Genomic DNA, 288,358 nt, shown 5'->3' on the forward strand with positions numbered 1-288,358 from the left:
AATGGATTATTTTTTAGAAAAAGAAAAGTTGCTAAAAGTTGCTCAAGAACACAAAAACCTAAAGATACTTATAACTGAAAAAATTTTAAAAATCAAAGAACTCTCTATTTAATGGTTAATCTTGTAGTCAGTTTTTAATTCTCATTTTCTAGCCTCATTATCTTAAGCTCAGAAATGATGCTTGTGTATTTTTTGCATTTTAGAACTTGATACTAATTTTGAACTACTGTATGATCAATTTTTAAATGTTTCATAAGGTATTGGAAAAATAATCAATGTAAGTGGCACTTTCTAGCTAACCTGCAAAAGCCAGAATATTCCTTATTTGCCTACCTGTCATCTATTTTTTAATTGTAAAATATGCTTGTTATAACAAATTCAAACCACAAAGAAATATCTTTGCACCCCAACGGATGGTCACGTTGTCTATATAGATCTTTCTACTTGTCTTCTTTTTCAAACATAAAAAATATTTTAATTGCTACGACTCTTTAATATTTGCTTTATTAATTTATTTCTCCAGCATTCCTTTAATATGGTTTGTTTCCCTTTCTTAACTTTTTTGCCAGTATGCTTATCACTCTATAATCTTTCATATAGTGTCTCCATTGTTACTAATTTATTATTGCAGTATTGCTGTCTTCTTTGGTTCAAGACTTATTTAGAAGTGGGGTGCCTGGGCCCCTTGGTGGCTCATCAGTTAAGTGTCTGACTTTGGCTCAGGTCATGATCTCATGGTTTGTGAGTTCAAGCCCACCTTGGGCTCTGCTCTCAGAGTGCAGAGCCTGCTTTGGATCCTCTGTCTCCCTCTCTCTCTCTGCCCCTTGCTTTCAAAAAGTTATTTTTGAGAGAGACAGAGGAGAGAGAGAGACAGAGTGTAAGCAGAGGAGGGGCCGTGAGAGAGGGAGACACAGAATCCAAAGTAGTAGGCTCCAGGATCTGAGCTGTCAGCACAGAGGCTGACGCGGGACTCACATTTATGAGCCTTGAGATCATGACCTGAGACAAAATCAGACACTTAACTGATTGAGCCACTCAGGCACCCAAAAATTAAAACAAAATTTTTTTAAGCCTGAAAAGACTGTAGATACTGTATATAAAAAAATTATTTAGAAGAGTAAACTTTTTCAGTGGTTGGGCTATCTTACTAAATCTTCTCTTCTTGGTTTTAGCTTTCCTACCTTGTCCTCAAACACCATGGCCCATATAATATTTACTTTTTAGGCTCTTCAATTTTCATTTAACCCTCATAAAGGATTAAGTCCATAAGACACTGGAAAAACAAGTATTTTCTCTATTTTTAGAGTTCTGATCATCTTTGCAATGAATCTCATTAATAATATAATTTCGATTTTTTTAATCAGAGTCATAGTTATTTTGCGTACTCAGTCTGTCCAAGACAGAAGTGCATATTAGAGCCCACTACTTTTGTATTTTTAAAAGATTCATCTTTCTGCATTTTTAACAGTTACTGCTGAACACATTTTCATGAAAAACAATTCAACGCTGTGGCAGGCAGAATTCTAAAAATGTTTCCAAAATCCTTGCCCCCTGGAGGACATAATTTCTCTCCTTGAGTGTGAAAGAGTTCTGTGAATATGATGGGCTGTTACTCCCATGATTAGGCTACATTATATGGCAAAGGTAGAAGGGATTTTGCAGATAAAATTAACCATACCTAATCAGTCAACTTGAAGTTAATCAAAAGGGAGATTATTCCGGGTGGGCTTGACCAAATCAGGTGAGTCCTTTAAAAGAGAATTTAAAGGTCAGAGATGAAAGAGGTTGCGAGCTGCGGGGAGAGACAGATTCTCATGTTGGCCTGTCGTGAACTGCTTATGGAAGGGGCTGTGAGCCAAGGACTTGAGGGAAGCTTCTAGAAGCTAAGAACGATCCCCAGCAAGGGAATGATTATCCAGCAAGGGAATACAGACTTTGGACCTACGACCTCAAGGAATGTAATTCTGTTAATAATCTGAGTCTAGAAGAGGACCTCAAGCCTTGGACAAGTTCTAGAGGAGAGCGTACAGCTCTGGGGCATCTTGATGGGATTTCAGTCTCGCTAGGCCCTGACCAGAGCTCTCACCGGTCAGACTTGTGACGACAGAAATGATGGGATAAGTGGGTGCTGTTTGAAACCATTTGGTGAGGTAATGTGTTATGCAGCAATAGAAAGCTAACACAGCCCCATAAAGACTTCTGAGAGTTGTGTTTTCAGTGTGATGTATATCCTTCATCATTATACAGTAGTAACCTTTAATTTTTTGCTTAATGTATTTTCTTTGAATTTTATTGTATTATATAGTATTAGTAATGTGACTCCCACTTTCTTATTTTTTACATTCCCCTATTTTTCTTTACCCATCCTTTTAGTTGTAATATTTTGAGATGCTTGGTTTTAGATGGGGCTTTTAAAAATAGTGGGGCGCCTGGGTGGCGCAGTCGGTTGAGCGTCGGACTTCAGCCAGGTCACGATCTCGCGGTCCGTGAGTTCAAGCCCCGCATCGGGCTCTGGGCTGACGGCTCAGAGCCTGGAGCCTGTTTCCGATTCTGTGTCTCCCTCTCTCTCTGCCCCTCCCCCGTTCATGCTCTGTCTCTCTCTGTCCCAAAAATAAATAAACGTTGAAAAAAAAAATTTTTTTAAAAAATAGTGGGTACACTTGTTGAATTGAGTTTCTGTTTTCCTGTGCTATAATGTATCACATTTATCAAACCCTATGTCTACAAAAAATTTGGTCTTAGGTTTCCTCTTGCTCTGTTTCTTCTATCTCATTCTTCCTTTTATTTTCTGTACTTTGGCATATAACTTTTTTGCTTTCTCTCCTCATGTTTTAGAATGGGTGCATTTATTTTTTAATAATTTTTTTTAGAAATTGAGAAGAACATTTTAATTTTTTCTAAAGCATCTTCAACCTATATTTTTCCTCAAGGTAGAGACTGTGACACTTGTCCCCTTGTATCCTCAGCCCCAATCACATAAAAGTGTCTAAAAAAATGTTTCATTTGCCAAATCAAAATCACTAGGCTCTAAGCAAGTGTCCTGGTTAAATAGCTTTTAGCACTTTTTTCCAAATTTTTTTCAAAGGCACTTAAAAATATTTGATTTTTCCCTTTGGATTGTATTTTTTCACGTTGATTACAAAACATTTTCTTCATGTGTGCTCTTTTGAAACAGAAGCCTGTAATCTGTAGCAGACAAAAATAAATTGATAAATTACAAGGTAATTATGTTCTTTCGAATGTGTTTTAAATTTCACTGCGTGTGGGGCCTGGCTGGCTCAGTTGGTAGAGCATGTGACTCTTGATCTCAGGGTCACGAGTTCGAGCCCCATGTTGGGTGTAGAGATTATTTAAAAATAAAATCTTAAAAAAATTATTGGGTCTTTAATAACACAGAGGATTATGAGAATTTTAGTAATCAAATGCATATAATGCTTATTCTGACAAACTCAAACAATAAAGAATAGAAAGAGAAAAGGTCCTTCCTTCCTACCTCATACTCCAAAGATAGCCATTATTGCCATGTTGCTATCTTTCTAAATAGTATTTTTCTCAATGCTATAACGATGACAATAATATTGACTAATAGACGAGAGGCCAAAGATGGTGGAACAGCATGGAAGCTTTTTTTGTGTGTCTCCCGCCCCCTGACATGCAGCCAGATCAACACTAAACATCCTGCACACCTAGAAAACTGATCTGAGGATGAACAAAACACTCCGCACAACCTGAACCACAGAACTCAGCAGGTGCGCCGGGTGGGGAGGTGAACTTGGGGAGAGAGAGAAGCCGCGGAGGGAGGCTGGAGATGGGAAAGCATTTCCCACACCCCCTGAAAGCAGCTGGAGAGAAAAGAAAGAGTGTGAACAAAGGGACTGAACAAAAAAGGGAGAAAGGAGAAAGGAGAGGGTTTAAATTCCATCAAGACTCTATAAACAGGGGGAGCGCAGAGTCTGAAACAACACAGCCCGATACCCTGCGGTGCTCTGGTGGGAAGGGCGAATCCCCAGGAGCAGAGTGAAGTCTGGGGGTCTTTGGGCCACACGGGGAGAAGCGGTTCCCCTGCTTGGAGGACACCTGGTAGAGGCTGTGTGGTCACCTGGTCTCAGCAGACCCCAGAGAACAACCACATTCGCTGGCGCTGGAACAAGGTCATTAAGGGGGAAGCCTGGGGTCAGCTGTGTGTCATGACTTACCATAATCCCTGAAACGCTGCTGCTGCAGGATCGCGTGAACTTTTTCTGGGGCGGGCTGGCACCCGGCTGCAGTCTGGCGGAATCGGCAGCAGCACGGTCTCGCGAACGTTCCTGGGGGCTGCCAGCACCAGCCAGTGCTCCTTGAGACCCTCCTCCAGAGGATCTGAGCGGTCGAAGCCTCGGTCCCTCAGAAGTGAGGGGTCAGAACCGGTCACATCTGAGATAAAACTCAGGAGGCAGGTGCCTCTCGGCAGCCTGACGGTTTGGTCACGGACAGTGTAAAAGCGGGGGGTGGAAGGAAGCCAGAGACAAAGTAGGGGTGCTCAATTGCCAGGGAGAGCACAGAGATCTGATACTGGAGAGTGGGTACCTGGGTGACGACATTTTCACACCTCCCGCGCATGCGTGTACACGGCTGTGAGCGCGGCAACAATCCACCCGCGTAAGCTAAGTAGTGCCATCTAGTGGAGAATGGAGCCATTACACTAAATCCCGCCCAACTGAGCCAAGAGTGCTCTTGACAAACGCAAGTCTCTCCACCTGCTTAGTTTACCGACTATAAAGTACTTCATAGTTTGACTTCTAGGGGAAACTGGATATAATTTCAATCGTATTTCAGTCTGATCGCTGGTCCATCTATTCAATTTTTTTCTTTTCTTATTCTTGAATACAGAAAGAAAAAATTTGTTTTTATTTTCTATTTTTATTAAAAATGTTTTTATTTTTTAAATTATTTTTTACTTTTTTGTAATTGTTAAAAATTCCATTTTACTTCCATCATTTCATTTTATTCTATTTTAGTGTATTGATTTTTTCAAATATTTTCTTTATTTTTCTTTTTTTTCCCCCCTTTTTTTCTTTTCTTCTATTTCCCTTTTTTTCTCTAATCTATCAAGCTCATTTCAACACCAGACCAAAACACACCTAGGATCTAGCATCCTTTATTTGTTTTTTTTGTGTTGTTTTTAATTTTTTTTTTTACCTTATTAATTCCTTTTCTTCCTTCAGAATGATGAAATGAAGGAATGCACCCCAAAAGAAAGAACAGGAAGAAATGACAGCCAGGGACTTAATCAACACAGATACAAGCAAGATGTCTGAAGCAGAATTTAGAATCACAATAATAAGTATACTAGCTGGGGTTGAAAATAAAATAGAATCCCTTTCTGTGTAGATAAAAGAAGTAAAAGCTAGTCAGAATGAACAAAAATTCTGTAACTGAGTTGCAATCTCGGATGGATGCCACAACGTCAAGGATAGATAACACAGAGCAGTGAATCAGCAATATAAAGGACAAACTTCTGGAGAATAATGAAGCAGAAAAAAAGAGGGAGACTAAGGCAAAAAAGCATGATTTAAGAATTAGAGAACTCAGTGACTTATTAAAAAGGAATGACATCAGAATCATAAGGGACCCAGAAGAGAAAGACAGAGAAAAGGGGGTTGAAGGTTTATGTGAGCAAATCACAGCAGAAAACGTCCTTAACCTGGGTAAAGACACAGATATCAAAATCCAGGAAGCACACAGGACTCCCATTACATTCAACAAAAACCAACCATCAACAAGGCATACCATAGTCAAATTCACAAAATACTTAGGCAAGGAAAGAATCATGAAACAGCAAGGAAAAAAAAAAAGTTCTTAACCTACAAGGGAAGACAGATGAGGTTAGCAGCAGACCTATCCACAGAAACTTGGCAGGCCAGAAAGGAGTGGCAGGATATATTCAATATGCTGAATCAGAAAAATATGCAGGCAAGAATTCTTTATCCAGCAAGGTTGTCATTCAAAATAGAAGGAAAGATTAAAAGTTTCACAGACAAACAAAAATTAAAGGAGTTCGTGACCACTAAACCAGCCCTGCAAGAAATTTTAAGGGGGATTTTTCTCTGAGGGGAGAAAAGATGAAAAAAAAAACAAAAACAAAACAAAACAAAAAAAAACAAAAAACACACCAAAAAGACCAAAAGCAACAAAGACTAGAAAGGACTAGAGACCACCACCAGAAACTCCAACTCTACAGGCAACATAATGGCAATAAATTCATATGTTTCAGGACTCACTCTAAACGTCAATGGACTAAATGCTCCAATCAAAAGACATAGGGTAACAGAATGGATAAGAAAACAAGATCCATCTATATGCTGTTTACAAGAGACCCACTGTAGACCTAAAGACACCTTGAGGTTGAAAGTAAGAGGATAGAGAACCATCTATCATGCTAATGGTCAACAAAAGAAAGCTGGAGTAGCCATACTTATATCAGACAATCTAGACTTTAAAATAAAGACTGTAACAAGAGATGAAGAAGGGCATTATATCATAATTAAGGGGTCTCTCCACCAAGAAGATCCAACAATTGTAAACATTCATGCTCCAAATGTGAGAGCACCCAAATGTATAAATCAAATAATCACAAACATAAAGAAACTCATTGATAATAATACCATAATAGTAGGGGTCTTCAACACCTCACTAACAGCAATCATCTAACAGAAAACCAACAAGGAAACAATGGCTTTGAATGACACACTGGACCAGATGGACTTAACAGATATATTCAGAACATTTCATCCAAAAGCAGTAGAATACACATTCTTCTCCAGTGTACATGGAACGTTCTCTAGAATAGATCACATACTGGGACACAAATCAGCCCTCAACAAGTACCAAAAAAAATCAAGATCATACTGTGCATATTTTCAGACCACAATGCTATGAAACTCGAAATCAACCACAAGAAAAAATGTAGAAAGGTAACAAATACTTGGAGACTAAAGACCATCCTACTAAAGAATGAATGAGCTAACTAAGTTAAAGAGGAAACTAAAAAGTACATGGAAGCCAATGAAAATGATAACACCACAGCCCCAAACCTCTGGGACGCAGCAAAGGTGGTCATAAGAGGAAAGTATATAGCAATCTAGGCCTTCCTAAAGAAGGAAGGTGTCGGATACACAACCTAACCTTACACCTTAAAGAGCTGGAAAAAGAACAGCAAATAAAACCCCGAACTAGCAGAAGACAGGAAATAATAAAGATCAGAGCAGAAATCTATGCTATTAAACAAACAAACAAACAAACAAACAAACAAAACAGTAGAACAATGAAACCAGAAGCTGGTTCTTTGAAAGAATTAACAAAATTGATAAACCACTAGCCAGTTTGATCAAAAAAAAAAAAAAAAAAAAAAAAAAAAAAAAGGAAAGGACCCAGATAAATACAATCAAGAATGAAAGAGGAGAGATCACAACCAACACAGCAGAAATAAAAACAATAATAAGAGAATATTATGAGCAATTATATGCCAATAAAACGGGCAACCTGGAAGAAATGGACAAATTCCTAGAAACATATACACTACCAAAACTGAAACAGGAAGAAATAGAAAATCTGAACAGACCCAGAACCAGGAAGGAAATCGAATTAGTAATCAAAAATCTCCCAAAAAACAAGAGTCCAGGGTCAGATGGCTTCCCAAGTGAATTCTACCAAACATTTAAAGAAGAGTTAACACCTATTCTCTTGAAGCTGCTCCAAAGGGTAGAAATGGAAGGAAAACTTCCAAACTCTTCCTATGAGAAGAATTACACATCGTTAAAGGTGTCACCTGCGTTTGTCACACGGACACACCTCTGGGTAGTAGCACATCCCGGATCTTCTGACTTCCATGCCAGCGTTCCTTCTAATTAGTGCAAGACCTGCTTTACTCTCTTGAAGAGTTAATGAAATATGAGCTTTTTTTTCCTCAGAAGATAAGCCCTGTTGGAAATATGCCTATCTGGTGAGATGTTGAAGACACTTATTTCTGAAAACTAGAGAGTATGGAATTGATTTAATTTGATGTAATAGTTGGATAGCCATTCAGTAGGAGCATCTTACAGAATGTAGACCATATTGCTGGTGTAGTTATTTTAGATGCTAACAAACGAGAGAACGTTTTGATAACTCCTTAGAGAACTGGATTTTGGTTGTTAATCATGGGACATCACTCTCTGAATTCCACATCCGCTGAATGGGCTTACATTAAAATATTCCTTCTTTATTCAGATACTCGCATATCAGCAGTGTTTGAGTACATATATATATAGGGAAGTTTTGACCACTTATTTAGTGAATGTGGACAGGTGATTTGGATAACTTAGGTTTTCAAATACAATTTTTAAAAAAGCTTATTTATTTTGAGAGAGAGAGAGAAAGAGAGAGAGAGAACAAGCAAGGGAGGAGCAGAGAGAGAGATTCCTAAGCAGACTCCATGCTGTCAGCACGGAGCCCTCTGCAGGGCTGGAACTCATGAACTGTGAGATCATGACCTCAGCCGAGATCATGACCTCAGCCGAAATCAAGAGCCAGACGCTTAAGTGACTGGGCCACCCAGGCGCCCCTCAAATACTATTTTTTTCCCAGTAGTCATATCCAATTAATTTTGTTTTCTTCAATTAGATAAATAGCAAAATTTCTGTTTTGATTTACCATTGCCGTCAGAGCTGACAAAGTAAGGTCTGTAAGAGTGGAGGAAAATTCCTGGTTATTCGTCCAACTTTTCTCTATCCCAGGATATGGAGAGTACATAGGACATACAACTCCTATAAATACCATATTGCCATATATTTCTACCTTTTTCCTGAAAATACATATCATATATGCCTCTTTAAAATATTTCTCTAGATCTCTGTACATCTTGCAGTAATGTTACAGGGCTGTGTCTCTAAATGTCCATAGAGGATCATAGATTTTAGCATGCTTGATCACAGATGGCAGTCAGTCACCTGGAACCAGCAGTCTGCACCTGCTTAACTCGGGTATTTTCTTCTGAAGAAGAATGCCCGAAACAGGGGGGTGTCATAATATCGGCTGCATTCAGGGCAGGCTGCTGGGGCACATGTGTCATTAGCTCACCCCTGCTAGGACATGTGTACCATTCATTATGTGTAAACATAATGTCCCCCACAGGACAATGAGCAGGAAAAAAAATAAGTCTTCCCCAACACATCCCACTTTTCCAAACAAATCTACAAAACTGTTATGTTCATGGGAAGAATGTCCATTGGAAGTTTATTGATTTACAAGTTGAAGAAATGAAGCCATGCAGTTATTATTAATAATAACAACCCCCCCCTTTTTTTTTTAAATGCACACCTTCTGATTAGTTTCCCAGATGGATTATTGATGTCATGGGAAACTTGTAACTGAATGTGAATAAGGCACACCTTTGTGATATTGGTGAATGGGATTTAAAAATACACATTATGGTTTAGTAAGTGTGGTCAACGATGCATTTCTTTTACCTGGCTCTTCATGGCAGTATGGGATACCATTTTTTGACTGTGACGGTCTTAATAAAAAGCAAGGCATTGCAATAAAGGGGACTTAGAACTCAAATATTCAAAATTGTACCTTTGGGCAAAAAGCATCTTTCGATATAAAGTGTTAGGTTGTACTAGAGGGAAACGTGAAAAAACTTCTCTCCTGATAGGCAAATGTTACCCTTTGTCAGTTGCATGTTCTGTGCAAAGTCACAAAACAAACTGTAGAAGAATGAAAACCATTTGGAGAAATCTGGATGGATCATCATTGGTTAACTAGAGCTGGCTTACTTTTCGCTTGTAGCACAGATACAAGCTTATATCAACTTGTCTGCCAAAGCCATTAAAAGCCCTTAAATTGTATCTGTATCTGAAGAAAGTGCCAATGGTTTAAAATAATTGTTTTGAAATGAGTATGTTTAATGAAAGTCCTTTTTGGAACATGAAACTTAGGAAATGCTTCCTAAAGATTTCATGTCGCAGGCATTGGAAAAGACCCATAACCAACTGCACGCTCTTCATTTCCAATTAAATGTCACAAAGATATCCGGAATTAAGCACATTTAAGACTAAACCATGGTTCCTTCCAGATCTGGTTCTCTTTGGGTGTTTCCTGTCACAGGAAACGTCCAGTTGTAGATCTGTCAGTGACAATTGACTACAGCTAGAAAGGCAGACGAGGAAGATACGGATATGTGTGGCAAACGTGTGTTAATTTTTGGCACGGGGAATGCCCTTGGGACAGGCGGGTAGAAATAGTCTATGGGCACTTGGAGTTAAGACACTGGGGACACTGGAACTGGGCTGGGGATGTGGATTTGGCAGTCATCTACACAGAAGTGATAGCTGAAGTTAAGCGAGACAAATGGGCATCTGAGAGGGAGAAAAAGAAGGGAGAGGAACCAGAGATGTTTACTGGGCATCACAAAATCAAATAGCGTTTAACAGGGAAACGGTAGCGTCCACAGTTTCAGTGGATGAGGAGTGGGATAAAACCACTGGATTTAATGTCCTTGGAGAGTTTTCAGAAACGTGGTGAGACTCAAAGTCAAATTATAGTAATTATCAAACAGTTATAAAACAGTGTTGCTTGCTTTATGCAAGTTGCTAATGTCACTGGACCTCAGTTTTTTCTCCTTTAAAATGAAGGGACTCTTTAGATAAACTCATCTAGACTCTAAGAAGTTGAAGTAGACATTTTCAACTGAATGAATGAGTGAATGAATAAAACTGTATGTATTTCCTACCAGTTCTAGAAAGAATTTCCATAAATAAGGAGAAGCGGTTTGTACGGACCTCTCACTTTAAGACGTCTTGTGAAAATAAGACTACGAGTAATAGGTTATCTGATGGAAACTATATTATCAAGGAAAGAATTTTCAAAACAATAGACTCTGGATTCTTTAATCATTTGATCCTACAAAAGGATAGTTGGTAACATCACAAAGCAAAGAGATACAGGAGACCCTTGCACTTGATTTGCTGACACTTATTTTTGCTCTGATTTTTTTGGTGAATATACATGACATTCAGTTGTGCTACTCTGGATTTCTTACCCCTTTGCCAATATTTATTAGGTCCTCATATCACTGGTAACACTGCAATTCCATAATGTGCAAGAAAACAAGCATATTGCAAAAGCAGCGTTGTCTTGGCAATTATTTTCCTATATATGCCGAAGTTTTATTGTTTTTTTTTTTTCTTTCCTTTTTCAATAAATTCAACCTACTCATAAAACCAGTAGGTAACTTAGGGCCCCAGGGCTGGTAAAATAACTGAACCTCAAGTCCAAATTCTCAGTATCTGTAATGAAGCATTTTGAAAGCCTGATACAAGCCCAAGGCCAGTCAACAGAGTCTAAGAATTTTAAGTGAACTTTTTCAGTATAAAATTATGACTACTTTTTTGTTATTATGACATTTAATTAAAAAAATTATTTATTTAAATTCAAGTTAGTTAACAGTGTGGTATTGGTTTCAGGAACAGAATTTAGTGATTCATCACTTACATATAACACCCAGTGCTCATCCCAGCAGGTGCCCTCTTAATGCCCACCCCCCATCTAGCCCATCCCCTAAGAAGGCTCCCCTTCAGCAACCCTCAGTTTGTTCTCTGTATTTAAGAGTCTCTTATGGTTTGCCTCCCTCTGTTTTTATTTTTTTTCCTTCCCTTTTGTTCATCTTTGTTTTTTAAATTCCATATATTTGTCTTTTTCTGACTTATTTTGCTTAGCATAATACACTCTAGTTCCATCCACATCGTTGCAAATGGCAAGATTTCATTCTTTTAGATTGCCAAGTAATATTCCATTATATATACGAACCACATTTTTGTCCATTCATCAGTAGACAGACATTTGGGGTCTTTCCATACTTTGGCTATTGTCGATAGTGCTGCTATAAACATTGGGGTGCATGTGTCCCTTCGAAACAGCACACCTGTATCCCTTGGATAAATACCTAGTAGTGCAATTGCTGGGTCGTAGGGTAGTTCTAGTTTTAGTCTTTTGAGGAACCTCCATACTGTTTCCCAGAGTGGCTGCACCAGCTTACGTTCCCACCAACAGAGCAAAAGAGATCCTCTTTCTCCGCATCCTCGCCAACATCTGTTGTTGCGAGTTGTTAATGTTCGCCATTCTGACAGGTGTCAGGTGGTATCTCATTGTGGTTTTTGATTTGTATTTCTCTGATGATGAGTGATGTAAATTATTACTATTTAATGGATATGTAGCGTGTCCTTTTTAGAGTCTTTTCTTCCCACTTAAAATTTTTCCGCCAGAAGTTTATTTACAAATTTATTGTAAGTTATTTTTCCTTATATTGTACATTAAAATATATAGTATATGTATTATTGTATCCTACTAAAAAGTAAATTCATTTTCTGGGATATTTACGTTAATGAAGGTCTATGAGGGGGATTTTCCTAGTGAAGAGGACTTGAATTATGGAGCTGGATTCTAGACTTTTCTGACTGACAGTCATTCCAACTGCAAATGGCTTTATCTGGTACGTTCAAGAAGCCGTTCTTCAGGGAAGCTGATGGCATGTTGGATACATTCCCCAATTCAACCAGAAGGGCTCAGCCGTCTTTCCTGAATCTGACATATCTGACATACGAGCAAGGGGGCAAATCAAAGTGGAAAATAATAATTTTAACACCCAGAATTCATCACAGGATTTAAACAATTAGAATTTTACTTTATTTCAGAATAAGTTTACAGTTGAAAAAAAAGATATTTACTAAAGCCACGTAATTCATATGAACAAAACTTTTATAGCAAAACCTTGGTACATGAGCATTAGTAATTTGAATACTGTATGGGTATAGAAGATATTTAAAAAACGGAAACGACGTATCCCAAAGGCTGTAGGAGGCACAATATATATATGCTTGTATTGGGTCTGCAAGCATTATACTAGAATTCATTACACTGATCCAACAAGTTGTGGATTGTTCAGCGCTGTGTACTGAAAGAATACAAAGGAATATGCTAGTTTCTCTTGTACTGAAAAAGCATGTTCTATCAATACTACAAAATAGGAGCGGCAAGTCAAGCCAACAAAGAATTTCTTAGGTTTTGGAAGAAGTGTTACATCTATGGCTTTTTAACTCTCATTGTTTTGAGACTGGTTAGAAGTCTGGACAGTGAAAAAGGAAGTCTATAATAAAACATTAACGACATACTTTACAAGGCATCTGATTATTCATTCAACAGGTTCAACACTGGGAAACAAAAAAAATGTATGAGCTTGATCTTTGAGCAAAATTGTGAGGTAATCTGTCTGCCTCCTCCCACCAATCGTTTGGCATAAAAAAAAAAAAACTTTCTGCAGAAAAGTAAAAGTTTCCCATTTGACAATGGCAGAGGAATATTTTAAGAAAAATTAGAAATGACTTTTAGTTTTAAGTTTTAGTAACTGTAAAGAATACAAGTCTTCTAAGGACCAAGAAACTGGATAATGGTCTTTAGGATGGAATTTTCTTACGTTTCGTAAAAAAAAAAAAAAAAAGTGCCTTGAAATATGTATCATGCTGACAATGTATCCACGCTGACAAAGGTGAACGTTTGGTAAAAACGAGGGAAAAAAGGTCAAAACTTTTCAGAGCATATCACTACTGCATCACACTGAAACTGTCTCAAGGGTAAAAATGTACATCTTAGATTCTCAAAGGTTTTATTTTCCAACTAGCAATTAAACCAAAGTGTCAAATTGAATCATGCAGTATTTTTACCTATCAGCTACTGTGTTCGTGATATTAGGGGGACAGAATTCTCCCCTCCCCCTTAAAATGTGTAATGCTCACTAGTCATCATGTGGAACTCAAATTACACACAAAGGCAAATCATGAAGAAACGTTAAATACTTCAAAATGCCCACGAAGGCATGCCACAAATGATGCTGTTTCTAGAACACAGAACTGCTGGAAGCCAAAACTAAAGCAGTAGGTGTTCCTGCGACTTCTAGGTCTTCAATGCTGCTTGTTTTTTTGTTTTTTTGTTTTGCTTTTGTTTCTTTTTTTGATGGGTTCAGGTCAGGGGGCTCAGTCTCTCTGGAGGTTAGCCCATAATTTCTGCAGGTTCCGTGACCAACTTGGATCCATCCCAGGCTGTCTTGAACTGTTCTGGAACAGGAAATTCTCTCTGGAAGAATGAAGAACAAAGTTACTTGAACCCGGGCTTTCTTCTGCAAACAGATGGGAGCCTGAATAGTGTCACATGATGGACAAAGACATTTTAGGGGACCCAAGAGTGTGTTGTGGAGAGGTCCTGTGTGTCATGTGGAGACCCGGATAGTTATGTGTCAGTTCTGTGACTGTGTGGGCATCGTGATTAAAGCTGGATCCTCCTGGGGTGCCTGGGGGGCTCAGTTAGTTAAGAGTCTGACTTTGGCTCAGGTCATGATCTCACAGTTCGTGAGTTCGAGCCCTGCATCGGGCTCTGTGCTGACAGTGCAAAGCCTACTTCGGATCCTCTGTCCCCTTCTCTCTCTCTCTGCCCCTCCCCCGCTCATTCTCTCTCTCTCTCGCTCTCTCTCTCTCTCTCAAAATAAATAAATTTGAAAAAAAGGGTGTGTGTGGGGGAAATCTAGAACCCCCTAAGAATGAGGCATTCTTCTAAGTACTAGATATACATGGACTCAGTCAATTGATAGCTCTGTGAGTGAGGTGTTACTGAGACGCCATCCATAGGAAACAGGTCAGGGAGGTCAAGCAACTGGCTTAAGATGCTATTGCTGTGAGCAGAGTGGCCAGCGGTAGACAGCCTCTCCACCAAACTCGAACCTGCACAGGATCAGCTGGGGGTCCTGTTCAAACCCAGGTTCTGGGGCCCCTGAGGGGCTCAGTCGGTTAAGCATCGGGCTTGGTTTCAGCTAAGGTCATGATATCACAGTTCGTGAATTTGAGCCCTGTGTTGGGCTCCTGTTGGCAGCTCGGAGCCTGCTTGGGATTCTCTCTCTCTCTCTCTCTCTCTCTCTCTGTTTCCACCCATCCCCCGCTCTCCCTCCCTCTCTCTCTGCCCCTCCCCACCTCCTCTCGCAAATAAACTTAAAAATGCTGATTCTGATTCAGGAGATCTGGGGAAGAGAATGGTCATCTGTATTTCCAGCAAGTTCTGAGGGGACACTGAGGCTGCTGATGTCCAGTCACGCTGAGTAGAAAGGTTTTATCCCGGTGTTATTGGTGTACCCTTTGATGAAATAGGAAAATGTGCTTCGGGTTATAAATTTCTTACTCTGCATCCTGCCACCATCTCTTCCCACTGGGAAATATACGCCCCAGAGAGAGAGAGAGAGAGAGAGAGAGAGAGAGAGAGAGAGAGAGAGAGATGTGTGGGGGATGGAGGGGGGATGCAGGAGAGCCAAAACAAATGTAGTTTGGAATCTCTCTTTTCCCCAGAAAGTGATTCTGCGGTCATTTCAGGAGAGGATCCAGGGCACCCGGGTGGCTCAGTCTTTCCCGTGTCCCACTTCACTTCAGCCCAGGTCATGATCTCCCGGTTCGTGACTTTGAGCCCCGTGTCGGGCTCTGTGCTGACAGCTCGGAGCCTGGAGCCTGCTTCGGACGCTGTGTCTCCCTGTCTCTCTCTCTGACCCTCCCCTGCTCGCTCTCACTCTCTCAACAACAAATAAACGTTCAAAAAAAGAAGATGATCGAAAAGGAAGGTGAGAAGCAGTACTCTTGATGCTGGCTTCCATGGCCTCCCTGGACTTCCTGAACACACAGCACTGCTGAAACCCCAAGTATCGGACAAGCTGGTGTCTGCATTCACCCATCAAGGAGATGCAATGTTTCAGTGGAATATACACGCAAGTCCGTATCTTTTCAGCTGTGGGATGCAACTGCTTCTTTTGGAACAAGCTATATTTATTTTAAAGGGAAAGCCCTTTTTAAAAATTCTTCTTCTTCTTTATTTTATTTTTGGGGGGCGGGGAGAGAGAGAGCACAAGTGGGGGAGGGTCAGAGATCAAGGGAGACAGAGGATCCAAAGTGGGCTCCACGCTGACGGCACAGAGCCCAACGCGGGGCTTGAACTCACAAACAAAAATTAAAATTTTTTAATTTTAGGGAAGGCCCTTTCTCTAAGGAGCGATGAATTCTCCCTGAGTGAAATCTGTAGTGGAAAGCCTTAAGATGAAGCAAAGAAGCCGAAGTCTTCATAACCTAGTGTGTGTGTGTGTGTGTGTGTGTGTGTGTGTGTGTGTGTGGTCAGTATCCCATCTGGGTCTCTTCCCGATGAGTAGACAAGGAGGCTTGGTGGTTGCTCTCAAGAACAGGTCAGGTGGGGAGTACCCCGGAGTGGAGGTGCTTCTTTGCTAGTAACCATGATTCAGCTGCTTCACATCTTTTTTGGGAGTGAAGTGACAGTAATGTGATGACATTCTTCTCTGGGCGACTGATTTCCTTCAGGATGAGTCATCCCCACCATCCACCCCCAGACTGCTATACCCACGGCTGGACCCGTGTATTGCTTCCTTCCACCTCCAACTAGAAAATGTAAGAAGAAAAGCTGGATGGGGCGCCTGGGTGGCTCAGTCGGTTAAGCGTCCGACTTCGGCTCAGGTCATGATCTCGCGGTCCGTGGGTTCGAGCCCCGTGTCGGGCTCTGTGCTGACAGCTCAGAGCCTGGAGCCTGTTTCAGATTCTGTGTCTCCCTCTTTCTCTGACCCTCCCCTGTTCATGCTCTCTCTCTCTCTGTCTCAAAAATAAATAAATGTTAAAAAAAAATTTAAAAAAAAAAGAAGAGAAGCTGGAATGAGGGCATAAGATAATCTACCTATAAAGGGAAGACTCCTTTTTCAGCCTGGAAGCTCAGGTTTTGACCCCTACTCATGCTTTAGGTCAGTGGATCTCAAGCTTGGCTCCATGTTGGAATCACCAGAGAAGCTTTAACAAATGCAGATCCGGGGACCACACCCAGGGATGCTAGCTCAATCACTCCTTCAAGGTGGTCCAGACCCACTGTTTTTCTTAGAAGATCCAGTTCCCGTGCAGACTGAGCCTTCTGTCTACACAGCTTCAAAGGCCGGGGACCACCCTAAGTTTCAGCTCTCTTATCCGAAGCTGCTTTGTATTAGTTTTAGCTCCTCAGCAGTGTGGAGATGGAGAACGTGAGAAGACTCTTCCCCAGCTCAGGGTTATACCGGCCAAATACTGAGCTGGGAGGCATGGCCCAGTGCTGGCAGACTTCTGTTTTTCAGCCTGACAGGATGGATTCTAGGCTGTGCTACTTAGCATGAGGCTGGGTAGTACTCAAGACAGGTGGACAAAGAGAACGTGTGAGCATGGATGTCGTCTGCCTAAGTTGATCAACCTGAGTACTGACTGTGTAGACAGTCGGCTGGTGTCTGAACCACAGGCTGATGCGGTGTCTTCGAAGTTCCTTTTTCTCCCATCCTTCCCTGCTTCCCTGTCCCCTCTCCCCCCCTCCCCCTTCCTGCACAGTTAGAATCAGAGGGAATCACCTCTGGGTTGATCTGTACTCTTCCAAGAAGCAACGACTAGAAGGAAGCAATAACTTGCTTCCAAGTTGCATCAACCAGCAAGCTCACCACACTGAATGATGCAGAAAAAAGTATTCATTTAGACTTCCTTTTCGATGTGTGAGAGCATCTGCGTGCTTCTTTTAGGGGTTGCTTTGTTGGGGAGAGGAGGCATAGAGAAGAAATAGTTGCAGAATCAATTAGGCTGTGTTTCTCAGAGGGGCTGGATGGGCTGATGGCATCAGAATCACCCGAGATGCCTGTTAAAGTGCAGATCCCCAGACCCCACCCAAAGCCCCCTGAATCCAACCTGCAGGTGCAGACTTTGGGAGCTGACATTTTCGTCAAGCTTCTCAGCTGATCCTTACACTGAGTTTGAGAACCCCTGTTGTAAGTATACCTACAGGAGAAATAGGTCTACTTATTGTCGACCTCCCTCCCATTTTCTCCCCCAAGGCATTTCTCCTTCCTTTCTGTTTGCCTCCACCCCAGCAAAGGAAAACAGTCAGTCCTCAATACCATGAACTCAGATGTATGGGGTACCATTTGAGAAAAGCTAGCCCGTTAAGGTAATTATCAGTGAACTTCCTAGAGAATCACAAATCCAGGAATGAGCCCAGTCAGGAAACTAACAGGGGAGAAGAACTGTGGAAGGCAACTCTCCGAATTCCTCTTCTGCCTGTGAATTATTCTACAAATGAAGTTCACAGGTTGGGAGCTGATTAATCAATCTCTAAGAATGTTAATAAGGATGGGGCGCCTGGGTGGCTCAGTCAGTTAAGCATCCAACTCTTGATTTCAGCGCAGGTCACGATCTCACCACAGTTTGTGAGTTCAAGCCTCGCATCAGGCTCTGTGCTGATGGTGCAGAGCCTGCTTGACATTCTCTCTCAAAATAAATAAACATTAAAAAAATGAAGAAAAATAGAATGCTAATAAAAAATGCTCAAGAAAAATTCTTTACCGGCTTTTAAAAGGTACTTACATAATCACCATCCTGAGGAATCAGGACATTCATTTCAGACGATTTGGCACTCACAATCTCACAGTCCAGTGCATCTTCACTGAGGTAGATGTGGCAACCTTCCGTCTTATTAATGGAAATTGTTGGCACTTTCCCCATGACCTGAAATAAACAAGAGAACAATCCTGGGACCAACGTAGAGAAATAAAAATTAGAATGTCCTCGAATAAGCATGGTGCATGGGCTTCCCGGAGCTTTAGGAAGAGCTGGGTCAGGGCTAGTGAGGCTGCTTAATGGCACTGTGTCCAGGCTGAACTGGTGGGTGTCATTTGGGGACAGAATGAAAGGACCACACAAAGGGATTCTCAAGCCGCAGGGTCTCTTTCCTGAGACAAAATGAAGGGATTAATGTGAAAACAGCAGCTAAGTGTTCAGAAAAAGTCTCACCCCCCTCGAGTGGATTTGCAACATATATTTGATTTCATGATAAAAGCAACAAGGAGCATTTGCTTTTATTTGCTTACAATTTTCATTCTGACAAATCTATCAATCTTAGGTTAAAACAAATACTAATATTTGCCACTTAAGAATTTGCCACTAATAATTGCCACTTAAGAGTAAATACACTATTCTGTAATCGAGTAGGTTTTTCTTGAACCTAAATAAGAATAAATAAGAAACACTACAATTCTTTTCCCATAAGTCTTTTGCCGGATAAAAATCTCACTGGCTGAATGTGAAGCCTGAATAAGACATTGAGCGTCTAGGTTATTTTGAAATGTATTAATTCCAGGAGCCAAAACCGGGAACTTGGTTGAGGCCACTCACTGGGTAGATAAACAGGATCATACCCACAAGGGGGGGGGGGCGGTTCTTTGTATTGTTTGCAAATATCTAAGTGCTATAAAAATATTGCTCAGTTTCAAATTTCTTGTTTTAACAGTTTTGAGACATCCCCCCCACCAATCTCTATAGGGGCAGCCTGTTCCCCAATGACCACATTACAACTCTATAATTTTCCTTCTTGTAATGGTAATTGGAAGTGATAAAGACATCTGCTGTTTCACCCTGAAGAAAAGGCTGGATTGCAAACCCAAGGAGCAGCTCCTGTCGATGGTGCAGGTGATGTAAAGAATTCCTCAGGGGGAGTCTGGCCAGGTCACCACACTTCTCTGTTTTCTCCCTCTCTCCATAGAAACTGGACACCGAGTTAGCAATGAGCCCCAGTGCCAAAAAAAAAAAAAAAAAAAAAAAAAAAAAATGCAGAGGTAGTTCAAGGTCAGGTAAGCATGGGATTTGCCATAAATAAACTAAAACAGTAACAATACATAGATCTATATTTCAAAAATGTGTCAGCAGTAATGTTTTGGAGATTTCTCCATTTATCTTCTAGTGATGAAAAGCACTTACAGTTGCCTAGAACGATATGGAAGCCAGGCAAGTCAAGAGAAAAGATAAACTGTCAGTGGGTCTTTGGTGATTTGTTTGTGAGGCAGAATGGGGACCCTTGAGGCAAGCACAGGACACTAATCCACTCTACTGATATTTATATATTGCTATATTGTATTACAAATGCATAAACACTCCATGTTTCCGAAAGTCTGAAAAAGCAACAGCAGACCTTAAACCATTGCCCCAATATGGTACGAATGCTCTTTTCCACAATGTTTTGGTCAACACTGCATGAGCATAGATTGTAGACATGCTCTTTGTGCCCTGGTGGTCTGGGAGCATTTTGGGAACAGAAATGGCTTCTTATCAAGGGAACTGGGTCCAAGAGTCGTTCCTCTGCTGAGTGACAGGTGATGTGTGACCTTGCCCAGGCCAATGCTCTAGCATTTAATCTGTTTCTGTATTAGTTTGGTTTTTCCATAAATGTATTTCTCTACAAAAAATTTTTTTTAAGATTTTATTTTTAAGTAACCTCTACACCCAACATGGGGCTCAAACTCACAACCTCAAGATCAAGAGTCACACCTCCACAGACTGAGCCAGCTGGGTGCCCCTATTTCTCTATAAAAATTTAAAAAATTTCCATAGAATATCTGAGTCTCTTTTCTTTCTTAAAATTTGTGTGCATTTTTTGAGGGTAGTTTGCCAAAAACGGAATTCCTGGACCAAATCATATGAACTTAGGTGAATGCCCCTTTGTTCCCTTCAACCTTTTTTAAGTCATTGAGGTTAAATCCGCAAACACAAAATTCACCTGTTTCACGTGCATGATTTAACGGTATTTGGTAGGTTTACAGATGTGTGCAACCATCATTTCGCCTCAGTTCTAGAATATTTCCATCACTCCCCAAATATCTCTAGTGCCCAATTACAGTCAAACCCCGTCCTCACTCCCTGGCCAACCACTCATCTCCATTGTAACCAAGCCCCTTCAAAAGAATGTATTAGAGGCGCCTGGGTGGTTCAGTTGGTTGAGTGTCCGACTTCAGCTCAGGTCATGATTTCACAGTTTGTGGGTTCGAGTCTCACATCGGGCTCTGTGCTGACAGCTCGGAGCCTGGAGCCTGCTTCGGATTCTATGTCTCCCTCTCTCTCTGCACCTCCCCCGCTCCACTCACACTCTGTCTCTGTCTCTCAAAAATAAATAAAGTGTTTAAAAAAAATTAAAAAAAATAAAAGAATGTATTAAATGTTTTAAATAGTTAATGACATTCATTTGATTTTAACATCCAAAAGCTTGGAAAGGATTCAAGAAAATGTCTCTCTCTGGTCTCTGAACCCCGTTGCCAAGTTTCAGTCCCTCTTGGACAGATAACCACGGTTTATCCTTCCAGGTTATTTTTAGAATGATCTATTTCAAACATAGCAACAAAGAAAATATAACACGCAAATATACATATGTCAAACAGCTTTGTCAGGGTTTAATGTTTTGGTTTCTTTCTTTCTTTCCTTTTTTTTTTTTTTTTTTTAGGACTATAATCTTACAGTCGAGTCGAAGTCCCCTCTGTATTACCCACCACTGCATTCACTACCCCTCTCTCATTTTCGTCTCTTCCTTTTCCAGTTTTATATTTCCCAATGATTTTTCTTGTCATTGGCTGGGTTACAACCCTTAAAGCATTATGGAACAAAGGCAATGATAGAAGGAATTTTTTCTTTATTTCTGACTTTAATGGGGAATTCTGAAGATTCAAATGAAGTTTGATTTTCACTATAGGATTTTGATAGATGCCTTTAATTGGGTCACAGAAGGTAGTATATCTTCTATGCCTTTTTTTTCTAGGATTATCAGATACAAATATATCTGTGTATATATATGTGTGTGTATATGGAAAAATGAAACAATGCTCTACATAATCGTACAAAAGTGTTCTTTCCTCTTAACAAGGTTATCATGGATATCTTTGTAGATCACTTTTAAAAATGGTTATGCAGTAGCCATTTTTATATAGAGTTCAGAAATTAAAAACATTTTTTAATGTTTATTTATTTTGAGAGAGAGAGAGAGAGCGCGCGAGCGAGCAGGGGAGGGGCAGAGGGAGAGGGAGAGAAAGAATCCAAAGCAGGCTCCACACTGTCAGCGCAGAGCCTGATAAGGGGCTCGAATGCACAAACCGTGAGACCATGACCTGAGCCGAAATGAAGAGTCAGACACTTAACCAACGGAGCCACCCAGGTGCCCCAGAAATTTAAAATTTCTAAGTAGACATAGCTTTCTTGATAATTTCTTCTATTACTTCTCAATTTAGAATTATTTCTCCAGAAATTTATGAGTATTTAAAACTGTTTTCTTCCACTTTACTATAGCTTCATGTTTTGTATTTAATTCAATTGGTTTTAATTTTGAACATGATGTATTTTCATTAAAAAACGCTAACTCAAAAAAAAACCCAAAACAAACAAACAAACAAACAAACAAACAAAAAACACGCTAACTCCTTATATATCATCAGTGCTACCCAATCTCATTTCTGTAAGAATAAAAGGAAGCTTGAAATATACTCTCTAAAATTCAGAGGGGGTAGATTAGATTATTTCCAGAATACTTTTCACCTGGTTAAATATGTGCTCTCACCTCAGTCACAGAATATTATTTCTGTGACTTTGGGGAGGGGAGGGTTGCTTAAAAATAATGTGAAGTGAGAGAAAGCCTGGCTCTTTGTGTAGAAACTTCACTATCCAAAATAGTTCTTCAGAAACTGTGGACTTATTATTAGGTTTACATGAACCATATTTATCCTTGAGTATAATAATATACCCTTGGACTTTTCCTTTCCTTTTTTTTTTAACGTTTATTTTCTTTTGAGAGAGTGCGCACGTGAGTGGGGGGGGGGGGGAGGGCAGAGGGTGAGAGAGAGAGGGAGAATCCCAAGCAGGTTCCATGCTCAGCACAGAGCCCAATGCTGGGCTTGATCCCACGACCCTGGGATCATGATCTGAGCTGAAATCAAGAAGCAGACACTCAGCTGACTGAAGTACCCAGGCACCACAGAACTGGACTTTTTCTGATGATGAGTGATTTCCTTAAAATTTTCATGCATAATGCTTTGGGAGAAATAGAACTATTAAATAAATGGATGGATGTGGTTTTCAGAAATGCTAAATTAGAAGGTGGCATTATAGAATGTAAGCTTCATAAGGACAAGAATTTTTGTCTCCTTGCTCACTGGTATTTGTTGTGCTGAGAACAGTACCTGGCACATCAGACATGTTCAACAAACATTTGGCAAATGAATGAATGAAATGAGTGTGTTACATGTTAAGTGGCCTTAAGCACACAGCTCACATTAAAATTTTTAAAAATATTTATTTATTTTTAAGAGACAGAATGCAAGTGGGGGAAGGGCAGAGAGAGGAGGGGGGACAGAGGATCCGAAGCGGGCTCTGCACTGACAGCAGTGAGCCTGATGTGGGGCTTGAACTCACGAATACTGAGATCATGACCTGAGCCAAAGTCAGACACTCAACTGACTGAGCCACCCAGGCACCCCGATAACTCACATTTTTGAAACTAAAGTGTGAGCTGAGGATTCCGGTCAAGTTTCCCTGTGTACGTGGTGAAGATAACAATACAGTAAATGCCTGTGCCGAGTTATTTGGTTGCTTTCTCCTAAGTAGTTTTCTATCAGGAAATTAAATGTATGAAGAAATGGAAGCAGAATGGTTAGGGAAGGAGATTTACACAGATGCACCACAGACAATACATGGAACTGAGTGAGAAAGAGATACATGTATCCACAGAGCCCATGTGGCAAGGATATTTAGAATTTGGGCTGCAGAGGACTTAGAATCCCTCAGCTAACCTTGGGTTTCAGGGCAGGGAACTCGGAGTCAGAGGTGAAGCCAACTGCCCAAATGCATATGGCAGGTGGGGACAGAACTGGGGCCTTGCCCAGGGCTCAGGGTTCAGGACTCTTTCCGTTAAATGGACACACACAAAACCATGTCTTAAATAGTAGTGAGTGAAATGTAAAATGTCCATTCAAATGTACTTGAAGTAAGAGTGACAGTGGTAGGGGTGTCTGGGTGGCTCATTTGGTTGAGTGTCTAACTTCAGCTCAGGTCATGATCTCATGGTCCATGAGTTCCAGCCCTGCTTTGGGCTCCAAACTGACAGTGTGGAGGCTGCTTAGGATTTTCTCTCTCCCTCTGTCTCTCACACACTTGTGCTCTCTCGCTCTCACAATAGATAAATAAACTTAAAAAAAAGCGATGGTGGTAAAAAGCTCAGTAAAACGAGAGAAATATCTATAAAACCAGAATCCAATTTTAACAAACATTATCAGGAAACATCAGGTCACAAGGGGTTAATTAAATGTATGAAACCTGTCACGGTAGAGCCTGTGATTCGGGAGTTGAGTGTTTGAGCCCCACGTTGAGTGTAGAGATTACATAAAAATGAAGTCTTAAAAAATGAAAAAACAATAAAAAATAACAACATGAAGAGAGTGTAATCGAAGGTGGAAGTTATCACTGGCCAAAGGCAGGAAGCCCATTAACTCTTGGCATACTGTAAAATCCCACTGGGTTAATAAACCAAAATTTACTAAAGGAGTGCACATTTTCTCCTAGTTTGCAAATTCAATTCCAATCCTACTTCCCAGGTTGTTAGTCTGATAATCTCACCGACTCTTCACAAAAACTCTACTTCCTCCTTACTCAGAACCAACTGTCCCTGAGAAAAGAAAATTCTCTTCGGGATGGTGCTATCATCTAGGAGAATCTCTTAGAGTCTGTGTTCATTCATTAGTTGACTCATCCCAATCACTACCTCGCCAAACATTTATTGGACACTGACTATGTGCAGGTGCTGAGCCAGTGTCTGTGGCTGCAAAGATTAGTTATCTGCTCTTGAAATAGGCATGTGCAAGATAGGATGTGTTAGAGTCTAAGAGACTGAAAGGGGGCAAGTCGCACTGTCTAAGAAGAAAGACAGGGCTTCAGAGAGGAGGTGATGACAGAGCTGTGTCTGGAGGAAAGGGAAGAAGAATTCTCTAGGTGGACATGGCCGGCCCCTTGGGGGGGGGCAGCTGGATCATCAGAGCAAAGTGGCAGTGGGTTCAGAGCGCACGCTTGACAGGCCACCTACCTGCATTTGAATATCCTTGGAATTGATCACTTCCACAATGCCTACCACGTTGTCAAACACAAGGCCAAACTTCTTACAGTTGTCTAGAGGAACCAAACAGAAACACAGCTCTGTTAGGCACACGCATCATGTTTACGCAAAGCAACTGACCATCCTAAGTGACCCCGGGTGCTGCCCTACCGATTGTAATGGAATTTATTTTTCCCTTCATCTGTAGAGTGGACTTGTTGCAGCTGAAAATGTAAGCCACTTGTTTCAGTTCGGTCTCCGAAATCACAAGGTCATGCCTGTCCTCTTGATACTCCTAAAATGAAAACACATGCAAATACTGAATACAGGGACGTATGCAGATAAATGGAATCCTCCGCATGTTGAAATTACTGTGGGGTTCAACATTAATTCTAGCTTTTCAATATGCCCTTCCTTTCAGAACCACTTTTTAATAGGCCAAACCATAGGTCTTACTCTGTTTTTGTAATGATGGGAATGAATGGAACCGCTGCTTGGAAGCGGGCAGTGGGGGGGGGGGGGTGGTCAGTGTCCATTTGCAAACCAGTATCAGGCGCCCAAGAGGCTGCTGGGTGGTGGGCTGGAGCTTTTTGTTCAGTCTGTATGCTGAGTCTGGCCTTAATGCTGCAGTAAAATGTGCCGCGTCAAGGAGTTGGGCAACTAGGTTGGTGACGACCGTGGTGTTAAGTCCCTGTGTATCTGCAGCCCAAGACAACCTTTCTCGGGAATTTGGTCTTCCGGAAACCTTTGGGGAAGCTCCGTGGATTGGCAGGGAGCACCAGGTCTCATGCACATTCTCTGTGTCCAGGCAAGTGGTGGATGAAGCGGCAGATGACATCAGTGCCTCTGTCCATGGCCCTGAACACCCTACATCCAACCAGAATGGGGAACAGATTAAAAGCTTGTGGAAAGAGTTGTCAAATCCGTAGAGACAGAAAGTAGAAAGGCTGTTGCTGGGGGCTGAGCGGGGGAGTGGGGAGTTGTTGTTTAAAGGGTACAGGGTTCCAGTTTGACAAGATGGAAAGAGTTCTGTGGACGCGTGCTGATGGCTGCACAATGCGAATTCACTTGGCGTCCGTGAGTCAGTACGTACGCTTAAACGTTAGGTGTCACTGAAATGCTAAGATGGTAAATTTTATGTGTATTTTACCACAATGAAGAAAATGATTTTTTTTTTTTTAATTTTTTTTTTTTCAACGTTTATTTACTTTTGGGACAGAGAGAGACAGAGCATGAACGGGGGAGGGGCAGAGAGAGAGGGAGACACAGAATCGGAAACAGGCTCCAGGCTCTGAGCCATCAGCCCAGAGCCCGACGCGGGGCTCGAACTCACGGACCGCGAGATCGTGACCTGGCTGAAGTCGGACGCTTAACCGACTGCGCCACCCAGGCGCCCCAAGAAAATGATTTTAAAAACGTGAAGAAAAGGATGCATGAGAAATAATGAAAAACCAAAAAAAAAAAAAAAAAAAAAAAAAAAAGAAGTTGATGGAAGCATTCAGAAACACCCTGGTTTTTGCTCTAGCCAGAGGCTTGTGCCTTTGTCTTTTCACTCAGAAACCCTGAAGACCTGGGTGAGCACTTGGTCCTGTCACTGGAGCACGCCAGGAATGAAGGTTAAGGTTAAAGGGCTTCACTCACGACTCTCCACTTCTTTCCTTCCAACTCGAACACGGGAGCATGTTTCTGAGGAGGATGAGACGGGGGGGCCCTGGAGCCTGGAGAGAGGCTTTTGGTAGGAGATGGAGTTTGTCCTCCTTGAGTCCGTAGGCTGGGATTCTTGTATGTCTTCTGGTCATCTGTGACGTGCCGGAGCCCTGGAAAGGGAACACATTGCCACGTTTCTTTGTATTTTATGCAAAGGGAACTGTCCCTAACTTCTTGGATGAATATAAACAGAACAAGAAATTTTGGTAATGCTATTCTCAAGGTTAATAATATGCACAGTCAGAGACCTTATAGATTTAGAGTTAATTAGAAGCACTGTAAACATATTTTAAATTTGAGGGAACTTCTTTGAGGAGGTAAGATAGATAAAAATTCTATAAAAAAGCAAAGCACCTGGCCAAAAAAAGATCACGATTTACTTCTTTTCTCATGGCTAAGGCTTTCCCCAGGTGTAGCCTAGAAGGACAGGGGATTCCAGTAAGCATACGCCATACAGTATGGAATAGACTTCAGGGTTATGAGTCCATTCTCTTACTTTGCAGATGAGGGGACAGCCCAGCCAGCTGGAGCCAGAGGAAAATTTAGAGTTTGGGGCTCTTAGCTCCTAGCTCAGTGCACAGGGACAATTACACCATAACTCCTATTACTGGTCTAAAACAAAAATACATTTGCATAAACCTTACTGTTCAGAATGCATGTACATCCTGAGATATCTTAAAGGTATGATTAAAAACAACCGTTCACAGTGATGACAAATGTGCTTCAATGACAGAATTATTTGGCAAGCCTGTCCACTGCTTGAGGACAGAGGTACTACTGTTTGTCATTTTATGTCACTCGGTCTTAATGCCCCAGTTGTAGATGGTGCCGAAGCATCAAGGCTGCTGTGAGTGGTGCTAACTTGGAACCCAGAGTCTCTGAGTTCTTCCTGATGGTCCATGTAACAGCCCACTGAGCCCGTCTCCCTCGAGATGAAGAATGCTGCAGGCTTCTGTTTCCCCACACAGCTCCCCGTGTTTTGGGGATGGGGATGGAATGATGCATCCATCACTGCAGGCTCTGGGGGGAAGCTATGTGCCTTGGAGGCAGAGGGAGACAGAGTCAAGGTCCAGTTTTCTCACCTTTCGTAATTCCTTCCCCTTGGTTAAGTTGGGCAAATAGAGCTGAGCGTGAAGGGGAGGGCTCCTCTCTTCTGTCTTCATTCTCAAAAAGTGGAGGTGGCCCTGGAGGAGGGGGTGGGGGAGGGGGCGGAGGAAGGCCAGGCCCAGGGGACAGGACAGACGATGCTGATGCGGTTGATGCTACTGGCCCCTGAGGGAGAGAGAAGACGGAAAGCATTGTCTTCGGACTCACGCTCTCGCTGAGAGTTGGGATTTCGCCACTGTCACTCAGAACCTGCTACCAATGAAGAAGTGTTCAAGACTCACAACGGGCACCACAGGTCTGTCTGGAGCACTGGGACCCCCCGAGGGCGGGGGCGGGGGATGCACCTTGGGAACAGAGCATGACTGAGCTGGAGGGCCCGGCTGGCAGAAACTGCATGCTCTGGGTTCATGCTGCCAACTCAGAGGCAAACAGAGCCATAGTCACAGGGTCACATCCAAAGCTCAGGACTTGAATGGAACCAGGCCTTGGCCAGCTGAGAATCATAAGAAGAATGTAGTTCAACCGATAAGAGGATTCGCTCTTTTGAGCTGCTGGGAATCACAACCACCAATAAGAGAGAGAGTGGCAAAAATACTCAGTGGATATTAGGTGTTTCTGAACCCTTTTGAGCGGCTCAAGAGAGAGATACTGAAACTCTTTCTCTGGAACTCATTTTCCAAGTATGCATGCCTCACACTGACCCCCAAGTGGGGGCCGTGTATAACCTGGATGCCTGTCAAATCAGGGTCCAGGACCCATCTGATGGTTTCATGCATCTAATGTTGATTGTTAATGAACCAATTAAAAATTGAATCCTTTCTGAGCAAGATCTAGGCTTACTTATTTTCGCTGCTATGTGAAATTCAAGGTTTGTTTTCGGTTTGAAGTTCTAACAAATTCATATGACAGTAAAAGGTGCTAGACAATAGAAGAGTATGTTTGAATGTTTTGAGAAAATCACCCACTCTCCCCCATGTAAACACACATATACAACAAACTTGGGTGATGCAATATTTTACTTTTAAACCTAAAGCGGAGGGGTGCCTGGGTGGCTCAGTCGGTTAAACGTCCGACTTTGGCTCGGGTCATGTTCTCACGGTTTGTGGGTTTGAGCCCCGTATCGGGTTCTGTGCTGACAGCTCAGAGCCTGGAGCCTATTTCGGAATCTGTGTCTCCTTCTCTCTCTGCCCTCCACCCCCTCCCAACCCAATCAAAAATAAATAAATGTTAAAAAAATAAACCTGAAGTAGAACTCTGTATCTAGGATAAGGCATTATAAGTGAATTCAATGAAAAAAATAGAAAATTAAAAAAGTTGAGAGTAATGGACATGTGGTTTAGGCTCATATATTTCCAATGCCAAATATAAAATGTAAAACATCTAAGTGCTAAATATTAACGAAGACAGCATATTCTCATTTTCATAAGCAAGTCAGTATTCCCAAGTGTCAATATTGGGAAGTTTTAATTGGTAGTAGTTTTCAGTTGAAACAAACAAAAAAAAAACAACCCAACATGCTATTTTCAAAGTACTTATATAATCTCTATTAAGTGCAGAATTACTCTAAAGATAAAAGATTCTTCTCTTATTCAGAATGCATGTCTGAAAAACTGAGTGGGCTGGAGGTCTTGTCTCCTGAAGCTGTAATTTGTGATGGCTTTTTGTTTCTAAGGAAGACCAGCCTGACTCCATCAGAATGCTTGAGTCAAGTAAACCAGGACTGCACAATTCATGAGGCTGGCCAATTTTTCTTTCTTCGTATCTTAAATGTTTCCCATTATGTTGCTAGGGTGAAATTTGAGAATTTGCTCTGAATCATCAATAGCATGTAAGAGAAGCTTTGCACATCAAGCAATATTCCAGTCCTTAGTTCCAGATCCTGAAAGCCCCACTACCCCCACCAACATTACTTTTACTCATAAGCACGTAATAGTTCATAGAGTGAGTGGAGGGCCAGACCCCTTCCTCACTTCTGAAACACTGCAGCTTTGCAGTCCTATTTTGTGGAAAGGTTAGAGGATACTGGCTTCTTTATCTCAGACTGATTTTGATGGCGCCCCTGCTCTCAGAATTCAGAGCGTCTCTCTAAGAGCCATTAAAAGGACACTGAAACCAATAAGCTACAGATACAAGTTTTTGGAACTTTGATACCTTCAGATGGCTGACCCAGGAACGCCAAACAAAGGATTTACTGCAACAACTGTTGAATGTAAAAGCCAAAATATAAGAGAACTCAGGACCAGCTGAAACTCAACTTATCCTGAGCGCCTTCTGGCTCAGCCCCAGTGAGAGCACAAAACTAGGCTCCAGTTTCCAAGGGGACTTTACAATTAGCATTCAGGGGCTTTCCTGCAGACTCAAAAGCAAACTTGGTAGGCATTCCCTTGACAGGCCTCGGGGGCTACTTTGTAGCAGAACCCGGTCTTTCCCTCTTTTTTCCTCCTCTTTTCCTCCCGCAGGATCTCACGGCACCTGGTACCGAGTACCAGTACAGAGTGTTCTGTATTCTCACATGTGCCTGGCCACGAGTGGCAGTCACATCCACTGAAATCGCAGCCCAGCACTAATCTTCAGGTGTCCCAGTAGAGACAGAAGGGAGGTGGTCAGGGAAGGGAAGGGAGCCAAGAGTTCTGGAAAGTCTAGTATTTCCAGGTGTCGATTACTTCTGCTCATGTAACAAGACATTTAATGCTCAGTATAGGACGGCCTCTATGCCTCTATTCCCAAACTTGTGTGAGCATTCGAATCATTCTGAAATCTGTTAGAAATTTAAAAACCCAGCCCGCGTCCTAGAAATGCTCTCTGGGGAGGTGGGAAGCATCTGTTTTTTTAATTTTTATTTTTTAACATTTATTTATCTTTCAGAGAGAGAGAGAGAGAGAAAGAGAGAGAGAGAGAGCGCGCGCGTGAGTGGGGGTGGGACAGAAAGGGAGGTAGAGAGAGAGACAGAATCCCAAGCAGGTTCCATGCTATCAGCACAGAGCCTGTGGTGGAGCTAGAACCCGCGAACTGTGAGATCATGACCTTAGCTGAAATCAAGAGTCACTCACTTAACCAACGGAGCCACGTCTGTATTTTTTGAAACTTCCTGGGTGATTCCAGTGCTCAGCCAAGTTTGGGAAGAATCACTCCATGCTACGTGTGGAGATTAATCTTAGTCCTCACAATAATATCATTAGGACTGTCTTGAAATCCCTCCTTAACAGAAAACAAAGCAGGAAATCAGAAAGGCTGACCCAATATTAAATGGCTAGTAAATGGCAGAGACATAATTCAAGCAATCTGCTTGATTCTAAAGCCTTCTTCAGGGAAATCTTTTATGTTATATTTAGAATATTTTTTTAAAAATAGTCACTAGTGAAATTAAAGGGCCAGAGGTATAGGCTACGTCAATATATATGTAGTGTTGTTCTTGGGCCTCTCGCTAGAATATACATGACTCAAGTATGGGGAGGTGGTGTAATAGCTGGCTTAATTTTTATCTCCACTATTCCTTGCTCTGTTTCTCTAATGCCTCCGTGGCTGACTGAGCTCCTACAGCCAACTCTGGGACCAGGACCCCTATATCCTATGGAGATTTAGGAAGTCTTGGGTGTTGACAGTGGCCCCTCAGCATCCAAACATCCTTGACGCTGGTTTGTTGTGACTCTGAGCCTGTGCTTCTAGAAACTGGCCTCTTGCCTTATTCGCTTTTCTTGAGTACCTACTGGTTCCAGTAATAGGGTGTTTGCACCCAAATCATGGCTCCTTGCCTTAGGGTTCAAGTTTTTCTGGGATGGGGACCTGACCCTCCCCCCACCGGGGACTGGAGATTTAAGGGCATCACCTCTTGGTGTGACTTCCTATTACAGATAATGCACCAGGTGGTCTAGACTCAGTGAGACGTAATGGATCAGATCAGGGCTACGGCCTCCGTGGCCCGTGGAGTGATCCACCACAACCTGCTGTCACTGCGATGTAGGCCCTGTGGGAAGCAGAGCGCAGAGAAGAAAGCAGCACGGGGAGGACACGGTGCACGCTGTGAGCTGGGTCCCTGCAGGGAGACAGGAGGACGGCTCCCAGACGGGCAAGCCTGCCTGGAGGTGCCGGGAACAAGAGCTGGGAAGAGCCTCCGGACCAACCGTGCCTGCTCCAGGAACATGAGGGGTCCGGGGAGAGTCACAGGCGAGAGCTTTTAATTAGTCTGCAGACGGCATTCACTTCTTAGAACACAGGCTACGGGGTCCCCCGTACACATGTGGATTAAAATAAAGACATTCAGGGGCGCCTGGGTGGCTCAGTCGGTTAAGTGTCCGACTTTGGCTCAGGTCGTGATCTCACGGTTCGCGAGTCTGAGCCCCACGTCGGGCTCTGCGCTGACAGCTCAGAGCCTGGAGCCTGCTTCGGATTCTGTGTCTCCCTTACTCTGCCCCTCCCCCACTCATCCTCTGTCTCTCTCTTTCTCTCTCAAAAATAAACATTAAAAAAATAAAGTAAAGACATTTAATAAAAGATGTTGTTTACTTGCAAACTATCTGAATATTTCTATTCCTTCTAAAAGAAACTTTTTCTTAATAAAAAATTCCGTTACAGTGTGCTTTACCCTAACAAGTGAAGAATCGTACATCTTAAAGCTGAAGACCTACAGGATTATGATATCACATGACTTGCACAAGGTCGCACAGACCAGAAGGTTGAAAGTGGGGAATGATGCTGAGCCAGCAGAAAGAAAGGCTGAGCCTCACTGGGCAGCAATGGCCCCCCCCCCCCCCCGACACACAGATGCTTTTTAAAAATACTACTTTGAGGGGGCTCCTGGGTGGCTTAGTCACTTAAGCATCTGACTTGATCTCAGCTTAGGTCATGATCTTACATTTCCTGGGTTCAAATCCCATGGCCGGCTCTTCATTGGCAGCTAGGAGCCTGCTTGGGATTCTGTCTCGCCCTCTTTCTCCCCTTCCCTGCTTGCTCTCTCTCTCTCAAAATAAATAAATAAACTTAAAAAAATACTTTGGTATCTGTATTTGGTACAAAATACTTTGATACATTGATGTCTCAAGTATCTTAGAGCCCCAGACTGGTAACAACTGAAATATACATTTTATCAAAGTCATTGTAACAATGGCTTATAATTTAAAGAAAAGCAGCACATTTAGGACTTTATTTTATTTATTTACTTTTTATTTTTCTTTTAAGTAGGCTCCACACCCAGTGTATAGCCCAACGCAGGGCTTGAACTCACCATCCTCAGATCAAGACCTGAGCTGAGATCGAGTCAGATGTTTAACTGACTTTCATGTTTATGATTTTAAATGGCCATATTGAAGGTGCCAAATTCACCCATGTTGCAGCAAGAGCACAGCATAAAACCTAGAAATGCTGCTTTTGAAAGCTATTCAGATTAATTCTGAGAGCAGATGTTTGATTGTATACTTTTCTTTGGAGGTGGGGAGGGCAAAGACTCAAAAACGTCTGCAAATCTCTTCCTCTAAGTTAATTTCAACTGTCCTGGGAACAGCTGCTTCCTCTGATTTTAAATATATGAACTGTAAAATAATGAAACCATTGTATGCAGCATGTGCAAAGCTTGTCATGTCGCAGTTATATATGCTATACACATATGTAATAGTACAAGTAATATACAAGTAATACAATTGTGTACTAACATGCGTCAAAACTTTCCATTAAATGTTACTTAAATTAATAACTGATCATTTTATTACTTTAGAATTTATATTTTATTCTGAAGAAGCAGCTACTTCGGGCTCTTAAATGAAGCCTCCTCACTGTTTTGCTGCTGGCATTTATGGACGTAATTAACAACTCACTTCTTTCCCCAGTGACAAACACCAGTTTGGGTACAGTGTAGCTTTGGATCTATCTAATTTACCAAAAAGACTCCCATGATCCACTTTGCTGAGTTTGTAGAAAGTGGGTCTAATGCAGTAGAATTAGACAGAGGTTTTTATCTTTGTGAAAAATTAAGCCAAAAGTGAAACATAGCCGCTTAAGTAAAAAAAAAAAAAAAAAAAAATCTATTTCTCTCTCTTCTCTTCTCTCTCTCTCTCTCTCTCTCTCTCTCTCTCTCGGCTAAACGTTTTCCACCAACACAGCTGCTTAAGTAAAAAAAAAAAATCTATCTATCCTCTCTCAGCTACCAGTTTTCCATCTATGATTTTTCTGCTCAATAACTGACTTGTTTGGAAATTTCCAACTTTCACATTTTAAATTCCAAGATTTTTCAAGCCCAACAGTAAAGGTAGCAGGGGATTGGTCTAAATAGAATTTAACTCTTTAACAGATAGACTGATAATGAATCAGGATAAGGAGGTTCGTCTGTCAGTCCGTTCAACAAACATTTACGGAGCGCCTCCTTGCAAGGAACCAGGCCTGCCGTGAAGCAGCAGCAGACGTCCTGTTTGTTAAGAAGCTCGTCATCTAGGAGAGGTGTTAAGGGCACAAATAAATAATTGCAGATGCAGTTTGATATGTGCCGTGTGGAACATGAACAGGGACATGAGGGCACAGAGGAGGGCATGACCGGCTCTCCTCAGGAGAGTGGGGTTAGTGGGGCCGGAGAAGGGCTGCTGTGCCTAACCTGGGCCACGCCATCGAATGTTCTGCAGAGGACAGGGGTCTATAAAGAGAGGCATGAGGGAGTAAGACGGAGTAACGTACATACAGATCACATTAATCTCCACCTTTATCTTATTTTATTAAAAAAAATTTTTTTTACTGTTTATTTATTTTTGAGACAGAGAGAGACAGAGCATGAACGGAGGAGGGGAAGAGAGAGAGGGAGACACAGAATCAGAAGCAGCCTCCGGGCTCTGAGCCGTCAGCCCAGAGCCCGACGCGGGGCTCGAACTCACAGACCGCGAGATCACGAACTGAGCCGAAGTCGGACGCTTAACCCACTGGGACACCCAGGCGCCCCCCTCCTGTTTTTAAAAATTAATCTCCACCTTTAACAACAGGTCAGCCAGCCTGTATCTTGGCCTGTGTTTTTACCAGTTTTTAGAAAAGCAGAGACTAAGAAAATAAAAATATCACGGGGCAGCCTCTTGGAAGCAGTGGATTGTGTCCCATACCACGGAGCTTTTGTTACAATTTTCCTCTCTGAAACTAGCTTAGAGATAGTAATATTTTGAGCCACCTATCTTGCTAAGTATCTGTGAAGATTACAGATCAAGCTACAAAAGGAACCATCTGACGTGCAGTGGCATTGTTTATGGGTTTCGCCAGCGCCCCCAGCCCCCAGCCATCCTCCTTGTGACCTCCACCCTGGCTCCCCTCACACGCACACGCACAGATGGCTGTCCTCTGATTCTTGGTCAGATTCTTTCTCAAGCTGTCCACCTCAGGGCCAAGCTGACCCATCAATCCCCTGGCTTAATGGTTTACTTATTTTTTATATTTTTGTTAAAAAAAATGATTATTTATTTTGAGAGAGAGAAAGAGAATCCCAAGCAGGTTCCATGATGCCAGCAGGGAGCCTGACACGGGGCTCGAACCCACAAACTGTGAGATCAAGAGTCAGAGGCTTAACCAACTAAGCCACCTAGGCACCCACTCTGGCTTATGCTTTATGTTCTGCAGGCAGCAGTGAAAACTTACGTGTGCCCAATGACACACTTCAGAAGCAGTTTTAAAATTACAAAGCCATTTTAGTCGCAAATATACTTTCATTAACATGCGACAGCTGCGGGAATGGACGATGTTTTATAGCTGAACTTTGGGGTCAAGTGCTGTTTGTTAATTTTCCCAAATACGGCACACAAAATACGAGTGTGAGAAAGCCACTCATGTACCAAAACAGGAGGGAGGCATTAAATGAAAGACCCAGCAGTTTCAGAACTAAAGACTTTCTATGCGCAGAAGTCAGACTGTTCTCACTGCAGAAAAAAATACTTCACAAATTTATGATTTAGGGTTTGTTTATATTTTAGAATCAAAATTTCTACTTTTTGCAAGATGCACTTTGATCGAGAACTTAGTGAAATTGATACATTTCCAAATTTATCAATTTCTATAAGTACTTGTGAATTTTACTTTCATATTTACATCACACTTTCATTGGCAGACAAGTATCATCGAGAAAAAAAGATTGCACATAAACTAACAGATGACCATCCCGTACAACATAAGGATAAGCCAAAGAGAATTATGGCTTTAGTCTCTATTTTCTTATTTTTATCGCTTCCTGTAATTTTGAGACTTCTTCTGCCAAAGAAAACAAAGTTTCTGGGGGCCCTTCCAAGAAAACAGAATTGTTAAAAATACTATAATGAAGTACTATATAGTATTTTAAGCACCTGCTTATTAATAATTGTTAAAAAGTCAATTTAGGGAGTATTTCCTATTTCATCTATGGCAACAGAACACTGCTTTGAGTTTTAGGTTTCCACAAAGCACCAATGGCACTTGTTGAAGTAAAACCATGGTCTCACAATTATGAAGGTAATGTGGGTCCATGTGGATCACTTTTCTTCAGAGGCAAGATTCCAAACACCCTTATCTCAAGAAGTATGAGAGCAGGGTGCCTGGGCTCAGTCTGTTAGGCAGCTGACTCTTGATTTCGGCTCAGATCATGATCTCACGGTTCCTGGGATTGAGTCCCATGTCTGGGCTCTATGTTGACAGGGTGGAGCCTGCTTGGGATCCTCTGTCTCCCTCTCTCTCTGCCCCTCTTCTGCACATGCGCTCTCTCTCTCTCTCTCTCTGCCAAAATAAATAAATAAACTTGAAAAAAAAAGAAGAACCAGAGGAAAGGTCATGAAAATACATCTCACGGTCTCGTCCATGACTTCTGATGGTTTCCCTCTCATGGAGTCTCTGTACATCATTCCTTTGAGACCTGGAGGGGTGTGTGAGCTATGGCAGTAGATGAAGAAAAGACAGAGCAACAAACAAAGTCCCTTCAGAGAAGCTTTGAGGTGGAACACAGCTGGGGAAAAACATACATAGTCTATGTGAGTTTGGGGAAACCAGTTAATTTACTGCTTTTTCTTTCTTTTTTTTATTTTTCAACATTTATTTATTTTTTTTTTTTTATTTTTGGGACAGAGAGAGACAGAGCATGAACGGGGGAGGGGCAGAGAGAGAGGGAGACACAGAATCGGAAACAGGCTCCAGGCTCTGAGCCATCAGCCCAGAGCCCGACGCGGGGCTTGAACTCATGGACCGCGAGATCGTGACCTGGCTGAAGTCGGACGCTTAACCGACTGCGCCACCCAGGCGCCCCTTTCTTTCTTTTTTTTAAAACAGTGCATTTAAGGGGCACCTGGGTTTGAGACCCGGATCGGGCTCTGTGCTGACAGCTCGGAGCCTGGAGCCTGCTTCAGATTCTGTGTCTCCCTGTCTCTCTGCCCCTCCTCTGCTCCCACTCTGTCTCTGTCTCTCTCAAAAATAAATCATAAAAATTAAAAAAAAAAAAAGAAACTCTTTTGGCTCCATCTAATGAAGCGAGCAGTTAGTGAGTTTCTATCAGCTGGGAATTTGTGGCAAGCAGGTGGCAAGGGACAGGTGCAGGGGAGGCATCTGTGACCAATATTCCGCCGCCTGTAATAAAATGCACTGTCCATTTCTGTTACCGCCATCTGATGGAAGAAGTAAAGAAATATTACATATGCGGCTCTTGGACGAGGAACACAGTCCGTAGTTAGTTAATGGAATAACATGGTAGAAATTTCATTGCGAAGAAATGTGATTACACATGAATGCGTTTCACTTAGCAAATGTGACCGGGCACTGTGTTTAAGGCCCCGTAGCAGCCGCAGCTGCTGGTTCCCAGCAGAATGGGGAAAGCGCCCTGCTTTCAGGAGCTCCCGGCCTCGGAAGAGAGACAAGACACTTCTGTGGTTCCCAGACAACAGGCACTCAGCTCTTGCCTTCATGTCTCTGCTCAGGCTATGCCTTTGTTTAGAAGGCTCTCCCCCAACGTATAATCTGGAAAACCCTCATAGATCCTTCAAGGCTCGACTCCAACGTCTCTTCCTTTTTGTACGTTGTGTCTCCCAAGAGCAAATTTCCTGTTTCTCTGTTACAAGGACCCGTGAGGAACACGCTTATTAGAATCCTTCACGCTACACTGTAATTATCTGTCTGTGCATTCAGGTTTGGTCATGAGCCTGAGCACTAAAGAGTCACTCATTATTCATCCCAAAGTCACTGGTAATGTGGCCCAGCGCCTGACACCTGGTAGGTGCTTCGTAAGTACTTACTGAAGTGAGTAAGTAACTGCTTTAAAAGGTAGAAAGTGCTAAGCATCATAAAAGAAGTACAAATTTTAAGAGGTGCCAGGGGGTGGTCTGTGGAGGGAAAAGGATAACTTCCAGCTCCGGGCATGGAGATGAGCAGAGGAGACAGGCGACTCGGTTCTTGGGAAGGAGGCCATGTGAAAATGGCACTGAAGGTTGGATGGGTCGGATCTGGCACAAGGAAGCAAGAGGAAGGGGGTTCCAGGAGTGTTGTCGTGACAACAGATAACTGCAACTGAAATGTTAGCATCACACGAGAACTGACAGATCCACGTTCATGTTGCCTTTCCAGGCATCACCTTCTGATGTGACACACTTGTTTAACCAAACTACCACTCCTCAAGACTCTCCTTTAGGACTGCCTGCAGATCTATTTACAAAAACATAACGCACCAAGCAATCACTCATTCCGCTCTAATCTGCCCCTTCTGACTGCAAAGAGTATGACTTGAATTAATCCCTCTCCAAAGAGGGTCTCAAAGGCTTCTGGCCATTTGAAAAGATAAAAGTCACTTAAAAAATATGTTTGTTTTTGAGAAAGAGAGCATGGGGGAGGGGCAGAGAGAGAGGGATGCTGAGGATCCGAAGCAGGCTCTGCGCTGACATCAGAGAACCCGATTTGGGACTCAAACCCACAAACCATGAGATCATGACCTGAGCCGAAGTCAGACGTTCAACCCCACAATTCGCCCCACAATTCGCCCCGCAATTCGCTTCTAAAGAAGGAACTTTGGCTACCATGTACTACCCTAAAAAGGATGGGCTGAAGACTTTATCTGCCCTTGCCCTTTCTCACTGAGACAAGAAGGTGGATGATGTCACTGAGATGATGGACAGGGAGAGGGACAGAGCTACTCGACTACAGCAGGGATTCCTGGGGGGGGCCTGGTTTCAGGAAGCAGGCAAGTCCTCCAGGAGCAAGGGCTGAGCTTCGCCCCAGAGGTGTGGCTCCTTGGGGGTGAATGAGACCCAGGCCTCAGCTCAGCTCTGGGCTCAGCTCTGGGCTGGACTGACAGTGGACCTCATTCAACATCTCCTCCTATTCAGGCACCCCCTGCTTTGCTCTAGGGAGCACCTCTGTCTGAACCCCTAAATCACAACCTCCTGATTTTCCTGGGAGGGGCTGAAGGAGAGGGCAGGGAACAGGACAAGGCCAAGTACATCACTGCCTTCAATGTCACACGTGAAGGAATCTTAAATGAACGCACTTTAATTAAAATATTCCCAAAGGTGATGGTTTAAATAAATTAGGAAGGTGTATTAATTTGCTGGCCCTCAGGTGAAGAGAGTTCAAGTTCTCGGTTAGAAAGAAGTTCTAGTAAATAAAATAACCCTGATTGTTAAGGTTGGCAGTTTTATTTTTTTTTTTTAATTTTTTTTTCAACGTTTATTTATTTTTGGGACAGAGAGAGACAGAGCATGAATGGGGGAGGGGCAGAGAGAGAGGGAGACACAGAATCGGAAACAGGCTCCAGGCTCTGAGCCATCAGCCCAGAGCCCGACGCGGGGCTCGAACTCACGGACCGCGAGATCGTGACCTGGCTGAAGTCGGACGCTTAACCGACTGCGCCACCCAGGCGCCCCAAGGTTGGCAGTTTTAAAAGCTACTACTGTTTTGATTTAGGAAGAGAAAAATTTAAGTACTCTAAAAAATTTATGTATTGTTATCAACCACCAATAAAACTCAAGAACATTTATGAGATAATAAAAATGGTTCTAAATATAAAAGTTTACTTAGAGCTTCTTAGTGCAGCTAATTCTAAACTATTGTGTATGAAATTGTAGATATTTATTTTTGACTTACGCTTACTCTACTGAAGATATAGCTCAAGTAGAAATAAAATCCTCGAACAATCCCAAAAACTTCAAAAGGCAGAAATTGAAGCTTTAAGCAATCCCTCACTAAATCAGACAACTGGTGGGGCGCCTGGGTGGCGCAGTCGGTTAAGCGTCCGGCTTCAGCCAGGTCACGATCTCGCGGTCCGTGAGTTCGAGCCCCGCGTCGGGCTCTGGGCTGATGGCTCAGAGCCTGGAGCCTGTTTCCGATTCTGTGTCTCCCTCTCTCTCTGCCCCTCCCCCGTTCATGCTCTGTCTCTCTCTGTCCCAAAAATGAATAAACGTTGAAAAAAAAAATTAAAAAAAAAAATCAGACAACTGGTCTACAAATGGTCAAGACATCATTACACAAAGTCAGTTGTGTTCCTTTGTTCTACAAAACTGCACCTACCTCCAGCTCTCTAGAAAGGTTGCTTTCTAGAGGTCATTAATACATCACAGCATTATTTACAATAGTTAAGATATGGAAACAACCTAAATGTCCACTGGTAGATGGATAGATAAGGAAGGTGTGGTCCGCACACACACACACACACACACACACACACACACTGGAATATTACTCAGCTGTAAAAAATGAGTTTGCCATTGGTGACAACATGGAAGGACCTAAACAGTATGATACTAAAGGAAATAAGTCAGTATTATACTAAAGGAAATTTCACTTCTATGTGGAATCTAAAACACCAAATCAAACAAACAAACGAAACAGTGCAGAAACAGACTCATAAATACAGAGGACAAAGTGGTGTTTGCAGGGGTGGGGGGAGATGAGCAAAACAAGTGAGGAGAATTAGAAGGGACAGGTTTCTGGGTACAAAACAAGGAAGTCACGGGAACCAAAAGCACAGCCTAGGGGATATGGTCAGTGCATTGTAGTAACTCTGCGTGGTGGCAGGTGGTCACGAGACCTGGCAGTGATCACTTCATAATGTATGTAAGTGCCGAATCACTGTGTTATACGCTTGAAACCCATATAGTATTGCACTACACTTTAATAAAATAAAGGTCACCAATGAGGTGGATGATGGCAGCTTTTCCCTAGTCCCTACGTTCCCCACATTGTCACAGTAGATAGTGGCAGCCAGCCCATGCTTCTTCAAGTCTGGAGATCCTGGACTCTGGTTTTCTTCTCCTCCTCTTCTCTTGTCTCCTTGACGGATTGACTCCATTCCCCAGAAAACGTGGTCCCCCGGGGTGTTTTCCTCCACCGTGTCCTCCTTTTTGGTCTCTGCATCCACTTAACGATCGTCCCTAGGCCTCCCCCTTGGTGATGTCACCTGCCTGCTGCACCTCTCTATGGAGAATGTCTCACCTGCACCCCAAACAGCACGGGGAAGGCTCATGTCAAGGCTGTCTTGCTCCTCTGTGGAGTTCCCTGTTGTACTGATGTTGCTATGATTCTCCCGGATTTCCAGACTTGGAAACTTGGGTGTTTAGGTTTGATCTCTCTCTCTTTCAAAGGAAAGACAAAGTCCTCATCTCAGCATCCACTCTATCTCTTTCTTCCCATTGCCGTCCCCACCCTCCAGGTCACGTACGAATTGTCCCAGTCCCAGCCGTCCATTAAAGCCTCCCAACAAGGATCGGGGGGCCTCTAACCTCCTCCCCTTTTCCGTCTATCTTGCACAACTTCCAAATCACCATCTTTTTGCTCAAAAACCTATGATGAAGGAAAAAACCCTGCATACCACATATAGACCCATCTTTTTAGGAAAAGACATACAGACAGATTTCACCATCTGGCCCTAGTTTGCTTTTCTGGCCTCAATTCTCACCATTTTCAGCTCAGAAAACAACCAGCTTTTCTCTCAAAGTACTTTGTTCACGTCCTATATGCATGTGCCGAATTCTCTGCTAAGAATAAGAACTGCCCTTTCCCGGGGCGCCTGGGTGGCTCAGTCGGTAAAGCGTCTGACTTTGGCTCAGGTCATGATCTCACAGTTTGTGGGTTTGAGCCCCGTGTCAGGCTTTGTGCTGACAGCTCAGAGCCTGGAGCCAGCTTCAGGTTCTGTGTCTCCTTCCCTCTACCCCTCCCATGGTCATGCCCTGTCTCTCTCTGTTTCTTAAGAATAAATAAACATTAAAAAAAAAAAAAAAACCTGCCCTTTTCCTTACTATCTACCTAGGGCTCTCCAAACTCCTATTCATCCTTCAAGACCCAAATCAAACATCAGCCCCTCTCTTGTCTTTTCTGCCTACCCAGGAAGTCTAACTAGCAAGGTTTCTTTTGCAACACAGCCTTGGTTATTGTAGTTTATTTCTGCATCATACTTAAAACTTGCTGCTTGATGGCAGAAACTGTAACATAAATAGAATGTCTGTTGTATGCCTTGTACATGGTAGGTAGCCAATAAATGGCTATTAAGTAAATGAATTGCTAAATAAATGAATGAGTAAAAATCAAAGATCTCTGGACTCCTTTGGTCCAACTTGAATACACTCGAGCAGTGTTTTTCAAACTTTACTATGCATATAAATCACCTGGGGAAATCTTATTAAAATGCAGGTTCTGATTCAGGAGGTCTGGAGTGGGGTGCTGTATTCTGCATTTCAAACAAGTTTCCAGATTACTGCCGGCCCCAGAACCACACTGCACTGAAGGATTGTGTGTTCCTTCCATGTTCTGTGCAAGCATCTGTGCTTTGTGTTTACTGGTAGTGTGACAGTTACATCACGTTGTATCTGTTTACATGTTCCTTAGGTAGAACGTGAGTTTCAGTGGACAGAAATGTACGGACTGCATCATATACCCATTCTCTGCATTGTCAGCACCTGGCCCAGAACCTGCTACATGCTAGGTGCTGCATACTACGTTTGTTTAATTACTAGTGTCTCTCAGGCTGAACTCCAAGCCATTTCCAAGTTTACTTCATTATCTGTGCATTTGGAGCTGCTTTGTTAGTCAATGATACTCCTAACTCCCTCTGAGCAGTCTGGATCTTTTCCATAGGAGAACAAAAGTAATTGGCTACCCAAAGCCCCAAAAGGGAGCTAAAAACCCAGGAGCAATTAAGTCGACTGAATGCAGCTGTGGTCAAGGTAGACTGGAGACAGCCACTCCCCGCAGCCCCAGAGCCCCATGGAAGAGATCAAGGAGCTCTGTGATCCGGACAAGCAACATGCCGTCTAAGGCTCTACCAATTCACTTCGATGAATAAATGCAACGCACAGGATTGGTACAAGTTCTAAATGAAAATTTCGATAGAAAAGACAGAGAACAGTTTTCTTTTGTACCAATCAAGAGGGAGCCAGAGGGGCCAGAAGACTGGAAAACTTATAAGACATACATATTTAATGCCATGCTACAGGGCCTACATTATTTATAAGTCAGAATACCCTCTGGCTGAGTTTTAATTTGCTCACGGCAAACTGTTACACTTTGCGCTTTGTTAACGAACATGTGGCCTTTCCACCGAGAAAGAGGCCGGAGAGAAAGAACTACCCTGAGAATAAAGGAGTGATGGCAAAATGTCTGGCTTCGAGAAAAATAAAACTCCACCTTGTCTATGACTGTAACACCCCCAACTACCTGTCTCTTTCTGGAGGTTCGGATGACTGACAACTAACTACGTCACCATCACATAAGACTTGCTTCACGTTCGCGTATGTGGAGTTTTATCCTTTCCACACCTAATTATAACCCTAGGTGTTCCCAACGCTAAAGGAATTCAAGAAAGACATGAAAAAGGACAGAAAGATGTCAGCAAGTTTAACCCCAGAAAGTGAAGAAAACAACCACATTTTATCCCGTTCATGGAATTCTTTTCGTGACCTTTTTCTGGCCAGATCCACACAGAACGGAACAATAGCCTGAATGTTGATCTGGCCGATGCATAGAAAAAAAAAAATCAGTTATTTCGGTAATTTTCAGTGCAAAGATGCGGCCTTAGCCGTTCAATGCTTATTATCTCATCTGCAGGAACGGCCGACAAATATCACAAACCCGACTGACAGCAAGGGATGATAAATAACAGTGTCCCTGCTGGGTTCCTGCCAAAAAGCTGATTTATCCAGCACAGCGTGTTTGAAACCCAGTGCAGAGGAAACCGTGCAAATTAATATGTAAAAGAGTTGCCAATAATTAAATGGAAAACTACAAGTTGTTTCTGGCATACAGTCCTTCTGGACCACGGTCACGTTGAAGAAAAGCTTACAGAAATGAGAAGGTTCCATTTACCACAGTAAACGTCACCAGAAATCCTACGTGGATCACTCCACAGCTGCGTCTTCCTCCAAGCTCATGGTCCCCACCGGCGCCCGCACACCTGTGCATAGACCCTCGCCCTGCAATCACTGTCCCGGAGAATAACCGGCCTCAAAGTTTTACATTCCACCCTGACAACTGACGGGAGCCACAGTTGCCCGGCACAGCTGTGGTCTGAAGGCCAATGTCGGGAGGTGGGAGCTGGCAAATCCAGTTCCAACTGTCAACTCAGGGGGAGCGATCCCTTCTTAGGGCAGGGCGTTCTTGGAAGCTCAGGGCCCTGGGCAGCTAGCTCGATGCTGGTCCCTGAGACTCCCATGGGGCTCTAATCTCAAAATCCAATTTGAAAACAGAGAAAAAAAAAAAAACCACGGTGATTCAAAATACTTGAGATGTTAAGTCACCATCAGCGTTTTGACTGTGTCCATTAAAAAGGAATGCGTTTCCTAAACCTTCTGAATGTTGTGATATCAGTGAACATGAACACCTCATCTTCCTACCTGCTCTTGGATCCTTAACATCTTATAAATACGAACTGTTTGCACGACTGTGAATAAACGAAACGAGGGCAAATAAACGAAATTATTCCTATTTATTTTTTCTTCCCAAAGGCCATTTAATCAGATCATTCTAACAGTCCTCGTAAGAATGCTGTGATTCTGGCTACAATCGCTCATTGTTCATTTTGCTGCTATGTTGACACATCATCGTTGAGTGAAGAGAAATTAGTTTGATTTAGGCTGTGGATTATGCTTTGAAATCTTTTTAGAGATGTTTAATCTTTAATTAAAATGTTTATTTATTTATTTTGACAGAGAGAGAGAGAGCACGCGAGCGTGCGAGCAGGGGAGAGAGGGGAAAGAGGGAGAGAGAAAAATCCCAAGCAGGCTCCTCGCTGCCAGCACAAAGCCCCACCTGGGGCTCAATCTCACGAACCGTGAGCCAAAATCAAGAGTTGGATGCTTCACCGACTGAGCCACCCAGGTGCCCCTGTGTTTTGGAATCTTTTAAATAGATTTTAGTCATTTAGGTTTAAAATTTAAAACTATGGTTTTTATAACACAGTTGGTAATGTATGTATTTTTATCCCAAACTTTAGAAGAAGAGGACAAAAATATTAGGAAATATACCTCATATGTCTTAAAGCTTGCTAAAAGATTATGCATTGATGATGTTATCTCTGAACTAACACTTTCTTACCATAATCATTCCTCACTTTTAATATCTGGCCAACACTTTACCATTAAAGAAGTGAAGTAGCTGCTCTGCTTTGTAATAACTGCCATTTTAAATAGAATTTTCTCATAGCATAACATGCTCAGTAAATAACAGCCATTATTATTATGGCAATCTACACTGCCCAGTATCTGCTCCAAAGATTATATACACGATTATTCATTTTTGAGAAACAGAGCATGAGCAGGGGAAGAGCAGAGAGAACGGGAGACACAGAATCGGAAGCAGGCTCCAGGCTCTGAGCTGTCGGCACAGAGCCCGATGTGGGGCTCAAACCCACGAACCACGAGACCGTGACCTGAAGTCAGATGCCTAACTGAGTCACCCAGGTGCCCCAGGATTATATTTTATATTACATATATACACATTTGTATAAATATAGCATTTATGTTTTAAAAAATGTACTTTGTGATCCATTAGTGGGTCATGAAATCAATTTAGTGGGTCTCAGCCAGAATTTTATAAAAAATGAAATAAAATAGAAAACATATTTGAATGCATTTCATGTGGTGAGAGACAGAACTGTTTCACGAAACATGTTTTAGTATTATGAACGGTGTGTGTGTGTGTGTGTGTGTGTGTGTGTGTGTGTGTGTAAACTGTATTTCTTACCACTAATTGCCTTTAAAAGTTTGAAAGCCATTGTTACAAGGCTTTTATTTCTCATGAAAATAATGAAAACACAGTATTCACTCCAGAATAAAGGAAAATAGCTACATTTATTTTTCTATAATTAATATTTGATTCTTATCTTAAATATTCAAAACACCATTACTCAGAGGTAAAAGGTATTGAAAGCATTTAAGAGAATTTTCTATTCCTTTTCCATGGGCGCCATTAGAGAATTAATGAGCTGGTGTTTGTTGACATGATTATTTTCCACAAATGGGTTCTTTCCTTTTCCATTTATCTACCATGAAATGTAAGACATCCAAGGACTCTTGCTGTTTAGTTTACTGTTCTCTAGTGGTGACCTATCTCCATGGCAAATACATGACAGTCTCCCTTTACAACAAACTGATCTATAACAAAATAGCATCTCATTGGAAGTGTACGTAAAATAACACTAATCCATCCACCCAAACACCCACCTGCATCATGGTCACCTTTCTGTGTTAAAACCCTTCGAGTGTCTATGAACTCTCTTCTCAGAAATCATAATGTCGTGGGCAGGAGAAAAAGAAACAATTAGTTGCACTTTACAACTGTGCGTTTCTGCTTGCGGAGAAAATAGGCAAAGTAGAAAATAAAAGGAAGGGTCCACCTTTGGGGGTCAATGTTGACGTTTGTTACAAGTGTTAGGGAGCAAAGGCAGGAATCCCACACTCCCTTGGAAAGTCGCAAACTCTGTGTTGCTATTAAGCCTACCTCACTGACATCAACATTCAGGACAAGGGGTAGGTGCTGGAGCATGGCCAACCAGAAGAATGGGGGGGGGGGTTCTACCCCTGAACAGAATTCACAAATATGCCCCTTCACTTTCTCCAGATTCACTCTGGTTAGATCATCCACCGTGACCCCTTAAAGGTAACATTCATTTCTAACAGAAGGGGGTTTCCATAGGAAGTCTTTCTATGACGAGTGCAGAGACTTAAAAGGAAGGAAGATTCTAAGAGTCCCCTGTCTCACAGTTTAGTTCAAACCATTTACTGAGTACTTACTCCGTGTCAGGTACTGTGTTAGGGGCTGGAGACAGAGATGAGTTTCCAACTGAGTGGGAGAGACCCCAACACACACGTACAAATGACAGTCGCATGAGCTGAGCTATACTTGAAATACAAAGGGGGCATAGAGGAGAAATCCCCATCCCAGATGGAGAGCCGATGCACATCAATGGAAGTTTCTTAAAGAAGTGATGTTGGAACTGAGTCTTGGAGAAGAGAGACAGGTGCTTCCCCCCAGGGAAGGTCAGACAGCATGATGTATGTTTGGGACGTTGCAAAAAGGCTAAACCATATGAGATTTGCAAGCTTTGAAACAACAATTTGATTTGGTTTGGCCTAAGCACTGCATGTGCTGAGGATCCCACCAGCAGTTTGGGAGTGCTGGGAAGCAGCGAGATGCAGGGAGAGAGGAGAGACCACGCTGAAGACAGGGCACAGGTCAGGCCAACCTCTCACAGGCTGGGATTTTGTCCTAGGGCTAAGATAATGCTTGAGGCGCTAGGATTGCCTCAGTGTTCAAACATGTCATTCAAAAAAAAATTTTAAACATCAAAAAAAAAGACATTTAAAACATTTAAAAGGACATTTTCTTAATCATTCTATCTTCTTAAAATTGTAACTGTTTTCAAACCTATTTCCTTCAATTTTTTATCACACAGTTTCTTTACATATGCCATCTTAGTATGCAAAACCTTTTGCACTTTAGCACGTTGGGCTGGTAAATCATTTCCCATGTAGGCATCATATATGTTATTATTTTTTTGATGTTTATTTATTTATTTTTGAGAGAGAGAGAGAGAGAGAGAGAAGAGGGGAGGGGCAGAGAGAGAGAGGGAGACACAGACTCTAAAACAGGCTCCAGGCTCCACACTGTTAGCACAGGGACCAATGAGGGGCTTGAACTCACAAACCCTGAGATCGTGACCTGAGCCGAAGTCGGATGCTTAACCGACTGAGCCACCCAGGAGCCCCTCATATATGTTCTTTTGAATGGCTGTAGAGGTTTCATTGGGTTCTCACCATGACCAACTTAACCTTTCTACATGTCAGGTAGGTAGTCTCCAGATTTTCTCATGACAAACGACACTTTCATAAAGAGTTTCTACGTATCTATTTATCTTACGCTTTCCTTGAGGTAAATTCTAAAGTGTAAGGATCCTAGGCTACCAGGAATGAACGCCGTTATGGCCTTTTTTTCTCCAGGGGCAGATGGCTTGGTACTTACAGTTTTGCTCCAAGTCAGGCCGGTGGTATGGTGTTCCTTGATGTATGCTTGCAGAGCACTCCAAATGTTCAAATAGGACTTCACCCAATCCACATGGCGTAAATCGCTTTGTTATAAAAGAGGGTGGAAGAGAGTAGAGTTAGGATCTAAAATAAAATTTAAAAAAGACTAACAGGAACGTGGTAATCCAGTAACTAAGGCTCAGGAGGACCCTGGACCAGTTGTCTTTCTGGGTCAGTCACCGTGAACCAATTTCTGGAAAGGACCCTGAAAGGCTGGTGGCCCTTCTAATAATTTGGTTGATTTATTTGGCCAAGGGAGTAGTAAGGAGGATGCTGTTGCAAGGAGACGATTTTCCACAAACAGGTAACACCCAGTCCCTAACACAACGTGGGGTTTGTAGCATTGGGCACAACCGCTCAACCAGACCCCCATTTCCGAGACAGAGCGAGCAAACTGTATGAGGGGAGCACGGCACTGTGGCTGCTCTGTGTTGTTTTGTTTTGAAAGAACAGCTTTGTTGACACACAACTCACATCCCATACAATTCATCCATTGATTTAAAAACATTTTTTTAATGTGTATTTATTTTTGAGAGAGAGAGAGAGAGAGAGAGCACAAGCAGAGGGAGGGGCAGAGAGAGAGAGGGAGACACAGAATCGGAAGCAGGCTCCAGGCTCCAAGCTGTCAGCACAGAGCCGGACGTGGGGCTCGAACTCACAAAATGTGAGATCGTGACCTGAGCCGGAGTCGGACAGTTCACCGACTGAGCCACCCAGTTGCCCCTCAATTCACCCATTTAAAGTGTATAATCCAATGGTTTAGGTCAGCAGCCATGCAATCATCACCACGGTCAACTTTACATTACATTCCTCAGAAAGAAATCCCACACCCATCAGCCGTTACTGCACATTTCCCCCAAACTTCCCCAGCCCTGGACAATTCCTAAGCTACTGTCTGTCTCTACGGATTTGCCCATTCTGGCATGTCACAGAAATGGGATCGTACAATATGTGGGGTTTTCTGTGTGTCTGACTTCTTTCACTTAGCCTGTTTTCAAGCTTCATCCATGTTGCTCTTCTGTCAATGATTCGTTGCTTTAACGGCTGAACAACATACCATCGTATGTGCATACACATTTTATTTATCTGTTCAGTAGTCGATGAACATTTGGGTTGTTTCCACTTTGGGGCTATTATAAACAATGTTGCTACAAACATTTGTGCACAAGCTTCTGTGTGAACATGTTTTATTTCTTTTAGAGATACACCTTGGAGTAGAATTGGCAAGTGTGTCTGGTTTTTGCGGTAAAAAAATATCAGGACGTATTTCTTTTTTTTTTTTTAAGTTTATTTATTTTGAGAGAGGAAGAGAGTGTCCGCGGGAGAGGGGCAGGGAGAAAGTAAGAATCCCAAGGAGGCTCTGTGCAGTCAGTGCAAGAGCCCCACGTGTGGCTCAGTCTCCTGAATCGTGAGATCGTGACCTGAGTGGAAATCAAGAGTTAGATGCTTAACCGACTGAGCCACTCAGGCACCCCTCGGTACATATTTATTTAAATGTTTATTTATTTTTGGGGGGGGGAGGGGCAGAAAGAGAGGGGACAGAGGATCTGAAGGAGACTCCATGCTGTCAGCACAGAGGCCAACGCAGGGCTCGAACTCATGGACTGTGAGACCGTGACCTGAAGTCAGACACTTAACGGACTGAGCCACCCGGGCTTCCCAGTACGTATCTCCTACACTGAGTGGTGGATATAGGAGTATCTTTTGTGTTGTGATTATATTTTCCGTATATTTTATAAATATTCTTTCGTATCTCCTCAATGCTTCTGAAAACTGAAAATAACCTGAAACAGACGCAGTATTGGTCAACGACCTGGTCCTCACGTTTCCTTCCCACTGAACAGTCTGGGCCGGCCGGTGAGGTGCGGGAGCCCCTCGATTTGCTGACCGATAAGCACTTCCAACTTCTGCCGCCTGAGGGCTCAGAGGGGGAGCCGCTCTCCAGCCCAGCGCCCAGGGGGTGGATGTCTCTTACTCTTGTTTTTGCCTCATTCCTTCCGTGAATGACTAGACATCAGCCCCATCACATACAGCCAGCTGTTGACAGGGCCGGCCATGACATTATCGGAGGGGAAGGACTCTCATAACCCTTCCTGCAGCGGAGACACTGCAGCTTGTCTCCATTCAGCCCATTTTCAATTCCAAACCCAGTGTTAAGTGTCTCCAGGACCTATTATTTGTGCTGTGGAATGCGATGTCTATTGAAGCTGGATCTGCAGGCAAAGCTCCTTGGATGGGACTCATCTGTACTGCCCTTCTTAGAGATGTCTCTCCGTCCGCCCCAGTTGTATTTCGTCTCCACGCCCTCGCTGGTTCCCCTCTCAGGGACCTCGTTCACTGTCTCAGCTCACTCCTGTTCCTCACTCACACTTCATTTCCCGATTCCTCCTTTCTTCTCTCTGCTTGCCCACCAGCCCTGTTTGGGGCAGTGTGAAAGAGCTGTGCCCTTATAGGACGGGTCCACCGCGAACCATCACAGAGCCCTCTGGCCGCCGTGGGGACACGTATGGAATGGCACGTATTCAAGTGGGGAGTTTATCATCATGAGAGAACTGCGGCAGATTTTCCAAAGCACATCCATTATCTGGATAACTGGCCTCACTTTCCACTTTGCTTTAGCCGCAAAGATGGGCTCTTCCCTTAACATTTACCGTAAGCTAGCCTTTGAAAGGAATCAGGAACGCACTACATTAAGTTTGGGGACAGATGTTTAACAAGCGAGCACCTGAAAATTTGGTCGGTAAAAGAAGGGACGTACCTGTGTTTGTAGTCCTTTAAGACTCTGTTAGTGTAAAAGGTGGCAGCCTCATTCATCTCCTTGACATAAGGACCAGGTTTGGGGGACTGGGCGAACAGGACCGTCACCCCAGCATAGAAGAAAAAAAACAGGATAAGAAAGAAAATGTCTTAAAGGAGGAAGAAAAGCCATGGAAAGTTGGAGACAAACATTTTGTTCTGTAAGGATAAGTGAGACATTTCCACATCTCCGAGCACAAAGCACCGAACTGCAAACAGGGTAAGAGAGAGCTGGTGCGTTCACCCCGAGAGGAATCTCCTGGGGTGTAACGGACAGGAAGGAGCCCGAAGGTAGCCCAAAGTTCTCCTAAACACTCCAAAAAATGACAGGTGCAGGGGCCAGACTCACCACAGCTATCCACCCAAGGGCAGGGATGCTTTCGCTGACCGCGGAGAGATGATTAAACATTTTACTCCCCCGGTTTCTCTCTCTGAAAGTTTGGATTTCCTGGATCTTTTCTGAGATTGGTTTCAGAAGCGCAGCGACATCATTCTGCAAGCAAACATTGAACATTGTTACTAAAGAGCAGGACTCCTAGCAAACATTGAACATTGTTACTAAAGAGCAGGGCAGAAGTTCAGGTCTCCAGGTGGCCTCAGCAGGAGTACTTGCCATTGGTCAGGGGCTTTCAGACTAGAACAGAGGGGCTGTTGTTACTGTAATACTATGTTTTCATTCTCTGAAGTGTGAAAATTGTACATATTTTTAACATTATGAATGCCCTCCTGAGACATGGAAGAAACCCAGCATATGATACAGCGCCTGTTTTAGAGAGTGCAGCATGAACAAGGAAATTGAGTGTGGTCAGTTTAATTTCGAAATGGAACGTATAGGCCACACACGCTGGAGTAACACAGGTCTAAAATCGGGGTGGGTGATGGGGGCGCTTGGGTGGCTCAGTCGGTGGAGCATCTGACTCTTGGTTTCGGCTCAGGTCATGATCCCAGGGTCGTGGGATGGAGCCCCAAGTTGGGCTCTGCACTGAGCTGAAATAAAAAAAAAAAAAAAAGATGAAAATAAAATCTGGGGTGGGGGGAGACAGTAGTAAAAAGGTATCTTCTTGCTCCTGTGGGAATAGATGCGAGGGAGGGTCTTGGTTTTACCAGTTACCATAATCCACGTGAAAAAGTGGAGATCTTCCACGGTGGCTCTTCTTTAAAAAAATGTGATGGCTTACAATATTTACGGTTACCTTAGTCTGGTTTGGCTTTCTACGTTGTGCCTCGTGAACCTGGCCAACAACTACTGGTTACTCTCACTTGTGATTAATTCAACAACTGACTTCTCTAGTCATGCAGAAAATGACTTTCAAAATTATGTGAGCCGGTTATGAGTATCACAGACACAGGGGCCTGTACTCCCTCCCCATCCACCCCTGGAGCAGTCTCTTCTCTTTGGTTTTGAAGTAGATACAAGATTACCAGTTTTTTTTTTTTTTTTTTTTTTTTATGTGTTCCAAAGAACTAGAAACAGCTTGTACTCCGGCAATATTTTACTAAATGGTGTTTGCAGAAATGTTAAATGGAAAGGCCCCTAAAGCTCTTCATTTCTTTTACTGAGACTTCAGAGCAAAGGTTCTCAACCTTGGCCACACATTGAAATGATCCGGGAGCTTTGAAAAACAGAGGGCTGGGTCCCACCCTGAAAGACTGCGATTTCACTGGTCTGGGCTAGGGATGTGGGGGGAGGGGGCTGGAAATGCTCCCCAGGGGCAGATTTTAATCACTGCTACAGTGATGGCTTAGCACCCCAAAGGGCAGTTGTTCCTGCCAGGGACGGCAGACCGTTGGGGAAGAAGCCACAGTCGGCCACAGCAGCTTCCAGACCTCACCTCTCCTTCTTGACCCTTTTATATACCCTTCCCTACAAGAAATGTATGTTAAGAGCTGACACTGGTTCGAATCTCAGCTCTGCCACTTACTACCGATGCGGCCTTGAGCAAATGACTTAATCTGAGCTTTGGTCTCCTCATCTGTAATTCAGAGATAATACCTACAGCCTGTAGACTACAGGACATACAGCATTTCAAGCTTTCTTTCATTTCATTTCATTTCAAGATTTACTCTTATGTAATTAGCTCGGTGAGGAAGTAAAAGGGATGTCCTCTAGCATATGTAATACTCATTTGCTTCAAGTAAGTGTCTGTGCATTTAAGATAAGAGAGGCTCCAAATAAATATCCACCTAGGTTAATAGGATTTTAGGATTACAGGAGTCCAAACTGGGTCATCTAGTTCAGGTTCTGATAGACCCGTCTGAGTAGGTCATGATCAGTGTTTTAAAAAGTAACTGAAACAGAAGAAAAAGTGATTATCAGAGGGCATTCACATGTATCTCATGTGGGTGGGTGCATCCCAAACATTTGTTTCAGTTACCCAGTGCCTGTGCGTGTACATGCGTGTGTACAATGTATTTCTCATCATGAATCTCAGTCTAAAATTTTAAGAAGTGTGGATGGAATCCAGTTCTCCCATTTCACATAATTAGGAGACAAGATCAGCTAGCCAGTGTTAGTAGGCTAACTCCTCTTCTGGGAGGCCCTGAAACAACTTTCTGCATCCGGTGCTCAGAAAAATACAGTTAGCTCTCCACGCACAACTTTCCTCCCTGCCAGCAAGAGTAGGGGAAGGTATTGTGAAGAGACTAAGGGCTCAGATCTGGAAAGAGACCACCTGGGTTCAAGTCCTTGCTCCCCAGTATACTAAACCCCAGGCCATTCCTCAGATTACCAAATGTGTCTATGATTCCATGACCTCATCTGCAAAATAGTGTTGATAATGGTACCCACTTGACCGGACTGTTAGGAGGAGTGAGTGAGAGGAAGCTGTCTGTGCTCGGTATAGAGTCAGGTGCACTGGGGTGCTCCGCAAGCAGGGCGTGATCTCAAGGTCTCTGCCAGGGAAGCCTCCAATCGCCCACATTCGCTGGCCAGTTCCCTCTTATCACTTGTATGCAAGCACAAGAAGAGAGATTTCCTAGTTGGGATATGCAAATGGACAGAGGCACGCTTTTTGTTTTGTTTTGTTTTGTTTTGTTTTTGACACCTTGATTTAGGACTTCCAGGCTCCAGAACTGAGAAAGTAAATGTCTGTTGTTTAAGCCCCCCAGTCTGTGGTACTTCCTTTTGGCACCTGTAGAAAAATAACCTAAGGGCGTGATGGCTTTATGGGAGAAGCAAACACCTCCAAACCCCCAACAACAACTCCCAAATCAACCTCTGAATAAAACAGTCACCCCCCACCAAATACTCCTTGCCTCTTCCATGTTTGTTTGTTAATGGCAGCCAAAAGTCAGGTTTAAATGCTCTCCTTGGAATTTCACTATTTGTTTATTTAAAAAAAACTTTTTTAAATTAAGTAAATACTACCCACGATGTGGGGCTTGAACTCACAACCTCAGAATCAAGAGTCGCATCTTCTATAGACAGAGCCAGTCAGGCACCCCTGGAATTTCACTCTTTAGAAGGGAAACATTGCCCTCTTCAAGGGATTCTTTTTAGTCTAAATCCTACATCAGATCCAAGGTGTGTTATAGGTATTTCTAGAAGGCAGCTGATTTTTGCTTATGGCAAAACTACTAAAAAGCATCCTAATTTCCTCCAACAATTTGCTAAGCTGTAATATTCTTGATGCAGTGACATTTCTGAGAAAGGCCAGAATATCTGAATTGTTGGTGATATCTGGCCTATTGCCCCAAGGGGAAAAATAACCAGAAACACTGTATTTACAATGTTAGATAGATTTATTAAGGCCATCTTCATTTATCTCTAACTTCCCAAGAACAAACTCTAACGTCTGAGGAGACAGAAGGATATTATACATTGGTTATCTGATGAAAGCATCATAAAGATTGAGAAAAGTTTCCTTTTGCCTTGGTTTAGCAATTGCACAAAGAACTGTCCTCATTAAGAAAGACATAGAGAGAGAGAGAGAGAGAGAGAGGAAGAAAGAAAGGAAGGAAGGAAGGAAGGAAGGAAGGAAGAAGGGAGAAAGAGAGAGAAAAAAGAAAGAAAGAAAGAAAGAAAGAAAGAAAGAAAGAAAGAAAGAAAGAAAGAAAGAAAGAAAGAAGGAAGGAAAGGAAAGGAAGGAAGAAAGAAAAAGAAGGAAAGAAGGAAAGAAAAAGAAAGAAAGAAAAGAAAAGAGAAAAAAGAAAAGAAAAGACAAGACAAGACAAGACAAGACAAGACCGGCTCAGAGAACTAAGTAAAACAGCTATTTGCATAACCTTAATAAACACTATAGCTTTTATTCGGTGCCAGTAGATTTCTCCTGTACTGCAAGCTAGGCTAACACTCTCCAGCTCATCCTGAACGTTCACAGCTGGAATCAAAAACAGAGAACATTAGGGTTATGGTGTGATTTCCATCAAGGCTGACTGTGTAGGGATGTCAGATGAAAGGCAAATGGGAGAGAGGCTTTCAGTTACAAGTATTTCCACCTGTTAAGTACTGAGCAGGTACTAGGCGTACTCAATAAATACAGGCTGAAAGGCACATGTCAATGAACACTACAAAAGGGCTTTCCACTCGTAGAAGGAGATACATTTAGGAGGTGTCCTGGGTTGTTTCAATGGATGCATTGGTGATGGCTCCTCAGACTGCATCTAGCTTTAGGCTGACTTGGGATTGGCCAGTTGTACCCAAGTCTCATTCAGATGACTTCCTTCCTTTTTTCCTCCCTCCCTTCCTCCCTCCCTTCCTCCCTCCCTCCTTCTTCCTTCCTTCCTTCCTTCCTTCCTTCCTTCCTTCCTTCCTTCCTTCCTTCCTTCCTTTCCTTCCTTCCTTCCTCCCTCCTTCCTTCCTTCCTCCCTCCCTCCCTCCCTCCCTCCTTCCTTTTCTTTCTTTCTCTCTCTCTCTCTTTTCTTCCTTCCTTCCTTCCTTCCTTCCTTCCTTCCTTCCTTCCTTCTTCCTTCCTTCCTTCCTTCCTTCCTTCCTTTTAAAAATTTTTTTAAATCTTTATTTATTTTTGAGAGACAGACAGAGTGTGAGCAGGGGAGGAGCAGAGAGAGCGGGAGACACAGAATCTGAAGCAGGCTCCAGGCTCTGGGCTGTCAGCACAGAGCCTGACGCGGGGCTTGAATTCATGGACCGTGAGATCATGACCTGAGCCAAAGTCAGACGCTCAACAGACTGAGCCACCCAGGTGCCCCAGATGACTTTCTTTAAACTCAGGTTTCTATTACTCTGAGAGACCTTTCCTTGGAAGAAAACCATTTTGCAAGGTTCAAATGAAGGGTTAACTGGAAAATCTTCTCTTCCCCTTCCCCCAGTTTCTGTGGGCTTTAACAGAAGGAGAAAATGACCAAAATGGAGGGGAGAGAGAGACATCAGCTGACTGTTAGTTTCAGGAAATGTTCTACAGGACTGTCTCAGCTTGATGGGACTGTGCTTTGGAGAGTATTTCAGGACTCGGTGTCTTTATGACCCTGGTTTCCGCCTTGAAGTTGAAGAATTGAGATCCAGTATCATCAACTTCATCTCAGCTTAGTTCCAGAAATAATTGTTTTGCAGAAAGTAAAATTAAAGAGCTTTATCAGCAAGCTCTGTAGAAACTTTACCCAAAAAGGAAAACCAAATTTCCACTCACGCTATTTTGTGAGAAATGGAACAGACTCTGGACTTTGACCTCAGAGATGTGTCACTGAGTGGAAGGAAATAAGCCTATTCCTGGAATCCAGGGTTTTCATGGGGTCCTCTTCACCAGGTAGAGAACGGATCAATCTATCGCTACTCCTTTTTAAATAATTTGTTTTTTTCTGGTTATAAAATTAACTCTGTGAAATGCTGGGAAAAAAAACAGATGGGAAGACGTCGGTGAACAATAAACATGCTTAATTCTGCCACGTGAAAAAAAAGCCCTACTTAAATGTTTTATTTTTTTTTTTTTCTGGCACATAGACTTAGTAGAGCTCTCTTGAAAAAGAACAATAATTACTTTAAAAATAATGGCCATTAAGACCGTAAAGAATGGTCCTAAGAGTGGGATTCCAGCAGTTTCAATGAAAATAAGCAAGGACACAAATAAAATCCCATCAATATATTCTTGGCAAGTAGTGTGAGAATTCTGTAATTGTAGAAAGGATGTTCTAAATGTAAATACTACAAAAGCATTACTATCACAATGCAGACAAGCTCAACAGCATTAAAGAAAGTATTTGATTTTAAATATCTGAATCCTACTTACATTTAAAATTCTAAGAAAATTTACATCAAACAGGAATGCTTAGCCAAGCATGCCACCAAATATCAATCATTATTACCTTGGCTAATGTGTTTTTGTGCCAAGTTTTACCAATTGATTCCACTTAGGTACATATGTGAACATGTGCATGAATTATAGCACAAAAGACATATGGAAACATACACATCAAAGAGTTAACATTAAAATTTTTCTTATTCAATCTTGTAGGTTTATTCATATATTTTAAATTTTCTTTGTTTAAAAATTTTTTTAAAAAATGTTTATTTTTGAGACAAAGAGAGACAGAGCATGAACAGGGGAGGGGCAGAGAGACAGGGAGACACAGAATCTGAAACAGGCTCCAGGCTCTGAGCAGTCAGCACAGAGCCCGACGCGGGGCTCGAACTCACGGACCGCGAGATCGTGACCTGAGCCGAAGTAGGATGCTTAACCGACTGAGCCACCCAGGTGCCCCTTCATATATTTTGAATTTTCTAATCTGTACACCCATTTGTTCTGTTATTAGGGGAAAAGTTTTAAAACATACTAACTAGTTTTGTACCTTCAGTGGTAGAAAAGAATTTAATGGGTGCTATTAAACTTACATGTATCAAAAAAGATTAAGCCTCTTCCTTACCATGAGGTAAGTCGTTTCAGGAAACCATCTTCGGAAATTATCAGAATGAGTTATTCAGTTGAAGAATACTTATAGCATTTTCTCAGGCAAAGGTTACCCAAATCGGGAATAGTATTTGTTTCTAAAAATATGTTATTTGGGTACGTTTTAATAAAGGAAGCAATTGTTTTCACCATTTTAAGTTAGGAGCAAATATTTTTTATCAGAAACATTAATTTGAGTTCACTCACTTTGGTGCAGTTGTAGACACTTCCCCAGGCTAGTTTCCCTTAATGTTCCTGTTACATAAAAATTTTCCACTGTCCAGGAACATTTTGGAGGTTTGAGAATATGCCTCATGGAAATACTTTCAGAAACACTGGTACAGTTAAGACAACTTGGAAATTGAAAACAATTGCAAAACTGTCACAGAAGTCAATCTAAATAAACGAAACTTACTGAGCACTGCAAACATACATGATATTGTAGTAGTTGTCATTATCTTGCATCGTGACAGTTTTCATAGAAGATATTTTTTATGTTCATAAGGATTTACATTCCATATCTTATTTCAGCGTTTGCTAAACTCTCCTAAAAAACACACTTAAGCATCCTCGGCTTTTGCTTATATTCCTTAAAAATCATTTAAAAAATTTTTACTTGTTTTTTTTTGTTTTTGAGAGGGGGCAAGGAGGGGCAGAGGGAGAAGGAGAGAAAGACTCCCAAGCAGCCTGCACGCGCCCAGTGTGGAGCCAGATGCGGGGCTCGATCTCATGAACCGTGAGACCACAACCTGAGCTGAAATCGAGAGTCAGACGCTTAACCGACTGAGCCACCCAGGCACCCCTAAAAATAATTTTTAAAGAGTAAAACCACGGAGACTTGGGCTCCTTGAGGAATGAATTGCTTTGGAGAGTTGCACTGTCCTGATACCCAAGAGAGAAGCTCCTAACACAAAAACTCCTGCTTAATTTTTTAAAGTTTATTTATTTATTCAGGGAGAGAGAGAGAGAGACCGAGCGGGAGAGCTCCTACTTAAATTTTTAATGCAAATCTTTCAACAACCCATTATACTCATCAGCACTTTTTCTTTCAGTAATTTTTAAAAAACAAACCATTTCAGACATGCATAAAAGCGTAGAGACTAATAGGTAGGCATGTATATGAAACATCACTGAATACTGGGGCCCAGGATCATCACCATGCTCTTCCTTTACTGACATCTGCTGAAGGATGGTTGGACATGCGAGGGTCTGGAGCCTGGGACAGAGAACCTCAGGGAAGGCACCGAAGCTCGACGCCAGCCTGTTCCATTTTTGTCATAAAGGTAGAACCGTGCACTTGCAGTTACAAATCGGGCAGTTTTAAAATTGAAGCATAGTTGACATATACCATTATATTAGTTTCAGGTATATAATTAATGGTTTGATACCAGTCTGGCTCATATCCACCACCACAGGCAGTTACAAAATATGTTTTCTCCTGGTGCCAAGTTTTAAGGTTTACTCTCTTAGCCACATTCAAATATGCAGTACAGTATTATTAACTCTAGTCACCATGCTGTATGTTACATCCCCACATCTTCTTTCTTTTATACCTGGAAGTGTGTACCTTTTAATCCCCTTCACCCACTTTGCCCACCTCATTCTCCACCCCTGACCCCTGGCAACGACCAATCTGTCCTCTCTATCTATGAGCTTGGTGGTTTTTGGTTTCAGTTCTATCAGTTTGGTTTTTTTTTTTTTTTTTTTGATTCCACCTATAAGTGTGATCATATGGTATTTGTCATTCTCTGATTTATTTCACTTAGCATATGCCCTCAAGGTCCATGCATGTTGTCGCAAATTACAAGATTTCATTCTTGTTTATGGCTGAATAATATTCCATTGTATATGCATCCCAGTTCGTCCATCCATCCTGATTGATACTCAGGCTGTTTCCAAGTCTTGACTATTGTAAATAATGCCACAATGGACACGGGGTGCAGATACTTCCTCAAGTTAGTGTTTTTGTTTCCTTTGGAAAAATATCCAGTAATGGGATTACTGCATCATATGATAATTCTAGTTTTGATTTTTTTCCCACACACGCATTTAAAAAAATGTTTATTATTTTGAGAGAGAGAGAGAGAGCGAGTGAGCCTGACCGGGGGAGGGGCAGAGAAAGAGAGAGAGAGAGGGAGACACACAATTGGAAGCAGGCTCCAGGCTCTGAGCAGGGGCTCGCACTCATGGACGGATAAATCATGACCTGAGCCGAAGTCGGATGCTTAACCGACAAAACCACCCAGGGGCCTCTATTTTTAATTTTTGGGGGAACCTGTTCAGTGGCTGCACCAATTTACATTCCCACAAATTGGCCACAATTTTAACGTAAAATCTTTTCTGCAAAAGCATTCAGCAAACCACAGGCTAAAGAGCCTTCTCCAAATAAATGTTTTAATTGTTCAGATAATACTACAAATAATAATTTGCACTGTTGCTACCGACACATTGTAAGTTATATGTTTTAACATTCAAAGCCTTATTTAGGATTTCACGGACCCTGACACTGAGCAGTAGACACTTTGTCAGTCCCCACTTATATTTTTGTCTTTGCCACTGTTCACAGGGGTGAGCCTTATCTCTCATCATTTCTAGTTTTTGTTGTGTACTACCAAAACCTCCAATTGATTCATCAGAACAAGAACACAGTTCTGCTGACATGATATGTGGACCACAATTTTCTCTAAGCTCTCAATGTTTGACATGTCTCAGAACAGTAGGTACGAGATATAAAAAGTCAAGTTCAACGAAAATCAAAATGTTTACACAATGACCCACAACAATTTGTGTCCTTATAACACCTCATATCCTGAATCTTGCTGCAACAATGGGAGTCAGAAGACGGAAACAACAACAACAACAAAAACCCTGTAACATTAACTGTTCCCTCAGGTTGAGATTTATTGTTTTCATTATAGTTGTTCTGATAGGTAGAGTCTTTCACTGGCAGTACAAAAAGAGAACAGTCCAGACAGAGAAAACACAGCTTTTGTATTCACGCATGGGTGTGCAGGCTAACAAACTAAGTTGAAAATCAACAACTTAACCTGGTTACCCACAGAGAGCACAAGAGAGGAGACTGGGTGGCCGAGAAGAATCTTATCTTGCACTTTGTTATGTTTTCAGCCTATTTTATGGGTCCAGCTGAGAAGATATCAACTCTGACCCCATCTGGGGAGGTATCACCTGGCATCTAAGAGTGATGAATTTTGTAACGATCTATAATTTTACTTTATGGGATACTGAACATTCGAGAGGAACAGCAGGTCTCATTTTGTGCTTTACTCAAACGCACAGGGACTTCACTAACAATCTCTACGGGCATAAATTGGAGAACACTGCCAAAACTGTCCAGATTCACCAGCTTTACAAAATCTACAACAATATACTATGATCAGAAATTAGTTCTCTGCAAATGCAAAAACCAAAAACCAAAAAACACACAACTGAACTGCCATTAATCTTTTTTTTCCTATTAACATTTGTTGAGCACTAACTGTATGCCAAGCACCATACAGCCACTTGTGTCTACTTTCTAATGATAAATCTCAGTTTATTTTTTTTATTTTTTTTTGATAAATCTCAGTTAATTTTTTTAAATTTTTGCTAAATCTGTTTATTTTTTAAAAATTTTTTGCTAAATCTCAGTTTATTTTTTTAATTTTTTTGATAAATCTGTTTATTTTTTAAATTTTTTTGATAAATCTCAGTTGATTTTTTTAATTTTTTTTGCTAAATCTCAGTTGATTTTTTTGATAAATCTGTTTATTTTTTTTAATTTTTGCTAAATCTCAGTTTATTTTTAATTTTTTTGATAAATCTCAGTTTATTTTAATTTTTTTTGATTAATCTGTTTATTTTTTAAATTTTTTTGATAAATCTGTTTATATTTTAAATTTTTTTGATAAATCTCAGTTTATTTTTTTATTTTTGATAAATCTCAGTTTATTTTTTTTAATTTTTTTGATAAATCTGTTTATTTTTTTTTAATTTTTTTTTTATTTTTTTTTTTTTTTGATAAATCTCAGTTTAAACTATCGAAGCACCATTTGAAAAATCCCAGCCTAGTCAACTGGATTTGCCGGGTTATTATCTTCCCCCTCAATAAGTGGCCCATGGTAGAGGCACGGCTAGGTCTCCCTGAGATTCATTTATGCAGAATATTGCTGAGATGACCCAAATCTATAGTTTCCCTTCCAAACTCAGGAGATAAGAAAAACTTCAACAACTATCCTGTGAGTCTTAAGTCACATGGTAGGTGAACCATTACTGTCTCAAGCTACTAATGCTTAGCTCCAATAATCCTTAGTTAGAAACTTGCTTTTTCTTTTAAGGTTAGCACAATCTCCATGAGATTCCACTGTCCGATTTTATCAAGCACAATGCTTCCCACTGGGCATCCAGTTTGGTGAACAGCTCAGCACAAATAGTGCTTCCTGGTCAACGGAGTTTGGTATCCCCCTTTTGGTGAGTCATGATTCACCTCAGAATACTGCTAGAGAAGTACGAAAGAAACCTATTTAACTTTGTTTAACCTGATGTTTCTACAGTTTTTTGTTTTTGCCCACGGAACCTTTTCTCTTCCCCACCCCTGGTTTTCTAGGGAACTGATACTCTGTGAGACAGAGCGTGGGAAATGCTGTTCCAGGGAGTCTGTGGGGGCGGCTGCAGGAACTCCCAGAAGTCTGTAGGGCTGCTCATTGGGTATCCATCATTCCCCTCCTCTCCACTTGGTCTTGCTCATTACCACTGAGATACTTCCAAGGGCATTTAATGGAGGTAAAGAAGTATCTAGTCCCCCTCCAACACCCACACCCACACTGGGAGGGCTGTTGGCACAGCCTGCCCCCCTCTGCACTGAGATTCTGTCTTCTACTGCCATCCCCTCTGCCAGTCCTTCTCTGACCCACCTGGCGCCCACTTCTAATCACACCCACCATTTGCAGCTCCAGTCTTTCCTCTCCCTTCTCCTTAGCGTCTTTGTTTTCTTTTTTTTTCTCTTGCAGATCGAACCCTGGGTGGAAAGGCAGACTCCCTAGAAAACACAGCATTCTTTTCCTTCTGCAGAGCAAACTGATGGCTAATGACATTTGCCTTTGGTCCTTCCAGGTCTTGAGCTGTCTCTTCTCCCTGGGCTGCCCCATGGCCATGGGATGCTTCTTGGTATCCAAGAGGGATTTCTGGCTGCTTCCAGCTGCAGAGAAGCTTCCTGATTTAAGGTTTCCTTATGTTGTAGATCTCATGGGCTCAGTCTTCTCTGTGCTTATAGATTCCTGTGCCTGGTGTTTCACACTGACTTCTAAGGGGAAGTGCAGCTAACAGGGCGTGTGAAGCTAGCACAAAACGTGATATACATCCAGAACGACTTTCTGTGAGGTATGTGCAGGAAGACCATCTTTGATCTTTGACTTAGTTATTAGACATAAGGCCTACTGCTCTTGACTATGTAGTAAAATGGAGATGATTGTATTCATTATGCCTCTAAAGAGAGTCATCTTGTTACCTGTTTGTTTCTTCATTTATCCAACAAATATATGCCAAGGGCCATCTATGTGCCAGGGCCGGTCAGAGGTGCTGGGGTAGGGCACCCCAATACAGCAGCAGCAAGCGATACAGTGACTCTTACGTCCCTGCCCTCTTTTGTTCAAGCGAGGTGGGGAAGGAATTGGCTCATACGGGTTTGGAGGTGGGCAAGTCCCAAGATCTGCAGGGTGAGCTGGCAAGCCAGAGACCCAGAGCTGACGGCAGAGCTCCAGTCTGAAGGCTGGCAGGCTTGAGACACAGGAAGAACTGGTGTTAAGTTTGAGTCCAAAAGCAGAAAAAAAGCTGATGTCCCAGTTTGAAGGCAGTCAGACAGGAGGAATTCTCCCTTACCCAGGGGAGGGTCAGGCTTTTTGTTCTATTTGAGCCTTCAACTCATCAGATGGGGCCCACCCACATTAGGGTGCTTTATTTATTCAACCAACTGATTTAAGTGTTAATCTCATCCAAAAACATCCTCAGAGAAACAGCTAGAATAACGTTTGACCAAATATCTGGGCACCCCAATGGCCTAGTGAGGCTGACGTATAAAGTTACCCATGACAACAGGAGACAGAGTACACTCTGCGGGGAGCAGATTTCTGATTAAGGATGATTGGAGCCGGGTATCAATAAGAACAAAGAATAATAAATAACTGAATTATATAGTATGTTAGGTGTTAAAAGCCACTGGAAAAAAAGGTGGAGTCGAGTGAGGGGGATCAGAAATACATGTGGGGATGGGTTGCAATCTAAAATAGGATGACCAGAAGAGGTCTCATGAGGGAGGTGACGTTTGAATAAATACTTGGAGGAGGGTATTAGCCGTGGGGCTGTCTGGGGGAAGCAAAAAGAGCTCTTCAAGAGGAAAACACCATCACAGGGGTCTTGAGGCTGGAATGTGTCTCCAGGGTTCAAGAATCAGCCAGCAAGACCAGTGGAGCTGGAATGAGTTGGAGGAAGAGGTGGAAGAGGAAATGGTGGGGAGCAGGGGAACGAATCACATGGGCTGTTGACAGGACTCTGGCTCTTATCCTGAATGAAACAGAAATCGCCACAGAGTTTTCAGCACAGGAATGACATGATGTGATTTTCTTTTCTAAGAATCATTCTGGCCGCTGCGCTGAGAATAGACTGGGGGGAGGGGGAGGGTAGAAGCAGGGAGATCGTATTTGAGACTTTGCGAGAATTTGGATGAGAGACAGAAGCAGCTGGGGCCAGCGTGACCGTAGCGGAGGCTGTGAGGAGATTCTGGACTGGACGTGGGCTATCTGAGCGCAGGAGGAGTTAAGAATAACTCCTTGGTTTTTGACCTGAGCAATTAGGACGGAGTTGTGGTCACCTGAGAAACAGAAGTTGAAGAAGGAACAGATTTTAGGAGGAAGACCAGGAGTTCAGAGTTGACACACTCTTTAGTCTACCCTTAACCTTGCCTTCCCAAGGGCCACACTTCACTAAGATTGTCTGCAAAGCGGCTCCCGATGTCCTTAACTCCCCTCCTTGCTTCTAAGCTTGATTCCTTTCTGGTTTCCATGCTCGGGAGCACGTTCTCCCATCTCAATTCAGTGCAACACAGTGTATCATGTGTTGCTCCTCATACACAAGGATGGTGCCTTTGGCCCACAATCAGCAGGAGGTGAGCTCGGTGCCATTTCTCTCCTGGTGATGGTTTGTGCTGAGTCATCCACTCTGGCCAGCAGCAAATGTCTGTGAGACAAGTCGCCTGGATAATGGGTACATCCTGGGGTTGGCAGTAAAATTTTTTTGTTAATTTCCCAGGTCAATTACTCATTCTATCCTGAAATTAGCTGGCCCACAGAGAGCTCAAACCTTTGGACTTAACTTATCTGTGCCATATTTTAATCAGAGTAATGGATGGAGACATACTGTTTAATATGGTTGATCTGGGGTAGACGAATCATGACGTATGCGTGTCTGTGGGTGATCTAGCTTTCTTTCTTTCTTTCTCTCTTTCTTTCTTTTTTTTTTTTTTAAAGGTTTTACTTTCAGGTAATCTCTACACCCAACATGGGGCTCAAACTCACAATCCCGAGATCAAGAGTGGCACACTCTACCTAGTGAGCCGGCCAGGCGCCCCCTTGCTTGCATTTTTTATGCTAAATACAGTGCTTGTCACGTAACAGGTAAATGAATAAATAAACACATTAATGTTGAAGTAATAAATAAAAATGAACCTTCTGAGAAGTGAGACGTGATCTGGATAGTAGAAATAAACTTATTTACTTACTATGGCAATAGTTTATCCTCTTTGATACACGTGTTGTTTTATTCATAAGTGAACACAACGATCAGGTATTTTCTTCTATGTTTTCTTCCTCTGTTTTCCTTCATAAGCTTTTCCTTGCATGGTATCCACCTTGATCTCATCAAGCTTTCTTGTTCCTATTATCTGTTAAAATATTTATAGAGCACCTACGATATGCCAGGTTTAATTCTAGGTATTTGGAATGTATTAGTGAGAAAAAGAGAGACTTCCTCTACTGGGTTTGTAAGTGGTGAACGGACAGCAAATAATATACATGATAAATACATCTTACGTTGAAAAAAAGTAGAGCAATAAAAAGGGATGTTGGTGCTGGGGAGTTTTATTAACGTAAAAAGGCTTAGGTAAGAAGGTCTGGCTGACCGAAATATTTGACTATTTGGTGAATTCTGTTTATTCTAGCCAATCCTGTCACATGCTAGCAGCTGATCAGAGTGGAATATGGAATTTCAATGAGGAGAAAATAGGAATTGGAAAGGAATAAAAGTTGCCTCCCCCACTCCCACCCCAGAACTGGCTAACCTGGATTCAGCCACTCATAAAGCTAGAGTTCATTTTCAATTCCAGATAGTCTTGACCTTGGCATACAATACAGGATAATATGCTTGCTGCTGATTAGCATTACAGAATAAAATGTGCCAGGTATACTTTCTAGTACCTGCTTGACCACCTCTGTGTTACCAATCTTGATTTTTTTCTTGTAGGTACATTTTGTCAGCTCTGGGTCCTTCTGACTTCCAGTGCATAGCGTTACTTTATTAAATTAAATATACTCAGAGATTTTTTTTGGTGACCCCAAAATACAAAATTAAAATGTGAATACCGGTACCCTACCACTGGGCAACATCATAAAAAGTTGGTAAATTTACAGGCAGGGAAAATATACAACTGTTTCCCATGGTTGGTTTTAGGAAATTTCTCTGAATTGCTAAGATGTACCTTTCCAACATCACACACTTCCATTGCTAAGTACAAAATACAATGCCTGCAAATGAAGGCTGAAAGGTCAAACTCTTTCCTTCCTTCTGGCACATTAGACGCTCCTTCTAGAACACAGAGAGATAGGCTGAGGCCAAGAGGAACTGACCTGGGCAGTCAATGGGATTTGTTCCTCATCATCAGGCCATGTTAGGAACCCCACACAAGTCTGTATAAGACCTTCAGTGGTGAGCCTCATATGGGGATCAGTTTTGGGGTAGGGAGGACATGAATTGCCTACTATCAGTCAGGTACTATACTTTGCATTCTATATCTTAATTAAACACCACAAAACCTTGGAAAAATTAGCATTATTATTCCTGTTTTACAAATGAGGGGATAAGTTCAATAAATACTTAGTGATATGCTCAAGGTCATCTGGACAGAGCTGGGATTTGAATTCAGATATGTCTGCTTCTCAAAGCTTATGTTCTTAGGCCTAACGAAGAAAGCATTGGCTTTGGAGCGGGGCACATCCTGGTTTAAACCACACCCTTCACACCCGTTGGGGCTAACTTCCCCTCTCTGAGCCCCAGAATCCTTCTAGGAAAGGAGTAATACTCATCTGTGACCAAATAAGATAACGTGTGTATAACGTTTGACACATACACATCACAGAGACCTAAAGATGGGACCTGTTGTTATTTTCACCATTATTCAAAGATTTTACTGACTGTATATATGAATAAACAGTATGTCATTGATAGCCAAACAAAATGTATTGCTCAGTGAAACATCACTGGTAAGAGAACCGACAGCCCACAGTTTGTAGTCACAAGGACGAGCTTTCAGCGCAGGCCGTCCTGGATGAGGGAGAAACTCAGGTCTTCTCTTCTGAGACTCCCAGGCCACTTACTCGTGTACTCCTAGATACGACATAGGCTGAAGCACCGTGACAATGACTGGAGCACTGAGGAACAGTCTTTGGGAGAGGCTGCCCAAGGTCAATGACAGGTGGAATTATATCACCTCTCATGTGTTGACACCATGCTGGACTCTGAGACCTCACTGTTGCAGTCGCTACTGATTAGTCGTCACCGTATCACTGATTTTCTTTAAAGACAACTTCTCTTGTGGCCATCAGTTTTATAAATTTTGGAATTCATATCCTTCCTAGACTTGCTGGTACAAGCGTTTTCCCGTTAGCAAGAGTGTGCCACAGGCAAGACACATGGCAGCCTCTAGTGGGAGAACGTTCTGTTTGCTACGGACCTGTCGGATATGAAGGGCAGCACAATGGAGTTGCCACGCACTGCAGGCACCAGAGTCAGTCTCGGATTTTAGTCTTTTTTTTTTTTAAATTTTTTTTTTAACATTTTTATTTATTTTTGAGACAGAGAGCATGAACAGGGGAGAGTCAGAGAAAGAGGGAGACACAGAATCTGAAACAGGCTCCAAGCTCTGAGCTGTCAGCACAGAGCCTGACGCGGGGCTCGAACCCACAGACCACGAGATCATGACATGAGCCGAAGTCGGATGCTTAACCGACTGAGCCACCCAGGCGCCCCTCGGATTTTAGTCTTAACTCTGCCTCTTACTGACCAAGAGAATAACATTCACCTCATAGAACAGATGCGAAGCAACAGGTGTTCCATATTCATTAACGCCCTTCCTCCTTACGCTTCTGGAAGGTATACTTTGAGACCAATTGTGACAACTCAGAGGGCAAAGTCCAATGACTAACACAAACTACTACCTAGTGAGATGCCTCCGAGTGACTGATACTTCCGTGTCTACCTTGATAGATGCTGATTCTTGCTAATGACTTTGAAATTAAGTATTATTATCCCATTGTTTCAGCAGACAAAACTGAGGTTTGGGCACACTTACTAATTTATCTCTGAAGTTGGCCTGTATTATAAATGATTTTTTTAAAAAAGGGGAATGGGAAATGGGAGGCAAACCATAAGAGACTCTTAAATACAGAGAACAAACTGAGGGGTGGAAGGGAGGGGTGGGTGGCAGATGGGTTAAATGGGTGATGGGTATTTAGGAGGGCACTTTTCAGGATGAGTACTGGGTGTCATATGTAAGACATGAATCACTGGGTTCTACTCCTGAAGCCAAGACTACACAGTATGTTAACTAACTTGAATTTAAATAAAAAATAAAATAAAAAAGGGAATGAAATTCATTGAACTACTATTAATTGCCTCAATGACCACATTCCCACCACCATGCTGTTACCAAAAGAGTAAGAAGGTCACACTAATGCACAGCTACAGCATGGTGAGATGTGGTCCATGAAGGAACTGGGGAGGAGCTGGTCTGAGGTGGGTGGGGTCAGGTGGGACAATCCAGAGGGGCCAGTTTGCTTGTTTTTTTTTTTTTTTTTAATGTTTATTTATTTTGAGAGAGAGAGAGAGACAGAGAGCATGAGAGCATGAGCTGGGTAGGGGCAGAGAGAGAGAGAGAGAGAGAGAGAGAGAATCCTGAGCAGGCTCTGTGCTGTCAGCATAAGAGCCCAACGTGGGGCTCGATCCCATGGGATCCCATGATCCCATGTGAGATCATGACCTGAGTTGAAACCAAGAGTTGACGCTCAACTGACAGAACCACCCAGGTGCCCCTGTTTGTTTGTTCTTTAAAAATGAGAAGAAATGTGCAGAGTTCTAAGCTGGGAGAACAGCAGGTAAAAATACACACACTCCTATAAAAAACAAAGACACAGAGGCATAAAAAGTCACAGTGTGCAGGAAACAATAAATTTTCCTGGAAGGCATGGAACGCAAATCCTGTAGGGAGTTGTGGGTGATGAGGCTGCCAAGCCAGACAAGGATCTGTGCCTGGGGAGCCCCACGTGTGGTGCTGAGCAATGCGGATTTTAGAGAGAACTCCTGGGAGGGTTTTAAGCAGAGCAGTGCCCCAACTGGAGACTGAGAATAACTAGCCTGGTGGGGAGGAGAGACTCAGAGGAAGGCACGGGGGTGGGGCCAGCACCAAAGCAGAGGCAGCAAGGCCAGTAGGAGGTGTTTCTAAGGCATTGACGAGGGACTGACGAAGGCAGTGGCTAGGGTGACCATGAGAAGGGGCCGGATCTGAGAGGCATGTAGGACAAGAATGCCTTCTGTTTCTATTCTGCTGCCTCTTGAGGACCCAGCACACAGTAGGCACTCAATAATTGAGTGCTGAGTTGATGAATGAGGTAAAAATGAGAAGTGACAGCAGACGGAGACACAGAGGATGACTCCAAGACTCTCTGTCTAGAGGACGCTATTAAAACTGCTGCTGCCTCCTGCTGATAAAGTCAAGGAAGCTGCTGGGTTCCATGAGCAGATGGAGACGGCACCCTGCGTCCCCAGCAAATCATCTTTCAAGCCAAAGGCAACCGTAAGACCATGGCGCACAAGGACTACCAAGCATGGGCTTTCTGCAGGATGCGGAATGAGAATTCAAGCTCTTGTCTGAGTCCTAAGTGGAAGAGTGACTTCAGCTGGCCTTTGGGTTGTGGTCACAGAGTCGATAAGAGAAAACACTTCTAGATTGCTAGCCTTTCATGATCCCATGTGGTGGTGTCTGGGATCCTTTTTAAGAAGCATTCCTATAGTGTTTTCATGATTTCCTTGGCCATGCTTGAATATTATGTTCTTTACCTAGGTTTCTTGCCTGAAGATAGTTAAATTATAAACACAAAGTCCTGGAGTCCTACTTCCTATTATTTTGTCGGATTTTCCTATTTTATTGTTTCTTAGAACATGTTTGGTCACAAACATAGGGGGCTATTGTAATAGGAGGAATGTTTAGGTTCACGGAACTGCCCCATTTTTACTCCTTCATTCTTTGAGCAGTATGGCACCGTGGATGGTGGGAAGATGCACAGCTCACCCTCCCCCATTCCTTCTTTCCTTCTCACTCCTCATCCCCAGAAGCTCCTGCACTAAGTGGGGACCCTGCAGAGCCTGCCATGGAGGTGGTTTGAGGGCTACTTCAATAGAACGTTCTGGGAGTCTCTGGCTCCTGACAATGAAGGGAAGAGTATTTGAAACAGGAAAAGGAAGTTAAGACTGCAGAGACATGGTTGCCATATTGGATTTTCCTTCCACAATCCATTTACTTTTTGGAAAAGAACAACCTTATTCGTAATTATTAGCCCCCGTAGTTATCAATTAAGCCCTTTTTCAGGGTCAATGCAAATCAACCAAGAGCAATAAAGGGGCTGACAAGAAAGGAGGAAGAGTGGATGTGACGTGGGAGCCTGCATGACAGGAAATGTATGCTGATATGGCAGCCAACAGGGTGATGCCCACACTCACCCCATTACACCCAGGGCCCAGCTCTCAGGACCGGGCTCTCAGGGTTAGCTCCCTTGCCATCTTGGGCCACAGTGTCACTGGCTACCAAACCTGGCTGGAGAAAGCTGGTGGCACTGGGAACCGGAAGCTTTTGCTCTAGGCTGGTAAAAGCCCCGCCGATCATTGCAGGTCTCTGGCAAGTTGTGTAACGGAACATCGGTGAGCTCTGGTGTCTCCATCTGTAGATGGAGTGTAACATTACTATCCACGCGCTCCTGTGTGACATTATGGAAACTAACAGGTGATAAAAGAATCTCGAGATCCTTGAATTAAAAGGTTACTGGGAAATGTTCACACAAAATGCCATCAGTATTTATGTCATTCACATCAGGAGTTGGGGGAAAAACCCTCAGGACTGGGAAATCCGTTGATTTTACTATTTCTATTTTCCATTCTACTTATCTCAAATTCTCTGCCCGCTGAATCCCACCCCCCCAACTTCAAAAACAAGTACTGTCCCTTCTATATCTGCACTTTTATTGAAAGCAGAGAAATCAGACAATGGCATTTGAGTCTGGCATTTTGGGTTCATTTAGAAGAATCTTTATACTAGAAAACAAGAAAGAATGATTTTCAAAGGCAGTGAAAGAAAATCATCTTCAGTTAAGGGCAGTTTGTGTCCAGAGAAGCAATGGGGATGTGGATCCTGGGACAATGACATAATCCTCCTTCTTCTGTACTAGGGATAACTCTGGGCGTCTACAGGCAGCTGTTCAGTGGTCTCAAAACCATTTTGTTTATGGAGTTTCCTGACTCCAGACAATTCTACGGTGTGGTCACGGTCAGATTTCCTGGTCACGCACCTATGCGTTGCTTGTGCTGGACCCAGTTCCACATAGAGCTCCCCCAACACTTGACCGACACTCACAGCACACACCCTCAGCTCCATATGTATCCTGTTTGACTTTTCCATTTGTACAACACCTGGGAACACGTTAGATCCAGATGAAAAGCAAGGTGTTTACAAACTAGTAAAGAAATACGATATTTATCCTGTCAGCTGGAATGAAAGTGACAGATGTATTTTTGGTTAAAATTAAGATCCTGAGCCCTATCACGTTACTCCCGGCGATGTCGCCAGATGCACAGCGTGTGTCTAACAAAGACACACCCTATGGTCATTTGAGCCAGGCTGCGGGTTCCAACAATTCATGGCAGGGAGCTCGTGACAAGGCCTTGCCTGAGACGGGGCCCCACCCACGAGTCGAACCCACTGGAGTAGACTCTTGAAAGCAGTGTAGAAAGGATTCTCTTCTGTCTTGCCCTGCCCACAAACATCTTCGCTGTCAGGGAAGGGTTCCGGGAAGAAAGCACACGGAGTCTTCGATTTGGGTCTACAAAAGTGGCTCTCATCTCAGAGCAGCAGACTAGACACGTCCCCAAGGACATAAATATGGGAACGGACCAGTTCTTCCCACTAGGCTCGCTGGGACTTTTCTTCCCACCAGATTTGCATAACTCCAAATAGGAGTGACTTGTGCGTGCACAGAGGGCACACAGGGGAGACACAGGAGAGAACGCACGGGGCTATTTCCTAGGGCAAGCTCTTCCTCTGGTTCTTTTCAGGGTCCCCTTGTCCAAGGTTTATGAGCCCGGTCTACTTCTCTTACTGACCAATGAGCTGGTGAAAACAATACTGGTGGCAGTACAGGGAAAGATAACTGAACTGCCTTTAAGGCTGGCCTTCCTGAGGGCTTTGCGTCTAGTGACAGGACCTGGGCATGTGAGAAGGCTCTACCAAGGGGTCCTAGGGTTCCATGCAGGTTTGAATTTCCATCTTTCCACACCTCCCTTTATGGACTGGTATTTGCTTCTTTTGCACAGGTGCCTAATCCCAACTTTATCCCACTGTAATAATGAGAGTCAAACTGGGTCCTTTATCGTCACCTTATCTACACTCTGTAGAGCTAGTCTACCGTGGGTTACGTCTCCCTGGGGTGTGGCCACCTGCACACCAATGAGGTCTTTCCTCCACATTGATATGCATTCCATGTGTACACATGACATCTTAGGAGTCACAGGGATTCTTATAGAGCTGTCCAGAAAAATTAGAAAGGAAACAATGGGGAGGGAAAAAAAAGAATGAAAGAAAACAGCTGTTTGTTATGTACCCTGGACTCTTGAGAAGGAATTTGGAGGATGGTAGCATCCACCCTCCCCATAAAATGATTTGAAATAGAAAAACAAGAAACAACAAATACCATATAATAAGTTTCATAAATAATAAATAAGTCAAACAGATAAAATTCACCAATTCGCAGCCTGAGTCCCATGTAAAAGTTTTGCAATTGAAGAAGGAATGAGCAAAACAAAGAAACAAAAAAACCCCACCACCACCACCAACAAAAACCATGGACCTGGGGCTATCCACCTAAACATGTCCGAATGAGCTCATGACAACAGCTTCCAAAGAGAGAGAGAAGAAATAATTGTCACTATGAAGGAATCAGGAGGGATAGGAAGCTCAGCAAAACTTGCAAATTTATAGACAAATAAAAACACCAAGAGAAGAATTCGTGCAGCCCAGATGGTTAGTGTTACCATGACAAGCCAGAACAACTGGCCCAAAGTATGGCTGCATTACACAGATAGTAACATTGGAACTGTGCCCGACAAGCCTAGTGTTAACCGCTGAATTGTGCCTCCCCTAGATTTGTATGTTGAAATCCTCACCACAAGTACCTCAGAACATGACCATATCTGGAAGCAGGGGTGTTGCAGATGTAATTAGTTAAGATGAGGTCATGCCGGAGTAGGGTGGGCTCCTAACCCATTATGACTGGTGTCCTTACAAAAAGGGGAAATTTGGAGAAGGAGGCACACATGCTGGGAGAGCACCATCTTGATTTTGGCGTTCTGGCCTCCACTACTGTCAGACAATAAATTTCTGTTGTGTAAGCCCTCAGTTTGTGGTCATGTTTCGTTATAGCCGCTCTGGCAAACGAATACACCTAACTAATAGGCTGGAGAATCTCAAGCTTGGACGAACAGGCAAATGGTGGAGTCAGGATTGTGATAAGCACAAAATCAGGAGCAGAGATAACAGAAAATTTTCTAACCGGGAAGGGAACTTTGGCGTGGATGTCGGGAGAATCCCGACAAATCTACTCAGTAACGAGTGACTTGGCATGCCCATATTTCCCTTCACAGGCTTGTCTATCACTTAAAAAAAAAAAAAATAAAGTAAAGGGAAAGTTTTAAAGCGACCATAAATAAGGGAAGTTGGCATTTAATGATTTAAGGAGAACAAGTAATTTGGTTTCCCTCCTTAGACTTTGGAGGAGAACAGGCCTGGGTGGAGAAATCATGACAAACCCAAGAAAAAATACTTGACCAGGGTCATCTTGCTCTTTAAGGGCAAAGGAGAATATTTTAAGATTTAGTGGACTTGAAACAATGACCAACTAAAAATAGAAACAGTGGGTCACAAAGACTCATACCCATTATGTTGCTGCAGGAGATAATTAAGGCTAGACAGAGACTTAAAGATCTCTTTGAGAAACAAATGAATTAGAGTATTAAGCAAGGATTAATTAATATGCCTTTCACTAATAATGAAAACAGTTGGTAAGTTAGCAAATAAATTCTTGGAACTCTCAAGTATTAGCAGAACCCTAAAAGGATCTCAGATAATAACTATAAAGAATGAATACTAGAAGGGGAAACAAAGACTCTTTCTGATTCCTAAAAGGGAATGAAAGTTTATTTAGTTAATAGTAGAAATAAATAGAAGCAATTAAAATGGTTTCTCTGAAATACATTAATGTTAAAATGTTAACGAACAGACCACTTAGGGTTATCCTTTGGCCTAGCTCAAAAAGAAATAAAGAGTTTAAAATCCAGCACAGAAAACACAGAAATGAAAAGAGAAAGCATTAAACGACTACAAGAGGAGATAAACTGATTGGGCTTAAGGATAAATAATGTATCAAAAATAAACAAGAACAGCCTGAACTTGCTTATTATAACAAAAACAGTAGTTGACCAGATGAAAAAAAATAAAATCCAACAATCTGCTGTTAAAAGATATATTTAGTACCAACTCATTTTGATCAATGGGGTGGGGGAGGATGGTCTGAGATTTAACCCACTTAACTACAAGAGCAGAGATACTTTGGGCTTTTCCATTTGTTCGACGCAATTTCACACACTTGAATCCTGCCTGTCTTACAAGACTGGGTTCCAGGGTCCCCTTCTCTGTGCCCGTGTCTGCAGCTTCCCCAACCCCTATGCAGCGCTCCAGACTGCTACGGGGGGGTCCCGTCAGCTCAGCATTTATTACAGAGCACCACATTTAGACTGATCTTTGGTCCTCACTAGACCTTGAGCTCCTGCAGAAAGCAGCTCTTGGTGTCTCTAAGCCCAGCTAATCAAATGATGGACTATGATGTATCCATCAAAATGAAACATAAATGGATTTGGAAGATAGGGATGGACATTTCAGGGCTTTTCTTTAACACAGGCATGGAAGTACACTGTTGTAAGAACTTTGGCTGCTCACTGTGATGGCGTATTGGATTTGCTTGGGGAAGGGGTTGGGGGAGGGGAGGGGACTCGGATGCTGAGACAGCAAGCTGCAAAGGGCCCTGAATGTCGTCCTATGGGGTCTATGGGATTGACTGCAGGATTCCAGATTAGTTTCTTTTCTGTTTGTTGACTCTGCTTTGTCACAGTGCCCACGATCAAAGAATGGGGCACAGACGATGGAGAAACTAGTTAGGAGAGTCCATTCCTATAATGTTTGTCAGTGAGTGGTGGTATTTCTTTCTTCTTCTGTCCTTTCTTTTTTTTTTTTTATTAATTTTTTTTCAACGTTTATTTATTTTGGGCACAGAGAGAGACAGAACATGAACGGGGAAGGGGCAGAGAGAGAGGGAGACACAGAATCGGAAACAGGCTCCAGGCTCTGAGCCATCAGCCCAGAGCCTGACGCGGGGCTCGAACTCACGGACCGCGAGATGGTGACCTGGCTGAAGTCGGACGCTTAACCGACTGCGCCACCCAGGCGCCCCTGTCCTTTCTTTTTTTAAGTTTATTTATTTTGAGAGAGAGAGAGAATGAGAACATGAGTGGGGCGGGTCAGAGAGAGGAAGCAGTGCAGAGCCTGACATGGGGCTTGAACTCATGAATCATGAGATCATGACCTGAGGTGAGATCAAGAGTTGGATGCTTAACTGACTGAGACACCCAGGCACCCCTTCTTTTGTCCTTTCTTTATTCACGGTTGTTTCAAGAGCAAGCTTGGAATACTTTTATATTAAAAAATTTAAAACCTTCCCCTCTGTAACCCAGTCATCCTTTCTTCCTCTCTGCATTAGGGCAATGGGAATGGAGTAAGGGTTTCAGATTCCACAGTCTTATGGTCAGGGCAGTGTCAGGGCTCAGAGACTGGATAGATGTGGGGGCTGAAGGAAAAGGAGTCCAAAGAATTTAGGAATTTCTAATTCAAGTGACAGGGTGGTTCGTGGTTCCATCAACTGAGAGAAAGAATCGGAGTGGGGGGTCAGTTTGACCAAGGTGTGTATGTGCGAGTTCTGGACAAGGTGCATTTGAGGTTCAGGTAGAGCATCCAGTCAAGGAGTAAGGGCCTGGGGTCTGGAGGTGCATAATTGGCACCATTAGCACAGGGGTGACTGGTACCACCATGGAAACTGAGGATACTGATCAGGGAGAGACGGGGTTCAAGAAATTGCTCTTCTGATGATAAAGAATGAAATCTTGAGGGAATATATATAATGAGTAGAGGAAGAAAGAGAAGCCAGAAAAAGAAATGAAATGGGAGAGACAACTTGCAGAGAATAGAGTTTCATTTGCAAGGGAAGAAAAAACTTTTAGGAGGGGAACAGTCAGTAGTAAAGTTTCTTCAGGGAGGTTGAATGGAATGAGGACAACCAGGAAGATCCCAGGGCACTGGGAAAGTCTTTTTTGGTAAAATGATAAGGAAGGAAGACAGATGACAGGAGACTGAAGAGTGACAGGGAAGTGAAGACATGAAATCAGGGAGGACAGAGTATTCTAAAGAAGTCTGGCGATGAAGGGAAGTAACGTGATGGGTTTAGGTGGTCAAGGATGATGAGGTTTTTTTGTTTGTTTAAAGGAGAAAGAACCCTGATTTGGTTGGCAGACCAAACAGAAGGAGCCAGTAAAGAGAGAAAGAGGGAACGATTGATTAGATAAGGTTCCAGAGAAGTCAGGAGGTGGTCACATGGGGTACTCATGATGTTATCAGATCAAAAAGAGAATTCTGAATAAAAGCAATGAGGGGTCACTATAGGATTGCCACAGACACAACCTATCTAATATAGTAAATTTTTATGTCCCAAGCAACATAAAAAAATACATAAAAGAGAAGTGGGGGGAAAGCAAGAAGAAATAAGTAAATGAGTAACTGCATAACAAACTCTATTCAGGACACGCCTGGACAAAGAATACAGACAAAATTGAAACTTACAAAAAAGTAAGGAAAAACTAACAGACATAGGAAAGAGAATTAAACATGAAACAGAAACATGTTTAATTAAACATTAAACAGAAACATGACAGAATTAAAAAATATTTTCTTTTCACTAAAAACAGATCTCTTCCCACCATTAATCACATAAGGGAGACAAAGACACATTAAAAAAATATACCTACAATATTCTTCCACAATGTTAGAAAACCAGTATCAACTGAATTCCATTTAAGTAACACCATACAATTAGAAAATTTTTTCTTATAAATAATATCAATTAAAGAAGCAAGCCATGGCCCAACCCCTGTGCTCTTACATTTCTTTTAGAACCCCACTCCTGAATCTTTGTTTTGGTCCCAATTCTTCAGGATTTCTCCCCAAGCTCAGCTGAAAGCATTGGGTGGTATTTCCTCTTTATAAAGGCTTATTTGTTTGCTGGTCTTCTCTACTCAATCTTCTTTAAAAATACTAATTATGTTTTATATGTATGGGCTCAAGTTTATTGGAGAATCAGGTAAAGAATGAAGATATGGATCATAAGAATTTATGATTAACCAAAAGTTAACTCAAAAATAGAATGCCTACTCAAATGATGTCATAGATAATTACCAAATAAAGAATTTCCACTACGATGACAAATAACATGGATTAGGATGATAGGAGAACATGTGAATATTTAGTTATGTTACATACAAAGAGCAGAGAAAGTACTCTGACACAAAACTGAGGAGAATGTGAAATAATATAAGTCATCAGATAATGATGTTCATCACATTATTTCCTTTAGAATTTCTTCAATTTACTTTTCTTTTTTTTTTTTTTTAACAAAACCAAAAATCAGGGACAAAATGGAACAGTGGTCATCCTCTTTGAAGAGTTAAGAAAACTAGCAGGTTATAGAAAATGTCAGCAAAAGTACTCTTTTTAAATGAGACAAATATATCGCCAGGTCCTGTCAATAGTAAAATAAATGTTCCACTTAGAAAAACTAAACAAGACTAAAGCCACATAGGGTGCCTGGGTGGCTCCGTCGGTTAAGCGTCCGACTTCAGCTCAGGTCATGATCTCACGGTTTGTGGGTTCGAGCCCTGCGTTGGGCTCTGTGCTGACAGCTCAGAGCCTGGAGCCTGCTTCGGATTCTGTGTCTCCCTCTCTCTCTGCCCTTCCCTTGCTCATGCTCTGTCTCTCTGTCTCTCAAAAATAATAAATGTAAAAAAATTTTTTTTTTAAAAACCACATAAAGCATCTCAGAGCAATAAAGAGCTCGATGGTGAAATTTGTGGCAATGTCTACTTGGGAGATCTTATAAGCCAGTTACCTTGATGCTCAGGTAGGAAGAATAAAATTTAATTAGCATTTAAAGGAAAAAAAGAAAACAACAACAACAACAAACCAAACCAAAGAGAAATTGGGGTGATACATTCATGCTCAGAATTGGAAAACCTTAGAGGAGCCAAGATGGTGGAACAACAGCATGGAAGTTTCTTTTGCATCTCGCATCCATGAAATACAGCCAGATCAACACTAAACCATCCTGCACACCTAGAAAACTGATTTGAAGACCAACAGAACCTGAACCACAGAACTTAGCAGGTACACAGCGTGGACAGGTGAACTGGGAGAGAGAGAAGCCACAAAAAGCAGGGAGCTGTTTTTGCATGCTGAGAGAGGGTGGAAAAGATGGGGAGAATACAGGAAAAGGGCCCTGCCCCCCAAAGCAGCTGGAAAGTGGAAAAGTGGAAATAGCTGCAGGGACTGAACTAAAAAGGGAGAAAGGAGAAAGGAGAGGGCTTAAATTCCATCAAGACTCTATAAACAGGGGGAGCACAGAGTCTGAAACGCCTCAGCTTGATACCTGGTGGTGCTCTGGTGGGAAGGGCGCATCCCAGGAGCAGAGTGGGGTCCAGGAGGTCTTCAGGCCACATGGGGAGAAGTGGTTCCACTGCTGGAAGCCTCTGGTAGAGGCTGTGTGGACACCTGGTCCCAGCAGATCCCAGAGAACAACCACATTCGCTGGTGCTGGAACAAGGTCATTAAGGGGGAAGCCAGGTGCCAGATGTGTGTTGTGATTTTCCATAATCCCTGAAATGCTGCTGCTACATGATTGCATGAACTTTTTCTGGGGTGAGCTGGCACCCAGCTGCAGGCTCTGGGCATTGGCAGCAGCACGGTCCTGTGAACGTTCCTGGGGGCGGGTGGGCACCCGGACATTGCTCGGTGAGACCCTCCCCCAGAGGATCTGAGCAGGTCAAAGCCGCAGTCCCTCAGAAGTGAGGGGTCGGGAAACCCAGCCGCATCTGAGATAAAACTCAGGAGGCAGGTGTCGTCTGGCAACCTGATGGCTTTGTCACGGACAGTGTAAAAGTGGGGAGTGGATGGAAGCCTGAGACAAAGGACAGATGCACAATTGCTGGGTGGGGAGAGCACAGAGTTCCAATACTAGAAATTGGGTAGCTAGCTGGGTAACACCATTTTCACCACTCCTACGCATGCACATACACACCTACAAGCGCCACAACAATCCACCCCAGTGAGCATCGCCATAGTGGAGAACAGAGCCGTTACACTAAGCCCCGCCCAACTGGGCCAACTTTGCTCTTCAGGAACACCACAAATCTCTCTGCCTGCTTAGTTTACGAACTATAAAGTGCTTCATAGTTTGACTTCTAGGGGAAAATGATTAATTTTAATCGTATTTCAGTCTGTTCACTGGTCCATCTATTCAATTTTCTTTTTTTCCCTTGATCACAGAAAGAGAAAAAATATTTTTATTTTCAATTTTTATTAAAAATATTTTTATTTTTTCCACTATATTTTTTACTTTTTCATAAATTTTTCAAATTCTATTTCACTTCCTTCATTTCATTTTATTCTATTTCATTGTATTCATTTTCTCAAAATTTCAAATGTTTTCCTTCTTTTTCCTTGTTTTTCTCCCCTCCCCCCTTTTTTCTCTAATCTATCAAGCTACTTTCAATAACCAGACCAAACACACCTAGGATCTAGCATCATTTATTTGATTTATGTGTGTGTATATGTGTTGTTTTTAATTTTTTAATTTTAATTTTTTTTACCTTATTAATTCATTTTCTTCCTTCAAAATGACGAAACGAAGGAATTCACCCCAAAAGAAAGAGCAGGAAGAAACAACAGCCAGTGACTTAACACAGATACAAGCAAGATGTCTGAACCAGAATTTAGAATCATGAAAATAAGAATACTAGCTGGGGTCGAAAATAGATTAGAATCCCTCCCTGTGGAGATAAAAGAAGCAAAAACTAGTCAGGATGAATAAAAAAAGTGCTATAACTGGGGCGCCTGGGTGGCGCAGTCGGTTAGGCGTCCGACTTCAGCCAGGTCACGATCTCGCGGTCCGTGAGTTTGAGCCCCGCGTCGGGCTCTGGGCTGATGGCTCGGAGCCTGGAGCCTGTTTCTGATTCTGTGTCTCCCTCTCTCTCTGCCCCTCCCCCGTTCATGCTCTGTCTCTCTCTGTCCCAAAAATGAATAAACGTTGAAAAAAAAAATTAAAAAAAAAAAAAAAAAAAAAAAAAAGTGCTATAACTGAGCTGCAATCTCTAATGGATGCCACGGTGGCAAAGATGGATGAGGCAGAGCAGTGAATCAGCGATAGAAGACAAACGTAGGAGAATAATGAAGCAGAAAAAAAGAGGGAGACTAAGGCAAAAGAGCATGATTTAAGAATTAGAGAAATCAGTGACTCGTTAAAAAGGAACAACATCAGAATCATAGGGGTCCCAGAAGATGAAGAGAGAGAAAAAGGGGTAGAAGGGTTATATGAGCAAATCATAGCAGAAAACTTTGCTAACCTGGGGAAAGACACAGACATAAAAATCCAGGAAGCATACAGGACTCCCATTACATTCAACAAAAACCAACCAACAACATGGCAAACCAACAGTCAAATTCACAAAATACTCAGGCAAGGAAAGAATCATGAAAGCAGCAAGGGAAAAAAAGTTCTTAACTTACTAGGGAAGATAGATTAGGTTTGCAGCAGACCTATCCACAGAAACTTGGCAGGCCAGAAAGGAGTGGCAAGATATATTCAATGTGCTGAATTGGAAAAATACGCAGGCAAGAATTCTTTATCCAGCAAGGCTGTCATTCAAAATAGAAGAAGAGATTAAAAATTTCCCAAACAAAAATTAAAGGAGTTCATGACCACTAAACCAGTGCTGCAAGAATTTTTAAGGGGGAGTCTCTGAGGGGAGAAAAGACGGAAAAAAAAAAAAAGACCAAAAGCAACAAAGACTAGGAAGGACCAGAGAACATGACCAGAAACTCCAACTCTACAGGCAACATAATGGCAATAAATCATATCTTTCAGGACTCACTCTAAACGTCAATGAACTAAATGCTCCAATCAAAAGACACAGGGTAACAGAATGGATAAGAAAACAAGATTTATCTACATTCTGTTTACAAGAGACCCACTTTAGACCTAAAGACACCTTCAGGTTGAAAGTAAGGGGATGGATATGTCATTTGCAAATATCTTTTCCCATTCTGTCGGTTGCCTTTTAGTTTTGTTGATAGTTTCCTCTGCAGTGCAGAAGGTTTCTAGCTTCATGAGGTCCCAATAGTTCATTTTTGCTTTTAATTCCCTTGCCTTTGGAGAGGTGTCAAGTAAGAAATTGCTGCGGCTGAGGTCAGAGAGGTTTTTTTTCCTGTTTTCTCCTCTAGGGTTTTGATGGTTTCCTGTCTCACATTCAGGTCCTTTATCCATTTTGAGTTTATTTTTGTGAATGGTGTAAGAAAGTGGTCTAGTTTCATTCTTCTGCATGTTGCTGTCCAGTTCTCCCAGCACCATTTGTTAAAGAGACTGTCTTTTTTCCATTGGATAGTCCTTCCTGCTTTGTCAAAGATAAGTTGGCCATACTTTTGTGACTCTAATTCTTGAGTCTTTATTCTATTCCATTGGTCTATATGTCTGTTTTTTTGTGCCAATACCATGCTGTCTGGATGATTACAGCTTTGCAGTAGAGGCTAAAGTCTGGGATTGTGTTGTCTCCCACTTTGGACTTCTTCTTCAATATTACTTTGGCTATTTGGCGTCTTTTGTGGTTCCATATACATTTTAGGCTTCCTTGTTCTAGCTTTGAGAAGAATGCTGGTGCAATTTTGATTGGGATTGAATTGAATGTGTAGATAGCTTTGGGTAGTATTGACATTTTAACAATATTTACTCTTCCAATCCATGAGCACAGAATGTTTTTCCATTTCTTTGTATCTTCATTTCCTTCATAAGCTTTCTATTTCCTTCATAAGCTTTCTATAGTTTTTGGCATACAAATCTTTTACATCTTTGGTTAGATTTATTCCTAGGTATTTTATGATTCTTGGTGCAACTGTGAATGGGATCAGTTTCTTTATTTGTCTTTCTGTTGCTTCATTATTAGTGTATAAGAATGCAACTGATTTTTGTACATTAATTTTGTATCCTGAGACTTTGCTGAATTTATATATCAGTTCTAGCAGACTTTTGGTGGAGTCTATTGGGTTTTCCATGTATAATGTCATGTCATCTGCAAAAAGTGAAAGCTTGACTTCATCTTTGCCAATTTTGATGCCTTTGATTTCCTTTTGTTGTCTGATTGATGATGCTAGAACTTCCAACACTATATTAAACCACAGCGGTGAGAGTGGACATCCCTGTCGTGTTCCTGATCTCAGGGGGAAAGCTCTCAGTTTTCCCCCGTAGAGGATGATATTAGCTGTGGGCTTTTCATAAATGGCTTTTATGATGTTTAAGTATGTTCCTTCTACCCTGACTTTCTCAAGGGTTTTTATAAGAAAGAATGCTGAATTTTGTCAAATCCTTTTCCTGCATCGATTGACAGGATCATATGGTTCTTTTCTTTTATTAATGTGATGTATCACATTGATTGATTTGCAAATGTTGAACCAGCCCTCCAGCCCAGGAATGAATCCCACTTGATCATGGTGAAATGACATATCAGACAAAGGGTTAGTATCCAAAATCTATAAGGAACTCACCAAACTCCACACCCGAAAAACAAATAATCCAGGGCAGAAAACATGAATAGACACTTCTCTAAAGAAGACATCCAGATGGCCAACAGGCACATGAAAAGATGCTCAACGTCACTCCTCATCAGGGAAATACAAATCAAAACCACAATGAGATACCACCTCATGCCAGTCAGAGTGGCTAAAATGAACTAATCAGGAGACTATAGATGCTGGAGAGCATGTGGAGAAACAGGAACCCTCCTGCACTGTTGGTGGGAATGCAAACCGGTGCAGCCGCTCTGGAAAACAGTGTGGAGGTTCGTCAAAAAATTAAAAATAGGTCTACCCTATGACCCAGCAATAGCACTGCTAGGAATTTACCCAAAGGATACACGAGTGCTGATGCATAGGGGCACTTGTACCCCTATGTGTACAGCAGCACTTTCAACAACAGCCAAATTACGGAAAGAGCCTAAATGTTCATCAACTGATGAATGGATAAAGAAATTGTGGTTTATATACACAATGGAATACTACATGGCAATGAGAAAGAATGCAATATGGCCTTTTGTAGCAACGTGGATGGAACTGGCGAGTGTTATGCTAAGTAAAGTAAGTCATACAGAGAAAGACAGATACCATATGTTTTCACTCTTATGTGGATACAGAGAAACTTAACTGAAGACCATGGGGGAGGGGAAGGAAAAAAAAAAGTTAGAGAGGGAGAGAGCCAAATCATAAGAGACTCTTAAAAACTGAGAAAAAACTGAGAGTTGATGGGGGGTGGGGGTGGGGTGGGTGATGGGCATTGAGGAGGGCACCTGTTGGGATGAGCACTGTGTGTTGTATGGGAACCAATTTGACAATAAATTTCATGTTGAAAAAAAAGGGGGGGATGGAGAATCATCTATCATGCTAATGGTTGACAAAAGAAAACCCGAGAAGCCATACTTACATCAGCCAATGTAGACATTAAAATAAAGACTGTAATGAAGAAGGGCATTATATCATAATTAATTGGTCTATCCATCAAGAAGACCTAATAATTGTAAACATTTATGCTCCAAATGTTGGGTTAGAGCACCAAATATATAAATCAATTAATCACAAACATAAAGAAACTCATTGATAATAATACCATAATAGTAGGGGACTTCAACACCCCACTTTGGACAGATCATCTAAACAGAAAATCAACAAGGAAACAATGGCTTTGAATGACACACTGGACCAGATGGACTTAACAGATATATTCAGAACATTTCATCCAAAAGCAGTGGAATATACATTCTTCTCCAGTGCACATGAAACGTTCTCCAGAATAGATCACATACTGGGATACAAATCAGCCCTCAACAAGTACAAAAAGATCGAGATCATACTGTGCATATTTTCAGACCACAATGCTATGAAACTTGAAATCAACCACAAGAAAAATTGTGCAAAGATAACAAATACTTGGAGACTAAAGACCATCCTACTAAAGAATGAATGGGCTAACCAAGAAGTTAAAGAGGAAATTAAAAAGTACATGGAAGCCAATGAAAATGATAACACCACAGCCCCAAACCTCTGGGACGCAGCAAAGGCGGTCTTAAGAGGGAAGTATATGGTAATCCATGCCTTCCTAAAGAAGGAAGGTCTCGGTTACACAACCTAACCTTACACCTTAAAGAGCTGGAAAAAGAACAGCAAATAAAACCCCCAACCAGAAGACAGGAAATAAAAGATTAGAGCAGAAATCAATGCTATAGAAATCAAAAAAACAATAGAACAGATTAATGAAACCAGAAGCTGGTTCTTTGAAAGACTTAACAAAATTGATAAACCACTAGCCAGTTTGATCAAAAAGAAAAAGGAAAGGACCCAGATAAATACAATCAAGAATGAAAGAGGAGAGATCACAACCAACACAGCAGAAATAAAAACAACAATAAGAGAATATTATGAGCAATTATACACCAATAAAATGGGCAATCTGGAAGAAATGGACAAATTCCTAGAAACATATATACTACCAAAACAAATAGGAAGAAATAGAAAATCTGAACAGACCCAGAACCAGGAAGGAAATCGAATTAGTAATCAAAAATCTCCCAAAAAAACAAGAGTCCAGGGCCAGATGGCTTTCCAGGGGAATTCTACCAAACATTTAAGGAAGAGTTAGCATCTATTCTCTTGAAGCTGTTCCAAAAAATAGAAATGGAAGGAAAACTTTCAAACTCTTTCTATGAAGCCAGCATTACCTTGATTCCAAATCCAGACAAAGACCCCGCTAAAAAGGAGAACTATAGACCAATTTCTCTGATGAACACGGATGCAAAAATCCTCAACATGATATCAGCCAACCAGATCCAACAATACATTAAAAAAATTATTCACCACGACAAGTGGGATTTATACCTGAGATGCAGGGCTGGTTCAATACCCACAAAGCAAAGTGATTAATCACATAAATGAAAGAAAGGGCAAGAACCACATGATCCTCTCAATAGATCCAGAGAAAGCATTTGACAAAATACAGCATCCTTTCTTGATAAAAACCCTTAAGAAAGTAGGGATAGAAGGATCATACCTCAAGATAATAAAAACCACATATGAAAGACCCAACGCTAATATCATCCTTAGTGGGGTAAAAATTGAGAGCTTTCCCCCTAAGATCAGGAACAAGACAGGGATGTCCTCTCTCATCACTGTTATTCAACATAGTATTGGAAGTTTCAGCCTCAGCAATCAGACAATACAAAGAAATAAAAGGCATCAAAATCAGCCAATGGGAGGTCAAACTTTCACTCTTCGCAGATGACATGATACTCTACATGAAAACCTAAGATTCCACCAAAAAACTGCTAGAACTGATCCATGAATTCAGCGAAGTGGCAGGATATAAAATCAATACACAGAAATTGGTTGCATTCCTACACACCAACAATGAAGCAACTGAAAGAGAAATCAAGGAATTGGTCTCATCTACAATTGCACCAAAAAACCATAAAATACCTATGAATAAATCTAACCAAAGAGGTGAAAAATCTATACTGAAAACTATAGAAAGCTTATGAAAGAAACTGAAGAAGACACAAAAAAATGGAAAAATATTCCATGCTCCTGGATAGGAAGAACAAATGTTGTTAAAATGTCAATACTACGCCCTAGGCAATCTACATATTCAGTGCAATACCTATCAAAATAACACCAGCATTCTTCACAGAGCTAGAAAAGAACAATCCTGAAATTTGTATGGAACCAGAAAAGACCCTGTTAGCCAAAGGAATCTTGAAAAAGAAAACCAAAGTAGGAGGCATCACAATTCCGGACTTCAAGCTGTAATCATCAAGACAGTACGGTACTGGCACAAGAACAGACACTCAGATCAATGGAACAGAATAGAGAACCCAGAAATGGGCCCACAAACATATGGCCAACTAATCTCTGACAAAGCAGGAAAGAATATTCAGTGGAATAAAGACAGTCTCTTCAGCAAGTGGTGCTGGGAAAATGACAGTGACATGCACAAAAATGAACCCGGACCACTTTCTTACACTATACACAAAAATAAACTCAAAATGGATGAAAGACCTAAATGTAAGACAGGAAGCTATCAAAAACCTCGAGGAGAAAGCAGGGAAAAATCTCTTTGACCTTGGCCGCAGCAACTTCTTACTCAACACGTCTCTGGAGGCAAGGGAAACAAAAGCAAAAATAAACTATTGGGACCTCATCAAAATAAAAAGCTTCTGTACAGCAAAGGAAACAATCAGCAAAACTAAAAGTCAACTGACAGAATGGGAGAGGATATTTGCAAACGACATATCAAATAAAGGGTTAGTATCCAAAATCCATAAAGAACTTACCAAACTCAACACCCAAAAAACAAACAATCCAGTGAAGAAATGGGCAAAAGACATGAATAGACACTTCTCCTAAGAAGACATCCAGATGGCCAACCTACACATGAAAAAACGCTTAACGTCACTCCTCATCAGGGAAATACAAATCAAAACCACAATGAGATACCACTTCACACCTGTCAGAATGGCTAACATTAACAACTCAGGCAACAACAGATGTTGGCAAGGATGCAGAGAGAGAGGATCCCTTTTGCACTGCTGATGGGAATGCAAACTGGTTCAGCCACTCTGGAAAATAGTATGGAGGTTCCTCAAAAAATTAAAAACAGAACTACCCTACAACTCAGCAATTGCACGACTAGGCATTTATCCAAGAGATACAGGTGTGCTGTTTCGAAGGAGCACATGCACCCCAATGTTTATAGCACCAGTATCAACAATAGCCAAAGTATGGAAAGAGCCCAAATGTCCATTGACTGATGAATGGATAAAGAAGATGTGGTATACACACACACACACACACACACACACACACACACACACACACACACACACACACACTGGAGTATTACTCAGCAATCAAAAAGAATGAAATCTTGCCATTTGCAACTACGTGGATGGAACTAGAGGGTATTATGCTAAGCGAAATTAGTCCATCAGAGAAAGACAAATATCATATGACTTCACTCATATGAGGACTTTAAGAGACAAAAAAGATGAACATAAGGGAAGGGAAACAAAAAGAATATAAAAACAGGGAGGGGGGCAAAACATAAGAGACTCATAAATATGGAAAACAAACAGAGGGTTACTGGAGCAGTTATGGGAGGGGGGATGGACTGAATGGGTAAGAGGCATTATGGAATCAACTCCTGAAATCACTGTTGCATTATATGCTACTTAACTTGGATGTAAATTAAAAAAGTAAATTAAATAAAAATTAAAAAAAAAAAGAATTGGAAAACCTTGGTTTTCCACTTTTTTGCTCTTATTGGAAGGATACCAGACAAATACATTTTTGTGTTTTATCCCTTATCCACATGAGAATAAGAGTATTTGTTCATAACCAATCCATAGACCAGGGATAATCATGCTTAAGCCCTTTCATGATGGTCTTGTTGAGTGTGAATCTCCTTTCTGCTAGAAAACATGCACTCCATAAATATGGAAAGAAAAATCTCCTCTTCTGGACTCCCTGAAATTCTCATACTGTAAAAAGTGATAGGGTTGACTTTCTATGTACTGTTTCCACAAACACAGAGACAAGAGGAGGTTCCAAGAGAGTCATTTAATGGGTGATCTTGGGAGACGGTTTTAATCATCCAGAATATCTGGGGTCCGGGTGGTTTGGGATGGTTTACTCACTCTGTTTCTTGAGCACCTACAATGGGCACTGGGCACAGGCTGGGCAGTCATGACTCACAAGTACTGGATAATCACATTCTACCATCCTAGTCCCTTCCTGGTACTTACTGGTGGTAATTTATGTGATTACTCTCTACCTACGTCAACAATCAAATTGATTTGGTGCCATGGACAACATAAGAGCATAAAGACTCAATCAGTATAGGGAAAACCATTAAGTATGGGGTGACCGGATTCAAAGATACTAAAGACAAGTCAAAAGAAGTTAAAATGAGAACAAAATGAGAGCAAAGCGGCTCAGAGGAGTCACGTGCTAGAAAGTTCTAAGGTGTATGGTCGCACGCTCGGCTCACAGCTCCCTCCCCCTCGCCCCTGCTTCTCACTGATAGAACCATAGGGATGTGATTGTCCTTCTCCACCCTCTTTCTTCATATCCCTCCCACTGCTCCTCTTGGGACTCCTCCCTGAAATCTTGTAAGATGGAAGAACAACGAAAAGTTGACTGAGCAAACTAAGGCCAAAAGAACCGTCCCAAATGCACTTCTTGGTAAGGTCTCTGAAGGCTCTGATTCTTTGGTGGCTATTTTTGAAAAGAATACTTCAATCTCAAGGACAGTACTGAGAACTACTGAATGACTCTGAATGTCTCCATCCAGGCCAGAGAAATGCTGTCAAGAGACGCCAAGGAAAGGCAAGAGCTCTCACTTTCCCACAAAAAGTATTTTACAGACATGGATCATCCAGCATATGTCTGCCAAAAAAGACCCTTCAAATTCTACAAAGTCAAGTAAAATTATAGTGATAAATATCTCCTGTGGCCACCGTCAGTTTCAGATATGTAAGGTAGGATATGGGCGTTTTATGAGCTATATATGCGGTTAGAATTCATTAAGGACTTGTTATTACAAGTGAGCAGTATGTTTATGCCCGCATTACAGGACTTATAATCCAACTTCTGACTTCCCAAGAGGAATCCTGTATACATTCAGCTATAGGATACCCAGCCAAAGAGAATGGTGGGGTTCCTGTTGTTTGAATGACTTAAATCCAATTTGTGTGATGTGCTACCCATCATTCTATGTGGAGAATCCATCCAGGCAGAGATGGGATAAAGCCAGAAGTTTGCACTACAGCGTCTGTGGTTCTAAAGGCATAATTACCAGCTTCAGAGGGTTGACACTGGACATTCACGACAATTTCACAGCCTCAAGAAAGGATCGTTTTCCACCATTATGTGAAAACTCTGCCCAGGAAAGAATCCATCTCATTGGAAAAATTTTCAACAGCATTTAAATATCAGGCCAGCTGGATCTCCATCACCCATGTGAATTTAATCAGCACATTCTTCCCAGAACCTATATTCTATAATCATTGAATGCCTGAACTACATCTGTCACCCAAATCTGGTTGTGATCCCTTCTTGTCATTAAATGCTCCACGCCCCCAAATATGAACCATTCTGCGGTAGGCCTCAAAGGCAATCCTTTTGTAAAAGGGTACATAAAGGAAATGGTACCTTTGAAATAAAACGCCTTTCCAACACCTAATCACCTGTTTTTCCTCTAACTTACCTTTCCCACATTCCCGGTAGGAATACTTTCTCACGGCTAATTCTACCTGGTTGATCCATGACTTACATTTTACCAGTTATACCCTCAACTGATATCTCAATCCATACCAAACTGACCTCCAAATATCTATCTCTTTTCTTTCTTTCTTTTTTTTTTTTTTTAGGTAAATGACACCAGTATCACTAAACAAAAGTATCATTCCACTCTGTTCCCTCTTGTGCCACTGTAATCCATTAACCAAGCTTTTATTCTTCAAACCAAAAGTGATCAGGAGCCTGAGGCTCCCTTCTTAGCAAACTTGACATGAAAGAAAATAGTTAGGACCATACTGCATCATGAAAGCATCAACTCAAACGATCTCTGAAGCTCTTAGAATCTTGTTGGGGAGAGGGATGGAAAATATGTCTAAAAATATAACGGGCATGTTTCTGAAACGACACATAAACAAGTTATCTGTGCATTGACAGAAACTACTCTATAGGCGCTCAGGAAGTTCAAGGCTATGAAGACACCATCAGAAGGCACAGTTAATAGGCTCCTTAATAGAGGAGAGGAGAGTGGGCAGGAAAGCTGAAAGGGTGGCCATGGTAGGGGCAGGAGTGTGGTAACGGCTAAGACCAGGGCAAAGTACAGGAATACATGAATCGTGACAAAGAACAGCACCCACACCATAGTTTTCCAAAGTGCGTTTGCACACAAATGAGATAATGACACGTACAGAAGTGCCAAATGTTAGGACAGCTCTGTAGCTGGCATCCGGTAAATGTTGGGTTAAAAAAAAAAAGCCTGAAGAAATAAGAATTAACGAGGGCTAGAGTACAGAAGATGAACAGGCCCCAGTGGAGACCTGAAACAACTACTCAGGCCAATTTATCTAAGAAGTGATTCCAGATATGGGGCCCCTGGGTGGATCAGTCGGCTAAGTGTCTGACTCTTGATTTTGGTTCAGGTCATGATCTCACAATTCCTGAGTTCGAGCCCCTGCACAGGACTCTGTGCTGACAGTGCGGAACCTGCTTGGGATTTTCTCTTTCTCTGCCCCTCCCCTGCTTGTGCTCTCTTTCCCTCTTAAAATAAATAGACATTTAAAAAAAAGAAAGAAAGAAAGAAAACACTGGTCCTCGAAGCAGCTGATCTGCCAAAATCTGACAAGAACATTTTTTTCTTGTTTCATTTATGAAAAGAAGTAATCATCAAAGGAGAAGCATATTCTCTAGGTATTTGCCACTGGAAACCTAAATAAATATTAAGCTGCAGTGGGGGAAACAATGTGGGGAAGGTAAGGAAAAAAGCTTGTGTGTGTTTTCTTCTCTCCAAGTTTGGGAAAAGAAGCTGCCATCAGTAAATGCTCTCTTGCTCAAGTTAGGAGGTGAGAGAGGCTGTAAAGCGGTGAATTTGGGTCTATTATTCTGGCAGGGTTGACTTGCTCCTGGTCAAAATTTACGTTTTACAATCTCTGGAGGGCAGAGCACATTTCAATCAGCGTGTGCAGTAAGTAGCTTGTTTTCTCAGACACTTTATTCTGGATTACCTGTGGTGAGGGTACTTAGGGAAGTGTCTGCATGTTCAATTAAGAGCTAACTATACAAATTAAAAGTCCTGCACGGGCGAGGCTTAAATCTAGCCCTCCCTCGTCGGTGCACATAAACACTAATATCAAATGATGGTTTCTGTCATGTGATCCGTCCCCCAGCACATACAAATATAGAACATGACCATAAAAAGTAACGGACCGTGCCCTCTGCTAAGTAATTTATGCCGGCGGATCCAGGCTAGAATGCCAGCTGCAGTTACCTTCTCCCGGTCTGCTGTGTTCACACGTACGGCTTTGTACAGAGGGACAGAATCTATGTCCTGCAAACAGGGCCCGAGTTAAGGCTACCGAAACCGCAAGCAAATGGTAAATCTGACGGCCGACACACGTGTGGCTTTTAAAAAAGATTTGTGGAATGACTCCACTGCCTGTCTTTAAATTAATTTCTGACTCAGGTCCTACAAGAAAAACTTGCGGCCTTTTCAATCTTTTTTTTTTTTTTTTTTTTTTTTTTGCGGTGGCTTTATGGTGACTAGCAACCAAATATTTAGCTTCGCAATGGAGAATGATAAACAGTCAGTAACTATTTTATTAAAGATGCAAAGTGATCCCAACGTTTGAGTAAATGGAGAACGAAAAATTCCCTGGTCATATTCTAGCCTTTGCGGAGAATTTGCCTTCAAGGCAGTCTGGAATGGAACAAACTTCGTATGAAATAGTTGATAAAACAAAGGACGTTATCCTTCTTTATTAACCTTTACCCCTCGGATAATCCCCCAAATCCCTTGTGTGTGAAAACTACCTCACTTCCTTTGGGCAGTCATTCATTATCTAATTCAAGTCTTACACAAAGAGAGATGAGCTAATGTGCCTTATCAGATTAAAAAAAAAAAAAGTCACCACGAGTGATGGCCAACAGGACAGGATCTTAGCAAATCCTTTCTGCCTCCAAAGTCCTGGGTTGCTAAATACCTTTAAAGCTACTAACCCACGGTCACAGCTCACAGGCCCTTTGACAGCTTTATGTTCCTAAAACAAACAGTCTGGGCAGAAGAATGACAGAATTACCCTCCTTTCTGATTATCTTCCTCTCTGCATCCTGATAAACTAATGATTAGCTTTCCTGTTGGCATTCAGCACTGACTGGGTAGCTTCAGGCTGTCAACTCAAGCAGACCCTGATCGTATCACACGATCTTCTTCCTCTCCTTCCTTCCCTGGTGCTTTATTTTTCGTGAACCAGCATTATTCTCCAGCCTTCACACCCTAGCCAGGGGGTAATTTCCAGGGTAATTTTCTTGCCATGGAAAGGCGCACACGGAAAGCAAAGGCTTCTTTCGGCCCCCACTCCTCCACCCACACACCACACCGATCTACTCAGAAGGCTGCTGATTACACACGGGCAATCCTACAGGTATCAGGAAGCAATCAGTCTTACCGGCTCTTCACAGACTGTTCTTGAGCACAGGTTTTAGTTGGGCCTAAGTCTACGTACTCTTCTCTAGAAATTAAAAGCATATATGTATTGCCTTTGGTTGCCTTTGTGTCAGTAGTTTAGGCAGAACCAGTCCATTTAGTAATATCAGTAAGAGCAGAAACTTGTGCGTATTTATGAAGTGTGAATACAGAGTTAATTCGGAAAAGGTTATAAAGTAGGCCGCTGGTTCGATGCTAACGGGCTACTCCTCCAGATCACCGGGAAATACCAGTACTAAACGAAAACATAACTATGATACAAAGGATACAAACTTTTTATCTTTTATTTCTCTTCTCTTTTTTTCAGGATAAATGTGGAATCACATATTTTAAAAATCCACTTAAAATACTTGCTTGGCACATATTCACAATAGTTACTTAGCAGAATATTTTCTTGATGTCTTGATTTCTAAACGTCCTCAGGGGAAAAAAAAACACTTAAAAAAATACTTTAAAGCAGGCATTCATTTTACATTAGGGCCAGAATTCTTTTATTGCATTATGTTATCTGTCATATGCCCCCTCACAAGAGAACTCAGCAGTGCTAATCATGGCCAAATCTCTCAAGAAAATTCAGCAACCCCAGCGACGCGGTGACATTTTCTGGGCATGGACTTAGGCAACACTTGGGAGTTTGGCTTTGTTTGCTTTTCCTTTACAATTTCCAGACCTGCCACCCGTACTGCCTAAATTACCCAAGGCATGCTCTGAGATCAAAGTCACAAAACGGTTTTGTCTGGCATTTTAAAATATTGGGCAATAACTCTACACCATGTAGTTATTATGGTAAAACACAACAGAAGCAACCAGGATTAAATCATTCCAGTTAAAAAAAAAAAAAAAAAAACGTTTAAGGGGCACCTGAGTGGCTCAGTCGGTTGAGCGTCCGACTTCAGCTCAGGTCATGATCTCGCAGTTGATGAGTTTGAGCACCGAGTTGGGCTCTGTGCTGACAGCTCAGAGCCTGGAGCCTGCCTTGGATTCTGTGGATTCTGTGTCTCCCTCTCTCTTTGCCCCTCCCCCGCTCATGGTCCGTCTCTCTCTGTCTCAAAAATAAACATCAAAAAAAAAAAAAAAAGAAACCTTTAAGATATTTGTATACGTGTATCTATGTCTGTATCTCTCTCTCTCTCTCTATATATATCCAGATAAAATAAAAACAAATTCAGCTGTTGGATTTGAAGGTTTTCTTGTCTTTCTCTGGATGGTTCCTGGGGGATTAATTTGGAAAAACCCAAAGGAGTGTTTAGAAAGACAATATTTTCTCATGAGATAGACCTCACGTTAGCCAAACCAAGTTACCCACACAGACTGGCTAGACGTTCACCACACCTGAGGATACGTTCTTCCCAGCATACAGGTTGATGACATTTCCCAGCATCCCTTGCAACTAGGAATGGCCGCAGAACTGAATGAAGGTGGAGGTGATGTATGTCACTTCCAGGCCTGGCCCATCAAACCTTCTCAGGAATGATCCAGCCTTCTCGTTCCCAATTCAATGGCTGAGGATGTAGAGGAGGTGGGACAAGATGAAAAAAGCCTGGTTCCCTGAATGACCTTGACTGTCAGCCAAACCCACCAAAGCAGACCTTACTGAGCAAGGAGAAAACGTCTACTATGGTACGCCTCTGAGATCTGGGGACTATTTCCTAAAGCAGTTGGACGCCCCTAACACTGAATTCTTCTATTCAGTCACCTGACACTCCCATGCTTTTTCTCATTTAATCCTCACATTAGCTCTCTGAGGTAGGAACTATTATCCCCACTTTATTTTTTGTTGTTGTTGTTTTTTAAGTAGGTTCCACACCCAATGTGGGGCTCAAACTCATGGCCCCCAGATCGAGAGTCACATGCTCTCCTGACTGAGCCAGCCAGGTGACCCTCCCATTTTAAAGATAAGGAAACATGGGCTGAGTTTAACTGTCTTTCCCCAGGTGGGCAACTTACACGAGTTGGTTTGGTTAGAATGGCTCACTGTAAATGTACTGGGGACTTTACTAGATTAATTTGCCAGTGGTCACTCAGAAAAAGAGAGAGCATTCTCCAATTTAAGGAGACTCTGATAAATTTGTTTTTCTTGCATTTGGATTTGCAGAGCCAACGAGTAGATCCAAGTCCAAAGTTTCTATTCCTGATGACCCTCACAAATTAGTATGTTTTATAAAAGTCTCAAGTATATTTATGCCTAGTAGTAATCTCGATCTATCATGCACCAAGCAATTATGTAAAGTCCTAAGGTTACTGCCATTAAGCTTTCTTGTTTAGTTTAAGATGAACAAATTATTAATAAACTCTAATGCTCCACGCAAAATCTGTTAAATGGGTACTTTGAGGAGACCACTGTGCGGGGGCATGAGCATTCACTCATAGGTGGTGGGATGGCCGCCTCTCATCTCCCTCCTCTTCTAATTTCCAGACTATGTGAGCAATGAAAGGACAATCAGTTTTAGAGTCCTGCTCAATACACAGGACGGTACTATTTCCTTTTAAAGTGCAAGTCCAGATAGAGACAGAAAAGAAGAGCGAGTAGAAGAAACTTTTCTCTCTCTCTCTCTTCTGGAAGAAAAACCCAGACTTCCTAGTCTTTTCAATAGAATAAAATCCACAGTGGCAGTCAGTGACCATAAATCATCTTCCCTGAACTTGGAACTTAGGATTAATATTTTTTCTCCATGTACTGGTGCACATTAATTCTATTTGAACACACACACACACACACATACATGTGCACATGTGTATGCGCACACGTGCACGCACACGCACACACACACACACACTTCACTTCACTGTCAGGTCTTGGCAGCATGAGAAATGTTGGAGAAGATATGGAAAGTATATGTGGGGGGGAACAAGAATGCTTACTGTAATTGCCCACGGCAGGTGCAATTCACCATGCTGAAGCTTCCTCTCTGCTCCTGCAAATTAACTGGGGCTAGAGGTAGTGGGCCTGGAGGGAAACCTCTTGGGAACCCCGTGGTGACAGCCTTCCTTGGGGGTGATGCCCATACCTGGCTTCAGAAGCACTGGTCTACTGGAGATTACATTTTCAGCACAGGGCAGAGTTTTGGGGTCTCCTAGAGTGGAGATGATTAAAGATCAGGTTTCACATCTCTCCCAGGTGATGTGAGATATTTCAATGCCAAAAAACACGTGTTTCACCTCTCCCTATTTAAGCGAACATTTCCTACATTTTATTTTACTTTTTTTAATGTTTATTTTATTTTTGAGAGACAGCGAGCGAGAGCAGGGGAGGGGCAGAGAGAGAGGGAGAGAGAGAATCCCAAGCAGACTCTGCATTATCAGTGCGGAGCCTGATGCGGGGATCGAACTCATGAACTGTGAGATCATGACCTGACCTGAAATCCAGAGTCAGATGCTTAACAGACTAGCCACCCAGGCGCCCCTACAGTTGTATTCTGACATGAAACTCCTATAAATGATGTGCAGGGTGGCTCTTCTTGTATGTAGTATCTGTGAAAAGGACTCTGCATGGTGAGAGGGGTTCCAAAGGGAACAGGGCCCAAGCCTAGGTCCGGTGCCCAGGTCATTAACATGTCACTGAACTTCATTTTTCATGCTGATGGGTTAGAAATAACTCATTTTCCCTGTAACCGCCTGTTGTAAAAATAAATGCATAGTTGAGTGTTCCAAGTTGCCTTGAAAAATTCTGCACTTACGGAACGGGGGCTTGGTCATTTTCCATGTGAGAATCCTTTCCTCAACTGGGAAAAGCCAGGCTTGATAAATTGTCACTCAAATTCCTAGACAAAAATACTGTAAGGACTAGGCCATTCTTCCGCCTAAAGATTATTTTTGTGAATTACAACAAGGAGAGAGAAGAAAAGCATGAGATGTTCTGCCCATGTTTTAGAACTTGTTCTGTATCATGAGTGTTGGAATACGTCAATGAGAGAAAGGCTTTCAAAGTGCAAGATGTGATGAGCCATCACATTAGTCCTTCATGAAATCAGTTCAGTAGGTCCACAGAAGGGACTAGAAGAAAAACATGAGAATGTGGTATACCTGGTAAGCATGACTGTAGTTTTGTAGAACTGGGTGGTGAAACAAGATATACTTTTTTTATGGGTCAACAGTTGAAGAAAGTTTCGGAAGCCTTTATGTTGGAGAATATAAGAAACCCGTTTTTCACTCCAAAGTAAGAGAGGAAAGTTTGAAAATGGATGTCATCATTGTCAACCGGGGCTGCAGACACACCTCTTACCCTGCTTCTCCCAGACAGAAGGAGGGGTGAGTGTGGATGGATGAGGGTGCAGGTAGGGAAGAGAAAGCAAATGGGAGGGAGGCATCATGCTTTGGTTTGTGGCTCACAGTCTTATTTAAGAACCTGATTAATTATTTTAAAGTCTGGCAAGAAGAAGGGAATGGAGGCAATCTCTATTAGTTTTCTATGGCTGCGTAACAAATTACTACAAAGTCAGTGGCTTAAAACAACATCCGTGTATCACCTCACAGTGTCTTCAGGTCAGCAATCTAGGCAAGGTCAAGCCAGATTCTCTGATCAGGGTGTCAGGGCTGAATCAAGGTGTCAGCAGTGTTCCATCTTCAGCTTGGGGTCCCCTCCAGGGCTCACATGGGTTGTTGGAGAGATTGATCCCTGTTTCACTGCTGGCCATTGGCAGGGGTCCCTCTCAGCATGTAGAGGCTGCCCCTCTGACAACTTGGTAGTTCAGGTCTTTATAGCCAGCAGGAGAGTCTCTCTCCAGCCACCAGGACAGTCTTGGGTGACATAACAATCGCAGGAGTGATACCCCATCTCCCTGCTCATAACTTAATCAAAGTAATGCTATCCCACATCTTCACAGATGCCACCTACATTCTAGAGGAGGAGATTATATTGGGAGTGTCCATTAGACAGTGGGAATCTTAGGGCTATCTTGGAATTCTGCATACCACAGCCTCCTGATAGTTACAATCCACATAAAGGAACAACCATCAAGCATCTCGAACAGCCTAAAAGAAATGTGCACGTCTGCATTTTCCAACCTGGTGTGTCAGCCTTCTGCAGGACATGAATACATGTCCCTCTTCAAAAAGCCTCCACGGTCAGGGTGCCTGGGTAGCTCAGGCAGTTAAGCATCTGACTTCAGCTCAGGTCATGATCTCAGTTTATGGATTTGAGCCCCACGTCAGGCTGTCAGTGCAGAGCCTGTTTCAGATCCTCCCTCCCCCTCTCTCTCTGCCTCTCCCCCACTCATGCTCTCTCAAAAATAAATAAACATTAAAAAAAAAAAAAAGAGCCTCCACGGTCAATTTAGTTTGGGAAAATGTGGGTTTAATAACATTTAACATATTTCTTTACTGAACAGAATATGGGATTTCCCCAAACATCTTTAACCCTGAAAATATTTTTTGGGTTTGTGCTAACTCAATTCACCACATTATTAACATTAATATGGCTGTAATACTACTATTATACTAGAAAGAGTTGTATTATTGTTCTTGTATTACCGTTTTATTCCCTCTGTGATGCCTTTCCTGATCACCTTTGTCTATGAGATCCTTCTTCTCTAGATTTTGGTAACACTAATGGTTTACCTTGCTTGATTGGCAGTTTGCTTACAATTGAGAAATATAAAATACTTGTCGATGGTCACCCCCTACTAAATTTAGTCTCTTTGAAGGCCAGAACTCTGGCTTAAGGCCCCAGGGTAGATAGAGCATTGGAGACAGCTGTGCAGTGGGAAGCATGGTGGCTGCGATTTCTGGGGACCCGAGTTATCTGGGGGTAATTTATCAGCTTAGGGACTAATGAGCAAACCTGTTACCCTCTCTCTGAACCTCTCCTGGATCCCCTTTAAACTGAAAGTGTTGCAAGAGATGATCTCTGAGGTCGCTTTGCACTGAATAATCTGTATCTGCCTGTCTCTAAGCCCTGCCCCATCACATGGGTATCTTTATGGTGCCTGGCCCACGGTATGCACGTCAAAAAAATATGTTTGTTGACTGAATACTTTTGAACTTACATTGTTGTGGGTTCCTGTATTTTATCAGTGCTCTTCTGTGTTCTAGGATGTTGCTAGCTTCCAGCTGGCCGGGATAATTACCTGGTCTTGTGCATCTAGCCTATACAACCCTCAGGCCACAACTGACCTAATGTAGCTTTGACCTTGTGCTATGCTTCTGTAACATAGGTGGTCTTCTTCATTAACAGAGATGGAAGGCAACCCCCTGGGAGGTGCACCTGTCATAAAATATCTTCTTTCCCAATGTCTGAATCTCCTGTTAAAGATTCATTCTCTACCCTTTTCTCTTAGAGCTCTATTATAACTCTAAAGAAATAAATACAGGAGTTATTATTTAGTAACTCATTCAGTAAGAAGTAAGCTGCCTTGTAATAGGCATATAGTGGGCAAGAAAGAAACCTCTGCTGTTGTGAGCCCCTAGGATGTTGGAGATGTTTGTTATGGCAGCATAACACCATCTGCTTTGATGCAGAAATGTCAGGAGGAAAGCACAGGGGTTGACAATTGATTGCTAAGGGATTTTGTGCTTGTGGGGATTTTAGGGGGCGACATCTAATGCTGCACACAGTTTATTAGCAACAGACCAACAGCATTAGCGTCACCAGGAAGTGACTAGAAATGCAGACTCTCGGGCCCTGCCCCAGACCTACTGAACCAGACTTTGTACCTCCAGGTGATTCAAGTGAAGATTAAAGTTTTGAGAATCAGTGGCCTAGAGGCAACTGGAAATGAGAGTCTGAAGCACCTGAAATAAATTTGAGCTAGAGGTGTAACTGGGTGCAACCCACATTCCACAGGTTCGTAAGTGTGGTCGGTCCCTGGACCAGCAGTATCGCCATCACAAAAAACCGTTTTTTGTTTTTTGTTTGTTTTTGAGAGATAGGGCCTGAGTGGGAGTGCGGCAGAGGGAGAGGGAGAGGGAGAGGGAGAGAGAGGGAGAGAGAGAGAGAGAGAGAGAGAGAGAATATCTCAAGTAGGCTCCAAGCTGTCAGTGCAGAACCCAACACAGGGCTTGATCAGAGATCAAGAGTCAGACGCTTAACCACCCAGGTGCCCCACGTAGGAACTTTATTTCAGAAATGCAGATTCTTGGGCCTCAACCAAGATCTACTGACTCAGAAACTGTAAAAGAGGCCCAGAAACCAGTGTTTTAACAACCCTGGATATGAGTCTCATACACACCGAAGTCTGGGAGCCTCTGTCACATACCAGTGAGTTGAAATAACAGGAGTTACTACTCTCCTGAACGAAGGGGATGGTTATCACATTGTCCCCATGAGAAAATACCACCTGTTTCGTGGTCATTTTCTTTATACTGTATCTTCTAGAAGGTACACGGGGACAATCAAGGCCTGGCTGTGGACTCTTTACCACGGTGATGACCTCTCAAATCTGCTTTTCTATCCGGTGGACGTACTAGGACAAAGCTGTGGGTAAAGAAGCAGAGGACAGAAAGGGAGGGGACATCAAACAACTGTTTTGCCTTGTGCCTCCTTGATCCTGCTGGGCCTTATTGCACTTGAAGTGCTGTGATGAGTGCTACAGAAAACACTTCCTGGGAGGGAGTCCCCTGGAACAGGTCCAGGCCTTCCCCCTTTTACCCAGAATGCGACAGAGGGGCGCCTGGGTGGTTCGACTCAGGTCATGATCTCATGGCTCGTGGGTTTGAGCCCCGCGTCGGGCTCTGTGCTGACAGCTCAGAGCCTGGAGGCTGCTTCGGATACTGGGTCTCCCTCTCTCTCTCTGCCCCTCCTTGCTCACGCTCTTTCTCTCTCAAAAATAAATAAAAACATGATAATAATAACAAAAAGAATGTAGTAGAGTAAGAACGGGAACCCCAGCTGTCATTCCCAATGGTCTGCACAGCCACATGCTAACCCATACGCATCCCTGACTGCAGCTCACTTTGGGATGCCACGGTTCTACAGCACTCATTCATTCCTTAACTTGTTCCTTCACTTCGTGCAGTATTTAATGGGTGACTTTTACGTGCAAGGCCCACGAGGCCCATGGAGAGGTCTCTTGTGTTTAGAAAAGGGACTGTGGGGAAGGCGGCACCAGCCAGGAAGGTCATGGCTCTTCCCTGCACCTGAGACTCCCAGGGATGCACCAAACTGGCCTCTCCTCCTACTTCAATCACAGAAAAGCCGGGCTAAGGCCGCATCTAGAATGCAGCACACTGTGATCTTCTAGTTTCACTGTTCCCTTTTGCAAAGGAGGGGGTGGGAAAGCAGGGATCGAGGAGGCCAGGGAGGAAAATGCATCCACAGCAGAACACACAGTATCTCCATCCTTACAAAGCTGCCTGCCTAGGGCTGTGTGCTAACTCCCCATTTCACAGGAGGGGAGTGATACAGCCATCTGTGGTGGGGCGGTGGGGATGGCTGGCCGCTCTGGCTGCAAGTTCAAATCACCTGATAAGCCCATAAAATTCTCAAGGCCAAGACCAGTCCTTGAACCACTTAAACCAGACCTTCTCGAAGTGAGATCCAGGCGCCAGTATTTAAAAAAAAAATGTTCTGGGTGATGCCACTGCACAGGTGGGACTGGGAACCGCTGTTCCAGGGAGGGTCGGGGGTCTTGCCCCTTTATGGAGCTGAGAGCTTCCTTCCCTGAAAGTCAAAGTTCCAGTTTCTCAGGATTCTCAGCAAAACGTTTTCAATTTCAAGAGTTTGTTTTAGAGTTCAAAGGGAGCTAATCAATTTAAGCTATTGTATTAAAATGACCATCCAATTATCTTTTATATTTTTAATTTTTTTATTTTGTGAGAGAAAGAGCATGGGTGTGGCATGAGGGAGGGGCAGATGGGGGGAGAGAGAGAGAAAGACAGAGAGAGAAAGAGAGAGAGAGAGAGAGAGAGAGACGCTGACAGGGCTTGATCCTACCACCCTGGGATCATGACATGAGCCATAATCAAGAGTCGGATGCTCAACCTACTGAGCCACCCAGGTGTCCCTTTTATATTTATATGGTTGTCACCAAACTTCTGATGCAGAATATTTAGTGAAAAGAACAATTCTTATTTTTTTCTTGTTTAACAATGTATGCTGGTCATAGATCTATTTTTGTTTTTTTGTGTTTTTTTTTTTTTTTTTTTTTTTTTTGAGAGAGGGCACAATGAGCAAAGGGTAGAAAGAGAGAGAGAGAGAGAATCCCAGGAGGGGCAGAGGGAGAAAGAGAGATGGAGGAGGGGAGAGATAGAAACAGAGAAGTGGGGCTCACCCAATTCGGGGCTGGAGCTCACCTGGTGTGGGACTTGAACTCACAAACTGTGAGATCACGACCTGAGTCAAAGTCAGATGCTTAAAGACTGTAGATCTATTTTTAATGAATAATTTCATTCACTACACAATCAATATGGCCAGAACATTGTTATTATGAATCCTTGGTAGAGAGCATGATGTTATTTACATGAGACAATGTCTGTGGTTTGGGTGGGGTGGGAAGGCGGTGCTGGGTTTAGAATGTGGTAAATTCAAAATGGCCTGGGGAATGAGAAGGAGCCCTTCCAGCCATCACTTTGCTCTTAACATCCACTATTACGTTTTTTTAATTTTTAATATTTATTTATTTTTGAGAGAGAGAGCAAGAGAGTGCAAGCATGAGTGGGGAAGGGGCAGAGAGAGAGGAAGACACAGAATCTGAAGCAGGCTCCAGGCTCTGAGCTGTCAGCACAGAGCCTGAGCGTGGCTGGAACCTGAGAACTGTGAGATCATGACCTGAGCAGAAGTCGGATGCTTAACCAACTGAGCCACCCAGGCACCCCACATCCACTATTATTTTTATATGAAAGTTTACTCTGGGCCTTATGTAGCAATGTGATGTAAGGTTAAAAGTTGTTAGAGACTGCACCGACATTCCCTAACTATCCACACACACAATACATTTAAGAAGTGTTGACAGCCTATATCTATGCCGACTATGAAATCAAAGCTAATCGAATTCATACAGGCAATTTATAGATGATGATAGATGTGAACAGGTTTGATAACAAAGTAGCACAAAATACAACTAAAAATCAGTGGTAAAATCTTCCTCAGTTAATAAAACGGTTGTGAGACTGGTAAAAAGAATAGGCCCTCTTCTATGGCTAATATTCCATGGTGTGTGTCTGTCTATCTATCTGGTTATCTACCTGATCACATCTTCTTTTTTTTAATGTTTATTCATTTTTGAGAGAGAGAGAGACAGAGAGAAAGAGAGAGAGAGTGCAAGCTGGAGAGAGGCAGAGAGAGAGGGAGACCCAGAATCCGAAGCAGGCTCCAGGCTCTGAGCTTTCAGCACAGAGCCTGACGCGGGGCTAAAACTCACGAACCACGAGATCACGACCTGAGCTGAAGTCAGACGCTCAACCGACTGAGCCACCCAGGCGCCCCTGATCATGGTGAGACAGGGTAACTACATTTATCCGGGTGATGTGCAGAATTGTCAACTCACTATGTTATACACCTGAAACTAATATAACATTGTATGTGTCAACTACATTTCAATCAAAGAAAAAGAAGAGGCTACAGAAGACATAAAGAGACTGCCCTTTTAACCCGGTGATGTCAATTGTAATAGTATGAATTTGGCCATGAAAAGATTATGAAGACAGAAGAAATGTTCCACGCCAGAGACAGACCTATATGCTACACATCTCACTTTGGGGATGTCTCTCAGAGTAAATGGTTCTGCTGCCTCCTTGTTCTGTCTTACACTAACCATTCTCTAGGCCGCCTTGCCTCTCGAAATACACTCTCACCTCTTGGGGTTGTTGGTACTGAGAGGCCATCAGAAGGAAAGCCCGCTGGGCCTGGAAAGCACTATGCACCATTTCCGCCTGGGAACAAAGAGAAAGAGGCAAGTTTAGATGTTTGAGCTTCAACACACAGTTACCATATAATCCAGCAATTCCATCCCTAGGTATAAACCTCCAAAATGAAAACATATGTCCCCATAAAAACTTGCTAATGAATGTTCACAGTAGCATTCTTCATGATAGCCAAGATATAGAAACAACCAGAATGTTCATCTGAATGGTGAAACGAAATGTGATATATCCGTACAATGGACATTACTCGGCATTAAAAAGAGATGAAATGCTGATACATGCTACAATGTGGGTGAACCTTAAAAACATGCTGAGCGAAGGAAGCCAGTCAGAAAGACCACATTTGTATGATTCCATTGATATGAAATGTCCAGAATAAGCAAATCTAGAGAGACAGAAAGGACATTCGCAGTTGCCCGGGGCTGTGGGAGAGAGGAATGGAGGTTTCTTTTGGGGGTGATGCTCGAATCGCATAGTGCTGATGGTTTCACAACTTGGGGGGTACACTAAAAGCCACTGAACTCTTCACCCTGAAAGGGTGAATATTATTACGTGCCAATGACATCCCAATAAAGCTGTTAAAAAATGTCCGAGTCCCAAAGTACCATCGTTTTCAAAAGGTATCTCTCCCGTCCTCATTCACGGGGTGCCCAGACCTGTGTGTTCTATGCCTTCTAGTGGAAAGAAAGTTGTCCCTTAAGTCATTCCCATAAATATATGTTCCCCATGAGCCAGTGGCTTCTACAACTAACCATTAAGACATATTTGGAGGGGTCCTGGGTGGTTCAGTCGGGTAAGTGGCTGACTTCAGCTCAGGTCATGATCTCACGGTTCAAGGGTTCGAGCCCCGCATTGGGCTCCGTGCTGACAGCTCAGAGCCTGGAGCCTACTTCAGATTCTATGTCTCCCCCTCTCTCTACCCCTCCCCTGCTCACATTCTGTGTCTCTCCATCTCTCAATAATAAATAAACATTAAAAATTAAAAAAAAAAATTAAAAAAGAATACCAAGAAGAAAATAATTCCAAATACTTGTATCATCTACAAATGACCATTTTTGGCAGAATGTTTCTAGGTTTTAAGAAAATGCACTGTTTTCAGAAGACAAAGTATAATGACTTAGAATAATTTTTAAATGCAAATAATTACAAATATTAAAGTTTAATAACATGCCTCACGATCTAGAAATAATCTTTATTAACAACAGATGAACACCATTGTATCACCTTTTAAGATCTATATGCACAGGGGCGCCTGGGTGGCGCAGTCGGTTAAGCGTCCGACTTCAGCCAGGTCACGATCTCGCGGTCCGTGAGTTCAAGCCCCGCATCAGGCTCTGGGCTGATGGCTCAGAGCCTGGAGCCTGTTTCCGATTCTGTGTCTCCCTCTCTCTCTGCCCCTCCCCCGTTCATGCTCTGTCTCTTTCTGTCCCAAAAATAAATAAACGTTGAAAAAAAAAAAATTAAAAAAAAAAAAAAAAGATCTATATGCACAGACTTTTATAAGATGGGACCATACCCAAGGTACTATTTTTTAAGAAAAAAAGTATAAATTTTGATTATGGTTGAGCAGTAGACATGAAAGAGAAAGAATTGGTAAACTTAAAAGCTTCTGCACTGTTATAATTAATATGTCCTAAATGATCATTCCAAGGTAAAAAAAAAAAAAATATATATATATATATATACACATATATATATATATATACACATATATATATATAAAATATTAAGAGATTGGAATAATTATGTATTTGCATTTTATTTTATTTTATTTTATTTTTTTAATTTTTTTTTTCAACGTTTATTTATTTTTGGGACAGAGAGAGACAGAGCATGAACGGGGGAGGGGCAGAGAGAGAGGGAGACACAGAATCGGAAACAGGCTCCAGGTTCTGATCCATCAGCCCAGAGCCCGACGCGGGGCTCGAACTCACGGACCGCGAGATCGTGACCTGGCTGAAGTCGGACGCTTAACTGACTGCGCCACCCAGGCGCCCCTGTATTTGCATTTTAAATTACCTGGTATAACTGACTGACTTCTTACTGATAAAGATGAGAATATAAAGTATGTTCCTCCTTTTTTTCTATCTCTGGCTCCCTATATTTCCTATGTTTTTACTTATTTTTCTTTTGCTCTAGTTGTGACATACATATCCTATTTGTAACATTAATTCACAGACTTGAGGATCAGTTCCATGTTTAAACACACCTATGTTTCTCACCAGTCATTTTACCATGAATTCTCCGGATCTAGGTTATCTTGATAATTTTTTTGCTGGCCGAACCTAATTATCTATTATTTTCTTCAAAAAAAGATCTCCAAGTTGCTTTTCGTTCTTCAAGTCTGGACACGTCTCCCTGTTGTCTTTATATTTTCACAGAATCTTGGCTGAATATAACCTCCTTGGGTCACTTTCTTCCTCCATTTTCAGATAGCACGGCACTAAATGTGGCAATGGAGAAATCCAAAGCCAGCTTGGTGTTTTTCTCTCTTGCAGAAAATTGGCTTTTTCTAGTTTGACACCTGGAGAGTTCTTTCTTCATCCTTGGGGTTTAACAGCTTAACCACAACGCGTTTGGGTCTTGAGTATTCTGTGTTATATCTGCTGGAGTAGGCTTGGCCCTTTACTTGTTTCTAGGAGAGTTTCCTTACATCATTCAAGACGCCTCTGTTCCATTTGTTAGGATCTCTGTTCAGGGACTCCATTCATCATCTTTAGATTATGAAATATTTGAGTGTCTTTGTATCTTCTAGATTCTCTCTCTCTTTAATTTCTTTGTCTTTCATCTGTATTTACTGTGATCATATGAAGTCTTTATTGTGAGTTAACAGATTTTTCAACAGGATCTCTTATATACATTCACATTTTAAATTTATATATCATTTCTGCGTGAATGTTGTTTTTGTTCTTGATTTATTAACATTCCATTTTCCTTTGCATTTCACTCTTATTCTATCACCTTGTCTTTAAGCTATTTAAAACTGTTTATACTCTTATTAAGTTCTGAGAGTGTAAGTTATACTCTTATTAAGCCATTGTGAGGAATCTGTGTCTGTTCCTTACATTTCCTTTTCTTTGAGTGTGAGCCTGTGCTTTCCCTTTGCATGCTATGTTCCTGTCTGACACACTACCTCTAGCTGTCATGAAGGTGATTCCGTGAGCCTTTTGCTACCATTTTGGGGGCTGGGTTATTTTCCCCTTCACTCAAGGTTTGTGCTCTGTCAACTCTTTTAGAGCCTGATGGAATGGGACGAGAGGGACAGCTCAGTGAGGTGATGTCCAGTCTTTGAGAATTTGGGTGCTACTCATTCTTCTGAGAATAAGTTGAGTATCTTAAACCATGATTTGCTCCACATTCCTGGGACATACACCATTCTGATGGAGTGGTCCCACAGATTTTAGATCATCCCTCCAATTCAGAACCCAGACATGAACCATCATCTACACAGGGAAGCAGCCCTATGGTTCCCTTTTCCCTTTTATTTTCTTCTCCTGATTTCATTTCCTTTAAGGTATGTTTTTAAGGGGGTGGAGAATAGGGGCAGAGCTATGAACCAAAAGCTGCTTAGCCATCAGTTACTGAAATGTATTGCTTTCGGTTATCGCTTTCTTATTTACTTACTATTAGTGAATTTTTTTTGTTTTTTTTTTACCTCTTTTCTTTTTTCTTCTCTTGGCTCATCGTGGTTGTACAATTCTGATTCAGTTGTGTTTTTTTTGGTCACAGGTTGTATCTTTTAACTTTCTGATTTCACCTTTCATCTCTTCCTTGTAAGTGTCACATCTGGTTTGGGGCAGTTTCTATCTCTCTGTTACCAGGGATAACTCTTTCTTCTCTGATAAATAGGTAAGAACCAGTATAACACATTTAATACATTTTGAATAACAGATAGCTAGACCATTAGGATTAGGTTCATTTCATCCTGGTGTCAATATCAAACAATTTTCTGGGCTGGAGGGATAAATGTATCAACCAAATGGGAAATTACAACTTTTTTAATTGAAGAATAATTGACATACAATATTATATTAGTTTCAATATACAATACAGTGATCCGATATTGATTAGTTTCAATATACAATGTAGTGATCCGATATTTATATATACTATGAAATGGTCACTACAATAATTCTAAGTTACCATCTGTCACTCTACAAATCTGTTATGATATTATTGACTATATTCCCTGTGCTGTAATTTATATCCCCATGTCTTACTTATTTTGTAGCTAGAGGACTGTCCTTCTTAATCCTCTTTACCACTTTCATCCATCTCCCACTTTCTTCCCCTCTGGCAACCATCAGTTTGTTCTCCGAATCTATGAGTCCGCTTCTGTTGTTTTGTTTTGTTTTTCAGATTCCATGTATGGGTGAAATCATGGCACTTGTCTTTCTCTGCCTTATTTATTTCACTTAGCATAAATACCCTGTAGGTCCATCCATGTTATTGTATATGGCAAGATTTCGTTATTTTTTATGGCTGAGTAACATTCCACCTCTTCTTTGTCCATTTATCTATCAATGGACATTTGGGGTGATTCCATATCTTGGCTATGGTAAATAATGTTGTGATGAACACAGGGGTGCATATGTCTTTTAAAATTATTGTCTTCATTTTCTTTGGATAAACACCTAGATGTGAAATTGCTGGACCATAGGGTAGTTCAATTTTTAATTTTTTGAGGAGCCACCATACTGTTTTCCACAGTGGTTGCACCAATTTACATTCCTACCAACAGTGCACAAGTGTTCCCTTTATTTCCATGCCCTCAACAACACTTGTTATATCTTGTCTTTTGGATAGCAGCCATTCTGACTGGTGTGAGGTGATATCTCACTGTGGTTTTGATTTGCATTTTCCTGATGGTTAGTAATGTTTAGCATCTTTTCATGTGCCTGTTGGATATCTGTATTTCTTTGGAAAGTGACTATCTAGGACCTCTGCTCATTTTTAAATCAGATTGTTTTATTTATTTATTTTAGGTTGTATGAGTTCTTTATACATCTTAGATATTAACCTCTTGTTTGATACATCATTTGTGAATATCTTCTCCCTTCAGTAGGTTGCCTTTTCATTTTACTGGTGGTTTCCTTCACTGCAAAACCTTTTTAGTTTGATATGGTCCCACTTGTTTATTTTTGCTTTTGTTGCTCTTGCCTGAGGAAACAAATCCAAAAAAAAAAAAAATCCCATCTAGGAATTTTATGGTTTCAGGTCTTACATTTAAGCCTTTAATTCATTTTGTGCTAATTTTTGAATATGGTGTAAGGAAGTCATCCAGTTTCATTCTTTTGCATGTAGCTGTCCAGTTTTCCCAGGACGACTTGTTGAAGAGAGTATCTTTTCCCCATGGTATGTTCTTGCCTCCTTTGCCATAGATTAACTGACCATATAAGTGTGGGTTTATTTCTGGGCTCCCTCTACTGTTTTATTGATCTGTATGTCTGTTTTTGTGCCTGTATCGTCCTGTTTTGATTATGATAACTTTGTGGTATAGTTTGAAATCTGAAACTGCGATACTTCCATCTATGTTCTTTTTTTTCCTCTAGATTACTTTGGTTATTCGGGGTCTTTTGTGGTTCCTTAGGATTACTTGTTCTAGTTCTTTGAAAAATGTCATTGATATTTTGATAGGAATTGCACTGAATCCATAGAATGTTTTACATAGTATGGACATTTTAACAATATTAATTCTTCCAATCCATGAACACAGCATAACTTCCCATTTATTTGTGTCATCTGCAATTTCTTCCATCAATGTCTTATAGTTTTCAGAGTACAGGTCTTTTACCTCCTTGTTTAAATTTATTCCTAGGTATTTTAATCTTTTTGATGTCATTGTAAATGGAATTCTTTTCTTAATTTCTTAATTTCTGTTACATCATCATTAGTGTATAAACAGATTTCTATATATTGATCTTGTATCCTGCAACTTTACTGAATTAATTTATTAGTGCTAATAGTTTTTTGGTGGAGTCTTTAGGGTTTTCTCTATATAAACTATGGACATGTCATCTGCAAATAGTGACAGTTTTACTTCTTCCTTTCCAATTTGGATGCCTTTTATTTCTTTTTCTTGCCTAATTGCTATGGCAGGATTTCCAATACTACATTCCATAAAGTGATGAGGGGGGTAGTGACTAGTTTTTGTCATTCTACTTCATTAGTATGTTTTGGCATCTAACAAATTTTTCCAAAATGTTTACTGAAATGAGCACCTTGATCTTGTTTCTAACTTTTCTCATCATTTCTCATTCAAGGAATTTTTTCTACCGAGAAAAAAAAAGCTTCAGATCAAACCAAGATTTGTAGACCATTTACATTTAAAACAACAAATTCAATCATCATCAACATACCAGAGTAAGTTTCATGAATGTTTACATGAGGGTATATCCTCCATTTTGTAGTACACGTTTTGTAGTACACTCCATTTTGTAGATAGTACACTATCTCCTCTTCTTTTTGTCCTCGTACCCTGATTGCTGGGATTGTATTGCTCAAAATTTCAAATTTTGTATGTTCCTTAAGGAAGAATAGAGGATTTTCAATATTTATTGTCCTCGAGGCCATTATGACCTTATGAATGCAAAGTTATGAGCTGCATGAATGTTTATCCACGTATCAAAGTGTGTATTTTCAGTGGTTCAGAAGGACTTTTGTCAGTCTCTAATGACCACATTTCCAAAAAGAAAACTATGAAATATAGCTTTCCACAGCTTGGATATAAATAAAATACTTGCACTTCTCTCAGCCACAATAATATAGAGTATTGTCCTCATCTATGACAAGCCTTGCTGAATTGACTGAACTATAGTTGCTGTGGAACAGTAATTCAGGATTGCCTGACTTCTGTAGTTGAACTGCTAGCTCCGAGGTGGCATTGACAATATTTTTGTAGTTATCTCAGGATGAACACTATCATTAGTGTTTTTTACTTTCCCTACAAAGAATATTTAGCTGTTGGTAGTAGAGTAATTTTCTGGTGGTCTAATCAGAAAGGCGGCCAATTGTATTAATTAGAATCCTTCCCCAAATGGCCTTTCACTCAACAAGAGAGGCGGAGTTGGAGTGGAGAATGGCTCAATACCTAGATACCCGCTTCAACTCTTTCACTTTGCTTATGAAGAGAAATCTTTCTGAGGATTCGGCTGTGCACTTCTCCCAGCTCCCTAAAACTCTGGGCATAATTAGCAGAATATAAAGCACATTCATGTTTAACTCATCAGTCCATGTTTCAAAGGACTTTCATTCCACACTTGAGATATTGTGATCTACCTGCTTCTACTGGAACGTTCTGTGAGTCCCCTCAACCAGACAGCATCCTATTTAGGAGCAATTTTACTAAACCTGCTGAGTTCTGATAACTCAAAAGGGAGAATTTGGCTCACTCAGGCAGCTCAAAACATTGTGAAAGAAAATGCCAAACGTAGGGATTTTCAGTAACAACAAATAATTGCGGGGTTTTGCTGAGTTTGTCCATCACATGTGTGCAGGGCTCAGAGAGCCGCAATGACCTTTGTGGGTGTATATGTGCATCTATCTGTCTCTGAGCACGTGTGTGAAGAGAGGAAAGGGAGACTATTTAAGACTCAAGGCTATGCATTTGGTTTAAACTCAATCCACTATCACTTAGGTAAATGGGATTCTTGGATAGATGGAACTGTGGACCACTTTGTTTTTTGCCCTAGGAGCACACAGTAGGACAGAGTAGGAGAATGAATTTTGGTAATCAGTTTAAAGTAAACCTCAGGACTAGGAGATGCCAGCCAAATATGACTCATTTCCATCTAATCCCCTCAGGAGAGAGCTGGCTCCCTGGGGAAGCCCAAGTGATCTCTAAATACTCATCAAATCTTTGCATTGTTTCACAGGGAATGTTACAGGCTGAAAAATACCATGTGAATGAAAAAAACGAACAGGTGCAACTGGGAGAAAGGGTGCAGGAAAAACATGGAGGAGACAAAAAAGTACCCAATCAGGGCATCTGTAATGAAGGGATTCTCAGGTCTTCTGAAACAGCATCAGCCTTCTTGAGAACCAGACAGTGAAGGGAAGGGGGTCCTCCTCTTCTAAGGTCAGGGGAAAGGGCATCTGTCTTTGGGTGCAATATGTGGACTCTAGAAAGGTCATGGTCAATGCCATCCCCACTGCCCTCCCTAATTAGTCTGCCAATGCCCTATATTTTATAATTAGAGATTTTGTATCTTTAGATTTTATTCTTTAGGGGCCTCTAATCAGGGGCCTTTAACCCTAAAGGAGAAGTCCCTTGAGTTTCAGCAAAGAGGGACCTGAGAGATAAAAGCAAGACAAGAAAATGGGTTGATGAAAAGAGGTGACAGGATGACAAAAACAAATTTGACCACTTCGCAATTTTGCTTAAAATAAATTGAAGATGCCTAATTTTTAAAAAAAATTTTTTTAACGTTTATTTATTTTTGAGACAGAGAGAGACAGAGCATGAAACGGGGAGGGTCAGAGAGAGAGGGAGATACAGAATCTGAAACAGGCTCCAGGCTCTGAGCGGTCAGCACAGAGCCCGGCGCGGGGCTCGAACTCACGGACCGCAAGATCATGACCTGAGCTGAAGTCGGACGCTTAACCGACTGAACCACCCAGGCGCCCCTGAAGATGCCTAATTTTGTAACAACAAACATAAGCACCAATTCTATAAAGTCAGATTATGAAAGGCATCTGGGTTGACATATTAAGAACCATAAAGAAAGCTTACACCAGTGCTTCTTAGCCGTAAGTGTGTATTATAGTCACCTAGAGGGTTTGTTAAAACAGAGTCCTATCCCCCGAGTTTCAGATTCAGTAGGTTTCCATGAACCTGAGAATTTACATTTCTAACAAATACTACTTGCTATAATTGTTTATTAATTCTAAGAGGTCTTTTTTGTCAATTCTCTTGGATCTTCTTGATAGATAATGATCACATTATCTGCAATAAAGGACAGTTTTATGTCTTCCTTGCCAATTTGTATACCTTTTAATTCCTTTTTTTGTCTAATTGCATTTCACAGACTTCCAGTCTGAGTTGAAAAGGAATGCCCAAAAGGGGACATCTTTGCCTTGTACCTGATCTGAGTGGGAAAGCTCTGAGTTTCTCACCATTCATTAATTATGCTAGCTGTAGGTTTCTTGTAGATAGTCTTTATCAAGTTGAGAAAGTTCCCCTTTAGTCCTGGTTATTGAGAATTTTTATTACGAATGGGTATTGGATTTTACCAATGGCTTTTTCTGCACCTATTAATATGACCATGTGATTTTTCTTTTTTAGTCTGCTGATGGAATAGATTACATTAATTGATTTTTGAATGTTGAACCAGCCTTGCATACCTGGGAAAAATTCCACTTGACCATGGTGTATAATTCTTTCTATACTTTTTTGGATTCAATTGGCTAATTTTTTTTTTTTGAGGATTTCTACATTTATGTTCAGGAGAGTTATAGGTCTATAGTTTTCTCTTCTTATAATACCTTTATCTTATTTTGGTATTAGGGTAATACTGGCCTCATAGAATGATTTAGGAAGTATTTTCTCTTTGGAAGAAGATTCGGAAGAGATTGTAGAAAACCGGTATAGTATCTTCCTTAAATGTTTGGTAGGGTTCACCAGTGAACCCACTGGGCTTGATGCTTTCTATTTTTGAAAGGTTACTAATTATTAATTGAATTTCTTTAATAGATATAGGCCTTTCAGATGATCTGTTTCTTCTTGTGTGAGTTTTGGTAGATGTGACAGATGAATCTTTCAACGAATTGGTCCATATCATCTTGGTTATCAAATCTGTGGGCATGGAGTTGTTCACAGTATTCCTTTATTATACTTTTAGTTTCCATGGGATTTGTAGTGATATGCCCTCTTTTATTTCTGACATTAGTAATTTGTGTCCTCTCTTTTTTTTTTTTTTTTTTACTTATTTAGCCTGGCTAGAGGTGTATCAATTTTATTGATCATTTCAAAAAACCAGCTTTTAGTTTTGGTGATATTCTCTACTGATTTCCTGTTTTCAATTTCATTGATTTTTGTTCTAATTCTTATTTCTTTTCTTCTTTTTCTAGTTTCCTAAGGTGGAAACTTAGATTATGTATTTCAGATCTTTCTTCTCCTCTAACATTCCCATTCAATATTATAAATTTCCCTCCTAGCACTGCTTTCACTGCATTCCCCAAATTTTCATCTTGTTTTCATTTTTATTTAGTTCAAAATATTTTTTAATTGAGGTATAATCAACAGATAACACGGTATTAGTTTCAGGTTACAACATAATGATTCGGTATATGTGTATATTGTGAAATGATCACCACAATAAATCTAGTTAACATCCGAGTTCAAAACAATTTTTAACATCTTTGACTCATGTGTCATTTAGAAACGTGTTGTTTAACATCCACACATTTGAGGATTTTCCAGTTATCTTTCTGTCATTAATTTCTAGTTTAATTCCACTGTGGTCTAAGAGCAGACAATGTATGAATTGATTTTTTTTTTTTTTTAATTTGGTCAGGTGTGTTTTGTGTTTCAGAATGTGGTCTGTCTTGGTGAATGTGACATGTGAGCTTGAGAAAAATGTGTATTCTGTTGTTGTTCGATAGTTCATAGGTGTCTACCTATGATTGATGGAGTTGAGTTCAGCTACATCCTTACTGATTTTCTGCCTGATAGACCCGTCCATTTTTGAGGCAGGGGTGTTGAAGTCTCCAACTGTCATAGTGGGGTAACGCTCTCGTGGATGGTGGATTTGCTCTTCTATGAGTACAATGCTCTGTTGTTCAGAGCACACTGCTATGCACTGTTAAGAACTGTTAGGTCTTGTGGGTAACTGACCCTTTTGTCATAATGCAATGCTCTTCTTTTCCCTGGTAACTTTCCTTACTTGGAAGTCTGCTCTGTCTGACATTAATCCAGCTACTCCTGCCTTCTTCTAATTAGTGTTAGCACGGTATATTTTCCACATCCATTTACTTTCAATCTATACGTGCGTTCATATTTAAAATGGGTTTCTTATAGAGAACATGTAGTTGGTTGTGTTTTTTGACCCACTCTGACAATCTCTATCTTCTCATTGGTGCATGTTGACCACTGACATTAAAGTGATTACTGCTATAGTTGGATTATATCTACCATATTCATTACTATATTCTATTTGTTGCCTTATTTGTTCCTATTTTTGTCTTCCACTCTTTTTCTGCTTTTTGTGGTTTTAACTGAGCATTTTAGATGATTCTACTTTCTCTCCTTCCTTAGCATATCATACACTGTTTTTTCCTTTTAAGTGGTGACCCAAGAATTCGCCACATACATTTAATACAAGTCCACTTTCAAATAACATTATACCACTTCATAGTAGCATGAATACCTTACAATAACAAAATAATATATTTTTAAAAAGTTTTATTTACTTATAAATAAAACGTGAGTTTTATCAAAAATAAAAATAAATGGGGCGCCTGGGTGGCGCAGTCGGTTAAGCGTCCGACTTCAGCCAGGTCACGATCTCGCGGTCCGTGAGTTCGAGCCCCGCGTCGGGCTCTGGGCTGATGGCTCGGAGCCTGGAGCCTGTTTCCGATTCTGTGTCTCCCTCTCTCTCTGCCCCTCCCCCGTTCATGCTCTGTCTCTCTCAGTCCCAAAAAAAAATAAATAATAATAAAAAAAAAAAATAATAAAAAAAAATAAAAATAAAGCGTGAGTGGGGGAAGGGCAGAGAGAAAGAGAGAGAGAGAAAGAGAGAGAGAGAGAATCCCAAGCAGGCTCCACACTGCCAGCACAGAGCCTGATATAGGGCTTGAACCCATGAAGACACAGGAAATGATCTGAGCCAAAACCAAGAGTCAGATGCTTAACTGACTGAACCACCCAGGTGACCCAATAACAAAATAATCTTAATCTCTTCATCTTGTCCTGTGTATCACTGCTGTCATTCATTTCACACACACACACACACACACACACACACACACACACAATGAAAATAAATGAAAAATAAAAGTTTTTATTTTACCTTCACTTATTTCTTGCTTGATATTCTTCTTTATATAGATACAAGTTTCTGAGCTAATTATATTATATTCTTTTTCTCTGAAGAATTTGTTTTAACATTTCTTGCAAGGTAGGTCTACCAGCAACAAGTTCCCCTCAATTTTTGTCTGAGAAAGTATTTCTCCTTCACTTAAAAAAAATTTTTTTAAGGTTTATTTGTCTTTTGACAGACAGAGAGAGACAGAGCGTGAGTAGGGGAGAAGAGGAGCAGAGAGAAAGGGAGTCACAGATTCCAAAGCAGGCTCCAGGCTCTGAGCTGTCAGCACAGAGCCTGATGAAAGGCTCAAACTCATGAACTGCAATATCATGACCTGAGCTGAAGTTGGACGCTTAACCAGCTGAGCCATCCAGGCATCCCTCTTCTTCACTTTTGAAGGATAATTTCTCTGGGTACAAAATTCTAGGTTGGTAGGTTTTTTTCTCTCTAACACTTTAAGTATTTCCTTCCATTCTCTTCTTCCTTGCATGGTTTCAGAGAGGTCAGATTTAACTTTTGTCTTTGTTCCTCTACAGAAAAAGTATTTTCCTCTGGTTTCTTTCATTTTTTTTTTAATTTTCTATAATTTGAAAAGGATATGCTAGGGTGTAGGGATTTTTTTGTTTTTTTTGTTTGTTTATTTGTTTTTTTGTTTGTTTATTTATTTATTGTATTTATCCTGCTTGGTATTCCTTAAGCTTCCTGGATCTGTGGTTGGGTTTCTGATGTTAATTTGGGGAAATTCTCAGTTATCATTGTTTCAAACATTTCTTCTATTCCTTTCTCTCTTTATTCTCCTTTGGGTATTACCATTATACGTATGTTACACCTTTAGTAGTTGTCCCAAAGTCCTTGGATATTCTCTTCTGTTTTGTTTGGTCTTTGTTCTTTTTGTTTTTTTGAAGATTCTACTGGTACATCCTTTAGCTCTGAGATTCTTTCTTCAGTTGTGTACAGTCTACTAATAAGCCCATCAAAGCCGTTCTTTACTTCTGTTACAGTGTTTTTTGTCATCAGAATTTCTTTTTGGTTCTTTCTTAGGATTTCTGTCTCTCTGTTCATTGCCCATCTGTACTTGCCTGCTGTCTACTTCCTCTGTTATTGCCCTTCACAAATTAATCAGAGTTATTTTAAATTCCTCATTAGGTAATTCTAACATCCCTGTTATGTCTGGTTCTCAGGCTTGCTTTGTCTCTTCAAATTTGAGTTTTTGCCTTTTGGTATGCCTTGTAATTTTTTTGATAATTTTTTACATTTGGTAATTTTTTTGACTGCCAGACTTGGGTGAGAGAAACTGCCATTAATAGCTATCTAATTTTTTTTAATGTTTATTTTTGAGAGAAAGAGCGCGTGCATGCACGCGCAAGTGGGGGAGGAACAGAGAGAGAGGGAGGCTCTAGGCTCTGAGCTGTCAGCACAGAGCCCAATGTGGGTCTCGAACTCACAAACCATGAGATCATGCCTGAGCCGAATTCAGACGCTTAACCAACTGAGCCACCCAGGCACCTCAGAAACTGCTATAAATAGTACTTCAGTAATGGGGTGGTGGCAAGACAAGGAAGTGTACTTTAATCCTACGATTAAGTCTCAGTCTTAAGTGAGTCTGTGCCTCTGGGATGTGAACTTCACAAGTGTTTCTCACATTTTTTTCCTTCCTCTTTAGGTGGGACAGGATGGCTACAGTGATCTGGACTTGGGTGTGTCCCCTTCCCATGTGGAAGACTAGTGCCAGCTGGAGTTGGGGATTTCTCTTTCCTGGTCAGTTGGGCTGTGACAATACCCTACGAGGTTAGGCTCTGATTAACTAGCTTCCACTGAGGACAGGTCTTTTCTCTTTTTTTAAAATCTTTATTTATTTTTGAGAGGGGGAGAGAGAGAGAGAGAGACAGAGCACAAGCAGGGGAGGGGCAGGCAGAGAGGGAGACACAGAATCTGAAGCAGGCTTCAGGCTCCGGGGCTCTCAGCACAGAGGCCGACGCAGGGCTCGAACCCACGAACCATGACATCATGACCTGAGCCAAAGTCGGAAGCTTAACCGACTGCACCACCCCGGCGCCCCAGGACAGGTTTTGTTAAGAACAGAGTGCTCTGGCTGATTTTAAAATGCTTCCTTTCCCCCCTCCCCTTGCCAGAAGCCTGAGGGCATTTTTCTTCCATATTTACTGTGGGGACCTGACTGAACTGCCATAGGCAATGTCACAGTGTTGTGGGGGACCCCAACAACTGGGTCCTCCTGGACTTCTGAGCTCTCAGAGTCGTCTGCGCTGAGCTTCCAACAATCCATCAATTACAGTTCAGGTTGTTTTCCCACTGGGGCGCTGGTTCCCATGGCAACGTCACTCCTGAGTCTCTGCTCCCAGATGCAGGAACTCCTGTTGTCACCTGTTTCTCTGGTCCCGGGGACAGCAGTCTGCCCTGGGTCCTCCCTTCTCTTACAGATCCAAACAGAGCTGCTGGTCTTTCAAACTGTTCAGCTTATTACTTGTTGTTGGCATGGTGTGGTGACTTCCAAGCTCCTTAAATGTGCCCCAGAAGACAGAAGTCCTTTCTCCACTTTTTTTTAAGCAAGAAAAATTTATCCTGTTTAAATTTTGAGACATCTTTGACCTCGTATCCCGTCTTCATCCCTTGGTGACAGAACATCTCCTCATCCCCTGCTTTTTGACGTATTTACATGGGAATGTGGATAAGGCATGGGGAGGGAGGTTATGAACACAGAGGTGTTGTGAACACCTAGGTAGGAGGGGACAGTTATCCCGTGGAAACTGTGTAGGAGGGGATAAGTGTCCTTGGGGACAGTTATCCCGTGGAAAGAGTGGTAGAACAATGATGATGGGGGCGGGGCTCACTAAGAGACTATGATAAAAACTATTTCCACTTGGATTGTTCTGTTTGTTAAAAATAGCAAAGTTTTCTAGAGAAGCTTTTATCCTCATTACATGAGGGTTTCTTCTTTGTGTTTATTATTGTTATTTTTATCATATTTATCTGGGGGTGCTTATGGAGATTACTGAGGTGGGGAACTAAAGCGACAGTCAGACCACTCCTTTATTCGTCACGGCCAAAAATAAAACACACAAGGATGGGATGTTTCCTCGCTAGCACTTTAGTTCCCACAGACCTTTGGCTATTCTGCATAAGCTGGGCAACGGCTCTGTCCCTTCCCAATGTGCCATTAGGAAAAGGCATCAGGCAAGCCAGCTGAGTTGCCATTAACAAGGAGACACGTACATCTGTGTGTGTTAAAACCTGTTCTGAGGGCAGATCTGTGTGTTCAGTAATGTAGTCGAAAGCTAAAAATGAAGAAAGGAGAAATCAGATGGACAATTTTGTTGTTGAACTTCAAATTGCCACAGTGACACGGGACAAGGGCCAAGCTTTGCTCAGACTACGAATGGCCCCGTTATTTCAGTCAACTACCTGTGCCATGTCAGTGCCTGGCGTGTGTCACTTGTCCTTATACAAATGGCTGGCACAAATTACAGGGTCGATTCTAACTCACCAAGGAGAAAACAGGACTTGGAATGATGTCCTTATGAAATAAATATGCCATGATATCAAAGGCAGTTATCACTGAGTACTGAAACTATACGAGTAGCTTTTGTTCTCTTCCTCATGTATTTGTTCTGAAATTTTTCTTCATCAAACTTTTAAATTGTATTATTGGGAAAAATATGCAAAAGATATAAATAACTGAGTAAGACAGAAATTTATTATTGAATTTCACAATCGAAATTTTCTTAGAAAATGTTTTTAATGTTTATTTATTTTTGAGGAAGCGAGAGAGAGAGAGAGAGAGCACAAGTTGGGGAGGGGCAGAGAGAGGAAGAAAGAGGACTCAAAGCAGGCTCCTTGGTGTGAGCACAGAGCCCCATGTGGGGTTTGAACTCATGAACTGTGAGATCATGACCTGGGCTGAAATCAAGAGTCGGCCCCTTAACTGACTGAGCCACCCAGGCACCGCACCCCTGAACTGTATTTTCTGAGTACCTACTAAGTGCCTATGTGCCACCAGGTTTCAATGGGGGAAACAAGTCATGAATACAGAGAATGGTTAACAAATATGAGTAATAAGTGATAAGGTGCTAATTATACAGAACAGACAAGAAACATTCAATCCTGAAAGGAACGGATTGCTGATATCACCAACCCACGATTGAAAGGGTAAGCCTGACAACATCTGGTTAGCTTGACAACACACAAGAAGCACTCTCATTAAAAGGGAATGTATTCCTTTGTGAAGAAAAGATTTGCTTCTCTCTAGAACCCAAGAAGCATTACTTCGAAACCACTCATTTCGAACCATCATTTCCCTTAACGTGGCTCCCTGGTCCTTTGAGACAACAGAGTTCCCTAAAGCTTATGACTCAGCCACAGCTGCCCTTTTTCAAATATCCAGTGTACACGCCATAAAATGGAGTCTAAATTTACAGTCTGACTAGGGGCAGGAAGCAGTAATGTCACACTCCACTTATTTAAAAATATGTTGGCAATGCTCCGTTAAATCATAAAGACAAGTTAATTTAAAGACTCTGGCCCACTCAAATACCAAACGAGTTCAGTCAATTTCAGGCTCTGCCTTCGTCAAAGTATATATCAAAAGGGCAATAATTTTATATCAGGTAATTGTTATAAATTAGTATTTTTACTGCCCTTACAGTTGACTAATTTTTTTCCCCCGATAACTCCACTTTCATTGGCAGAGAAAGGAGGCATGCTTATTGAATACAGCTCAATAGTTTTGCAGTCTGGAAAGCAAAGATGAGCAGGTAGATTAAGAACGTCAATGTTAGACTTCCAGGCGCAGTTTATAAAAAAAGTAATCATTCAGGCGCTGATAATAAAAGAGGTTTATTCTTCATTAATAGGATTGTTGCCTTGGCAACTTCCAACTCACATAAGTATTTACATCAACCACGGTGCATGTTTCTGACACTAGAGAAGAGCTCCAACGTGTCCCTTCTATATCCATGCCTGGAATCTTCTATTATACGGCTCAGCTGTATTAGTGGTCTCAGTCAAAGTGACTCAACACTCAACCAACCCCACCCCAAACCAAAGAGGAAATTTAAACCTATTTCTTGGTATGTCAAGTTAGTAAAAGACAGCACTGATAGATGGTTTTCTTTCTCAAAAAAAGGTTGTTTATATGGGGAAGAATAGCTTTGTTTTTATTTCCCTGCGCACCCAGCAGAGGGCAAAGCATTTTTAGAGTCAACATTACGAATATTAACGAGCATTCAAATCATGCGTTGTTTCCCTAAAATTCTTATTTTCGTAGTTCGTAATTATCACCAAATTGCCTAAAGAACTTGAAGACATTATGAGCATATGAATCAGTACTGTGTGTGTGTCGGGGGCTGGGGGTGGGGAGGGAAAGGGCGGGGGGGGGGGGGAGTAAGTATTAGGCAGCGTTTACTATTGACCTAGCACTTCCAATTGTAGGCATTTTCTTTGAGAAAATAATTGTACAATAATAAAATGATGTTTGTGCAAGGATATCCACTGAAGTTTTGTTTCTAATTGGGGAAAAAATTGAAAACAAGTCAAATGTTACTATTTTTTTTTTAAGATAGTATATTGTAAACACTGATTTTTCTTAATGTTTCTTTATTTTTGAGAGGAGGGAGGGGTAGAGGGAGGGAGACAGAGAATCCCAAGCAGGCACTGCGCTGTCAATGCAGAGCCCAATGTGGGGCTCAAACTCATGAATGGTGACATCATGACCTGAGTTGAAATCAAGAGTCAGATGCTTAACTGACTAAGTCACCCAGGTGCCCCAAATGTTACTACTTTTTAAAATGACTGTAAATAGCCTTGCAGGGACAGGACCAGGTCGACACTGGGGAGAAGCCCAGGCTTGCTCCCTCTCAGGGTCACATCCGAGGACCTTACTTGTATCACCCTAGTCTGGGCCCTGCATTCTTATATATACATTATATTTCACTGAGATACAATTTTGAGTGTTTAAATCAATTACGGTATAACCACACAATGAAGTACTATGCAGTCACTAAAAATGATAATGTAGACTCCAACCTACTGACATGGTAAGAGAATCAGAAGACACAGTCTAAATTAAACAAGCAGTTTACAAAAATAAAATGTGCAGAAGACTTTTATAGCAGCGCTATCGACAATAGCCAAAGTATGGAAAGAGCCCAAATGTCCGCCAACAGGTGAATGGATAAAGATGCGGTATATATTTACAATGGAGTATTACTCAGGAATCAAAAAGAATGAAATCTTGCCATTTGCAACTACATGGATGGAACTAGAGGGTATTATGCTAAGCGAAATTAGTCCATCAGAGAAAGACAAATATCATATGACTTCACTCATATGAGGAATTTAAGATACAAAACAGATGAACATAAGGGAAGGGAAGCAAAAATAATATAAAAACAGGGAGGGGGATGAAACATAAGAGACTCTTAAATATAGAGAACAAACAGAGGGTTGCTGTGGGTAGGGGGATGGGCTAAATGGGTAAGTGGCTTAAGAAATCTACTCCTGAAATCATTGTATGCTAACTAACTTGGATGTGAATTAAAAAATAAATTTTTTAAAAATGGGGAAAAAAGCAAAATCTAATATAAAAACAATCGCTGTGGTTTTAAAAAGCCCAACAACAACAACAACAACAACAACAACAAAACTCTTCTAAATAACTCACTGTTGCAGTTTATATTTAAAAAGGCCAAAGATCTGAAAGAAAAACACGGAGTATTTCTCAAGGCATGGGAATAGGGGAAAAAAACACCATTCTATGTTTAAATCCATTTGCTTTCCTGACAGGTACGAATATTGTTACAAGTCTGTATTCTGAACAAAACTATTCTCCTAAATTAACTTCATTTTCAAATTCAATCCCTGTGTGGTTAAAAAATACTTGGCAGATCGGCCCCTCTCCAAATTCTCTAATTTTTTTTTAACACTTAAGGAATCTAACGCATTTTATCAACATGTTTAAATCAAATCTTTTGACTTAGTAAGCCAGAACTGCTTCGTGGTTAATGAGCCTTGGGTCTACACAAGGAAAGGGTAGTTGGTTGCTGAGACCAGTCTCAAAAACTAGAGACAACAAGGTTCTCCTTATTCTAGAATGCCACTGTGACACTAAGCACTGTCTTCTCACTTGTGTTATTTAAGCCCTATTCTTATGTAACTTCCACGCATGTGTACATGCCTTGTGTCTCCAACTAGGTGGCATGTTTTGAAGACGAGGCCAGTGGGTGCCTCCATAGAAGGGTCTTTGGTACAACAGAAGCTCAGGAACTACTGCTTAATAATGAAAGACCTAAGTTACTGGAAAGCAGTGTGGTGGAGAGACCATGAGCTTTAGACCTTCAGATAGGCTTTAGATAGAATCTAACTCTACCCCTTGCTAGATGTACGGCTACAAGCAAGTCTTTCTGAGCTTGGCTTCTTCATCTTGAATGTCTTCTGTCTTAAAGGTTCTCCTACCGACCAAGGAAGGTTTGTCAGTAGCTGTGTAGAGTGCCTGGCACATTGCAGTCTCTCAACAAATGTTCGTTCTCTTTCCCCTTCTTTCCAATTGCCTCTCTCACTGATATGGAAAATGAAAATGAGGCAGGGAAATAAGATCGATCTCCAGTAACCACAAAAGTTAGCTAAGAACCAGATTGTGTTCATTCATCAACCATATCTGGTCAATATCAATCCATCTAGACTGAGCTCTTACTATGAACACTTGACCCATGAAAAAGTCTTTGACTGACACTGGTTCCCCCACTCCCAGGGGATTCCCAGGCACCCTGGACTCTTGACCACAAGGGTGCCCAGCAGCCAAGTGTGTAGGCCAAGTGGCGCCACCTAGTGCCTCCTAGTGCCTGTATTTTCTCTTCACTTGTTTTTTCCTGCTCAGCGAACTCCTTTTTAGGCAGTACCTTGATTCCAAGAGTTTTTCTTCCAGAATCAGACATTCCTTTTCCTCCTCTTTCGATGATAACCATAGCACATACATGATATAAAAGGTTCAAAACATGACTGTTTAGGAAGTAAATGTTTCCATTAAGTCCACAGCCCCACCCCCAAAATGACCATTGTCAGCAATTCAATGAACATCCTTCCAGACTTTACTTTTGACAAAGCGAATCTTTCTTAAGTGTATATATCACCTCTTCACTCTCTCTTCCCTCAATTTTTGCTCAGTTATCCTCAGAAAAAATTTCTCTTCCTGCCTTTTTTGTGCCACTTGTGAATCTCAAAGCTACCCTTACAATAGTTGCTCAGTATCAAAGGGCTGTAACTCTACACTCATATAAAGAAAAAGAAAAATCCCATCTTTGGTGGCAAGAGTAGAAAGGAATCAGGCCAAATACCAGCTGAAAGTACACAAACTTGCATAGAAATCCCTATCTCCTTGTCTTTATCTAATGAAACTCACAGTCCAGGCATCAATCAGCATTCACCATAAATAACTACTTTGCAGTTAACGTTACTGTTTTCCTGCTTCACTTAACTAAAAGCAGAGTGGAAGAGTTTTTTCTCGCATGTTGCATTACATAAGTGCTGCTCACAAAACATTTGGTTAAAGGTTTTTCTTTTTAATTTCTCATCTGTCACAGACTGATACTTTCGTAAAATAAATAAAAGAGCCTTGCTAGGAAAATGAAATTAAAAAGCCAGACCTACAAAGCACAAGTCCTAGTTTTTTTTTAAATTACCAGATTTAGCAGACATAAAATTACTCTGTTGGGTTGCTAGCAAAGTTTTCAAAGTCGTACAATTTGTGCTTATCTTGTGGCAAACTGTTAGCAAAGAGACTGTAGATCTCAGCAGGCTGTGTACCATACACACAGCGAGGTTCTTCCATACCTTTTCATTGGAACTGAACCCCTCCTTGCTTACATGAGGTCTACGGGAAAATGTCTTCCAAATTTCTAAGAACTAATTTATAAGTGAACTTTGGGGGCGCCTGGATGGCTCAGTCGCTGAAGCGTCCAACTTGAGCTCAGGTCACAATCTCGCGGTTTGTGGGTTCAAGCCCTGCGCCGGGCTCTGTGCTGACAGCTCGGAGCCTGGAGCCTGCTTCAGATTCTGTGTCTCCCTCTTTCTCTTTCTCTCTCTGCCCCTCCCCCGTTGGGCTCATTTTCTCCCTCAAAAACAAATAAACACTAAAAATTTTTTTAAAAAATATAAATGAACTTTGGGGTGAGAGTCCCCATTAAAACATTGGGATGGTTAGTATTTCGACATATTGAGCCAATCTACTCAATTTTTTAGTTTTCATCCAGATGTTTAAAATTACAATACAGCTGAAGATTCTTGGAACCCAAGAAAGTTGATTATTGGAAATGTACAGTGAAGTTCCAAACAAGAACTGAATTTCCCAACTGGCCCCTTCAGACTCCAACATTATTTCTCACCTGATCTCTATCATTTTGAACGTTAATGATCAAAGGAGAAAGTAACACGTCAAACCGCAATGCAAACAGAAAACAAAATTCAATTCCTTTTTTAAATGTGGGCTTCAGTTTAAAATACTTACAGTAAAGCTCACAAAAATACCTTGTCTCAGATAGAGATCATGGGATTTCTAGTGGCAGTGACTATCAGTCAATACACTGGTGGATTTTCACATCCTTATAAACTCTCATTTAGATCTTACATCTGTCAGAATGGCTAAAATCAAAAAGACAAGAAATAACAAGTGTTGGCGAGGATGTGGGGAAAAGGGACCCTGTGTACTGTTGGTGGGAACGTAAATTGGTGCAGTCACTGTGGAGAACAGTATAGAGGTTCCTCAAAAAATTAAAAATAAAAATACTATGTGATTCAATAATTCTGCTACTGGGTATTTACAAAGAAAACAAAAACACTAACTCAAAAAATACATGCACCCCTATATTTACTGCAGCATTTACAACAACCAAGATATGGAAGCAACCTGCGTCCATCAATAGGTGAATGGATAAAGAGGACACACACACACAGATATTACACAGCCATAAAAAAGGATGAGATCTTGCCATTTGTGACATGGATGGACCTAGAAGATATTATGTCAAGTGACATAAATCATGTTGAGAAAGACAAATACCATATGATTTCACACATGTAGAATCTAAAAAAACAAAGCAAAGAAACAAAGAAACAAACAAAGCAGAACCAGAACTATAAATACAGAGAGCACACTGATGGTAGCCGGGCGGGGGGAGGGGGGGGAGCGGATCAGGCAGAATGGGTGAAGGGAGTGGGAGATCCAGGATTCCAGTCATGGAATGAGTAAGTCACAGGAATAAAAAGCACAACACAGGGAATATAGTCAATGATATTATACTGTATCGGGACAGATGGTAGTTACACTTGTGATGAGCACAGCATAATGAGTCGAGATGATGAATCACTACATTGTATACCTGAAACTAATGTAATGTTGTGTGTCAACTATCCTCAGATAAATTTTAAAAAATTCTCATTTAGCTTTTTTAAATGAGAATGAAGGGAATGAGGGAGGTACTAGATAAACTGTCAGGTCTATGAGAAATTCAGAGTGTGTGTGTGTGTGTGAGAGAGAGAGAGAGAGAATGAGAGAGAGAGAGAGAAACAAAAATCTACAGAGTCTATGTTTCTCCATATTTTACTTGCTAATTCATGACTTAATACTTGGCTTTGGTATTTTTTTAACTGGTAGTCTAGGATACTGTTTAATTTAAACTTTGGCTATGGCACATTCATCTATCCATTGATTCACTAATTCGTTAATGATTTGATTCATTCACTCAAACATTCATTTTCATTCATTCGTTCACGAAGCACTGATTAACCACTCACTATGGGCACAGTGCTAGATGCTCCCAGGGTCAGAGGAAATAGCATACTTCTGGAACCTTGTAATAGACCCCAGCACTCAACAGGCGAGCCCCAAATTATCAAAAAACCATACTACCTTATCCATATATTAGTCAGTTTTAACAACACTGATTAATTGAAAGTCAAGTATCAATGTTCCAAGTGCCTTAGAAAAGTGTTTTCCCAGGGTGCTTGGCTGGGTCAGTCAATGGAGCATCCGACTCTTGATCTCAGGGTTGTGAGTTCGAGCCCCACGTTGGTGTAGAGATTACTTAAAAATGAAATCTTTTAGGGGTGCCTGGGTGGCTCAGTCGGTTAAGTGTCCGACTTTGGCTCAGGTCATGATCTCACGGTCTGTGAGTTCGAGCCCCATGTCAGACTCTGTGCTGACAGCTCAGAGCCTGGAGCCTGCTTTGGATTCTGTGTCTCCCTCTGTCTGCTCCTCACCCACTCACTCTCTAAATAAATAAATAAATTTTTTTAAAAAAGTGTTTTCTGAAAAGGAGAGGATTTCTATTGCAAACACATATGAGTGGTATTATTTTTTTTTTAAAGAATAATGGAGATATAATACTGTATTAGTTTCAGGTGTACAACATAGTGATTTAATATCGATATACTGGATGGAATGGTCACTGAAATACATTGGTTACCACGTGTCACCATATAAAGCTGTGACAATGTTACTGACTGTATTCCCTATGCCGTACATTACAATTACAATCCCAGGTTATTTACTTTATAATTGGAAGCTTGTGCCTCTTACTCCTCCTCCCATTTGGCCCATCCCCCCCATTCCCCTCCCCTCTGGCAACCACCAGTTTTGTTCTCTGCATTTATAACTCTGCTCCTATTCTGTCGGGTTTGTTTGGTTTTTAGATTTCACGTGTAAGTGAAATCATATGGTATTTGTCTTTCTGTCTAACTTGTTTCACTTACCATTGTACCCTTTAGGTTCATCCATATTGTTGCAAATGGCAATTCATTTTTACGGCTCAGTGTGTGTGTGCGTGTGTGTAATGGATTATTTATCATATACACATCTTCTTTAATGAATGATAAATTATTAATTAATTCATTAAATACCTTGTTTTCTTTTACATCCCTAACACATCTTATATTTGATATTTTTTTATTTTATTATTATTTTTTTTTAATGTTTATTTATCTTTTACAGAGAGAGAGAGACCGAGCATGAGCAGGGGAGGGGCAGAGAGAGAGGGAGACACAGAATCCGAAACAGGCTCCAGGCTCTGGGCTGTCAGCACAGAGCCCAGCAAGGGGGTCAAGCTTGTCAACTGTGAGATCATGACCTGAGCCAGTCTGACGCTTACCCACTAAGCCACCCTGGAATTTTGTTTTTTGTTTCATTTTTGTTTAAGATGTGTGGTCCCCAAAGCTCAGAACCCTTTGGAATTTCTCCTTTTTAAAAAAAAAATTTTTTTTAATGTTTATTTCTGAGACAGAGAGAGACAGAGTGTGAGTGGGGGAGGGGCAGAGAGAGAGAGGAAGACACAGAATCGGAAGCAGGCTCCAGGCTCTGAGCCATCAGCACAGAGCCCGACGCGGGCCGAACTCACAGACCACAAGATCATGACCTGAGCCGAAGTCGAATGCTCAACCGACTGAGCCATCCAGGTGCCCCTTATATTTGATATTTTAAAAAGACTTGGCTTGTAATGTGTTATAAAATGTACAAACTCTCATATTTTAAAACTTACATTGGTAAACCACAACCTAAATACTAAGCATGCTAATAGATACATTGAATGAGTAACAATCTAAATACTAACACTAAAAGCAAGGAAGCATATTTTATACTTGCCTTAGGCATACAGACAAATCTGCAAACATATTTCTTACAGAATGACTCTTGGACCTGACATCCCATATACTGACGGAGACCTCTGTCTTACACGTAGCTAATACAGCATGACAAAGAATTCTTAGGTGAATAGTGGATATGCACGCGAGTGTGCGCGTGCGTGTGTTTTGTGGGGATGGTGCATGGATAGAAATAACAAGATAATCTAAATGAAATCAGGTCATTTCTTTTAGACAAAGTATTAATTTTCAGAGGCTGAAGCAGCCTCCAGGCAGACAATTAAGTTATCCTGAAGTCTAGATAGAAAACAACAACAAATGTTCCAATTATCGGTGTCGTTTTAGAAAAGAAGGAAGGATGGGGGAAAGAAAAGGGTGAGGACAAGGACGTGTACTTTCCGGTCTTGGGTAGCATGACTGAATTCTGACATGGATGGTAAGCAACCCTCGGAAAAAGTTACGGCCCAGGAGAAAGATGTATGGAGAGAAGTTGCTGGTTACCCTTGGGAACTCCTGACGTGGCCTGAACTGTAGATTCTTGCTATGAGTTTGCACAGAGCAAGGCCATTCACGTGAGACTCAGTAATCTACTCTGTTGCTAGGTACAGGCCAACAGGTGCCAGCTGGTGGGGGACACTGCTTACCCCAAGCACAGCAGGCCTGGGCACGGTTGGAATGCATCGGTGCTTTTCCTTGTTGCTCGTGCTAGTGAACACAGAACAGACACAGATAACCAACACTAGCACTCCATAGTTTTCCTTCAAGGAAAAAAAAAAAGCACTCAGGCATGAGTTTGGTAAAAGCAAATTTACTATCTAGGAAGGGGGGAAAAAAAAAGGCAGACAAAATCTTAACCTGCAAGATCACGGCACCTGATTCATTACTTCAGCAAATGTTTTGGTGCCATTTTATGTTTGGTAGACGGGGAGATCCTGGTGGTTAGTGACGCCTAGTGGCCCTTCAAGACATGTTTGGGTTCTAAGTCCACCTGGTCTCCAAAGCTCTAAATGTGGTATCAGACTAGAATGTTCAAGGGAAGAGCTGGGGATTATATGTCCTAAACACAAACGCCCTTAAGTTAAAAAGCAGTCTCAGGGATGTCCCACTAAGGCTAGTGACGTAGCAGGAGTGGGCCGTGCGTCAGAGCGGATGCTGGGAAGCAAAGTACGTGTCCAATGCCGAGAATAAAAATTCTCCACATTCTTGGGAAGAAATGATGACAGAAACTGATATCTGTGACCTTCTGGAATTCTGCAACTTTGTCACCAACAGCACAGTGAGTGATAACCAGGCTGGGACAAGGCGGGTGTGATGGGGCAGAAACCAAGACCCATGAGGGAGACGGTGCATCTGTCCTGAAGGCCACCAACTTCCCTGTCGCCTCACTCAGCACTGCTCTGAGGACATACTTCACACACGAGCAGAGGTGATGTTCCACACTCTCCTTACTCCTCGTCTGAGTCAGCGGTCCTAATGAACTTTCCTCATACTGTGGAAACCGGGTAGGGGGGGTCGGGAACCACTATGGGCTGCAGAGGGTGGGAGGAAGGAGGCAGGTAAGTGCCACTTGCTTCTCATTAGGGATCCACTTCCCCACAAAGGGGACGGGGGACACAGCTGCCCACAGGGTCAAAGGCAGGCATCTCCCCACCCAATGGTGACTGGGAACTGTAGAGACCAGACTCTGGCTCTGAACCAAGCCATGGTTCATCATGCAACCTATCGCCGATGTCACCTAACCTCTCTAGTGTGTGTTTTCCTCTCTCAGAAGAGAAAGAAAGAAGGAAGGAAGGGATATAGGGAGAGAGGGAGGAAGGGAGGAAAGGAAGGAGGAAAGGAGGGAGGGAGGGAGGGAGGGAGGAGGGAAGGAAAGGAAAGGAGGGAGGGAGAGATGAGGGAAGGAAGGAGTGGAGGGAGAAAGGGGGAAGGAAGGAAGGAAGGAAAGAAGGAAGGAAGGAAAAAAGAGACACAGGGAGAAAGAAAAGGAAAAGGGGATATATATTAGAAGGGATGATATGAAGGTATCTCCTTCTCTAAAAATTCCGACCATCATAACTGGCTAAGACAGTAAGAAAGAAAAATCGCAACTCGAAGTCTGTATGAAATCTAGGGGCAGAATCCTTTTTTTTTTTTTTTTTTTTAATTTATTTATTTACTTTGAGAGAGAGAGAGAGAGAGAGAGAGAGAGAGAGAGCAAGCTGGGGAGGGGCAGAGAGAGAATCCCAAGCAGCCTCCATACTGCCAGAGCAGAGCCTGGGCTTGAACTCACAAACCGTGAGACCATGACCTGAGTGGAAATCCAGAGTCGGACGCTTAACTGACTGAGCCACCCAAGGTGCCCCGGCATAGAATTCTTTATACAAATCATTTTCTGGTTCTCTGCCACGTGGAGAATCTGAAAGACATACAGATCCTTTGGGCTTGACGTTGCTAAAGTACTCTATATCTTGTTACAGTAAAAATAAATGTTTAAAATAAAGCAATGAGCAGGAAACTAGAAGTCAATGAAAGAAATAACTTGGTGGAAGACGAGCGGGAGAGGATGAGAGGGATCTATGTAGAATGGGCTGCTTGGTTGAGTCAACCCCAAATTGGTGCTTTGGAGGATTTTTTTATGGCAAGGGCAGGAGAGTTCCTATATAGACCCCCATTATAAAGCATCAAAAATGCAAATGGTCACTTTTTAAATGAGTATGATTTACCCATGAATATTTTCTAAAGTCAAAGGAAGATATGGATACAATGAGTAGACTTAATATGCACACGTATTTGTGTGATTCATTCCAGAGACAGAGTTATTAATTATTCCAGAGAAAAGGTCCATGTAAAGGAATAAGGGACAACCTTTAAGACCAAAAAGGACAGACTCACGGGGGCCTCAAGGTCTCTTGAAATGAAGGAGTCTGATTTTCTTCTCTATCACAGTAAAGCAGGATGATATTTTGTCTTTAGTGTTGGCTGTGTCCTTTTTCTGTTGTGTTTCCTTCTGCTTGTATGGGATGTCCAGATGACTGAGGTCCTTTCCCCTGGCATGACTCAAGATACGCTTATAAGGGTGACAACGCCCTATCGCAAGCCCTGTGTGGAAACCCATCAGCCCCTCCCTCATGCTTTAATGCTGACACAGGGGGGAGTCGCTCCATTGGGCTGTGAGAAAGGGAAGGCCCTTGGGAGGGAGGTCGTCCAGCCTCATCACTGGGGAGGGTAAGGGACCAGCTCAAGGTTACGCCGTAAAAAGTCGAGTCAGCTCTAAAATGCAAATACAGCCTGCCAGTCCTAGTCAGCCGCTCTTTGAACATGGCATGAAGACAAACGAAACATTCTGGAGAAGATTTAAATAAATAACAAAGACTAGAAGCATCTAGAGTGATTGTGACCCGTCAGGAGTGCCCCTATCATAACTGTCTAAAAATGTTCGTCCTTTACAAAGGCAGGGAAGTCAAGGTCATAACACGGCACACTGTGACTTAATCCCACTATGCTTAAGTGTGTGTACTTCTTAACTGAATTGTATTCCCCTTGGATTCAAAGTATGGTTCTCTCATTTTTACGAAACAATGAATAAAAGAGTGTTTCTTTCTTATCCATTTTAATCAGGAACAGAAAATAAATGGTTCCAGACTTCCAGAGACATTTTTAAAATGTAAATTCTATACATCTCCAAAAAGGGTTTGCGTTGAGAGGAGCTATGTGATTCATAGTCGTTTTGCGATTGTCAAATCATTTAGAAATAGGCTGAGATTGGGTCCATTGACTGTGAATAACAGCAGGCCAGCTTTGTGAAAAACAATCACGTAAGTCCAGTTAAGGACAAATGATGCCTGGCCGAGAGCTCGGTATTACATACACCCAGTTTCTGGGGGATCCTTTCCTTTGACATCGAAGACTATATTTAACCTAAATAGCTATTATAAAATTATGCACTGTGGATTCTTTCTTAAAAGGGGTGCAAGCTTCGCCAGTGTTCCTGGGTTGAAGACTAGTTTAAATAAGCCCTTGGGTTTATGTTGCACACAAGAAGGCTTTACAAGATCTAATCTTTTCTAAACCTGTTATGTTCTTTGGTTCAACAGGGCTTCCTAATTGTAGCTATTAGTTCCTCTTTTTTGTGGTCTGGTCTGTCAATGGACTATTGAGTGATCAGTAAATTAAAGCCCAGCCAGCAGCCAACACATCGAAGCAGACGTTAAATCATAGCTTGGCTGCCCTTATTCATTATTAGTATCTGTGAAACAGCTTTTAAATACACGGATAGGATTTAACAGGATGCACATTTGTGTCATTCTCAGATTTCCATACTGTACAATCAGGTATGTGAGGGTTTTTTTTTTCTTCTTCTAGGCAACAGGTGTGTTCTTGGAACAATGTTCAACCCCCACTTCTGGCTTATGTGAGAGGCAGCAGCTGCAAGCTTAATGTCAATGACACATGGTTCTATAAGAGAGAAAATAAACCGCCTTCTCAGTGTATTAAAGTCATGGGCAGATGGACAATAGCTGTCTGTACTTCCTTTGTGTTGTAGAAGCAGAGTCTAAACTTTGAGATGACAAGGTTTTCTCTGCCTCTTTTTCTCCTCTCCTCCTCCCCTCTCTTTTCTTCCTTCTTTCTCTCCTTCTTTCTTTTTTCAAAAATCTTGTGAGTGAAAAACATGCCTTTCTTTAAGCATTCTGCACCCATTATTGAGAACTGTCCTCCAGTTGAGTCATATTGTTTTCAGGCTGACGAGTGGAGAGGAGAAAAAACGTGATATAAACCGGGCTACACTTTATTTAGAACTTGCTTTGTTCTGAAAAGAATTGAAAGGAACTGTTTACTATGGAATTTGAAGAGACTTACTTGGTATGCAAACACGGCGTGTTTTCTTTAAGGGCAAATTCAGTGCTCTAGTACAACACTTCTATATTTAATTTTGTGAGATATTGCTAATGACAGTTACAATGTACTCTGCACCTCACAAGTACAATGTCAATGTTAACTGATAGGAACCATAATGATCCAGTAATTCTCGTAATAGAGTTTAAGACAGTAAATGTTTGTCAGTTTCTTCAGAATCTCTTAGTGTAGTGGCAGGAATATTCCACTTGGCGTGTTAGTTTTCAGGTGCTGTCGTGCCTCAGACAGAAGCAGTCCAGCCACTGTATTACTGCATACCAGGTTTCTCGAGAACAAGCACATTAAGCTCAAGAACAGACCCGAGTAATCACTGAGCTCCGGGATCCACTGGAAGTGAACACGTCTCATTACACGGACTTTTCTAGAACCCATGTACAGCAGAGTTTCCCCTCTTCTGCCAAGAGGCGTCTCAATAGGCATTTTAATAAAAATGGAGGTCATGAGACGAATCTTCCTTTTTCTTAGATGTGACGAACAAACGCATTGCAAACGGGAGGAGACAGGCACCTATTTAATTACAATCCTGGAGTCTCTGGTATCACCTGAGCCACCAGATCACATGGAAGACTGGGGTTGGGTGCTGCATATAATGTCTAATTGGGGGACAAGTAAGAGAGAATCCCTTTTTATGTTTGCTTCTTTTTTTTTTTTTTTTTTTTTAACCGCAAACCTCAGCTTTATTCAAGAATCAGATTTTCTGTGAATCTACACTGAAAATGGTTTTGCCATTGCTGAGAAATCCATGAGCAGATGGATTTGGAATTTAATCCTCTGTGAGAAACAAAGGCAAATGAAAAAAGAAGAACCTGGAGATAAATTTCTCCTAGGTTTTTTAATTGGTTTGGCTATGACATTAGATTTTCACTAAATGCATGCAAATAATGACTAGTGTCAAGGAGGATGCTAAACATTTTTTAAAATTTTTCCATTTTTGAGAGAGAGAGAGAGCCGGAAGGGCAGACGAAAAGAGAGAATCTCAAGCAGACTCCACGCTCCGCGCAGAGCCCAACACGGGTCTCGATCCCACGACCCTGGGATCATGACCTGAGCTGAAACCAAGAGTCAGACGCTCAACGAACTGAGCCACCCAGGTGACCCTAAACATTTTTAAATGTATCCAAAGTGTCTAAAACTGGAAGTCTGGCCCAGATATCATTAAAGGTCTTTATCAATCCAAGGATTATCAAATTCTATGATTTTGCTTCCTCCTCAGGCTGCACTTTTCCACTGTGGTAAAATACACATGGTACCCTCTTCACCATCTTTAAGTGTACATCTCAGTACTGTTAAGTATATTCACATCGTCCTGCAACAGATCTCCAGAACCTTCTCTGGAGTTTAGCTTTCATTGCAAGACTAAAACGCTATACCCATTAAACAAGTCCCCACTTCTCTCTCCCGCCAGCCCCGAGCAGCCGGCATTCTACTTTCTGTATCTGTGAGTCTGGTTGGCTACTCTAGGTACCTCCCTCAGCTCAACGGATTCATAGACACCTCATGTATAATGGAATCACACAGTCCTTGTCATTTTGTAACTGACTTATTTCCCTTAACGAAATATCCTCGAGGTGCGACCATGTTGTAGCGCATGTCAGAATTTCCTTCCTTTTTAAGGCTGAATAATATTCCCTTGGACGCATAGACCACATTGTGTTTGCCCTTTCATCTGTCCACACACACACGGTGGCTTCCACCTTTTGGCTATTAGTGCATCATGCTGCTGGGAACGTGGGTACACAAATAGCTCTTTGGGATCCTGCTTTCGGGATTCGACACTGGCTACATCATTCTGCATTGCCAGCAGCAGTGAACAAGGACCCCGGTCTCCCCATATCCTCACCCACCCTTGTCATTTCTGGGGTGTTTGTTTGTTTGTTTGTTTGTTTTTTAAATAGTAGTCATCTCCTCCACAGAGACACAGAGAGAAAAGTACTCACGTGAGTCTCCACATCGCCAGCAAGGATCCTACTCTGCTGTAAAAACTCCGCCACCATGCTGTTCACCAGCTTATCAAAGGCTTCCACGGAGGGTGCCACACCTTTGGAAGAATCACATTTTGTCAGTCTCTGAGAGGCTTTTTTTTTTTTTTTAATGTTTTTATTTATTTTTGAGAGAGAGAGATGGAATGCAAGCAGGGGAGAGGCAGACAGAGAGGGAGACAGAATCTGAAGCAGGCTGCAGGCTCTGAGCTGTCAGCACAGAACCCGACGCGGGACCTGAACCCATGAACTGTTGAGGTCATGATCTGTGCTGAAGTAGGAAGCTCAAATGACTGAGCCACCCAGGTGCCCCAGTCCCCAGGAGTCTAATGAAAAGCTGCTTTGCCAGAGGCCCTACGGAAGCTTAATATCACCCATGCCATTCTCATTCTTTTCACCCAGGCAGTCATTCAATCGGTCAGTATTCCTGAAACTGCATTCAATGGCTCAAGAAAACACAATGCTTTCCTATTTGAGTAAGCACTTTCACCTACATACGAATTCGTTTCTTCCCCAAACTCACGAGGTTAAGTAGCACCATCATAGTTTTCCTGGTTGAGGAAATGGAGACGTAATCGGAGCACATGACTTGACCAAAACTATAGTCAAATAAGAGGCAGATCCAAGAACTGACATAAGCCAAGTGTACTTTCTACTACACTGATCTGCCCAGGTGCTGTGAGACCTTGCACACAGTTACCAAGATTACCCAGGACAATTAAAAGGCAATAACAAACTCTGGTAAGTAGGAAAACAATGCCAATGTCACACATTCTGTTCCATCCTGTCCTCACTTCCTGGGGGAGGGAGGCAGAGTTGGGAGGCATGAAAAGGTCTGCTGAGCTAACTCACGTTAAGTTTTGATCTGACAAATTACCATAAAAACCCAAGCGACAACGGCCCAACCTGGAGTGCTCTGTATCTCTTTCCCTGCTTTTTAACAGAAAAATTGTGTCTTAGTCCCAGATTTCATGTCCCTAATATTGAAAAACTCAACCCAACAGGCAATTAAAATCCAAACCAAAACCTAGGATTCCCTTTCTCAAACTGTACATTAGTAGCCATGCTCATAAAGCTGTAGGATAAAGCTTCCTTCCTTTCCCAAATGCCCATTTCCACAGCCCAGAAGGTGATGAAAACAGCTGCTTACAGTGCTGTGCACCTACAGTCTAACTTCTAAGCAGGCTATTGAAGCTGAACCTTAAAGTTCAAAATACAGTACGTACCAACTTCTGGAATATAAAAGGGGGGCAAGCCCACAGATTCCTTAGGGGTCCATTTGGAAGCAGATAAACCCGTTGTTGCTGTGGGAGACACCTGAGAGGTGTCTGCGATGTATTTAAAGTTGGAGAGTTTGAGACATGAGACAAAGGACTCTACACAGCAGAAGGAACGGTTATAAAAGGGAATTATTTTCCTATTTCCTTTCATCACTTAGCTCTGTTCACACCTCCTCTGGGCAGCCCTTAATGACCTGTCTTTCTTCCCAGCCTGCATCTTGTGAGCATCCTTAATCAAAGCAGTTGTGGTCCTGAATAGCAAAGCATGGAGACCAAAGATTCTGGAGGATTCTGCATATAATCCATCTTAGATTTCCTCGTATATAACAAAGTACTCATTACTTGGTGTGTGTGCAAAAATACTTCTTCAACTGTTGAACCAAACTTACCTGATCGTCAGGGGGAAAAAACCACCATAAAACACAACATAGCACCTGTATCATAAGAAGGCAGTTTGCTGACTTCTGCACATTACAGATGTAGTGGACAGGGTTCCATCTAAAAATTTCTTTTTATTTCTTTTTAAATATTTTAGTGCTTATTTATTTTAGAGACAGAGAGAGAGAGAGACAGAGAGCGAGCAGAGGAGGGGCAGAGAGTCCAAAGCAGGCTCCAGGCTCCAAGCTGTCAGCACAGAGCCTGATGTGGGGCTTGAACTCACAAACTGTGAGATCATGACCTGAGCTGAAGTCGGATCCTTAACCAACTGAGCCATCCAGGCGCTCCTAAAAGTTTCTTTCTAAATCAAAAAAAAATTTTTAACTTCAGTTATAACATCACCATAATAACGATGTTTTATATTTCAGGTGAGAGGGTGTCCTTAAGGATTTGTTAAAAATAGAATTTAGAAAACCATCAAAGCTTACTAAATTAAGAAGAAATGAAAGTGATGCTGTTTAGGGTTGTAAAATGTTTTAAGGATGGTTATCATTCAGATATTTTACTAATTATCCTGCTTACCAATGACCCTACTGCATTCCTAGTAGGATAATAAACCACTGGGTAAGTTGTTTTAAAAAACCTCATTCTAATAACTGGTTTGGAACAATTTTCTGTATTAGAAAATATCTGTTTAAATACTTAAGTAATTTAATTATACACCTTCCAATTTTGTTTAGTCTATTAAGTTTCCCTGAAAATTACTGCTGTAACAAAGAAAATACAAAGTGCAGTCTAGTACCTCTTTAAGTCAAGTGAGGTTCAAATTATTGAGTTTTTCCCCCCTTTATTCAACAATGCTACACAGTGTTCTGAGAGTTGGATTTTACTTATATTTTATGCATCTACAGGCTTTCTATTTGTGGGCAGCAATCGTACAGAAATGTCTTTTGATCTCCTGATGTCAAAGACATAAGGAAACCTGAGTTATTGAAGCGAACATGAAAATATTTCCTTACAAATGAGGTTTACTGAATCTCCTACGCCAATTATACAGTTAACAAAGAGAGGCTCAGAATGAAATCATAGATGTGTTTCAGTTGATGTGGAAGAAATTTACAGGCCCCTGGCAGCCTCCCTTTAAAGAACATCCCCTTTCAATTCATTCAAAACATTTTAATTTTCATTATGTTCAGGGGGGAAAAACCAGTCTGTGCATTTGTGTTCATGCAGTAATTTTTGTCCTAAGGCATCCGATACAAGGCACAGCCCCCAAATACTCCTGAAATTCTAGAAGCACCAATGTGGATCTTGCCTAGTGAAAGCTTTTTTTTTTTTTTTTGAAGCCCCCATTCCCCTAGGCTTTTCTCAGTTCCCAAAGCCTGATAGGATTCAAAATGGGTCAGATAAGGAGGAAGTGTACTTGAGACAAGAATAGAGTTGCCAGATGAGATACAGATCCCCGAGTTACATTGGAATTTCAAATAAATAATGAATAAATTTTTAGAGTTAAGTGTGTACCATGCAGTATATCCCAGGCAGTATGTGGAACATACTTATACCCCCCCCAAAAAAGTAGTTCATCTGAAATTCAAATTTAACTGGGTGTCCTGTATTTTTATTTCCTAAATCTACGACCTCAGACAAGAAGGAACTGGAAAAATTACTGTCGATACTTAGAGAGTTTGCCATATATGGTATTCTTCTAGCTAACTTTTATGTTATGTTGTTAACTTTTTATGTTTGATCATATATTTAAAATCTTTTTTTTTAAGTGGCATTAGCACATGACTTTAAAGGCATATTTGGTTAGGAACAGGCACAGGTGACACAATGAGACGTGATCATGTTACTTGGAACCAACGTTTGGCTTCCCGTCAGACTCACTTCCTTCAAAACTGCAGTTCTTAAATTTAATGACTTGTTCTCTTTAAAATTTAAATCTACAGAATGATAATTCCTTCCAATTGACACTGTAATCGAGAACATTAATTTCTCTTTGATAAAATTACTCAGATAATATATGTATAGCCACTGCGGAATGTGGAACAACAGTATAAACACTAGAGCAAATGAATAACGACATTTGGCACATAGATTATGCTCTTAATAGGCACAGATACTGGTAATTTTTGCAGATTGTGGGTTGAAACTTTATTTCCTTTCCCTTCTTCAGGGATGGCTTGCATTTGGTGAATATCATGATCACATACAAAGGAAGGAGTATGGGGGTGCCTGGGTGGCTCAGTTGGTTAAGAGTCTAATGCTTGATTTGGGCTCAAGTCATGATCTCACAGTTCGTGGGTTTGAGCCCCGCCTCAGGTTGTGCGCTGAAAGTGAGGAAGCTGCTTGGGATTCTATCTCCCCCTCCCCATTGCATCTCAAAAAAAGTAAACAAAACAAATAAAGGAAGGAAGGAAGGAAGGAAGGAAGGAAGGAAGGAAGGAAGGAGTACGAAAGCTGAAGAAAGGGTGATAAAAATATTTCCTGAGAACTAAGTGATGGGGAGAACATTAAGTAATGACAACAGTTGGTGTCCCTACCTCTACTGACACCATTAAGTCCCTCACAGTCCCCAGGAGGCCGGTGTGACTCTGCAGACAGCGACTCCAGTCGGCCGACCACCCGTTCCAGCCTCTCCATCAGTCCTTGCATCTCTGCCATTCTAGAAAAACACAGGCACAAATGGAGTCCGTGTGAATGTCAGGGAGGATTAGCAAGCTGACACCATTAAATTTAACATCAGCAACAGGGAAAATAAAAATTACTCCGAATGGCTTTCATTACCTAGAGAGTATTTCTATACATCAGGAAAATATGTGAAACTCCAAAAAACGTAAACCTTGGAACAAAAAAAAAAAACCCAAAAAACCCAAATTATATTGATCTTGGTTTCTATTCGATTCAATGACTTTATAAACTCCAGATGCAATACACAAAAAAATCACTCCCTACACCATTAACAAGTATCTCCTTGGATGCTTCCTTGTGCTAGGATACAATCTATGTCTAGCATAAACTAAAAGCCTGTGAACATATATCTCACAATTAATATTGCCAACTTTTATCCTACTAAATGGTAGGAGCATATTTTAACTATTTCCAATGATTTCTTTCTGTGAAAGTATAACTCTCCAGGGGACACTAAACCCACTGGTAATTCTTGTTTACCTACTCAATTACTTTAAGCCAAACAGCTGAGCTCGGAATTGAGTTTATGAAACCATATCATTTAGCAGGTGACTGGGTTTTCATCTCTAAGGGCTGTCTTCTTATTACCACCTTCAGTGTGTCTGCCGCTGGATTACTTTAGGTTACAATTATTCCGAATGGTGGAAATTTTTAATTTAAAATATTAACAGTGTATATTTCATTTTGCTGCTGATTATTTTTGGACAAAGTTTAGTTTTAGGTGGAGTGGTTTCTGGAGACAGGAAGCTTCGGTTCCCCAGCAGTCTCTGCTGGGATAAATTGGGTTTGACGCTGAATAAGGGATTGAGGATAAGAGTGGGCATGTTGGGTATCTAGCTTTTCTGCATCCAAACACTTCTTAGAGAGCTATCCTGAGTGTGCACAGGTTAGTACCTTAAAATTGCTGGCCCTACAATGTAATGTTATGAAGGCAACCGCTGAGGAATGGAACCCAATCTAATTTGGCCAAGTTCATGAGATCCAGCTTAGAGATACCATAGCTCCCGCCATATCAACCTACGACTGCTTTTGGCAAATTCAGCCTGCTGCCCCAGAGAAAGTAAAACACACCCCATCTTAATCAGTGTCTGTAGTTCTCACTCTTGCGAACTTTCTAAGCATCATCTTAAGCCAAAGAAGATAGACGTGCTCCCATAGAGGAGACAGGGCTGCCCCAGAGGGTGAGTAAATACTATTTCTCTAAGACAGGTAATGTTTTCTATTTCTGCAAACAACCAGGTAATGCATTTTTTTTGTGTGTTTTGTATTTCATAATGATGACATGTCACTGCCATTTTCAAGAGCAAGGTTAGACTTATCAAAACATGTGGGCAGCTCTGTACTTCTGCATCCACATGTCCGATGGTCATCAGATACGGATGGGGAGGTTCACTGCCTATTTTGGAAAGTCATCTCCTCTGAAACTGCCAGCAGCTATGCTTTCAAAATATGGGGCAGTGTTCTCTGCACGGCTGAAATCAGCATCTAATCCCAAGGGGATTCAAAATTAGAAGTTTCTCATCTATTCTTTTCCTCTTAACGTCAGAGCTTTCGCTTCTACTGCAATTGAAAAAAAAAAAAAAAAAAAGAAGCAATTTAATTGAACCCTTTACGTAATCGTGCAAGGGAACTGGGTATCCTGTAGGAGGGTGAAGGCCATTTGAGAGATGGTAAAAGCCCCTCAAATCTTTTAATAGGCGTCCATCTGTTCACGGTTATCTATGTTCTCTGTTACTCAACTTGCCAAATGTTACACCATAGACCTAGCCCATGCTAAGGAAAAAAAAAAAACGTGTTTGCTTTGTTAGCAAGTTCCCGATGCCCCAACAGAAAGGCACCCACCACCTCCAGAGGCTCACAGCGCCATTTCAGGAAGGCCTGTTACATTTCACACTTAGGACGGCTGTCCCCGACTGGGGCTTAATCGGCCTCCCTGACAAGACTCAAACTCACACTATCTAATAGCGCTCCATATGTTGAGAGACAACAGGAGTTAGCCCACACACTGCAGGGCCAGGCTGACTGGTGTGGAATGCAGTCTGAAAACAAATCAGATGTCACTTCGCGTAAAATCACCATGGACTGGAGTCTTGTCACAGCCTCTGAAGAGATCAAAATACAACCCAGGCAAGGAAGCTGGAAAGATGCCTCTGGGTTTAAAATTTTAGAACAGTTTCTAAGAGAAATGGAAGAACAAATAAAAGAGAGAATAAAAAAGAGAAAGATATCCAAAATATACATGGTAGCATTCCCAGGGAGAATGATGGGGTCCAAGATGGCTATGCTTTCTTCTCCCCACACACACACACACACACACACACACACACACACACCACACACCCCTCCCCACATGTGCCCTCAGCTGCTATCCTGGCTCTCAAGAATGAAGAAAGAACAGAGCAACAGATTCTCCAAATTCTTCCCAGGCAGTTCCATTCGCCTTGGTTTTTCAAAGTGGATTTAGCCAAGTTTTCATGAGGCCAGGAATTAGGAATCAGGCTGAGGAAATGGATAGGACAGGAAATGTAGACAGCAAGGTCAGGGTAAGGAATGAGTCAGAGCCAGGTGGACAGACAGATGGATTTGGACCAGGAAGCCAACAGAAGAGGGGATCTATGGCAAACTGGTCAGACATAAGATGTTCTAAGAATCAGACGAGAAGCAGAGAGAAGCCAGACACACAGCTGGGCGATCAAGAGACTAGGTCAGATGATGAGGCTCAAACCTGGTCTCCAGACTGTCTAGTCCTCCAATTCATGCAGAAGCCAACCCCAAGACGAGGTCCCCTATAACCTCCGGCTTATAGAGGATAAGCACAATCATCTGACCGGGTGTGAGGGTGGGTGGAAAGAAAAAGTGGGAGGAATATAGAATTCCATGACCTTCTCTTTTTAATGATCTGTTTTAGGAAATTACACTCGAGGTGAATCTTAATTCCTTGTTTTGTAATAATTTGGTAGTATTCTTTCTTGAGTTCCTTTACAATAGGAAGTATAACTCATCTTGGTTTTTTTTCCTCATTTGAATTATCCCCTCACTTTTCCCTTTTTAAAGTTTAACTCTTTAGACACGCACAGAATTTAAATAGCTCTACAATAGTTCTATGAGGCTGCCCCCTTCCATTTTTGCCTTGAGAATCAACCGATTTCCATGATTTTAGCTGTTTCTTTCAGTAATTATCTCCTCATCTGTACATAACATGCTTCCATCTCTGTGTGTCTTGTTTCTCTTCGGTTCCAGGCATTATCCACTGAGTTCCCACCAAAACCAAGAGCTTTTGCCCAATCCCCACCACCAGACACATGAACACTTCCTTTTGCCCAGTACTGTTGTGTCACAATTTCTATGTGACCAAGCATCAGGGTCAACACGTTTATGACTATTCACAGCTGAGTCACAACGTATCCTAAAATTATTCTCCATTTTCTTTTTTCACAACCTGTTTCCCTGCAGCTATGTTGTTCAGTTTTCTCTACATACTTCCCAGTTTTCTCTACATACTTGAAAGTTATTCACCTCCAAACTCTTCTCCCAGTTGTACAAGTCTCCTTTCAGTTGAGGCAAACACATCTGGGATGCTATTACTTCTTCTCAGAGGCATCTCTTCTGGAGAATCGCTCCAAGTGCATGAGAGCTCAGTAGGCCCACAGTGCCTCTGGGACCAGAGATCTGCCTTCCCCTTTACCGCAGGGCCTTCTCCCTGCGCCCTCTTACCTAGTATCACCTGCTTTTCCGATTCTATACCCTCCTCTTTCTTTTTTTTTTTTTTTCAACATTTATTTATTTTCGGGACAGAGAGAGACAGAGCATGAACGGGGGAGGGGCAGAGAGAGAGGGAAACACAGAATCGGAAACAGGCTCCAGGCTCTGAGCCATCAGCCCAGAGCCTGACGCGGGGCTCGAACTCACGGACCGCGAGATCGTGACCTGGCTGAAGTCGGACGCTTAACCGACTGCGCCACCCAGGCGCCCCTCTTGGTGTACTTTCTTAACTGTCTTCTTAGTTTCAGAGCATTTTCTTCTGAAAACAAAGTATGTGAAAGGACAATTTTTGTGGAGAAACTGCAAGTCTGAAAATACCTTGATTTTGCCTTCACACTTTGGAGGTTTGGCTGAGTGTAGGATTCTGGGATGGAAGTTTTCCTCAGAATTTTCAAGGCATTCCTCCATTGTGTTCTAGCTTCCTAGGTTACTGTTGAGAGGTCCAAAGCCGTTCTGATTCTCTGATTTTTCATCCCTTGATGCAGTCTTTGTTTTCCTCTCTGGAGGAAGTTTGCGGGGTCTTTGTCCTCAAGGGTTTGGGATTTCACAATGACATACCTCAGGGTTGATCAAATGTTTTAATGAATGATTTTCAAAAAGGTGTGGCAAAAATAGGAAAATGGGCATCGCATCCTGTTTATCTCTGAGTGAGTTTACAAACTAAATTTTGTGGGTTTTTTTTTTTCAAATAAAGTAGTTAGGATTCTAAATACTTAAACAATTTAAACTCCTTTACACCAAATACACCCATTTACAAATATTTCATACACTTCATTAAGAATATAGCCAGTTAGTGTTCTCTCATATACTGTCTTTGGTAGCATTTTCCTAGGTAAAAGGGTGGCTGTCATCATTTAAAAATTTATTAATTTTATATTATATTTGTGTTATATTATTTCTATTCATATATTACTTTTATATTATACTTATATTAATTTTATAGTATCACTTAAAAGTTAAAAAAAAACATTGGTCATTTCATAAAACCCATCCTTAAAGTACAGATAGTTCCTAATACTAATTTTGTGTGCAATGCTCTGCGATAAGACAATGACTAAAACAGTAAGAGAGACGACATTCCTATCCTTTCCCACAGTAGTTTCCAGAAAGGGAGCGTTCCCCACACTTACAAACATTTTTACAAGGTCTCAATCGTTTGCCTCTTTTTAACCAGGGCTGTTTCGAGGGGGCCCTGCTTTTGGAATCAGTAACTGAAGTTCTTTGGGAAAGGGCTTAATTTTGTTTTGCTTTATTTAGTTACTACCTGTACATAGGTTCCTGTAAGTGTGTATAGAAAGGCATACAAAGTCTGTGACACGATCAGTGATAGATGTGTTAGCTACTGTGAGGAAGACATCCCATTTATTTTTGCTAACGGTGCAAACAGATTTACAAACCACTGTATCAAGCCTTTGTGCATTTTAAATGCTGGGCAATCATCTAAAAGACCTGGCCAACAGAGTTGTCAGATCACTTCCTGTACGCCTGCACGTAATTACACTTCAATAAAAAATGAAAAATAAGTAACTAAAATAAAATAACATAACATAAAAAACCTGGCCAATGGAAATGACTAGCTAAACATTTCAGGTCATACCTTATAATTATACCCTTATAATTTTTTTTTCCTTGTCTCAGTTTCCCCTACTCACATACTTATTCCGCCAAGATTTCTAAAAGTGGCTTTCTCGAGTCCATGGGCAATGGTGAGATTTTTGGTATGTAATTAGTGTGGCAGTCATATGTGTTCCCCCAAACATTAAAAAAATTCAGAACTGATCAACATATACTGCATTAGTTTTAGATGCACAGCTAATGATTTGATATAGTATAAAGTAGTCCTCCCTTATCCCTCAGGGATCTGTTCCAAGACGCTCCCAGGAAGCCTGGAACTACAGAGAGTGCCAAACTTTGTATATCCTGTGTTTTTTTCCTACATGCACATTCTTACGATTAAGTTTAATTTCTCTATTAGGCACAGTTAGAGGTTAACAAGAATAACTAACAATAAAATAGAACCATTACAACAGTATACTGTACTCTAATAAAAATTATGTAAATATGACCTTTCTCTTTCTCAAAATACCTCACTGTGCTGTACCCACGCTTCTTCTTGTGATGACGTGAGATGATAAAATGCCTACGTGATGAGATGCGGTGAGTGAATGACGTAGGCGCTGTGACAGCAGCCCTCACGGCCTCAGAAAGAGGATCACGTATCTACTTTCTCCCTGTGATCGACTGCAGGTAACTGAAACTGTGGATGAGAGGCGGCTACTGTATGGGGAGGTGGCGGGAGGGGGGCGCCTGGGTGGCTCAGTCACTTAAGTGTCCAACTTCGGCTCCGGTCATGATCTCAAGGTTTGGGAGTTCAAGCCCCGCGTCAGGCTCTGTGCTGATAGCTCGGAGCCTGGAGCCTGCTTCAGACTCTGTGTCTCCCACTCTCTCTCTCTGCCCCTCCCCTGCTTGCACTCTGTGTGTGTGTGTGTGTGTGTGTGTGTGTGTGTGTGTGTGTCTCAAAAATAAACATTTAAAAAATAAAATAAAATAAAATAAAAAAGGGGGTGACTTCTGTACATTGCAAAATGATCCCCACAATAAGCTCAATTAACCAGCCCCATACACAGTTACGGATTTTTTTCTTGTGTTAGGAACTTTTAACATCTGCTCTCTTGGCAACTTTCAAATATACAACACGATATTGTTAACTACAGTCACTGTGCTGTAGATTACATCCCCAGGACTTCTTTATCCTCTAACTGGAGGCCCCTACACATTTCCAGAATGATTTGTTTGCTTTAAAAGAGCTCTCTGCTAAGGACACAAGCCCAATCTCCGTGGAATCACGTTTGGAAACTCCTTCATCCCTCAGACCGTCTCATCCAAATCGTCTCGTGCTCAGTGGTAAGGGGTTTGGTAAGACAGAACTACTTAGTCTAACCAATTATAGCTGCTTTGAAAATCGCCACCCTCTGGTACAGCGTCAATGGTGATAAGCCCAGAATAACCGCCTGCTTGTCTGTGTCACAGTCTCGGCGTCCGGAAGACACCTCTGCTCAATTAAAATCCTGCCTCGTCCTGTCTTTCCACTAGCGCATGCACACCTTGCCTCCCACAAGTCTGAGCTCTCCATGTGCTATGGCACTACCTTTTACTCTTCTTTGCATCTCCCTCTGAGTCCTGCCTGCTGCCGTGGACACGGAGAATTCTATAAATACTTTTTGATTGACTAATTAATTGGCTACCACTCACTGCCTTTCCCTTGCCTGCCCACTCATTGGCATAATCCCAGTTCAGGTGATGAGCCAGATTTTCACAGGAGAAGCTCCCACTTGTTTATTTTAGTTTTTAGGGTATATATATTTTTAAGGTTATTTATTTATTTTTGAGAGAGAGAGATAGAGTGAGTGGGGGGAGGGGTGGGAAGAGAGAAGGAGAGAGAGAATCCCAAGCAGGCTCCGCACTGTCAGCTCGGACCCCGATGTGGGGCTCGAACTCACAAACCGTGAGACCATGACCTGAGCTGAAACCGAGAGTCAGACGCTTAACCGACTGAGCCCCCCAGGAGCCCCAAGATTTCCGCTTCGAAGAAGACATTAGGTCAGCTTAACCCACTTAAAACCACGGTGGCTTCTTCCCGTGACTTACAAGAGCACACCCGCTCTCTGGAATGTGAACCCTTGGGTTTTCCACAGCTCCTTTTTTCCTTCGGGGTTTCAAGATTTTTAAAACTCCACACCGTCCAAAGGATTTTGTAAATCGCTCACAGCAAGTTCATAAAACAAGCCAGGGAGAACACTACTGCGGTAACATCTTCATGTTCACAACGGCTGGGTGTTCCGGGGTCCAGACTGCTGGCTGAAGTTCTGCCCTCATTAGGCCAAAGGTGCAGAAATAATTGTGGTGAGCGTTTCTCCTCTAACTCTACAAAGGAGACCCAGACTCCAGGGATTCCAAAGATCATGAGTCTAAGCTTACACAGAAAACAGATTTGAGGTGACAGGAAATGGGAGATTCTCTAACTTTTTCTCATGGTCAGACTGGGCAGTTGGCTTACGTGTGAGCAGAGTCACAATGGACTCCTTTCTCTATAAATCCGCCCGAATTAAAGAAAGATTTGTTGAACTACCATCGAACCAGGCCGTCCTAGATGTTAATTTCTCTTTATCGTGACTGTAATAATTACTTCCTTTCCTTTCTCTAGAAGCTACCAATCCCTGGGAGGAAGGAATCACGTGGTTCACTATTACTGATGGGGTAATGGTATGTGCAGCAGAAACAAACCACAGTCTTCATTCCTCCCTTCATTGGCTGCCTCCCTGGATACGCTGGGTTCATTCATTCAGTTAGTCCCCTCTACCTGCCCAGCACAGTGCTCATGGGTAGAAAATCAAGTGGGATTAAAATACATTTCTGGCCCAGCTGTCATGGGAGGGGGCCGGAAGGAGACCCTGCTCCGTCAAGCCAGGGAGTTGTTCTCTCAGAGACACATTCCCGTTGTCAAGGTGCCTGCCTTTCTGTCTTTCGCTTTCCCTCCCGAAGAGCACTGCTGGGGCCAGCTTCACCAAACATCAAAAAAAAAAAAAAAAAAAAGAAAAAAGAAAAAAGAAAAAGCCACCATTTTCTTTTCATTGCAAAGAAGTTTCAAAAGTCTCTGAATTTTGAGACAGTAATATCAGAATAGGAGAGATCAGAGAGTTATGCGAATGAAAGAACACTTTTAAATTTTTCACAAAACTGGAGAAAACCTACCAGAGGAGATCCTGATTAGCCAACGGATTCCTCCAAAGGTCCCAGTGCAGAGAACAAAGGCAAACTCTTCAGCTGGGACTTTCGAAAGGAACCCCCCCCCCCACCACCCCAGCCCTCTATAACTCACAGGGTTCCTAAGACCCACTTGCAGAGACAATTCAAACGTGCCCCCCTCCCCCACACTGCTCCCTCTCCCCTCCCACCCTTCTGCTGCTGCCACTGCCTCAAGGGTCCTTCCCGGCACTGGCGCACCCATTCTCTGCAACTCAGCGCTCCCACGAGGCCACCTCGTGTCCTACAAATCAGAGGTAACCTCGCTTTACGGTTCGCCATTTACTTCCTGTCATCTCCACCAAATCCAAAGTTGGACATAGAAGGGTAAAATAATCAACCACACGTAGAAAGGACCTCCCCATTCCATCCGCCCTCCCCACTCCGGTGGTATCACTTCTCAGGAGCATCCCTGATCCGTCCCGCGATACACATATTTCTGGTCTAAGTTGGAATCTCTGAAGATAAGCGGTGAGGGCTCATAACTTGATACGGTAGAAAAAGCATTTTGGTATCGGGGAACCTTCATTTGAGATCCAGTCCCTTAACTGGCAGCTTACATCCCTCTAGGCAGATGATTTAACCCATCTGGGTCTCAATTTATTCACTTCTAATACAGGAGTTCATTCCTGTTTCTTCATTCGCTGACTGAAGAAAATTGTATGCAAATGTGTTTTGAGATGTGTTCTGTGCTGCTGCTGGGGCTACACGGCTGGATGGGACACAGACTGTCCTCAGGGGCCATGATTCCCCTCAGGAATGGATAGTTTGGCTGTTGGGGGCAGGCCAGCCCTCCAGGACACCGGGCTGCAAGGAAGAGCCCAGTGGGAACTAAGGCCATGGGGGAAGTCTAAGTATATCTTAAAGGCTGGCTCTGTGCCCTGTGGTAGTGACGGGTAAGGACAGAGTCATAAAATCATAGAGTCTCAACGCTGAGTGGACCAGGAATGAAATAATTCCCCTATCAGGAAGTGTGGACTCTCTTAGCTAAATGAGACCCTTCACTGAAAAGAAGCTCCCCCCTAACTCACTTCATGACCCATTTCTAAGCTCCTATGCCTTCCTATTTCCCTGCACTGCCCTTTTGCTCTTGTTTAGGCCGTGGAAGGGGTGTAGGTCAAGAAGGTGTTTCCAGGAGTTCCCCAAGGGCCACATCCTGGCGAGAAGTCATGGAGACTCCACTGGCTAATCTATCACAGCCTGGGAAGGGCTTCTATGGACCTTTTGTCGCTCCATAAAAAAATGTATTGCTCTCCTTATGTGCAGAATTTACAAAGAACTCTTACAACTCAATAATAAGACAAAGATTCCAACTTAAAAATGGCCAAAATAGAGCGCCTGAGTGGCTCAGGAGGTTGAACATCTGACTCTTGATTTCAGCTCAGGTCATGATCTCACAATTTGTGAGATCAAGCCCTGGATTGGGCTCTGCACTGACAGCGTGGGGCCTGCTTGGGATTCTCTTTTTCCTTCTCTCTGCCCCTCCCCCCACTCCCGTGCATGTGCTCTCGCGCGCACTCTCTCTCAAAATAAATATGAAACATTTTAAAAAATGACCAAAATATTTGAACATTTTTCCAAAGAAAATACGCAACTAGCCAGCAGTATAGCACATAGACTCAACATCAATAGCCATCAGGGAAATGCAAGTCAAAACCACAATGAGATCCCACTTTGCAGCCACTAGGATGGCCAGGGCCAAGAAGACAGATGATTACAAGTGCCAGTGAGGACATGGAGAAATCAGAACCTTCCTACACTTCCAGTGGGAATGTGAAATGCTGCAGCTGCTATGGAAACCACTTGGAATTTTCTTAAAAAGCCAAGTATATATCTGCCATATGACCCAGCCATACCATTTGCATTATCTACTCAAGAGCAATTAAAACACATGTCTACACGCAGGAACACTTGTACACAAATGTTCATGGCATCATCACTCGTAATAACCAAAACATGACGGGGAGCAGCTGATGACTAGATAAACAAATGAGGCATAGCCATACAACGGAATATTATCCGGCAATAGAAAAGGGAAGAAGCACTGATACGTTCTGCAACGTGGATGAACCTCAAAAAAATTATATTTATTTTTTAACGTTTATTTATTTTGAAAGAGAGGGAGAGGGAAAGAGAGAGGGCAGGAGGGTGCCTGAGTGGGGGAGGGGAAAAGGGAGAGAGAGGAAGAGACAGCACGGGGCTGGATCTCAGGAACCATGAGATCATGACCTGAGCTGAAATTATGAGTCAGGCGCTTAACTGACGGAGCCACCCAGGCGCCCCGCCCAAAACACGATGTTAAGTGAAAGAGCCAGGCACAGAAGATCAGGTAGTATACAATTCAATTTCTAGGAATATCCAGAAAAAGCCAATTTCTAGAGACAGAAGGTTGATCAGTGGTTGCCTAGGGCTGAGGCTAGCAATGCGAAGGGACTACAAATAGGAATAAAGTTTCTATTTGAAGTGAGGGAAATGATTTAAGACAGGATCATGGTGGTAGGGGCCCAATACTGGAAATATAATAATAGTCATTGAATTGTGCACTTAAAATGGGTGAATTTTATGGTATGCAAAACTGTACCTCAATAAATGTTGTTTTCAAAAACAAACAAGTACAACTGATCCTCGAGCCCACAGGGTTTAGGGGCACCAACATCCCCCATGCAATTAAAAATCCACATACAACTTTTAACTCCCCTGAAACTTAACTACTAATAGCCAACCGTTGACCAGAAGCCTTACCGATAACACAGTCAATTGATGCATATTTTGTATGCTGTATCTATATACTGTATTCTTATAATAAAGTAAGCTGGAGAAAAGAAAACGTTAAGAAATCATGAAGAGAAACTATGGTTGCAGCAGTGTATTTGCTGTATTTATTGAAAAACTCTGGGGGCGCCTGGGTGGCGCAGTCGGTTAAGCGTCCGACTTCAGCCAGGTCACGATCTCGCGGTCCGTGAGTTCGAGCCCCGCGTCAGACTCTGGACTGATGGCTCAGAGCCTGGAGCCTGTTTCCGATTCTGTGTCTCCCTCTCTCTCTGCCCCTCCCCCGTTCATGCTCTGTCTCTCTCTGTCCCAAAAATAAATAAAAACGTTGAAAAAAAAAATTAAAAAAAAAAAAAAAAAAAAAAGAAAAACTCTGCACTCCGTGGCCCTGCGTGGTTCAAACCTGTGCTGCTTAATGCCAAGCCTCAAGCTCCCCTTTATTTTTTTTTTTCAACGTTTATTTATTTTTGGGACAGAGAGAGACAGAGCATGAACGGGGGAGGGACAGAGAGAGAGGGAGACACAGAATCGGAAACAGGCTCCAGGCTCTGAGCCATCAGCCCAGAGCCTGACGCGGGGCTCGAACTCACGGACCGCGAGATCGTGACCTGGCTGAAGTCGGACGCTTAACCGACTGCGCCACCCAGGCGCCCCTCAAGCTCCCCTTTATAACCGTACAAAAACCAGTTAAGTCAGAGTTAACTTTGCTGCTCTCACCTCCCAGCAAAGACACAGGTGGTAATTAACCTTAACCAGAGACTTCCCTGAGTGGCCACAGCCTTGCTCCCGCTCCCGGAACCAGCTGGAGGGGACAGAGCGGAGCGGTGGTGTTTCACAGGGCAGCAGAAATCGCTGGGCAGAAGTGGGGCCTCCAAAATGCAGATTCCTGCCCTCCCCCCACCCCTCCCCCATCTCAGCAATACTAATTTAGTGGTTCTGGGTGTTCCTGGCAATCTGCATTTCTCAGAAGCACACTTCAGAGTAAAAGGACCCACGCTTTGGGAAATCTGATCATAGAAGTGCCCAGGAATGCTGTGGGAGCATGTGTGCATGGGGTGTGGGGGTCAAGAAGGGCGAGTACTCAAGGGAGCCCTGGGAAGTAAGGAGGCCCTTCGAGTTCAGTTAGGAGCGAAACGGAATCTCAAAGGACAAAGAGGCATTATCGAAAGCAGAAAGGTAAATAGAGCAGATGTATCCCTGAGCCTATGCCCAGCATGTGCCAAGACATGGAGACACTGCAGCTAGAAAATATTCCTTGGGCATTCATTCACCATGTGCCAGAAGCTATCTAAGAGCTCACGGGAAAATAAGGGATTGATGAGTAGCTGGCAGGAGCGGCGGACAAAGCTGAGGGGGGACGTGGGGATTTACTACAAGGCAGCAGCGGGTTGGAGAAGGTCTGAGAACGTAGGAGAATGAAGGAGGTCTGAGCGGGGACCACGGGGCTTGAGTGGGGCTGGGAGGGAAAGAGAGAAGGCAGAGTGTCTCAGATACCTTGTCTCAGGGTCAGGCGGTGCAGGTGCGGACAGACAGAGGGAATGGAGGTGTCCAAGGGGAGTTCAGTGTGAGACACGGAGTTCGAAGGGCCACCGAGATGACCGCTGGTGGCTGCAGGGAAGGGAAGCCCAGGGGATTTTCGAAGGTGGAATCTCAAGTATTACCTACCTAATAATAACTGCCTCGGGATTCTTGGGAAGCTCAGAGGACATGACGAGGGGAGCTTCGTGAACTAGAAAGTGATGGCCAACTGTCACTATTATGATTTATCTCTGAATGCTCCCCAGCACTCATCACAGTGATCTGCACACAGAGAGCGCTCATTACGGCACATGTCACCAGGTCTCTGATCCCCTAAACATGATGACCTGGACATCTCACACACCACACTTCGAAGGTTCTGCCATACACAGCCCATAAAAACACCAAGAGACGCTAGTGGCTGGAAGCATAAAAGGGGATATCATTTTATATGGTCAGTTACTTCTCACGACCTGACTAAAAATATTTCACGTCGCTAAACCCCGACATTTCAGTGTGAAGAATGCCGTGTCTTGGGGCGCCTGGGTGGCTCCGTCAGTTAAGCGTCTGACTCTCAGTTTCAGCTCGGGTTTCATGCCTTCAAGCCCCACATCGGGCTCTGCGCTGGCAGCACGGAGCCTGCTTGGGGTTCTCTCTCTCTCTCTCTCCCTGTCTCTCTGCCCCTCACACACTCACACTGTCTCTGTCTCTCTAGAAATTAACTAATTAATTAAAAAAAAAAAAGAATGCCATGTCTTCCTGGAATAATGAAGACAACAAGGTTTGCTGAAATTCCTTCTGATCTCAGAATTTACCAGCATGCAGTGTAGGCTTTATATGCGGTTGAATAGCAGCTTCAGCAACTCTCTTTAAGAGAAAAACCAAGGATCAGTTCAGATCAAGAACTAAGCCGGTTTTGAGTACGACGTTTGTTAACAAATGTGAGGGCGATCCTTCAATTTAGAAGAGCCAGGTGACGCGTGTGGCCCCAACCCCCTTCTGCTCCTTCACATTGTCTCCAGCCCCCTGGCTCTACTCTCATACTTGACTTCTATTTATTACGTGTAACAAAACTGGAGTTTTCTTTTTTTTTTTTTTTCAACGTTTATTTATTTTTTTGGGGACAGAGAGAGACAGAGCATGAACGGGGGAGGGGCAGAGAGAGAGGGAGACACAGAATCGGAAACAGGCTCCAGGCTCTGAGCCATCAGCCCAGAGCCCGACGCGGGGCTCGAACTCACGGACCGCGAGATCGTGACCTGGCTGAAGTCGGACGCTTAACCGACTGCGCCACCCAGGCGCCCCAAAACTGGAGTTTTCAAATAGAGCTCTGGACCACCAAAAGACTACAGGCTCTTCTTTGTTGTTGTTGTTGCTCTTTGGAACGGAAAGCCCAAAGTAAAGGGGTCACAGAGAAAGTGGACAACACACAAGGAAGAGAATGGGGGAGGGTACAGGTAGAGGGGGAATGGGGAAAGGGACACTGGAAGGTGTCAAAAGAAGGAGGGAGCTACCGGTGCTGTTCAAGAGGGAATTGGCCCAGGGCGCCTGGGAGCTTCAGCGGGTTCAGCGTACAACTTTGGCTCAGGTCATGATCTCGTGATTCATGGGTTCGAGCCCCACGTCGGGCTCTGTGCTGACGGCTCAGAGCCTGGAGCCTGCTTCAGATTCTGTGTCTGCCTCTCTGTCCCTCCCCCTTGTGCTCTGTCTCTCTCTGTCTCAAAAATAAATAAAAGTTAAAAATAGTTAAAAAAAAGAAGAGGGAATTGGCCCATGACAGCCTATCTCTAAACTGTGTTCAAGACATAAAAAGCAACTCCCTGACTGAAAGGTAAACAATAGCGGGCCAATTTAAGGAAGCAATCAAAACTTGAAAAGGGGATTTATTTGGGAATGTGTTTCTGCTTTGTTTGTTTGTTTTTCTCTCTTCTCTCCAGGGTTGATCCAAGATTGAAGCTATGCAGGGGGTTCAGGCAACAAAATCTCTGAGAGAATCCTCCTCTGTTTGGCCAGAAGACCTGGAAAGGAGGTCCTGCAGATGGAAAAATGTGATGCAAAGTCCAGCGGTCTGTGTGTGTGTGTGTGTGTGTGTGTGTGTGTGTGTGTGTGTGTGTGGCTAGTCACAGAACTGCACCCCAGAACAGCAAGCAGCAGCATAAGCCACTAAAAACTTCTCTGACATGGGGCGCCTGGGTGGCTCAGTGGGTTAAGTGTCCGACTTTGGCTCAGGTCATGATCTCGCAGTTCGTGGGTTCAAGCCCCATGTCAGGCTCTGTGCTGACAGCTCAGAGCCTGGACCTTCTTCAGATTCTGCGTTGTTTTCTCTCTCTCTGTCTCTCAAAAATGCTCTGTCTCTCTCTGTCTCATGCTCTCTCTGTCTCTCAAAAATGAATAAATGTTAAAAAAAAAAAAATGAAAAAAAAAGCTTCTCTGATGTCACGGCCAGAGGAGAATCCCAGAGAAGCCAGAGCTGGAAAGGGGGATCCCTTCATTCTGTGCATGAATGAGTACAAGCCCTAGTCTTGCCCCATAGTGTGCATGTGGGGGACAGATCCACAGGCTTTGAGACCTGTGCCGCAATAGAAGCCAGTGCTCAAGTCCCAGACTAAGCCCTAAATAGTGCTTCCTGGGGGTCCAAGGCAGCACAGCAAAAGTTTTAAAAACTGCACTCATGTTGGGACCATTATAAGGGAGAACTGGGCTGGCTGCCTGGGAAAACAACAGCAGTAAAAATGAGCATTTCAAAAGGACTGAGAGTCTCACAACACAATCCTCAAAATGTCTAGAATTCAATCCAAACATGTGTGACATGCCAGGGCCTGGGGAACTGTGATCAATTCTCGAGAGAAAAGACAATCCACAAAGGCCAACCCCAAAATGACACTGATGTTGGAATGACCAGATTTCTAGGAACGATGTCAACTATGCTCCAGGAGATAGAGGTAAACACTCCTTTCAGAAAAAACATTTTTTTTAACATTTATTTATTACTGAGGGACAGAGAGACACTGAGCGTGAGCAGGGGAGGGGTAGAGAAAGGGGGAGACAGAATCTGAAGCAGGCTCCAGGTTCTGAGCTGTCCTCACAGAGCCCGACGTGGGGCTCGAACCCACAAACTGCAAGATCATGACCTGAGCCGACGTCGGTCACTCAACCAACTGAGCCACCCAGGCGCCCCCAAGGTAAACAGTCTTAAAATGAATGGAAAGGCAGAGGTTCTCAAAGTTCTCAGAAGAGGCACAGAACTTATAAAAAAGAGGGGCCCCTGGGTGTCTCAGTGGGTTAAGCATCCGACTTCAGCTCAGGTCATGATCTCATGGTTCGTGGGTTCGAGCCCCATGATGGACTCTGTGCTGACAGCTTGGAGCCTGGAGCTACTTGGGATTCTGTGCCTCCCTCTCTCTCTGCCCCTCCCCTACTCGCAGTCTGCCTCTCACTCTCAAAAATAAATGAACATTGAAAACAATTTTTTTTTTAAAGAACCCATTAAAAAAACGAGTATTTTAGAGCTGAAAAATACAATGGCAAAAAATGACTGGGTGAGCCAAATAGCAGGATGGAGATTGCAAAAAGAGGTGACTGTGCACTTGTTGGTATATATATTTTCCAATCTGAATGACGGACAGAAAAAGAATTGAATGCAAAAATGAACACAGCTTAAGAGGCCTGTGAGATAGTATTAGGAGGTGTAATATTAGGGTCCTCAGCATCCCAGGAGAGGACAGAGTGATTGAGGTAGAAAATATACCTGAAGAAATGATGGCCAAAAATTTCCCAAACTTGATGAAAGCTTCTGTTTACAGATCCAAACAGTGCTATCTATCTGGTTATTGTACACAGACACACACACACACACAATGACCCACAGTGAGTGCCTCCCAAGGGGAGATCCAGAAAGAAGAGCAAAGTGAAGATACAACTGTTTAAAAAGAAATAAAACCTGGAACACCTGGGTGGCTCAGTCAGTTAAGTGGCCAACTTCTGCTCAGGTCATGATCTCCTGGTTGGTGGGTTTGAGCCCTGCTTCGGGCTCTGTGCTAACAGCCCAGAGCCCGGAGTCTGCTTCGGATTCTGTGTCTCCCTCCCTCTCTGCCCTTCCCCTGTTCGGGCTCTGTCTCTGTCTCTCAAAAATAAATAGATGTTAAAAAAAACTTTAAAAAGAAATAAAACCTGATGGGCTATCATTCCCTTTTGAGAGGCGTCACAAGCATCAAGGTCTTTAGCTCTTGATGTCTTCCCTAAATCTAGCAAAACCAGTAGTCACTAGAACTCTGTCAATCAACAAACTGGTTCCCTTCCCAGCACTAAAGTTGCAGAAAGGGTTTGTCATATGACTGACCCCTGATTTTTGGTCCAAAGCCAGAGGAAGGACAAGCTACAGAGGGATTTCCAAATTTTCACTTGTCAATATCCAGAATGCATTCTGTAAACCCCTCCTGCCCATTTTTAGATTGACACGTAAAAAATTTCACCAAAATGTGAATGGTTGTAAAGAACATCACCTTTAGCATTCTGTTCATATTGACCCATAAAGGGGCTCCTGGGTGGCTCAGTCAGCTCAGGTCACGATCTCCCAGTTTGCAAGTTTGGGCCCCGAGTCGGACTCTGTGCTGACAGCTCAGAGCTTGGAGCCTGATTCAGATTCTGTGTCTCCCTCGCTCTCTGCCCCTCCCCCACTCACGCTCTGTCAATCTCTCACAAATAAACATTAAAAAAAAATTGTTTAAATATTGACCCATAAAAGTAAAACTACTTTTCACTCACTGAAATACATCCATGAAAGTCATCATCATTCATTTCCAAAGAATACATGAGCAGGCTGCTTTTTGATGGTCACAAATTTTGCATAATTACACTCTCTCCTCCAACTCGTGTCTCCATTCCTGTGGCCCTTTAGAAATTTATCCTCATTTTATTTATTTTATGCTTGAATGTCTTTTATTCATTATTCTATTATCCTTTTCTGCATCAAAAATATGTTTATAAACTTAAATTTAAACTCAATGGCAGGGTGCCTGGGTGGCTCAGTCGGTTAAGCCTCTGACTCTTGGTCATGATCTCACGGTTCATGAGATTGAGCCCCACGTCAGGCTCTGCGCTGACAGCACGGAGCCTGCTTGGGATTCTCTCTCTCCCACTCTCTCTGCCCCTCCCCAGATTGCTCTCTCTCTCTCACTCTCTCTCAATAAATAAACATATAAAAATTTAAAAAAATAAACTCAATGGCAAAAAAAATACTTTTCCGATTGTTACCATCACAACTGTGAATGCAACTTATCAAAACAACACAAATATTACAAATGTTAACAAATTAGTCCTACATGTACACAAAAGTAATTCTTACTGGAAAACCCTCTCTCTTGAGTACTTTCAGTTTTCAATTATTTTTAATGCATATGTGGATGAGTATATTTATTACTAGTACGAGTCAAGGTTGAACATCAGTTTCTCAATTTTTGTTCTTATCAAAGTAAATGTTGGGAAACTATGTTCACATAAATGAGGAGATGGGAACGGATGACATTTTGTGACAGAAATGTCACTCCAGTGTTTGAACTCCAGAGTACAAAACATCACATGGTGAAGAAATATCAAAATTATGTGAATCATCGGTGTAAGGAAAACTGAGAAGACTGACTAGTGAGTGCCCTAACTACTCATCCAACTGGCTTGTGTCAGTCACTCACTGTCTTTGACTAGGGCCATTTACAACTCTGCAGACACAGCAGTTAACTTGCAGAAAACTGATCGGAAAGCAAGTAATTATCATCTGCAGGCATGTAAACAGATTGTACCCTGCGGAAGTCCAATGGACTTTCCTCTCCCTCTGTGGAAGAAGCCGATTTCACATCAATTTAGCAAATTCACTTCAACCTTCTTATCAATGGTCTTTTTTGAACTGACTGTAGACCTTACTGGCTCTCTCATTTTTCATATGTTTAGAAATGTTTGTCTCTTCATTTGTACAAGAGTCCTGACTTCATCCCCTTCAAAATATGTCCTTTAATATCAATTTACACATTGATCACATTGATATGTGTGTGTGTGTGTGTGTGTGTGTGTGTGTGTGTGTTAACAGAGATTTAGAAAACATATGCTGGCAATGTCCGGACACTGGAATCATTCATTTTCTTACCCCTAAACTTGATATTCTGAAATGTCCTCCTTTCCCGCCCTTCCTTATCTCATAGATTTTTACATCCTTGATCAACAGTTTAGTAAAAATGGGTGAGAAACAGCCCTTTTTGATAAAATGAACTAGGAAGATGGATTAGAGATGGTCTTATGTAAAAAGAGAGAAAGGTGCTTATGGAAAAGAAGGTAGGAGAGAGAGAGAATCTGCATCTCTAGGAAACACCTGCTCTCAAGAAGACGAATCTTCGGAAAAAGGACGCCTGGAAGAGGAAGATTTGGAAACCGACTTTCTCAAAACACCTGTGTGCATGTACCTGGGGGAAGTCTTCGAACACGGTTAACAGACACAGAGTGAAGACTGTTGGCCTAAAGTAAGAAGCACAAGAATGAGTTCCACCCCTAATTCCGTCCTACCTAGACTCATCTGCATCAGCGAACCTCTTTTTCAAAGTTTCCAGGGACTGAAGAACTTTCATTAGATAACTGTTCACCTTCCACTCAGAAGAGACGCTGAGGGAAGAGGCATCCCGGGAAGGGAGAGGCTGTTCGGAAGCAGGACGGAAAAAGGGGGCTGGCGGGCTGTCTGCAGATCGCACCACGAGAGCACTGAGAAATGAAGAAGCAGAAATGGAAACGAAGGAGGGATCAAAACTGGAACTTTTAAGAATCCTGGCTAAATACGGGTGAACCTGCATTGCGCCCCGAAAGTCTCCAGCCACAGCTTCCAACATGCTGGGAGATGACAGCCAGGAGAAGCTGTCTGTGTGGGGTCTACCGAATGCAAGGGACCAATTAGATGGGACTCTTCTATCAACCTACTTACTAGGGCAGACACGGGGGAGCCCTGCCACTGGACAGAGGTGAGCACCAGTCCCAGACAGTGTTCAGTAGAGGAAAAAAACGCCCTCGTATCTTCCCAACCCCTTACCGACACACGCTGGGCTTCTAAACTGAGAATACATAAAATGGACAGCCTCACTTACATATCAGACCATAATCAGACTGAAATATGCATTCGCCCCTTGGAAGTCTAGTTCACCTGGTTCTGGAAGATTCAACTGGCTAGTTTTCTAGTGTGGTCCATTTTGACTGCCATTTTTTGCCATCGAGTATAATAATCAATTTATCTCATAAAAATCTAGTGATTCTTGGGAGCCTGAATGGCTGAGTCGGTTAAGTGTCCAACTTCGGCTCAGGTCATAATCTCACAGTTCGTGGGTTCAAGCCCTGCGTCGGGCTCTGTGCTGACAGCTCAGAGCCTGGAGCCTGCTTCAGATTCTGTGTTTCCCTCTCTCTCTGTCCCTCCCCTGCTCACACTTTGTCTCTCTCTCTCTTTCAAAAATAAATAAACATTTAGGGGCGCCTGGGTGGCTCAGTCGGTTGGGTGGCCGACTTCAGCTCAGGTCATGATCTCGCGGTCCGTGAGTTCGAGCCCTGCGTCGGGCTCTGTGCTGACAGCTCAGAGCCTGGAGCCTGTTTCGGATTCTGTGTCTCCCTCTCTCTGACCCTCCCTCGTTCATGCTCTGTCTCTCTCTGTCTCAAAAAAAAAAAAAAAAAAAAGAGCCTATTTCTTAAAAAAAATAAATAAAAATAAATAAATAAATAAATAAATAAATAAACATTAAAAAAATTTTTTTTAAAAATCCAGTGATTTTTCTCTGGAAAAAACTAAATGGGAACAAAGTCAGAACTAATGATGACTATGACCTAAGAAGATCATTTGAAATCTACGTTCACAGCCTAGGTCACCTCCTGTTCATTGTATCTTCCTTCACTGATACCCCTCTTCGCAGCCCCAGCGATCTTCACTGTTCCAGGCATACAATAGTCATTCAACATAAAGGAAGGAAGAAATAATCAACGGATCCCAGAGTTTCTCTGGATTTCCATGTGGACTGATACAAAGTAATGACGGTTATTTTCTCATTATCCTGTGTACGTATCGTGTATTAAGTATAGATGTAAGACAACCAATGTCACCCAGGTACTACAAGGTTTATCTCTGGTGTCTCCAGCACCCAGCTTCTCCAGGGACCACCTCCCTCTTCAATATGGCCATGAAGACCACCTCACATCTATTTTCAGTGCCCACAACCTTCCTCTTCTTTTTTTTTTTTGTCTCTCCCTATCAAAACTAGAATCAATTTTAGATCAGACTTTTATATTGTAGAATGGCCTTTAAATTCTAGAAGTTGGGGACTAACAGGAACTTCAAAGGTTACCTAATTCATCCTGTCATCAGATAGGTGTGAATTTTTAACTTGGTGCTTCTCTGCCTTCTCCGCTTGGCTAAGTAGTCAATGAGAAGCCAGGACCATTAGATGTCTAATTAATGAGACAGGTCAGGTGAATTCTTCTTCTTCTTCTTATAAATCCATAATAAACAAAAGTTCTCCCTCTGGTTTTACAAGCCTTGTTATGTCCCTTCCTATAGCGGGCTGTATCCTGAAAAGGAAACAGTCCCATTACATAACTTCTCAGTCAAAGAAGGTATGTTTTCCCTAAGTGGGAAATGGGTCTACTTAAGAAAAACAAAACAATGTAAAATTCCTATGGATGTAAAAGCTCATGTAAAAAGACAAATATTGTATGATTTCACTTACATGAGGCATCGAGAATAGGCAAATTCATAGAGACAGAAAGTAGAACAGTGGAAGCCAGGGGTGGGGGAGGGAGGAATGGGGGGCTTATCGTCTGACGGGGACAGAGTTTCAGTCTGAGGTGATTAAAAGGTTCTGGAGACAGATGATGGTGCCGGTCGCACAACTTTGTGAATGTAATTAATGCTGCTGAGCTGTATACTTAAAAATGATTAAATGGTAAATTTTATGTGTATTTTACCATTAATTAAAAACAACAACAACTTAGAAAATCCCTTATAATGGCCTACTCTGACCTTACGGTGCTTCCTCTCTTCCTAAGTACAAGTAGAAACACCCAGGATGAAATTCAAAAGCTCACAGCCTGAGTCAGGGCAGGCCTAGAAAGTGCCCGAGGCTAACACCCCACCTTGCCGACTGGTTTGTTGCTACCAGAAAAAACAAAAACTAAGTCATGTTAGAAATCCTGGACTGCCCAGCGGGACACACATACAAGGAAAATGCTAGTCAAGTTTAGAAACTACTCAGGTACCTTGCTGAAAGCCACGTCCCTTTGGCTTAATGAGGTTGTCCTCTGTCCGGTCCTAAACCCAGGTGATAAAAGAGAATGAAGATGCTCGTAAGTGGTGGGGAAATTCAGCTGTCCAGTTTTAGTTCGTGCTTTTGCACACTTCTTGGGATAAGAGATAACAGATATTGCCATCAGAATCTAAGTGGAATGAGAAGACAGGACCTCAGTTCTATTCACTTGGTTGGAGGCAATGAAGAAGCTAGGGGTGTACAAGTCAGAAGAGCCAACTTTTTCTTTTATCTTCTTGTCATTAAAATATACGATACGGTCACACCACAGAAGAAGAGAACTCTGGCATACGTGTGCCAAGACACTTGCAAGAAAGTCTTCAAAGGAGCACACTTCATAACAGCAAAACGTGGGGGCCAACCCAAATGCCCGCCAGTAAGAAAATGGATGACCACACTGTGGCTTGTTTGCTAAGAAGCACTATGTAGCTGCTGCAACAATAGAGATAATTCTTAAAAATTTAATGTTGAGGGTTTTTTTTTTAAGTGAGAAGGTTATATACACTTTTCAAAAGAGTTCCAAATTTTTTAAAAAGTTTATTTATTTTTGGAAGAGAGCATGCACGACAGGTGCACGAGCAGGGGAGGGGCAGAGAGCTAAGGAGAGACAGAGAGAGAGAGACAGAGAGAGAGACAGAGAAAGAGAGAATCCCAAGCAGCCCCACGTGGGGCTCGATCCCACCAACCGTGAGCTCATGACCTGAGAGTCAGATGCTTAACCGACTGAGCTACCCAGGCGCCCCTGCACCCTTTTTATAGATCAAAAAACAAGCAAACCTAAATAACACACGGTTTAGGACTACATACCTATGTCATAACAGTTTTACAATAAAACCAGGAATTACGACAAAATTCAGGGTCGGGAGGGACACGGAATGGCACAGAAGAGCACAAAGATGCAACAGTACAGGTAATGACATAGTGGGTTTTTTTTTTTCTAGTTTCTGTTTATTCTCTTTAATGGCTTTACTGAGGTCTAACACATATGAGACAATTCACCCAATGGAAGTGTACGATTCAATGATATGTGCAATCATCAACACAGTCAATTTTAGAACATTTTCATCAGCTCAAAGAAAAATCCTACAGCCTTTAACAATCACCTCCTTACCCTTCTTCCCCAGCTCTAATCTATTTCCTGTCTCTATAGATTCCCCTATTCTGGACATTTTCATAGGACCAGAGTCAAACAATATGTGGTCTTTTGTGACTTGCTTCTTTAGCTCAGAATAATGTTTTCAAGGCTTCTACATGTTTTAGCATGGATCATTATCTCATTTTTTTTATGGCCAAATACTACCCCATTATGTGGATATACCACATTTTATTTATCCATTCATCAGTCGATGGACATTTAGGTTATTTCCATGATACTCCATCACCAATGAGTAAGAGTTTCAGTTCCTCCACATCCTTATCCACACTTAATCATCTGATCTTTTTATTCTAGCCATCCTAGTGGATATGAAATGGTATGTCAGTGTGATTTTGATTTGCACTTCTCTGATGAATAATGATGCTGAGTATCTTTCCATTACTTATTGGCCATCTACACATCTTCTTTGGAGAAATGTCTGTTCAGACTCTTTGACAATTTTTATATTGAGTTATTTATCTTTTTTATTATTGAGTTGGGAGAGCTCTTTATATATTTTGGACACGAGTCCCTTATCAGATACAGAATTTTAAGACATCTTCTCCCACTCTGTAGGTTATCTTTTTACAATTATCTGGTTCTTTTTTTTTTTTTTTCCAACGTTTATTTTTATTTTTGGGACAGAGAGAGACAGAGCATGAACGGGGGAGGGGCAGAGAGAGAGGGAGACACAGAATCAGAAACAGGCTCCAGGCTCTGAGCCATCAGCCCAGAGCCTGACGCGGGGCTCGAACTCACGGACCGGGAGATCGTGACCTGGCTGAAGTCAGACGCTTAACCGACTGCACCACCCAGGCGCCCCACAATTATCTGGTTCTTGAGCCGTAGTTTTTAGTGCTGTGATGGGGTCACAGGTGGCCATTTGAACATAATGGCTATAGTTTACACATACTTAGCATATTATTTTTATGTGTAAAATATTACATAATTAACAAATTAAAAACAGCACTTCATGTATAAAGATGTCTGTTAGGAAATATTCAAGGCAAAACAAAACACTATAATGCCCAAATAAGTTAATGCTATTCTTGAAGGTATTTAACAACTCGTGGGCATGACTTAGGCACTCGGACAATCTGGCTCACTAATCCTTGCAAAGGCTCTTCTCCAAACTATCACATGGCAGGTGGATGTAGCAAATTCCTGCCAACAGGACAAGCCTGCCCTACCCCCCTCCTGATTCTGTGTCTCCCCCTCCTCTTCCAAGCTAAGAATTATTTTTCCATTTTTAAATACCTGAAAAAAAACAAGACTATTTCGTGACTGGTGAAAATTATGAACTTCAGATTTCGGTATCCATAAATAAAGTGAAACACAGCCTCACCATCCCTTCATGTATTGTCTATAGTTGCTTTTAAGCTGCAACAGCAGAGTTGAGTAGCTGCTAAAGAGACCAACCACATGGCCAGCAAAACCTACATATTTACTATCTAGCCCTTGGTTCAAACATTTTGCCAAACCTTACACCAGATCAACAAATTAAGTTACTTCTCACTGAACACAGGGTGCACCAACACCCTACTTCCTACCAGCTGTGGCCACGTCAATAGTCACCTTCCTGATTTCTCAATTTCTTTCTCTCTTTAATAAATATGACACCTTGATTCTAATTTTATTAAGGACTTTTAGATATGGGAATGCATGGAACAGTCTTTCCTTGCAAAATACGCTCTATCTTCAAGAAATCATGATCCGGCCATTCAAGCTATTGAGTTAATTACTTTAACAAACTTTTATTGCTTGCTCATTATATATGCTGTAAGTGAAAATACCGTTTGGGGGCTGAAAGAACCATCAAAACTCCCACCCTTGCCCTCAAGAGGCTTACAGTCTAATTAGACTCTAGTAACTACCACAACAATTTCCCCAAAGATCACTCCACTCTTGTAATCTTACATTAAGTGAGCTTAGATTATTTTACCAAGAATTCTAAGGCATGCTCCCGAAATTAAAAGAAATCTATATAAGCAGTAAGGAAATAGTACCTGCAAACAATTCTGGTAACTATAGTGCCCGAGGCCCATAGACTTCTGCACTCCCAAAACTACAGAACCAAAGGTTCTTAATTTTTTTTTTTTTTTTTGCTCAATGTTCACTCTCCCGCTTTGGCCCTTTGGACCCAATTCTAGTTCCACATCCCAAATGCAGTCACCCCTATTTCCTCATTTTAAAGAATGCATCAATTCAAATGCTGCTGAAACTTGCAGCCTATTGTGATGCCCGACACCACTCTCATGAGAATAAAGGAAAGGCCATCTGCAGACGCAATTATTAGCAGCCCGAAAAGTGATGCTAACGCAGCTACTCGCACCGACTAGTCCTCTACCCAAAAGCAGTCGGGACGCAGCTGTGTGAGATGCCCTGTTCCATAGAGCTCTCCCTCAATGCCTCAGTTGCCTCTGCATTTTTTAAAAGTGACTCATTGCCTCAAGTCAGGTTCTGCGGGGAAGCCAGGTCTGTTTCTTTCCAGCACTTTCCAATGGAGGTGCCGCGGTCGGATCCAGCCCAATCACAGCCCCCTCCCGCCCGCCGTCTCCGCACGCACCGCCGAGGGGCCCGCAGCCAAGCGGGCCAGAACCCCCCGAAGTTAAGACGGGCCCGGGGCGGCAGCGCAGGAAGGCTAGGCCCCGGCCGGCTCCCGCGCGCACCCCGCCCTCCCGCGTCCGCCCGGGGCGCCCGCGGCGCGGACGGGATGGGGGCAGGGCGCCGCGGCTCGGCCCCAGATGGGGCGCCCTGCCCCCGCCCCGCCCGCGTCCCCGCCCCGGGCCCCGGCCCCCCGGCCCCGCAGGCGCCCGCGCCGCCTTTCTCACTCGCGCGCCGCCGCCGCCGCGTCCCGGCACCCTCCCCGCCCCACCCCACCCGCTCGGCGCGCAACTTCCGCGGGGGCGCCCCCCGCACCTGCCCCGGCCCCTCCCCGCCCGCGCCCGCCCGCCCGCCGCTCCCGGTTACCTGCTGGGAGCCCCGAGGTCGGGTCCCCGGCGGCGCAAATCCGAGTCCGGCCACTCGCGCCCTCCTCCCGCGCCCTCCTCCCCCCCGAAGCGGAGCCGGTGTCAGTCACGCTGCTCCCGGGGAGAGTCGCCGGCGGCTTCCGGGAGCTCCAAATACAGCCGAGCCGAGGGGGAGAGAGAGGGAGGGAGGGCAGAGCCCCGCGGGTGGGGAGTGGAAATAAAGGGGAGCAGAGCGGAGAGGGGGCTGGAGGAAGGGAGGGGCAGATGGGCCGTGGGAGACGGGAGAGGGACGTGGGGAGGGCAGGGGAAGGGGGAGAGAGCCTGCCAAGCGCCCGGCTTTGAAAGCAATGAATTCACCGCATCAGGCAGCCGTGCAAAGAAGTCTGGAAAGATCCGGGAGACTCCTGGCCCAAAGAGCCACGGATAGGTTTGCTCTTCAAAGACTTTGCGGAGAAATGACGGGGCCTTAGGAGGCAAGAGACAGGCCTGCCTGTCCCCCGACCCCGATATATGAATAAGGGTCCTAGTAGGAGAGGGACATCTAACGCATTAGCTGGGCATCAAGTTCAGGTGCATTCAGATCTTGTAAAAACATTTACTAATGTATTTTTAAGATGTATCTTGCACACAGCATCTTTAAAAGAAAATAAAAACCCAATTATTTAAAAACAAGCATATCCCAAACCAGTCTACTTTTGTGTCTGTTTGTGGCCATTTCCCTTTTATATATTGATTATAATTATAAAAATAGAGGCATTTTACTTTTTTGTTAACATTAGTAGAAGGAAAACATTGATTTTCAATTTTCATCATTTATTTCAATCTGAAAAACGTGGGTTTGAAACTCTTCATTGAAGCAATGCCAGGAAAATTAAATAGAGGAGAGAAGGGGGAAGTGTGTGTGCAATTCATACTTCTTAAAGCAAAATTTCGAAACAAGAGGATGAATATTCACTGTCAGTGTTAAAATTGCATCTAATTTGGTTCTGTGCCTTACAAGGCTTATTCTGACCCCATAGTCACAACTTAAATGAAGGTCATTGCTATTACAAATCGCTTTTAGCCAACAGTGGTGGTGGGGAGTGCCTCTTTGGTCCCCTTTGTCTGGAAAGGAGAGAAACAAAATGGCATAAACATTGATAAATGGATGCATACACTGCATATATCCATGAGCCAGTGCCATCCCTATCATGCACATGCCTTGCATTTGGTAGGTATCTAATTCATTTCTACTAAATAATGAATAAATGAATTAATAGATGGATGAAATATATATATGTATGTGAAATATATATATATATATATATATATATATATATATATGTAAATATTAGAGCATTTATGTTCCAGGAATGCAAAAAGGAACATATCCATAAAAACCAGCTTGTGCAGGTTTACAGGAAACATTCGTGCATCCAGTCTAATAGGACCTTTTTTCTCCTAGAATTAACATCAACAAATATTAATAGAGCATTTCTTTTAGCTGAGTATATTTTGCATTGGAGTGTGAAGTACTGTACAGGTGAAAAGGCCAAATCCTGCCCTTAGGTTTACAATATAGTAGGAAGAAGACAGGAGTATAAGGTGACCACAGTATAAAGAAGACTGCAAAAAATATCCTAAAAGAAATATGATGGAAGGTCTATGGACATGCAGAAGAGAGGGAGGTTGCTTTTAGTACCGGGGTCAGAGAATACATCCTGGTTGGAAGTGAGAGTTGAACACGGGAGTAGAAATAAAACAAGAGGAGTGGAGGGTCTGGGGGGGACCCTCAGTGACAAGAGCAGCAAGGACAGAAGTGGAGAAGTGATAAAGGATGGGACACAGTCAGTGACCTTAGCTGGAATGGAGAGCTGGAGGAGTCAGATACAGGAAGGATTCTAGCTGGTGGAGGCCTCCAACCTTAAAATGGTTGACCCCTAAGGGGCAGGCATCAGGGGACTATGCACAGATTTGGGGCAGAGCAATGATAACAATGGTTATCTGGGATTGGAAAGAGAGAAGAGGCAGAGAAATCCTCTGAGAAAAGACTCACTAGTTTAGGGGGAAAAGTAATGAGGCTTAACTGGGTGTCTGAGTTCTTTCTATAACTATTTCCACCTAGCACAGCATCTGTCTGCTGACATATGCCCCAATGGGGCTAACCCCCGCGAGCTCTTCTTCCTCACGACGCTCTAACATTTAGTGTCCATGGTTTCCAACTAGACCTGAAAGTTCCAAGAAAGCACGGATCATGTCTGTTCAAAGGCTCAAGGCTATGTCCCGGAGGCTGACACAGAAAGGTCATTGGGTACATATTTGCTGATAACGTCTTTCTTTTACAGGATTAGTTCCGAAGGTGGTGGAGTTGGAAAGAGGAGGACAGCAGCTGGGTTCTTCTAAATCTTTTCCGTCTTCCTTGAGATTCCAACCCAAACCTGCCATGTTCCTTAGCCAATCATCTCATGATCTGCTGCACTAAGAGGCCGATGCCCTGTTAGCTTCTGTGCCTTCCACTCTTCTCCCTTCTGCCCCCCAATTTTTCCTCTCCTCTCCTCTGCTCTTTATATCTCATTCGAATTAATGTCGCCTTCCTTGCCAAAGCTAATAATATTCTTGTCTTCTTCCACCTTGGGCTCATACTCTTGCATCCAAGCCTCTTCCTCTGCATTGGTTTTGTCCCCTTGGATGACACTTCTATTGCCACCAGCCATGTCTGTATCTGAGAGCTGATAACATGGTAGACACATGGGGAAGAGGAAGGGCCCATTGCTGGACCGATTCTACTGTTTTTCTGCCTTTCTGTATATGGTGTAAAACTTTTAAATTAACCATGTTATGTGAAGGGGTTTGCTAGAATCTTGATGGTCAGTAGGTGACTCAGGACCTTAATATCCATAGTCCATAAAGCTCATACAAACGGCGGGTGGAATCCAGGCTTTCACGTTCCTCTCCCAAAATCTACTCCCGAGGTCCTGACTCCTGTGTGTCAGACATACTGGAGGCTAACCATCTGTGAGTTGACTTGGTGAAAAGTCTCCCCGAAAGTGGTGTAGTGGCTGGAAACAAATGAACCTGAATAGACCCTCTTTCTTAAACAGGGTCCATGCCAGAGCACAGAAAGAGAATAGGTCCCTGGATTCCAGGTAGCACCCTATGTGAAGTTATGCTAGGACCCCAGGTCTCTGTGGGGCCCACTCCACACACATGGTTGCTGAGACCACTGAGGCCACTGCCCCCGTGCTATCGTGCCTAATCTCCTTTACCTGGCAAGCAAATGGAAAACACCCAGTGAACGCAATGTTTTTTTGGAGCTTTTCCTAGTCCTTGGGGAGGAAAGGATGATGGCAGTGCGCCCCCACAAATGTGCCTTCTCAGGAGACAGAAGTTCTGAAGAACCCATTACCAGTGCACCCCGAGAGTTTACATTTTAATAACTCCCAAGTGGAAAGTTATCAATGGCAATTTTACCAGTGATTGATTCATGCGTTTTGGGCGCTAAGAATACAACACTCTATGCAAACAGAGAATAATAACTAACCCTGAGCACTTACCGTGGGCCAAGCTCTCTGTTCTAAGTTATCTTATGTGGATTAACTCCCCAGCCTTGTGAAATAGGTACTGTTCTTATCTACACTTCCTAAATGAAAAACCAAGCACAGAGAGCTTTATCCATTTGCTCAAGATCACAAAGCAACATTGGCAGTGGGATTTTGGATCCATCGGTCCGGCCTGACTTCGTGCTCTTAACCACTACACTTTCCATGAAGCACTAGGAACAAAATAAGAATGAATGGAAAATGACCATTGAGGTGGAAGAGCCCGTGACTCTTGATCTCAAAGCTGTGAGTCTGAGTCCCACGTTGGCTCTAGAAATTACAATAAAAAATAAATAAACTTAAAAAAAAAAGAAGAAGAAAACTGCCAGTAGATAATAGCACAAATACTTACTACAAGACTAGGTATCTGAACAGTTGTGATAGGAATTGATATCTATGCATCATCAAGAATATCTAGGAATAAAACATAGCCTGCTCCCACTGAGCTGATGTACCAGGAATGTATAAACCCAGCTACAGAAATGATGGAGCTTTATAGTATGACAGAGAAAGGGGCAGGTGAGTAATACTCCCTCGAGTTCACGAAACATAAACAGAGATCAATTATAGAAGCTAAATGTCACCCCATTCCTGTGATACAAACTCCCTTGGCAGAGGTAACAGTGAGTAACCTACTGCTTTGAGTAAATGAATGCTTTATTCTTTCTTCTCAAAGAAGGAACCAGAGTAGCTCAGCCCTGTCACCCTGACCTTCCTTCTTTCTGTTGTAGCTTTGGAAGCTTGTGCCAGAGAAGTAAACGGCCCCGGAAACAAATTTTAAATATTCCAATCTTTTGCCACATGAAGATCCTTAGTACAGATTTCTACCTTATCTACCTCCATATGTCCTGGCCCAGCATCGGTGAAAGGGAGAGAACTCTTTGATGGCTATGCTCATGGCTTGAATTGCTCCAATATGAAGGAGTTAAACCGAGCTTGCCTTTGGCCGAGCGGCTACAAAGTATGGCAGAATTGGCCACATCACAGGACCTCTGTGATATCACCTCCATTGCCACCTTCCCCCCACCCCCACCCCACCACCAACCACACACAGCCCTGGCTTCCTTTGGTTACACCTTGCTCTTGGTCACACACCAGCACATGGAAGCAAACTGGAGGCATCAGCACCCAGCCATCTTTTTCCAGTGTCAGGATTCTTGGTCATCATTTTGATGGTCTGTCCACCCACAAACAGGGGTGGGGTGGGGAAAGGGTGCGCTCAGAAGTTGAGCGAAGAACTATAAATAGAAGAAAGTGAAGGTGAACAGTATCAGATTCTCCAGCACCACAGAGACACCAGAAATGACACTTGCTTTGTGTTCAGTGAACAGAGATTTTTAACCTGCGATCAAGCTTCAGGACTCTGTGAGCCCCACGAACTATATGTAACGTTTCAGTTTTGTGCATTTGTCTGAGAAGATGATCCATAGCTTTTATCATATTTTTTCGGTGTTGGCTCCGAAAAAAATCCAAGTCAATGTCTAAACATTGATCAAGATGTCAATGATTTACAGAAGTGTAAAACAGAGACAAGTGTCTTTTCTTTCTGCGTCCCACAGCAAAGCCAACATCTCAACCTCAGGCGAACACAGGCTTTGGTTCTCCAGCGCCCGGGCATAAACAGGTTTGTTCAGCAGAATCATCCAGGCAGATCGTGTTTGGTAGGTTTAACCTTTTGGGAACAACTTCTTTTTTTTTTTTTAAGAGCATCTTGTGATGGTCATGCCTTAACGCAAAAGGATAATTTACTAATCCCGGGCAAGGAGGTGGGTGTGGGGTGAGATTCAGTAGCATTTAAGATGAAAGGGCTGGGGGGCAGCACTCAAACAGCAGGGCACGCCTCTAACATCCCACTTTTGGATAAGATGTCCCTGCGTGAACATTTTATGTAACTAGAAATAGAAAAGACCACTGGTCTTACACGTAAGGATTCTTTTTATATCCCACTGACTCGTTGGAGCTATACCTAGATACTCTCGTCGCCCTTAATCTCATCATTGAATACCTTTGAAATTGATAGTTTATTCATTAAATTAGAAAGCAATTCCTCTCTTAATATTCTTCTGTTCTCTACTTCCCAAGTCTTCTCTGTCCGTGTTTAAGTGCCCCAAAGCAGAACCTTACATATCTCAAATTCATTTCATATATATCATTAGGTGATGCTAAGGGAAAGGTTACCCATTGTCTCTCCCTCTCGGCACACGTGAACAAATAGCCTCTATTCACCTGTGAGCCAGGGACCCTTGTGCCTGGCACATCGGCCCAGCTGTACACAGCAGTCCTAAGCAAGGACCGTGAATGGCATGCCCTCAGTGGTCAATACACAATTTTGTCGATTCACTTCACTGAATCAAATCCAGACCTACAGTCAGAGCTCAGAGAAATAGACAAATTTGTCCAAAATAGGGCACAAAAGAAAAAAGACTATTGCAAAAAAGTGTTTAATGTATTTTTTAAAATTCCAATATTGGGAAGAAATAAGATCACGGCTTTGAAAACAGAACTAATAAGGGAAAAACCAGATTCAAAAGTTTAGAGACAGCCTAAGGGAGAGAGATTATCCAAGAGAATTTAAGGGGTCCAGAGGCCAATTTGAACTCCGAGTGAGTAGAAAAAAGTGCACTATGGTATTTAACTCTTGGACTCTGAGTGTAAAGAAGGCTTGAGAAGGTGGAATTGCCAGAGGCCAATGGTTAGACAAGGGTTTATTAGTAAGAAGGCAAGCTTATTTATCTTTCATTTTGAGGTAGTATCTTAAAATAATGGAAATATAGAACAGACCAAAATAATCCCGCCATCTTACGCAATAGGCAAGTATTTTTGTATTTTTTTTCATTTCTGTTCATATCTCCTATGTGATATGTTTTGCAGTTGTAAGTTAAAAGTGAAGCCATAATGTTACAGCTAAAATTGAGAATTTGGTTTTGGGTTTTTTAAATTAAAGTTTAGTTGTTTATTTTGAGAGAGAGAGATAGTATGAATGAAGGAGAGGCAGAGAGAGAGAGAGAGAGAGAGAGAGAGAGAGAGAGAGAGAATCCTGAGCAGGCTCCACACTGTCAGCACAGAGCCTGATGTATGGCTCCAGCCCACAAAATATGAGATCATGACCTGAGACGAAGTCAAGTCAGATGCTTAACTGAGTCACCCAGGCACCCCTAGATTTCAGTTTTTAAAATAAGATTATGTTTATTAAGTGGAATACTCCTGGATCTCTCATTTAATCATGGCAGGAGTAAATACTTATACTATAAATACTTACATTATTACTTGTATATAAGTATATACTTTTATGCTCAGAGTATATACTTATATACTTATAGTATACTATACTTATACTATTGCTACAAGATGGGGCCACTAATGATGGCAGAGAAAGAAAAACTGAGGGGTATGGAGAAGTCTACCTAGAACTTAGCCAAAATTAACAACCCCCTTTTAGGTAAAAGAAATGCTAAAATATCCATCTACCTGGCACATAGAAGGCTCTCAATAGATATTGGGTTGGACTGCATATTGTGACACCCAACACTAAAGGAAGAATCTGGAAAATATGTTTGTCTAGAAGGAACTTTATTTGTTCAAAATAATTTTAAATAAGAAAATAATCATTGGTCTATTATTAATTTAATGTGATATATACATATCATATACTTAGTGTGTATTAAATAGAGTATGTTTAATACCTATAAAATAGTGGATTGACCCACAATTTCATGGAATCTTTAAGACAGCAAGAGGAAAATTCCAAAACAATAACCCACCTACCAAGGAGGTATATTCCTAGTCAGGGCACCTGACAAGTTTCTACAATGAACAACCCTACATGTCCAAGTTTCCGCCTGAAGCCCCCTCATCAACAGAACAGGAAAGATTAACTTCAAATTTCTTAGCCAGATGTCCTACTTGGAAAATTGTGTTCTCCTGATTTTCATGCATTCTTCAGGTTTTTGTTTTTTTTTGAAGCAATGCAACCTGAATCAAGTATTTTGTAATGATCCTGAGAAAAGTAATAAGGCCGATGTAAAAACTTGATCCTTCTAGGGGCGCCTGGGTGGCTCAGCCGGTTGAGCGTCCGACTTCAGTTCAGGTCATGATCTCCCAGTCTGTGAGTTCGAGCCCCATGCCTGTGCTGACAGCTCAGAGCCTGGAGCCTGCTTTGGATTCTGTGTCTCCCTCTCTCTCTGCCCCTCCCCCACGTATGCTCTGTCCCTCTCTCTCTCTCTCTCTCTCTCTCTCTGTCAAAAATAAACATTAAAAAAAAGAAACTTGATCGTTCTTTCTGACACCTCAAAGTGTCTGACATCAACAAAAATATGATCCACTTGTTTCCCATCAGATGTAAGGGATAGAGTCGTGAGCTATTTAGGTGTCTGATCTACAGGAAAGGAAGATCTATGAGCCATGTTGCCCAATTCTGCTCAGAGCAGCAAGCATTTGTCTCCTCCTTTTCTCCCCCACACTTCCCATCCTAGATTATCTCCATCATCCTGTGACTGAAGGAGAAAATAACTCCCCAGCTGTCAGCGGCTTTCTCAGCTGCCAACACAAGAACCTGATCATACAGAGGGAAATTCCTGAATTAAGGAAACAGAGTCACCAGGCACACTTTGGGTCACCCCATCTGGGTTTCTGGTGGTAGTGAGGGGAGAGGGGGGTGTATCTCTGCCTGTACCCACCAGTGCTCCTGGAAGGGTGTCTGAACCTTCAGTAACGGCTGGGTTTTTTTAGGTTGTTCTTTTGAATGTGATCTCCTGTGGGACTCGACCATTAGCATCTGTCTGGGTTTCCTAGGCTATAGACCATACCTTGTTCATTTTATGTCATCTCAGAAACTTTCTGGGTCCTGGCAAATCTGTTAATAATTAGTGGAATGGTGGTAGGAGGAAGGGGGCAGCTCTAACTGAGGAGTGGGACCTTGTTTAGCCTTGGCTCTCTTCCCAGCTTCTGCTTGTGAAGGATCGGTAGGGCTGGAGGCTGGAGGCACGAGAGGTGCAGCGAATGAGAGGGAATAAGAGAGGGAGGCCAGGATACCCATGGATCCGTCTGGCGGTGCATGCAGAGAGGGACGCCCTGGAGGAGACAGCGGGACAGGTGTGGGATGCTGTGCAGGGCAGACCGGACAGACAGAGTCGGAGCCGGGGCCAGCCCACGCTGCCAGCGTTGGTGGGGAAAATGGCTGCAGATGCCCACCCCCTCCTGGGGAGGGGGGTGGAACCAAGACCTGGCTGGAACAAAAACTTTCTAGTCCATCCATGATCACATGGCAGGTCTCGCTGAAAGTAGTCCGGAATCTAAACAGAAGGAGCACAGAGAGGCTGTGCTCCAGGTTTCATGTTTTAAGAATAATAAAAGCAGGGGTGCCCGGGAGGCTCAGTCGGTTAAGCCACCACTTGATTTCGGCTCAGGTCATGATCTCTCACGGTTGGTTCATGGGATCAAACCCCGAATCAGGCTCTGCACTGACAGTGAGGAGCCTGCTTGGCATTCTCTTCCTCTCCCTCTCTCTGCCCTTCCCCCACTCATGCTCTCTTTCTCTCTCTCTCTCAAAATAAATAAATAAACATTAAAAGAAAGAATCATAAAAGCACTAATGGGTGAAATTCTGCATTTTTGGAACTTTAATAAGTATCTCGCTAGAGGCGCCTGAGTGGCTCAGTCGATTGTCCAACTCTTGATTTCAGCTCAGGTCATGATCCCAGGGTTGTGGGTTTGAGCCCCACATCAGACTCTGCCCAGAGCTTGAGATTCTCTCTCTCCCTCTGCCCCTCTCCTTTACTCTCCCTCTCTTTCTCTCTGTCGAAAATAAAAAAAATAAAAGTATCTCACTATAATTTTGTGGATTTCTTCTAGTAGTGATGAAATAATAGTGGATGAAATAAAATCAACGTAACCTTTGAAAATGCCATAAATGGGAAGGGGGAGAATTCTACCGCACAGAATGGGGCAAAGTTTTTATTTCAAGTTTTTGACATGATGAAGAAGAAGAACACTGGGGACTTAAATCTACGTTGACTCTGAAAAAAAAAAGTGATTAATATCTTTACTTCTCACAGATGTAGCAATGAAAATTCATCCTTCATTCAACAAAACTTGATCTTCAGACAAGTCTTGAATGATTTACTGTAACCTCATAAAAAGTGTCAAAAAGATCTGTAAAATAAGACCAGGTTGCCCACATTTTTAAAAAAGCAACTACAGAAAAGTCTGGATAACTGTGCGGTGCCATCCAAAGGTATTTGATGGTTGATAAGCCTTCTGAAATTATAATTATATACTTGACATTTTTTTGTTTGGATTATGTACATTTCTGCAGACGATTCAACTACAGAATGAAGCTCTTTTGGAGGCATGAGAACCCATATTTTAAAACCTGATAACTGTATTTTTCTTTATTCTAACTTCTATAGCTTAGAAGACATTCTAGTGTCTGATTTTTCCTGTATTCAGAAATTCTACATGAAGTCTGATGTGGTCATTAATAAGGAGTGTAATGAAAAGTAACTCTAATTATAACCCTTTCACAGTCTTAAAAACAATTGATGTCAGGAAGTCGCTGTTTACTGAAATGTCTAGTTATCATCTTCTGGATCACATCTAACAAGAACCTGAATAAAACTTCCTAAGGAGGGCAGCACCACGGGCCTTTCATTTGTTTTGATTGGATTCCAAATATCCATTGAGAGATTTTTGCCCTCCCACCTACCCAAAGACAGAGAACTGGTTGCAAATTGGAGCAAACACTGACATAGATTTGCATTTTCCAGGATTCTCCAAAGCACAAGTCAGAGCCCCATGGCCTCCCACAGAGGGGCCAAAAATAGCCAATTTTCCATGGTCCTCTGGAAAATTGGCATTTATCAGTGAGGGAAGCTTATTCATTATGTAAGGGTACATTCTGCAGATAGTTTTTCAACTACCCACATAAAATCTCGCGCTAGTGCCAAAGTCCCAGATCTCATCTTCCCCTAGAGTCTGGAACAGTGACGACCAGGCTGTGTTCTGAGCCCGCTTGATGGCGGCTGATTCACTGTAGCATTTGCTCTGTGCGTTTTAAGAGCTGCAGCTAGCAGAGGCCCATAACTCTTCTAGTGCCTGGCTTTAGAAGCAAGCAGACAGCAAATTTTGTTTTGCATGGGAGCTCGAACCTGTCATGTTCAAACACCTTCAGCAGCCTTCCAGAGAGCCGAGCCGGGCTGTCCAAGAGAACTTTCTATAATGATGTAGGTGTTCATCTAAGTTTGATTTGAAAAGTGAATTAGAATAAAATGAGAGGAACAGTTTAGCTCTTCACCAGACACATTTCAAGTGCTCAATAGCCACATATGGCTAAGGGATCCTGTTTTGGACAGTACAGCCCTGGGCCATTCAATAGGAGAGAAAGTTGAGAGGAGAACAGTCCATCTCTGACCACCGTCATCTGATGCTTCTAAGTTGTAAAATCCACACGTCTACAGTCTACACTCACCAGCATGTTTATATAAGAAGAAGGCTAAACGCTTTTCAGATATTGTTAGGTCTCGATTTTTTTTTAGCAGCTCTCACTGATGGCTAATTGACACACAAAAAATAGCACATACTTAAACTGTATAATTGGATACGTTTTGACATCTGTTTATACCTATGAATCCATAACCAGAATCAAGATAATGAATGTCTCCATCACCCCCAAGACTTTCCTCTTGCTTCTTTGTGATCCCTCTCTCTTGCCCCTCCATGTCCCTTTTCTTGTTCCCAGGCACCCACTGATCTGCTTTCTGTTACTGTTGACTAGTTTCCAATTTTTAGAATTTTATATAAGCTTCTATATATATATTTTTTATTTTGGTTGGGCATTTTTCTCTCAGCATAATTATGTTAAGATTCACCCTGTTCATTCTTTATATTGTTGAGTACTATTCCATTATATGGAATCCTTCAATTTGTTTATCCATCTACATGTTGTTGGACAATTGGTTTATTTCCAGTCTGGAGCTGTTAAAATAAAGCTGCTATGAACATGTTTGTACAGGTCTTTGTACGGACATATATTTTCCTAGAGTGGAATGACTGGGTCATATGCCACATGTCTTTGGAAACTTTAAAAAAAAAACTGCCAAGATGCTTTCCAAATTGGGTGTGCTATTTTATATTCCCACCAGAAGTTCCATGGCTTCTGTACCCTCACCAATACTTGGTATATTTAGTCTTTCCAATTTTAAACATACTAATAGGTATGTAATGGTATCACATTGTGATTAGAGTTCCACTTTGAAATAAAAATCCATATCGCTCACCTTTCAAGCTTTATTGCTTCATTTGACAGGCATGTTTTGAGCATATAACACTGGTTTCTTGTTACTTCTCTTAGTAAGTGCATCAAAGTGATGGGTTATTATTTTTTGGAGATCTCTGAAATAAATGACATCAATTTTTACCTTATGGTGAGGTCTGAACTAGGAGAACTAAAAAGGAAGGATGGAGGCAAGAGATCTTTTTATAGATCTAGAAACAATCCTCTTTATATTCTGAATTACCCTGTAGTTGGTCGGATAGTCTACTATCCTTCTACTTTGCATATGAAGACCTACAAGAGGATTAATAAAACACAGTGACGGTTTTGTATAAAGGAAATATTTTTTTTTTTTTAATTTTTTTTTTCCAACGTTTATTTATTTTCGGGACAGAGAGAGACAGAGCATGAACGGGGGAGGGGCAGAGAGAGAGGGAAACACAGAATCGGAAACAGGCTCCAGGCTCTGAGCCATCAGCCCAGAGCCCGACGCGGGGCTCGAACTCACGGACTGTGAGATCGTGACCTGGCTGAAGTCAGACGCTTAACCGACTGCGCCACCCAGGCGCCCCTAAAGGAAATATTTTTTTAAGTTAACCTAAAAAGATTTTTTAAAAACATGAACACACTCGACAAAATTTAAATAGTGCATAAAGAAGAGTAAATGCAAAAGCCTCACCCCACATCAGCTACTGCAAATCCTCCCCATTGTGGTTCCCTGGTGGTACTGTGCGTAATCACGAAGAAGAACGTGTGTCCGAATATTTCTCAAAGATTCCTATACATAAAATAAGCACAGCTAAAGAGGTTCAATATCAGTCATTAAGGAAATGCACATTGAAATCACAATGAAACACCACCCTTGAGGAGAGTAAAATAATAATCAAAACAATACTGACAATACTAAGTTCTGGCAAAGATGTGAAGCAACTAGAACCCCCATCTGTTGGTTGTGAGAAAGCAATATGGCTTGGCCATTTTAGAGATAACGGGCCAGTTTCTTATACAGCTAACCATATACTTAATATGCACCATCAATTCTATTCCTGAATTCACCCAAGTGAGACAAAAACTTAGACTTATCCCAAAACCTAATCTCAGATGTTTATAGTGGGTTTTTTTTTTTAATAATTGCTAAAATCTGGAAACACCCAAAGTCCTTCAGCTAGAGAATGGATAATCAAACTGTGGTCTATCTATATAATGAAATACTACTGAGTGATAAAAAGAAGCAAACTACTCATACACTTAGCAAGAGGGATAGCTCTAAATATGAGGTGCCAGCTGAAAGGAGCCAGAGTCAAGAGACTGTATACTGAATGACTCCATTTGTACAACGTCCTGGTAAAGATAAAGGTATGTAAGACAAAAAATACATCACTAGTGCCCAGAGGCTGAGGGTGAGGATTGGGGTGGGCCACAAAATGGCGCAGGAGAGATTTTTGGACCGACCTAACTGTTCTATATCTTGACTGTAAGATCATTACACAATTGTATGCATTTGTCAAAAACCACTCAGAACTACACACTAGAAGAGGTCAATCTTATTGTATGTAAATTATACTTAAATGGGTTTTTTTCTTCTTTTTTTTTTTAATTTTTATTTTTTTTAACGTTCATTTATTTTTGAGACAGAGAGAGACAGAGCATGAACAGGGGAGGGGCAGAGAGAGAGGGAGACACAGAATCTGAAACAGGTTCCAGGCTCTGAGCTGTCAGCAGAAAGCCCGATGCGGGGCTCGAAGTCACGGACCGTGAGATCATGACCTGAGCCGAAGTCGGACGCTTGACCGACCAAGCCACCCAGGCACCCCATACTTAAATTTTTTAAATAGTGAAAAATACATTCCAAAAATTGTCTGTGCATATGCAAGTATACGTGTTTATATGTGCATCCTTTTTTGGTTTTGTTTTACAAAATAAAATAACAGTATAAATTTAATCTCGCCACTTGCCTTTTTCATGAAACACAGTATCTTAGATAACTTATACTGGTACATCCAGAACCAGTCGAGTGGTGGACATTTAGTTTGTTTTCAAATATTTTCCACTTGGCAAATATTGAAATAAACATATCTATATGTATAAGTCTTTTCCCAGTTGTTTAAGAAAAATTGTATGATAAATTCTTTTAAATACGATTATTGAGCCAAAGAATGTGCACGCTAAAGTTTTTAAAAGATACCGCCAATCACCTACCAAAAAAGTAAATCAAGAAATAAACTTTAAAGGAAAAATCAATAAAATTAAATGACTATGCACAGAGGGAAAATAGCCAGAGATGGTTTTCCAGTTCTGAAATCTGAAGGATTGAGAAAATTGTGACACCATTTACAGAAATACAGTAAAACCTTCGTTTACAAGTAAAATTCATTCCAGAAACATGCTTGTAATCCAAAACGCTTGTATATCCAAGTGAATTTCAAGAACCGTTGGCTCAGTTGTGATCATGTGACATTCAGGGTCATGAGTTTGAGTCCTACATTAGGTGTAAGATTTTATTTTAAAAATAAAATCTTAGGGGCGCCTGGGTGGCTCAGTTGGTTAAGCACCTGACTTTGGCTCAGGTCATGATCTCATGGTTCATGAGTTCAAGCTCTGTGTTGGGCTGTCGGACAGCACAGAGCCTGGCATCTGCTTTGAAATCTGTGTGTTCTCTCTCTATACCTCCCCAGCTTGTGCTCTGTCTGTCTGTCTCTCTCTCAAAAATAAATAAACATTAAAAACAAAATCAAATCAAATCAAATTGTAAAACAACAGCAACAAAAACAGTCTACCCCAAAACAGCAGACTAGAATATACATTCTTTTCAATTACACATGGAACATATTTCTAGAAAAGGTGTTTTATCTAGGATAGTATGTATGTTAGGCCAAAAAAAATCAAGGCTTGATTAATTTAAACTGATTGAAATTATATAAAGTATGTTTTTTGACCACAATGGAATGAAATTAGAAATTAATAACAGAAGGAATTTGTCACATATACATAGAAATTAAACATTACTTTGGGATGAAAGAAAGAAACACAATAACGCAAAAACATAAAGGATGTAGCCAAAGAAATTCTTAGAAAAAAAAATATAGTTGTAAATTCCTATATGAAAGAAAGAGAAATCAATCAATAATTGAACCTCTACCTTAAGAAAGTAGGAAAAAAAAGAACAATTTAAATGTAAAATAAGCAGAGAGAAGGAAATAATAAAGATTAAAGCAGAAATAAATAAAATAAAGAATAGAAAAACAAGAGAGAAAATCAGCGAAACCAAAATAATTTCTTTGGGAAGATTTAAAAAAAAAAGACAAGACTCAAAATACTAAAATTAGGAAAGGAAGAAAGGATATTATTATCAACCTTATAGAAAGAAAAAGTATTATACAGGACTAGTGTGAACGACTATATATCAACCAATTAAATAACCTAGGCGAAGTGGGCAAGTACCTAGAAAGACGAACAACCCAAGCTGACTTAAGAAGAGGAAAAAGATCTAAATAGATATACAAGAAGAGATATTGAATTAGTATTTAAGAATCTTCCCACAAAGAAAAGCCCAAGTCCTGATGGCTTTGTGAATTTTATCAAATAGTTTTAACTATAATTATAATATAAATAGACAGAATATGAATTCTTTACAAACTCTTTTAGAAAATAGTGCAGGTAGAGAACACTGCTGAACTCATTCTATGAGGCCAGTATGAACTCAGCACCAAAATCAGAGAAAGACATTTCGCCCCACCCCCAACAAAAAGCAAAAGCATGCGATCCTCTTTATAGATGCAGAAAGTGATAAAAAGCACTCAACAAACTAGGAATAGAAGAAATCTTTCTCAGTCTGATAAAGGACATCTACAAAAAGCCACACCTAACATCATACTTAATGATGAAAGGCTGAAAGCTTTTTCTCTAAGACCAGAAAAAAGACAAAGATGTCTATTCTCACCATTTCTGTTCAACATTGTACTGGAGGGGAAAACCAGGGTAATAAGACCATTTTAAAAAGACATCTAGATTGAAAAAGAAGAAGTAAAACTATCTCTGTTTGAAGATGACAGGATCTTGTATATACAAAACTCCTAAGAAAGGTGCACAAAAAAACACTATTGGAACGAATAAATATGTTCAGCATGATTGAAGGATATAGTATCAACATACAAAAAAAATTATTTTATTTTTAGCACTGGAAACTCTGAAAATAAAATTCAGGAATCAGTTCCATTTACAAAAGCATCAAAAACAATAAAATATTTAGAAGTACATTTAACCATGGGGCGCCTGGGTGGCTCAGTCGGTTGAGCGCCTGACTTTGGTTCAGGTCATGATCTCCTGGTCTGTGAGTTCGAGCCCCACGTCGGGCTCTATGCTGACAGCTCAGGGCCTGGAGCCTGCTTTGGATTCTGTGTCTCCCTCTCTCTCTGCCCCTCCCCTGCTCACACTCTGTCTCTCTCTCTCTCTCTGTCAAAAATAAAAAAAACATTTAAAAAAAAGTAAATGTAATAAAAAAAAAGCACACGATTTGTACACTGAAAACTATAAAACGTTATTGAAAGAATTTGCAGATGCTCGAAGTAATTGGAAAGATCCTATATTCATGGATTTAAAAAATAATTGTTAAGATAACAATATCCCCAAATCAATCTACAGACTTAATGCAATGAAACCACTTTGGAAAATAGTTTGGCAGGTTCCTCAAAATGCCAAATATGGATTTTCTATGTGTCCCAGCAACTCCACATCTAGGTATCTAGTCAAGAGACATGAAAACCTAAGGTCATGTAAAAAGTTGCATGCTGATGTTCACGGCAGCATTAGTCATAATATCCAAAAAGTAGAAACAACCTAAATATCCACCAACGGATGAATGGATAAACAAAATGTTGTATAATCATACAACAGAATATTATTCAGGCCTAAAAAAAAAAAATGAAGTACGGACACAGATTACACATGAAAATATTGGGTTGAATGAAAGAAGCCAGACACAAAAGGCCACATATTGTACAACTGCATTCATATGAAATGTTGAGAGTAGGCAAATCTGTAGAGACAGAAAGTCGATTGGTGATTGCCAGGATTAGATTTTTTTGAGTTAATTTTTGTATGTAGCAATGCAAAGATTTAACTTCATTTTTTTCTTGTGGTTATCCAGTTTTCCCAGCACCCTCTGTGGAAAAGACTCTTCTTTCGCCGTTGAATGGTCTTGGTATGCTTTCCGAAATCATTTGACTGTATGTCTTTATGTCAGTACCCCCCTGTTTGGATTACTGTAGCTTCGTAATAAGTTTTAAAATCAGAAAGTGTGAGGTCTCCAGCTTCAGTTTTTCAAGGTTATTTTGGCTCATCTAGCTCTCTTGAGTGTCTATATAAATTTAAGAACAGACTTTTCTATTTCTAGAAAAAAAAGTCATTGGGATTTTGATAGGAATTACATTGAATTTTGATAGGAACTGCAAAGATCAATTTGGGTAGTATTGACAACATAACAATAATAAGTTTTTCAATTCATGAATGTAGGACGCTTTTCTATTTATTGGTGTTTTCTCTAATTTCTTTCAGTAACATTTTGTAGTTTTCAGCATGCAATTCTTTTGGTTAACTTTATTCCTGGCTAAATGTTTTCATAAATTGAATTATTTTCTTAGTTATCCTTTTGGGATATAGAAATACAACTGGTTTTGGGTGTTGATTTTGTACCCTGTGTGTGTGTTTGTGTGTGTGTGTGTGTAACTGTTAGGGTTTTCTACCTACAAGATCATGATGTCTACAAAACAGGAATAATTTTACTTCTTCCTTTCCAATTCAGATGCCTTTTTTACTTCTTTTTCTTACGTAATTGCTCTGGGTAGGATTTCCAGTACTATGATGAATAGAAGTGGTGAAAGTGGGCATCGTACTCTTGTTTCTGATCTTGGAGGAAAAGTTTCCACTTCATCGTTGAGTATGATACTAGCTTTTGGTTTTCATATACGGCCTCCATTGCATTGAAGTAGCTTCCTTTCATTCCTAGTATGTTAAGTGTTTTTATCATGAAAAGGTGCTGGATTTTGTTAAATGCTTTTTTAAAAAAAAATTTTGTTTATTTATTCTTGAGACAGAGAGAGAGAGAGAGAGAGAGAAGTGGGGGAGGGGCACAGAGAGAGGGAGACACAGAATCCCAGCACGCTTCAGGCTCCAAGCCGTCAGTCCAGAGCCCAATTCCCGCAGCCACACACACACACACACACACACACACACACACACACACACGAACTGCAAGGTCATGACCTGAGCCGAAGTCGGATGCCCAACCGACTGAGCCATCCAGGCGCCCCTCAAATGCTTTTTCTGCATCAGCTGAGATGATTGTGTAGCTCTTTTTCATTCTATTAATGTGGTATGTTATATGACACTAATCGATTTTCATATATTGAACCATCTCACATAAGTTTTTGGTCTAGAGACTAGCTAATATTGAAGGGTGGGCTAGCACAGTATTTACCATAATAAATAATTTCAATTGAAATTTCAATTTCAAGAAGAAATCATTCAGCTCTGTGTCTTTTTCTTGCTTATAATTTTTTTCTTGTAAGATTATTTTTACTGATTATGAAAGGCCATTATTCTCATTTTATATAACTTAAAATGTTTTAGAGAGGCACAAAATGAATTGGTAATAAAAAACCAGAATGAACTATTTGGAGAAACTGCTTATTACTTTAAAGAAAACTCCTCAGATGATTTCAAACTTGCGAAACAATGTAATTACATAACACTTTAATGGATCTATTCAATTGTGGTGATAGATATGTAATTTTCTCATTCTGGAAGTTTTTAAGCTCTTGATATTTTGAAATTTAACTTTCTCTTTAAAAGTAATAAAGCTCAGGGCGCCTGGGTGGCTCAGTGGGTTAAGCGGCTGACTTCAGCTCAGGTCATGATCTCACGGTTCATGAGTTCAAGCCCCGTGTTGGGCTCTATGCTGACAGCTCAGGGCGTGGAGCCTGCTTCAGATTCTGCGTCTTCTTTTCTCTCCCTGCCTCTCCCCCGTTCATGCTCTGTCTTTCTCTTTCTCTCTTTCAAAAATAAATAAGCGTTAAAAATTTTTTTTTTTAAAGTAATAAAGCTGGCATAGTTATGTCAAGTGATATCCTCAACAGTCCTATAAATGGTAGGGGCAGGTGAAGTACGCCTTTGGAGCAGCAACTTTCAACACAAATATGACTTAAGACACATGTCCCTTCAAATTTTTCAGTAGTGATACTTTCAATAGCTAAAAAAAGGTGAAATTAATGTTAATGTTTTATTTAATTCGATATATTCTAAATATTATTTCAACATGTAATCATCTAATTTTCCATAAAATTTATTTTTGAGATTCTTATTTGTACTAAATCTTTAATTTATGTTATTATTATTATTATTATTATTTTTCAGTAGGCTCCACATTCCACGTGGGGCTTGAACTTATGACCATGAGATCAAGAGTCACACGCTTTACTGACTGAGCCAGCCAGGCACCAGTGGACTAAATCTTTAAAACACAGTATGCACTCTACATTTACAACACATCTCAAGTAGTACTAGCCACATTTCAAGTGCTCAATGAACACATGTTACTTGGGCTATGGTACAACCTTAAAATTCTACACTTGCTGAATTTATCATGGCAGATTTTGGCACCCATGAAATCACATTATGAAATACTCGCCTATATCTTAGCATAATAGTCTCTCTAAGGAAGGAGAGACTGAGGGTCAATGAGAAATGGTGATGTCACTATTTGCTTAGAATCGGGGGTCTGTCGCAAGCCCTCAGAGTCCTTGGATAGACTGTTTTACTTACAATCATAGTTTTTTTCTGATTTATTTCTTTTTTCTCAGGAAGTTTGGCTTTTGGCAGTGCTCGCTTAGTGCTTAATGTAGCTGCCACTCATTTCCAATTTAGAATATTTGGCCTCAATTAAACACTTCTATTTTTAATAGGTATACAAATATCCAAATGGTAACCAGGCACACACTGGAAAATCTGTTATCCCTGTCTCCTTCCGTCCCAGTCCCCAAATTTCTGGTGCATATTCATTGTTAGTTGTCTCTCATTTATTTTTATCTAATGAAGCTTAAGCTTCAGGACACTTATCTGCATCCTTTCTAAGACCTGGGTAGGGTCCCAACGATGCGTCCACAAAGAAATATATTTTTGTAAATGTTGCAGACGTAAGACATTTTCAACTGTGGTAAGATCACTGTCTCTTTCCACTTCAGCTTTTCCTCCATTACACTTGCCCTCATTCGGGTGGTGATCGAGTGTTGAAGCCAATTTTGGAATATAGCCTGAGAGAAGTTGGATCAGGGATACATGTGATTTAGATTTATGAGGATATATTTATGTGGTTTATAACATTTTCATGTATAGTTTTTGATAGCTGTTCTGAAATTATTTCTACTTACACTGTGTGGAACCACTCAATAGCCCATAGGTACAAGGCCAAAGATGGTACCACTAAATGGGTATGTCATGGTTTACACAACTCTGTAAAAACATGTACAGTGGAGGGGCGCTTGGGTGGCTCAGTCGGTTAAGTATCCAACCTCAGCTCAGGTCATGATCTCACGGTTCACGAGTTTGAGTCCTGTGTCGGGCTCTGTGCTGACAGCTCAGAGCCCGGATCCTGCTTCGGATTCTGTGTCTCCTTCTCTCTGCCCCTCCCCCATTTGCACTCTCTCTCTCTCTCTCTCTTTCTCTCTCTCTAAAAAAATTTTTTTAAAAATTAAAAAAAAACATGTACAGTGGAGGAGAAACAAAGTTGGAAATGTAGAGTCAAAAATAGACTGTGGAAAATTTCAAACAAACATGTAAAATTATCAATGGAGGATTTGGTTCTCACTGACAGCTGCTCAAAATTAAAGTTCTCTCCTGTCATGAATATACTCAGTAACACAGCATATATGATTATAAATGTACCATTCATTCTTTCCCAATGAGAATTGTGTAAAATAACATTTATCAAGTCTTTCCGCATTGGTAGAACATAAATCGGTAACAGGGTCACAAAGAGTGACTATTGTAAGAGGTCACAAATTTTAGGTCTTCCAATATGCTGAATTTTGCTTTGCATATCTCAATTTACCTGACAAAGTCTGGTGCTTTCTGAGGAAACAGCGCCCATAATTGTTACTAATTCAGGAAATGATCAACCATGTCAGTAAAAAGACTAAATAATACATCGGTTGCTCCCATATATGATATTATAAATTATTATCATGCAGAGGCAATAAAAGAGTAAGCGGCCCAAAAAGTTGGTAAAAAAGCACTGTGGTATTGTACCACAAATTAGTTAATAAATGTATTGTGCTTTTTTTCTATATTTGGTAATATTTGGAATATTTTCTTTAAAAAATTTTTTTTACGTTTATTTATTTTTGAGAGAGAGAGAGAGAGAGAGAGAGAGAGAAAGAGACAGAGCATAAGCGGGAGAGGGGCAAAGAGAGAGGGAGACAGAATCTGAAGCAGGCTCCAAGCTCTGAGCAGTGGGCATAGAGCCTGATGCAGGGCTTGAACTCATAAGCCGTGAGATCGTGACCTGAGCTGAAGTTGCATGCTTAACTGAATGAGCCACCCAGGCGCCCCTGGAATATTTTCTTATATATGCCAATGATCTGGTGAAATTCTTCATATTTCCTTTTAAAAAAATATTCTTATCTGAATAAAATTCTTGCCTAATAATCCCAGTATCTGGAACACACACAACTCCATCTTTATCCTCTGTTTTTTCTCTTGGTTTTCCTGTCATTTACTTCTATTGCTTGGAATGCCTAGTAATTTTTCTTTGAATGTCAGACATTGTGTATGAAAATTCCAGAGGTCCTAGAGGCTTTATCTTCTTCCAGAGAAAGTAAACCTTTAAATTTCTGGCAGATATCATCTTAGACTGGGGTTAGAAAACTTTTCTTGTAAGGGACCAGATAATAAGTAATTTAGGTTTTGTAGGCCAAGAGGCAAAATCAAGGACATTATGTGCATATTTGTATAACACAAGAAAATAAATTTTCAAACTTTTTTTTAAATTGATGAAATGCAAAATATAACCATAATAATTGGGAGCACTTTTGTAAGATAGATCTAGTAATAAGAAGAATTCTTGTGGGGCCTGATTTTTTGTTGTTGTTGTTTAATCTGGGTTCAAATTTTTAGTGTTCCCTCTATAACAGTCAAATATAAATGTGCATCTGTTAATGCTAATCTGCAATGAGGTTTTATGTATTTCATCTTTGAAAAAGCCTTTTTTACACATATAGGCACTGCCATATATTGACATAAAACTGCAATCATAAGATTTTAATAGCGTATATTCATAATTTGAAAGATAGTCATAAAATTCTATTAGATTTTCTCTTAGTTTATAATCAGAATTCAAATAGAGATTTTCCTTCTTGTTTTACCTTTTGCCAGAATAGGAGGTATACAAAGTGTCCTGACATTACTTGTAATTTAAAAATTATCGAACAACTTCACTACCTTATAAGTTTGACATGTAAGTGCTGTTTTTTCCTGGTAATTTTATTTATTTATTTATTTATTTATTCATTCATTCATTCATTCATTTATTCATTTATTCATCTGAGAGAGAGATAGTGTGTGTGGGGCAGAGGGTTAGAGAGAAAGAGAGAGAATCTCAAGCAGGCTCCACGCTCAGTGTGGAGCCCGATGTGGGGCTCCATCCCAAGACCCTGGGATCGTGACCCGAAATGAAACCGAGAGTTGGATGTTTCATGGAGTGAGCCACCCAGGCACACCTTTCCTGGTAATTTTAAGTTGAATTTGATAAGAAACATCATCAAATCTACATCAAAACTGATTTCAGAAAAGGAGAAATCTATCACATCTACAACACAAACTTTTAACTTAAGAAACTAGAAAAGGAAGAGAAAACTACACCCAGAGTGAGCAAAAGGGTGGAAATAATGAAGATTAGAATAAAAATCACTGAAATAGAAAAAAAAAAAAAAAAAACAAAACATAGAGAAAACAGATTAAACCAAAAGTGCAATAAAACTACCCTTAGCTAGGCTGACCAAGAAAATAAAGAGAGAACACACAAATGACAAAAATCAGGAACAAAGATGGGATGTTACTACTGGCTGTATTAAAATGTAAAGAATTATAAGGAGTGTTACAAACAATATTATGGCAACAATTAAACAACTTAAATGAAATGGAAAAATATCCTGAAGAGATGTAAATTCTGAAAACTCGTGTAGAAGTAGAAAATCTGAATATACCTATAACAAGAAAAGAAACTGATTTAGTAATTAGAAATCTTTCACAAAGAAAAGCTGAGGTCTAGTTGGCTTCATTGGTAAAGTTTATTAAGCCTTTAAAAACAACACCAATTTCTCACAAACTCTTTTATAAAGCATAAAATAGAGGAGAAGGACACCTATCAATTCGTTCTGTAAGACCAATATTATCCCGATAACAAGGAAGACAGAAACATCACAAGAAAAGAAAACTAGCCAATATCATGAGTATATATGTAAAAACCAATGACAAAATATTAGAAAACAGAATTCAGGAACATATGAAAAGAGTTTTACACTAACAACCAGTGTGATTGTTTCAAGAATGCAAAGTTGATTTAACAACTGAGTCACTTAATATAGAATACCATATTACTAGGATAGTAAGGAACAAAAATAACATGATTATCTCAATTGTTTCAGAGAAAGCATGTGAAAAAATCCAACCCCCATTCCTGGTTTAAAAAAAATCTCAACAAACTAAGAATAGAAGGAAAATTATGCAACCTTATGAAGGACATCTATGAAAAACTTACAGCTAAAATCATACTTAACGGTGAAAGACTGAAAGCTTTTCCACATAAGATCAGGGTAAAAAAAGCCAAGGTGTCCACTATCAACACTTTTGTTCAACATCATGCTGGAGGTTGTAGCCGGTATAAAAGTGAAAAAAAAACCCAAAAAACATCCAGTCCAGTTTGGGAAGGAAGAAATAAAATTATTGTTTCTTTGCATATATCATGAGCCTATATGTAGAAAAAAATTTTAAATCCACAAAAACATAAAAGAAGCAATAAACTATTTAGCTAGTTCATAGAATACAAGATCAGTGTGCAAAAATTAATTGTGTTGCAATAAAAAATCTGAAAATGGGGGGAGTCCCTGGGTGGCTCAGTTGGTTGAGTACCTGACTCTTGGTTTTGGCTCAGGTCATGATCTAATGGTTCGTGAGATTGAGCCCTGCATCAGGCTCCACGCTGACAGCATGTCTGGGATTCTCTCTCACCCTCTCTCTCTCTGCCCCTCCCCTGCTCTCTTTCTCTCTCTCTCTCCCTCTCAAAGTGAATAAATAAACCTTAAAAAACAAACAAGTCTGAAAATGAAATGAAAAAAACAATTTCATTTATAACAACAACAGAAATAATAAAATACTTAGAAATATATTTGACAAAAGAAATCAAAGACTTGCATACTGCAAAGTAAAAACACTGTTGAGAAAAATTAAAGCTCTAATAAATAGAGAGATGTCAAGTTCATGCATTGGAAGGACCAATATTGTCAAGGTAGTCGTTTGCCCCAGATTGATCTACAGATTCAACACAACCCTTATCAAAGTTGTGGCATGCTATTTTTCAGAAATTGACAGGCTGATCCTAAAATTTATATGGAAATGCAAAGTGCCTAGGATAATGAAAACAATTTTGATTAATAAGAACTAAGTTGGAAGACTTGTTCCATCTGGTATCATGACTTATTGTAAAGTTACAGTGATCAAGAACGTGGTATTGACAGAAGGATAAGCATTTGATCAGGGTTTGGCACATTGTTTTTAAAAAGTGCCATATAGTAAATACTTGACACTTTGGAGTTTCTGTTGCAATTACTCAATGCTGCTGTCAGTGCAAAAGCAGCTCAAATAAGATGTGAACACATGAGAACACCTGTGTTCAATAACCCTTTATGAACAAAAGAGGTGGTGGGCTGAATTTGGCCCACAGACCATACTTTGTGACCCTGCTTATACAAATCAATGGAATAGCACTAAAAGTTCAAAAATAAACCCTTACATTTGTGGTAAATTAAATTTCAACAAAGATGCCAAGACAATTAAAGAGAGAAAGGAGAGTCTTTTCAATAAATAGTGATGGGGCCATTGGATGTCCAGATGCAAAAAAGAAAAAATGGAATAAATAATATAAACCAACAAAAATAGAATCTTAACACACTGTGTTAAAAACGTAACTCCAAAGGACTTTTTTGGCCCTAAGAAGAAACAAAATGTTTAAATCTCTATAAAAACCCACAGGAGTTAATCTTCATGCCCTTGGGTTAGCAGAGAATCAGATATGACACTAAGAACACAAGCCATACAAGACAAAAAATTAATAAATTGGACTTCATTGAAATTAAAAACTTCTGCTTCAGAAGATAAGATTAAGAAAATGACAAAATAAGCCATAGACTGAAAGAAATATTTGCAAACCATATATCTGATAAAGAATATGTATCTAGAATTTATACAAAAACTCTTACAATGAGAAATAAGACGATAAACAACCTAATTGTAGGGGACAAAAGACTTGAATAGACATTTTACCAAAGAAGACATATGAATGGCTTATTAGCACGAGAAAGTGCTCAACATTATTAGTTATTAGGGAAATAAAAGTTAGAGCCACAAAAAGATATCATCATACATTAAGAATGCTTATAATCAAAAGACACACAATACCAAGTATTTTGGTAAGGATGTAGAGAGATAGGAACTCTTATACACTGCAGGTGGAAATGTAAAATGGCACAACCACTTTGGAAAACACTTTGGCAATTTCTTTAAAAATGAGTCATAAAAGGGGTGCCTGGGTGACTCAGTCGGTTAATCATCTAACTTTGGCTCAGGCCATGATCTCATGGTTTGTGGGTTTGAGCCCTGTGGCGGGCTCTGTGCTGACAGCTCAGAGCCTGGACCCTGCTTCAGATTCTGTGTCTCCCATTCTCTCTACACCCCCTCCCCGCCCCCGCCCTGCCTCTCACACTCTGTCTCTCTCTCAAAATAAATATACACCAAAAAAAGTGAGACATAAACTTACCACATGACTCTCATATTTCACTCCTAGGAATCTAGTCAAGAGAAATGGAAACATAGATCCACAAAAAGGCTTATACATAAATGTTCTAATCAGCATTATTTATAATGGCCCCAAACTGAAAACAACCCAGTTATCCATCAATAAACAAAATGAGGTATACAAATAGAATACTATTCAGCATTGAAAAAGAATAAAATACTCGTATGTGCTACAGCATGGAAAGTTCAACAGCATTATTGTAAATGAAAGAAGCCATAAGCAAAAGATGGAATCATTGCGTGCTTCTCTTTATAGGAAATGTCCAGGAAAGGTGAGATTAGACTCAGACAACTGATCAGTGTTTGCCCGGGGCCATTGCTGGGAATGGTAACTGATTGAAAATGGGTCGAGGGGAAAAGTGGTTGGTGATAGGACACTATTCTGTTAGCTTGCTAAAGCCAACTGACTTGTATACTTCTGACAGGTGAACTTCATGCTATACCAGTTATACTTCAGTGAGGCTGTAAAAAAACAATGGGGTCATTTTCTTCATATTAAGACATCTAGATATAGATATTTCAGATCCAGTCAGTGGTTCGACCAGGTTGTCAGGATTCATCCAATCTCTTTCTCTTTCCAATCTGCCATCCTTTCGGGGGTAGCCTTCACCCTCTTGCTAGCTGCCCCATGGCATAGGCTGCCACTGACCTAGCATTCTGTTCGCAGTCAACTCAGAAAGAAGGGAGGGGGAGGAAACAGGATTTTGACAGTTGTGTCCGTTCCTTTTTTCCCATATGCCCTAAGTCCGTTTTACTTACACCTTACTGCACAGACCTCTTGAACATGGAGTTTTCCAGCCTAATCACAAGGGAGTCTGGGAAAATGTTCATTTACTGGTCCAGCCTTTCCTCAGGGAGGCAAGGAAGAGGGGCTGGGAATGGGTATTAGGATATCCAGCCAAGAATTTCTCAGTCTTCTTTTCCACCAAAGCATATCAATCTTAAATAACAGATTTCATTACTCTGGATGGGATTGAACCATGTATGTAGCTCTTTTGTAGAGGAAAGGAGGTATCGCTAGTAAATGAAGCCTTCTAAAGATATATAATTATGTTTCTTCTTACAACCACATAGCTTTAATTGTTATTGAGGTTTCCTCTTCGATACAAAAATATGGATTAAACTTCACCACGATGGGAAGGACCTTAAGGTAAATGTTAGAATGGCTGCAATTCTCATTCTTAAAATGCTTTTTAAAAAGAAAGCAAATTTAGACAGGTGATTCAAACAGTTGGCATAGCGACAGAAAAAAGAAACAAATACCTTTACTTTAATGTGCCAGGCCCAAGCCAGCCTTAAAAACCTCTGTAAAATCTTTTATGAAGAAAGATTCACGTCGGGTAACAAATGTTATAAGAATTTGTGATTTTACTCTAAATCCCTAACTAAATTCCTAGTTGAAGAGGCTGGCTTGACTTATCAGTCTACCAGTGTGTCTCTTTCTAACCCCAAATCCAGTGGGGTCTGTGCTAAAATCAACCATGGTGGGAATATTTATCCCGTCGAAATTGGCTAATTGCTACAAATTAGTGTTTTTCTTCTTCCTGAAGAGCAGTTAAACCACAACTAGCATACTCCTACCCATCCGCATCAGTCTTCGGAGTGACAGCATCGTAGGCACATACAGAAACAAATTCCTCCCCTCCCCTAACACAACACGAATCCCCAGATGGCTGCTCTATTTGCTTTTTTCCTTTGAAGCATTATTTTTTCCCTAACTTGACAACACGGATACCAACACCAGAATCAAGGTAGTCAGTAGAAATTTCCTGGCCTAAAAAAAATTAAGCCATGAAAATATCAGAAGAGTGTGTGTGTGTGTGTGTGTGTGTGTGTGTGTAGGATACTTAAAAAATAAATAAATTCATGGCACAGTAGCTTTGTGCAAGGGCAGCATGGAAATCTTTTGGCAGGAAAGCTCTGGTTAGCATTGTCAAATCAGCAGACATAGGGCAGAGTAAAGTCCTCCATAGGGGCTAGGATTAGGGCAGAAAATTTGTCTGTAGATCTGGTCCCCATTGCCGACGAGTGAGGGATTGTGTTTCCTGAATATCATTAAAAATTAGTATGAGGGTATATAAGTATGGTAGAGGAATTGCTATGTCACTGTTACTGTATCTCAAGTGGTGACAGCCCTCCTCGACACTACATGCCCTTGAATGATTTGGGCCACTGTAGAAACTTGAAGGGAGGCAACACAGCTCTACTCACTGGGGAGAGGCTGAGCTTGAGCCCAAAGGATTCTATCTACTTCAGGCACACAATTCTATTTCATTTTCAATGACATCGTTCTAGACTAGATGTTCGTAATTTCCTTCAGGTTTGGAATTTAAGGAGGCACCTTTAATAAAGAACTTTGCACCATAATCAATGAGGCAGAAAACCCTCGTTATACTTTCTAAGCCCATCAAAGGACATTCATTCTTGGTAGAATTGATACGAATGACATTTTTTAAGATGTGATACCATATCTTGGTTTTAAGCACTAAAAATCACAAGGCAATAATTAATTCATGTCATAAAAATGTACATTTTTAGAATCCCAGAATTGGGCTCTTAGGTTGTCTACCTGATGCTTTTCCACTGCATCCAGCAAGAGGTAGCTTGGTCTCTGCTTGAACATTTCCACAAGTCAAGAGTGCAAATCAAGAGTGCCGTCTATTTTATTCTTAGGCTAAAGGTCTTCCTTATATTGACCTGAAACTTGTCTTCCCGAACCTTCCCTTCTTTGGTCCTAGTATGGATCTTAAAAAGCATTTTTTTTTCAGCTATGTAATCTTTGATGTCTGTGACAGTCAAATTATATTCTCAGCTCATTTGGACTGTCAGTCAGCTGAACCCTCTAGTTTATCAAATGCAATTTTATTAAACCCCGTCTTTCTCACTTTGTACTTGTGTTGTTGGATTTTTAAACTTAGCTTTAGGACTTCACATTTATCGCAAATCAATTTCATTGTTTTAGATGTGATCAGTGTTTCCAGCCAGTCAAGATATTTTTGAATTCCTAGTGTTATCATTCAAAGTATTTAGCTGTTTTTCCCCAGCTTCATATCATTTGAATATTTGATTAAATGCCCCGTGTCCCCCTAGGAAAGGCATAGATTAATGTTTTTAAATAGGACCAGAGCAAAGTTCTGGAGCATGCCACAAGACCCCTTTCTTCTCCGTGGATAGGCTGTGGATTTGTTTTTTCCTAACAATTACAAATCTACTTTGTTGTCCTTGAATCCAGTCCATCCATGAGGACACTGTGATGTTGTGATATAATGAGAAATATGTATTTGGTTTTCATCCCCAGATCCTGGCACAGAGCTTCTGAAGCCCCTTGTAATTTCCTAAGCCATAGAGTGATAAGAGCATCCTTTGTTATACTATTTGGTTTTTATCCCCAGTTCCTGAAATAGCTCCAAAGCAATTGAAGAGAAAGGAGTGTCTTTTGTTATTCATAACAAGCCACACCTGAATTTATGTTAATGAGGTGACTTTTGGAAAGCCTGTGAGGCTGTGGGCTGGTTGCCAGAGGAACCAACCTAGAGGACTAGAAATTTCTGCCCCACCTCCTGACCTCCAGGGAGTGGAGAAGGGTGGCAGGTTGAGTTAATCATTGGAGGCTAGTGATCTAATCAACCACACCTATATAATGAGGCCTCCATATCAAACCCGAACCAAGGGGTTTGGAGAGCTTCTGGGTTGGTGAACACACCTAAGTGCTGGGAGGGTGACGCGCCCGGAGCGAGCGTGGAAGCTTCATACCTCTTCTCCATCCTTTGCCCTACGCACATCTTTCCCATTTGTCTGTTCCTGACTTGTATCCTTGAAACTAAACCAGTAATAATGAGCACATTGTTTTCCTGAGTTCTGTGAGTTGTTCTAGCAAATTAGCAAGCCTGAGAAGAGGGTCTTGGGAATGCCTGCTTTGTATTCAGGAGGACTGGAGGCCTGTACTTGTGATGGGAACTTGAGGCGCAGGCTATCTTGTGGGACTGAGCCCTCAACTGTGGGGTGTGATACCAGCCCCAGGCAGTCAGTGTCAGGATCGCCTCGTGTGGAAAACCCACACATTTGGTGTCAGAAGTGGTGTGGGTGGTAGTCGCGGTAGAGACGTCTGGAACTTTCCTTCTCGACTTCATTCACGGGTATATTTCTAACAAACCCATGGCAGCTTCCACCGCTCACCTCTTGCTGTTCTACTGAAAACAATTACGTGGCTGTAAATGAATTCTCTTTGTTAAAGTGTAAAATACAGAAGGAAACGACCTGAAGAGTGAAAGTTTCCTTTTTACTTCTCTGCTCTGGTTTCATGTCTTTACTCAGAGGAAACCACTGGGAAATCGATGTGTATCCTTCTGCATACTTTTTTACATATTTACTTGTAGATGTGTTATTATTCACACTTTCTTAAATATGCTCTCTTACCTCATTTGATAAGGGACCTGAGGAAGGTTTTCTGTGATGGTACATATTCTCTTTAATGGCTTCAAAATAGTCCTCAATTTACTACAATTTACTACTCCCCTATTGTTGGCCATTTAGGTTTTTGCCAAATTTTTGCTTTAATAAGCAATGCTGCTGTGAACATCCTTTTATCGTGAGCAAATGAGAAAGAATTCGTGTAGTATAGATTCCTAGAAATAGAATTGCTATCTAAAAAGCACGCGCACTTTAAAATCCAAATGAATACTACAAATTTTTCTCCAATATATAGTTCTTTCAAGAGTACCCTAAAGCCTAGCTCTGCAAAGTCTGGTCCTCTGGCAAGCAGAATTGGTTGCTTTGGGGGCTTTTTGCAAACAGACTTTTGGGCCCCATCCCAACACACTGACTCTACCACGTGACAAGATTCCCATGTGATCCACACGGTCATTGAAGTTCGGAAAGCATAGCTGTATATAGTCTTTTCTTCACTAAAATAAGATGTCATCAATCTTTTTAATTTTTACCCATTCTTATTTTCCAAGTACTTAAAAACTATTTAACAATATTCTTTAGAATTTTGTCTGGGGTCTCTACTCAATGCATAATTGATCATTCACAGAATACAGCCTTTGTCAATATGAAGATAACACTTTCCCCTTCTCTAATCTTTTGGTTTGTCTTTCATTCTCCAAGATTCCTTAAAGACAACGGACATTTATTTAATAAATTCATCTCCTGGTGGCCTCTGTGTTCTGGGACAGAATTGATCTGAGTTGGGAGACCTATTTTTATTTATTTATTTATTTATTTATTTATTTATTTATTTATTTATTTTTATAGCAGTAAGGTGCACTCCTAATTTTTCTCACTGTGTCTAGGGAAGTAAGTTCACAGACCATCCGGAGGATATTTAAGAGCCATCAGAAATACTCTTGAGACTACTGCCTCAGGAGATCCTTTAACAAATACTCACAGATCCCTCACCTTCCTTTTGTTGGTTGATTCTTTGGAGAGGAGGGGTTGCCCCTCCACCTTCTGACTCCTACCTCATCTCAAGACAAAGAGCTCTCTGCTTCTCATCCTCTTGGGAAGGAAGACTGCGATGTGCTAATTGGAGTGGATTGTTCCTGGATTATTGCCTGACATGACGTCACATATACCAGCTTTTGACTCGATCTTTGACCTTCATGCTGCTAATAAATGTTTATTGAGTACCTACTGCATCCAAGATACCATGCTTGACACACATCAATTTTCTTAATCCTCAAACCAGCCCTCTAAGATAGATACCATTATTAGTCATTTTCCAGAGTGGGAATTTGGGGATGCAACAGATGATAGTAAATGGTGGAATTTAACTTGACTCTTAAATGCCACCCATATGTCCTGCAGGTGACCAGCAGAACTCCTGGTCAGAAAGGGACTCAGCAGAGTCCCTTTGCATGCAAAGCATCACTTTGATATTACATAGTTTTACAGAAAGTGTTGCAATTTATAGCATTAGTGAATATAACACTAAAACAAGATTGCTTTATCTATAAGCATCAGTAGCATTCTTGGGTCTATTCCTATAAATACTGTTTCTTGGGGAGCTTAAGGATCAGAATTGACAACCGTTCCTGTTTCCAGATTTTCTGAAAGAATAAGTTAAAGAGAAAAAAAAAACTTGTGAGCGTCAACCCTTGTAGAGATGGCTATGGCTACAAGGAGTGCCAGGTTCATTAGGGGTAACTAATGTCTCTGGTCATCCTTGAGTCCCTCTCTTCTATGTCTCTTTACTTACAGCTTCCACAAGAATCAATTTTAAGTTGAATATATCTATAGAATATAGGATACAGAGAGATAGTGATAGAATAAAATTCTATCCCTACAAACTGCTGGTCTTCTGTCTGCTTTTTGTACTCATATTTACAGACATGTCCCAAAAGTTTCCACTTATCTCAAGGATGTGCTGATCTCAGTTGTTTTTTTTAATGTTTATTAGTTGAGAAAGAGACAGAGAGCAAGCAGGGGAGGGGCAGAGAGAGAGGGAGACTGAGAATCCAAAGCAGGCTCCAGGCTCCGAGCTGTCGGCACAGAGCCCGACACGGGGCTCAGACCCACAGACTGGGAGATCATGACCTGAGCCAAAGTCGGCCGCCTAACCAACTGAGCCACCCAGACGCCCAGTGCTGATCTGTTTTAAAGGAAGTCTGAGGCTAACATCAACTTCAATGAAAAATTCATATTTCCTTCTCAGTACTTTTGGGGTGAGGGCATATGTGTGTGTTGTCATAATATATAAGACCTTAGTAATGATTGCTGAAAGATCTGTAATACTCATTTATGAAGATTTCCTGGAAGCTAGAGATTCTATTCTCTCAAATATCCGATATGCTCTCAGCATTAATTTATGCACCAGGAGAATCTGGACAGATACTGAAAGATCTCTATGCTTAAAGGGCTTCTTGGAGGCATTTCTTGAATTTGGGCCCCATCGTAAACATACTAGCTACATAAACATTAGGTAGGTTTACTCTGTTGGCTCAATTGACTTCGATATTATAAGATAAAAAGAGAAAAAGAAGAGTAGCAATGATATATAAAGTATATATTAAAAATTATCCCCCAAAAGGAAAGTTATCTCACTAATGGAATAGCCATAATGTTCCCTCTTTGATGAGTTTTCCAGACTTATGACCCCAAGGAAGTCTGTGAGTGAAGCATTGATAAGAGAAACAGAAGATCTTACAAAATTATGCCAAAATTTTTTCTAAGTTTATTTATTTATTTTGAGACAGAGAGAGCCAATGTGTACAAGGAGAGGGGGAGCAGAGAGAGAGACAGAGAGAGAGAGAGAGAGAGAGAGAGAACCCCAAGCAGGCTCCATGATGTCAGTGCAGAGCATGACATGGGGCTCAAACTCACAAACTATGAGATCATGACTTGAGCTGAAGTTGGACGCTTAACCAGCTGGGCCACCCAGGCGCCCTACAAATTATGCAAAAAAAAAAAAAAAAATTATTTGCAAGGTAAGGATGATGAGCAGAGTTGGGGGAAATAATGTATTTCCATATTCTGTTCTTGGGAAAGAGAACCTAGAGATTCTCTTGCAAACTGAAATGATGGCTTGGGCAATTTTAAAAATCAATTATATTGAAATATATAGTAGTTTACTAAATTGTCTAAAATAATTTTCATAAAAGGTACAATCATGACTTTGTTATACATATAAAATGAGTACATATCAGAGAGTTTATTTAATTCATTAATTAATAAGGGAACCAATAAGATGTTCCAACCAATTTCAAGGAGAATTTAAAAAGTGGGGGTTTAGGTAGAGCATGAAATAAATTTGCACATAGATGCAAAAAATTGGCTATTTCTGCAGGTAGGGGAGAGGAAGCAATGGTCTGTCCATCAACCGAATTATTTGCAGGTCTATTGACAAAAAAATATTTGCATTGGATTTGTTATCTCCAATTTACAGAGTTGTAAAACAACTCAAAGACAATAAAAGACACACGCCCCCTAAACCCCCACAGATAACCCAAAAGAATGTACTCTAAGAAGAGTTGTCAGTTTTCCATTGAAAACACTCAGTAAACTCTTGGTACAATCCATAGTCTTTCACCGTTTTTACCTACATAGATGATATAAAACCAAACATAATTATCCCTGTTCTTGTCTAAAGTTCTTAGCATTTCTTTTTTTTTTAATGCTTACTTATTTATTTTTGAGGGAGAGAGAGCTAGTGCGCAGGGGAGGGGCAGAGAGAGAGAGAGAGAGAGAGAGAGAATCCAAAGCAGACTCTGTGCCTGTCAGTGCACAGCCCTACGTGGGGCTTGAACTCATGATCTGTGAGATCATGAGCTGAGCCAAAATCAAGAGTCTGATGCTTAACTAACTGAGCCAACCAGGCGACCCTCTCAGTATTTTTGATGTAGATGTAGACCTGTCAGATTCATTGATTCCAAATAGAGCAACAGTATACATTTGATTTTTTGAATGGTGAACATTCATCTCCTATTTGCAGAAGCAGAAGATTAGAATGGCCACTGAGAGCTCGAATTCCCTCTTGAAGTGTGCATCTCATGTGGTATTATAATGAGATCATGCTAGATGGAAGAGGAGGCATCAGCCATGAGGGATGGAAATCAGGGCACAGCAGACTTTGAATTGTTGGTGATCCTAGCCTCCAGGGTTGTCGAATGAACTATCAAGAAGCAGTTCAAAGATTTCAATATTTCTGGAAATTTATTTGTAGATTATCCTAAATCTTGGGAAATGTTATCTTTTTTCTTTTCTCAGATCGTCAAATTAATTTGTGTTTCCCAGATGAGCCATTCATTTTCTGAATTTTTCTCTTCTGACTGCCTGATCCAAGAGCTGCATAAACTCCCTCCCTTCATTGATACTCCCTATAAATTTTTCATCCTGCAGTTCAAGTTGCCTTCCTACCACCAAGAGTAACGGTAAAGAAACTTCAGATGTAGCTCTCACATTCTGATCAAAGCTATTTCTCTCAAGGTGATTCATATTCTCAGAATTCCACAACTGTGCAAACATTTATGTCATTGCTAATATACCAGCAAAGCTTCAGCTGTACCAAAGGCCAGAAATAAAATTAGAGCAGTGAACTAATTAGCATTGTATGTACTAAGAGAGAGTGGCATTTAGTTTTTGTATTTACCACTTGAGAAAGGAAGGGTGGAGTTTGTCAAGTTTACAACCCAAAGCATCGACAAGGCTCCCCTCAAATCTTTTGAGATTCAAATAGTATTACTACTGGGAACATGCAACATCGTCTTTAAGGAAGATGAAACTTGGCATCAGAGAACCAACTGTTCTGCATCTGGGGAAAAACAACAACAACATGGAGTGCATTTTGGCTTTTGAGCTTTTCAGAGCAAGACAATTGCTTTTCTTCTGACTGAGAGGCCGTCATTGTAGCTCTGATACAAAGATGTCTCGAGACAAATTCTTCTTTTAAAAAGTCTTGATGAGATTGTTGACTGTTTACCCTTAACTTAAAATCGTCCACACCGACAAAGCTTTGCACAAAACTGTGTTGGTGTCCGTACTGTTTTTCTGCAGGATTTAAAAGCGAATGCTCTTTGGATGATGCTCCCACTCCTTTGATATGTGTCTGGTTGAGGGGACTTCATGCCACAGAGGAATCTGTCACTTAAGAGGGTTTGTCTGTCTGCCTTTCAAAAAGCTTTGCAGAGGCCATCGAGGACGATCATGGTAGAGTGGAATGGAAGTGGCTCTGGAGGCTTTTGTCATCTATTTTTTCTCTTTTTTCTCATTTTTTTTTTTTCACATGCTAATGCTGGCTACTAAAAGCATCTTTCATTCCTTATGCCTAGCAACTGATTTGCTTCGGGAACAGACAATTGTGTTGTAGCGAAGGAGAAGAATTTTGATTCCCATCAGAGGTCAGCAATTATTCTTGACTCAGAACAGCCTGGGTTTGAATCCAGCTCTGTCTTTAACAGCCATGTGACCTGGGACGAGCCATGCCACACTGTTCTCAGTTTCCCCATCTGTAAGACAGGGATGATGACGTTAGTGCCTACCTCAGTGGGTTATTTCAGAGATTCAGTGAGCTGACTTTTGTAAAGTGCTTAGATCACAATTTGGCACTCGTACCTGTTATATATTTTGAATTAATTAATTAAGTTAAAACAATTGCTTTCAATTGCAAAGTCTAGAAACAAGCTAAATGTCCATCAGGAGGATGCTGGTTAAATCAGATATACTATGTTCATGTAGGAGTATTCCATGCAAGTATCAAGAACAGTGGCAAGTTGTCTTGTCTAATATGGGAAGATCTGGGGCGCCTGGGTGGCTCAGTCGGTTGGGTGTCAGACTTTGGCTTCGGTCATGATCTCGCAGCTCGTGGGTTTGAGCCCTGCGTCCGGCTCTGTGCTGGCAGCACAGAGCCTGGAGCCTGCTTCGGATTCTGTGTGTCCCTCTCTCTCTGCATACCCCCCCCCCCCCCAATGCTCACACTCTCTCTTCTCACTCAAGAATAAATAGATATTAAAAAAAATAATATGGGAAGATCTCCAAGGAAAAAAACCTCACATACATGTAATATGTGCATGGAAAATGTGAGGTCTGGAAGAACACACAGGTAACCATAATCAACAATTGTTTCTGAGTGGCAAAGAGAGACTTGGAGATCCAGAAGGCTTCTGTTTTGTTATATACCCTTTGTTCTACTAAACAAATTTAATCCAGTTTCAGTTATTACTTTTTCAATAAAAATGTAGTTAATTATGGTTTTATTCAGGAACAAAATAATAATTGTGAAAGAATCTCACGTGAACTTCAATTTGTTACTTAAACAAATCAAGCCAAATATAAGAGGCTCTGGACTACTTTGCTGGTTTCATTTGCATTAAACACAATGTTAGTATTTTCTTTGGGAACTGAAAACTGGTACTGGAAATCCTCAACCCTTGTCCTCTTCTCCAAGGCATGATTTGGGGCTATGGCATAGTGAATAACTCACTATCATTGAGATGCATTTTATGACTTATAAATATGGAATTGAACGTGCTTCAGTCTGTCTACGTTCCGTCAGGAGTTTCATTCATTTTTTTGCAAGAGGTGGATCCTTGTTAAGAGGATGACGATAGAACCAGAACATGAGTTGCTGCAAGGAAAACACAGAAAGCTGGTGATTCCTTACAAATGGATAGCGGGTTGCCCCAGACATTTTCCCAATCAGTCCATAGTGATGCCTGTAATTCGCACCAATAGTCACCAATAGTTAAGGCATAGACTCTAGAGACAAGGGTGTTGATAAAGAGGAAACTATTATGTATGGAAGGCAAAAAGGTGAGGAAATTGAAGTGAGGGAGAGTTGGGTAGCTACCATGAGTATTGATTTCATGGAAAGCATCAAGCATTTATGCGGTCAAAATTAGGTTGGATCTTGGCTCTGACACTTATATGTTCATTGGGAGTTACTTCACATCTCTGAGATTCATTTTCTACTCTGCAAAATGAGGGTAAGATGTATGGATGTATGGTCATACACAACACCCTATTTTGCTGTATTTTCCCAGAGTCCAGAAAAGCACCTGGCATGTAGATGTTGAACAAATATTTGTTGAATAAACAAATGAGGTAATAGAAAGCTACTTGAATGTAGGAAGGGAAAAGTATATTATTAGTTTTCTTTTTTGGCTCTTGCAGGGCATTTGACAAGGTTTTTCATGGTATGCTCCCCATGAAGATAGAGGATTTGGGGTTGGAGACAAGGATTAGAATCTTCTTCACTGGCTATGATCAAGGGTGCATAAATAGGTTATTGCCATTCTGGGGATGGGTTTCAAGACTTACCATGGGATTCTGCCCTTTCTACCCTATTTTTTTTTAATTTATTTTAGAGAGAGAGAGAATGAGTGTGATTGGGGGGAGAGGGGCAAAGGGAGAGAAAGAATCTTAGGCGGACTCCATGCTCTACGCACAGCCCAATGCAGGGGTCAATCCCATGCCCCTGGGATCATGTCCTGAGCTGAAATCAAAAGTCTGTTGCTCAACCGACTGAGCCACCCAGGAGCCACATGCCCTTTCCACCCCATTAAACATCTTTGTCATTTACTTGAAGAAGAGTATAAATGGTGTGGTTCATCATATATTTATATGACACCACGCTGAAAGACAGGCTATGTTGGAGAAAAGAATCAGAAGATTTTGATTGATTAACTTGAGGGACAGAATTAAATGAGGTTTGCCAAGATATGTTTAAAGTCTTGCATTTGGGTTCAAAAACTCTAAAACACATGAACGTGATGGGGGACACTGTGTTTAATCGCTGTGCACATGGGTAAGCCACAGAAGTTTTTGTCTTCAATAAAATTGATGTGTATCAACTTCAAGTATTGTGTATATCAAATAACTCGCTGAATCTTGAGTTGCATTGGTTGGAAGCATGGAATCAACTCAAGCTAGGGCATGGTGCCAATTTTCTCTGTGATTCTTGGAGGGCCACATTCCACTCTCAGAATCCCAGTTCCAAAACAACATGTAAAAATTAGTTAGAGACCAGAGATGAGTGGTCAGATCGTGAAGGGACTTGGCACTCTGTGTGTGTGAGATTTGATTGAAGAAATGGAAAAGTTAGCCTGAAGGATAAACTTAGATGAAAACAAGGTATCACTGGACTATCACATAGGAAAGAAATTAGATTTTATCTACAAGGTCCCAACAGGTGAACTATCTTTAGTGGGGAGAATTAACAGAGAGGTTTTTGTCTCGGTAAAAAAAGGAATTTTGATGGGCAAAAACTGATGGGATAAGTAACAGTGGTTTTCTTCACTGTAAAAAAGAATGCGTGTCCTTTTAAAAAATCAGAAAGCAAAAAATGTTGAGATATAAACAGTGTTAATGTTTTTAAACCCCACCATCTGTTTAAACTCAAGCATGCTAGTACATTGTTGAAAAAAGTTTCAAGTTTAATAGTTCACCAAACTTGGCAGACGTTCATCCAGCGGTTGGTCCAGAGCTCCTCTGTGAAGTTACAGACAGGATGGCACTTAAATTAAATAACATTTTGGGTCCTTTCAAATTTGAGGGCCTTATATCTAATTATCCTACAAATGCAAGAAGCATCAATTCTATTGAGATCGTAGCTTCTATAACTGACCTTGGCTCGAGGCCGCCCGTGAATTTGTGTTAGCTCGATCCTTGGATTCTAACAGGCTTTATCCACTGCTGGTTAACTAGAATGGAAAGCCGATGTAGTTGCCAAGCAACCCAGATTTGGAGAAATATGCCTCCTTGTTCTAGTGTACCAGATAAGTGGATAAACAAGCATTCTTTTGAAATGACTCAATCTTCTCTTATGGGTATACTTATAAAATGAATGAGAGAACCAAGACAGATCTTTAGGTAATTCAAGGCAAAAATTTCTCTGAATAAATAATCTAGTACTTTAAAAGTCCAAATGGCTTGACCCATGTGAATAATTTCCTCAGTCTTTCATCTTAGTGTGTGAGTAGTACATCTCGGCAGCCGTTATGTTTCTCTGTGAGTGCACGGTGTATGGTGTAGCCACAGAGATGGAGAAAAGACGATAGACTCAGTGGTTAAGTGTGCAACTGTACTTATTCTATAATTTGGAGTTGACCTGTGAGTTGGAATATCTTTTTTTAGAATCTTGGACTACAGTCAGTAGCTGCTAGCAAGACAATGAGGTCAGTTTCTGGCAGCAATGAAATGGCTGCTTCCCCAACTAGACTGTGAGCTCTTTGAGGGCATTTATTTTTGTGTTTCACAATGCCCAGAAAGCATAGAATACTAGACATTAATTTATGATGATTACAGATCAAAGATGTCCTTGCCATAATGTATACTCATTTACATTTCCCAAATTTATGAGCACAAAATATACATATAATATTAAATAGGTAAAATAAAACACCTACCAATCAAGATACCCGACATAATGCAAGTGAATCCTCTGAATATATTTACTATTATTGTGCCACTGCAAAGCTTAAGCTGAGAAAAGAGCCTTTCATGAAACAGTGGTCAAATATTGATATTCATTTATCAAACCTTTTTTCAACAACTCACTGCCATGCTTTAATTTAAAAGATGGTGGGGCTTCAAAATATTAAGTCTTTATAGCTCAACATTTTTCTTTTTCTGTTAACAATGACATGTATTCTTTTGCAATGAAGACAACCATCATGATTTTATAATGTAGAAAACCAAGTAATATTCCAACTATTCCCAGAAGAGAGATCGTCATTTGACTCAATTGTGCTACCCCAGCCCCTGTTGGTGCCCGCAGGGCAAGGCGTGAGATGTTTGGATGCAGCGGAAATCTTGAACACTGGGGCCGATGGCCCCTCCTTGTTCATCGCCTGCTCTAGAGTTGGCCTGGATTAAAGGGCTGGAAGCCTTGCTTCAGTCATGGCTAAAAACCTTGCGGTGGGTGTAGCTACAACTCCCCCCCCCCACCCCAAGCCACAAAACCTATTGAGCCCTCCCTACTTCACCACTAACCCACCCTCCACTCTTGTGATTTCTAGGGGTTCTGCATTGTCAACAGCTTGGGGAGTCACCAGATCCAAAAGAAACAAGAGGAAGGAAACGAAGGACAGTTTTCTTGTAGCCTTGCAGGGCAAAGTGTTGGAGGGAGAAAAACTAAGTGGTCTCTTTAAGAGAAAGATCATGTCTCAGTCCCTTTTGTAGCCCTATCATCCTAGCCTGGTGCTTGAACTCAGCGGAGAGGTGAGGAATGTAGCCCATGGGGAGGGGACCATGGCTGCATTATCTCCATAAAAGGGTGCGAGGGATTTTTCAAGCTTATGAGGATCTGGGATGTAATTTTACTTCTGCCACTGGTTTATGGTCTTGGAGAAGTGAGCTAATCTGTGCTGTGATTCTTTGAGACACATAAGTAAGGTTGAGTTGCGTCCTCTTTACAGTGCCTTTGCCCTCAACCTTTTGGGTCCACATGAAGGCTTATGTTTCCAGAGAGACAGCAGCATTCTCCTGGAATATTCGGTTCATATCATCAGTAGCACCTGTCAGCCCTTTCAAAGCTCAGATCCAAGATTCATCATTTCCCACTTCAGAGGCACCTCAGGTGCTCACAATAAGAAAGGAAGTAAGCACACAGAAAACAAGCGCACCACTGACAAATGATCATGGGAACTCTGAAATCATCTTTTAGGCGAAAGTAGCTCTTTCCTATACTCTGGTGGAAGCCAGCCTGGAGGTATGCTAACAAGTATCCGATGCAACTCGGTAATATGTAATAAGCAGCTTTCTCTTAGGAAGAAGACCCTTGATGGTGTTTAAAGGATTCTACTTACTAATGGAGGTGTGAAAACGTTGGCTTTCAAAATTTAAAGAGTATCTAGGTTTCTTTTAGGAAGATGTGCCAAGGCAAAATGAGAAGCACAGTACCATTAGGCTTTGTTTGTGTGCATATATCCAGGAGAATTTTAAAAATCCAATTAATTCTTAATTCAAGGCGTTGTCTTAGTAACTCCTATTCCAGGATGCTCCGTGCTTGCAACATAATTCATAGCTTCACCAAAGCAGGAGAAAAATAGAAAAAGACAGAACCTTAAAATACCTTTGCCAATTAAATTCTGAATTATTTTTGACTCGGAGAATAGTCAGTCATTTTATTTAAGCTGTTAAGGATGATAAAGAACACATTGATTCCTTATGTTTCCACTTATATTTCCATTACTTCAAAATCCTCAGTGTGTTTTGGATTTTCACTTAATCCCTTTTTACCGCCCAATCCAAGATGTTAAAAACAGATACAAAGACCAGCTTAGTATTGGATCTATACCCGGAAGGTTAATTCCAAAATAATGGAATTCATGACTCAAGTCACCAAATTCCCATAATCCCAGGGCGATCTCAAGAAATGTTTAAGATGCGAAGAGTAAATGGTACAGTGAACCCAGAAGTTACGTCCAAAACCAGCTAATACTTTCTCATTCATCCTTTGTGATGAGAAGTTCATTGCTGAGGGCAGAAAGATCACGATGATGGCACAGGTCCAGAGCAAACCTCAAAGATTTATTCAACATTCCAAAACCTGCCCTTGATTAAGCCTTTTCTTATATGGTAGGTTCTTATGGAAGGTTCTGTTCATTAGTAGTGAAGAGCTATTCCCAACTCACTTTTCCTCCATGTCCCCACTACAGAGGCTTCAAAGCCAAATACTCGCTTTTTGTAGCTTTTTGTCTAGCTTGGGATAATATGATAGCACAGGAACATGTGACAAGCAGAAGTCTGCTAGCGTTTCTTGGTAAACTTTCTGTCCCCATTAAAGGAATAAATATCCCAGCAAGACCTTTCTCCTCATTGCTGTCTTGAATGCAGGCATGACGTCTGGATCTTTGTCAGTTGTGTGGCCACCACGAAACCACAGTCCTAAGACCGAGAAACATTCAACAACACATGTCACTGGATGAACATCAGCAGCCACCTGTTCCCAGAACTTTAATATGAAAACAAGGCCTTATTTGTTTAAGATACTATAGATCGGATTTTGTGGTGTTTCCAACCCAAGCATCCTCAGCTAATAGAGTGTTATACATTCATCTTTTTGTAATTCCTACAACAACCTGCAAGGGAGCCGTTATTACCCCTATTTTATAAATGAGGAAACTGAGGCACAAAGAGTTTACATTGCTTGTCCAAGGCGAGACAATGGTCTCACCACTTTGCTAGTGTTTCCAACTTTTTATGTAGGTTTCATTTCCTGACTAAACATTAATGCTTCATGCAGTTATATCATTCTTCTACTCTTCCTCATATGTGTGTGTGTGTTTGTGTGTATGTGTGTGTGTGTTGTATTATTCCTACCAGGAAATTTAGGTTTTTAAAATTTAGGAATTTAGGAAATTTAGGAAATTTAGTAAACTTAGTTTTACTACGGCCTGCCTGCAAGGCCTCTCCTCCACTCAGTTTCCTCTTCCATAACACGATGGGCTCGATTACAGTTTGCAAGTCTCTTCCAGACCTAAAGTCCTATGATGCTGACATGTGCTCATAAGACTGTGAGCTTCACAGCACCAGGGATTATTTCTTTGTTTGTTTTCAAGCTCATTGTTCTCCCCCTGGCAGATAGGCAGTCATTTTACTGAGTATGGATGGTCTAATTAACTTCCTCTCTAAGGACCTACAAAAGAAACATAAAAAGGATGGTCTAAAGTACCATGGGGAAGTGTTATGAGGAAATATTAATTCAAGCTCATAAACTGGAGACTGGAAACAATGCTTCTTGGAAGAAAGATAACCTAGAAGTACGAGACTCGTTCATCTTCTCCAGGGATGTTTGTTGCGTATCTCTCAGGTGTCTGGTCTCTTTTGAGCATGGAGCTAGTTGGGATGTTATAAAAAGCTGGCATTACAGTCGGGAGGATGTGCATAAAAAGTTACTGTGCAGCACAGTGAGTGTGATGATAAAAGGACATTCGGGGGAAGAGAAAAGACCCAGGCAATTCAGCCTGACGAGAGGAGGGCAGCTCCACAGTGGAAGTGATAGAGAGCTGAGCTAACTTTTGAAGGATGATTATGGATTTCAACAGCAAGAAGATGGGGCAAGGATGACTCTTGCTAAGGAAATATGTCCAAATCCACTTAGGCACATAAGAACACGTTTGAGAACCGAAGAATGCTGAAGTGTAAGAGCAAGAGTGGGGGGTTTGGAGAAGAGTCTGGAGAACTAAGAATGGGCCTAGTTATAAAGGGTGGTAGCCAGGCTGAGGGGAATGGACTTACTTTGGTAGGCAATGTGGCCCAAGGAATATCGTCAGATTTCAAGCTTTGGAAAGATTACTTCATAATATGAATTTTGGAAAATGGCCAATGCACAGTAGCCTCCCTGGTACCGGATATCCATAAAATGCTTCACATTTATATTGTCTATGACTAAGAGTGATAGAAGGGTAGCAGAAGACCTGAGAGTGTTGAAGGTTCCAGGGGTAAGATGATGAATTAAGACATGGTGATGGGGCATGAAAGGGACAATCATAAGTGATGTCAAGGAGACAGATGATAATAGTTGATAACTGATCAAATGATGAGGCGGGGATGCTGATGACCAAGAGTGTAACATTCGGGAAACAAGCACAGGGAGGAAGTTTTGTTGAGCCAGAAGATGAGGTTTGCCTTGGACACATTAAATTTAGAATGCCACGCAGTATCTGAGGGCGAGATATTTAGTAGAACATTGGACAAATATAGGTCTGGTGCTTAAAGTAGAGACAATCATGAGCACTTAGCACAATGGTTCTCAGTCCTTTGAAAACCAGCATCCTCTTTACACAACAAACAGTAATGCCCCTGCAGTAAGTAAATAATACGCTTATATATACGTTTTTAAGAATCCAAACAACACCAGGTAAAGGAGAGGTAAAAGGAAATCAGGGTTTTTTTTGAAATAAAAACTTAATATCTAATAATCAGGCATAACTACACTTACAGTGAATATAAAATATATATAAAATATGTATCTAAGATTATTTTCTGAAGGACACATTCATTTGCTCATTCCTTTAACAGCTGTTGGTTCTCATCTAGGTTACAAGTACAGTTTTAGGCATTGGGGAAACAGAAGTGAAATAAAGAGACCCAATCTCTGCTTTCCTGGAAAATTCTCTAACACAGCAAGACAGACAAGCAAATATAAAAGTAAATGATATCATGAGTTCTTACAGTGATGAGAGCTACAAGGAAATAATTTAGACTATTGGAATGGAGGGTGATTAGTGGGGAGGGAAGTATCAGCAGTGACCTAAGATGGAGACAAGCTGGGTGTGTTTGAGGAGCAGAAAGAAGGCCAATGTAGGAAGAATGTCACATGTTAAGATGAAAACATGGAAGGAAGTACAAGTCATATCATGAAGAGCCTTGAAGGTCAAAATAGGAAGTTGAAGTTTTGTCTTAAGTGCCAAATGAAACCAATGGAAAATTTTAATCAGAGGTGCGGCGTCATCTGACTTGCATTTTAAAAAGCGTGTTCTAGAGACTTCCAATTAGTGATAGCATGACAGACTAGATTTCCTAAATGAAATCTAATCTCATTAAAATGGGAAATGAATCCCTTCCATTAAAAACAACTAAAAATTCCAATAATTTTATATTTCTAATACTTTAAAAGTCTTGCAAACAAGTAAGGAATTTGCAGATGCCAAAATGAAATGAAAACAGGAATCCTAGGAGGTACATCCTTAGAACTGGCTTTTATACTAAGGATGTTTGCTCATCTGTAGTGATCTTTACTCTTTGTTTTGCTTGATGCTCAAGGCACACAGAAGGAGATGAAGGCTAGGGCCCACCCAAGCTGGGAGTATAATAAGAACCCTCCATATAAAGCTCAGTTCCCAAAAGGATGGATCTTAAAGAGTGAACAAGAAAAGAAACCACAGTGCAGAAAGGTGAAGCAGGTGCTCCCATAGAATGTTGATGGGAATATAAAAGTTTTACCACTTTGGAAGATGGTCTGCAAGTTTCCTATAAAACTAAACATAATCCTATGCTATGACCCAGCAATCCTATTCCTGAGGTCTTTACCCAGGAAGATGAAAACATACGTCCCCAAAATGACTTGTGTGGGAATATTCACAGAAGCTTTATTTATTGGAAACAGTTCAAGAGCTCACCAACACAAGAATGGATAAACAAATTGTGGTGTATGTATACAATAGAATAGTAGCTAGCAATAAAGGAAGAACAAACTACAGATACACTTAACAGCATGAATACATTTCAAAAACGTTATGCTAAGTGAAAGAAACCTCACACAAAAGAGCACAAAATGTATGATTCTATTTACATGAAATTCTAGAACGCACTAAACTAATCGAAGGAGGAAAAAAGTCAGAACAATTGATGTTTCTAGGGTTAGGGATAGGGGGACAGGTGCTCATTGCGGAGGGTAGAAGACTTTCTGGTGTTATGTTAATGTTCTATAACTTGAGAAAACTGGAACTCATGAAACAGAAAATTCTAAATCCATCTATTTTGTGTAATTTAATTTTATTCTCCCAAAAGAAAGAACTATAAATAAATATTGACTCAATTAATAATCTACATGTATGCTGAAGTGCTTAGGGGGGCATGTACTTTCAAATGCATCCAAAACACTGTGGGTGATGGACAGATAAGGGAGTAGATGCGTAGGAAGATATGTAAATAAAACAGTGTAGTAAGTGTTCATAAGAAAATAATGGGAGAAGAAAACAAAGTCTGAAAATGTGCCCATCTTGACTTTGAAGGTAGGTGGAAAGTAAAAAAAGAATTCATAGTATCCCAAAGGAAGAGTTTAATTTAAATGGTCCTATGTTGGGCTCTTGGGTGGCTCAGTCGGTTAAGCATCTGGCTTCGGCTCAGGTCATGATCCCGTGGTTTGTGGGTTTGAGTCCCACATCGGGCTCTGTGCTAATGGCTCAGAGCCTGGAGCCTGCTTCAGATTCTGTGTCTCCCTCTCTCTCTGTCCCTCCCTTGCTCGTGCTCTGTTTCTGTCTCTCAAAAATAAACATTAAAACATTGTAAAACTAAAAAAAAAAAAAAAAAAAAAAAAAAAAGGTCCTTGGTTGTTAGTCCCCATAAGGCAACTGGGAGAAACAAATGCAAGAAGAATGTAAGTTCAACCAGGGACTCAACGGACTCTCTTTGATAGAGTTTTAAAGATAATGAGCTCATAAACAAAAATCTCACAGAATGCAAGGAAACAGGAGGCTGTGAGAACCGGCACCCCCCCCCCCAAACAAAAACAAAAATAAACAAAAACAAAATGCCCACAATAGATTGCCAAAACAGAGCATCTGAATGATCACATAGACTATGTTTAATATTTAATATGTTTAAAGAAGTATGAGAGGCTTGGGGCGCCTGGGTGGCGCAGTCGGTTAAGCGTCCGACTTCAGCCAAGTCACGATCTCACGGTCCGTGGTTCGAGCCCCGCGTCGGGCTCTGGGCTGATGGCTCAGAGCCTGGAGCCTGTTTCCGATTCTGTGTCTCCCCCTCTCTCTGCACCTCCCCCGTTCATGCTCTGTCTCTCTCTGTCCCAAAAATAAATAAACGTTGAAAAAAAAATTTTTTTTAAGAAGTATGAGAGGCTTATACTTATGAGCAAACAACAAGAAACTATAAGATTTTATCAAGTAGGTTCCATAAAAGGATATCTAGAAATAAAAGGAAAAATAACATAAGGTTAAAACTCAGTGGATGGAATGAAAGACACACAGACTAGGCACAACTGAAGAGAGTGTGAGTTAACCAGAAGACATCTACACCACAGCTCAGAAAGAATGAGAGGCAGATAATATATAAAGATGTTAAGCACCAAGGCAGATAGAGACGGAAGGTCCAACATATATGAAATTGGAGCTTTGTAAAAAGGCAGAGAGAGGAGAGGAGGAAGTTGTTTGAGATAAATGCTGAGAACTGAGAACAGAATTATTAAAATATATCAATCCTTAGACTCAGGCTACCCAAAGTATTAGCAGTACGATAAATAAAAAGTAATGAATAGCTCCACTATATCAAAGTAAAATTGCAAAAGGCAAAAAGAAAAGAATATTTTTAAAGCAGCCAAAGAGAAAAGGTAGATTACCACAAAGATATGGTGGTTAGATTTACAGGTGACTTCTCCACAGCAAGATTAGAAGCCAGAAGACAATGGAAACATATACTGAAGGTTTTTAGGACACAATTGTAAACCCAGATTAATACATATTGTGACACTATATTTCAGGATGAGTGTAAAATAAAGACATTTCCAGCCGTGTCTCTTCTGCTTACATTTCACCAACCAAATCAGTTTGGATGATTATGTCTAATATCAAGGTTTTGGGTGTGCAGAAGGAGAGGAAAACCAGAGACCCTGATGAGCATTAGTTACTATAGCATGTAGGGCAAATTACATAGGTAGCAAGAACAGTAAAAAGCAGGGCAAATTAGAAACACAAAATTCAAGAGAGTAGCTACCTTTGGAGAAGGGAACATGACTGAGGAAGGGCATACATGGAGCTTCAAATTTATTTATGTGTAATATTCTCTTTCTTAAGCTGTGTGATGGGTGCATTTGGTATTTGTTTTATTACATATACAATGTATAAATGCTATGTTAAGAATGACAGATATTTAACTAGACATAGTAAATATATAACTATATGACTAAAATATATATTGAAATAATACAAATTTTAAAATGTATGACTATATAATATATAAAAACAAATATAGGGGCACCTCGTGGCTCAGTCAGTTAAGCATCCGAATTTAGCTCAGGTCGTGATCTCACAGTTCGTTGAGTTTGAACCTCACGTTGGACTCTCTTCTGTCAGCACGGAGCCCGCTTTGGATCCTCTGTCCCCCCCCCGCTCTCTGCCCATCCCCTGCTCGTGCTCTCTCTCTCTCAAAAATAAATATACATTAAAAAAAATAAATATAGTTCAATTGTTAGTGTGTGTATATACATATACAGGTATTTGTGTGTGTATTAATTTATTTATATGGTTGATTGATAATAAAAAACGTCAGATCACTCTGGCTACTTTGCAGGGTGGAACTGGGGAAAGTAGTGAGAAGGCTGTTGCAATAAACCAAATGAAGCATGAGAAGAGCTTAGCCCGGAGCAATGGTAATAGAGATCAGAGAAAGTGGGTGAGTTCATGACACATTTTGGAGACGGAGACAAATGAGAAATTGGATTTGAAAGTGGAGGAAAAGACAGGAAATAAGAACTGCTAATATTTCAGCCTGTATTACCAGGTGGATGGAGATATCATTAATTGAGAACAGGATTAGGAAAGGAAAAGTTTGATGACTGCAGGCAAGAATTCTCTTTCTGCCTACTAAGGTTTGGATACCTACTAGATATTAAAAGTGAAGATACCAAGTAGACAGATAGCATTAACAGTTTGGGGGAGAGGTCAGGGCTTGAGATGTAAATTAGAGAGTCCTGGGCCTATAGTGATATTTCCTCATTTGTAATATTTAAAGATATGAAATGTTTAAATGTATGTAATAGCTAGCTAGATACATAAATTATGATATTCATAATGGAATATCGCATAGCCATTAAGCAAGGGCGTAGATTCACAGAGACTGACACTAAAGGTGTTCAGAATATATTGTTAAACTTAAAAAGCACTTGGCCTGTGTATTGTATGATTTGTGTAAAAAGTAATCACATTATATGCTTGCGTGTGGGTGGAAAATTTCCGGAAGATACATAACTAGGTAACAACAGTGGTTACTTGTCCAGAAGTGGGGTAGAGGCAGGATATGGGGAGAATGGATTTTGCTTATCCTTCTTTATTAAATTAAACTTTGAATATGTAATTTATAAGTAAATACCAAGTAAATACCTTGGTGATTTGTGGTGGTGGTTGTGTTTTTTCAAAAGGTAGTTCAGGGTAAGAGGGGAACAGAACCAAACTAGGGCCATGGAGTCCTGGTTTCCTCACTGGCTCTGTGTGTGACCTGGGACCACAGTCCTCTCTTCCACTTTGGCTTTAATTTTCTCATCAGTAAAGCATCATCACTGAGCAAACAGGTCTCTGTATTCAAATTTGCATCAAGGTTAATTTTACCTTATGCTATACTCTATTCAGGCTTATTTGTTTACACACAAATCAACACGTGGATTCAAATACGGTAAAATCTTCAATTGTGAGTAACTTGTTCTGCGAGGGTTCCACAAGGTGAGCAAACATTTCTAATCAATTTTAACTTGATCAACGAGTGATGTCTTGCCATACGAGTACTTTATGATGCTGAATGTCACATGATCAAAACTGAGCCAATGGTTCTTCTCACTCTCTATTTGTTCTTCTCTCTCTCTCTCTTTCTTTCTCTGTGGGATTGTGGGTGATCATTTCCCATGCTCAGATGTTTGGTCTCAGGCTGCAGTGTTTGGCAGAAATCAGTGATTTTCCAGAAAGTTGGAGGGTGCCCACAGCTGGGACTAGTGTATTTTTTGTCAGTTCAAAGCACCTATGGACAGTCCTTTGCTTTTCCCGACAAGAGGAAGCTTAGGAATGCTTTGCTTCATTCTAGGTCAGGCTGCCTGCCGATAGAGACCCTTTCCTCTGCTGCCTTATTGCCAGTTACATTAAATCCAGTGTATGACAAGAGTTTACTAATACTGTACTATAGTCAACATCCGTTAGTGATACTGAAAGTTGTCCCTCACAATAACCCTCCTCTTTCTTGTCTCCCTCACACCAGCCATGAAGGTTTTCAAGGGTAAATGCAGGTTAATTTGTTTATTTTTCTTTATATTTTGCATTTTACTTATTATTTTGTATTATATTACAGTATTGTAATCATTTTTATATGAATTTTTTGGGTTGTGGCACGAATCATCTGAGTTTCTATTATTTCTTATGGGGAAATTCACTTTGATATACAAGTGCTTTGGATTACAAACATATTTCTGGAATGAATTAGGCTTGCAAACCACGGTTTTACTCTCCTCTGTTTTACATCATTCTGATCCAATCCATCCAATTCCATTCAATTCACCCTATATCATTCAATCAGCAGGGCATCTCCTACGTCCCAGACACTGTGTAGGTGACAAGACAATAATAAAAGGCTATCCTCACAAAGTGTCCTTGTAGTTGGGGAGGTAGTCATGCAAACAGTTATAATACCCTGTGTAATAGTACAGAAGTTCTAGGGGCACCTGAGTGACTCAGTCGCTTAAGTGTCCAACTTTGGCTCAGGTCATGATCTCACAGTTCGTGGGTTCGAGCCCCGCATCAGGCTCTGTGCTGACAGCTCAGAGCCTGGATCCTGCTTTGGATCTGTGTCTCCCTCTCTGTCTCATTGCCTCTCCATCCCTCTCTCTTTCTCTCAAAAATAAATAAACATTAAAAATTTTTTTTTAAAAAAATACAGAAGTTCTAGAGGTGAAACAAAGGAAGGAGTGATGAGCCTTTTCCGGGGAGACCAGACTCCATTGCAGTTTACCAATAATATCTGCTCGTCCTTCCTGAGAGAAAATTCTACTTTCCCAACTCACTGAAGGCATGGGTGGCCGTGAGACTTGCTTTTGCCACTGGAGTGCGAGAAGTGCAAACGTTTACGAGCTTAAGTTTGAGAGCACTTTGTGCTTTGCCGCATTTGTCTTCTGTCACTGACCAGCCACATTCCAGATGGCTTCCGCCATGTTATCCTGGAGTCAGCCCACCACGATGGCCTTGTAGCTTGAGTGGGATTCAAACTTGGTCATTCTCAGCCACTGAGATTTGAGGGTCCATTCGCACTGCACGTCTGTGAGGGCTGACCGATGCTATTGGGCTGGGTCTTCCAAACAAATGTAAGGCAATAACTTACTAAAACGTTAGGACCCAGGAGCACCAAAACCGTATCCTTTGTGGGCAGGGAGTCTCAAGATAATCCCAGGAAGGAGAGCACATCACACTGATAGTTCACTTTTGTTCCAGAGGATGGTGCATGTCTCCTTCAGCAAGTGATGAGAGCACAATTTCTGTCGTATTCCCCTTTTTTAGTCAGTTGCCACGTAAACTTATACATAAATTAGCCATACTATAAGCAAGACTTGTTCCTCTCTTCAAGGTGGCTCCAGCCTAAAAGGGACACGTCAGACACTCAACTTCATATAGAGAGACCAAAAAGCTGCAGGTAAAGGCAACATCTTACTGTTCAGCCTTTTGAAAGGAGAGCAGGAAAAAGTCTGTTCCTTGGTCCAGACTGTTCCGTTGAATTTCCTACAAAGAAAACACTACTGTCTAACAGGAGGTGGATGGCGGAGAAGTGGAAATGTATCTGGAAGCAAAGAACTTAACCAAGATATCAGGCTCTGGGGTTCTTGGAGCGCCTTCTGCAACTCCCAGTTGGCAACCCAAAGCATTTCATTAGGGCTCTCGTGACTTTTTGTTTTCTTACCTCTTTCTCTTTGCCCAAGAAGCTGAATATTTTTCTAGGTAGAAAACAAGACAGCTGTTAAATACTGGCATATTGAAGAAAAGACACAGCGTTTTAAATTCATGACCACTAACCTTTGCATTCCTTGAGAGCCACCTGGTAGTCCTAATCTGTTCCTGTCAACAATCCCACTCTCCTAGCCTTTTATTGTAGACCTTCTCCCCCCTCCTCAAAACATAAAGTCCTGGCACTCGCGGAGCTTAAATTCTGGGGACACGTTGAGCCAGAAATGAATAAACAAGCAAATATATTTTTCAGATAGGTGATAGAGGTAATGACAAAGAATAAAGCAGGAAAAGGGACAGAGAACGATAGAGGTGGGCAGGAGGAGGTGGTGTTTTTGACTGGCTAGTTCGGGACGTTTCTCTGATAAGATGACATTTAAACAAAGAACAAGAGGATATAAGGGAGTTGGCCTTGTGGACATGCAAGGGAAGAGCATTCCAGGCACAGGGAACTGCATGTGCAAAGGTCCTGAGGCAGGAGCGTGCTTGCTGTGTTCGAGGAAGTGCAAGGAAGAAAGTGCAGCTAAGAGAAGTGGAGAAAGTAAGGGGAGAGTGGAAGGAGATGAGGTCAGAGGTGGCAGGGAGCAGCCAGAACACACAGAACTCTGTAGACCATCCTCACTTTCATCACCCCCACTCTTAACTAATGATTGTACTTCGTATTTCACTGAAAAATGGAACCAAATCAAAAGAGAACTGTTACTTCACCACCACACCTACTGGCCTATCTGTACCTTTATAGTTTGGCTTCTCTCCTCCTACCTTGGAAGACCGACCACATTCCAGCCTATTTGACCACCTGATCTCCATCTCTGCCTGTGGATGACATCGCTCCTGACATTGTCCAGTGTCCTGTGTTGTTAATATTTTCCTCTCTACCAGGCAATTCTTTCTTGCTATAATCTTCTAACTTAAAACATCCTCCTTTGACCCCTCCATTCTTTGCTTCTCCTAACAGAAACATTTCCTCTGTCTGTCTTGTCTATCTGTCTTCATTCCTTCTATCCCACCCGTTCCTGAACCCAGGACAGGCAGACGCTCGCTCCCACCCCCTTCACAAAATCTGTCAGGTCACCGGTAGCTGCCATGTTGCCAAACCCGTTGCTTATTTCCTAATTCTCGCCTTAGAAGCTGGTTGGTTTTACTTGACGCAGTTCATCACTTCCTCCCTCTTGAGGCATTTTCTTCCTGGGATCTCTTAATTCCCCTTGGCAGCTGCTCCTTCTCAGTCTCCTTCCCTGGAACTTCCTTTCCTTCCCCACCTCTAAGTGTCGGGATGCTGCAGGGCTCAGCCCCTCAGTCCTCTTCTCATTACCCTTAACACTCATGCCTACATGGTCTTACCCACTTCCTTGGTTTAATAACACTTTCAGTTTCGTACACGGTTCTCAGAGTAAGGAAGAATTTTCTACAAACTACCCTCAAGTCTCAAGGCTTCAGAACAATAAAGATTTTTTGTTCACTGTCAATTTCCTTTTTTTTTTTTTTTCAACCTTTATTTATTTTTGGGACAGAGAGAGACAGAGCATGAACGGGGGAGGGGCAGAGAGAGAGGGAGACACAGAATCGGAAACAGGCTCCAGGCTCCGAGCCATCAGCCCAGAGCCCGACGCGGGGCTCGAACTCACGGACCGCGAGATCGTGACCTGAGCTGAAGTCGGACGCTTAACCGACTGTGCCACCCAGGTGCCCCAGACTTCGTTTTATCCAAATCAAAATTCTTGGTTTCTCTCTCACCCTCACCTCATATTGCCAGATTTGTCACTGCCTTTGGCTGATTTCTTGGGAAGTAGCAACCTCATTCTACCTGCTACTCAGGCCAAAACCTTAAAGTCCGCTGACTACTTTCTGTTCCCAGACCCACATTTTATCTATCTGCAAGTTTTGTTGGCTCTTTATTTTTTTTTAATCTTTTTTTTTTTTTTTCAACGTTTATTTATTTTTGGGACAGAGAGAGACAGAGCATGAACGGGGGAGGGGCAGAGAGAGAGAGGGAGACACAGAATCGGAAGCAGGCTCCAGGCTCTGAGCCATCAGCCCAGAGCCCGACGCAGGGCTCGAACTCACGGACCGCGAGATCGTGACCTGGCTGAAGTTGGACGCTTAACCGACTGCGCCACCCAGGCGCCCCGTTTTGTTGGCTCTTTAATTAAAATATATACAGATTAGAATTTCTTCTCACCCATTTATTATGGCCATTCTACTGCGGACTCCCATCATGTCTTGTGAGGATGATTGTATTAACTGTTTTCCCTATTTCCCTGGTTGCCTCACTATATATGTCCTATATTCTTCGTGCAGAAGATAGAGTAATCCTCCTTAAACTTTGTCTTTTCTTGACTCTCCTGGCTCAGAACCTGTCAGTGGCTCCCTATCTCATCGCAGTAAAATCCAAAGTCATCATGGTCTATAAAGTCCTACAGCTGTTTTATAGAAGACACAATCAACATCTGACTCTCCTTCCAGCCAGCCTACTTTGTTAGGGTCAAAGTCTGCTCAGAAATACACTTGACCAATGTGTCAGTGATACCTGGATTTTAAAAAAAGGAAGGGAAGAAGAAAATAAGAGAGGAAGGAAGGGAGGAAGGAAGGTCTATAATGTTCTGACTGCTTCCTGTCACTTCCCTGACCTCACCTCCTACTGCTATAGAAGGCTGAACTTTCTTCCTTACTCTTTTTTGAACACACCAAGCACATGCTTGCCTCAGGGCCTTTGCATATGCACTTTCTTGTTCCCATAATGATCTTCCCTTAAATGTCCATATGGCTTCCACCCTTACATCCTCTTGTTCCCTGTTTAAATGTCATCTGATTAGAGAAACTGGTAATGTGCTACTACCCCCCTTCCCATCTCCATCACTCTTCTCCTTTTTTTCTTTCTTTTTTTTTTTTTTTTTTTACCTCCTGCAAAAGTATATTCACTTGATTCTTTATTTTTGGTCTCCTTTGCTTCCACAATGCAAGTTTCATGAGTTATCAAAGCTGAGTATTCCTACATCCCTAGTGCCAAAAGCAATGCCTAGCACATATTAAACACTCAATAACTATTTGTCAAATGAATAATTAAGAAAAACAACAACTAACGTATCTAGCCTTTATTGAATGCTTACTTCTTGTCTTACTTCATGCTTTACATTATTGTACTTTATGAGTACGATACTTATAGAGGAGGAAATAGAGACTTAGACAGGGTTTTAACTTCTTAAGGTCACTCAGCCGGCAAGTGGCGGTGGAGCCTGGTTTTAGCCCCAGGTCCGTCTGCTTCCAAGTCCATGCTCCTAGCCATCATACGCTAATGACCTTGTCCTGCTGTGATTCTGGCAAACTCCCTAGTGAACAATCTATTAATGGACTCTTAAATTAGAACCTCAAAGTAAGGCAGGATTAATAATTAAACGTCACCATAAAGAAGAACTAGACAGACCTAGAAGATTATGAGCTTTAAATGGAATCAAAAAACAGATTTGGAAATGCTGTTGTTTTTTAGTCCTCCATATTGGATGTAAAACCCAGATCACATTTTCATACTTAGTGACCTGATATAAAGCCCAACTCTCCAAAATAACTCGGTGCCCTTGACCAATCTTAAAGTCAAACAAGAGAATCCCTGGTCAAATATCTTCCTCCCTCCCTTCATTTTCTTTAAGGAGGTGTAATTGACAAACTGATAGTGTGCTTCTGACCAGACGTTGACCCCAACAAATTAGGATGGCCAAAAGGAGAGTCGTATGTTGAATGCATCTTCTAAAATTGCCTCTGATCTAAGCTATCTGGTGACGTAACTGGAAAGTTCAGAGAGTGCTGCGTCAGTCTGAGCATATTCTGTTTCCCTGGAACAAGGGCATCATTGGCTCTGTCTTCTACGAACAGCCAGCATTTCTTATTAATAGGGTTCTTTCTCCACAGGGCCATGGATTATTGATAGGGCTCATGGTTAGGCAAGGCCCCTGCCACCCTAGACAAACACGACACAGCTCCTTAAGCCTCAGTTCAACAGGCACAGATGTCCCTTCCCAGTGGCCCATGTGCATGCTTACCCCAGGCACTGAGAGGTTGGCTGTTGTTCAACCTATCAAAGGGAAAACACCTTTTCTCTGGCTAAATGAATAGAGAAGGAAGAGGGGAGGGACACTGGCAATTGTCATTGCCCTAGACAGACATCGTTACTGAACATCTCTCAAGTTGACCAGGAAGCTCTCTCTGGACCCCAAATTTTTTTTTTTTAACTTTTTTTTTTTTTCAACGTTTATTTATTTTTGGGACAGAGAGAGACAGAGCATGAACGGGGGAGGGGCAGAGAGAGAGGGAGACACAGAATCGGAAACAGGCTCCAGGCTCTGAGCCATCAGCCCAGAGCCTGACGCGGGGCTCGAACTCACGGACCGCGAGATCGTGACCTGGCTGAAGTCGGACGCTTAACTGACTGCGCCACCCAGGCGCCCCTGGACCCCAAATTTTAATTGTAACCTATTTACACCTTCTCTTCAAGCTCTTTCTTATATCTTCCTTCTCTTAGTTTAGGCATTTTATTATGTGTAAAAATGCACTGAAACGTGCATGGAAAAATGCATGGAAAGTGCCTGTAAAAGAAAGTTGATTACCAAGGAACGCTCATTCAATTATTTTTCCTAACTTCTTTTCATACATATTTTAAGAGCTGCTCTGTTAAGAGCACAGTAGGAGGGACTTGAAATAAAGTCAGAGCGTTACCAAAACTGGAAGGAAGCCATCCTGAGGTTACCTAGCCAAACTCTTTATGGATGAAGAAACAAAATGACCAAGTCAAGTGGCTTGCTCAAGTATATCATAGTGACTTGGAAGGCATGGATTGAACTTGAAGCCTTTCACTTCTTAGTCCAGTGTCCTTCTAACTGGATAGCCTGCTGGCTTCCTCTGGAAAGAAGGCTTCCTTCCTGCCTTCTATTGGGTTCCTGCCTGCTATTGTCAAGATTCACTTTGTCTGTAGATCTAGCTTTTTTTCCTCTGGCTTCTATTTCAACTCTAGGAATTTGGATGCGCATCCTAACACCTGGCAAGTTGGTTATCAAGTTTAGGAAAAGTGTCAGTCTCCTAAAAAGTTGGGTTATAAATTACATGTGATAACCATTTAATATGTCTAACTGACATTTAAATTTTTATTTTAGGGGTGCCTTGGTGGCTCAGTTGGTTGAGCATCTGACACTTGATCTCAGCTCAGGTCATGATCCCAGGGTCACTGGATCAAGCCCCACATTGGGCTCTGTGCTGACAGCATGGAGCCTGCTTGGGATTCTCTCTCTCCCTCTCTGCCTCTCCCCTGCCCATGCACACTTGCTCTCTCTCTCTCACAATAAACTTAAAAAACATTAAAAAAATTTTTTTTAAGTTGATTTATTTATTTTGAGAGAGACACAGAGAGAGTGAGCAGAGGAGAGGCAAAGAGAGAGGGAGAGAGAGAATCGTAAACAAGCTCCACACTGTCAGCAAGGAGCCTGACACATGGTTCAAACTCATGAACCACGAGTTCATGGCCTGAGCAGAAACCAAGAGGGGGATGCTCAACTGACTGAGCCACCCAGGTGCCCCACTTAAAGAAAAAAATTTTGACCACCGCTTCCTGTTCTTGGCCACCTCCGCGCACTCTCTGGAATCCTCACAACCCTGCCAGCACGTCTTAGGCTGAGTTTGACAAGGCTGCTGAGGATGTTTAAGCATCTCAAGACCAAGCCAGCAGATGATGAGATGTTGTTCATCTACGGCCACTACAAATAAGCAACTGTGGGGGACATAAACACAGAACGGCCCGACTGCTAGATCTCAAAGGCAAGGCCAAGTGGGATGTCTGGAATCAGCTGAAAGGGACTTCCAAGGAAGATGCCATGAAAGCTTACATCAACAAAGTAGAAGAGCTAAAGAAAAAATATGGAATATAAGGAACTGCATTTGGCTGCCGGCAATGCATTTCATATAAACCGATTAACAATGCCTTGTTTTTCTCATATTGTGGATGATGTGAAATGATGAAATTAGCCCATGAACCTAGATCCTGAAGACTCTACAGGACACGGCCCTGACAGAGTAAGGGCTGAAATGGCTACTGACGTGCTCTGAGTAGCTTTTATCTGTAGATCAGTTAAAAGTACATTTGTTACTTTAAAAAAAATTTTTTTTAAAGATTCTTTCTCCCTCTCCCCTGCTGTCGAAATAAAAAAATAAACAAATGTATTTTTACTTTATTTCAAAACTAATCAGTAATATATCAGAAGTCACCTCTTAACACAGCTATATCCCTAGGGTCCTGCCACTTATAACACACCAATTCCTACATTTCAAAAAAAAAAAAAAAATGAGCAAATATAGCCGCAGAAAAAGAAGAGAACTTACTATTATCATTGTTATTCGATACCAGGATGAAAAAGGCATTAAATACAGATAAATGAATTCATAGTGAAAATAAAAATTCTGTTAATGTGGCTGTTTTAAAGATGGTACCAAATACTTTTTATTTCTCCAAGAGGTGGGGTCTAAGTCCCCTGGCACTGAGTCTGGATGGGCCTTCCTGACTCACTTGGACTCCACGGAACGTGGCCAGGCCAGGAGAAGCCAGGCAGGTTGCACCTTGCTCCCTGCAGTCCTGGACCATTGTGTAAGGGTGGACAACTCCAAGGCCGCCCCTCTGGAGGCACCACCTTGCCCCAGGCTCCAGCTGTTCCCGCCACCAGGCCTTCCAGTTGGCTTGGCCATTCTACTCATGGCTGCTCCTTGTAGAGCGACGAGGGCTTTTACCACTGTGCCCTTTTTGAATTTCTGACCCACAGGCAGCGAGTATAAGCAAGTTGCTGTTTTTTGTTGTGTACTGCTAAGTTCTGGGCTGGTCCTATTATAGTGCCATGGATCCTGCAGCATTCATAGAGTTCAATGCTTCTTCTCTTCGTTCATATTTATAATTCTTCACACCTTGGTGCGCACTATGTTTATACTACCACCCTTAGAGAATACTTGGTCTCATTCTTCTCGGCATTTGCATGTTTGTACGTTGTTTTATGCTTGGATTCGAGTCCGGATTAACGGGTATCTCCTCTGTGTCTGAAAAAAATCTATAAACACGTCCTAGATATATCTAACTTGACATAAATGAAATCATGAAGATGATTAAAATGTCACGAGTGCCACTGCAAAGAATTATTCTTTGGAATAATTACAAGAAGGACAACTGGTCTGTAAAACAGCGACAAGTTTCATTTTAAGAAACCAGTTCCCACCGTTTTAGTTACTCCTACTTTATTCTATAAGAGATTTTAAAAAGTAACTTATTCAAAGATTTGGCAAAAATTAATAATGTCAAGGGAATGTTAGCTGCTACACCCTGGCTATCACATAGAAGCAAAAATCGCAGAAATATGTAGTGTCTGTAACAAGCCTTATGCATAAGAAATGCCCACAGGGGCACCTGGGTGGCTCAGTCGGTTGAGCGTCCAGCTTCAGCTGAGGTCATGATCTCACAGTTTGAGAGTTCGAGCCCCGCATTGGGCTCTGTGCTGACAGCTCGGAGCCTGGAGCCTGCTTTGGATTCTGTGTCTCCCTCTCTCTCTGCCCCTCCCCCACTCATGCTCTGTCTCTCTCTCTCTCTAAAATAAACATTAAAAAATTAAAAAAAAAGAAATCTAATGCCTGATAAAGATTAGATTTTAGTGTTGATATCATTGTAATAGAACAGGAAAATGGAATGCTATTACGACCAAAAAAAAAAAAAAAAAGAGTAAGAACAATTCTGGAAATGAAAAATCATTACAACTTTAGTTTTTAAATTGTAATTGGTGGCATCCACTGGCTGCATGATTTGTCTGCCCGAGAGCTGAGGAGGACTGAGCTGATTCAGTTAAATTATACATTTTTGGAATGCCACAATCCCAATTCATCTTTCAGAGTTATAGAGCTTCTATCCTTTCAACACAAACTATTTCTATCGAGATCCAAACTATTACCTTATTAGCACTAGCTGGAAAGAGTTTGGTCTTTGTAATCTGGAGATGTGTGTGTACACGGGGGTATCAGTTCGGCTGTTCTTTCTGGCAGACTATCATCGATGCAGATTTCTACAGAATCCGTTTAGCTACAGCTATGGATTCTGATTGAGAAAGCAAAGCAATCAAAATGAGTAAATCCAGCTTGGATAGACCTTGCCTGTTGATTTTCCTCTCCTCCAAGAACCTGGACTTAATTAAGTATATAAAAAGTTCCCATTTGCTTCAGAGCACGGTGGGCAAGTATTTCTACACAATCAAGAGTTTTACTTTCAATACTGATGGATGCCATTCTTTGGAATCATGATCTTAATAGCATACTAGCAACACAAAGACATTTGAACAAATTTGTCCGCATTTCCTGAGTTAACCTCAAAGGGAACTAGGGGATTACCCAAGACATCTGTACTTTTTGAGCCTTTTTTTGAGTGGGAATAAAGGAGTGACAATTGCCAGGCCAGAATCTTCTAGCTGTGCCTTAGCAGTGTGGGACCTGGAAGTTGTTTCTTTCTGCTTTGTAGAGGTCCTCAAGCCCTTATCATATAGTTTTTTTGTTTTTTGTTTTTTGAGAGAGCGAGAAAACATGAGTGGGGAGGGGCAGAGGGAGAGAAAGAGAATCCCAAGCAGGTTCCACACTCAGTACACAGCCAATGCAGGGCTCGATCCCATGACCCTGGGATCATGACCTGAGCCAAAATCAAGTGTTGGACACTTAACCGACTGAGCCACCCAGGCACCCCTTATCTTATAGTTTTTAAAAAATCCTTTCCAAACTAAGATTATTTTTCTCACTCAGAATCCATCATGTTAAGAAAACCAGGTAACCCCATACAACCACTAACATTCCCTTATCAGAGTTACCCGAGAAGAGACAATTACATGGATTATACAAGTTTGGAATCAACTAGAGGTGTTGGTAGTTGCAACAGAAGCCAAATAGTTTCCAACATGAAATGAAATTTCTCTCCAGCTTCTAGCATTTACATTTCTGTACGCAGTGGGGATGCCAGTTAACTTTTTATCCAACCGAGAGGGTGTTACATAAACTCTTCGAGGCTGCAGCCACAGAGAATCTGCATTTCTAAGGAGAGAAATTTCCTGTTTTGGACAATTAAGAGCCCTGTGGTTCTCTCTCGCTTTTCTTTGTGCAAGCCTCTGGGGTGTCTCATCTTTTCAGAAACGCACGGGTTGATTCATGGCGCGCAGGCTGTATGAAAGCCGAGGTGAAATTTTTTTCCTGATAGATTGCAAGGCTAATTTTGAAAATGCATTGTTACGACCGTTCCGTCCCTTCCCCACATCAGCATGCTGAAATGTCTCATTCTGAGAGAACCAAGAGACAACCACTGTGCCAAAAGTGGCAGCTGGGAAAGATTTAAAAAAATACAGACAGATAAAGGAAGCAAGGGCTGAGAGGTAAGAAAGACAGCTGGGAGATTTAAGGGACCGTGGCCTCTAAGCAGCTGAAAGAGACAGCGGTCCAGAGAGAGACTGTTTGCGAGATAAGAGGCTTTGTGCAAGCTGAAGAAATATGCCAGAGATGATAAGAAATGCAGCTGTTACGAAAGCGTGAATTGTCAAGATTCTCAGTATGCCCAGATGGTAAGGACGGTCCACATGTGTGCTTTAGGGGACAAGCACAGTGACTTCTTTGGCCAGGCAGCTTCCCCTCTCAAACTCTGTCCAACTGAGGACACAGTGCATTCCTCCTGCTCAGCCATTCCCAAGCTGCCGTGGCTCCTGTTTCTGGCATTACTTCTTCTTTTCCTCCTTCAGCTCTTCTCAGTTTTCACCGAGAGTCCAGCTACTAATGGCACAGGACTTGAACCACACACATTTAAGAACGACCTTCTGCAATTTAAATCCGATGTTGTTATCAAAATTGGCAGTGTTCGCTAAAAGTTTGTAGTCAATTGATATTCCTTGGCATATACCCTTCTTCAATTTTATAGTAGTTCATAACCATAAATCATACTATCTTTCCCATAAAAGCACAAGTGGATGGAGGCCACGATGATAAATAAACATTCTAATCCTTAGCAGTATGACAAACACATGACCGCAGAAATTAAATTTAAAATATGAGCACGGAGACACGTATGTTACACGATTCGTATTAAGGGTTTTAATTGTGCGTGTGACTTGCCTTGGGATCCTTAGATTCGGTTTTGGTCCCTCAGTCTGTTGAACCCAAGGCATGTTTATTAAGCTTCCCTTGAAATTTCTCAGACAATTCCTGCAGACACGGAAAGAGACTGCAAAAACAGCCCAATGGTGGTTGATCTTTGACCTCATCCAGGCCTGAGGTTCACCTCACATGTCGACCACCTTCAAGCGGTGCGTTTGGCGGGTTGCATTAGCTTCTCCGTCAAATGAAGATGATAGTGCCGACCCCACGGCGAGGTGGTGAGGATGTAAGATAGCGCATGCTGTATCTGGCTTAAATGGATACCCAGCCAAAATGCAGCCATTTGCAGTAAAGAAGTGAACAATGGGAGTACAGAGAAGACTGTTCAGTCTGAGGTTGACTATTACCGGTATTCCTTTTCCGATATGGAGCTACGGGATGGAAACGGCCACAGGGAACAGACCAAACAAAGGATCCGTGAGGTTAAGGTTTTGTACTGACCCTCTGTTCTCGTGGGACTTCCGATACTTACTTTGGCTTCACATTGGCCAATCATGCTGTCCCAACACGTTCTCTTTCTACCGGGCAATGATATATGCCACGAGCAATGCCGAACACGGTCAATGACAGAGCATGTGGAGCGTTTTGAAAGTATTAGTGATGAGGTAGGTGTACTGTGAAAACTGGCATCACAAGATTTTTTTTTTAAACACGGTGCCCCGATTGTAAGCAGATACACGTTAGCACAGTTAGATGTCAGGCTAAAGGTCCACAGAGTGAATTCAGCTGTGATGGAGAATGAAATCAAATTTGTTCAAGGCAATCCTGAAGGCTTTCTCAGCCTGTCTGATATCTTCTATCCCCGTTCTTTCCAGGAATTCATACTGATGTGCAGGAACGTCCCCCCCACTAATTCAGTGGTTGCTTGCTCATATGTAACAGATGGAGGACAGGGAATCAATGGTTCTGTCTTACGAACCCCAGGGGAAACGCAAAGGGTTCGCTAGGAAGGGAAGAGTCAGGAAGCAGCACAGGGAGGTGGCGTGCATACAGGATGTGGTTTCCGGCCACCCCACCTTGACATCCTGGTACAACCAGGTCCATGCTGACATGGTGACTTTGGCAAGCTGCTTACTGCCTTTGCACTCTTCTCCGTCTGGAAAATGGGCATACCATCACCTGCCTTAAATTGCTATGAGGGTTAAATATAAGTACCCGGTGCATGGTATGTGGTTAGTGGTGCAGGCTTCTTCCTGGCGTCCCTTAGCAAACTTGGCATTATTTCTACAAAGGCCCATCGACAGGTATCTGCCAGCATCAGCACAGAAGCCGCATAGCACATGCAAATACCGATATTATGAGCTTGAGGCTCAGCCACCAATGACGTTTTACTTTTATCATTTATTTTTAAGTAACCTCTACACCCAACATGGGGCTCAAATTCACAACCCCAAGATCAAGGGTCATACGCTGTAAAGGCTGAGCCAGCCAGGAGCCCCACAAATGATGTTTGAATACATTGGAGGAAAGTATACTGGATAGCAAGGTAAATACACTTTCTCTCATCCTCCTTTTTTTCTGACTCACTTGTCTGCTTAAAACAGGGAGTGACGACAGATGAAGAATGCCAAGGTTCCATGTTCCTGGAGGGCAAGGTCCATGGCGAAGCTTCATCTAATCCTACCATGTTTGCCTGTTTCTAAAAGTTTTCCACTACAAAGAGTAAACTCAAACTTTTTAACATCCAAACTTTCCAAGTTCAAAAACTCAGCGCTTGTCCTAAATGCCTTTTAGCTAGAAAACAGAAACCCATATATCCAATTATGGTCTGTTTACCGACTGCCCCCTGCCCGTCCCCAGATGAATGTCCTCCATCCAGCAAAGTCACCTCTCCCCCTTCCCCATACGTGGCCCCTCTAGTGGCAAGTCCTCGCCTCACATGGTTCAATCCACGTGACCCTCACTGCATCATCTCACCTCTTTTGGGAATGCTTTTAGGAGATGCTTTTGACCTTAGTGCCTCTTTTCTTCATTACTTTCTTCTACATCCTTTTTACATCCCTCTTTTCTCAAATGGTAAAATATACGTATGTGACTGTAGGGTGCAAATGCGTACTCTAAGAGTCTCCAAAGGCACCTGCCATTATCTCTTGTACCTCACACATCTGCAGGTGGCAGAGCCAGGAGTCAGAGTACGTACCCAGGAAGCAAGTTTATACTGGTTGGGACTGTTGGATGAACACAGTTGGTTTTTTTTTTTTTAATTTTTTAAATGTTTACTTATTTTTGAGACAGACACACAGACACACAGACACACAGACACACAGACACACACACACACACACACACACACACACACGGTGTGAGCGGGGGAGGGACAGAGAGAGAGAGGGCGACACAGAACCCAAAGCAGGCCTGATGCAGGGCTTGAACTCACAGACCGCGAGATCATGACCTGAGCCCAAGTCGGATTCTTAACCAACTGAGCCACCCAGGGGCCCTGAACACAGTTTTAAAGTAGAGAGAAAACACACTTTCTACTTGGCAAAACTAGATTTTTGTATTTTAAACTCCTTTGGGAAGTCAGTTCCAGGTATTTGCCCTTTTATGAACACGTTATCTGGAAAAAAGTAAGGTTTGGTACTCAATCCCTATGATAATGTAATCTGAGTTACCTCCAACAGTGGCAGAATGGGAAACAAAGCACAGCCCCCAACTCACTTCAAGTATATTAATAGCTCAATGGTAGCATCCTGGATCTAAAAATCTATGGCATCCATCTTCCAGGAGACAAGTGACCAGAAAAAAGGGGACTTTCTAGACTCTTTCTCTGAAGAAGCTGGTCAAGGGTCAAGGATGACCAAATTCTGTGCCATAAGACTTAACTAATTTATGTTATCAAAGCTGTGAATGTATATATATCACTTCCCTTATCTAAAATTCCTAAAGTGCTTACACATGCTTTGTCTGATTTCTTCCTCATTTCGATTTACGATTAGGGTTTCAGAGCCTGGAATTTAAAGGACTTGGCTAACATCATTATTGAACTTCTGAAATTCAACTCAGAACAAATACCTCAAATGAAACCTCTTCTGTACGAAGTGCTTAAGCAAAACAAGTTAGAATTTCCATGGAAACGGCCCGGAACTCTTGAAGGAGAAGAGAGGACAAAAGTAAGCATGAAAATGCATTTATTTATTTTTTGGTTCCTCTTCACCTCTGTCCCTCCAAACCTCAGGCTGTCATCTTAATGAACGCTTTCAAGCCTCAGAGGGAATTAAGAAGAACAATATTTGACAGGACTGAGGAAGGAGCTAAATATAGTTCCCCTGTGAGAGAAACGTATTCGAGACTCTTCTCTTCTCCCCTTCCTTCCCCTATCTGGGCAATCTTTCTATCTCTCAGTGTTATTTTTGTGCCGCTCCTGTGGCACAGCAGTTTTAGCTGTTACTTGGTTGGGACTGAATAAACATAACATCTTGAGATACAGTTTTGTCCTCCTTTGGAAGGGTCATTCAATACAAGACCTTGGAGATCAATTTCCAGATTCATATTGCATATACTCCCTCAGTATAATTTCCATTTGCCTACTACTTGAGAATTTTCAGGATGCTCTCATATAATTAATTCACTTAATTCACTGAACAGAGCCACTGTGTTGGGTACTATCAATTCACGTCTTACGAGGGTAAAGTGCTTCAAGCTCACCCCGCTAGTAAGTAAGGAAATCAGGACTCAGCTGGTTCTTTGTTTCTCAGACCCACTGGTTTCTGTGCCTCTACCAATACAACCAACCTGCCTGACCACGGTACACATTAGGTCATGGCTACTCTCCCCTCCTTACTAGACACTGAGAACTTGTATTTATTTTTAGAAATACATGCTGTGGGGTGCCTGGGTGGCTCAGTCCGGTAAGTGTCCGACTCCTGATTTTGGCTCAGGTCATGACCTCATGGTTTGTGGGATCAAGCCCCGTGTCAGGCTCTGTCCCGCACAGCGCGGATCCTGCTTGGGCTTCTCTCTCTCCCTCTCTCTGCTCCTCCCCTGCTCTCTTTCTTGCTCTCTCAAAAAAAAAAAAAACATTAAAAAAAGAGAAATATATGCTGTGGTATTACAAAGTAAAAACCTTACCCTGTCTCCAAGTGCTAATATTGATATTAGTATAGATCAGAAACACCCCCAAGGAAGGTACAACCAAGCATAGGTGGGCTTTTGGTTTTCTTGAGTATGGCTATTTTAGACAAGCTTTTTCCAGAACTGTCTGACGTATTCTTCACCGGTAAGTCAAATAATGTTTCATTCTAAAACACAACAATCAACATATGGCTTATTGAGGACAAAAGTGACCTTTCATAAATCTGAAAAGTTGAATGTAGAACATGTCTTTTGAGTAAAATAATCCTTGATTCACTGACTGAATTAAGTAGCTTAGAAATTATTTTACTGATCCAAGATAATACCTTGAGGTGCAATAATATCCCAGCCTGGGAATAAGTTGGTCTCTATTTTTCTTCGGAAAATTAAAAGCAATTAAAAATTGAGACTGTGTTGGCCCTAACTAGGATATTGGTTACCATAAAGTGGAAAGCACAATAGAATCTGTTATCACAACTTTCTACTGCTTGTAATTTTTGCAAAGTAATGGAATTCAAGAAAAGATATTACATCACAGATTTGGTAAGTACTGAGACCAACTGACCAACAACAATCTATTCCATAATTAAAGTACCATACACCCTTTAACACAATCAATATGGCAGTCAAATGAATTTTGCCATCAAAATTATTACATGCTGCCACATCATTGTACACAGAAATTTAAAAATGAGAACATTCCAACAGGTGACTTCCTTTTTGGTTAGCTTTTACCATAGTGTATCACAACTACTACCGGTGACCATTTATCAAGAGCGTACTATAGATTTGGCCTTGGACCAAGCAGCTGATACACTTTATTTTAGTTAACATCTAAATAAGCATGTGAGACAGGTATTACTGTCCCATTATGGATGAGAAATCAATGAAAACCTCACCCAAAAAGTCGATTACAGAACACAACCCACTCCATTCATATTACTAGAAAGTGGTAGAGTCTAACACCAAGCCTCAGTTTACCCAACTCCAGCTTCGGATGGACTGTCCCCCTGTGCAGCCCACTCTTTCAAGTGACCTTTACGTAAGCAATGTTCAGCGACACGAACAGTCCTTTAGGATTCACTGTTGGGGGAGGACCTATACCGTTTGCTCAATGCAAGGAAGACCTGGGTTAATAAAATGTACTTAAAAGGTACAAACACAGGGCACCTGGGAAGCTTTCTGCTCACTGAAAATGTTACATGTAAACCATGGCCATGGATGCTAGTTGGAAGGAGAAGCTGTTCTAACCTTTATGACAAAATCAGAAACGATCGATGCAACAGAAGTTTTTAAAAATTATATTTAATACAAGTGAATAGATTAGAAGATCTGAAATGTTATAAAGCAATATACACAATGAATAAATAATTTGCACAGGAGAGTCATGTCTACATTACATAACACTGTCTAGTATGGGAATACTTAAAGTAAATCCAGTGATAATGGAGAAAGTCCATAAAAATGCTAACCTGTCTTCCCTTGTATGAAATTGTTCAAGTATAAAAATCCAATACAGTGTAAAATAGTATTCAATTTAGTTTAAGAATAAAAATTGCAAGTATTGCAGTTTTGGAAGAAAAAAGTAAAGCAGCATTTAAAAACTACATAAACTACAGAAGAATAGTGTTAAACTAATGAAGTACCAATGAATGAGATCTACACGAGCAAAAATTAAGAGAAGGAAGCATGAAACTAGCAATATATCTGCTTTAAAATAAAACCTAAAAACTAAAATAAATTAAAATGTGTTAATGTCAGAGTTCTCTCTTATACAGTGCACATACGAATTTAAATAAATCCAAGTCAACATCTTTAGCTGAATAGGTTAATATTTAATATGCTACATCTAGACCTACTAAATAATTTATGCCATGAGATGAATACATAATTTTACAGTGTCACATCTAAAGTTCCTTTCTTTAGAGTGCAGCATAGTAAAACTTAAAAATAAATATCTTAAATAGCGTTACTATTAAGGCACAGTATAAACCACATTATCGGTAACCTTTGAAGAACTATAATCTCAGTAACCTTGTTGTTTCGTGTACTGTGTTCACTAATAAATAGTTTTAAATATGACTCTGAAATAGATACTAAAAAGTGTAAAATTATTTAAAAAGGGGGAGGGGGTAGGAAATACGTGTCCTTAAGACAGTTCTTAAGGGTTTGGAGTCTGCAAACTTTGCCTGCCTTTAATCGTAAGCCACGAGTCAACACAATAAATAGAAAGAGAAGGCTGTTGTAGTAAAAGCCTGATCCTATTTCAGAATCAGAACTGCTGACACCAGCAGATACAAGTTTCCCAAAATTGAAACAGGATGGGGAGAGGGATTAGAATGTGACAAGCTCATCAAACAAGCACAAGTGATGTGTTCTTTCCAGAACTGTGTGTGTTATTGATTGTCTGTACAGCTGCTGCACCCATTAATTCCACATCACTTGCCCCACAGTCCCGCTCATCCACAGGATAGATGAGAAAATAGCTTTGGTGCCTGTCCACCATTTCACCCACTGCCACGCTCCTAGGTTGATTGTTCGATGCCCATGTTTTGAGACGGTAAGAAAGTTATCTTCTTACCTGAAGAAGTTCTAGAGGCCCTCGTGACCGCTAAAAATGACAATCAGTGCGTTCACCGTTTTTGTGGTGTGTGTGTGTGTGTGTGCGTGTGTGTGTGTTTGAAATCTGCTCTTAAAGGTAATTCAAGCTACATATTGCTCACTCTGCATTCCCTGGTTCGACTAGATTCAAATAGCATCTCCTAAACTTGTAAAAGGCAGTTTGCTTCCCTGATACTATAAAAAGAGCAAAAAAATAAAAAATCCCGTTAGAAAAAGTGAAGTTCCATTGTTTTGCCCCTGCCACCGTCGCGTCGTCGCGGCCTTTCCTTTCCTCAGGCTCTTTGGGATCGATTTCCAAAACTGCGCCCACTCCCCTCTCTCTCAACTACGACACTTACTGGAGTAGGGAAAAAAAAAAAAAAAAAAAAAGGAGGAGGAAGAGGAGGAAGAGGAGGAGGATTCTGTTTCACAATAGCATAGCGCTTTTTTTGTTTTTTGTTTTTGTTTTGTTTTTCTTAAAGCTGGTAAGTCAACGTGAACTCGCCTTACCTACTACACGTCGGGCAACTGTGTGTGGGGGGGAGGGGACGCGAGGCGACCGCGACCACGCGGCCGCGCTACTGCATGCGGTCGGTCTGCAGCTGCTGCGGCTGGTACTGGCCGAAGGCGGCGGCGGCGGCCGCGGCGGCGGCGGCGGCGGCGGCCGTGCCGGGGGCGGCGGCGGTGATTGGCTGCTGCACGGCGTAGCCGTAGCCCCCGGCGGTGACGTAGCCCGCGGCGGCCGGCGACGCCGCGTACGGGTACTGGTCGTAGGCGGCGGCGGCGGCGGCGGCGGCGGCGGCCGCCGAGTACTGGGCGTACGCGGCGCCCGTGTAGTCGATGTAGGGGGTGGTGGAGGCGGCGGCCGCGGTGGGCTGCACGTGCGGGATGACCACGCCGGGCTGCACGAAAGCCTGCGGGTACACGTAGTGGGCGGGGATCCTGCGGAGAAACGGGACACCGAGTCAGGCGCCGCTCGCCTCCCGCCCGCCAGCGCGGCTCGTTCAGAGATCAGACAGACTCCGATTTAGTGGTTATTACGAGCATAGGGTTGCCACAATATCTCCTTTCCAGTGGTCGGGGCGGAGCGCGCGGGCGGTAGCCCGGAGGCGCGGAGCGCCCCGAGAGGACTTCAGCGACAAAAATCGGATGACACCCCTCCCTGCTGCCAAGTTTGAGTTATGATCGTTTCGAGGGCCAATACTTCGATCATTCGGCAGAAGTTTGCAGACTAAATCGAGGTTCATGAGGGCTTACGCACATGAGAGGTATTTAACACCTGCTAAATTGAGGAAGGCTTTGGAGAATTTTGTGATCGGTTCATAAGACTGCGTAGCAAATAGGAAAATTCTCAGCTGTGAATATAGGACTCCAGAGGTAGTCTGTGATCGTCCAATTCCGTAGGTGGAGGGGCGGGGGGAGGGGGGGGGTTGGCCGAGTTCCCCACATTAAATTTCCACAAAATCCACATGTTTATTATCATGGCAACCCTACTTGAAATTGCTATGCAGACTCAGCACACATTAATCTCTCTGCAACCTCAGTCACCCTTATTAAAAATAATAATGATAAAAGAAGCAGGCGACAAAAATAAAAAAAAAAAGGAGTTTAAAAGTTCACAAGTGTGGTAAACACAGCAGAATCACACTTCTCAAACGAACTGTAGTGCAGCTCACTCTATCACAAGAGGCTGTTGTGGGAAGCTACAGAAATGCTATTAACATTCACGGCAGTGATTCCCAAAGAGATGTGCAGCACGCTTTTTGCCTTTCTTTCTCTCTTTCTCTCCGTAAAATTCATAAGGACACAAGGGTCAATCAAACCTGTTTGACTATCAGGCACCTGAAGGTCAGCCAGCTTGTTTATCTCTATGCAAGACAGACAGAAGGGGTTTTGGGGAAATGATGAGGTTGAGGGAAAAGGTAGGAATAGGGAAACACAGCTAAATAGTTCCAAAATTCATACAAACTTAAAAGGTTCACATAATAAAATGAGTAAGGAAATATTTGTTTGTGTGCAAATACTCGTTTCATCTTCCAAATCAACCGATAGATTGGTGTATTTGTTTTACATCTGCCCCTACTCATACATAGTTGATCCGAATCAATTGTATTATGTATTATCCTGTAAAAGTTCAAGAAACAAAATCAAGTCCCTTTAAAAATTATACGTTCAGAGATCACATCAAGACACACTCCCAACGATCGTACTTAAAAGTTAATTTGGTTAAAAAAAATAAATCACAAGAGGTATTTAAAAAAACACCATGCATTTCAGCTCTCACTCTTGCGATTCATTACTGCCCCTTTCAAATGCTACCATGAATATCTGATTTATTTTCATCTTTCTTTAAAGCAATCTCCATCAAAACCCCCTATATTTCTAAAAATATGACACTATGATGCCATCTGGTTGTGGGCAAAGCCAACTTACAGGAAGTACAAGCAACAGTTAACAATCTTTAAAGAATTTTAAAGAACTCAACGCCGAAAACTTCACATTGAGATTTTCGAAGACAGACTTTGCTTTGCCTTTTCGGAGTTTTACTGAAAGTACTTATTAACGAACATCCATGGAAAAGATGAATTTATCGCAGAGGGTGGTGAACTCTGACCCCAATGATAAAAATACACTCAATTTTACTAGACTCGCAGCTCTTTCCCAGTGCCAGGAGAAACGACGTCATCAAGTGTTTCTGAGGACACTTAGACATGTTCTTAATTGCTTGTCAGAAACCAGACGCACGGTCATGCACATACTCAAAACTTGCCTGTAGGTCAGGTGACTGGCTCCCTCACAGCGACAGGTGTGGCTTTATGAAACCCTGTCCTTGGAGGCCTCCATGTCCACAATGTGCAGACACGGCTAAGAGAGCCTACCCTCTCATGCCAGTTTACATGTGGTGATGGACAGCAGGGGCTGTGGCAGGGCTATTTTTGATCCTGTCATGCGACAAGGGTTTCCAGCGGGTAAAATGTCTTTATAAGGCCAAAGTAAAACATCTATCAGCAGCAGAGGCCAGCCAGTATGAATCTCACTGATACTGAAACATTAACCCCTGTACTCCCAAAGCTCTGAGGACAACGTGATGGTGACCAGGGTCCTATCTTTGAATGAAGGTGGTGACGGAAAATAAGTTTAGCCTACAAACAGGCAAGATAAAAATGTGCGTGCGTGCGTGTGTGTGTTTAGAATGCACTAAAGATAAGCAGTGTTTCCTACGGGACTCTTGTCTCTGCACTGATTTCACATTAATAGCTTTCATTTGATAATGCCAACCAATGAGAGTGTAGAGTTCCCTGGACTATCAGAATCCAACATGAAGTCTGGCAAGGGTTAGGAATATGTTTGGAAGGCACACGAAACCCCAGAATTGTTAGAGGCTTAGGAGAAGGAGAACCCAGGAGACCACGGAGAGCCTAAAATATCTCAATTCAGGAAGGAAAGCAGGAAAGGACTGAAGGGAAAGGTGATGCTTCTGAAAAGGATCTTGCATTAGGAGGGCTTTTGTTAGTTTGAGGAGCCCACGAAGGTGATCTGGGAATCTCTCCCCCAATCAGATATCTACCGGTGTCCGTTCCCTCAATCAGTTGTACCGTGTGCGTCCCTAGCTAAGGTTAGGAAAGCACAAGGGCAAGGCAGATACCTCGGGCAATTTCCAAAGAAAATGGACTACATCATTCCTTCTTTTTCAGGTCCCTCTGACATCTCTTCGTGACTTTGGACATCCTAACTGGTTTCCTCTTCCAATCTATCACCAGACTGCTGGCAAAGTCTTCATTTCATTCACTTGTCCATAGGACTCGGTGGCCTCTAAGGCCATACCAAACTAACTGCAAATTTCTGAAACGTTGGCATGCTAGGCTTTTCATGCTTCTGGCTCCAAATTATTTCTTCTAGTATTTCTTTCCACCTTTCCTTGGATCCAGGTCAGCTGAGCTCCTCAGTGCTCCTTGGCCATGCCCCACGTTTCTAGATCCTCACCTTTGCTCACGCTGTCCCTTTGCTGGGGATGCCAGTCGTCACTGCCATCTCCACCTGTTGAAATCCAAGTCCTATCCACCCTAGCTCTAGCACTCACCAGCTATGGAGCCTTCGGGGATTTGTTTCACTTTGTAGTCTCACTTTTCTCAAGCGTGAAATGAGTCTAGTATTTCTAACCGTGAACTGCCGTGCATTAAATAACATTATCTACGCAAAGAGCCTAACCATGGTGAAAAAAGTGGGCACTCCATACAAGAGTACCATATCCTTCGCCATCCTTCCAAATCTAGGTCAACTTCCACCTTTACCATGAAGACTTCTTGGGTCCCACTAACCTGCTGTCTCTCCTTCCTGTCTGAAGCCACAACCCTTCTGGGGGTTTTTCAAGTTTTCTTACCAGAGTACAAGGGAGAATGGAACTGTGTCTTTTTTGGCTGTAGCTTGACACAGAGGAAAGAACACCGCTTTTGGGGGAGGTCAGGGAAACCATGATTCTGAACCTGGAAACCAGACTCTGTGACTTACTAGCCCTGTGGGAAGTTAATTAACGTCTCTGTATCACAGTTCCTTCACCCATGGAAAGGCCATTTGAACAGGCTGACATGAACAGACTGCATCAAATAAGTATTGAGAATTCTATTATATGACTTACGTAAATCTTTTATTAGTACTGGGTCGTACAGCAGATGTTCACTTAATGGTACTGTCTCCCCTGCCCCCCTTACTGGACAGTATAGTCTCTGGTACAGTGTTCACGCAACTGGCCTAAAACTCAGCACTTAAAGGTACACTGAGTAAATGTTTAAGGGTATTTCAACCTGATCTAACCTAGCCTAGAATTTTCTTTTTTTAAGTTTATTTATGTTGAGAAAAAGAGCACGAGCAGGGGAGTGGCAGGGAGAGTGAGAGAGAATCCCAAGCGAGCCCTGCACCGTCAGCGTGGAGCTTGATGTGGAGGTCAAACTCGCAAATCGCGAGATCATGACCTGAGTGGAAAACAAGAGTCGGGCACTTAACTGACTGAGCCACCCAGGCGCCCCTACCCTAGAATTTTCTACTCACAGACCCATAATCTTTCCTTTCTTATCTTCAATAAGCAAACGCTTCTTTCAAACAGAAAAAAAATATATAAGATATTGTTTAGCAAATGTACACGTTTCTATACATCTGCCCACTCTGTCACATCAGAAATTCTTTCAAGCCAAGGTTTTCGCTTGAAAAGCCCAGAGTAATCTGGGGGCCATTTAAGGACCACATAAAGAAAAATAGTTCAGATGCCAGAATTTCAAACAAGGAAGATTAAAAATTCTCAAGCTTCTTTCCAGGCCTAAAATAAGAACATGTGGCATTCAAACAGAATTTAGAATGACCAGGTGTGATTTGTTGGGTACAGGCTCTGGGAACAAGAGCGGTGTTAAGAACCCTTTAAAACAGAAAAGAGAGGACTCACTTGGTCCACCTGGTGGAATGCTATCTATTTCTAATAAGAATCTCAAGTTCAAACAATTTATGCAAACAGTAAAAATCACCTTCCTTTATAAAGACAGCTTCATATTAGCAGGGATGAAAAACAAAACATCACTATCAAAGCATGCTTGACTTAAACTTTCCATAGGACATTTTATTCTGGTTGTTCTCATTTTCCTCACACTACTTTCTTTCTCAAGGATCTAAGCAGACTACCACAGCCAGTCCAAATTTCTAGGTCTGGCTCCCAAGACCCTCCATCAATGGTCTGGTTTCTCCACGCACTAAATCTTTTCTGTCCCTGTGCTTATGCTCGCTTCATCCTATACCCCTCAGGCTTGTCCCTTCTTCCTCTTACCTGTCCAAGACATACCCACTGGTCCGAGACTAGGTCAAGTCCCATGAAGCCTTGTCCAACCCCTCCAATTCACCTGTTTTCTTGCTATTCTGAATTCCTTTTGTCCTTAAAACAATGCCAAGTAATTTAGCAATTAATAGTTCTTGATTGGCTTGTGTTAGTTTTGCTTCCCAAACTACAGTCTCCCTGTTTTGTATCACCCACTTGGCACAGGAAAAACACAACAACATGCTAATACCTGTTGATGATTTAGCTATATAACTGTGTCAAGAATCTTATTATGAGATCATGACTCAGTTCATCATCACTTCTTAATATGTATGTTCTCCTCCCCAGTCCCACCTTACACATGGTCTAGGCCAATGAGGGGGAGAACCCACAGAAGCAGCTGGACCCATCAACCCACAATGCGTTGTCAGTGTCCAGGATGGTTGGGATGAGGCATCTGATAAAAAGCTATGGATATATGAAGGCCCTTTCTCATCCTAATGGAAATAATACTCTTCCTCAGTTTAAAAAAGTAACGGTGGTAAGGTGAAGTATCCAATATGTTAAAGGGAGGGTTATAAGAAGGTGGTCATGGAAAATATAACTTGACCTTTCCAAGTCAAATGATGATTACTTGTCCTGGGCTACTCTTGGAGACACATGTGGTAGAACTCTATCTATCTATGTAGATGGAATCTGACCTTCCAGGTTACACATATAGATACTTAGGTGCTAAGCCAGAGAAGAAACTATAGCTGAGGATAAAATACTCCTTGAACAGTTAGAGTATTTAAAAAGGAAGTTGAAGTCTGTGGCACTAGAGTCCCAGCAGTGTCCCTCAGGTAGAATATAGCCAACACAGACTCTAAGTGGTCTGCCTACATCTAGGTGGTAGGGGGGGTCACCCGCTTAATGATGTCTGAATGGAAGGGAAATAAGGGAGCTCGGATGAGAACGGCTGGAAACCCCAGCGCCCAGAGAGACAACACAAATATGAGCAGCCTGTTCAACTGAGTTAGGGGCCGAAAGGTGAAAAGTGAGTGCTGCGTGACTCAAAAAAACTGGCTAGTGTCCGTGAAACCTGATGAGTGTTGCTGAACCTTTAAATTAGAAGGCCTAAAAGTGGATACACATTGCAAAAGAAAGAACCCCATTCCCAGAAAACTCCCCAGTAAAACAGAAACTTAGGACATGCAAGCGATGAATCTGTATTCTTACAGAGGGAAATCACACAATTTAGCACTCACTACAAAAATATGGTTAAGTGGAAGTCACAGGCTATAGCTTAAAAGCAAGAAAAAAAAAAAAAGGCCCTTTGCTTCCCATGGCAAAGTCAAAAGTCAACACTCCTCAACACCACCACCAAAATCAAAACCACAAAGAGCCCCTTCCCCGAGGAAAAGAAAACACTTTCACTACAGCTCTTTTCAATTAAGTAAAAAGCACACAGTTTAGCTATCAACACTTCATTACTGTAATAAATAAAATACAGCACACGGAGGTCTATTGACTATTGTGAAAAAGAAAACACCAACACCAACATCCATGCATCGTTAATCACCATCTGAGCTTGTGTGTCTGAGTCTACTGGTTACAGAGTTTAATTCCAAACAGAACTATTCCACCTTTTATCATCGTATCCTTCTGATCAGTTAGCTTAACTGTGTACGAGCCCTGTCAGGTTAGAAAGAGATAAATCAAATTGAGTCAAGTTGAACAGCAGTAACAGTGCCGGGACACAATCGTCTCGTACACAAGTCATACCTGGTACTTTTGTTTTGTTTTGTTAATCATAAGCTCAAAATTTGTCTGGTTGGGAGGCTGCGTACTTGGTCAGTAACTTGACTCATCTAAAAATATATTATCAGCATCAAAAATATACAAACATATATAAATAGTATCACAAGGAACATTCTGTGACATGATCGTCTTGTCTGTATATAACAAAGAGGCAGGTTAACCAATGATAGCTATCAAAACTTAGGAGGGCCGGATTCATGGACTTACCCAAAAGGTCTTTGTATAAGGGCTGGATGAAGTTGTTGAACACCAAAGGCAAAACCTAACAATAAAACAGACCACATTCTCGATTTGTGCATGGTTAGGCATTTATTCCTCCTACATATAAAATGCAATCACAACTTTCACTTAGAAAAGATAACCATTCTTTGGATACTTTACAGAAAAGTAAAGTATATATGTATAACTTATAAACATATATATACATATATATATGTCCTTTTTATTAATGTTATCATTGATCACCCCCCCCCGCCCGCGCCAAATTTTAATAGGCTACAAGTGGACACTAAAAATTATCTGCAAAGTTTAGTTGACAATCATACAGTAAGACCTTAGAAAATTAGAGCAGGGAAAAATTCTTGTGGAATGAAACCAGACACAAGAGGACTTGATAATGAAGTTACAAGTCACAAATATTCCTGCAATTCTGAATCATGATCTGTAAAAAGTCTAATTTAGAACATGCTGGACAATGCTTTGGAAGATTACAGATTTTACGGATTATGGTATTAAAAATTCCCCCAAACCAAGTCTCCTTTTCTGGATAGCACACACGCAGACAAACACGTGTTTTTGAATGTTCACAGATATTGGCACATGCACTCACTTTCTTGACAACCTCATTTCCTAGCAAATCCATTTGCATGAAAGTGTCAACCGCTTTCCAAAATTTCAGATGGAAAGATTTGAGTGAAGAGAACAAGATATAATGAAACAAAGTTGCTTACCGAAGAAAAAGATTACCATTTGGTCAATAGTTCGGCTCTTAATTATGTGTGCTAAGGCAAAGGGCAGTGTTGTAAATAATCCAAAAGGTCAAATTTTCACATGGACAAAAAGCCTGCTTGCCCACTGATAGCTGCTAGCTGCATGACGTTGGAATAAAACATTTCCCATCTCTAAGTGTCAGTGTCTTTATCTGCAACACGAGGGTCCAGAAGTACATGACATTTCCCCATTTTTTAAAATTACTAATAGTCTGTGATTTTATGTGAGAGGGTGAGACACCACCCTCACCCCTATGCTTCTCTTGGGTCAGTGCTTTGGGTTGGATCTCCCACTCTGGGCACAGGTCAACCGGTGGTAGGAGAGACAACACTAAGCAGGGAAGGATAACCTGCTGGAGTTGCCACATTTGGCCCCCACGATCCACACGCGAATTATCTACAAGTGGCTGAAAACTGGAAAATAGAGTCCACGGACTGACTGTAGGTCATACCTGAAACAGAGGAGTCAAGCCTAAGTCTGGGTGGGTACAAACTGCTTAGACCCCCCAAGATTTGTGTTTGCACAACGTATGTTTCCTTCAAGAGCTGTTTACGACTCTCATTTAATGTCTTGGTACAATACCTAGCCATGGTTCCACTTTACTGAACACACCGACCACGTCTTCATTCTATTCAGAAGTGGGTGTCCCAAGTTGGGGGGAGAAGGGGAGGAGGGGAGGAAGGACATCTCTCACCTGGTTGCATGATCCTTGGTTTTGCTCCCAAATATGCCAGATTCACATTGGCCTTCCTGCCATCAATGATGGGGTTGGGATCCTTGCAAGCTCTTTCCGCAGCAGCTCGGTCAGCCATGGTGACCTTAGCAACATACACACACAGACACACATACAAAGCCTTAAATCAACCCCTGAAGGAAACCAATAGTCAGGATGGAGAAGTCATTCATGATAAAACTAAGGGGGTTCTTAAACTTTCTTTTTTTTCTTTTGTTGGAACTTACTCCTTGATCCCCCGTCAAAGAAAAAAAAAGAAAGAAAGGAAAAGAAAACAGAAAAGAAGAATGAAAAGAAAACAGGAAGGAAGAAACAAGCCCCTCTCCACACCCCCAAGGGTGCTAGCAGGGCCTAGCAGGGAGTCGGAAGCCTGAATTCCATCTTAGAACTCTGGATCCTCCCTCCCTCCCTCAACCGTCCCCCCACCCCGCCCAGGTCCCTACCCAGCCTAGGAGGCACTGTTTGCTTTAAAGAAAGTCCAGAGTCACATCCGCCGAGTGCTCCCAACCACCAGCAAGCACTCCTTAACGACAATAGCTATTGTCCTACTCTGGAGCTCCCAGCTCTCCGGCAGCTGAATTTGCACGCTTAAATCCCCAGGGGGCTTAATATGCTCTCTTTCAGTTCAGCAAAGAGCCACAGGATCATCGTTTTAAAGAACCCATTTTTGCATTTTAAAAAAAGTATGTGTGTGTGGTGGGGGGGGGGGGGTATGGCATCAGGAGTAGAGCCCTAGACCTCCTGGGGTGTCCCCTCCCCGCCCCAACCGGAACGCCTGAAGACACACGCATTTTTACAAAGCAACAGCGCGCTTAACGCCCGGCCTCCAACCCGGGAGGGCGATTCCGAGGGGCTGCGGCCCCTCCCTCCCAACCCCGCGCACCCGCAAACCCAGCACTGGTTAGTTCTCTCCTTCCACCCCCGCTCCGCCCGTCCCCTGACACCGCGGGGCGCTGGATCCCCTCGGAACCCCGCGAGGCAGGAGCCGGCCCTCCCTCCCCCGGCAACGCCGCGCGCAAACTTTCAGTTCAGCCCGGGGGCAAAGGGGCAGCGCCGCCCGCGTCCGCGGGGTTCCTCGCGTTGTCACGCCGACCCCCCCCCCCGACCCCCCGCTGCGAACCCCGACCCCCGAGGCCCTGCGCCGCCCAGAGCCTCTCCTCCCCCGCGGTCCTCGGTTTCCCCGCCGGGCTCTGGGTCGCCCCCACGTCTCCCTCCCCCACCTCCCCCCAGCCCCCAGCCGCGCAACTTACAAATCCGTAGCCCCGGGACTTGCCCGTCTGCCGGTCTGTGATGACCACCGCCTCCTCGATCTCGCCGAAGACCTCGAAGTACTTGCGCAGGCTGGCGTCGGTGGTGTGGTAGGGCAGCCCCCCGACGAAGATCTTGGTGTACGTCGTGTCCTTCTGGGTCGTGTGCATCTTCGCGCCCGCCCCGCGGCTCGGGCTCCGGCTGCGGCTGCGGCTGCGGCTCGGGCAGCGGCTGCGCCTCCTCCTCCTGCTCCGCGTCTCCCGCACCCTTTCGCGGCCGCCGGGGGCCGAGGGCGCGCCCGGGGGCGAGGGCGGCGGCGCGGCGGGGGCGAGCGGCCGGGGGCGGCCGAGGGCGCGGGGCGCGCGGCTTCCGAAGTCGCCAGCAGCCCCGGAGACTTGACTTCGCTCTCTCCTCCCGCCCCCCCTGCCGGTCGCCGTACAAATTCTCCGGATCGTCCGGGTTAGGATCCCGTTCTATAGAATGTGCAAGCGGTTTCCACTCACCCGGCTGGGAGGCCAAAAACGAAAAGGAGAGGGTGGTCCTCGAGCGAAGAAGCGGGTGCGTTTAGAGGTAGATTTTTTTTTTTTTTTTTTCCTTCTTGGAAATTAGGTAGGTGTCTTGGGTGGGGCGTGGGTAGGGTCGGCGGTGAGCGCGTCCGGGCGCGGAGGTGGGCGGGCGGGGGGCGCGGCGGCGGGGCCAGGGGTGGGGGAGTCCGCGCCGCTCGGGGCTCCGGTGGTGTCCCTCCCGCCGCGGAAGCTGGAAGACGAGTGGCGAGGACGGCTCTCCACCTCTCTGCTCCCTTCCCCCGCGGGCCGGGGGTCGGCGCCCGGCTGGGGAGGGGGCGGGCCGGACGCCTGCGATTGGCCGCGGCCGCACCTGGGGTGCCCGGCGCCGCCGCCCCCCAGCTGTTGGGAACAGCTGCTTCTCTCCCGGCGCGGCGCTGGGCCGCGGGGCTCGCGCTCTCGAGCCGGCGCTGGGGCAGGGCTGGGGACGGCCGGAGGCGGCCTTGCTCTCGGCGTCGCCTGCTCCAACCCGTCAAAGTCCTGGGGACTCGGCGCCGTCCTAGCGGGGACCCGGGGCGCGCAGACTGCGTCCGAGGAGGCAGCTGCGTCGCGTTCCAAAACGACGACGCGAGCTCTGTGCGCTCGACCGCGGTGGCGGGGCCGGCGACCTGGACGGAAGCGCTGGGGGCCCGGAGGCCTGGGGCGGTTCGTGGAGAGGCCGGTTCCCTCCCCGGCGCGGGGGGCCGGCGAGCTTGGCCAACGACGCCCGAGTCTGATACTCTGGGGTCTCAGGGTCCCCAACCTGCTTTGACCCGGAAGAGCCAGTGCTGGGGAGAACCAGCGAGGCAGAGCCAGAGGGGAAACAAAAAACAACAAAACAAAACAAAACAAAACACCAACAAAAACAGAACAGGTCTAGTGTTTGGGTGTGCTGGAAAGAACCACAGCTTTAATTGCTCACGGCCCGGCCAAGCTAGGTAACCGGAGACACCACCTTCTATTTCAGAGGACCATAAATTAGTACTTTAGCCCTTACAATGATCGAATTTGTGTTTCCTCCCTACTTATTCCCCCCTAACTATTTGGGGAGATTGGTACAGATTTCTCATTGTAAATCCTCTCTCTTTTTTTTCTTTTCCCTAAGCAAAGGATTAATCTTATTTCCTTCTGTTTGAATTGCCAGAATGTTTAGTGACTTGACCTCAGCTGTTTTATCAGGATGCACTGTAACTGTGAAAGGTGTAATTTTTGAAATCGACTTGTTACATAACCACTGGTTTCTACCAGCAGACCTTTAAAGCATTTGTAGAAAATACAGACTTCAGAACAACCTGTGTGTGTGTGTGTGTGTGTGTGTGTATTATTATTATAATATTATATATATTTTTCAATATCAGCTTTTTGCAACTTCTTTTTTATCAAGAGCACATTCAATTAAGCATAAAATCCTTGTCATAGTTGAGGTTTGGATGAAGGTATTTCATGTGAGCAGGATGTTTCATCCACCACGGTTTGGAACATGATTTGCTTTTAAGTCATTTCTGTCTACCAGGAGTGTCTGAGAAAGTCCATACATAAGTTGCCCCTGGGCTGTACCATTTATTCCCTTTAAAGCAGGTCAGTATGTTAACCTATTAGGGAAACACATACTTCTGTTTCTCTTTCCAGGGCACCTTTGCAGTCAGTCCAAAAGGATGAGATACACTGCATTTGCCGAAGCTAACAGGAAGGCAAATATCCTGGTGCTTTTCACCTTGTCGAATTCTGCAGGAAGTTGGCCTCTTGAGGTCATGAGTTTCTTTAAGTGTGAACCCCCAGTGGGTGATGGGGAGAAATAAGAAATCTACAGTTGTTTTTTTTTTTTGAAAAATGTTTTAAAAATCCAGTTGAAGAAAAATAAGGTATTTTACAGGCATATGAGAGCCAGAAAGGGAAGTTGTAAATAGTATCCTTTCCTCATTGCTTAAGTAAAGTACAAGTTTAAAAGGGACTCTGTTACTGGTATGATGAAAGGTAATTTTTATTTTTTTTTATTTTTATTTTTTAACGTTTATTTATTTTTGAGACAGAGAGAGACAGAGCATGAACGGGGGAGGGACAGAGAGAGAGAGGGAGACACAGAATCTGAAACAGGCTCCAGGCTCTGAGCTGTCAGCACAGAGCCCGACGCGGGGCTCGAACTCACAGACCGCGAGATCGTGACCTGAGCCGAAGTCGGACGCTTAACCGACCAAGCCACTCAGGCGCCCCGAAAGGTAATTTTTAAAAGTTAGAAAAACAGGGGCGCCTGGGTGGCTCAGTTGGTTGAGCGACCGACTTCAGCTCGAGTCATGATCTCACAGCTTGTGAGTTCGAGCCCCGCATCGGGCTCTGTGCTGACAGCTCGGAGCCTGGATCCTGCTTCACATTCTGTGTCTCCCTCTCTCTCCGCCCCTCCCCTGCTCACACTCTGTTTCTCTCTCTCCAAAAGAAATAAACATTAAAAATTTTTAAACAAAAAAAACATTAAAAGTTAGAAAAACAAAGCGGGCCATGAGACAAAGGAGGCGTGTTCTTTAACAGTTAGCTTCCATCTTGCAGGGTCACTGAAGAATCACTTGTACTTAGATGAGGCTCAGGCAAAACCCTCTGAGAGGGGAAGCTACTGACAGAAGGCTGAAAGGGAGGGGTGACTTGGGCTGTCTCAACTCTCGTCGTACCCAGATGAGGAGCCCACCACCGCAGAGGGGACTGTGCTCATATCAGAGATGGAAGGTGTCTGGGACATAGCCAGCAGCTTGGATGTTCACTAAGTAAAGTAGTGAGACCTACAAGGCCATTCTGATCTCACCTTGGGATCGCTGTGTCATAGGACTCCACTTCTGGAAATAAGACGCTTCCCTGCCATGGTCCCAGAGAAAAAAAAATGCAGCCTCCCTTCCCACATCCCGTGCAGCCCCTGACTGGTGTGCTTGTAGTTTCTTCAATCGAGCAGTACATATTTGATAGCTCGGCTTGAAACTTTGTTTGTTCTGTATGAAATGATGCCTCAGTATTCCCGATTTTGAATTGCACAGATCATTAAAACATTACTGATCATCTGGTGTTACATGATTGACCGAGAACAAAGGTTAAGAAGAATAGATATTCCGGAGCTCCTGGGTGGTTCAGTCACTTTGAGCATCTGACTGCGGCTCAGGTCAAGATCTGGAGGTTTTTGAGTTCGAGCCCCGCATCGGGCTCTGTGCTGACAGCTCTGAGCCTGGAGCCTGCTTTGGATTCTGTGTCTCCCTCTCTCTCTGCCCTTCCCCTGCTCACCCTTTGTCTCTCTCTCTCTCTCAAAAATAAATAAACATAAAAAAAGAAGAATAGATATTCCTTATTTTCTAAACCTATTTAAACAGAAGCTATAATTCATACGCAGGGCAGTCTGACAAAGCACCAAGTGCCCCCCACACGCAGGCACTGTGCTCGGGCTGGGCATTATTGGCACGGGGTTTTGTTTTAACATCTGCCCAAAGGTGGGCACGGCTACAAGGGCCAGAACCATTCTTGGGGGGATTTGTGAACCTGAGCCATCACACCGTGTAGCCTTGGGGTCATAAAGTCTTTCTGAATTCAGACCTTCAAGGTTATTAAGTACCAAATATTTCTGTACAATTACCCATTACAAAGTCAAGTTTGAAAAACAATGCTTGAGTAATCCTTTTGCTTTCTCAGCTGCTTTTGGCAGAGAATACTTGGATAGTCCAGACCTTGTGCAATATGATGTGTTCTTCTTTGGAAAGAAAGAACCATAAAATACTTTAAAAGTTATAAATAGGTTCCCAGCTTGTCATATCCAAATTAGTCCATATGGATGGCCCCGAATCCTTGGTTCCTACTCCATGGCAAGATCGATATTATTTTATTACTTACAGTAAATGTGTCCACTTCGTTCAAACTCTTTATTTGGCTGTTGAAGGACAGAACGACACGGACCAGTTTCGCATTCCTTTACCTATTTTCTGCCCTCGCCCCCTTAAATTAATCATGGGAATCAACTCCAGGGCCAAGGCTTAGGAAGACTTTTGAGAAAACAGAGCAATCTTTCATGAAGGTAGAGAAGCAGTGTTCTGGCTCATGAAGGCCCCTTGCCCCAAAGACAGCAATGCTCAGAGAGCTAAGTCTCCTGCATGTAGGATTGGTCTTCTGGACGTCACTGTGTTTCGTGCAAGTCAGTGAGATCCTCCAGAGTCCTACACATACAAACACTGAAGAAATATTGCCGAAGAGGGTTGGTATATTAAAGATATCTACCTGCGGGGCACCTGGGTGGCTCAGCCGGTTAAGCGGCCGACTTCGGCTCAGGTCACGATCTCGCGGTCCGTGAGTTTGAGCCCCACGTCAGGCTCTGTGCTGACAGCTCAGAGCCTGGAGCCTGTTTCGGATTCTGTGTCTCCCTCTCTCTCTGTCCCTCCCCCGTTCATGCTCTGTCTCTCTCTGTCTCAAAAATAAATAAACGTTTAAAAAAAAAAAAGAGATCTATCTGCACGCTTGATGGGGGGAAATATACAGTCTTGATCAGAACTGGCCACGAACAGTGTATTTAGGCCAGGCGCTTGTTTTGTTTTGTTTTCGTTCTTAAAAAACAGATATATGGCTTCAATGACATGTTTTGTTTTGGCTGATTGGAAACGTTTACCTTCTTTTGAGAGTCTGTGTGAGCATCTGATGTAAAACCAATAGGTTTTCTGTCCTTTGGAAAAGTCCCATGATCAGCTGTATTTCTGTTTCTCTGGGTGGGTCGGTAATTTTCTCTTCATAACAGATAACAAATGTGGTAATAGGTTACGCTGCTATTTTAGTGTGCAGAAGAATTGGCAGTCAGAAACGTAGTCAGTTCAGCTCACATCCACCTCTGGGCAAATTCTATTCATGCTGCATTAAGCCACATCTAAGCTGGTAAGTAAAGTGAAATGGAAATTTGTAACTGTTATTCAGGCATTAAAGTCATAATGTCTCTTCTACATCAACATCCAGAAAACAGAAAGCGGGCTAGGGTTACCTGCAGAATGAGGGAAGGGCAAAAATCAAAGTGGGGGGTGGGGACAAAAGAGTTCACTGCCAACTTTGCCCTGCCCACCAACAGCCTCTCTCCGAAAGGAAGGAAGAGCATGCAAACATGTAAACCCACCGGGCGCTTCTCCACATTTTAAATTCAGAAAATACTTTGGTTTTAAGTCTTTAAACAGTGAGCTTCGGAGCCGCCAAGTTATTTTTTACGGAGCGGATGATACTCTCCAAATGTATTGAATGACTCTCTCTTGATGACAGATTCATTCTAATGATGTTGCTTGTGTGCTCAGCAGAGGACACGGTGTGGTGGAAATAGCCCTGGATCCCAAGACAGGAGACCTAGGGCCCAGCCCAGACGGTCCTGGGCCACCTCCAAGACCCTCCAAGACCCTTGTATGGTTCACTCCAGTAGAAAGTATGAAGGTGGTCAGAAAAACCTACGACAGTCTTCCCTGAGCAGACGTGTCCTAGAATGCAGGACGCTAGTCTGACCCTTGCTTTACACGTGTGTTTTAGAGTCACCTTGGATTTATGAGACAGCCCGATGTTAACACTCAGGTGTTATTTACTTTTTAATTTAAACTACTTGAGAGCATTTTGTAAGACTGATATTTTCTCTGCTAACAAAGGAAAGACACGTTCATGACAGAAAATTATAAAAACGCCTAGAGACATACAAAGAGGAAAATAAAAACCACCCACAGTTCTATTCAAAATAATGTAACATTTTAGAGTGACTAGTATGAGGTCATTCCTTGTACATAAATATCCACATATAAGTGAACAAATATGGGTTGCCCTTTACATTGTTTTGCTCTGAGCTTTTTTCACCTAATAGTAAATGGTGAATATTTCCCCCTATAATTACTTTCTTCAATTCGTTTTAAATGCCTGAATAGCATTTTATTGTGTTAATGCTTCATGCTTTGTTTAAGCAATCCCCTTTGGTTGGGCATTTATGTTGTTTCCAACTCTCCCCTATTATAAAGGGCTCTGAAATTAACATCCTGTAGACAAATCTTTTTACACATGCTCTTTTAAATAAAGTTTATTTATTTTGAGAAAGAGAGAGCACAAGCAGGAGAGGGGCAGAGAGAGAGAGAGAGAGAGGGAGAGAGAGAATTCCAAGCAGGCTCCATGCTCTTAATGTAGAGCTTGATGTGGGGCTCGATTCCACGAACATGAGACCATGACTTGAGCCGAAATCAAGAGTCAGATGCTTAACCGACTGAGCCACCCAGGTGCCCCTTTTTACACATTCTTGATGATTATTTCCTAAGGCTGGTTCTATAAGGGACTTCGTTTTGTCCACTGCTAAATGCCCCTCAGCTCTGAGAACTGTGTTTAGCACAGAGAAGTGCTCAAATATTTGCTGAACAAGTGAATAAATTCTTACAAGTCGATGTATCAGAGTGAAGGGTATGGTCATATTTAAATCTTTTGATACATACTGCCTTCTAAAAGGCACTATCAGAATTTATTTCTACTAGCAGCATATTGATGTCAGTGTTCTAGAATCTTCACTGACACTGCTATATAAGATAGAATTCTTTTTTTCACAAGTAAGAAACATCTTGGGGTGCCTGGGTGGCTCAGTCAGTTGAGTGTCTGACTTCGGCTCAGGTCATGATCTCATGGTTTGTGGGTTTGAGCCCCTCATGGGGCTCTGTGCTGACAGCTTGGAGCCTGGAACTTGCTTTGGAAGCTGTGTCTCCCTCTCTCTGCCCTTCCCCTGCTGGCTCTCTGTCTCTCTCTGTCTCTCTCTCGAAAATGAATAAACATTAAAAAAATTAAAAAAAAATTAAAATCCTAAGTCACACTGACTTAAGTAATAAAAAGGAATTTTTTGTCTGATACAAATTGAATTTCAGAGGCAGGGCAGGGCTTCAGGTGTGGTTTGACCCCATGCCACCAAGACTATGACTTCATTTGTTGAGATCTTCATGGTCCTCGGCTGGTGGTTGGTTGGCTTTGTTTTTTTCCGCTGACTCCCTGAAGGTCGGCAGGTAGCTGTCAGCAGCCACTAAAGCCATGAATCTTTTTTGCTGCCACGCAGGGGAAAACATCTTCTTTTTGCCCAATTATCAAATAAAAGTCTTATCTTCTTTAGATTGTATCATTTTAGGTTGTGTGCTCACCTGTGAACCAATCTTAGAGGCCAAGGTATGTGATTCGCTAATTTGTTCAGGTCTGGGCTCCATTCTGTTTTCCCATCATGGAACGAATCTCTCAGGCACAGAGATGAATAGACCCCGATTTGCTCAGACCCTTGATGGCTTATCCCTGGAACTGGAGAACCCTACCCAGCGCCATGGTCGTGAGATTCTGGGTTCTTTTGGGAAGAAGAAATGGTAGAATGAATGCTTTGGAAACAATAAAAAAATGATCCTGAATGTTGGCATTTAATTTTTTAAATATATGTATTTTTCTAGAGTCAAAATGCCTCTTGTCACTTAATTTTTGTTTCCACGTGTCTATGGGCCATTTGTTTTTCTTTTTTGTTCAAATTTTTTTATGTTTATTTATTTTTGAGAGAGAGCGAGAGAGAGACAGAGCACGAGCAGGGGAGGGGGAGACAGAGGGAGGACACAGAATATGAAGCAGGTTCCAGGCTCTGAGCTATCAGCACAGAGCCCAATGAGGGGCTCAAACTCACAGACTGTGAGATCATGACCTGAGCCGAAGTCAGACGCTTAACTGGCTGAGCCACCCAGGTGCCCCATTTGTTTTTCTTTTGAGACCTGTCTTGACAAAAAAAATTGTTTTTGTCCTTTTTCCTTCAATTTCTAAGAATACTTTATTATTATTATTTTTAATGTTTATTTATTTTTGAGAGAGAGAGAAAGAGAGAGAGAGAGACAGAGTGTGAACAGGGGAGGGGGAGGGAAGGAGAGACACAGAATATGAAGCAGGCTCCAGGCTCTGAGCTGTCACTACAGAGCCTGATCCAGGGCTAGAACCCATGAACCATGAGATCATGACCTGAGCCGAAGTCAGACGCTCAACCGACTGAACCACCCAGGTGCCCCTCTAAGAATACTTTAAAGAGCTGTTTTGATAGACCCATGCCATGTTAACTCATTTTGGAGTTGAGAAAACTAAGGCCTAGAGAGAAATGGCTTCTTGAAAAGGAAAGGACTCAATGGGGATTCAAGTTAAGTTTTTTGTACCTTTGAAAAAAATGTGTTAAATTTAGATATAACTTAGATATGCTCAGTTGCAGAAATTTAAATGTATGCATGTACACACTCATATGACCACTACCCAGATCAAGATGTAGAACATTTCCATCAATTCTAGAGATTCCTGTGCTTTCTCCCAGTCAGTAACCACCCCACCCTACACACACACACACACACACACACACACACAGACACACACACACACACACACACCACCACCACCACCACCACCATTCTTGCTTCTCTCCTCGTGGATTAGTTACTCCTGCTTTTGATTTTGATATTTACACTTTTGTGTCTGGCTACTTCTGCTCAATTCACAAGCATTGTCGGAGGTGTTAACACCTTGTTCTCAGTAGTTTAAGGAAGCAGGATTCGGCACAAGGGGATATTGAGCCACTATGCAGTCTCCATAGAGTTTTCAGCCAGCCCTAAGGGGAGTTCTGAAGCTGGATGATCCTGCAGGGTTCAGGGAGCTGTGACTTTATGCCTTCTCAGTGACTGGTCACCGGATATGCTCCCCAGTCCCCGCCCCAGGAAGGAGGCGTGACCTTGGGCCAAGCAGTCGTCTTCAGCCCAAGTATTCCCCGCATGGGATGGCCAGTTGGAGGCTTCAGGCGGCCATGCTTCCAGCACCTGGTATAATAAGGCGAACGTGGACAGTGCGTGCATTGTGTGTCCTTTGTAGGTTCGCCGGTGCCTCTTGGATTTTCTTCATATAAGTTATTAGACCGCTCCTCCAGGAGTCTGGTGCTCATTTTCCTGAAAGGACTTAGAAGTGAAAGGTTAATGGCATCAACTACAGCCTCGGTGGCTCCAGGGGCACCTTGGAGATGCAGCTGATACCCATTTTCACCTTCTTCGTTGTTGGAGATTCTACTCTTCCTCCACTAGCATGCCACCTAGTCGTGCTGGTTTGATCCGAGTTCTCCAGACATGAATATTGGATATATGGATGTATGGCTATGGATATAGATGTGTGTGTGTATATGTAAATACACACATATCTATATTTATATCTATATCATCTATATCATCTATACCTATATATCTATATCTAAGTCTATGTCTATATGTCTATATCTATATCTATATCTAGAGAGAGAGAGGAGTGGGGGGAGGGGGAATTGGCTCATGTAATTAGACGCTGGCAAGCCTGAAATCTGTAGGGCGGGCTAGCAGGCTATGAATGCAGGCAGCACTTTTGCCTTATGGTCCTGAGGCAGAATTCCGTCTTCTCCAGGAAACCTGAGATTTTGCTTCGAAAGTGATTGGATGAGGTCCGCCCATTATTATCAACAATCATCTCCTTTAAACACTTTTCCAAAATACCTTCCAGCAACATCTAGACTAGTGTTTGACCAAACAACTGGGCATCATGGCTTAGCCAAGTTAACACATACAGAAAATAAGACGAGGTAGTACCAAGAGTCATCCAAGCGGATCACGTGCCCTTATTTCCTCCTGGTGATTACATCAATCACCTCTATCAGGGTGGCGACTTGTCTTCTTGTCTGCTGGTCCCTCCACATAGGAGTTCTATGTGACTTTTGCTGTGTCCCCTGGAATAAAATTTCTCTTTGGAACCAGGATTCTATACACGCAAAGCCCAAAGTCATAGGAACAGGGAGCATAAACCTGCCAGAGTCACTGGGGGTGATGATAATCGGGGCCACTTTTGATTTCACCCAGTTGTTCCCAGACTCACACGTTTCGCCTCTGGGGAACTGTGGTATAGTAAAAAAAAGCAAATAAATAAGTATTTGGTCTTTGTGTTCAGCTCCTGCAGAGCTCTGAAAACTCGTAGAGTTTACTGTCTTTTGTATGCTAATGAAATGACTGGGGGTGGGGGAGGGAGGCTGGATAGTGTCAGGATACCCTTTAGTCACTAGGAAAACCTGTATTGATTCAAGGGTTGGAACTTTCAGCCCCGTCTGCCCTCAACATCTAGGGAGGGAAGAGGGCTGGAAATTGAGTTCTATCACCAATGGCCAGTGATTTAATTGATCATGGTTATGTCATGAAACCTCCATAAAATCTTCTAAACAACAAGGTTCGGAGAGGTGGGGAGAGTCTGGAGAGGTCCTGTACCACCCCCCCGCCCCCTACTTTGCACATTTGTCGGTTTCTGAGTTGTATCCTTTATAATAAACTAGTAATTGTGATAAGGCACTTTCCTGAGTTCTGTGAGCCTGAGGGGGTGCTCATGAGAACCCCTGAATTGTAGCCTTTCTGGCAGAAGTGTGGGTCACCGGGGACCTCGTTTGCTGCTGGTAAATGAGGTGGAGGAAATGTTCTAAGACTGAGCCCTTGAACTGTGGGGTCTGTGCTAACTCGGTAGGCACTTACCTTACTGACAGATCAATTCTATTTTTCAGGGTTGGAATTTAGAATTTTTTTTTTTAGAGTTAGTGCTTTTTAATTATTTTCTTACTCCTGCAAAGCAGTCATCATTCTGAAACATGGATTTTCCGGAGTCTCAAATGAATGACTGGAGTGTTCATTAAGGTCTTTTCAATTTGAACGAGCTAGAATAGTAAGATCTTTGTAGCATTTTGCAACCTCTGAAATCTTTGCTTATCAATTACCACTCCAACCCCCCATGACAGGTTTTTAAACAAATATAGGCAGTCTTCCTTTTTAAATATGTCCCGTAGCTTTAAATCCAAGACTTTTTTTTTTTTTTTTTTTTTTTTTTGCAGATTTTTGGGCTCTTTATCTTTAGTTCTCCCTTATTTGGTACCTGTCCCCCCAAATCTCAGCATTCTTAGTAGACCAGACTCCGAGATCTTGGTTTCTTCTGTCCAATGAAACTGACACTTTGTGCTTAGACCCCATTTCCTTGGGCCAAGGATTGGAAAATAACTTCAGGGAGAGATCTGGAGTGAATGTAAGACTCATGTCACGAATTCCCATTCCCTCAAGATTCGTACCCCTGAATCGCTTGCTGTCCAATGCCTTCTAATGGATGTTGTATATATTGTGTTTCGTCTTTATAGTTCTTCCTTAGTGATGTGGATTTAGTGATACCAATTCCTTTGTCGTGGCCTGAACCAAAATTCCTTTAAATCAATTATGAATATAGAAACTTTTGGTGAAAACTCCCTTACACTAAGAATATTAATGTATTTCTTTATTACCATTATTTTTTAGAGAGACTGAGAGAGCATGTGTGCGAGCAGAGGGTAGGGGCAGAGAGAGACAGAGAGAGAGAGAGAACCGTAAGCAGGCTCCATGCTGGGCGTGGACTGACATGGGACTCAATCTCACAACCCTGAGCTGAAATCAAGAGTCAGACGGTTTAACCAACTGAGCCACCCAGGCGCCCCTGTATTTGTTTACTTTTTAAATTCATCAGACAAACATGGCTTGAGGCTTGTTTTATGGCAGTTATTGTCCTCATGTTAGATTTCCAGCAAACTCTTACCAAAAATGCAGGAGATTTTCCTTTGTTTGTCTGTTTTCATCCAGAAAAATGTATCAGAGTAAATAAATATCTTCTTCACACTTCACTTTGCCTTAGCCAAAAGACAAGAAACTATTCATTTTCATCATCAGATTTTGAAATACCAAAGCAATGAAAAAATCATGAGTTTATAAAAGTCAGCTTCCAGATTGATTCCCTTATCCATCAACTTCTGGGCAAGTTGTATAAAATTGATTTCATTTTAAAAATTTTTTTTAAGTTTATTTATTTTTGACAGAGACAGAATGCGAGCATGAGCTGCAGAGCGGCAGAGAGAGAGGGAGACACAGAATCCAAAGCAGGCCCCAGGCTCCGAGCTGTCAGCACAGAGCCTGACACGGGGCTCGAACTCACGAACTGTGAGATCATGACCTGGGCCGAAGTCGGATGCTTAACCGACTGAGCCACCCAGGGGCCCCTATTTTTTTTTTTTTTTTACGTTTTTATTTTATTTTTGAGAGAGAGAGAGAGAGAGAGAAACAGAGCATGAGCGGGGGAGGGGCAGAGAGAGAGACACACACACAGAATCCAAAGCAGGCTCCAGGCTCTGAGCTGCGGCACAGAGCCTGATGTGGGGCTCAAACTCATGGACCATGAGATCATGACCTGAGCTAAAGTTGGATGCTTAATCGACTGAGCCACCCAGATGCCCCAATTTTAATAGAGCATATTTGTATTAATGACAAGGCCCGGGAACAGTGTGAGTGAACTAAGATCTGCAGCACAAAGAGACAAAATTACAACGCACATATGTCTTTCAAGAGAGCCATAGGCTCAAAGTGTAAACCTTCACTGCTTCAGACTTCTTTTTTTTTTCCCCTAGATATGTAGGTTTGTTCTCTGCAAATGTAGTTCTTGGCCTCCAAACATAGGAGTTTTATGCTTTATGATACAAGCCTTTGTGACCATTGCTTAGATGTACATACGTGAATTTTATCAGACAACATGGGAGGAAAGAACCAGAAGTGTCTGGCAAAGCCAGGTATACCTCCCTGTTCTGTCAGCACTGGACTGAGGAGGGACACAAAAATAGTGCTATATATATATATATATATCTAGATAGATAGATAGATAGATAGATAGATAGATATTCTAGACATGTGGTTTTGCCAGATAATTATAGTGCTCTTATGTTGGTCTGGCTTTCTCTTTTTGGGTGAAGAGTTCTGGGCCTGAAAGCGTCATTCCAGATGTTTTCTCTGATATCTTAATATTGATTTTGCCTTCACCCAGCAAAATTCCTGCATAACCACAGGTATATGTCCTTGTTGTGAGAGGCAACTCCAGAAGTTTGGAACTAAATGGGAGAAACAGCAGAAGCGGGGTAATGACCGGTTGATGGACGGCAGGAATGCCAGGGAAGGAAATCAGGCAGTCTGTCTATATACTTAAAGTACTCCAGTTAGAAAGTAATTCTTCAGGTTCTGACAAAGAGGCGAGTGCCGATAAATTAGCTAAAAAGCACGTGGAAGAGTCAAACACGATCGGGGTTTCTGTCAGATTCTCACAGTGGTTCTGAGGGGACCCTGTGCAATCAAGAAGCCCTTCTGTACTGTTTTTGTTTGTTTTGTTTGTTTTTGAGAGAGAGAGAGCACACAGGAGCCTGGGAGGGGGGCAGAGAGAGAGAGAGAGAGAGAGAGAGAGAGAATCTCAAGCAGGGTCCACACTCAGTTTGGAGTCTGACTTGGGGCTCAATCCCATGACTCTGGGATCATGACCTGAGCCGAAATCAAGAGTTGTGCGCTCAACCGTGTGAGCCACACAGGCACCCTTGCACTGTGTTTTATTACTATTATTTTTTTAAGTTTCTTTATTTCTGTGAGACAGAGAGAGAGAGAGACAGTGAGCTAGCATGAGCGGGGGAGGAGCAGAGAGAGAGAGAGGGAGACACAGAATCCGAAGCAGGCTCCAGGCTGAGCTGTCAGCACAGAGCCCGACGTGGGGCTCGAACTCACTAACTGCGAGATCATGACCTGAGCCGAAGTCGGACACTTAACCAACTGAGCCACCCAGGCGCCCCTCTTGCACTGGGTTTTAAACCATATAAACAGTAGGGGCATGATCATGTGGTTCATGAGTTCAAGTCCTAACTCAGGCTCTGTTCTGATGGGCTCAGAGCCTGGAGACTGCTTTGGGTTCTGTGTCTCTTTTTCTCTCTCTGCCCCTCCTCCACTGTGCTCTCTCTCAAAAATAAACATGAAAAAAAAAAAAAAAAGAAAACTTTAAATCACATAAACAGTAGAAGTAATGTTATAAAGATTAATATACATGTATATATATTTATAGTTACAATTAAGAGATCTATTTTTTGTATGTACAAAGGAAAACAATTTATCTAATTATATCCACAAAAACACAGTGAAATAACCCAAACATTTTATGAAAATAATTTACTTTGGTTATCTGTTCTATTTCTGTTTCTATCACCATATGAATGTACATGGCCCCCATTGGTATATGGAACAACGACAACTCTCAACTTGCACCAAAAATCCATCTCAATGTAGTATGTCATAATTAAAGCAATTTTCTTTTAACCCTAAAGGGCAATTTAAGAGATGAATCAGTGGTATAAAAGTTATTTAACTTAAGGAACTAGCTGCACAGTTGGGTTATTTTTCTCATCTTTGAAAGATGTTTATAAAATATTTTTCCTCACAGCTTCAAAAACAGATCTTTTTTTCTAATAGTATTTTTCTTCCAATTTCAACTTTCCTTTTCTTTGTCTTGTGTACTTATGGATGAAAACTATCATTATTTTTTTTATTAGAAAAAAAGACCAAAAAGTAATTTCAAATGAAAAATGCAAGTAAATATTTTCTTAGGATATACTGTACTTGGAAAACAATATCATGGTACCATGTCCCAAAATAAATTAGCCCAGTCCAAATATTATATACATGTATAGGCATTAAATATTTACCTGTTCTTTTTTTTTTTAATTTTTTTTAACGTTTATTTATTTTTGAGACAGAGAGAGACAGAGCATGAACGGGGGAGGGTCAGAGAGAGAGGGAGACACAGAATCTGAAGAAGGCTCCAGGCTCTGAGCTGTGCCCGACGCGGGGCTCGAACTCACGGACCGCGAGATCATGACCTGAGCTGAAGTCAGACGCTTAACCGACTGAGCCACCCAGGCGCCCCAATATTTACCTGTTCTTGAAAATATGTTTGTTATTTATATATATACTTTCTATATACAGTGTATATATTTGTATTTTATAAATATTATATTTTATTATGATTATAAAATATATATTACATAAATTCTTCTTGTTAGTATTGCCGTATCATTGTCTCAGCTGTATTGGTAAATTTGGGAAGAATAAAATATTTATAATTGGTAAAAATATTTCAGGTTTGGAGATTTTTTGAAATGTTAGAAAACCCTAATCTACCCTTTAGTTTCCTGGAACCATCCTGGATACTTGCCACAAAACTCTCTAAATGCCAAAATGCATTGGTTAAAGATCTCCAGAACTACCCTAATATCCTACTGATCCATTAACAAGATGGGTTAAAAAGATAGATTGTTCTACTTCATTTCTTATTGGTTTAAGGAAGAGAAGAACTTTTCTGAAAAATGATTGGTGTGTATGATTTCTCTGCCACTCTTTTATTAATCTTAATTAGGTGGACGTACTTCAGTTATTTTAAATCTTAGCTCAGCAAAACCTTGTGAAACTATTCTAACCAGGAGGAAGGGGGTAGAGCATGAAGATTTCAAAAGCATTGAAATTTTAATTAACTATAAGTAGCAGCTAAAAAGGAAGAAAGGACTGCTTTCTCCTCACTTTGAAATCAATGAACTGCTCAATATTATCCATTTATACATGTCAAAACCAAAGGATGAATCCCACATAAAAGGATTCTATCTGGAAAAGTTGTCTGTGATAGTGTAAACTCTATAAAATGTGCAATGTATTAAGAGGGGTGTTCAGAACTTCCAAAATATCGTATATTTTTCTTTGTCAAGAGGAATCAAAGGGTCTAAACATCTAGTTTGAAAACATATTGGTAGAGGAAAAGTCCTTCAGGAATGGTCGAATAAAGACCTTTGAAATTATGTTCTCACATGAAAGCAGTGAGAATATCTGAAAAAAATAGTCAAAATCAGTGTTTTCAGAAATTGGAAATTAATCAGACACTTGCAAAAATTTGAGGAGTGTTTATTGAAGACAAATGGGTGAATTTTGGTAAGAACAATGAGCTTTGTGGCATTGTCTCTTACTGGAGTCTCCTCTTCTTCTGTTACTTAGTAATCTCAAAAAGCAATAGTTTTGCAATCGCAGCAGGCGTGAGAAACAGCAGCCAAGTAGCCACTGGAAGGGGCAAACTGGTGTCAGAGCATCTCCCAAAAGCAACATTCCCAGAAAATTGTCATTATTTGACCTTTCTAACAGCTCCCTGAAAATCTCCACTCACAGAGCTTGCCTTTATCTGACCTCACACAGAACTCACCCAGTGCAAACAGCCTTTTTCCTGGGGCACTTGTCAAAAAATCTCAGTGGCAGTTGGTTAACATGGTAGCTTCCTGAGGCTGTGGTTACCAGTGAGGACTAAAAAACGTTAGAGAAAAAGCCTGGAAATGAGGGGAGTCTGCATTCCAGTGAGGACTAAAAAACGTTAGAGAAAAAGCCTGGAAATGAGGGGAATCTGCGTTCCAGTGAGGACTAAAAGACGTTAGAGAAAAAGCCTGGAAATGAGGGGAATCTGCATTCCAGTAAGGACTAAAAAACGTTAGAGAAAAAGCCTGGAAATGAGGGGAATCTGCATTCCAGTTGCTACATTGCATTATTTTAAAAGCCCAGTTTTAACAAATTTCTGACAAAAAAAATTATGGGTCATGCAAAAAAATGGGAAAGACTATGCACAGGGGGAAAGAAAAGCAGTCAAAAGAAGTTGTCCCTGAGCAAGCCCACAAGTTGGACTTACTAGGCAAAGACTTCAAATCAGCTCTTATAAATATTCCCAAAGAACTAAAAGAAGTTACATCTTAAAAAAAAAAAAAAAAAAAAAGGAAAGTGTGAGAATGATGTCTTACCAAATAGAGATTATCAATAAAGAGACAGAAATTATTTTAAAAGCATCAAATAGGGGCTCCTCAGTGGCTCGGTGGGCTAAGCATCTGAATTTGGCTCAGGTCATGATCTCACGGTTCGTGGGTTTGAGCCCTGCATTGGGCTCTGTGCTGACAGCTCGGAGCCTGGAGCCTGCCTCGGATTCTGGGTCTCCCTCTCTCTCTGTTCCTCCCCCACTCATGCTTGTCTCTCTCTGCCTTTTGAAAATAAATAAATGTTTAAAAAAATTTTTAAAGCATCAGATAGAAACTCTGGAGTTGAAAAATACTAACTGAAATGAAAAATTTGCTAAGAGCTCAACAGCAGATTTGAGATGGCAGAAGAAAGAATTGCTGAACTTGTGGGCAGAACGGAGATTATCCAGCCTGAGACACAGAAGGAATAGTGAAACAGGAAAAATGAACACTCAGAGACACATGGACGCCACAAGCATACAAATGTATGCACAATGGGAATCCCAGAAGGAAGAGTGAAAGAAAAGAATAGGAAGAATATCTAAAGAAATTATGGCTGAGAAGTTCCTACAGTTGATGAAAAATACCAATCTTCATGTCCAAGAAACTCAATAAGCTCCAGGCAGGAAAAGTCAATGACATCGCCACCTATACACATGTTGTAGTCAAACTGTCAGAAGCCAAAGTCAATTGTAATACAGTACAAATACAACACAAAATCAACTCTGTTTGCATGCACTTGTAATGAACAATCCAAAAATAAAATTAAGAAAAACAATTCTGTTTGTAATCGTATCAAAAATAAAATGCTCATGAATAAGTTTAACAAAACAAATGCAAGAGGTGAACATTGAGAACTGCTAGGGGCATCTGACTGGCTCAGTCAGCTGAATGTCCGACTTTAGCTCAGGTCATGATCTCACGGTTCATGAGTTCAAGTCCCGCATCAGGGTTGCTCTTGTCAGCGTGGAGCCTGCTTCAGATTCCCTGTCCCCCTTTCTCTCTGTCCCTCCTCCACTTACACTCTCTCTTTATCTCAAAAAAAAAAAAAAAAAAAAAAAAAAAAAGAAAAGTGCTAAACATCATTGAAAGAAATTAAGGAAGACCCACGTAAGTGGAAAGACATCCTATGTTCATGAACTGGAAGACATAATATTAAGATGACAATACTTTTCAAACTGAGCTACAGATTCAGTGAAAATCTCTTTCAAAATTCCAACTGCCTTTCATTGCAAAAATTGGAAAGCTGATCCTAAAATCCATATGGAATTACAGAAGACTCAGAATAGCCAAAACAATTTTGAAAAAAGAAAGCAAAGGAGGAGGGGGCTCATACTTCTTGATGTCAAAAGTTACTCCAAAGCTATAGTAATCAAGAGTGCGTGGTACTGGCATATTGCTAGACGTGTAGATCAATAGAATAGAATTCAGAGTCCAGAAAGAAGTCCACACATTTATACTCAATTTTTAACAAGTGTTTCAAGAATATTAAATGGGAAAAGAATGATCCACATGCCTGTCAACTAAGCGATGGAGCTATGGATAAAGAAATGTGGTACGTCCATACAATGGAATATTGTTTCTCAATAAAATGGCACCAAGGGCTGTTACATGCCACAACACGGATGGGCCTTGAAAATATTATGCTAAGTGAAAAAAGCCATGTGGAAAAGGGCAAAAATTGTATGATTCCATTTATACAAAATAGGCAGAGTGGACAAATCTATACGAACAGAAAGTAGATTAGGAGTTGCTAGGAGGAGGGATATAGGGGGGGTTGGTGATTACTAATGGTTTTGAGGTTACCTCTTTGGGTAAAGAAAATAGTTCAAAATTGGGGTGCTTGGCTGGCTGTCCCAGTCCATAGAGCATGCAACTCTTGGTCTTGGGGTTGTGAGTTCAAGCCCCACATTGGGTGTGGAGCCTACTTAAAAAAGAAAAAAAGAAAAAAACAAAATATTTCCAAATATGGTAATTGTGATGGTGGTACAACCGTGAACACACTACAAGTAATTAGCTGTACACTTTAAAGGGGTGAATTGTGTGGTATGTAAATTATACCTTAATTAATCCGCCATTAAAAAATAATACATTGAGAAAGCAATACCCTTGCGAGCATGAGTCTTGTTTGGAAGGGATCCACTTGGGTTATTGAATGTAGAATGGCAATCAGAATTGGCTATAGCATATGGTGAGTCTTTAAAACCAGTAAGTGGGGCACCTGGCTGGCTCACTCAGTAGACCAGGAGACTCCTGATCTTGGGGTTGTGAGTTTGAGCCCCACAGGGGGTGTAGAGTTTACTTAAAAAAATAAATAAATAAGTAAGAATATTTTATATAGAAGAATGCATTATTCCCATGGGCATTTGTATTCATCAGGTTTTTGCCAGAGAAACAGAACCAATAGGAGATACGTATATATATCTATACATATATAAAAGGAAATTTATTTTGAGTAATTGGCTCATGCAATTTTAGAGGCTGAGAAGTTCCACAATCTGCCACCTGCAAGCTGGAGACCCAGGATAGCTGGTGGTGTTATTCATTCTGAGTCCAAAGCCCTGAGAACCAGCGGAGCCGTGTATAAATTCCAGTACAAGGGCAGAAGACCAACGTCTCAGCTTAAGCAGGCAGGTAGGAAGGGAACGAACCTTCCCTTCCTCCATTCTTTCTTCCATTCAGGCCCCCAATGAATTAGATGATGCCCACCTACACCAAGGAGGGTACTCTACGTCACTGAGGCCACTGATATGCTCATCTGGAAACACCACCCCAAACACACCCAGAAATAGTGTTTAATCTGGACACCTCATGGCCCAGTCAAGTTGACACACAAAATCAACCACCACAGCATCATTCTGATGGTAAACAATATGCTTACTTGAGTGGTACATCCATGACTTACATCATTTCTTGACCTCTTTTTCTGCAATCGCCTAGGAGCCAGTTGGACCGGTTGGACAGTTGGATTGTCGTCAGTGCTACCAAACATGTCCTTGAGGGTAGACTGTTTTGTCTACAACCGGTTAAAAATTAGTCATAGCCGAGCTTAATGGGTAATGTGGGAGATTAAACCAATCAAGCTGGATGATACTATCTTATGTTACAAATGAAGATGAAAGGCTGTTTTTCTATAATGCTCACAACCTGTCGAGGCTGCAGTAGATCAATTGCAGTCTACGAACTTGGGTGTACGAGGCGTGTCACTTTCATCAAAGGACAGCGTTAATGCTAAGCTCCCAGAGGGTGCTGACAAACCACCTGGTTCCAGTTTTGGCTCTGCCTCTTACTGGCTATCATGAAAACTTTGTTAGTATTTCTTAAATTTTGCCCTGTTACAAGGGAAAGTCCCAAATAGAAATGCTGAGAATGTTTCAAGTGATGGTAGCATTACTGGGATCGGTGAATAGCTTATTATGGCGACTACTCCGATCGCACTTATTATCATACCTAAATTTTAGTACGTCTGTAAAAGTAGTCTCTTTACTTTCTGGTCATGTTTTTATACAGGATCACAGATGTATAGAGATGGAACAGATCTTACAGATCTTATGATAAAAGTGAGACATCAGATACCGAGTCATCCCTTGACTCTCCCGAGGTCACACCAATATTAGTGGCAACAGTAACTGGAAAGGACAAGTAGAGGTCAGGTGTGTGGGTTAATGTGGGTCTGGTTCCCATTCTCCATATACTTCTTCATTAAGAGACTACACTTGGCCTTGAGCACTAGCTTTCCACTTAATATGGTTTCTCCAACACATTTTTTAGCTTTATGTTTGGGGACTTCCCATTTTCTTTTTGCCCATTATTTTCAAGTCTAATCCTTAAAAATTGTTTACTGGATCTCTGCTGTATTGAATTTTGAACACTTTTTTTTAATGTTTATTTATTTTTGAAGGAGAGAGAGACAGAACATGAGCAGGGGTGGGCAAAGAGAGAGGGAGACACAGAATCCGAAGCAGGCTCCGGGCTCCGAGCTGTCAGCCCAGAGCCCAACGCGGGGCTCGAACCCACGAGCCGTGAGATCATGACCTGAGCTGAAGTCAGATGCCCAACCAACTGAGCCACCCAGGGCGCCCTGGGAAGCCCGATTTTAGAGCCTGACCAGCCAGTATGAAGACTTCGGAGCCACTGTCAAGTGTTGACCGTAGCTGTGATGTGATCTGACTTATCTCCTTAAAGGATCTATCTAGACTGTAGGGCGATGCATACAAAATCAAGGAGACTCTTAGGAGGTGGTCACAGTTATCCAGGGGAGAAGTGACGGAGCTCAGACTCCGGTGGCGGTAGTAATTAGTGGTGGGAAGTAGGGAGACTCTGGAGATAATATTGCAGGTCGAAACAATAGGATTTCCTACCGACTGAACATGGGATGTCACAGAAGGAACGAACGTAGGGGTGACAGCAAGGACTTTACTTGAAGAAAGTGCTTTATGAATAGTATCATTGTCACGGGCCCTCTCTAAGAGACTGGCAAATCGGTAAAGTAGAAACACGTTGGACGCCATCCGTCCTACCGATTGAGCTGCACCCGCTGTTTCCCGACAAGATGTAGCCTGGATGCACAAGGTAGGCAGACGGGCCAGCTTCCTTTGCAGCTTCCTTGTTGATGCATCTTTTGCCTTTGCCACAGGGAGCAGTTGAAGGCATCAAGCTGTGCCCGGCGTTAGGATTTTAGTAGAGGCCGCAGAACAGAACCGCCCTGCCAGCTGTGGCGACCGCCAGGCGATGAATAGCCCTGATCTTCAGTCTGGGACATTTTTGAGGAGCTGTGTGTCCAAAGCTCTAGGGACTGATTGTGATTACCTGGAAGAGTCATTTATGTATTTATTTTAAGGTTTATTTATTTTTGAGACAGAGTGTGTAGGAAGTGCAGGGGAGGGGTGGGAACCGAGGATCTGAAGCGGGCTCCACACTGACAGCAGCCAGCCCAAGGGGGGGCTCGAACTCACGAACCCGCGAGATCATGACCTGAGCCGAAGTCGGATGCTCGACCGCCTGAGGCACCCGGGTGCCCCTTGAAGTGTCGTTTAAATAACACACTACCGTATACTTATGGACACAAATTACAGCATGAACTACTGCTTTCTTGGGGATCCTAAAGACAGCCAAGGACTATCATGTATGATGAACAGATTTTTATGGAGACATTTTATTTTATTCCACCTATCAGGATAAAGAGCGGGGCAGACGGCTTTCCAGCTTACCAAATGTTACCAAGCCCTGAGTGCTTCAGCCTCAAGTAATTATATCCTTTTTATTTATTGATAAACACCAGATGCCTGTCATGTCAGAGATCAGAGAATGTCAAGGAGTCATTCATTAGGCTCTACGACAAAGCCTCCCTCATTATGCTCTACCTCGTTCATTCCAGCTAAGTCTTCGCGTCTGAGGACCTCTGTCTCTCGGGCCTTCACAACAGGGTATTCAACTCAAATAGCATGTCTTTGATAGTTGAGCGATTGGTGGCGTTGTTAATATGCGACCGCCTTGCTCCCCAGTTATTTGCCCTGACGTGGGGGAGCCAGGATTCAGAGGATGTTTGAAAAAGAGAGCAAAGATAATAAAAGGTATTATAATTAGTTCAGAAATCTAGAAGTAGCCCTGGAAACACTTTGCTCTTCCTAACTATAGTTTACAGAGACTAAATTTAAAGTTGATTTGCATCTTCTAAACCTACGTGAGCTAGAGAAAAGGGAGTCTTATTCAGTGTGACATATGGCAGGGTGATAGTGTTTGGGGATTAAAGAGAAAATATATTGTAGCATTTCCAGTAAAGAAGGGCCCTGCTTTTGGTCTAAACACATAGGATAAGAATGGTGATGATGATTGTAAGAGAAAGACCAAAATAATAACCAGTTACTTAATACTCGTGGAATATGAGCACATTGTTCTCTACGCCCTCCCCCTATATGAAGGCCCTTAATACCTCCTACGAGGTATGTATTATTAGTATTACTACGCCCGTTTTGCAAATGAGGAAACTGACACTGAAAGAGGGTATGAGACTTGCTCATGGTCACATAGTCAGTAAGTGACAGAACTGGGATCTGAATCCAGAAGGTCTGATTCCACACTTTCAACTTCTATATGATGTTACATCACATAAAAATGTCAACCACAAAATGATATATTGCTTAGCTTGATAGAAAAGGAAACGCCTTGGTGCCAGAACAGAGAAGAAACTCAAAGTTGGAGCCACAACAAGAAGCAGAAGAAGAGAAGCCCCAGGGAATAGCAGACCCGAATACAGACCCTAAGAACTGAGCCGGATTTTAACATCCACACAGGGAACTGGATACATAAACTTGCACTTTTGCAGGGAGGGGAGCTTGGGACAAAGCTCTTTATCAAAGCTGGGAATATTGGAGGCTTCCCTTGGGTATGAAAGGGATCAGAAAAGCTTTGCCCCCAAACCCAGAAAGCTAAAAAGAAGGTTGATGTCTTCTTAGGGCGATGGTGAGTAACGATATTCATAAACGCGTGAGCCAATCACAACGCAGGCATGAAGTCCACACTTTTATCGCCCACAACGTAAAAGAACATGAAGCTTAAAACTAAACATAATCGTTAGACTCCAGTCCATGAAAACACTGGGACCTTCATGGAAGGAAACACACTGGGAGGGAAGCCCAGTGTGAGCCCCCAGGAAGAAATTACAGACCACAAAAAAGAAAGGAACTGTGTGAGGATAAGTCAACAGATAAAACACGTAGTACTTTAGGTACGGGACGTCAGAGACCATCTGAAAAATGCTGTAGTTTAAGTGTGTTTAAAATTATTCAAGAGACGAAAGAGGAAAGAATGCATTGCAAGATAGGATACTGTGAGTTAAAAAGCAAATTTTTAAAAGAACTAAATAGAACTTCAGGAAATGGCAAAATGAAAATCAAAACCCAATGGATAAGTAAACGAGATTTGATACAGATGAATGGAAAACATGGCAGTAGATAGAGCTGATGAATTCATCCAAAGAGCGCAAGATATGGGGTAGGGGGAATACTTCCAGAGAATAAGAAATGGAAAATCAGAGAGGTTAAGGAACATGGAGGAATGAACCAGAAGGCCCAGCATATAGCTAATAAGAGCTCCGGTTAGAAGACACATTGTATGAAAAGAGGCAATATCTAGAGAGATAGTAAATGAATATTTCTTTTTTTATTTGTAGTTTTTTAAGATTTTATTCTTAAGTAATCGCTACACCCAAAGTTGGGCTCAAACTCACAACCCCCAGATCTAGAGTCATGAGCTTTACCGACTGAGCCAGTCAGGCACCCCTAACTGTATTTTTCTTAAAGCAAAGAAAGATTGCAGATGCATACCAAGTTGGGAACAGAATAAATTCAAATAAATCCACACTTAAACACACTGGAACAAAGGCCACCAAAGAAAAACAGAGAATCTTAAACATAGACTAGAAAAGATACGTAATAGAATGTGATAACAGGACTCTTCTGTCTCGACTTCTGCAGAGGCCACTTAAGGCCAATAGCAAAATAATAAGGAGCAAGTACTTCCTCATTACAAAGAGAGGTAAGTAAGTACCTATGCAACTCAAAGTCAAGGACAGAAGATTACACAAGGCCATGCATGCCGGGAGTGAGGGATTACTGGAAGCCATCTGAGACTGCCTATCACAGGGTTCTTTATATATCTCAGCTACATGTCCTTTACTGTATCTATGTATCACAGATATCTTCTCCAGCTCTGCAGCTTGCCTAGTCTCTCTCTCTTAATGACATCTTTTGATGAGCAGAAGGTTTTTTTATTTTAATGTAGCCCAGTTTATGGTTAGTACTTTTTGTGTCCTCTGTAAGAAATCTTTGACTACCGCCAAACTCATGAAGATGTCCTTCTATGCAATCTTTCAAAAACGGGTTGGCAAATTTTTATTGTAAAAGTCCAGAGAGTAAATATTTTGGGTATCGTGTCCCAGTCACTGTTACAACTACTCAACACCACCATTATAGAATGGAAGCTGCCATATACAATGTGTGAATGAATGGACATGCTTGTGTTCCAATAAAACTTTATTTGCAAAGCAGGTTTCAGCCTGATTTGACCTGTGGGTTGTAGTTTGCTGACTTCTGGCCTATGTGCTCCCACTGTTAGCGCTGTGATAATTTTTGTGTGTGTGCACACACTCTTTCTTTCAGATAGATGGTGGATAGATGGACAGATGATAGATATAGATATAGATATAGATATAGATAGATGATAGAAAGATAGATCGATGGTAGATTGATAAACAGATGATAGATGATAGATAGATAGATAGATAGATAGATATGCATATATTTTGCTGATTCATTTAAGTTGTATAAACCAAGGTGGCTGACCGGCTCAGTCGGTAGAGTGTGGGACTCTTGATCTTGCAGGCATGAGTTCAAGCCCTGTGTTGGGAAGAGAGATTACTTAAAAATAAAATCTTAAAAAAAAGTTAAGTTGTATAAGCTGCATACATTATGACACTTCATGTCTGCATTCTTTAGACCAGTTTCCTGATCTTTTATTTTTTTCTTTCATATTGTTCACAATGTTTAAGACCATTTGTTCAGCAGAATCTCATTCAATATGGATTTATCTGATGGACTCTTGATGTTTGTATTTAGAATCAACATTCTCAGTAGAATATTTTTTTATGTGATAAAATGTGTGCCAGGCATCACAGTGGGAGACAGGTGATGTCATTCTCACTTACTGGTGATGTTAATTCTGATCACTGGGTTAAGATCACTTGTTTGCCAGATTGTAAATTTTTCTTTTTCTTTTTTGTAATTAATAAATAAATCTGTAGGTCCATACTTTGACATTGTGTAAATATTCTGTGTGCCAACAACCTTTTACTCAATGATTTTAGCATCTCTTCATCTTCTTGCTTGAATTACTGCTGGGATAATTTAGGCCTCCTTTTTTCTTGCCTACTACACTAGCTAATAAATATAATACAACATTCAGTAAGTGTTGATAGTAGGAATCTGTGCCTCTATCCTGACCTCAGAAGGGAAATGTTCATTATTTCACCATTAAATATAATGTTTGCAGTAGTTTTGTGTATTTTTCTAGCCATTCTTTATCATCTAGGGAGCATTTTTTTTTGGTTTGCTTTTTAAAGACTCATGAATGGGTGTTGGATTTTACTGAATTTTTTTCCTGCATCTATCAAGATAATTATATAATTTTCCTCCTTTTTAATGTTAATACTGTGAATTATATTGATTAGATTTTCAAATTTTAAGCCAACATTCTTGGAATAGAAACTTATTTAATTTCCAGATATTGAAACATTTTTAGTTATATCTTTATTAATTCCTGGCTTAATTCCACTATGGTCAGAAAACATATGTGGTGTTTTAATCCTGAGTGATTAAAATCTCTGAATATTAATGAGACCTGATTTGTGGACCAGCATATGGCTAATTTTGATAGATGTTTCTCATACACTTGAATACACACATGTATATGTAGTCTACTGTTGTGGGGTAGAGTGCTCTATATCCCAAATGACACAAGTGCATTAATTGTGTTGTTCAGACTCTCTACGTCCCTACTGATATTTTCCCCACGTGACCTTTTAGTTACTGAGAGGGGGGAGCTAAATTCTTCCATTATGATTGTGGACTTGTCTCTTTTTTTTCTTTATTTCTGTCAAATTTTTATTTATATATTCTGAAATCATGTGATTGAGTGCACAATAACTTATAATTATTATATAATTCCTCCCCTATTTATCTCTATTAATATTTTGCACCTTAAAGTTTACTTTGCCAGGTGTTGGTATAATGATACTGGCTTTCTTTTGCCTCGTGCTTTTATGGTATTGATTTTTATGTCTTTGACATACAACTTCTTTTTGTTCTTAGAACGTGTCTCTTATAAGTAAGTGGTCTACTTATAATAAGTTGTCTACTTAATAACTGGTCTATTGACCTTTAATGTGGTTAGAGGTACAGATATGCTGCGGTTTATATTTACTATTTTATTATTTGTATCCTATTAGTTCTGTATGTATTCCGTGGTCCCGCTTTCCTTTCTTTCAGTCTTTTGGACTCATCCAGTATTTCTTTCATCTTTCTGTCTCCCACTGCCACTTACCACCCATTTATACACTGTTAACACAAAGCAGTAGACAAGCATAAGGCTTAGAGCCCTGAAATTCCATTTATCCCTCCTGCCTTTTGTGTTATTATTGTCATGCATTTTAATTCTGCATATATTCGAGTGCTATAAAGTGTTGTTATACTGTTGTTCTGTGTACTCAGTATTCACCTAGATTTACCCCCATTTCTACTTGCATTTACATCCATCCACATGGCATCCTTTTCCTTCCGCCTGAAGAATTTCCTTCAGTATTCCTTTTTGGTTATATCGGTTATAGTTGACATATAACGTTGTAATAGTTTCAGGAATACAACATAAAGATGTAATACTTGTATATATTGTGAAACAGTCACCACAGTAAGTCTAGTTAACATCCATCACCATACATAGCCAACTTTTTGTTTTTCTCGTAGTGAGAGCGTTTAAGATCTACTCTCTTAGGAACTTTAAATATGAAATGCAGTACGATTAACTATGGCAACCATGCTGTATATTACACCCCATGATGTGTTTATTTTATAACTAGAAGTTTGTACCTTTGGACCCCCTTCACCTATTTTGTGCACCAATCTGTTCTCCGTATCTGTGAGATCATACAGTATTTGTCTTTCTTTGTCTGACTTATTTCACTTAACACAGCACCCTCATGGCCCATCCATGTTGTTGCAATGGGCAAGATTTCGTTCTTTTGTATGGTTGAATAACACTCCATATATACACACACACCATGTTTTCTTTATCCATTCACCCATTGGTGGACAATTAGGTTGTTTTCATATCTTAGCTATTGTAAATAATGCTATAATGAACACGGGAATGCATATATCTCTTTGTGTTAGTGTTTTCTTTTTCTTTGGATAAATACCCAGGAGTAGAACTGCTGAATCTCCGTGTTTCTTTTAATATTTATTTATTTTTGAGAGAGAGAGAGAGAGAGAGTGAGTTGGGGAGGGACAGAGAGACCGAAAGAGACACAGAATCTGAAACAGGCTCTAGGCTCTGAGCTGTGAGCACAGAGCCCAGCGCGGCTGGAACTCATGAACTGCGAGATCATGACCTGAGCTGAACGCGGAAGCTGGACCGAGCCACCCAGGCATCCCTCTCAGTACTTCTTTTATTATGGGTTTACTGGTGACAAATTCTCTCCATTTGTGTTTATTTGGAAATTTGTTCATTTCACATTTGCTTTTGAAAAAAGATTTATTTTGCAAGATATAAAATTTAGGTTGGCAGGTATTTTCTTTCATTATTTAAAAAATGCCATTCTGTTGTCTTCTGGTTTCCAATACTTGTGATACATCTTAATATTCTTTCTGAGATAATTCCCTTCTTTCCTCCCACTGAGAACAAATAGCGAATACGAGTAAAAATCTGTTTTAAGACATAAGATAGATACCTAGATTGAGAAATTATAGGGCCAAATCTGGAATAGGAAGGAACCTCAGAGAATTGGGCTCAGTATTTGTATTTTCTCCTGGAGGCATCTGTTGATTTTAGAAGGGGCAGCTGAGAATCTGAGAAGAGCTGTCCTCTGACTCAAAAATCTAGAAGGACCAAAACCAAAAACCAAAAACCAAAAAACAAAAATGGAGATCATCACTTGCCCAAGGATGGAGATTTCCCTGGTTACCCTCACCTAAGCTTAGGGTTGAGACCCTGAAGAACTTTATCTTAGGAGAATGGGTAAATCAGAAATAAGACCAGTTTTGAATCATCTTATTGTCTGATTGGGTTAAGATGATCTGGGATTGCTAATGCTTTAGCCCCAGCCTGTTAGAGGCAAATAGAAGTCTCTCTGGGAGAAGATAGCATCATCCAAAACATAACATCATCTTTACCATCCTTCAAATGTAATGTTCCACAAAATAAAATTAACCAGTCACATGGAGAGATAATATAACATGGCAAAAACACCTCAAGAGAAGTGATAAGAATAGAAGTACACCTACAGATAACACAGTGTCAGATAAGGTTTAAAATGTTCAGAAAAAATTATAAAAGCAGATGAGAATGTTGACAGGTGAATGGAAAACATGAAGAGAACCAAATGAAGGGCACCTGGGTGGCTCAGTCAGTTGAACATCTGACTCTTGATTTCAGCTCAGGCCATGATCTGATGGGTTCATGAGATCGAGCCCTGCATTGGGCTCTCTGCTGACAGCATGGAGCCTGCTTAGGATCCTCTCTCTCCCTCTCTCTCTCTGCCCCTCCCTTGCTCGCATGCTCTGTCTCTCAAAATAAATAAACATTAAACTAAAAATAGAAAAGAACCAGATGATAATTTCAGAAGCAGAAAATATAATAGTTGAAGAGTGCAGTGGCTGATTTTATGAGCAAATTAGACTCAGATGAAAAGAGAATTAATGAATGCAAAATAGATCAAAAGACAATCTCCATACTGAATCCCAGAGCAAGAAGAGTGACAAAAATGGAAAACAAGAAAGCGTGTGAGACGTAGGGCACCCAGTGAAAAAGTCAACATATACATTATGTCGGAGTTTGGAAAAACAAAGAGGTGAGGGGCAAAAGCGATGTCTCAGAATTAAAAATAAACAAAACACCCAAACCATGAAAGACATCAAGCCACAGATTTAAGAAACACTAAAAATTTTAGGGATGATAAATATAAATCAAACCACATCTAAGCATATCCCAGTAAAACTGCTGAAAAACAAAAAGAAAAAAATCTTGCAAGCAGCAAGAGAGGAAACAATGCAAGTAACAGTTGATTTTTCAACAAAACAGCGGAAGCCAGGAGCCAGGAGCATGAGATCTTCAAAGTTCTGAAGTAAAATAACCAACTGCTGGTTTTGGCTGGACTCACTCAGACCTCTGGAGCTGAGTGGGGGTGGTTCTACTCCATCTGTCTCTCATCCTCTTCTGGGTCTAGCGGGCTAACTTGAGAATGTTCTTCTCATGGTAATGGCAGAGGCACGAGAGAGCAGACAGACACACAGGAGCACCTTTTAAGCTTTGCTCATGCGACCTTCTTAAGACCCCATTGGCCAAAGCGAGTCACATGACTAGACGCCTCCTCAAAGAAAAGGGAAGTAAATTCTGCCACTTGATAGGAAGGGCTGTGAAGTCATGTGGGAAAGTGCAAGGGTACAAGAAGGAGTGAAGAATTGGAGCCTTCAGCATAAAGCACCCCAAGGTAACTAGTGAGGAAGAGCTACACAGATTCATTTTTGTAGGCTGTTTTCTCTGGACAGAAACGGATCAGGAATATCTACCTAAATAGTTCTAGCTGTTGTATAAGAAGCGTTCAGACACTTTCAGTTGCTACTTTCAGAAAGCAGATGCTTCGTGCCACAGACGCTTTTACGGAACTCTAAGAGAAACTCCTTTTGCAGGACAGGAGGTAAATTAAGTGAAGGGGGAAGAATTGTGTTTACTCTTTAAAACAAGTGAGTGATGGTAAATTAGGGTGAAGTAAAACAAGTAGACATGGATTTGGGTAACATCTTTGTTACCCAGACTAATAAAAGGCACTATGTAGAATTAAGTGACAAGATTGAAAAAATACACAGGGGCGCCTGGGTGGCTCAGTCGGTTAAGCATCAGACTCTTGATTTCAGCTCAGGTCATGATCCCACGGTTTGTGAATTCAAGCCCCACATTGGGCCCTGTGCTGATAGCCTGGAGCCTGCTTGGGATTCTGTCTCTCCTTCTCTCTGCCCCTCAACTGCTTGTGCTCTCTCTCTCTTTCTCTCAAAAGAAATAAATAAACTTAAAAAAATACAGAAGCTACTCTTTCCCGGTTTACTATTGCTAAATTAGACTTATAATCCCAAAAGCGTATGGCAGAGAAGGCATAAAATTTCAGTGTATTAAGACACTGAGGCTGTGTCCCCCCCTCTATCTAGAAAGAAGGAAACAAAATGGATCCCAGTACATACGTACACTTGTAGTTGGTAATGTAGGGATAGAGCAGAAGAAAATGGCCAGGACAAAAAAATTAGCCGAAGTGGTCCTTGGAAGGATTCGCTGGGCATTAGAGGCACTGTGAGGGAAAACAATGCTTATCAAACAAGCCCATTATGTGCCCTGAACAGTAGCTGGGTGTCCAAGCATAAACTTCCTTCCAGATTTGTGTTCTCTTTAAAAATTCATGTAAATTTTGTGTTCTCCTGCACCATAAATATATGTTTGTTTTTTAGTAAAAAATCTTGTCTTAGCTTCCTAATCTTAAGGTCATATTTAAGAAGACTTAGGAAGAAATGTCACATCTATGCTAAGGCTTGGGGTATTTCCTGGCACATAAAGTTATATCCACTTAGGACTAGGGTTATTTGTGTAAGAATCTCAGGTGATAGTGTTGAGGTCAGGAGGACTGGGTTTTACTCTTGTCTTTGCCCAGTTCATGCTAGTTTTGGGGAAGTTATTTGAACTCTAAGAAGAGATCTCAGTTTCCTTGCCTGTAGGCAGAGATTGGTGGAGACCATCTGTAAGGTTCCTTCCTGGTCTGAGCGTCCAATCTCTTCTGGGAGCTAAGTTCAACCTCAGTATTTGCCCACGAGCTCCGCTACCATCACTGAAGCATGCCTGAGGCCTGTTTTAACGACCCATCCGACCCATCCATCGTAGAGGAAAGAGCCAATTTTCCCTTATAAGCGGACCATACAGATTGGTAGAGTCCTCTTTCCCTGCAACCCAGCATGGTTTCTCATTATAGGACAATACAGAGACAGCAAACAATGACAGGATAGGAATGTAGGTACCCCAAACAAGCAAATTAGAGACAATGCTGAATTTTTACCTATAATAGAAAAAATTAACATACTTTTCATGGGGAGATTGATGGACTTTGGCCTACTAACAGATGCAGGGCTTTTTGGTTTGTTTGTTTGTTTTTGTCTGATTCCATCAGCTTTGAAACTGAGAATGGAAATGAGACACCTGCATTAATAAAACAACAAGGTGGGGTTGGACACTTAAACTAAACAAAAGAAATCGGACCTGGGAGTGAATTACTTATTTATGGCATCTCCTGTGAAGCTACCTAACCCTTCTGTGAGGCCTGAGATGATCTCTTTGTTGGTCCTTAAGGCAAGGGTGTGTGTATGTGTGTGTGTGTGTGTGTGTGTGTGTGTATGTGCGTGTGTGTGCGTGTTGCTCTGTGATGGCTTGTGGTTTAGGTCAATGGTGAGCTGGTTATGAGAGCCATTTTGTCTGAAGCATCTGTACAAGGAAGTGTGTTCCCCCTCCCTCTTTTCTTGAAGGCTCTAGAATCGAGCTCATGACAAGCAGGAGGTATGCTCAGGAATTTCACAAGATGGTATATCCAGGAGACAGTGACAAAATTAAGACAGGAGCAAGGCCAATGGTCTTAACTCTGAGAAAATCCCAAGGAGCTGGTGGCAGCCTGATTTCTTGCATCCATTATAAGTGACATGGGAAAAGTGTAAGTGAATAACACAGTATTGGGCGGAACTTCCCTCCCAAGGCGCAGAGTGCAGAATGACCTAAATGGTCTCACTCATCTCTGTTTTCTACCTTCAGGGGTTCTCACGTAACCTTGTTTAATGTCATTTAAATAAAGATCACCTTGAGTCTAATATACTCTCTTAGAACAGAAGAACTTCACAATCTCAAATGGATTCTTAATAGGGGTTTTATGTATATGCATATATGCACCATGAAACATAAGTCTTGCTATTATATGTCAATGCCTCCAAGTTCACTTAAACTCAAACTCCCTGTGGTTGCACATGGGCACATCCCATATGGACAACATTTACATAAGCACGCACAACTTTTGTCTTGGTCTAAATCAATTCTGCCAAAGAGCATCTTCTCCTTGTCTTGTAACTAGGAAGAAAGGGTCAGATAGAAGGATAGAAGAGAATCCCGCAGAAGAAAGGCCAGTCTCTCTAGCAGCGCTTTGTCAAGAAGTCATGCTTTCCCACTCTGATCTACAAAGGTATGATGAGCAACCTTCTCATGGTGCTGCCAATGGAGGATATGGAGCCCAACACTGAGGAGACAGCAAAGGATCACCAAGACCTGAGGGTCAGAGGGTATTAGAGATGTGGTCATCAGTTGCAAGGCTGTTGGAGGCCCAAGATGGAACTCCTGATAGAAACAGGGGGGTCGGGGGGTGTCCCTTCACCTCCTAAGAGCAGCCCCCTGATACAGCTGCCACATCCACTGAACCTCTCCTTATCCTGGTCCCTTCCAGTTATCCAAGTTGAGCAGCCCCATTTTGGGCTGCCCTTTCCTCCTTAGCTGTCCTAGGCTTCAAGATCAATTATTTCAAGCAAGTGTTCGGCACCACCCAGTTTCCTCTCCTCACTGATGCCACCCACCTCAGCCAATCCCGTCCATCCCTTACCTAGGATGAGTCCACCTGTTCATTTCTTCGGTTCCCGGCCCTGAGGTGAAAACTTCTACTGGGAAAAAACCCCCAAACCAAAAGCAAGAGCTAAACCAGAAGCTAGACCAGGACCGGCTCTTCTACTGTGTGTAATTCCTGGCCCGTTCTTGTCTTCTCATGCCTGCCCAGAAGTTTCATCCATTTCCCAAGGCAGCGATTTCAGAACATCATTTCTTCTTCCTCTTTTTTTTTTTTAAGTTCACTTATTTATTTTTAGAGAGAGAGAGAGAGAGCATGCACACAGGGAGGAGGGGCAGAGAGTGAGAATCCCAAGCAGGCTCTGTTGCACTGGCACCCACTCGGGGCTCAAACTCACAAGCCCATGAGATCATGACCTAAGTCGAAATCAAGCGTTGAATGCTCAACCGACTGAACCACCCAGGCGCCGCTCAGAGCATCATTTCTTATCTCGAATCCTGAACCTACCCTGAGCCTCTCACTCTCAACAGAAGGCTCTAGCCTCCACTTCACGGAGAATAATAGAAGTCACTACGCGGCCAGAGATCCCTTCAAACCTCCTCCATCCAGCCCCATCTCCAGCTGTCTTTCCTTTCTCCACTCAGAAAGTTGTTTCCCTGTCCCTGCCAAGGCTCACCGTCGGATACACTCTCAATTCTCTGCTGCCTCTCTTTTCTGGTGCTTGTTTCATCGATTAGTTTTCTCTTCTGCACTTTCAGTGCCCTTATTTAATTCTTCCCTCATTCTGTTGACATACTCAAATCACTGCCGTTGTTTTAACAGATACAAATCTCTACATCTCTTTCTTCTGTGGTCACTAACAGCTTTTCTCCTTCCTCACCACCTCATATAGCAAAGTTTGTATTTTCTGCCTTCCTCATCTCTCATTTTCTCAACTCCCTGGGGCCTCCCATTAACCCCATCATGGCAACGGAAAGCATTGTCTGTGGTCACACCCGGATGAATGTCCATAACTTTGGTCTCAGTCAAGCAGCAACTGTCTTTCTTGACAGATTGTGGTGGACCCTGGTGTTCCCACGCAGATCCACCTCCCATTCCCTGCCGGATGGAGACACTCGATCCCAGCTGCTGGGAGCTTACCCCTGAGGTCTTCCCCAGTGACTGCTCCCAGGAGAAGGGATCCCCTCACTCAAGGTTACTCTCCACTCCAGAGGCAGCCCGCATTCACTGACTTGTTGATCAAGGGACATCTTTGGGGAACCAGCCAAGCTTCAGACCTTTCCACGAGATGGACTGAAACCTTTGTGGAAACTCATTGCAAGTTTGATTTCTCCAACAAAAGGAATTCTGTCCGGTCCGCCTTTCTTCCCTTCCCCAACGTCTGTTGCTTCTGAGAGCATTCCCCAATAAACTTCCTGCAAGCAAATGTCTATTTCAGAGTCTTTTTACTGGAGAACTTCGTATGAGACACAGGGGAAGCCATTTATTTCCCTGGAAAAGCTAGTAATGGAGTCAGAAATTCCTCTCTCTCTTTATCTCAGCATTTGCCTGTCAGGCTCCTTTGCTGGTACATGCTGTCCCAGGAAGCCTTGATCAGGCTGAATCCACAAACTTAATTTTGCTCAGGCAACAAATGAAGTTGAGTCTCAGTTACGAGGTCTTTGTTCAATTTCTTCATTTTTTGAATAACTTTTCTTTAGGACAATACTGGATCAAAGACTCTACGTTGGAACTGTGGTCAAATTTTTAGGAATTAAGAATTTTTTAATGTTTATTTTTGAGAGAGAGAGAGAGAGAGAGAGTGAGTGCATGGGTGGGGGACAGAGAGAGAGGGAGAGACAGAATCCCAAGTAGGTTCCACGCGGCCAGCACAGAGCCCAGCGCAGGGCTTGAACTCACAAACCATGAGATCATGACCTGAGCTGAAATCAAAAATCAGGTGCTCAACCTACTGAGCCACCCAGAGGCCCCTCGGAATTTCTTCTAGAAACACCAGCCAGGTCACGACCCCTTCAGTGATCTTCCATTGCCCTTAGACTAAAATCCAAATGCCTTCCCACAGCTACCAGGTTGTGGATGATCTGAGGGCCATATCTGTGCCCTCATGTTCTCACTGTTGCCCCCTCTACTCAGACACTCTGTTCCTCTCTCTGCTCCTCCGGCTTCAGGGATCTTGTCCTTGGTGCTCTGTGGCAGGTGTGCTCACTCCAGGTGTTTGGATGTCTGACTTCTTATCTTTCAGCTGCTATATCCGGTCCTCACAGAGGTCTTTCCTGGTCGTCAAGGTAAAACAGCTGTGCCCTTCCTCCCATGCCACAAACTCCATCTTATTACATTTTAAATATTTGTTAATTTTTTGAGTGTTTATATTTATTATTAGGAGGGAGAGAGAGAGAGCACAGGAGAGGGGCAGAGAGAAAGGGAGGCAGAAGATCTGAAGCAGGCTCCGTGCTGACAGCAGACAGCCCAATCCGGGGCTCGAACTCACCAACTGTGAGGTCATGACCTGAGCTGATGTTGGATGCTTAACCCACTGAGCCACCCAGGTGCCCCCATTTTAAATATTTTTTTATAACAACGTAATATCTGAAATTATTATGCTTCTAAAAGCATAATTTTCAAAAGGATTTTATTTTTAAGTAATCTCTACACCCAGAGATTAGGGTTCAAGCTCGCAACCCTGCGGTCAAGAGTCACATGCTCCACTGACTGAGCCAGCCAGGCCCCCTGCTTCTTAAATTTTTTATTTCTGCTCTCCTTCAGACTAGGTTGTAAATTTCACAGGCATAGGCACCTTGTCTATCTTGAACATTGCTTTCTCCCTCACTGACAATAATATTTATAGACACTCACACATAGGCAGTCAACAGACACTGAATAACTAAGTAAGTAATTTAAAATCCAGGCATACTGGCCTCACATATAAAATATGTCTGTTCCATTTCACTGACTTACGGTATAAAATGTGGCCATACCTTTTTTACTATTCAGAGTAATACAGTTCTAAGCCCTTGCTTCCCTCTCTTGTTAGCCAGATATTCTGGTTAATTCTTTCCTCTTTTTGTGGGCCCGTTTCTTATTTTTCCAGTCTACTTCCGCATGAGCTGGCCACTCCATAGCTAGTGCTGCTTCTCCTCTGGCCATTGTCCAATAACACTCAGGGGACAATGCAGTGGTCTCCCGGACAGGTGGGGATGCTCTTGATGATGGCCAGGAGACATCAGTGAGTGTGGAACGCTTTGGCCACAGAAGCAGAATTTCTCTCTGGCATCTGTAACTTGCATCTTGACTTCTGAGAACAAGACAAGTTGTTGATTGAAAATTCCGGCTGGATAAGTATCCTGGGAGGACTGATAGCAACAATTTTTCTGTATTCCCTCTGTGTTTGAGGTCTCACAGATTATCCTCCTCTGGGACATCATAAGAGCATTTCAACGGAATGATCACTCAGATCCACGGATTGCCTTAAACAGCATATTTTCAGAAGAGAGAACTTCCCTGCTCTATTATTTAAGCTCTTTTTGCCATATGGAGTTCCACCTCCTGATGAGTTCTATATGCTTTTCTGGACCTCTGCAAATAACTAAGGCTCAGTAGGTATTCATTCGAACTAATATTTTAAAATGCTTTCATTTTGTCTCTTTCTTGCCGGAAGGCTTTTGCTCTTTGTTCTTTCTCTGCCTGCCCTTTCAAGGTCCTCAGAGATGGGTCTCAGAAGCCTTAGTGACCAGGACTCTGCTCCTATCTGACTTGCTGCCCCAGGAGCCCAGTGGTCCTCCACACTTCTGCAGACGCTTCCTTGTGTTTTCTCACATGTGGAATAAAGTCCCTTGGCTCCAAAGCAGGAAGAGCTGAAAGGATTTCTGTGACTGGTAATGAAGCTCAGCTTCAGGGGTCCTCACCGGCACTGGCCCTTTCTAAGGCTCTGGGAGGGACCCCCTCGTGGTCATTGCAAAATTAGCAAAAATAAGATATTTTAATTACAACCGACAAGACAAATCTCTCTTTTTCCTTAGCGTTGGGTGGTGATGGGTGACACTTTGGGAACCCAGCTTGGAGGAAGTTAATTTGGAAAAACATTTAGTTTAGATTTATTAGAAAATGTGTATACGGTGGGCAATCACTCTGGTGTAGGAATGGCTCTTGGCCATCTCCCGTTGGCCACTCGGTTATCTCCCTGGGCAGGGCCAGGGGGTCAATTAAGGTATGCGTGTCTCCTTGGGTACCCAGCACCAGAATTACATGGATAGTGAAAGAGAAACAAGGTTTGAAATGCATGGAGCCAGAAGGTACTCTGTGGAAAATTCTTCCACTCGCCAAACATAGAAAAATGTAAGCCAAGTATTTGATTCTCACGGATGCCTAGTCAAAACAGGAGTTCTTTCTGGAATGTAGAGTTCCTTCTTTCCCACGGGGGATGCGTTCCAAGACCCCCAGCGGATGCCTAAAACCGTGAATAGTCTCGAACTCCATATGTACTATGTTTTTTTCCCCTGTACCTACATCTTTATGATAAACCTTAATTGATAAATTAGGCACAGTAAGAGATTAACAGCAATAATAGAGCAATGATAACAGTATATTGTTATCAAAGTTATGTGAATGCGGTCTCTGTCTCTCAAAATAGCTTATTGTGCTGTGTTCACCCTTCTTGTGATGCTGCGGGATGATAGAATACTTCCATGATGAGATGTGGTGAGGTGAATGACGCAGGTGTTGTGACATAGCCGTGGGCTACTGGTGACCCTCCGAAAACGTGTCCGAAGGAAGATCATCTACTTTTGGACTATGGTTGACTGCAAGTAACTGAATCTGTGGAAAGCAAAACCACAGGTAAGGAGGGGACTACTGTAGACCCTGTGATGGAATGCGTGTAATTACACATGCACTATATATATTCTTTACTATTTTACAGCAATCGCATGAAATGGAAGTTATCAGAATTCTTGTACTTGTAGGACATAAGCCTGTAGCATTACTCTAAACAGCAAGTGTGTCTGTATGTGAAATTACATGGTTTATGCATCCCAACTACCAATAATAAAAAGCAAATTTCAATTAGCCCTGCTAGAAGAATGACGGAGTTACCCTCGCATTTACTCTTCTAGGAAGTGTTATAAAAACCACGTCCGATGAAGTGTCAATCAAAGATACATAGTCAGAAAATGTAGAGAGAAATACTGGAGACGTGTCAGTCAATTAAATATAAAATAATATGTTATATTTTTCGATATTTTTTGCTTGTTTAAGTTTTGAATTTATAGTGCTTCCTTATACCTGATTTTACATTCATGCATTTTTATTATGTTCTTAAAACAGTGCCCCCAAATTACAAAAGCTTGAACCTCCCTTGCCCATAAAACCTGAATCTCTTCCTGGCAAAAAATATTTATTATCTCAATAAAGTGTCTCAACACAAAAATTCCCATTAATTGAGTGCTTGCTGTGGGTCGGACATTATTCTAGGCATTGGATTTAATCTTTTTATTACTTTTTTAACGTTTACTCATTTTTGAGAGAAAGAGAGAGAGAGAGAATGAGCCGAGGAGGGGCAGAAAGAGAGGGAGACACAGAATCCGAAGCAGGCTCCAGGCTCCGAGCTGTCAGCAAAGAGCCTGATGCGGGGCTAGAACTCACGAATCGCAAGATCATGACTGAGCCAAAGTCGGACACTTAACTGACTGAGCCACCCTGGTGCCCCTATTCTAGGCAATTTATAGAATTCTCTTATTTAATCCTTGAGACAACATTTCATTTCAGTGAGCTGCAGAAAAACAAAGTTGTTTACTCAGGATCACACATGCAAACTCGTTGTGTCTCTTCTGCCCAGCCGCTTTGCTTCTGTAACCCTCCGTGTGGCATAGTTTGGCACTCAACCACATTTTTTTTCTTGTGTTGCCTGCTTGCTACTCTCTCTGTATGCTCCTTGACCCAGCTCTCAGTTCCTTGAAGGTAAACAATAGAACCCAAATTTCTTTCATATCACCCTGCACTGAACACATGGCAATGAGCTGCACCTGGGGTATATGACCTCTTTTTTTTTTTTTTTTAACTTTTATTTATTTTTGAGACAGAGAGAGACAGAGCATGAACAGGGGAGGGGCAGAGACAGAGGGAGACACAGAATCGGAAGCAGGCTCCAGGCTCTGAGCCATCAGCCCAGAGCCCGACACGGGGCTCGAACTCACGGACCGCGAGATGGTGACCTGAGCCGAAGTCGGACGCTCAACCGACTGAGCCACCCAGGCGCCCCTATGACCTCTTTAACTTTTGACAGTCAGACTCGATGAGAAGTCACATGCATCTGGAAAATGCCTCAAGACAAGTACAAGAACCACATCAGGAATGAAGGAAAAAAGATTTGCTTCCTGCCTCCGTACAACATACTATCACCTGATGCTGGTGGAGGAGATCACTGATTTCCAATGAAAAATGTGAAAGGAGTAAGTATGCGTTTTGAAGCTACAGGTAGGCTTAGGGTTTTCGTTCTGAGCTGTCACTGCTGGCTGGTGAGTACAAGTGTGAAATGGTAGTTACCATAGCAACCAGCACAGCAAGACTTCCCCCCCTCCCTTCGGTTTATGAATCCAAATCAATAAATGTTTATAAATAACTCTCCAGTTGGCCAAAAGAAGTTAAAGCATAAGCCAGAACAATCCTTCTGTCCTGTGAATGTGAGTCATAGATGTGTTGGCCATATTCTGGGGACAGAAAAAGGCTATCCGCGGAATAAACAATTGGCCACATCATTTTCTTTGCAAGAGCACTCAGAAAAAAAAAAAAAAACAAAAACCGCCTGAGCGAGAATCTATGTCACATGCTTACCGACAACAAGAATACGAAGTGTGCACGTCCAAGGGACACAGAGACAAGACTGCGGAAATGACAGATGCTGGGTCTGAAAGAGAACGTTGATGCCATAGGACCTGAATGATTACACTGAAGTTGGACTAGAGTAGGTAGAGACGTTAGCCTGCGTTTGTGGGTTATATGTTCCCTACGATATGCAAGTGGAATTCATACAAGAGTGGGATTTAGTATAAAGAGTCCCAACAAAATCAAATCAGGCCACCAACTATTGTAAGGATTCTTTCTATAGCACTCCAAACAGATGGTCAAACAGCCTCTCCGGGGATATTTTTAGTGAAAGGGAAAGTCATTTTCCTCTAATCTCTATCTAGTAGCTGTTAAATTTATTTCCTGAGCCAAGATCTCCTCCTACTTCTATCCCTTAACGTCTCTCCTTTGGTCTTCGTTTGTTCTTTGGCACAACAAACACCTAATCCATCTGCTCCCTTCCCTGGGACAGCCTCCCAAACCTTCGAAGGCAGCCACCGAGTCTTTCTTCCTTCTCTTATCATTGGTGTGGTTCCAACCTCTCCCCTTTCTTGGTTTCTTTCCTCAGAATGCTCTTGACTTTGTCGGCGTTCTCGGCACGTGGACTCCCAGGACAGTCTGTAGAAATCCTCGGATGTGGGTGAAGATTTCAGGGAAACCGCTTCCTGTGCTCCCCCTGTCTATGGACGTGGCTAAGTTGATGTTCAAGTGTTTTGTTGTGTTTTGTTTTACAGCCACACTGCACCCTTGGCGCAGATGAAACTTCTGGTAGGCTGAAACACACAGGGAACCCCACCCCGGAATGGGAACAAATTATAGAAATATTTCTCCCAGGAAGAACCAAGTAGGGCAGGGATTCCCTGGCAAGCCACCAGCCTGAGGAACAAAAAGGAACAGCCCTTCTGATCATTTTGGCAAACATTTGAGCTGGCTGACATCGAGTGGGGAAGGACTAATTGTCCACAAGATGTGGTTTGAAGGGTGTTAAAGAAGTTTCCCGCCTCCAAATGTCTTCTTCGTCCAAAGTGCCAAAATGATTAGAATTTGGAAATAGTAAACACTTCCTGGCTGTTTTGTCCCCCAAAGGACATATTAAATCACTAACAGCTTAGTGTGAATGAGATGGTCATATTTCTTTCTTCCAGGGGAGAAGCAGTAAGAACACAGTAACTTCTTGCATTTGGAGAGAGGGAAGAAGTGTTAACATAGGGGGACTGGTTTAGAAAGAAGTCCTAGGATGCTCTGAAGCCTCTGCAGTTTTGCTTAGGGCAGCCCTGCCCCACGGTTCATGCTCTCTGTGGTGCGGGGAGGGGGTCACATAGTCAAATGCGCACCAGTGAAAGAAACAGGTGGGTGGAAGAGAGACCACAGTGCCGGCATCATAATAAGCAGATCTTGGACTAGTTGGGAATGGTTGGAACATGGAACCTGGGGGCTCCCACTAAAATGCTGACCATTGCTCAGCCCCAGCCAACTATTGCCATGGAGGTATGCAGGCCCTATGTCGGCAGAGCTCTCAAATTTTCAGAAACCTGGAAGTCTAAATAAAATCTTCTAGTCTGGGAATGTTGACTCAGAGTGACGCAAATATCTCTCGTAGAATCTAAAGAAGACAACTCAGAACAACCAAGAGTAGAATGGTGGCCACCGGGGTTTGGCGTGTGGGGGACATGGGGGAGATATCGGGTCAAAGGGTACAAGCTTGCAGTTAGAGGATTACTATGTTTGGGGATCTCATGCACATCATGGTGATTATAGTTCATAGTACCGTATCATAGTCTTGAATGCCGCTATGAGAGTAAGTCCTAAATGTTCCCTCACAAAAAGGAAGTGGTGACTATGTGACAAGATGAGGGCAGTAGCTAATACTATGGAGGTCTTGGGGCGCCTGGGTGGCTCAGTCGGTTAAGCGTCCGACTTCGGCTCAGGTCACGATCTCACAGTCCGTGAGTTCGAGCCCCGCGTCGGGCTCTGGGCTGATGGCTCAGAGCCTGGAGCCTGCTTCCGATTCTTTGTCTCCCTCTCTCTGCCCCTCCCCCGTTCATGCTCTGTCTCTCTCTGTCTCAAAAATAAATAAAACGTTAAAAAAAAAAAAATTAAAAAAAAAATACTATGGAGGTCTTCGTTTTGCAGTTCATACAGGTCTCAGATCAACTCCTTGTGTACTTTAAATGTACGCAATCTTCCGTGTCAATTAACTCTCAAGAAAGCTGGAAAAAAACCAAACGCAACAGAAACAAAAACAAAAACAAAAAACAAAATATCTCTGCTGCCCAGCCAGTTTGTGGCTTCTAACATTAGGGTGCGTATCATAAAGACCTATAGCTACATCTACTCCAGTGACACAGCAGACACTCCTGGAATAGTCGCGTAAGCAAGACAGACGTTTCTGCCTTATCCCTTCGTAAGCCCAAGAGTCTGCTTGGGGAGCTTGAAGTGTGTCTC

General features: G+C 41.9%; 2 protein-coding genes, 1 non-coding gene and 1 pseudogene across 6 annotated transcripts; 2 read left to right on the forward strand and 2 right to left on the reverse strand.

Annotated features, from left to right (window-relative positions):
• Positions 1–12,679: 12,679 nt before the first annotated feature.
• CAP2 (cyclase associated actin cytoskeleton regulatory protein 2) lies at positions 12,680–166,569 on the reverse strand. Of its 4 annotated transcripts, none has more exons than XM_045497301.1 (13): positions 166,189–166,567; positions 139,770–139,891; positions 135,527–135,627; positions 103,963–104,040; positions 51,427–51,570; positions 51,040–51,125; positions 48,220–48,325; positions 27,789–27,978; positions 26,641–26,816; positions 25,171–25,294; positions 24,991–25,073; positions 18,471–18,611; positions 12,680–14,145 (listed from the first exon to the last, which is right to left on the reverse strand). In XM_045497301.1, the coding sequence occupies exons 2-13, from the start codon at positions 139,888–139,890 to the stop codon at positions 14,062–14,064; spliced, it is 1,434 nt and encodes a 477-aa protein (XP_045353257.1). In that variant the 5' UTR covers position 139,891; positions 166,189–166,567; the 3' UTR covers positions 12,680–14,061. The 4 variants fall into 4 exon arrangements, with proteins under 4 accessions (XP_045353257.1, XP_045353260.1, XP_045353258.1 ...); XM_045497304.1 differs by lacking the exon at positions 166,189–166,567 and adding an exon at positions 143,632–143,655; XM_045497302.1 differs by lacking the exon at positions 103,963–104,040 and having other exon boundaries at positions 166,189–166,569.
• A 15,735-nt stretch (positions 166,570–182,304) lies between these two features.
• On the forward strand, positions 182,305–182,389 carry TRNAQ-UUG. The gene has a single exon. It is a non-coding gene; the product is annotated as a tRNA-Gln (tRNA).
• Positions 182,390–223,608: 41,219 nt separating this feature from the next.
• On the forward strand, positions 223,609–223,976 carry LOC123609675 (annotated as a pseudogene).
• Positions 223,977–233,570: 9,594 nt separating this feature from the next.
• RBM24 (RNA binding motif protein 24) lies at positions 233,571–246,128 on the reverse strand. The gene is made up of 4 exons (XM_045497305.1): positions 245,457–246,128; positions 244,168–244,291; positions 242,691–242,745; positions 233,571–235,828 (listed from the first exon to the last, which is right to left on the reverse strand). Exons 1-4 carry the CDS (start codon positions 245,622–245,624, stop codon positions 235,465–235,467), a joined length of 711 nt encoding a protein of 236 aa, XP_045353261.1. The 5' UTR covers positions 245,625–246,128; the 3' UTR covers positions 233,571–235,464.
• Positions 246,129–288,358: the final 42,230 nt, after the last annotated feature.

The sequence above is a fragment of the Leopardus geoffroyi genome, chromosome B2 (genome assembly GCF_018350155.1).
Source record: "Leopardus geoffroyi isolate Oge1 chromosome B2, O.geoffroyi_Oge1_pat1.0, whole genome shotgun sequence".
Classification (NCBI taxonomy): domain Eukaryota; kingdom Metazoa; phylum Chordata; class Mammalia; order Carnivora; family Felidae; genus Leopardus; species Leopardus geoffroyi.

What these genes read in the sequence shown, in the direction of transcription:
- CAP2 (XM_045497301.1), bottom strand. Translation starts at nt 139,890, where the DNA reads ATGGCAGAGATGCAAGGACTGATGGAGAGGCTGGAACGGGTGGTCGGC. An exon ending in GCCTGACTTGGAGCAAAACT is followed by an intron (nt 27,979 to 48,219) that starts GTAAGTACCAAG and finishes TCTCTCCCTCAG; the next exon opens with GGGCCAGTAGCATCAACCGC. An exon ending in CCAAGGATATTCAAATGCAG is followed by an intron (nt 18,612 to 24,990) that starts GTAGGTGGCCTG and finishes TGTTTATTTCAG; the next exon opens with GTCATGGGGAAAGTGCCAAC.
- RBM24 (XM_045497305.1), bottom strand. Translation starts at nt 245,624, where the DNA reads ATGCACACGACCCAGAAGGACACGACGTACACCAAGATCTTCGTCGGG. An exon ending in AGTCCCGGGGCTACGGATTT is followed by an intron (nt 244,292 to 245,456) that starts GTAAGTTGCGCG and finishes TATGTTGCTAAG; the next exon opens with GTCACCATGGCTGACCGAGC. An exon ending in CTTATACAAAGACCTTTTGG is followed by an intron (nt 235,829 to 242,690) that starts GTAAGTCCATGA and finishes GTTTCTCCGCAG; the next exon opens with GATCCCCGCCCACTACGTGT.